Genomic DNA, 261574 nt, shown 5'->3' on the forward strand with positions numbered 1-261574 from the left:
GTTAGTTTTTACAATATCAGACATCCTAAATGTCACCCTAAAGTGAGAAAAGAAATGGTTTCAGACTTAGGAGGTTCCTCTGATGAGGCCCCAAGACAGAAGGCTAAATGTAGCCTGACCAAATTGAAAGAAGTTAAATGTTTCTGTGACAAACCTTTTTATACGTGCACACTCTCATCTCCTATTACAGTACAGAGCTATATTTTTTATTCTTGTGTGAGAACACATGCACATCCCTCAACATCCTGACAGTGAATCAGCCTTTTCTTTGCTATCAAAACATGAAACTACCAATTATCATAAAAAACAGACAGGGCAGTTTTTCCAAAACAATACTTTATATTGTGATGTCAAAGACAACATGTTAGAGCAAAAGGTTCCCGAGAAAAAAATGTACTATTTCTGTAACAATGGTGGAACAAGTCAAAAACATAACTGATAAAAAAAAAAAAAGGATATGCATTTTATACATTATGTAAACCTAGAACTGTTTGTTTCTGAACCACAGTGGTCATAGCGATAACTGGCTTGTTTAGTGGAATGGACAACTGTAGCGATGACCAGGCATCTGGATGGAGCCCTTTGATAAGTCCAGATGTGACAAAGAATGAAAATGTCTTCCCCCCAAAAAAGTCCAACAAAGTCACATCTGGCCTGGTACCAAAAAAAGAAAGTTTTTCATTCTGTTGATGCAGTTTACAAAGCGTTCTCCTAAAACAATTTGTCTTTCTACATAAATACAATAAAATCTATTGTCTGTGTTACAAGTGCTAGATACTTTTTTTTTCTCCTTTTTCTGTAAAATATTCAACTGAAGTCTTCCGCGTGAGATGATTCCATGTCCTGCAGGTAAAAGCACAACATGGAAAGCACCCAAACTCCCTCCCCCTCCCTCCCCAGCAGGAACAAAAAAGCAGTAAAAGTGATAAGACAGTTTGGATACAGTGAAAGTACTAACGTCCTTCAGTGCTCGATCCCTTGTGCTGATATGTAGTATGAGACAGACAGACAGACGGACAGACAGACAGGTAGGCAGTGCATGCGGACACACGGATCATGCAGAGAGAAAAGAGGAATGGAGTGGAGTCGGACCAGGCCGCCTAAATAAACAGTTCTGGACCTGGCTGGACTGAACTATGAGGGTAAAACAAAAAGATATGCCCCCTCCTATTAAATGGAAATTATAACAAAATGGAACATTTTTTTGTTACTGGACATTGTGTTAAGACTAACAGTGAAGAAGACAGACGGCCAGAGTAGCCAGACAGTGCTAGTTTTGGCTCCTTTTTAGAAACCAAAGCTTTCAGCAGTAGAAACCCCACGACTGGCACCGCTGTGCGAAGGTTCTGGGAATGTTCTGGGCTGGGTTACCGAAAAGCATCTCATCAGAAAGTGTGTTGACACGCACGGAGATGTCAGTGTATGCAAGTTAAGGTGACGCTCGGGACAAACCCGTCTGAATGCATTTTCATATTCCAACCACAAATACCTCTGTTTACATCAAATGTGAAAATGTTCCTGGAGAGAAATCTTCCCAAAAATGACAAAGGATAGAGGAGAAAGTGTGCATGTGTCTGATATAATGGGAATGTAAAGGAAATCATGTTTCTTATACATAGCTAGGAATGTAAGGCATCCTAAATACAACTAAAAATGCGATGCCATCAAGGCTTAGACCTCAATTATCTCTTCGGTATTCAGTGTAAAATCTACTTTATGGCAGAGAATTTAATGCAAGCGGTGATTTACTTCCACTAATTTTACTTTGTTCTGTTAATTTACAAAGTGGTAGAAGACAAACGCATCAAATAGTCCAACAACTCTGACCTCTCTGGTCATATTCTGCAGGAAAATGCAGCATCAGAAGAGAAAATATACTCTTTATAATAACCATCATGAATAAAGGGTCAGTTCATATTTAATCACTCATTAGTTAACAGTTAGTTTGCTGTTAACAAACGATGAAATACTTCATAAACCATTTATTAAGCAATTTTAATGGTTTATAAACATCAGCTGCAACCTTATAACGGCCGTCCAAGTAATGTTTACAGATTAACTACAAAGTGTTTATTAACCATTTACAAAGTCTCATGAACATCAGATGAAAGTTTACATTAATGGTTTATAAAGCATTTTGTTTGATAACAGTGAAATAACTGACTAATTGACTTAAGTTTTTTTTTTTCTCTCTCACATATGTGCATGTACGAGGCCGGGTGTTGTTGAAAATGTTTCGGTACAGATACCTTGACTTCAATACTGGCTCCTGAATGATGCTTTTTTAGATACCAATTTTATGAAATCCGTTTTAACAAAAGCTTATATTATAATACATGTTGTGAGCCCCAGCGTTTTCCCTGCATGCTTCGAGACAACCAATCACCAGCACTGTTAGATTTCGGCAAAACAGGCACGCTGCATGTTTATTGGCTCACTGAGGCTGCTGAGATTGACTCCTTAAGTATTGAAATCTGGTATCGAATGAGAAGACATTTTTCGATACTCGATAGTATCGAGGAGATTTGGTTGGTGCCATAGAAGGATTGAGGTTCGATACCCAGTCCTATAAAAACATTGGTCTTAATAAGTGAGTGGGCTCCTAAAGGGGTCCAACACCTGTGATCTTTAGGACACAACAGTCTAGTGGACTGAAACCCAGAGGCAGCGCTTAGCTGACGAATGAGACTACAAATGAGAACTAGATGAATTTAGAGGAATGTTGATTTAAATCATGTGAAATGTGAAATCATTTGTAAAAACCCATCAGAGGGGATTTAAAGTCGAGGAACAGAAATGGCCATGTTTCAAATCAAATCCACCTTTAAGAAACCTTTAAGAAAGAAGATGAAACTGATCGCCACTTTGGTCATTTTGAATTTCAGTCTCACATTCTCATTACTGGGAAACTTAAAAAGTGTGGAATGGTACGATGATGCACATGAGGCTGAGTGGAGGGCAATGGCACACCCACTGTGTTGTCAGGTACCAATGGGACGAATTAAGCCAAGAACTATCATCAGTGTTGAAAGACAGAAAGGAAACCAGTCAAATGCTACTCGACATGTAACTAACTGTAACCGAGGACAGTGCGCGGCGCCTTCAGTAACGAGGGCCGACTGTACGCAAGACCCATGAAAAGTTTCATTTTTCAATACCAACTTCAAAAACAAGGTCATAGTATTTCATTATGTATAGATATATATATAATATACTCATTTCTTTTCATATATAAATCTACTATGAACAAACAGTAAATACACAATTGTCCGTCATTATACAAAGTAGAAACATTTGCATCCCGACCCTCCCACAAAACCCCCCCGAAACCCAGAAAACACAGGCGTGTCGTGTCCACTAAAAACAGAGTCTGATCCCTCACCTGCCGTGAAGTATGTCAGCTTTACAATGTAACAGAGAGACTGAGAGGGGAGAGTCAGCAAAAACAACAAGAAAAACACAAAGTCGTACAAAGAGAAGTCACCGGCGTCCACTGAAAGGAGAGCGCAACCAGAAACAAGAAGACGGATGACAGGAGGAATAAACAAAAGTAGTCATTGACGAATGAATGTGTGTGGCAGGAATACTCGGGAGATCGATGTCCTATGTACAGTAAACAAGAGTAAAAAAAAAAAACACAGCACTCTGTTTCCTGTTTGCTGAAAATATACACTGAACGTGACTGAGCTTGTAGATGGAACAGAAGGGGGGAGAAGGTAGTTGGCCAACCACAAGTTGAAAGAACGGTTACAGACGAGGAACCGAAAAAGAAGAAACAAGGGTCTTTACGTCACTGGATCTTGCTTTGGTGCCATCCTGTGTTTCACACGACGTAGACATGTTGGGTTTTAGTGTGTTTCTCCATGCATCTCCCATAGACTTCAATACAGCTGTCACCACAGTCTGGCACCGAGGTGAGATCCGGTAACGTAATGACCCTTTCCCTCTTTTCTGGTGTTTTACCTACAAAATGGACGACCGAATCTGACTACAACTAGGCTGCTGGCTGGTGTGTTGTATAGTCTGGCTAGTCGGGTTCGGCTCTGAGTGGAGTTCCTCGTTGGTGAAGAACCCAAACTATTTATAACAATCCCAAGCCCTGTGAGCGGATTCAGAATCGGAGCTACATGTGCTATTTAAAGTAGCAGAGATACTCAACATGCACGGCCTCATCCCACAAAAAGACAGCTATAAAAATATGTGTATACACTTGAATATTTATACAGAGCAGCTTGTGCTTCACTGTCTATGAACAGATGTACTCACTCACACACACACACACACACACCTGCCTCACAGCACCTGACATTTGGGCAGCAGATGTGCTTAACAAGGTGGCTAAAGATGTTGAACCAGCTGTGGGAGGCTGCGCGGCACTGGAAAAAAAATCCCAGGTGGTACGGTCACTGTAACCACGGAGACACGGTTGTCTTAAAGAGAGGGCTGGTTCAACAAATTGGCCCATGTGAGATTAATTTGCCTTTCACCCACATTATTCTGCTAAAAAAGTGAGCGGATTCTAACGTAAGGACTGAAGAGGCTGGACTCCAGAGGTGAAAGTCTGTCGCTGCTTTGGCTTCATCATTGTCTGACTGCACACAGTGTGATTAAAATGAGAGTTTTCTTTCAGAAGTCCTGTTACATTTTGAGTAAAAAAAAAAAAAAATGCGACTGATTTATAATCGCTGCATCCACTGCAACTGTATGAAAATTAATTGTGAGTACTGAGAAACTTTTCACTGGCCGCTGTTGTGCCATGCAAGTCATGAGGACACAAACACATCGCTGCAGAAAAGAGGAGTTGCTCAGGATGTCACAGCAACGACCAAAACCATCCCGCCTCTCCCTGTCACACTAATTATACTGCAGTCGCTGCGTGATTTCGTGGATGTATTTTAAATCTGTAGTGTTATGGTATTCATACTTTATTTAGGGATGTGGCAGGATAGTCATCAGTATATTGTTTTTATGCATTGTAAGCTTGTTCACTGACACAGTGCTGCTGAGCCATGTTATCTCATGTTTGTTTGTTTCTTTGCTGCATAAATAAAGTTTATTTACTGCAAGCAGGAGAAGCTTTCCAGATCTTTAAATCTCCCTGACCCTTGAATGGGACCAATCACAATGTTTGGTTACAGTGACTTCTCTGCATTATGTAGCTGACATACAATTTAATATTTTTCACCAGACTCAAGAAAGATGCTGAGTTTACCCAAAGCCAGCAGTTAGTCATTGGGGGGTTTGTGGTGTCAGTGTTGGGCAGGTTAGGTTTATCAAAGCTGCTCGCAAAGCAGCACAACACAGAAAATGAAATCAGCACCTGCATACTGTATATAGCTATACATCTTTAAATGTTACAGATATTACTGAATATGTCACATATCTCAACATACAAATCAACGATCAGAAGTGACGGTTGTTGTTGGTGTGAAGTCACGGTGAGTTGGTCTGTAATGCCCTGTTGTCATGTGTCCTTATTGTTCTGTTGTGGCTGAAGGTTTGAACCTTAAACTTTCTAGCATGAACAAAATATCGATCAAATGCAGCTTTCGAGTGTGGTTGTATTGATGATTAAAGTACATTTTCTTAACTCAGCTGTTTTCATCGTTGTTTTGCTGACAGACCTTCATATGGTGCTGTCGAGATGTGTCACACAACACTTTAAGCTCCATTAGTTGCATTTTCCATTATTGTTTTTAATGGTTCAAGTTTGCATGTGCGCCTGTTGTCTGGAACTGTTGGAGGGAGCTGAAGAAAACCAACGCAAAGACACCAGTGTTTCGTTAATTGATGACTTAAAATTGCTCCTGGTTTGAATGCGAGTGTGTATGTAGCTAGCATGGCTGATACATGAATGCTCAAAAAACAGGGAAATCAGAAGCCCGTCCAAGATGTGTCCTCTGGCTACGAGGCCGTACCTTTAAACTTCCTTTTAAAATGAACCACTTTCAACTTGTGGCTGGGAACTACCTTCTAAATTGAGATTTTTTTAAGAAAGAGGGGGGGAAAAGGAAATGTGGAGGTACAGGGAGAGACAGTAGGTTGCTTGCAGAGAATTATAGGTAAACATGCCAAGGTCCGCCAGTCTATGTGCCAACAACATGCAGGCATTGGATGTCTTGCCAGGATAGAAATGTTTAAGGGGTTGGGGGAGAAGAGGCCTCGTTCCCAAACCTGTTTTTTAAGGCAAAGCTCTCGAAGAGTTCAACAGAAAATCCACCAGGTTTGAAAGAAAAAAAGGCACAAACGCACAGTCTTTCACTGTCAGTCAGTTTGGATTCAGAACACGTGCTGACCTTTCTCATCTGTAGCCTTCAACCGCGTTAAAAAGCTGCAAGAAAATGTTTCGTTCCATTCGTCCGGATATCGTAAAAGAGCAGGAATGATTCATCCGTAGTGCAGAGTCACAATCACATCAGAAAGTGAGACGATGAAGCACAGAAAGAACAGAATAATAAGAAAAGAGGATGATAGTCTGCGTATGGTTCCGACTGGCATTCAAAAGTACTTCTTGTCTAGTGTTTTAAAAGCACTGGCACTCGAGGTTGTCACTGTGGGATTGTTGAGTCAACCCTCATATAATCCAAGGTCTTCAAGAGACGATGCAACACATTGATCCTGATCAGTCTGTGCACTGCTGATCAGTGAATGCGTCGCTCATCTTCAGTGTTCCTTTGAGCGCCACTGTTGTCAGCTCTGCATGTTCTCTCCCACAATAACATGCCAGAATATGGCAGGGGTGAGACATGGGAGTAGCTTTTATATTGACACGGACTGGATGAGGACACCGTCAAAAGATGAAGACCTGGTCTCAGTGGTCAAAGGCTCAGGATGTTCTTCTTTACATGGGAGCTTCTTCTTCCATTGGTTCCTCTTCAGCCCTGAGGAAAACAAAAACATGAACATGGTTGTAATATTAGACACAGGGAGACAACAAGCTGCAGAGTTGGTGTAAATCATTTATGGTGCCATCACTGATTACATTACATGTAGGTCACAGGATTCACTGTTGGCATGACAAAATACAACTGTAACAGTATGGCATTTTGGAATGTCATCTTATTTGGTTTTTGACAGTCTGATGAGAAGACCACTCTCATGACTGGACAGTAAGTTTAGTTAAAGCTTAGTTTAACTTAGCCTAGCTCAACGATTGGAAAGAGGGTGAAAACCCACCTTAAGGTGAAGAAATCTACCTACCAGCATAACTAAAGCTCAATAAGTAACACATTGTATTTATTTATTTTTTTTTAAGGTAAAATCTCTTCCTACAGACTCGTCATCACCCTGAGGTTGCCAGCATCAGCTGAAGTTTCAGAAGAGTGGTTCAAATGGATGTTGAGTTTTCCTTTAAATGTACACGAAGGTTCAACATGTACCTCTTTCCAATGTGCTTGTTGGCGACAGACAATGAGGCCATAGCGGAGACAGTTTCTGCTTCCTCTGCGTCTCGCTGAAGGGCTTCACTCAGCGAGCAGCCGAGTGTGGAGGCAGAGCGTTGCAGCGAGCGCCAGTATTTACCTGTAAAACGAGACAACGAGGGGGTCAATCTAAAATCACTCAAACCTAATACCATTCAGTCAGATACTGTACATCTCTCAGATGCTGATGCATGTCGTGTGTATATGTGAATGATTCACTCACTGTGAGCTTCAATAACTTTCTCCATAGAGTGGACAGCGTTGGCATTCGGTCTCTGCTGCAGCACCTCGTCAGGAATGGGGTCCAACTGAAACAAACAGAAAATGATACTGAAACACATTCCCTGCTATACTTTTAATAACAAAAGCAAAAGAAAATAAAAACAGAATGGCGGCGCACAATTTCCTGTACCCACTATACACATCTTTGAGATTATTTAAGACACTCGTGCTGAAATAAACCTGGCATACAACCTAGCCGATGTTCACAGTAGGCATAGGTTCACTGCCAAGCGCATTAAATGTCTCCAGGCATTTCTTCAATAAAGTGGGTACGGCTGGATACGTGTTTTTGTGTGACTGACAGGTGTTCAGAAACGCTGCACCAAAACCACACTTAAAGCGGTTCCCTCCTGGTTTAAAGGATCACTTTTGAATGTGGACCACAGCCCGGTGTTGGATCACTCCAAGAGGTGGGGAACGGGCTCGAGCTGCTGACACAATAGAAACTAACCCTGCAGATGCACACACCTCCTCCCACTCAACCAGAGCTCTGCTACTTTTTGACATAAACTACAATGTGTGCTTTGTACTGTGTCCCACGCTAAGGACACATGCTGGTGTACGCAGATGCATGCACATGGAAATCGCTTGCTTACATACACGCATACTCAAGCACACACTCAAATACACACACACACACACACACACACACACACACACACACACACCTACCTCAGGGAGTGCGGCTAAGCCTATGAAACTCTCCAAGCCACAATTCAGAGGAAACAGGGCTATTCCCCAATGTGCCTTTCCCAACCCGGAATGATTCAATTTCCCCTTTGGCTGACTGCACATACGACACTTTCTCATCCTATTTTGTCAAACAGGCCCATTCAGCTCTTACATTCCAACACAGACGACATGCATCCCTTTTTATGCTCAATCATAACGCCAGCGGAATAAAGGACCAACTGAGAAACATGTAAATGGAGACCAAAAAGAAAAAAAAAAGAAAAGAGATTTGGCCAGAGATTTGGGAGTTCAATGTCAGAGAGAAAAAGGAAAAAGTCATCGTCGGCCGGTCTCGCTTGGCCAAGGCTGGAAGTTTTCTTTTAATTAAAACAAATAGAGAGTGGGAGGGGTCCGCGGGGGCCGAGGGAAGAGGCAGTCTGGGGAGAGGGATACTTTAATCCTGCTGTGGCACGACAGGCTACATCATACAGCATACAGGGACGGACAAAGGTAACACGTATACATACAGTCTAGTTTGTGCACAAATATTTACAATGGGTTATTTATCATTATGCAAGTGTAGGCTTCTCTTTGTGCAACATTTGCTTAACACAGACGACAGGCAACTTGCATATCTTGTTTTGTGACTGTATCAGCAGCTCTGTAGTTCAATAGTTTATCCGTGTAATCACTCAAACCCAACCTTTGTTTTTTTAGTGCAATCAGGAGGGAAAAGACAAAGCCCTCGACTGTTCTATTAACGTACAAAGCGTGGGTTGGCCCTCAAAATGAGCGTTTTTGCTGTAACGTGATTTAACACAACTAGACATATGAGATAATTTCATGTAATATGATATTCAAAGAGTATGGTGCATAGAAGAAACCACTAATAGCTATCACTTTATCATTGTATGAAAAACAACTTGCTTTGTGTAGTATATAAAGCACTGGACGAACAACCCAATCGCAAGAATAAATATTGGCAATGTGCATCTCTGCAAACAACAAACTCGTGGGCAGCTTTATAATTCTTTAGGTTCAATTTTCTATTTTATGTTGTGACAACATTGAGCTTCTGGTCTGGCAAGGTTAAGGGAGAAAACGCACTTGGTTAGGGTTAGGCAAAGTTCAAGGTCTGGCTTAAAAACCTGTTTTGGTCACCGCAAACAGCTGGAGATGTCCCAAGGTCTCATCGAAAACATCTGGTTTTTGTTGCCACAAACACAGCTGGAAATTGTCCTGAGGTCTCCTTACAAATCTCCAGTGGTGTCACACTTAGAAATGTTGTAACACAGTCTCAAACTGCCGTCACTGGCTTGGCAGCCTTCTTGCCTAACACCACCAACCTTCCTCTCCAGCTTAAGGTATGAAACCCAAATCATGTTCACATCACAAACGTGTGATATGAACATGATTTTACACGTAGAGATGTCAATATGATAAGGAGGTCTAGACACATCCTGGCAGCTAGGCTGGGATGCCAGTAACAGTAACACAGGCCCTTGAGTTCATTAACGCAGGGCGATGTTTGGTTTGATTGCCCAATCGAAGAGTTACACTCAAACTAAGGAACTCATCTCCTTGAGAATGTCAGCCCTTTAACATTACTGGGATTGACAGCAGCACTTCATCATCAATCCCATCTCAAAGTTTTCCCAGCCAGTCTGGGGACACAAACCATCAATCTTTCCGTCAAAATCTTTTTCTCCAACCTTCAGGCTACAGCCGCCAACTTTTCACCATAACCCCAGCCAGTCCCAGTTCAGCCCTTCCCAGTCCAAACTAACCCAGCTCCCTGTCAGAGCAGGGTCAGAGGTTCTCTGGGGATCTCATGGGGTTCATTTAAGAGCAGAGTTGGATGGGGGCAGCCTGTCAGCTTGATTGACAGCTGGGCCTCACGCTTATAAACTTTAATGGCTCTTGTCAGGGTACTCCAGGGGCCTCCACCTGGCAGGTATGGCAAACACACAAATGCACGCACACGGATGTGCATGTGCACTATATACAAGCACACATTTGTCTGCCACATCATCCAGAGCGACGTCTCTGTTTATTTAAGTTTGCGGTCCTGGCTGTGCCTGCACTTCTTGCATCTCCATGCCATCAGATGTGCAGCCATCTTTGAGAGAGAGAGAGAGAGAGATGGTTTGCAGTAACCATGTGGGCTGATTTCTGAGGAGGTCTTTTTCTCAGTGTGACACAGCCGTCCAACGCACGAGGTCCCAGCCAACAAAACCGAGACACCATGGAAAGCCATGAGCCGAGAGTGAGGAATGTGCCCGGTAAAAACATTCCTGAGGGAGGCTGAAACCAAAACAGTGGAAAGAGGAGGAAATCCACTTGTTCAGCAAATGAAAAGTGCACAAGGCATCCATTGTTTACTGTTGTGTCCATGTGCATATGTTGGCGGTCACTAAAACCGGTTGATTATGTTATGCTAACTGAACAAGGTAATGACGTGTATTGTGCGAAGCAGGCGACCTTTTCGGAAAGGGGTGTAGGCTTGCCTTGTAGTCAGAGGGTGGTGGTGAACAGTCATGCCCAAGGGGGGACAGGTGAAGTCGAGCGTCTTACTGTAACTGGAGTGTAAACACACCGAATAACATCATTAACAGCTGGTAACAATTAGCATATTAGCCTGTTGTTTATCATATAATTGCTAACAACCGTGATTCAAACTGGTCCCAACATCTGTTTGCAAGCAATCATCAATTAGACCGGAGTCCAGAGTTGACTAGTGTAGTCGCCAATGCATCATTCATGAGCTATTTAACTAAAAAGACTTCATGATTACGTACTACAGTGATGGGGGTGAATAAAAAGAGCCTGTAAAGTCCATTCAGCAATTTTCATCCCTCTTTCCCAGCTAATTTGAGCTGCTTTCAAAGGAAACCTAATGCTCATTATAGCCGAGCTTGTCTTAACCTGCCAATAAAAGCACAGATAGATTTCTCACACTAGCGAGCAGTAAAACACTGGAAGTAAAAGCTACACAGGAGGTGATGGATATAAAGAACAGCTTTAGGATGTTTTGGTTCCACGGTGAGGCCTGCCAAAATCTGCCTCTTTAGACTGCCACAAAAAAAAAAAGCACACGCTATAGAATTAACAAGATTAGGGAAGGTGGGTCTTATATTCTATTAAAGCAATATACATGGTTAACAGGATTTGAAGCAATTCAATATAGCAACTCATACATCAGTCCAGCAAGACAAACTGGATTATCATTCAACCCATATTTCACGATTTAAGCTACAGTATATGCAACAGTTAGATAAATATGGTGACGTCTCGGGTTCTGGACACTTCCAGACGATACAAACCCTCAGGCAGTTGGAAGCTTCGTAAACAAAAGCACAGCTGACCAGCTAATCCAGCTGTGGTCCCATGCCTGAGCCTACTCATTCGCTCCATTCACAGTCAGCCAACACACACATGCACAAGCTAAAATATAACCTCTAGAAATAACCCGCTCAGTGGACACATTCAAACAAGCACCACATTAATCCAACTTGTTTCCCTGATCTGCCTTGATGCTCAACCTGGTTGGTGAGGCTACAGTGTGCACTACTTCTGTTTCTTTTTCCGATTGCTTTGCCATCAGAAGTCATTGTCTGACTTTTTAGTAAAAATATATATATATATATATATATATATTTATAAAGAAATGTTCTCCTTTTATCTCCCCCTCTAGCTCAACTCGGCGCTGACGTTTTCCAGCTACATTCCAAGTCCATTACAGAGACCTTTGCTGAGATTATGATAAAAACACTTGCTTCCTGCCATTTTGATCTGATCAGGGACATTTTAGCCTCTCTTTTTTTTTCTTCTCTGCTATCAGTTATCAAAGCTGCACACAACTGAACGATCTGCCTTTGTTCAAACAGCTGACATCACTTGCCGCCAAAGAGCCAACCGGTTCAAGAACTCTCAGTCTATTCTTAGCAGGTCGACATCTACGTTCGTGTTGTTCGTCACTTTATCAAAGCCATCTTCTGCTAATGAGCCATCCCCGCACAGCTCTTTCATTTCAGTCATGATGTCTTTCAGTGTTTCCATTCAAGGTTTCCCCTCAGTAAAATATCAGACCTCCTAGTTGTTGTTGGAATTTTATTTGAGACTATGGTTTGTTTAATATCAGAAATGAAGGGTTTTCAAAAAACCTGTGTGTGATTAAAATTCATCACATACCTCCATACCTTACAAGCTTTGAGGACCTGCATAGGTACTGTACTCTGTGCAGCTGCTTTGTAACAATAGTTTCCTCCCTCCCGACTTCAAATGATTACTCCACTTCCCTTTATTATCTGATCCTTTGGCCCAGGCTGACCCTGCTGGAAGAGGTGTGAGGGTAATCATTTTCAGATGTGTACCAGTGACGGGGCCCGGGTGAGAGTTGTGTCCTGCAGGGCTAAGGCAATTGACGCTCCCTGCCTCCTGCCTATTTTCGAATTTTCAGCTCCCTATGGCACCCATCCAGTGACCTCCTCCAAACTCCTGCTGAGGCCGACGCTCAGCAGGCAGCTGAAACCCAAGAAGCAAACCCCCTGATCCAATTCCTTATTTTTGAAGCAGGGCGGTGTTGTGAGTAACGAGAGCGTCCTTCAAGCTGAAAGTTCTGAGTACAAACCTCCGTGACAGCAAAAAGCATCCGCCCTGCTGAGGTGTCTTTAGATTCCTGAATCCTTACCAGCTGTAATGGCAACGTTACTGTAATTCTGAATCATTGGTGGGCAGAGTGCAGGTAAATAGACTTCAGTTATTAGATTAAGCCTCCGTGCATTTCTTTTATTAAACAAGATCTAGCTCCAGCAGAGTTGTTAGCTCCTTCAACAGTTTTGGCACAAAGCAATGCTTTGCTCATAAGCAGAAATATTTAAGGGTTAATACAATGTCCCATGTGTTCCACAGTGTTCTTAACTAAGGCCTATTATGTTCCTGAACTGGTCATTTGTCAGCGGAGGTACGTGTTTTCATGTTCCACAAGAAGTTGCGCTGGTGGGTCGCAGTGACCAAGTTTTTATTAATGTGATCCCGTGTTATTGTTCTGTTTGTTTTGCTCTGACTCCAAGATCCACATGGAACAAGGCCATGTGGTTTTTTACGATTCCAAGAACTCATTTATAGCTCGAGCTGTCTGCAGGCCTGGAACAAGAGGCAGGGGGATGCACAGATACCAACCTCACCAAGGCACATACACAAAACAAGGCAGATACACAAACAGATTCCGAGCTTCACATTTAAGTAACTTACCAAATGTTTGCTTTGAAGTTAAGACTGACATTTGAATTTTTTTGCCATCAGATAGATTCAACTGAAATGAACAACTAATGCGTGAATGCTTCCTTTTAGTTTTGCAAGTAAAAATGCAACAAAACATCGTTACACAAAACCATGATGAACATATGCAGTCAAACAACTAGTCTCACTTTAAGTTGTAAGATTTACTGTGCATAGCTAATGAGAACAGTAGACTAAAATGATTTGTACGACTGTTCTGAATGTCTGAGTGCCCAGAAAATGATGGCTTTAGCAGGTACTCCAACACTCAGGGTGTGCTTGTGGTTAGGCCTGCAGCAACACTTTAGAGTGGTCAGTTTTTTAAAATAAACAAAGTTAATGCAAGTGTGTCCGTCTGGATATTCTCTCTTGATGTGTGGTGCTTGGTGTTGACGAACTTAACATTATGTGCGTATGGTTGAGATAAAAAAAAAAGTGTCAGACTGTAGCCAAGTTAAACACCATTTCCTCTAATTAATTCTTCTTTTTTTTCTTTAAAGCAACATTATGTAACTTTTTTTTACCTTAAAATAACACCTTCATGCAGACCTGGGATTTGTATTTACGACAGTGATGCTGCACTCAGAAACTATGGGGGGCCCCACAAAATGCCAATTTCTACATAATGTTGCTATGAGGAAGGAATCTGAAAATTAGCTTCAAGCTGTGTGACCAGCTCAAATATGTCAGTGCAGTTTGCACCTACCTGTCACTTTGAGATGAACTGAATTTAGAGGGAAACAACATTTTTATTGTTATTGGAAACAGGTCTGTTTATTGGCGAAGAGTTATCACACTGTCATGGACAAAGATTGGTAAGATGACTATGGGTACATTTTTGAATTATCTACGACTCTGCCTCAAAAAGAAATGACATAACTGCCAGCAGTAAAAGCTTTTAAGGCTTTTACTTTAAACTTTTCTACAACTTGTTTTACAAGATAATAGATTTTTGAACTTCACTTCCAACTCGTCAAATACTGAAGCTTTGGGTTGGTAGGTTGGATTGGCCATCAACACATTTAACGAGTTGGCCGATTACCAATATAACAGCATCAGCATATATGTTGCCCGACATGTGTCAATATGAAACATTTTTTTTAAGAGAATGTAATGCAAAAAAAGATGCTTTGGATCATTTATAATTATGAAATTCTTGGTGTAGTTTACAATAATTGTTAGACAATAAATGCTATTATTAAACTTTAAAATATCTCGCCACATCTGAGGGATCACCCCAAAAAAGTGCATATCGCTGGTTCATCATTATCAGAATTTTTCACTACCTGATATCAATATTGGCATTAAAAAAAGTATCACTCTCTTTATATATGCATACAGTCTATGGCTCAGTGTGTATATATTTGCATGTAGACAAAAAACTGTTGTCAACACAGACTGTTTGGAATAATGAAATGAACTGAGTTGACCTAAAACACTGAAACTGACACAATAAGTCTTTGCAAATGATTTTCTAAGATACAAAAATGCTTCTTGTGTGAACACAAGTTGGCAGCTCTAAATACATTTGAATTCAAGTACGAACAAAACATGTACTGAGGATGCAGGACGGGAGATCTCCCACACGGAGTTTCAGATAACAGATACACTCAAGAAAAATAACTGGTGAGGTTAAAGTGCCCAAAGCGAGGTATTAAACAGTCGTCTCACTCCTCTCTGGCTGCATGCCGAAAAAGCAAATGTTTGTTTTTGCTCAGTGATAAAATGGATTGTGAATAAAACGGCAACAGATTACCCGTGGATACCAGAGACACACGCTAATGCCAAGCATGACCTATCAGCTGGCTGAGTTGGCCCGAGACGCAGCCTGGACTCTGTTCTGCAGTCACGCCCTCCTCTCTTCTCGTGACGCTATACAACCTCTGTTCTATACCACAATTCAGTAGTCCTTTAAAAACAAAAGCACTGCGATATCCTGGACGCAAACTGTGAGGGGAGAAAATGAGACTGAGCAGCTCGTCCAAAAAAGCACTCCAGCCTCTCCATTAGCTGGAAGAAAAAGAGTGGGCGGCTTTAAGGAGTTGCTATTCTGTTGTGTGCCATGAATCACAGAGCGCTGGTGTTTGTTCAGTTCCACGGCCCAACCTACACACTCCCACAATTAACCTTCTGCCTGGAAATCCTCTCCCCCTGACGTGTTTGTGCGTGCGTCTGTCTGCGTGTTGCGTGTGTGTGTGTGCGAGGTGTTGACTTCCTCTTGGAATTGTGGGGAGAGCGTAAGAGAACGTGGAGGGAAAAATGGTTTTGGCGAAGATAAAGGAGCACTTTTGTCAGAGGAATGTACAAGCTTGTGCTGTATTTTTAACTTCACATATCAGCCCAAGGAGGATATAGAATCACTGTCCTGCGCTGTTGTTGTGTTAGGTTGTTATAGTGATTTTTGTTACTGGTCATGCTAAAGGGTTCGCTCAAAACAGTATCTGTAAAATCACCTTTAATGTGAGTTAACCAATCAGGGGACACAAAATCTGCCTGTGATGTAAATGTCTAAGGACAGAAGTGAAGTTTAGAGTAAAATTACAGATTCAGATTTTCAAGCTTTAAGTACTGTTGGAAACGTTTGGGATGAGGAGAGTAAAAAACTCAACAAAATACATAACAATGGTGAGACATTTTGATGCAGAAGCGTTACATATTATATCTTTAAATGCAGCCCATAATTGCATCCACTGCTTTGTTGGAGGTCTATCTATGATCACAGACAGTAGACGAACAATTCAAGATTACCTACAGTATCAAACAAAACAATATCTCGTCCTTTTAATATCAGTCAAAAGGAAAATATTTTAAGTTTTAGACGATAGCATATAAATGTCGCATGTGATCTTTCAGCAAGTTTGTGCAGGAACTGACTTTCTCTTTGGGACTACATCTTTGGGAGAGTTGATTCCTGCACCACAAAAGTGCGTGTTGCCTCCTAAACAATATGCATTTAGATCCCATCGTATTTAATCTGACACCAGCCATAGATTGAGTCCAAAATTCTGAGAGTATTTGTCAAATCTAAGTGCCTTGCTCAGGGTTGTTTTGATAGTAATTTATGTGGATATTTTGGCAGTAATTATCCCTCCTCAGGGCTCTCATCTTACCTCATTGCCAAGCAGAGCAGAGACGCAGGCTTCGGAGGCATCGCATATGGCTGTGAGGTCGTGACCCCCCTCTAGGGCAAGCACCACCCGACCGCCTGCCAGACTCATCAGCTGCCTGGTCAGGTAGCCAAAGCCTGGACACACAGGAAATGACAGCGAAGGAGAAGGCAGAGAAAGAGAGAGAGAGGGCGAGGGGAAAGAGAAAAAAAGTTGAGATGGGGGAGCACTGATGTTCAAGCCCTAACTTCCTTTTTGGATATCGATCAAAGAAAAAAGAGAAAAAGGGGGCTTTGGGCATGGATGAGGAAGGGGGTGACTGCATCAGAGAGAGGAGGAGGAAAAAAAAGCGAGAGCGCTGTGGATTTACTGGGGGCCAGAAAACAAGCCATAATATGAGCCAGGTTTAATTTCAATAAATGCAGCTTTGCGTTTAGGCTCGGTCGCAGGCTTTGATCTCTTGCTCTCAGGAGGAGGGGAGGTTTAATATATGCATTCAGCCATACTTTCCTCTTCCCTGAATTCTACCCATGTCCCCTCAACATGCAATCCTCTCAAAACCACCCGTATCAGCCTTCTTCACAACCCAAGACCCCTGCTCTTATTTGAGATCTGCAGGGTGGTTTTAGAAAAGCTCTTTGTTGGTACGCCAACGTTCTCGATCTGAATACACAAGTCACAGCACAAGATAAACACAAGGCGTGTGTTTGAGCTTTTCTGTTTGTCTGTCGGTCTGTGTTGCAGCACTATATGAGTGGAGGGTGGAGACCATCCCTGAAAATGTGTATTTTTTTTTTATATATGGCATAGAGGAGAGTAATTAACTGGGTAGCTGTGGTCACTACTTACATTTGGCTGTCAGTTTGTATCCTCCCAGGGGTGAGGCATGACCGTCTACCGCATCAAAGCCTGAAGATACCAGAACCACGTCTGGGGCAAACTCGTTGGCAATGGGCATGACCACCGTCCTGGAGAAAAAAACACAGGAAAAATGTCAACAAAATAATGTATTTATGGTGGAGACAGATTCAGTGTCTAAAAAACACTAGCAGCACAGAAAAGCTTGGTGAAGAGTGAGGTTAAATCTCGTCCTGCTTGCTAAAGGGCAGTCTTCCTTCCAACTCTCCCTGTTGAGTCACATCTTTCTGAGGCAGGCAAATCTTGAAGTCATGCTGCATTTCATTAAATGTTATTGTTTCCGCCGCAAGTGTGACATCTACAATCTTGGGCTACAAACATTACACATTTGCTACAAGATATAACCACTTTGGGTCTCTGTACCAAAACAAAACAGAGGACATTTGCTGACAGCAGTTGCTCAGTGCCAGCTAGAGAGTCAGGTGCAGAGCCAGACCTTCTGGAGGAATAAACACCCGGAGACGCATCAGATTCTGCTCAGGTTCTGATTTTTTTTTTACTTTTGGGATTAAAAATGTTGATTCATCTTTGCTTTATCAACCCGACAGCAGTAGCAATCCACGGAGGTGAACTGCATTGTCAGGTGTTTGCATTCTGTAATGTTGACTTCTGACTGGAGCTGGATTATCCTGCTGTCAAACTTGCTTTGCTGGCTGCAACAAGTACCTTGAGTAAATGTGTGGATTACTGTGGGTTTGAACATTGTTGGAAACATTTGGGATAATGTAGATACAGAACCCAGCAAAATCTATAATGAAGGTTGAGTCATTTTTAGACATTTTAATGCAGAATACCAGAGGACCACTGGTGAACTCTGTGACCTCTGACGGCTTAAAGATGACTACTTCAGTTTAAGAGGACTACTATTAAAAATGTATTTGGAGATATGCCTTAAGTGTGCTTGCTGTCCCTGTGATGTTGATTGTGGTAGATGGCGTAACCAACTGGAGATGCTACATGTCACTTTTTGCTGTATATCAGTCGCTGTGTTTTTCCTTTCTTTTATGGCTCTTCTCTTCCTTTCATGGTTTTCAAAGCAAACATCCATCTAATGAGTTTGTATCTACAGTACGTGTGTGGCAGAGAAAATTACAGCGTACAAAGTTTGGTAATTTGGAGGCAGCGATACACTACAACATCCTTAAGTAAAAAGCAGAAGCGGAAGGACAGATATAATTGCATGTGTGTATGTGTGTTAAGTATGCAAGATAATTCTAACACTGGGTGGGTGTGGTGAATGAGGGCTGTTTGTGTACAACCTTCATCTAACACACAGCTGGCGGGGAGGGAGTACTTATGTGCAATGTGTCATGCACATAAATCCAATCAACGGTTGGGTACTGTGTAATGATTCACTGCATGCTGTGGCTGGAAAATCCAGTCCGGTTAAGATGGTGACCTTTTTGAAAAAAAAAAAATAGAATTACTGCCTTGTGGTTGTTTGCCTCTGTGCACTAATCAAGCTGCTGCTGTGCAATAATGATGAATAATGGGAAGATCATTTTCAGAAGAACACTATGATGTCACAGTGAATGTAACCTATGACCTATTGAATATCAAATGTCATAACTTCATCATCTTATCCTATTAGACATTTGTGTAAAATTGGATTGTTATTTTTAAATTAATTTGGACAGTCCTGAAATTAAGTGAAAACAGAAATTCCCTCAGTGCATTTCTGAGATATGGTTTCATGAGTATTGTGGTGCCATGAGGTCGCAATTATCATGACCTTCGACCTTTGGCCATCAAAACCTAATCAGTTCATCTCTGAGTCCAAGTGTTCATGTAAATTTGAAGAAATTTCCTAAAGGCTTTCTTGAAACAGATTGGGACGTACGGGTGGACCATCTGAAAATATTATTCATCCAGTCATTAATCCAATCATAACCCAGGTAATTTATGCTTTGCTCAAAGAAAAAAAAAACATTCAAGTGTTAATTAAACATTGAGTTTTTTTTTTTTTTCTATTACGGTATCTGTAAGTTAGGAATCAGTAATGAATCATTCAACTGGTCAATACAACTCGGGGGTTGGCACACTACAGGCTTAGTTGACTTTATCGGAAAGTATATCCTGTCACAGTAATCTGGTCTCACATGATTTAGGATGTTTACATACAGTTCATAATAGCTGGACTTCCCAGATGACAAAACCAGTTATTCTCTGATTCACTCAGATTCTGCACAAGAATGTTTTTTGGGGGGTCTGGGTTTTCTGTCCACGCAGTGTTTTGTTGAGGTCTGCGAGTGACGGAGTACCACAGGGTTCCGTCGTAGGTCCTCTGTACTTTGCCGACCTCAAGAACACGGCGCTGGTTTTGCTGGCTGTGGGCGAGCAGCGTGCCCCGAGCTCCGCAGGCCACCGGTTTTTCCATCTCTCATTCACCACCAAATTATAACCCTTAACTGTGCACACCACACCCCCGACCACAACACAACACACGTACGTACACACAGCTGTCTGGGGGAGAGGCGGGAGGTAGCGTTGGGAGCTCTTTGGTAGCCCCAGACAGCAGGGGTACAGGGAGTGCGTGCGTCACTGTGTGTTAGCGTGCATCTGGCAACATTTCAGAGAGCAACGTCATTAGGGAATAGAAGAAGACGAAGGGATAGGATGGAAGAAGTTGAGTGAGAGAGATAAAGATACAGAGAGCGAGAAAATGAGCGGGGGAAAGGCCTCGAGGAACCCATGAGAAGAAAACATGAATGAACAAAACATGAAAGAGGAAAATTGGCACTGCGGCGAGTGAAAATGTGTCTGAAACCGTGATCCGTTGTACCAACACTTCATTACCACGACCCAAACTAGACAATTATGTGAAATGAACAACCACCCTGCACAGGGAAGTTCATATTTTCCAGCTTCAGTTTCTGAGCTAATCGTATGTGTTCACAGGTTTTCTGCCTCTGTCTCCGCCCTACACACACACACACACATAGACACAAACACACACACACACACACACACACACACACACACACTCAAACACACACAGCCTTGGCCCATTAACATTTGGACCATAAAAGACCCCACACTAAAGGGAGTTGGCCACAGGCGAGCATGTGGGCTGACACACGGCGCAGGGGGGGGAAAACCTTGACCGCCAAGGATACTTTAACTACTGAGGGCTCCCCCGTCCCCCCTCCTCCAACCCTGAGAGACGCACAGACAGAGACGGTTCTGGTCACGATGCTGAAAAACTGCTGGTGTCATCAGTTCCAACCCCCACATCCTCGAATAATATCCTGACATTGAAGGAAATACAAACCCACAGTAATCAATTAGCAGACTGGGATGAAGGAAACTAGTGGTTTTAGAGAAGACTAATAGTGCGTGAATCAGAGGCTATGTATGTGGAGATGAAAAAGCTTTTCTGTTAATTAAGGGAGGGGAGACTTTACGACTGAGCTGTTAGCTACAGGACATCCTGAGCGAAGAGGTTGCGATCTAAACCGCTGCCGGAGCAGAATCGCACCAGTAAACGTGCAGGTCAAACTTTTGTTTTAGTATTGTTTGGTTTACCTGGCAACAGGTGCATGTGTCACAGTGTCAGCAGAGGAATGCTGGTTCTACGCCTGCGTTTGTATGCGTGAGTAAGTTTGTGGGAATGTTGTGCGGTTCTTAAACGCCATCATTCATAAAGTTGGGGATTAAAGAAAAAGAGTTGTCAAAATCGATGCAGCTGGGTTTAAGCTCCTAAAACACTGGATCATACACTTCCTAAGTATGACGTCTTTGGGGTTATTTTCTCAGAAACCTATTTTCTCAGGGCTCAGAGTGAGTAAACCTTTTCCACAGGCTGAGTGATCTTGACTAAAATGGGTTAACGGAGTCTGTATCAGTGATTATTCCTCCTCCAAACTTTCATCATTACATCTGCCCACTATTATATAAACCCAACATCACTCGACCTGTATTTCCTCGTTTCGTTTTTATTGTTTGACTTAGAAGATTAGTGACCACCTTGCAGTTGCTAAGGGGGCTCATAATACCAAAAGCGAGAAAGAAATTCAGATCACCATATGTGTGATTCTTGCAGCGCGATCAGTCTTGGGTTTTATGAAAAAAAAAAAAAAAAGCATTTGAAGAGTAACTCACAAATAGAAAACATGGAACATCACTGCAGCCAAAAAGGCAGTGAGCACCATATCTGCCTCTGTGCACACACAGCATCTCCAAACATCCACTAAACTCTACACTACTTGCTTTACTAACAGGCTTAACCTCATGAAGGCTGTTTTTTTCCATTTTCTCTGCTCCAACAAGTGAGTTGAGCGCATTCAGACTTCTGCAATAGTCATCTCACACAGGTCCGTACTGCAGTAGGTGTCGGCATAATGCTGATCAGTTGAGCCAAGGAAAACTTCCTCTACAGGGACTACTCATCTTTGTGTAATTACTCAAGCTCCTAACTTATCCTTTTCCACATCTTGATTATACCTTCTGATCCAATGCACTTCAAGTTTCTAACATAGAAGGCAAGGGGGCTGAGATGTAACATTAGCGGTAGACCACAGGCTGCAGATAAGGCGTTTCATATTTCAAAATATCATCAGTTCCTGTGGTTTGTTTTGTTGATAAACAGTAGAAAAACTCATTATCTAATATTATAAAACACTATGTATCACTACTAGATATAATCTGACAGTGTTTACCACGGATAATATTATCACCAGCCAACTGACGGGTGCTCAAGGATTGTTAAAAGACCGGAAAGCCTCCAAACTACAAGTCGTTAAGAGTTTCAACCTCACCCGAGCAGTTAACGGCCAGGTGAGACCCGTTTTATGAAAGTATAGACTCGGTCCTTTAGAGGGAGCAGCGCTCATCGAAACAAGTCAACAAACGGTTAAACTGCAGAGCTTCAAGGCTTTCCCCCTCCGTTCATAAAAAAAAAAAAAGTGGCCGAGAGCGGGAGAGGAGAGAGAGAATAAGAGAGCGAAAAACTCACACACGCACACTTACACTTCAAAGCCCTGTCATCTGGCGCTGCGGAGAGCTGGTTTGAATTAAGTTTAATTCTCCTCCTCTCTCGTCTTTCCAAGTTCATGGCAGAAGAGGGAGAGAGGGGAGGAGGAGAGAGAGAGAGAAAAAGAGAGCGAGAGGGAGAGACGGTGCTTCTGGTTTTCATTAGGGCCAATTTTCTTATCTTTTTTCTCTGTGCTTTCTGGAGGCTCAGACTTGATCCCCTGCAAATGCAACGTGGCACAGGCCAGCGGAGGAATGGGAAGGTGCCGGCTGCAAGGCACGCATCCCCCCCCCCCTCCCGAGGAAGACGAAAGAGAGGACCACAACACGCAGATAAACAATGAGACTGCAGGAGAGAGAGAGGGAGATGTGTGTATCGAGTGTCAATGCACATGTCTCCGTCTGCAGGTTGTAAATGTGAGAGCAAACTGAATGTAAAAGCTGCAGGTGCGAACGTTTGCACGTCTGTTTCTCCGTGTTTTGTTGCATATTTATGTACAGTCATGTGAGTCTGACCCAGGCCTCTCTGCATTTCTATGAGCTTGTGTGCAATTTATATGCACATCGCCAATGACTCCCCAGCAACTGTGCTGCTTTGATTCATGTATACAAGCACGGTATAGTCACGTGCATGTGTGTGGCAGATCCATGAGCTGTGAGGCAGGTTCGCCGCCGTCCTGTGGGGCCAATGAATTGCCCGATACTGCGGCAGCCTCCGGGGATTAATGGCGCCAGGGTCTGAGGTGATACACACCCAAACTCTCGTTCTCCTTCAATTTATATCTCTGGAGCTCGTCCAGAGCGCTGATTTAATAAGCTACGATTACATAAACAGAGCACACAAACACAGCGAGAGCCGCTCCACATGCGCACTCACTCAAATGGATGCATGCAACCCTGAACTAACATACATGTACAGAAACCACCCTGACAGTGTCATCTCGGGTTAGCTCACCTCGGGCTTGAGAATGAAAGTATTAGACCAAAGATCTGGAGTCCAAACTGAAGGTGTGGTGTTTGAAAGAAGGGGGCATTAAGGAGGCAGTGAGCGTATAATGAGAAATGCTGCCGAGCTGCCTGCGATACGGGAATTATTGCCAGAACCTGCTGCATCAATTTTGACCATCCTCCTGTTGCTTTAATTCTGCTAACTTGATGGAAATATGACACTAAAATGCTGGAGAAGCACTTTAAGAATAGTGAGTATGAATTTGTTTTTCAGTACAGTGCACTGCCTTCAACTACTGTTGTTAAATATAGAAGGATCTGTATCAAATCCATCTGAACTCATTAAACCTGTCATATATTAGCATAGTATTAATTAGTATAAGTGTAGTAGATGCTGTATGTAGTTTAACTTCATATGATTACTGATCAGTGGGATTTCATTCATGTGAATAACTGCTTTGTGTATCAAATATACGTAGATGGAGGGAAAAATTGCTCTTTTGTGTGAGGCATACTGCGCTGGCTATAGGCCTCAGTGATGATTATACATATTATCTATAGTATGTTCTATCATATATTAAATGGTTGTCATCGAGAGGGTGAAGAACAGCGGAGAGACGGATGAGAGAGAGCCGGAGCACTCAGGGGTCTGGGCTGCATTAACGGGTCGAGGTGTGCTTCCGGGAGCTTGCGTGCTGAAAGCCGTGAGGAGACAGCGTTCTGTCAGTTTGATGTGTCGGCTCGGGCCAGATGGACGCACGGTCGCAAACACGGGGTTCATCTTCAAAGAGCGCTGGAACCAATCCAGACCTGCACCTTACCAGCTGTATGAAGCAGATATGTGTATGAGACGTGTACTTGTCTTTGCTGAATCCATGCCGGTACGCTTTTAGGCCTTTCAAGCTGTGTGTGTGTGTGCGTTTGTGTGTGTGGAGGTTATAAATAGCTCAAGAAAGTGGACCTAATAGAAATCAGGCCTGGCACGAAGGGAAGCTTCATTCCAACTCAACGGCCTCCAATAGATCATTTTGTCGAACGATGCGCTGCGTAGCATCACAAGGAACTAGATCATTCAGTCACACTCTCTCTCTGAAGTAGCAGGTGATCTCGCTGTCTCACCTAAAAGCAGCCAGGTAATCTGCATCACCCATGGGAGGCTCCAGTCCTCCTGTGAAGGCCATGTTCACGTTGAAGCCCACACCTGCTCCACTGCCCACCTGCGACACACATTAAAGCAAGACTTTACTTTAAAATGCACGCTTACTTTGTCTGCATAAGTTCAGGGTGAGGAGACAGACTGCTGTTCCTTTTCCAACACGATCTGATATTGGCGAGTTTTGTGCCGTTCCTAAAACATCATGATTAATGTGGTTCCAGGACCATCTTCACAGCTGATTCCTCAAGTCTGTGTCATGGCTTTATGACTCAGGATGGAAAAGACCTGAGAAGCATGCACATGGGAGCAGCTAGCTTTCCCAACAAGTGGCTGATGTTGTGAAGCATCTTCTTAACCTAACCAAGAAGATTTGTTGCTGAAACCTGAACAAACTGCTCCAGAAAACGTAAAATCAAAAAATCAACTAAGACTTTAAATAAGTCTAGGCCACATGAAAAAATTCCACATGGGATTCAAACACTAGTCTCTGCTTCTTATGTGGCCTTTGTCCCCTGTTGGTCAGTTGTAATAATGGTCCTGGAGCAACACCGACACAGCGATGTTAGATAAACTGTCCTTCCTACCTCGTCAGGCGCTCCGCTGCCGGGGAAGAAGTTCCCGTCATCGTAGCGATGCAGTGACATGTAGAGAACGCTGGGGTCTGCGTAGAAGGCCTGCTGGGTGCCGTTACCGTGGTGGACATCCTGGGAACATCATAAAGGGAGAGGTTAGGGGAAGATCAGTGATTAAGAAGGGTTATAACAGTATTCTCAGCGTATCCTTTGGCTCCTCTGGCTCGATATCAACCTAACAGACATAACAGAGGCCGTCTTATCACCAAAAGGACCTCAGAAGATTCATGAACTCCTTCACCTGCACTAAGACCAACTGAACGACGTTTAGACCGACTACAATACTGCCAGACAGCCACGTCTTTCCTTCAGCTGCCGTCTGTCGTGATGTCAGAGAGAGTGATGGTCAGCAGGATCCAATAAAACACTCAACTTCACAACATCAATTAAATGACCTCATCGTCTGTATCCCAAGAATGCTTTAATACGCTCATCCTAAAAATGTCCCTGTTGGCTGGAGGCACAGTGGCATGACAATGAGTTTGCTGGCTGCGCTGAAAGTCCTCCTGCGACAGACAGAGAGGAAATGAAAAGGCCCTTCAAAGGCTTTTTGGGAATGGCCATGACCAGCCGGGGACGCCGCTGAAGAGGAGAGCTCCTAGACACGACTGGGGCTTTGTCATACCTTCTTATAAACTACTCCGTCTCTTTAGAAAAAAAAGGGGCCAGTGTCTGACCTAAATAGATGATATTTTAAGCCCTTTTTGTCATCTCATCTCATAACAAGCACAGTAGTGTGCATGCAGTGGTCTAACAGAAATGTATTCCTGGGTTTGATTGTGTTTTATTCTACGTTATATCCTGCATTTCTGAAAATAAAACTACAAGACAACAAGTAAGATGTTTAACTGCACTCCTCACATTGAAAAAAACGTAAACAGAACAGAAAAAATACAGATGATTTTGATATTGTTATATCTTCACAGTCAAGAGGCAATCTTTCCTTCCTGAGGAGGTGCTGAAGCAAAAGCCACAGGCTCATAAAACCCCAAAGGTTTATCACTTAGGACAATAAAAATACTTGGCATATTAAACGGGAGTCTGCTTACAACTTATCAGATGTCTTGTGCAAAGTTGACCTTTTGACTACTTGTGGAAAAAATGGGAAGGATGTGAGCAAAACAAGGTGACTGATCCTCGAAGGGCAAAATCAAAAAAATCCAGCAATAACGTTTGTTTATATCTTGTTAGTGGGCAAAACAAGGTGACTGATCCTTGGAAAAAAAAAAAAAAAAGTTGAAGTTTGGACTAAATCGTGAGTCAGAGGACAAAAAACAACCAGGAATGATCCGCTGAAGACTATGAAAACTGACACCACAATAATCAAATACACACCAATGCACAGGGGCGCAACTTCCATATTAATGGTCCACTAAAAATAGATGTGGTAATTAGAGCTGCAACCAATAATGAATCAATCTATATGCTGTGTTGTGAATATTTTCTGCTCCGGTAGAAATTGAATATCCTGTTTGTGAGCAAAAGAAGGCATTTAAGGACGTCATCTCGAGCTTTGGGAAACACTGATCAACATTTTTCACTTTTTTCTGGCATCTTTACAGACAAAACAACTACTTGATTAATCAAGAACATAATAAACAGCCAACGAGCCCTAGTGGTAATATTTTCTCTTAATCTAAAGAAGAAGAAGTTATTTCTTCTGTAGTTAATAAGACATTTGTGCTTTTGTCACGTGATGAATCTATTCTTTGACATTTCCATTTACAAAAAGTTTCCTTAAACTCACATAAAGTTCAGTTGGCAATTATACCAGGTAGATGGGAGGGAGAGCAGCTTATATCAAACCTCTGAGAAAGAGGAACAGGTTATGTAAAGAGCGACTGTCAGTGTTGTGTGTGAAACTCACCCAGTCCACGATGAGGATTTTACTGACATTGAGCCTCTGCTGCAGGAGCTTGGCGGCTATCGCAACCGAGTTGAAGTAACAGAACCCCCTGAAAGTGTAGATAGAGAGAGAGAGAGAGAGAGAGAGAGAGAAGACATTGAATAAAGTCATGACATTAGAAGTGTTTCTCAAACTGAGAACAACATATTTGTGTCTGCCGTTCAGAAGTTAGGTAGAAGATTTAACATCACTGAATGCAAGTTGATCTACGAGGACGATGCTAAGAAAGCTTTTCAAGAGCAGTGACGAGGGAGGAATGTGAGGAGAATTCATTTTCTGGAGGGAATTGAATTGAAGGGAAATATTAGGGCGGGGAGACATTAACTTACATAGGCGTGCTCTCTTCTGCGTGATGTCCAGGTGGTCGAACTACAGCGAAACCGTTCTGTCAGGGAGAAAACAAAAACCATTCTCACACACAGAGTGTATTTCATTCGTTTCATTTACCGTGCATAAACCATCACCGTCTGAGTGGTCAGACGACGTTGAGAGATTTTTCTCGCTTTCACATTCAGTGTCTGCGCCTTGGTGACGTGATTGCAACAACACCAACACAGAAAAACAACATAACACAACATCAATTAAAAGCAAAATGTATTTATTCTCATAACTTTACATCCATCAGTACCAAACTTAATCTTTTCAGCACCATTACTCCTTAAAAGAAATGTCAACATGCCTTAGCTGAAGATTTAAAACAGCTCCTAACAGGAAGAATAACTCAATACGCACGCGGAGAAACAGATGCGTACATCGGGTCAATTAAGGGGAGCTTTGTTAAGGCAGGGACCTGAGGGACTCACAGCAACTGTTTTGGGGGCTCCCACTGCTATGTGGGGACATTAGATAGATGTCCGGGCTGATGTAGAGCGAGGCAAGCTGGACTAATGATGTTGAGTCAGCTGCCTCAGATTAGCAGCCAGTCGGGAGTTTATTGTAGAGACAACTGCCTCAGCTGGTCTGAAGACACTCGGCTAATGCACGCTGCATTATACAGTATGTACGTAGGTGTGTGAGGGGCAGGAAGGTGGAGTGTTTCACTATGCAGAGGGAAAATAACAATGGATTAAAATAGAAACGGGGGAGCGAAATAGAAAGCAACAGATGGAGAGACAGACGTGTGAGTGTGTGAGTGTGTGTGCAGCAGATTTATGGCGTTCTGTGGAGTTCAGAGAGTTGTTGCTGCAGGTGGAATTTGGTCATTTGGCTGCGGAGGATCCTCAGAGGACCATCTGTATGTGCATAGGCATGCGTGTGCGAATGTGTGTGTGCATGTATGTGTTAAGATCAGGTTAAGCTGAGGGCAAGTCGATACTCGTGCTCTTTAACCCCAGCTGAAACAAAATCCACGTTGGTCAGGATTCAGCCGAGTTTTGTATTTTTCCTCCCGAGGTGTGAGATCCATTTGATTTTCCTTTTAAACTCTGATAATTGCCGATCACACAATGTACTACATAGACGGACCAGACCATTATTTCTCTAAAGCAATAACGCCTGCATGCAGAAAAGGCATTAAACGCTAGCACAGCTAGCTAACACTAAGTGCGACGGCTGCTCCGCAGGTGGCTGTGGTGTAACACCAATAAAACAGGCCTGTTAGCGAGGACTGTTGGCATTTGCAGTGCCAGCGTGCCGGGCCTCCCTGCTGGGTTCAAACAGTAAGCAGCCATCGCCACAGACACAGGAAGGCTGGCTGGTGGGCAAAACATGACGGGGGTGGGGATGTCTGTCTGAGAGGTGCTAACGAGACTTTGGGCTGGAAAGAGCTGGAAGGAGGTTTCCCTTTTCCTGAGGTGTTTGGAGCCACAGCAATGAGGAATATTCTCAAATAAACATTTACGCGATCACCCATTTGCTCTGCCTCGCCTTCTCTGTGAAGACACTGTGTTATAATTCACTCGACTGGAAAACGGAACAAGGCAGTCACTCTAATATCCTTCCAAGTTCTAGTCAAGGATCTATCTCAGCAGGGTCCATCTGAGGCTTGATTCATGTTGGCTCCATTTTAAAAAATGTTATTGAGCACACAAAGAATTACCCACAAATAAAAGCCACACAGACGTGACAAATGCACTTCCTTCAGTCTTGCCAATCCCTAAAAATGAAGCCCAAAAAACAGCCCCGACTTCAACGGCTCATTCGACTCACCTTCAGCTCTGCCGATGCTACTTTGAAGACGAGCTCCACCACCGAGCCGACGGCCAGACGAGCCGCGCTGGACGAGTGGACCTCATTCCAGATAGTGTCGCTGTCCACCTGCGAACACAAACACACATGCAGTCATGGGATTCTGAGAGAACATTTTTTTAAAAGGAGCAGAAAGAAAAAAAAAAAATAATCACTTTGAGGTACTTGGCGGTGCGGTTTACAGTATTTGAGCGTGACAGTAATTATAAAACTGAGAGGACATTTGAAATCATTTAGCTTTATGCCATTTCTCAGCATCAAAGTGAGTCTTTGAAAGTGGGACTGCTGGAAAATGTTTTCACTGACATGGAGGGAAAACAACAAAGAGAGAAAGCGTGAGGCAGTCACACATATTTAGAAGATTACTCATTCGGTACAGACGAGCGGTCGAACCTGCACCAGAGAAGGCAGCATTGTTTCTGATTGTTTGCTTTGGCACACTAAGGACTGTTTTAAGCAGTTAGATACATAAAATGTGTCACTTGCCAATGCTAAAGAAAGAGTGAACAAAGTCTCTGGACCCAGATCTGCATCAAACGTTAATGGGAGTTCCATGAAAAGTAGTTCAGTAGTTTTTTAAATGATCCTGCTGACAAACCGACCAACAAAGAAACAGACACGCGTGAAAACACAACCTTCTTCGCTGATAATATAAAAGGTTACTCGTTCTGGTTGTAATTTCATCTGTTCATTTTAAGATAAAGGTTCGGTCAGTTTGGAAACATATCAGTTTACCATAAACTTTCATGCCAAGTCTCCAAAAATCACAAAACAAAAAACTATCTACTTACAACACTGTAAATTTGATAAAAAGTGGCTCTCCTGTTTAGAATTCTCCCGGTCTGTATTATTGTTAGTGTTGCATTAACCCCTTAAAATACTACCTTAAGACATTAAGGGCACCTTTAGACTGAATTATGAACAGAATTATGAAAATAAAAATATGAAACAACTGAATTTTTTTATCGTCAAATGATTTGTATCATTAAGGTGCACAGCCCTAGTTTGCAAACATGCTGACAAACCAATATATCAGTAAAAATGATATTAATAAAGTTAGTGGTTACTTCAGATATGAATGAAATGAAATTAACAGTGTGGACAAGATCAAATGTAAAGCTACTGGACACTGGCATGAAATATTCTCTAGTTGAAACTGATGATTTCACAGAAAACTTTGAGTCAAAGCATGAACTCTGTGTTTATCCATTTGTTATATAGAGTGAAAATGAGATTTCACGGTTGATTGCACGTCTGCTTGTACGTGTGTGGGAGTGAGTGATTCAGACACAGGGCGAGCATTCAGTGGTCAAGCCTGATTAATGCTGAGGCACGCTTGGCCCTCGGCCCCCAATCACAACAGAACATCCACACACGTGCGTCCGAGCCAAATGGACCACGATATTCTATGGGGTTGATTGTGCGCAGGCCCGTGCACATGATAATATACACACCCTCAGTCAGGCATGGCAGATACTGCAGGCAGATGGAGCGCATGATAAACACAGAGAGGAGACGCTGGCAGGGGAAAAGAAGAAAAGGAAGGTCTGTATGTCAATGTGTTTGAACTGTACACACATGTGCGGAGCGGACCGTGCCAGAGCGTTCTCAGAGCGAGGCTTTCTCATGTAAACCCGGGGCTCTTCTGCTTTGAATACGTCAATTTCAACCAGACGGACGGCCGGCCTTTTTCATGCACACCGACGACCCTTCAGTCAGTCAACTGTTCTGATATTAACCCCTCGCCATGCAGCCAGCCTCCCATCTGTCCTCCAGCTAACCGGTATGTAAAGCGACTCGACAGCTTTTTCATGCCAGCCGGCCCCGCTTTACTTTCCTCTCGTCTGCAGCGATCAAGGCTGGAGGAGGAGGACGCCATAATAACATCCACAGGGAAAGAAAAAGAGCTCTTTTTAAGCTGTGCCAAGAAAGACTTTGTCACGAAACGAAACTGTGGTACGTTAAAACTAAACAACTAAAAAAAAAAAAAAAAAAAAAAGGGTGTGAGGAGGTAAAGAGAGGAAGACGTTGTAGCAGCCGAGGCAGTGATTGAGCGGGCGAGCAAACGATGGGCCTAGTGAGTGAGTGGATGGGAAACTGAATCATATATACAAGTCAGGTTAATGAGCACAAACAGATGCCGTTCTAAAGCAGCATGTGGAGACTGAGTGGTTTATTATTTCCCATGTTGATGTTAGTTTCTTTGCCTCGAGCCAGGAGTGGGATACAAGCTAGTGAGGGAAAAAGTGAAAGGGAAGGGATGTGTGTATGTGTGTGTGTGTGTGTGTGTGTGTGTGTGTGTGTGTCGGAGGTAGAAAAAGAGCGGGAACGTGCTCGTATGACAGAATGATGGTTCTCCGCAGGCTGACAGCCTAATTTCAGCCCCCTTCCTCTTTAAAAGAGAGTGTGTGGGACGTGTATGTGTGTGTGTGTATGACAGGAAGACAACAATTTAGTCCCATTTGCCATTATAAAGAGCAGAACAGAGCAGCGCCGGGGCCCGGGCTCTTCTCGTTCCCACCACAGCGGCAACGGCAGCGATAACCCCCGAGGGGAAGAAGAGGGGGAGAGAGAGAGAGAGAGAGGGATAGAGGGAGAGAGAGGGTTTGCATGACATGTAAAAGAGTTGGAGGTGTACAGAGAGAGAGGAAAGGGCAGTGTAGGTGTAACGTGGGCGGCTGGGTTATGGAAAAATTGAGCTGCAACAACAATGAGATCTAACTGATCAAAACAAAATTAGAGGTGCAGGATGGAAGAATTCCCCACTTGTTGAAATCATACTCGCAACAAACAGGAAGTCACCAGAGTTACTGCTAACTGGAGCTGCTGTTAGCTCAGTTAGCTTGTGCAGCTAGCAGTCCGGGCTGGGAGCTCAGAGCACCGGGGAGGTGTTGGTGTTGACACCACTAGCACAAGAGCTGTGAACCCGGGCGGGCGGAGCTAGTTAGCATGTTAAACCTCACAACGCTACACGGGCCAAAACTGTGACTCCTCCACATTCTGTTGATACTTTTAGTGAAGTCGCAAAGAGAATGTTGTCTGGTTAGCTGGTTCCAGCTTCTTAAATGTGAGGATTTGCAGCGTTTATTTCTCAGTTATGACAGTAAATGAAGAGTCTTTGGGTTTTTGGACAGTTGGTTGGACAAAAGAAGCAATTTGAATGCGTCACTTTGGGCTCTGGGAAAATGTGATGGGCATTTGATGAGCAACAAGTAGAGCCTGAACAATACATTAATTGGTTTTCAGCTATTAAATGATTTACCAACTCTTCTGATGATCAACAAATTGGTTTGAGATATGTGAGGCAAGACATTTGAGGGTGTCGTCCTGGGCTTTGGGAAACACTGATCGACTTTTTTTTGCAAGTTCAAACCTTTAATCAACTAAAATACGGATCAATTAATGATTTATGTGTAACGTTTCAGAACTAGATCCCGGTTTTGCAAATAAATGTAGCTTTGACGGTAAGACAAACTGTGCAGGAACCAAACTGCACAAGAGTTACGAGCGAACTCACCCGCTCAACAACAAGTGTCGTAAATTCAAACCCCCCAGCTTTCTCCGACAGTTCTGTCAAATGTGATGTAAGGTTACGTGCTAACTACAAACAAATCTTGGCACGACATGACAATATTATGTCTGGCTGCATTGCTCAACTGAGCTAACTAGCTAACGGCAGCTGCAGTGGTTACCATAGAAACAAGTAAATCTATCCAAAATAAAGGGTTTCCAAAAAAAAAAAAAAAAAAAGTTACATAATGTTGTTTAATCAATGATTGAAATGCTAGTTAGTTGCAGCCCCATGAAAAAGACTACACACACACACAGACACACACACGCACACACACACAGGTGTGAGACGAGGCCATTCTAACATATCTATTTCAAAAAGACAGAACTTCCAACAACTGACCTTAGCACACAAACATCCCCAAACACACTGCTATGCACACAAACAAAAACATACCCCCCACCATTTCAATGCACACGCACATGCAAACACACAGTCAGACACACACACACACACACACACACACACACACAGCTCATATGCCGAAAACATCTGGTTATAATTACAAACACGGCGGAAAGGCAAGCAACAGCTTTTGTTGCCTCTGGTCCTTTAGGGGCGGTGTGTGTGTGTTTGTGTGTGTTTGTGTGTGCATGTGTGTGCGTGCGCCAGTGTGTTAGGATTGTGTGTGCGTGTGTTTGTTTGGTGGAACAAGAACAAATGGGACCATTATTTAGGCAGGGGGCAGAGGGAGAGTGGGCGAAGGGAAACAGTTATTATACTACCATCTGATGATGCTGAAACTATGCTCATTTGTTTGACGCAGCAGTGCCGGTCGGGTTATTGATTAGATTAACACGATGTTGTAAAAAAAAAAAAAAAAAAAAAAATACCCACAACAGTCTATTACAGCAATTTTCCACTGAATAAAGCAGCGTGACTAACACCGGCAATTTCCAAGTAATATCAGGCGCACAAATTACAAATACTTAATTATAGAGTGAATATTTGTAAAGTGACTTAAAAACTTGGCTTAACTTACTCACCCCTATGCCTCCACATGGTAACCTCACAAACATGGGGCTCACTGAACCTGAAACAGAAAGAGACGGAGGGTTAGAAAAGAGATACAGAGGGAAAGAAAGGTTACCGGGTGAAGAGGTAACTTTCCTGGACTCGCGGGCACAACCGGCTGCATGACCCCTGAAACTGAGCATTTGACTCTCTGACCTAATCTAAACAGCGAGAGTATACAGGGGCCAGCTTTAATTGGGCGAGGTGACAGGAAAGAAAGGATCTCATAACCCTGATAATCAAACGCTCTCCCCCTTCAGGAGGATTCAGGAGTTCAGAGCCAGAACGAGTTCTCTCTTGTTTGGTTTAAGCGAGTGGAAATGAATAAACTCGTTTTCTGACAGGCTAGAAAATAAACACACAGCCACGTGGTCTGGAAAATAGAATTCCCACTAAATGACAAAAAGCTTTATTTACATCTTGTTCTAAATAAACTGCAAACGATTAGTGGATTAATCAATTGAAAGAGAAAATGAGTTGCCCACTCTCATGAATCAATCGTTATGAATGGGTTCATCGTCTCACTGCGACGTCAAATGAAAGTAATCATTAGCTGCAGCCCTACACTCACACACACACACACACACACACACACACACACACACACACACACACACACACACACACACACACACTCGCACAAAACTCGATATGTCGAAGGGATCACACTTTTTACTTCAGCAGATGTTTAATCCAACAGACTTGCTCGCCTCGCAGTACATTTCTCAAGAAATGCTTCAAAGTAAAAAAGCAAAACTGCCAAGTTTCAAACTAATCTCAATCCAGTGTTGACAACAGGATTAGTGTAAAGTTTCATGAGTGCTACAGCAGACCTCAGACACTGGATGGGCAGAGCGTGGCACTCGCATCAGTGAAGGTGACGGGGTCCAAGTGTCACGCAGCCAAAATACATGTGCTCAACAGTGTCCGACAGATATTTAATATAGCGTCCATGAATACTTTAATCCCCGACTAGCTGCCATCTTTGCGGGTTAAGAACTTTCTTTCTCCATTTTCATTTCGTCATGTGTGCAAAAAACACCTGTAGGCCGGACCTTCCACAGGAGTATCTGGTAATTCTCCTGTGTGAGCAGTAATAAGACGGGGAATTTATGTCTCCACTGGAAGGAAAGCTAAGATGACCACTGGGGTTTGCCCCTTAGGTTCACACACACACACACACACACACACACACACACACACACACACACACACACACACACACTCGGCTACACCTGCACTTGAAGCCACAGAGGCTAAGTGACTAAGCAGCCTGTGCGACTTCTAGTTAACAAGCGTCCGCGGCTCCTCACCTTATCGTAACACCTCCAGGACTTTATTAGATTGGACCTTTTGTTATGACACGGTTTAAGCATTAACGCAGATTCCTTTAGCAGACGCTGCAGATTTCACATGAAGGACTTGCGTCTGTGATTTGTCTGATGCAGGAGGCGTGTATACGTGTACAGAGATGAAGTATGTGCAGCGTGATGTCTGTTTACAGCTGCACCTGTGCGCTAAATCTTTGGCCCGCTGCGCTCGTTAAACACTGCGAAACACCGAGGAGTTATTATTTATCTCGACGCTCGATCATTTCAGTTCTAAAGCATCCACATTTACGCAGAGAGATAAAGAGTACTGCCTAGAAATCGACACTGTGGCTGCTACATCTAGTTTGTCATAGGTTTTATAGTTTTCTCGTATGTCTTACAATCTAGTTTCTGCCGCAGCGGGTTGGTTCCGTACAGCAGGACGTGGGCTTCAGAGTGGACCGTCTGTAACTCCTCCAGTGAGGCCTTCCTGCCGCGGATGCACTGCTCACAGAGTCAGGACAGAAGAGAAGACAGAGATGGATGAGAGAGAGAGAGAGAGAGAGAGAGGGACAATTATGCACTAATCCGCTCTAGGTCCAGGATACAGTGAGGTGCTGCATCAAAGTAATCACATTGTGTGAAGTTAAGGGCACCCTGCCCTGTAGTGGTGAAGAGGGAGCGCATATAAGGAGGTCCACATTGGTGTCTGAATGTTTAAAGCAGGATTTAAGAGTACAGCTGGCTCATTTTAATCCCATCACCTCAAAACGTATCGTTTTTACTGCTGAGGCCAAGTGTGGAGCTGAAATGACCACACACTGCCCCCTTCTGGTCGTCATAACCACCTACGTCTCAGAGTCGAGGAGTGGCATGTTTTTCACCGTTAACCTTCAAATCTTTTTAACAAGCATCTTATAAAAAAAAAAAAAACAGAGAGAACTGTAACCATGAAAGTTACACGATGTGTTTGTTGGTTCAAACTAAAAACTTCTGAAAAGATTTTCACAAAAAAAAAAAAAAAAAAAAAGGCCTTGGCAGAGTAATGTGCTCAATGAAGAGCCATTCGAGTTTTTAGTTTTGGCCTTTCTCATGAATTTATTTATTCATTTTAATAATTCATTTATTTTTTAGGGCCAGAGCAGAGTAATGAATATCAGTATTCAAATACAAGATGTAAACATGCTGGTGCAGGAATATGCACATTTTCATGTTGCACATTGTGTACATATTTTTATCAAATTCTTATCATTATTATTTGTACTTTTGATAGATTTCTATTCTAACATTGTACCTGCGTTTTTTATAGTAAAAAGGCATTTGCAGTGGAAGGCAGAGGAATAATTTAATTGTACAGGGAAAATTGTTTCTTATATGTTGCATGTGACAGTAAAGACTTTGACATTTTTTGTCCAAGCAGGTAGCAAAAACATGAACATTACAAGTAACACTATACGGATACAGATATACAATGAACCAATAAAAAGCCAAAATAAATGCAACATTGTCCAGTTACCAGTGATCACATACTGGTTTGCCTTGAACCAATCAAACGCTGAAAAGTAAATAATAATGTATTTAGTTTGTTTAATTCTCTCCATCGTTGTGTTGCTGTGCATTCAGCCTATTATAACCATCATCCATGATTTTACAAGTAGATGGATCATCGAGGCGTACAGACTGTAATTTAGATGAAGGAGGACAGAATCAAACCAAAGCTTGGCAAATGTTTTATACTTGGCTCACTGGAGCTCCAGGACAAGACCATTCAAATCTATTAGGTTTTTTATCGTCTGTTTAACATGTATTGTATTCATGCAGCTCCATATCTTGTGCACACCTGCGGTCAGTGTAACTGTAGCCTCACCTCACAGTGCGCCCTGAGTCCTGTCTCCTGTAGTCTGGACCAGATGCTCTGGATGCGTCCAGCGTGCTCTGGATGACTGGTGGTGTTCCCACACATACACTGGTGCTTCTGCATCAAGGAGTCATACACCAGACCTGGAAAACACACAAACACAAACACACACAGAGGTTAGCGGTAATTACATATCTTTGAAAACAAGCGCAGGAACAGTTGCCATGACGGGATTCCTATAATCACTCCGCACGTCTTATGGAGCGATTATCTTTTACACCTGCTTCATCATAAACAAGAGGTCATGTGGAGAGGTTCCAGAGAGACGAGCTGCTCATGTGTCGTAAATTACAGCTGTAGTAGGTGAAATCATCAGGGAGCCCAAAATACCTAGCAACGGCCTTGTCCATTTACGCAGCCATTGTGTGGTGGCTCATTATGGCGTGTGGTTTCCTCTAACCTGCAATCAGCAGGATGAAAGTGTGTTTCTAGATTGCTGTTTGCAGCTCATCTTCATGACAGATGAGAGCATTTTTAGCTGCAGTGTGTAAGTGTATCTGTAGGACACGTGTTATTATAACTTTTCAACAAACCTGTAGTAAATCGAGGCTTGGCAGACGGCTCCTGTACCACCATGGGGAAGGAGGCGGAGGCCGGAGAGGACTGAGCCCTGGAGAGGGGCCGGTGTCCGGCGAAGCTGACCGATAACCCGGCTGCTTCCATGGAGGCTTGGTAGTTCCTCAGCTGGTGGATCCGCTGCTGCTCTAACAGCAGAGCCTGCTGCTCACAAACACACAGTGACATATTGGCTGTAATATCCTTCTCTTGCCAGAAGATGGCACCAGATTCTTGCAAAAGAAGGCTGAATTCAGAGCTAAATAATGTTTGACATAGTGACATACTGCTTCTCTGTCGCGTACAGTGAGTACATGAAAACACTACATAAATATCGAAGTAACTCAAGGAAATCGTTTGGATCTGATCGAATGGTTATTAACCTAGAGGTCTTTCAACCACTTTCGCCTGAGCCTTCAGTTGTAAAGACTGTGCTTAAAGCTGTCTTCCGACACAGATAATGGAAACTACTAATCTAAAACCATCTTATCCTTGACTTCACATAATGATCACTCTTTTCATGGGACTATAAAGGGAGCGGCTTTGAACATGAGACAAATAATTATACACCTGATTCCTCACAAAACAGCAGGGAAGGTGAAACATTAATTTTGGAGACATGTTCTATTTAAAGAGTCTCATGTAAGTGCCTGGAAACGCGGCGACTGGAAATATGAGGTTGATCTTTCCACCCGACAAAGAGTCTCACCAAGTGATCCTGTCGTTCAATTGAGATGGGCGTGTCTGCTTACACTATGGACGCCATGGCGACAGTGAGAGGAGTGCCTGATTGAATTTGGCTGAGCGGACGTCAGGGATGGGCCAGACAGCCGAGGACACGGCGTCCTGAGTGTGTATGGGTGTGCGTGTGTCCGTGTGTGTGTGTGTGTGAGTTATGTAGTGATAGTTAATGTAGAAAACTGGAGACTGTGTGCAATCAAGGTTTTTTTTTTTTTTTTCTTTGTGTGTGTGTGGGTGGACAGTGCGTATTTTGAAAGCATGAGAATTTGATTGTCCATATGGAGTCATGTTCGAGGAGGCACACAGGCCCCTAAGCCATTCACAGAAAACACTCCACTCTCCTGCATCGGTAGAACATGTGTACTGTTCGGTTTTGCGTGACCGGAATAAAAAAAAAAAACATTTTAAATATAGCTTAAAATATGCGGGAGAGTGGGCTGAACAGTGTAATGTTTCTGTCAGTCACTGCTGGCTCCATCTGTCACTGCTGTTAGATAATTCTCATCCATTTCCCTTAAAACCAGTGAAACGACTCCTCCATAGTATTAATGTATAGTTGCTTTAACCCTGAACTTATACATGAGATAATGTTAGTCGGATGGGAATTGAATCTGGCTATTTCTCATTTTTACTCTTAATTTCACACCCTGCTGGTCTCCAATTTTCCTTTATTCCTGCTCACTGTCCCTCCTCCTTCTCCTTGCTTCCTCACCTGCCGGAATAGGAAGTCCTTCTCTACCTGTCTCTCCCTCAGCTCCCTCTCCTCCTGCTGCTCCTGGGGGTCTGGGGGCTCCTGCTTGATGACCAGCCCTCGCAGAGGCCCCGTCTCCTGCACGGACGTGGTGGAGGACGACGAGGATGAGGAGGAGAGACCCTGGTGCTCCCTGAGTTCCTCTTCCGTTTCCTCCGGGTGACTCTGGTGCTGTCTGGCCGGCCCTGAGGTGCTGGAGCCGGCAGCCGAGACTTGATCGCTGGGCTTGGACATGATCTAGGTGATGAAAAAGAGACGCTCAGGTGAGACGCGAAAGAAGTGACAAAATCACGGAACACTCTTAGAGCAAGAAAATGGTATGGGATCTAGGGCTAATGGCCATTATTCTACCTTGCTTTTCTGTATAAAAAGGTAGACAGAAGACAGAATGACGGTCACTGTTGATCTACCTCTAAGCCCCCAGTGCCGAATCAACGTCAGTATAAAGAGTGAGATGGAAAGAATACAAGAAGAGTTCTGTGCTTGTAACCTCAAGGCTCAAAATTATCAACGTCAAGTATTCTAAATGAAAAAGACTTCAGCTGACAGCCAACCGTGCCTGTGTAAGAGGAAATACCACTCCGTACCACCAGGTGGCAGTAGTCTGTTACAGCCGTTCCAAAAGGGAAACCGAAAGACTTTTTATTGACGCAAACATTCACAGTCGCTTTAGAGAGAGATTGCATCTGATAAAAGGCTGCAAACGACACTGCCGAGGAGGTGAGGGTGAAAATTAAGTAAGAAATCTTGCTCGCTGACAGTTCCACTTGCTTAATCGGCGGAAAAGCTGCCGACATGGGCTGATTAGTACTGACGGTGTGGGACGCACCACCGCAATTAGGGCAGCAGATGCTTGCCAACAAACCTGACATTGGCTCACGGTCAAATGTTGGCCTGGTGAGCTCGGGTCATGTCTCACATGATTTCGGAAAAAACCTCCATGTTATCTAAAACCACAAACTTATTGTGCCTGTTTTGACCGATGGAAAAATACGTAATGAAGGATCTTGTATGATCACTTTGTAAAAAGTGCTTAAGAGAACATCAGGGACGACTATGCATAAAGTGCTACTTCAGCAAGTAGTGATCAGTGTTTTTCATTCTAAAAATAAAGTTAAAGACCTCAAGTTTAACCAAACAAGAGCTCGCATCAGCGGAGTACTTTTTGTACACAGCGATAAAACTGTACTCTGAACTCTGAACACTGAATTAGGTTATTCATTTATTTCAAAAACTTCCTCAAAAGGACCTCGCATGACTTTATTTGAAGAGAGGAGAAAACCGAGCAGAGGACACGAGGGAGAAAGAGAGGAAGAGTTGTAGAGGGAATCTTGTTGTGGCAGCTGTCCCTGTCGACAAAGACCTCAACCTTGATGTGTAGGTCATGATTGGAGTGGACCACTGTGCATGGAACACACACACACACACACACACACACACACACACACACAGACACACACACACAGACACACACACACACACAGACACACACACACAACACACACACACACACACGTAGCTGGCATATTGCCCAGGGAACAGTCCATTGACGTCAGAGCGCAGGCTCTTGCCTCATCCCAGTCCCTCTTCTCCAAACAAACTCAAAACACTCATTCACTCCTGCTCTCTTCCTTTCACTCTTGTTGTTCCCTTTCTCTCCTTCCAGCCCTCCTGTTCAACACAGGAAATAGTTGCTGGGATGTGAACCATAAGGGGGACGGACGCGACATAAAGCCCGTTGAGTCGGCTGGAGGGCAGGCGCGGCGGGAGGTGGAGGAGGGGAGGCTGTTGTGTACGCAAACACTTGACACTGGTTGACTCTCGTCACTATCTATCTGTGTCTCTCACACACTTCCACAACAATATCATGTAACTGAATTGCCGAAGCTGTCGGAGGTAATTAACGATAGGCGACAGACTCGGGTTGGAAGTGTTTCAAGATTCTTTCAGTCCCTTCGTCGCTGCCAACATGTCCGACTGTTGGAGAGTACTTTTAAGTTAGCAGGAAGAGCCTCTTTTCACTGACATGACCAAAAAATGTGAGCGAGTAGAGAATCGGAGGGCTGCGGTCGATTCATGTCTCACAGAGTGGTGGGTGTCTGATTGTTAACACGCCAAACCACAAGAAGTTATACATAAGAGTAAATATTAAGTTTAATGGTAGCCATGATAATCCTCGTCTCTGTAATAAAAACACGGTATTAAAATCATTCAGCAGAGACTTGCTGCTATACGTCCTGGCGTTAAAATAAAAGTGTATCCTCTTGCAGAACCTCACTTTATTATGCAGCAATAAATGGTATTTCTTGGGGGCACTTCAACATATTGCAGGCTGCTGTGTTGTTTCGAGAAAAAAAGTAAAGAAGAGGAAGAAAAGACGAAACAAAGTAAAGGCTGGCGGGGGACGTGTCATTTATTTATATTACATTTTGTAAGAATGTGACTCCTGGGCGTAATTCAGATGACTGTACACCAGCCGTATGTCAGCGAGCTGCGGGGAGAGACGAGTGTTTGAGAAGGCTGCGTTCAGGTGTCTCGAGCTGCAACTGTCAGAACCTGTTCTGCAGCTTTTGCTTATTTTACTGGAAGTGCGCCTTTAAATATAAAACATTATTACACAACTCGCTCACTGAAAGTTATCTTTACTTAATCACCGATCTCGGCTTTTGATAAAGCAATAAATAGGTTTGGACTTCACTGCCAAATGTGTCTGAGAGGGTGTAACACCTGCGGATCCTTTAAACCTTCCAGCACAGATCTGTTAAACTAATCCTCCACATACCAGGCGTGTGTCACTTTCACTTATTTATATTCTTTATCGTCGGCGATGTTGTGAAGTAATTTGCCGCAACACGTCTGTCATTGATCGTAATTGTTGTGGCTGTATTTGTTTGACAGTTGCCATAGACACAAAAAGACTTTACGAAAGCATAATGAAGCATAAAATAAAAACGAACTGACTAAAACAACACAACACAACACAAGTGGGTTCCTTACGTACTCCAGATGGCCTCATAACTAAAAGGTTAGTTTGAAAAAATTGCAATATCAATATATCGGCTGATTCAATCAGTGTTTTGGCAGCGATCCGTCAGATATGAGACAGAGGCCGGATATTTTGTAGTTAAACAATAAACTACATTGTCAAAAATGACATCAGCGAACTGAAACAGTAAACCTACTCAACAATCTAATAATAATAAATGACCCGAAGCATTTCTTTCTGTATTGTAACTGGATTATCTGTGGTAGGCCAATACCGGCCAAACCATAAAGGGAAGTGCTTCCTCTTCCTGTCTGTGAACACATCTTCGGTCGGTGTGATATTGGCCTTGCTGTCACGGTCTGCTCCGCGGGGACTGTGGACTGTATCTTCTTTTTTTTTATGGAAATTCAAAAGCGGACAGGAAGCGAACATCACTTGCTCGGAGATCAATAGTAGCTGCAGCTCTGTTGCTGTGCACTGATGTATAAACTGTTATCCAACTGGAATGCCTGCTGTAAACGTCTTCATTATCATGGATCTACAGTGAGTGGTCTGTGATTTAATGCACTGAATTAGGGAAGGAATCCTGTTTCACACATGCACAATCATTTCATAGTAGAAGCGCGGAACATGCCCACAATAATTACAGGGTGGCCTTTTTTGGATTTTGCAAATCTTCCTCTGTGATTAAAACGAGTTCAGCGTATTTGTTTCTTAAGTGGCTCGAACACGGTTTTCATTCCTTTTTTTTTTTTAAAAGCGATGCACACTCATTAGTCATAATTCTTATTCTGAGTTGCATTGAAAAGAGCATTAACGCAAATGAATGCAACATTTTTTTTTTTTTAAAACCTAAGCTTGACTTAATTAGCTGGAGTCACAGCAGCGGAGGGAAGGGAGTCACCAACGGCCCAACAGCACGAGATAATGGGGCTTAATCCTGCAGGAATTTCAGCACATGCACACTGGTGGCTGCACACACAAACACTAACAACCATCTCCTTCTCTACAGTGACCTAATAATGCTGCAAATCCCCTCATCACCTTGAGCGCACACACACACACACACACACACACACACACACACCAACACACACTTTCACACACACCCACAATGATGCAGTGAGTCACGCTTCCTGCACGACCATATTTGGAGGCAGCTTCCTCCGGAGCGCAGTTGCCAGGGTGACGGGGAGAAGTAGGGATACGCGAACACAGACAAGAAAGACTTGCTGGAAGACTTGCTGATTGCGGGCTGATTCATCCTCCTCTTGAAGCGGAGACAGGACTCACAGACAACATGACATCTACATCATGTAGATGGACAAACACTCCTACACACACACACAAACACACACACCGTCAACCACAAGCCCCCCACACACACACACACACACACACACTCCTAACTTCACTTATGCCCATACTATACATATAGCAGGCTGCTCCGTCACAGCTGTTAAAATGTTGCCTTAGAGACCAACACACACACACACAAACACACACACAGACACACTCACACACACACCTTGTTGATGATGTGCTGCTGCTGCTGCTGTTGGAACTGTTGTTTGTGTTTCTCCAGGAACTGCTGGTGCTGCTGCTGGACCACCAGCTGCTGCAGGGCCTGGGCCTGGCCACACTGCTGCTGGGGCAGAGGGGCGGACTGGGTTCTTCCCAGGGGACGGTGGCCCCGCACAAGTTTGGAGACGGAGGGCGATGGCAGCGGGAGGCCACCCAGACCGACTGCGGAAAAACACAAAGACGTCACAGGAGAATCATTAGCATTTTTTAAAGCATGGATTGAGCCACGTAATGTCGTTGTTTTCAGCTGTTTGATTAATTCAGAAAACCAGTCACCATCAAGAACAAGAAGAAGAAGACAAAGGCAAAAAAAGGAAAAAGATGAAGAAGATAAAGATGAAGACGAAGAAATGAGCTGCTGACAAGTAAACAAAGTAAAGGTTGCAGTGATACCGACCTATTGGATTGTGGCCCTGCTCCAGCAGCACCATGTGTTGGAGGAGGGGGTTGTGACCAGCCGTGCCCCCTCCAGCCCCCTCCCTGTCCAGAGCTGAAGATGCCAAGTAGGAGGGCAGGTGGGCAGCGGGCAGGAATGGAGAGGTCAGAGGAATGCCCTGCTGCAACGCGGGCAACGCCAGGCGACTGTCACCATCTTGGTGTCCAGATACCACCTACAAAGAGCGCGAGAGAGAGCGATTGAGATACAAGGACGGAGAAGGAAAGAGGCAGGGAGGCAGATGGAGGGAGACAAAGAAAGGTCGAATGAGACAGTGTGGTAGTGAGGTGGAGGAAAACCAGAGAGAGAGAGACGGACATGTTTATTTTATTTATTTTATATCAACACGTGGACTAGCTTGAAATATAACAGCTCAGTGGTTGTTGATTTTAACGAACTCTGCTGGAAACCCAACAGCGCAGAGAACGCCGTCATTTCGCTTCCATGTTAACCACCACCATCAATTAGGTACGTTTTTAAGTGCATGTTTGGCAAACTAAGTATTCTTTGGTGTAATTAGTCACGCTGTGTTGTGTCATTATAATATTGCCCGTTGACTGTACTCACAGAGCTAGCGGGGCCTGTGGCTGGCAGTCCCAGGGTGATGTTGGGCAGAGACGGAGAGGTGTAGAGAGAGAGCTGGCTGACCGAACCGTCCCTGGCAGCCAACCTCTGAAGCAAGGAGGCCTGAACACACACACAAACACACAACATTAGAGAAAACACAGAGTACAGTGCTTTACCTTCCCTCTATGTGCCCTCCATCTTCATAGATCGCTATTGCCAATTTCCTCCTGGAGACCTCTTGTCACCTTTACTCCCTCACACACACACACACGTACATATATCCAGTCACACACATGCAGACGCTGGCGGCCATGTTGGTTTACCTCTGCCGGGCTGCTGGACATGGTGACCCCGTTCTCACTGGGGATGTTACTGGAGCTGTTGTTGGGGGAGCTGGGACCTGAGCCTGGTGCGCTGTTGCATGCAGACTCTAGAACACACACGGCACAGATGTTAGCCTTTTCTGACATGCTGAACCGGGCCAATTTCTGGGAGGAAATATGTCTCCATTATTCCTTGACCTTGCTTTACAGCCCTTCTAGGACATATTCATGCCGTAGTATTGACTCATATTTGATTTTTAACACTTAGAACCTCGCAAAAATGATATGATGCGGACTGCACGTAGCTACCAGAAGCTCTCTACCAGGAAACTCCATAAATCAACGAGGTACTAAATCTTGCCTCAGTCATTCTTCGAGTTCTTGTTCATTAAAAAGCTGCTGGTGGTTAGTTTAGGAACAAGTAGAGCTATCGGTGCAGATTTTCTCAAGGCAGAGCAGCCCAAGGGCAGCACAGAGAAAACCGGCAAATACTTCTTACATAAAACATGACCCTGTTTCACACAAATCACACTGAATGAAGTTGTGTTTTGTAAAAGTTATAAAGTTGTGCTTTTGTACAATAATCGCTGAGGTACGGCCCCTAGCAACACTCTCCTCTGGTGACGTTCTTCTTTTTACAGCGACGTCCGCGACAGCGTCATAAAATAAAGACAGCCTTTATGCAGCAGTGCAGGATGAGTCATCAACGATTTTAATGATTTCCTAGGAGGTTATAAACTCTTAAATACCATTAAAAATACCTTCAAGATGGCTTTTCTTTCCCATTGTTGGGCCTGACACTGCCGTGTTCAGGTGAGAAATTGAGCAAGACGTGTGTGAACTTCATGGGAACTTAAAACACCCATCATTTCCGATGAAAATCTACCTACGTGACCGAGGCGGAAATGCAACAGGAAAAGTTTCGTCGTGTCATGTTCGCCGACCTCTTTCCTCGCTCTGCTTCTCTCCCAGAAGTCAAAGCAACAGGAGGCCAAATGAAACTAACTCTGACCTTGAATACAATTATGGAATACTCTGGATTTTGAAAAGTGTTGCAAACATTTGGGATAATGTAAGAACAAAACAAACTCAGCAAAATATACAAGTAAGGTCTAGTTGTTTTTAGACATTTCAGTGCAGATATGTAACATATCGTATTATATACATGTCTATCAAACAACTGGTTAAATCAGATTCTATACATCTTTATTATGACATGAACTCAAACAGAAGATAACCAGCGACAGCAGCGCTCACCTGCCACGTCAAGGGAACGCTTCTTGGCAGTACTGATGGGACCGTCTTTCCTCCGGAGCAGAGGGCTGCTGCGGCGCTCTGTCACCTTCTGCTTTAGCCGGGAGCGAAGCTTCAGGTTGGGCTCAGAGGCTGACAAGACACAGAGAAGAGCAGGGACATGAATGGCAGTAAGAAAAAAAAAACTCATATGTAACCAAAATCTTCCTTCACATTTGATGAAAATGAAAAGAAGATGAGTTTTTGTCATCGAACGTGGCTTATTCCATCCTATTTCCCAACGAAGTGGATAGAGCTGAGCCACAGCAGGGTTAAGTATTTGAATTCCAACTGGGCCACTCAATCTAAAAATATTAATGTGTCACACCCCAAATTAGCCCCATAAATGTGAAAATGACAGATTCTCTCTAAACGGTCGCTACTGGCACTCAGCTTTGCGGTAGATGGCAGGGCCGCACAAGTGGGAGCTTGTTCACGGGCATGTAGTGTGGCTAATGAGCTCGTCCCTATAGGCTAAACTGTATGTGTTGGCCGGCAGATTCGGGAGCTGAGGTTAGCCATCGCCGTGTGACAGTGGGAAGCGCTGCAACAAGAGGGGGAGCAGCCAACTGGCAGCTTTCTTGACCCCACGCTTAATGATGCTGCCTCCACGCTCTGCTAATGAACACTGCTTGTGTCCGGGCACTTTAAATTACTACAAACTGAGAGTGTGTGTCGTCATGTTTGTTTGTATGGGTATGTGCGTGCCTGGTTTTATATTTCTCGGCGCTCTGCAAACAGATGCTCATGTGGCGGATTTGCCGCGGAGCTGAACTGGCGAGCTCTCCGCGAGGCCGGGCAGGAGAAGAGGCCGGCATTCAGCGAATTCTGGGAATCCTGTCGGGGTCATGGATAGGACCCGGGCCCTTTTTTTTTTTGGCCGATCTTGCTTTGGTGTCTCGCTACCAGACCACCCCAGACACGGGCAGCTTTATTCCCTCCTCCACTGGCTTCCTTCCGTTCAATTAGTTGAAACTGGACGGCTGACCAACGGATGACCCTATGCTGGTCCCACGAACTTGCGTCAAACAGACCACGCTACGTTCATTAGCCTCAGAGAAGAAGCAGGGACCTTTTGGTACAGCCAAGTGGAAGCAATGGATTCTTCTTTGTGTACTGACAATTTATTGTTACAAGGCTCATTCACAGTCGTTACAAAACCTTTTGGCCGTTGCTTCCCGTAGCCTTGAATGCTAATCAAGGTAGGCTGAAGCTACACAAAGTTTTTAATGTACTTCAAAGACACGCGAGCACTCAACACGCCTCCTGGTCAGCGGAGCTGAGCTGACCTATTGTGAATCTATAACGTCTGAGTACTTTTTCAAATGCACTTTCAATTTTAAGGGGAACACGCTGCTGAACTTGTGAAACTCAATTATTTAAAAAAGAGATTCTTCTAAGTGGAGGGCACTCTTCCAGAGTCTTTGTTAAGAGGGATGGGATGGGTCAGGATCAGATGCTGCGCATTAGCTGAGCTGGAGGAGACAGCAGGAGAGATTAGAAGAGAAGGAGTACACAAGTACAATTTTAGTTTATTGCTCATGGAACTGTAGTGGTTTGACATCTTGACTTTACCACAATTATTACAATTATATATATATATATATATACACACACACACGTAATTGTAATTGAAAATCAGGTTTCCTCCATTTTACTACTTAATTAATGCGCGCACTTAACAAGATTGTTGACATTTGCTGATGAAGATTGCACTCGAGCATTTAACATGATTTTTAAGCCCGTTTGATTCTTACTTTGAACTTTGAACATCTCTAAATGGCAACCTGAACATTTTTGTTAATGACGAGGAGAGCAAACAAAACAAGGCGCTGAGAATTTAGTTCAAATTAGACAACACCAAGAACGACTACTATAACAACAATAACTCTAAAGATCCGTAAAGATCGTTCTTTTCTCTGAAATGTCCCCCAAAAAAGGGATCGCCCTGTGATTTCAGGTGTATTTTGATTGGCTGTCAGTGTTTCTATTGTTCATCGATTTGCTCTGAATTGTTTCCGTCACTTTCCATAGTTATTGTTTACTATCTATAGTTATTGTTTATCGTTCTCGGTGTGGACAGACTAGCGATAATATGACTCGAGTATCTCTCGCTATGAAAGTGCTGAATCATAAACAAACATGTTGACATGTCCCTTATTGTTATGTTTTACAAATCCCCAGGGCATATTATTAATTTCCACTGTGAAGATTTACTGACAGTGGGCTGCAGAGGTGACCGAAGAGGAGACACAAGGCCCGCAAAGATGGAGGGGGGGGGGTGGTCAAGGTTGTGTCTGTTTGTCCCGAGTCATTAAGAAATGGACGGATAACAAAAGAGGAGTGCAGAGAGACAGAGAGAGAGAGAGAGAGAGAGAGAGGGAGTCTAGATAGAAGGTGAGAGGGAGGTTAGGAGGACGGTGAAGGAGAAAGAGAAGGAGGGAGAAGTGTGTTAGCTGGGCACTGGTCGCCACGGGGGTGTTCACCTCAGGACACAGTGACTTTGAAGGGTGTTAATGCCGACTGGGCAAAAGCTCACCAGCGTGCACACGTGCGAACACACTCGCTGCAGAGGGCCCAGACTGGCTTTACTGCTGAGGCTGGCATTTTTTACCGAAGCCCTTTCTCCCTCCTTCACCTCCATCCATCCATCCATCCATCCATCCATCCATCCGTCTCCTGCTCTATCTCTCCCTTCCCTTTTAAATCCCCCTCTTCTTTCTTTCCGCTTGCATAACTTCCTCTCCTCTTCATTGCTGAGCCTCTCTCCCTATTAATTTTTTCTTTTTGCAGAAACCATGTATTTCAGGCTGAAAATGTGTCCGTCTAAGTGGGTCTCGCCTCTGCTCGTTGCCTCGTCTTACGCAACGCCGCATCGAGACCAAAAAAAACTTTCAAATGCATCCACTCTCACACTTTAAGATAGCCGTTACAAAACCCGCGGACGTCCCCGTGCATACCCATCTGATGACATATCAATACCAGATTAAACGTCCTCTATAAGTGGTGCTTAATATTTCAATAGGGAGTGGAGGAGGAAACTGGTTCTCTGATACAAAACATATTGATCAGCTTCTCATCTGTTTTGACAGATGGGAGTCCCGAGTTGTCATGCCGGGGGAAGCCGGGGCAGACAGGGAGGGAGATTCATGGAAATCAATAGAGTAGTTTGCTGAAACTCATCAGTGCAGCTTCCCAGAAAAATCATATGTTGACGATACATTAGATAGATAGGTTCGAAGGACATGTAGACAGACGGACAGAATTGTTGTGTTGTGAATTAAAGCATTCATTATGGCAATTTCCAAAAGGAAGCTATCAAATTGAAAATGAAAATATAGTATAATCATCTTCGCTCGGGGGGAAAATGACCTGGAGGTGATTATTTATTATTTATTCTAGTAAACAGGGATACATTATGAAGCAAGGTTGTCAAAAGAATCAATACTTTAGTACTTTTTCGACGCCGGGTGTTTAAACGACACAATATCTGCATTCAATAGTCGAGCTGCAATGATTCGTTTTCAACTATTAACTGAATCTATTGCTGGCTTCATTTGTTTTGTGAAGTAAAAATCATTGGACTTACTTTTTCTGTTTCTTTACTCCTCTCTGACAGCAAACTGAATATCTTTTTTTGGGAAAACAAAAAAATCTAAACAAATCTGTATTTGTCACCATTTTTCACTTTACAGACCAAAACAACTACTTGATTAATCATGAAGATAATCAACAGATGAATTCAATAATTGTTAGCAGCCCTATTTGTAGGTGTAGAAAGTACGAAAGCTACAAAGAAAGTATTTTTTATAATCCAATGCCGCACAAATATCAACATGTGTTAATGTGTTGGGTTACTTGTTTCTGCTCCAGCACTGTGTGCAGGTTGTCGATGCACCTTGGACTTTTCAAATCAAGGTTTTTCAAATCAAGCATCAAGGTTTGAAATGCTGTTATGCTTTGTGTGAACAGGAGTGACATTAGATTATAAAACACTCGGCTTTTACCACCGAGTTTGGTTCAGTTAAATACCTGGAAATGGTCACAGGCCAAATATCAGTGGGGATTCTAGTGGAGTGGAATCAGTGTTGGCAAGAGCAACAAGGAAGTGATCTCCAGTGACATCAGAGGAAACAGATGTTATCTTTGTGAATGGGAGACAACCATAGTAACAGCTTATTTGTTGTGCTGTTCACATGTACGATGCAGATCCACAACCTCACTCACCGGACTGGAAATATACGGCTACGTAGTTTAAACAAAGAAGATGGACCAACTGTACTTTATATGGACATCCTGCAGGATTTAAATGTTACATGCTGTGTGTGTGTGTGTGTCTGTGTGTGTGTGAGAAAGAGAGTCGGGGAGTGAAGGGGGTCACCATGACAAGTCCGTGTCTGTCATGAGGGCCTAACAGACTTCCTGCCGCAAGCATTCAAAGTGGCCCTCTGTGTTCTCAGAGTCATTATCAAAAAAGCCTCTCAGACTCGGACAATGGCCGCTTGTTTCTGACATACTGTCCGCTTCTCAACCTACATCTTCAATTTACACGCTCACATCACCAACACGGGTCACCACGGACGAAAACGTCATGTGTGACAGCGCCGGTCGTCAGAGGGGGGCACAACTGAGGTGACCACCGTCACTCACTTCCTCCCGAGCACAGTTCATCTCTCTGTCCGCCTGTCTCATCAGATCTATGTCTCCTCACTGTTGACACAACAGCAGTGCCATATGTGCGCACATGTCTGTATTCCCTCGCTGCCTCTCCTCAAGCCCGACACAAGGACAAAGAGCGCTGCCTTCAAATCTTTAACTCCATTTCTCCTCACACATGCACAGCACCATTTGACTACTAAGGTGTCTGTTGTAGTTGTCGGTATGAACTGTAAAACTCGAAGTTGTGAATATATCCCAGCACCACTGGCACCCCCTGAAATTCCTGAATTACATTTGAGTGTCCCTGAAAGTTGAAACTGGCCGTTTCAGGTTGTGCGCCAGGATAAATCATTCCTGCCTCCAGCTCACAGCAGGTGGGCAGGAGTGGAGAGTACACAGAGCTCGGCCTCCAGCTGCGAGAGCGGGCAGCGATTCTGCCGAAGCAGCTGCTGAGGCTAAGTGAACAATCACAGCTTGGCCGCGCCGGACATGGACAGAAGGACGGTGAAATAACAGTCTGACGCGTCCGAAAAGGCAGGAACTGTGCTTTTAAACGTGCTTCCTAGGAGGCTTCTCTGAGGATTCAAGGGTTGTTTTGTTGAACAGTGTGATCCGAGACGTCAGTGAAGGAGCCTGACCGAACGTGTTTGTCAGTATCTGTGTGAGTCAGTCTGAAACAGGAGACTTTGTCACCTGACGATAACGCAAAAAAACACAAGAAAACCATAATATGACCGGTAAGTTGCTGGAATCTCTGCTTGGTAACGGGAAAGAAACAACATCTCTATAAAACAGACAAGATATAAGATGTTAACAGTGTTAAAGTAAATTCACACTTGAAAGTAAAGAAAGCTATTTGATATTAAATGTGCTTTAATATAAATTCTACATATATTTACATGTATGCGCAGTAAACGCTGAAGACTATACCGATTATTGGCCTGGCCCATTATCAGATCTGATATTCATTCCATTTTTTTCTGAATCAGCGTTTCTTTAATCCAATCGCTCTTTAAATTAATTGATGTAAAATATTTGCTATTTTTCCGCTACTTCTAGTCTTTGATGCTAAGCTAAGCTAAGCTAACAGGCTCCAGTCTTCAGCTACGTATCAACAGCACAAACCATCTAACTCTGAGCAAAAAAAAAATAGCAGTATTTCTTAACATATCAAACAATTTTCCTTCACCATTTTCATTTTCCACTTTTTTTAAACTGATTTTAATGTTTCTAATATTCTAATTTAGAGAAGTCCCACTCTCCATCCACCCACATGAGAATGGTTCAAAGACCTCATAAAATAACTTCTGATATCTTTTTTTTTTTTTTCCTGATGATATTTTAGGGGCTCTTTTTAATCCTCTGGTGGCTGACTGCTGGTTCTTGTGCCTGACTTTGAAACCCAGTAAGCCATTTCAATTGCTAATGCAGGGGGAAAAGGGAAGATTAGGGCTCCCTTCCAGACATGCACTGGGTGGCTGGTTTTGAGAGGTGGAGGAAGACGGATGTCAGAAAAGTAGCAAAACCTCAGCAAAAACCGCAGCGGCGCTCCGTACCTGTTTTGCGGAGAGGGAAGTCGTCTTTCGAGTCGTACGTGCCCAGCATCGGGTGGTTGTATGCTGACAGCGCCGTTTGAGGAGGAGAGCTCTGGTCCAAAGAGCTGTGCTGGGTTTTTCTACCAAAAAAAAAATAAAATTGAAGATTAAAAAGATGAGATACATCAGTAAAAAGTGGAATATGTCAGGTGAGGTCCTGGCACCATGTATGCTTACCATGCCAGCTTTCCATACACACACACACTAACAAAAGTCCTAGTGACAAAGACAGCTTCCATCTCCCCCTCCAAGGTCAACACTTTAAAGGATGCAGCAGTGTGTGGACAACAGCGTGGGTGGAAATCGAGGAAGAGACAAAGACGAGAGAGAATCAACCTCTGCTTGCTTTTTCACCCCCAAGCCGGCAAAGAAAGGCTTAGGAAACTGCCGAATGTGCAGGATGAGAGGAAATGGGAGGATAAAAGAGGGAATAAATAAAGGTATGGAGGAACTGAAAGCAAACAGGTAGGAGTGAAATGGTGTTGGTGGTGACAGTGATAGAAAACCAGCTTCCTCACTGGTGGCGCACTCTTTAGATTGCTCTATCATCTCCTCCCCTGGCAGAAACTGCTTGACTGCTTAAAGCCTCTTCAAATATTTAAAGCGCAGGAGAGGTGCCATTGTCTTTTTTCTCTATGCCCACTTCAAACGCACGCACACACAAACACACCTCAAAGAGAACCGGCTGTCAATCACCGACTACAAACGTCGACGGGAAAAGAAAAAAAAAAAAAGTCCCGTTCCTTCAACATTTTTCTCTGCAGCTCGACTGGCGAGGACTCTCCGAGACGTTAAACGGTTGAAGTTGGTAATTTCTTAGGCTCGGAGGAACACCCACACAACAGGGGTTCATACACCACACGGTTTGTCGTTGTTTGAAACGCCTCGATGATGACGGACGTTTATGTCGCTCATTATTGAGGCTTTTATGATTGGTATCTTGCAAGTGTGACAAAAAAAAAAAAACACTAAGCGGCAGATCAAAATACATAAAAGGATGATATGTTAGGGCTCGGAAATGTGATTCATGTGTGTCTTTTAGACCTTTTGTGTCTCATCTGAGATGCAATAAGAAAATGAATGTGATTCCAGTATAGGTTTATAATTCTAGTTCCAAGAATATTTTGAAGATTATTAGGATAATACTGGGAATCCCGATTATGTTGGATAAATGGGAAGCTTGGAAACAGAAGAAGGAGGACATTAAATACCGGGCTCTTCTCAATATCAATGAAGACCTAAAATCCTCTGATCGCTCTCCCCCAGTTGTGTCTCTCCAATCTTTAAATCCTTCATTGATGTACAACCAGTCACATCCCGAGCCTTAAGTCGTCCTGCAGTGGTGGGCCGTGACACTCACCCATACCAAAAGCGCGGGTCACCGGGCAGACAGTGGTTTAGGTTTCGCTGAGCCAGGGCTTTCTTCTTGTTCAGGACAAACTCCTGAAGCCGCATCTTCACCTCTGTACTGGCGACTGCACCTGACACAGACAGACAGACAGACACAGACAGACACGGGAGGTTAAGTCACCGAAGGTTTGTATACTTTTACACACAACTCTGCACTATTTATCGCCCCATCCTTAAAACCGCTTCCTTCAGTATTGCATTTCCAGCACAGTTTGTGCTTCAGTGCCTCCACCAAACTGCACCCTCCCGTCCAATCTGTGACACTAACATGAGGATTATAACAACATCCATCCATACTTGGACAGATAATGGGTTTCTTCCTTCATACAGAGTGCACGATCTTGCATCAGAGTTTCGCTGGAATTCCTCGGAGACGACAGGAGTGCCGTGTAACTCGCCTCGAAGACGTACATCATGAGGTTTCACTCAGCTCTCGGTCTCTGCTCAATTACCACCCTCATTCTGTAGCTACAAACAAATTGTCCTGGGAGGGCAGACGTGGATGAGTGAGAGACAGAGCTAAAAAAAAAAAAAAAAAAAAAATGAGGGAAAGAGTGAGGAGAGCAATAAATAAAGCAAAAAAAAAAAAAGGTGCTTGGAGAATACAGGAGAAGCAGCGGAGGTGTGTTTTTCTAAGGATACGGCAGCCTGAGTGATAACAGGTGACGTGTCGCGCCCAAGAGCGAAAGTAGTAAATACAGTATGTGAAAGTGACAACGGCTAATATATGCTCCGTAAATCACGGTGCATCGAGAAGTGCTGACATCCCAATATATCCGCTTAGCCACTGAAGCAAATTGGCTTTTATGAGACTGCCTTCTATGCAATTTATTGCAGTACTTAACAAAGCTCCCTCTGTTTACAACCAAATGCTCTTTCCATAGACGTCAAACTGTAGGCTCACTCTGCCCAGCGGAGAACGGTCGAGGAAAAAGGACTTCACTGGCAGAAAAATCACGGCTCCGAATGCGGTTCTAGCATTAAATATATACTGAGAAAAGACATGTGCTGAAACACCACATCCCAGCCTGCCAGAAACAACCCACCTCGCGGGGTTTTTACAGCCATACTAACAATAATCAATCCTGATTTACTGATAAACTTTACGACGGGAATTTACCAGGGAATATCTCCGTCGTCTTCATTATAACCCGGCTCGGAGCGATGTGAACTTTGAAAACCACAAGCACCGACTTAGCATACACATGTGTGCAGCTGTTCCCAAAAGGTAATTTTCAACATTTATGGTAAGTTGGAAGGAAGCACCTACGACACAGTTTTAGGGCCATTCGAGGCTCGTCTTAAGTGGATATAAACACTGAAACGTTCAGAAAGGGAAGTTTTTCAGTTTTCGTTTTTTTTTTTTTTACATAATGACTCAAGTCTTTCATGCTGCCTGCAATTTATGCAGAACAGAAAACTATTACAGCCACAAGAAAAGCAATCTTGACACAGACCAAAGAACAGCTACATGTTTCCTCCTTCCAGAAAAATAACCCTAATATGTCAAAGCCTGATCCAGTATTAAAGGGACAGTTCACCCCCAAAATATCAAACGTACATATTTTGACTCTTACCTGTAGTGTTGTTTATCCCTCTAGATTGTTTTGATGCGAGTTGCTGAGTTTGGAGATATCGACCGTAGAGATGTCTGCCTTCTCTCGAATAAAATGGAACTCGATGGTACTCGGGTTGTGGTGCTTAAAGCGCCAGAAAAATACATTAGGAAAACTCAACAGCGATAGAAATCAAAAAAGATGTGTGCATTTACTAAAGGAGAAGAGGCTCAGGCACGTGATTACTAACTTAGTTGGGTAACTCTGATGTTGTTTGCGGTTGTAGTTCAGTCTAAAGATCGTGTTAATGGTTCAGTGGAAATGTTCAGTGCTGTGCATCTTTTGTTTATGAGTTCATCTCGTTGACTTTTCACTTTTCACTAAGTCTAATTGTTCTTTATGTACACTTGTTTTATACAGTTATGGTTACACAGACAAAAAACAGATGAAAAAAATACACAGTAAACACAGTTAAAGTTAAAGCAATTTTTTTTCAAATTTCCTTAAATATTCTAATAATAAAGTTAACGTGAAGTTGTTTGGCCATGACCGTCGTGTAGTAACAGTCTCATATTGTGACAGGCCTTTTCAGTAACCAGGTCATACTTAATAGAGATAGACATTTGCTGTTGAGTTTTTTCAAATATGTATTTCCAGCCCTTTGAATATCACAAGTTGAGTGTAATCCAATTCCATTATTTCGGAGAGAAGGCAGACATCTTTATGTCCAATATCTCCTCAACTCACATCAAAATAATTTCGATAGATAAAAGAGTGTAGTTTGGATTTTTTGTGTGAACTGTCTCTTTATCATTAGGGTGGCTTTATTTGAGATTTGCAGCAGGATAAGCATGACTCCTGGCAGTGCAGGTACCATCAGCACTCTCAAATGATGATAAATATTATAATCACTTTGGTTTCACAGGTTCTGCCATCAGCTCCATCAGTCATGAAAACGTCACACATTCACAGTTTTCCCTCTGCAATGACATGTTATTACTGATGTTTCTGATGCTTTTGGTTTCACCTGTCAACACATTCTCCCTGAACTCTTGAGCTTGTGCGCAATCTCCCTGATCATCTGACAGCTTGTGTTCCTGACTTTTGCTGCAGAAAGGTCGCCATGTTCCCACATCTCAACAAGCACTTTGGTGAGTACAATGAAAATAAAAGATGCAACAAAGGCCAAGGCAACAAAAAATAAAACCCAAAGTCAAACTGAACAAATATTCTGCTTGAGGAGAAAAACAAAACTAAACGGATGAGGTCAGATTTCAGTGGATTGCCTGGTTTCATTTTATTGCTAGGAAACAAGAAACGAGGGCCGTGTGTGCCACTTGAATGGCTTGCTCCTCTCAGCTTGCCTTGGCCGCCTCTTTCTGATATTCCCTGTAGAAAAGGTGTGAGGTCAGGCTGTTCTGACTGCCGTGCCACAGGAACAGGTGCTGTGACAGAGGGTCTGAAGGGCCAAGACTCTCTGACACCTGCTGTGGCAAAATGACACAAAGCTTCGGCACAGTTACGGCAGATGTCGGCAGCGTTTCGGGAGGTTGAGACTCAATGTATGCTGAATCCAAACGTGACGTCTTCATTTAGAGCTCGACACCACTGAACTACAGAACTGGCACCCTGCTGACACTCACACTTGATCTCCTCCATCTCACTTTACATTGCATTCGGTAAAACGTCATTTTCTCAAACACATTCAAGTGCACTACTTACTCTCCTGTCCCCGGTCCTTGTTCTTGAGCTGTTGGAGTTTGTATTCCCGCTGCTGCTTCTCCAGCTCCTGCTCGTGACGCTGCTGCTCCATCTTCCTCTGGTGCTCCAGCAGCTCCTGTTGGTGCTTGAGTGCCAGTAAGTCTTGTTGGTGCTGGGGGAGACAGAGACAAGAATAAGGGAACTACACAGGATTAGAAAATTGATCGAGAACTGCAACTTCACAACAGTTTTTTGTACCCTCACAACGCAGGGCCATGACGTCTACACCCCATCCCCACCCCATCAACACCAACACTTATGTTAATCATATAAACGCCGACATAATAGTGATTCTTAAAACATCTTCACACAATTAAACTCCCAATGTTTAGTTGGTTGGGTCAGTGGAGTGGCAAATTACTTGATTTAAATTATTCATACATTAGTTTAAGCTAAGAGTTTCCTCCCCCTCTGCTCGCCTGCTAACTAGTGTTCACACACTCTTTATTGCAACAACACCTGCTGTGATCTCTGCATCAGAAATTTCCTGCGAACAAAACTAAACCTGCTGCAAGGATTCTTGACAGATGATGTAAATTATTTGACATGAATGTAACTTTTCCATTAAAGTTCTCGGGGGCTGTATTTAAGCACTTTATCACTTTATGAGCGTTGTCATTTTTCTTTGTTAATAAATCCACCAATGTGTCCACGAATAGACTCTTTTTCGCTGTAATGGCACCAAACACCCCATCATACCTTGTTATAGCTGAATCAATATCTTTTCCTTTATCAAATCATTAACTCAAATTAGTAAAGCAACTCTACGATTTCTCCAGGTACCACTTGGCAACAGCAGAAGCACCCCCCGAGGTGGAGGTACCCCAGGAGGTGAATCACCGGCCTCTTGTAAAAGAATCAGTGATTAAAAATGACATCATCATCGTCGAGCCAGTCCAATAATGAGTTATTCTCTCTCCAGACCCATCGTCCTTATTGGCTGATTTTATGTTCAACAACACCTGTGAGGCTTTTTAGCAAAGTGAATCAGAGACTAAATACACACACACACACACACACACACACACACACACGCACACACACACAGGTTTATTGGGACCAGTGTTCCCATGGCGATGACTAAGCACCAAAATACTGCTACCAGATCAAATTACACCACTGTACTCACTCACATCACTTTAAGTGTACACATGCACATACTTCCTCCTGTCCTTCACGAGGTGCATTTCTGCTGAGCACGGTCCTATAGTGGCTGTATCCAAGGAAGGATTCCCGCCACACACACACACACACACACACACACTCAAACACACACACCCACACACACATCTGGAATAGACGGAAGATGAGATGTCTCACCTTGATGTGTTCTTGCAGCTGGACTTCATGTTGTCGTGACAGCTGCTCATGCTGCCTCTGGAACTCGGCGATCAGTAGCTGTCTCTGGAGCTGCTGCTTGTGTTTGAGAGCCACCAGCTCCTGCTGCAGGTGCTGCTCCTGGTGGTCTGTGGGAGATTTTCACGACACGTTACCATTCCGAGCATCGGGGGCGATGGCTGTTTATGTTAGATAATCACAAGACGCGACGACCGGAGATCGTCCCCTACTTACTAATGACTGGTCCACGGCCTGGCTCTGAGGATGTGGGGCAGGCTGTCGAGGTGGGTGGTGTGGGGTGGGGTTGGGGAACCAGGCCAAAGGGGGGCTGCTGGTGGTGGTGGTGGTGGGGGTGGTCCACTACGCGCAGGTCCATTGGTAGGATGGCTGTGGCGGCGGGGGGCACCTGCATGGGCAGTGCTGCCGAGCTCACGTCCACTGGAAAAAAAGAGAGAGAAGATCGTTTATTCGTCCGCCGATTATTTTCACGTCGATGAATCATTTAGTCTGTAAAACCTCCAGAGCTTAAAGTGACGTCTTCAGACTGCTCCTTTTTTTTTCCAACCAACAGTCTGAAGCCCGAAAGACTCATCTACCATCATGAACGATGAGGAGACGCAACAAACCCTGACATTTAAGAAGCTGGAACCGGCAAATCTTTGACATTTGGAAAATAACTGAACCAATAAATCAATTATCATCGTTGGCAATAAAGATGTCTTCAACACACACACACACATCTCTCCATGTCCATATTATTTACTGCGAACAATCTTTAAAATAATATACACAAAGGAAATTGATTATGGCTGCTTTACACATTTGAACTCCCTAGTTTATCTACAATTCACCATCTTGGCCCCCAAATGTGCCCTGTTGTACAAAGGGTGTATAAAACTATGTGCATGTCGGTACCATGATATTTTTGACCCCATCAGGTTTGTCTCTGAGGGATGAGGGACATTCTTACTACAGAGTTGAGGTCGGGAACCTCAACAAGGCTAAACCCCTCAATCTCATACGGAGAGGAGAGTTTTCTTTTCGATCAACCAGTCAAGTAATCGATGTTTCGTAGCAGCTGTTATTTCCAACGCAGATTTCTAGACTCGCGAACAAATCACAGGCTGAAACTAAACTGCAAAAAGAATCAAAAACATATTCAACCAGATTGAAGTCTTAAAGGCCAACATACACACACGTCGCTCAAATTTGATCAACTTATACAAAAATGTTACTCTTACCACAAGAACTTGACCGATGGGGCTCATACCAAGACCGAGACTAGGGATTAAACATTCTGTATATCAATATATTGCCTGAAAACACACATTTCTTTGCAATGATCCCTCAGTTGTGGTTATCAAACACAAAGATATGTGACAAAGAATAAACACTTCACGGTTTAACACTAAGCCGGTGCACTGAAACTGTAAACTTCACTGGTAACTGAATACTTATAAAAACAACTGAAGCATCTGCGCCTGCTTAACAAAGAAAAGAGGGTTCTACTTACGACACGGTTCTGTTAGGGATAAGAAAATGACACTTAGAGGAAACAGAACATGAATACAAGTTCCTTCTCAGAATATCTGTTTATAGTTTGGTTACACAACAAATTAAACTCCCCGTCTATTATCCTTTGAAACAGCCAGAATACCCCGTTCCTCTCTGGTCCAAATAGGACACATCAACACTTGTTACATCAGCTGTCTGGACGGTCCAGCCTTAGCCGTAGCACTCAGCATTACTCTTAATACTGGCTGTGCTTGCTTGTAGTGTTGGCAAACTAGAGACTTAAGCCTGTTTTAGAGTTGTACACATTGGGTAAGAGCATTAGCAAAACACTGAAAAAATAAATGTGTCTGTGATTTAGAGAGCCTGGGATCAGAGGGGAGGCAGCAGAGTGTACGGGACGCCTGTTTATACACCATCTATGAAAACAACATGCCCAGAGAAACCCTGTACACACACTTTCACACAGTTTCTGAATGCAGATGACAAAAAAAAAAAGACAGGCGCGCACACACACACACACACATATACACACACGGGCTGAATGATGAAACATGGCAGCAGAGAGCAAAAACAATCCCCTGAAACATGAGTTTTGCGGCAGGGATTTGCTGACACGCATGCAGGACTTACTGTGCGTGTTTGTGTACGTGTGGGTTTCCACTCCGACTGTGTGTGTGTGCGAATGCTACATTTCGCCCGTTGCGAGCGGAATGCTGACTGTAGCGCGCTGTAGGTTTGTGCCCTGTGTGTACGTACAGTATCGGCTACAGAAACAGCAAAGTTGCGTCTGATGTTGTGAGAGGTGGATTCACAGAGCCGTCACACATCTGAGGGAAATCAGGCAACAAAGCGCACGATATCCAGAGGTTTTTGATAATCGTTTAATCGTATCAGTGGTTTTTCAAGCAAAAATATAAAAAAATTTGCAGGTTCCAGCTTCTTAAATGTAAGAATTTGCTGCTTCTCTTTGTCATTTACAATAGAAGATGAAACTTCTTTGAGTAACAGACTAATTTTTGGACAACATAAGCGATAAGCGCAGCATTTGTCACAATTTCCCAACATTTTATATATGAATTTTTTTTTTTTTTGGTGTATTATGAATGTTATGGTTAACACAAAAAGAAACGCAAGACACACAGGCAGGCATGTAACAGGACAAAAAGAGAGCCATATTAACATAAAGTCCAAAATCAAAAAATCGAAATGCAAAACAATAAAAAGGCAGGTGGCGAAAAAGGCATAAAGTAGTCCGGGGCAAATCTGTAACTGAAAAACTACAAACATACAAAAACTAAATAAAGGTACAAAACAAAGAAGCACTTGGGGCACATCGAGGTACATAAGGAACACAATGAGTAAGGTGGAGAAACAAACTGACCAAAAGCTTAAATAGATGACGACTAATTAACAAATAAAATGCAGGTGATTAGGAAAGAAGGCGGGAAAAAAGGACAAAGGGAGGAAGTAAAAATCAAAACATAACACATGAGAAAAGAACTTCAAAATAAGACAGGGGGAAAACTAAAGAACATGACACTGACATATGTGGATGCTGCAGAAACATACAGGGATAGACACAGAACAAAAAAAAAAAGAAATCAGAGGTATGAACCCAAAAAAATGTTAATCAATAAAAGTCCCTCGCAAAAAATATAAAGGCCTCTCCACATTAATGTTTCTCTCCCTACGTAGCGTTCACTCTGCGTCATTTATCCTGCTCCGTCTGAATAATCCTGTGAAGTAGGACAGGTCGGCGGTGCTGTTGAAACATGGATACTAAGAGCAAACACATGGAACGGCAGTATCCCTACATCCACGCGGCTGACATGCGAGTATTAGTGCAATCAGATTATTTCTCCAAAACAAGCAAACAGCACGGCGAGCTTAGCATGAACATTAGTGTAACCCGAGCACACGACACCGGGGGGGGGGGCAGGAACAAACGCAAACAACCTTAAAGCCTTGATATGTAACTGGGATGAAAAGCGTGCTGCGATCAAACGCGGTCAACACGCTACTTTATTTCAAATACTTGCAGGCACAATTAGAAATGGGACACTGTGGTTTAACATGTGTGGGTGTGTGACAGTTTCACCGGGCTGTATACAGATAAACAAGCGAGAGCTGAGGTTAAACTGGGCCTTTGCGTGACAAACCCTTCAAACTCGTGTAACCAAATCAGTTCTCAATTTGTGCTCGATATCTGAACTCGACATCAAGCCCTCCCGTGTATCATCCAGCCTTCCCAGATCGATATCTGCTCCGTAGAGGACCACCTTGCGCCGTGCCAAGCCCCCCCCCCTCTGCCAGTCATCAATACCCTCAAAACCAGTGGAGAGCATCTCCGACCTATCATGGATGTCGTGGCATCCCCAGTGACCAATGAGGTTTGCAATGGAGTTGCAGTTACTTGCTGAGATAGCCAATGACATCTTTGGTACCGGGCAGGTTTTCAGTGCGGGAGGAAACTTAACACCACCCGACGGGACAGCAGGGGGAGAAGAAAAGGGTGTGGCCGGGGCCAGACATGCTGGTGCTTCACTGGTGTGTGTTTGTGTGTGTAATTGTGTCACTGTACTTCTGAGGATTTGTTTGAAAGATGGACTATTTTTCTGTTCGAACTCTTACTTTGAAGAGATGAAAGAGCACTTTTCAAAGGCAGACGCTGAAAATTGTTTTTTCATGCACTGGTCAATTTTGAGATTTTGGTCTTTTTTGCTTCAGTAACAGGCTTTGTGCCAGACCGGTGGAAAAACAATGTCCAAAATACACATGAAGGTGTTAAACTTAGTTTAGATGTTTAGGAATATTTAATTAGATTATTATATTTGCATAGATAAATGTTAAGTATTCTTATTCACTGTTTTTTCATCTGAAAATGTATGAAAATTCACAATTCATACCCTTAAAAATGAGTTTTTTCTCACCCAAATCGAATCTTTAGTAGCGCTTACATGAACCAAACTTTCAAGTTTTATTCTGATTTATATTCTGAGGGTCTTTTCAGAGGAGTGTGTTCACATATCATCCAGAGCCTGATTTATTTGATTTCTAAAAACATAGAGAAAATTGATTTCTTTCTAAATTGCTGGAGTGATAAAAGTAGATGTGTCGACAAAATGGAACAAGAATTTTGAATCTGGTTTAATCCAACAGTCAGATTACTGTTCTTGAAATATATGTGAATGAGCACATTTTTAATAAGAAAATGCATCATTTGCATATCTAAAAATACAATTTAATACAATTTTATATGTGAACAACCAACAGGGAAGGTTTCATTATGAAATCTACCAGTTCGGTGTGTGTTAGCTCTATTTAAGTATCGATTTCTGTCTCAGTTTTATATTCTGAAAGTTTTTACAGAGGGGTGTGTTTATAAATCATTCACAGCCTGAATCATAAAACATCTTATGTTGACAGTAATGTCTGATTTATGGAGTGAAGAACATTCACCTCTGTAAAAACTCTAATATGTCTACAAAATAAAAACAAGAACTTTGTCCTCCATCTTTCTTTATTTCTCTTCTGGAAATACATGCACAACTGCACATTTTAATTAGATACTGCATAATTGGCATATTTGAACATTTCACTTCAGAGAACTAAAAAAATAATGTTATGAATGAAAGTAACCACTTGGGGAAGTTCCACGGTGATTCATAACCAAGTGTGAGGATTTGATTTACAGAGTCAACAAACTTTTATCAACGTTAATTAAGCAGCTTGACCCAATTTTAAATGTTTTCGAGGACTAAAGACGTCAGACGTGTACCGATGACGGAGCCGTGTGCATACATGCGTGTTAAAATGATTCCTGGACCTCTGACCTACAAACTTGTTGGATTCACTTCCACACTAACAGGCATATAGAAAGACGACCGCATTGTTTGTCCTTCTTGCCCCACAACAATCGGTGCCAATTATCCGTGTTGTCCAAACAAAGCCTCTCCAAGTGAACCATGGTAAACTTTCAGCGCACCACCTCTCGCATTCGCTGTACATGAATGCACTTGCCACACATGCCTGTCAGCTGTTTGAACACATATCTAATACGCAGTAAACAAACTGGGTCAAACAAAGAAAATCTTTTGCTGGGGCGGTGCACTTGAAACGCAGGGCTCGCTCTATACGTTTGTGGCCCCTCAGAGGGGCCCCGGCGCCAGCTACTCGAGCACCGCGGTGCAAAACAAACACGGAGCATCCACTCAATTAGCGCCTTTTTGTACTGTAGATTTTCCCATACAGATTTAAATTTGCCTAGCACTTGTGCTCAACCCCACACTATTTATATACGGTCCCCCAAGTGTCTTACTCTGTATACGTGCCACAGGCTTCACAAAGTCTGTTTGTCTTCACAGACAAAAGGAAGCCCCCAGCCCCAATTACACAACAAATAACGTAAACACTCTGCTCCTACACTGCAGCACGCAACACAATCAAACAGGCCTTCACACAAAACTGTGTGACTTCCACTTTACGCCATAACAACAACAACAGGTCGCTTTGCAAGGCACAAACTAATTCTGGTTCCTTGTGTGGTGGCTGGTAGCAGAGAAACAAACGTATACATGTACAGCAGAGATCAGCGTGCTATCAAGAAATCCAAAACAAACATTTACAAAGAGGGTGACTTCATGATGCGTACCTGCCACGCAGGCCGGAGTGAGGTGGGCCGGACACACCGAAATGCAGTCATAACCTCGTGTTTTGACCAAAACTGTGTCACCTGATCTGAATAAACAACCTGAGCTGCACCCACTTGGATGAAGGCAGATTTGACCGGAGCGATGAAGTCAATGCACAACGAGGACAGCAGCGTACAGACACACATACACTGTGCCTGCATAACAATACAATAACGGTTGTTTTATTTATCACTGCATCCCCCGGAGGTATTGTCTTAAACATGTGCGCACATTCGTCCTCGGAGACCGATACAATAAATTCAAATCTTGCATTTCTATCTGCATGTTTTGCGTCAACACGAGTGGTCAGAGACGGACCAGCGATCAGCGGCTGAAGCAAGGCAGAATAAAACCCCATTACAGCCACTTACGCTCAAGCTGAGGAGCCACATCGGGTGGCACAGAGGGAGAGAGATGGAGAGGAAGAGCAGGGCGGTGAAAACAGCGCTCAGACCAGCCACTCAGAGGCTACCCACACCGGCCGACACATTAACACTTGTACTAGAGCCGTAGCTGTACGCTTGTTGTGATATAAGCTCCACGCATAGTTATTTTGGTGCTCACATATTTTGCTAATCTTGATGTATTTAGTAGAGCTGCAACAATTAATCGTTTGGTTGTCGCCTTTTTTTTTTTTAACAATTTATTGGTTTTAGCAGATTTTCCAAGGTCCACAGTCGAAATTCTCCTATTCCAGTTTCTTAAATGGAAATATTTTCCGGTGTCTTTACTCTTCTGTGATATCTGACGTCATCTTAGGCTTTAGGATACATTGATCGGACATTTTTCACCATTTACTGACACTTTACAGACCACAAGAGTAACTGATTCAGTTTGTCGTTTGGTCGAGAAAATATCCGACGGATGAATTTAAAAAAAATGAAAATAATGGTCAGTTGCAGTCCTAGTAACATTACAGTCTGTACCAGAACCACACAGACTTGTTTTCTACTCCAAATCGTTTTCTGTTAATATGACATTAAGGGTGCTTTCACGCCTACTGTTTTTGGTTGGGTTAAAATGGACCCTGGTGCATTTTCCGCAGTTAGCGCGGTCCGTGTGGGCTGGCGTAAAAGCTGCCAACAACTGGACGGAGACTGCTTTAAAAAGGTGGGTCTCGGTTCGCTTCCAAGCAGATCCTGGTGCGGTCCGTTTGTGGCGTAAAAAGTGAGCGGGACAACATCAAGATTCATGACGACAGACCTGATTTCAGCACGATCTGAAGCGTTCGATTTCTAAATACTCCATCTGTTGATCGTGAACTGTGCTTAAAGAGGGAAGCCTTTGGATGAAAGGTTTATAAGGTGTAGATCTGTTTCAGACAAACTGGTGAGATAAGATGGAAAATATATCATTTTTCAAAATCAACATATCCCAAAACCTGCTGTCGTGCTCTGATCAATTGCTGTCCCTAAGCTGTAACAGTGTTTTTCCACTAGACAGATTCCAATTAGTCGGACGGCTCTGCTCTTGGTAATTTAAAGGGTGTCGTCAAAAGATTTGAAGGCACAGAGGAAACGCACAGGTGTCGCGTCTGTCGGGCGGCTCCCGGTCAGGCTCACGCGGCCCTACAGGATCGCAGTTGCGTCACGACAGAAACGACGGCGGCTCTCTGAACAACAATCCTCACCGGCGTGTTTACAGTAAACACAGCGTTGTGAATGGCAGGCAGACAAACAGGGCCACATAAAGCGCCCAGCAGGGTGCAGGCACCTGTGAAGTAATTAGCCGAGCTTACAAGGATGGCACTCTGTGAATGTGGCACGAGGGTAATGCAGCCGAGCCAAACGGGAGGAGAAGGTGGAGGCCCGGGCCGGCTCGCCCTGACGGCAGCGGACATTACAACGCAAACATTCCTGCTGCAAGCGTGGCTGAGCAGGTCAGGACACGGGCCCACATCGTTTGTAACAAAGGCGCGAGTGCCGTCTGTGCACGGCGCGAGAACCACATGTTCGCTTTCTTACATCATTACCACGACGCCGGCAGCCGGTTCGCTTCCATACATTTACAGCGGGCTCTGAGTGTGTTGCAAATGTGGAGCCATTAAAGCCGCGAAGGACCATTAAAGCAATGAGCGGCGGAAGTAAGATAAACGGGAAATTACGTGTGCTTTGCGGGAATCCCGCTGAGATGAGAGGTTTTCCCTGCGACGGGCAAGTACGATGTCAACTCTGGCTGAACTCGCCAAAAAGCGGACGCGAACAAGGCGGCTGGCGAAATGTCATTATTTTCTATCCCTCATCTATTCATCCATCACTCTCCCGTGTCCCTCCATCTCTGCCTCTTCCCCTCCCTCCCTCCCTCACCCCCTCCTCCTCCTCCTCTCATCCCCCCCCCACCCCTCTCCCCTCATCGGACTAAGATCATGGATCACACACAGAGGGAGTTATTTATAGAGCAGGATTCCCGAGGGAGCTCCTCGCCCCACCGGGCATCTCTGCACTCACACCAAACCCCCCCATGCACGTTCGAGTCGGCGCGTGCGTGTCTCAGCGGGGTGTGTTTGAGCCGCGCGCAGTGATAAAAAAGTGATAGCAGCGTAGTGCCTGCAGATTAAGAATGAATAGTAATCGCTGACATGGTGCTACACACACACACACACACACACACACACACACACACACACACGTGCGCGCGCACACACACACACACACACACACACAGGTGCTGGCATGGCAGAGGAGGGAGGCAAACACCATGGCGACTGGTGGGATTGTGGCCAGTGGTTGGTTGGACAGCGGAGGAGGGGGTGGGGCTAGAGATGGAGGAAGGACCAATGATGGTGGGCAACTAATTCAACACATGGCCCGCATGTGCATTCAGCTCAGCGTTTAACCGAGTCCGGGATGGGCGTGTGTGCATGTTGATATATGTCGCTGCACGTCCCTGGAGGCTGACAGTTTGTCGTACTGTACGTCAGCGCCTCTTTGTTTTCTTCATCGCCCCCTCTGCTCTGCTCTGCTCCGCTCGTCCGAGGACAGCTGGTCAGCGTTAAAGGCAGCTGAGAGCAACTCATCGAATCAGTCAAAACGTTATCAAGGGATGATGTTTTTTTTTGCGCGGGGTGCACAGAGATCGACTGACCTCTTTCGAACGAGACAGTCTTCAAGTGACCGAACCCTTAACGAGACAGACGGCACGCAGAAAACCAAGGTGGAGAGACGTGGAGCCACATGGTCACCCTGCAGGCGCGCTGGCCCCCGACCAAAACACAAACCAAACCCCGGTTATGAAACCATGCAAGAGCTGAAAAAAAAAAAATGAAATCTAGCAAAAGAACTCTAATCAAGAAGAAACAGCTTTTACGCTGAAGATTAAACAGCTTTTGTAAGAACTTAAAATTCAGGAATATTCAGGAAATGTTGTTTTCTTGACAAACTGAGCAACAACAGTGAAGATCTGTCCTGGTGAAAATGTTTCTCCCCCCGCCCCCCCCTATGAAATCCCTCATTTTGTACAAGAACGCAAACTTTCATACACGCAGAGGCATAAACACAAACACACACACACACATTACACAATAGGCTGTGTGGAGGAACAGACGCAGCCATCTGCTCCATTCAGTTAAAGGCTGCTGAGTCTCCATACATCAGTACCACTCAATAAACACTGCCGCTACTCGAAGCTGCACACCCACACAGCAAATGAACATGTCCACACACACACACACACACACACACACACACACACATTCACTCTCTCCTCAAGTGAACACACGCACACACACACACACACACACAGTCACACAGTCACATATCCACAGGCAAAATGAGTTTATATAAACACATGCCCGGGGATCACACACACACATACAGTACACGCTGACTAAACATGATGCAACGCAGCACAGTTCATCAGCACACACACTGAACATTTACACAACTAGCAAATCAAAACTGCCGAAAACACAACAGCAACAACAGGAGCTCTTACCCATCAGTTGTGCCGTGCTGTCCGCCTGTTGTGCTCTTGTGTGTTGAGTGTGTTGAGTGTGTGTGTGAGTGAGTGTGTGCAGTAATCTAACAGAGAGAGAGAGAGAGAGAGAGAGAGAGAGAGAGCGAGAGAAAGTGTGTGTTTGTAGCCAAAAAAAAAAAAAGTGCGACTCTGAACCGAGCTGTAAAAGTCCACTGCAGCGCTGGGAAAAAAAAAGCCAGACACAGCGGACCGACCTGGTTCTTCTGGTAGTGAGAAACAGACCTCTCTCCCTGTGCCCGTCTTTCACACTCTCCGTCTCTCACTCCACCGCTTCTCTCCGTTTTCTCTCACTGACGTGCTTTCGCTCTGCCCTCCGGCTGCCACTCGCTCTCCCTCCCTCTGCTCCTCCGGTCCCCTCCCACTCCTTCTCTCTCTCTCTCTCTCTCTCTCTCCCTCCCTCCCTCCCTCCCTCCCTCTCTCAGTGACATCAGAGGGCAGTCTCAGGCATGTTGAGCATTTTATGGGAGTCTCTCTCTCTCTCTCTCTCTCCCTCTCTTTTTGCTAACACACCGACGAGCAGAGAGGCTGAGGGCGTCAGATTGTGACCACATTCTCATTTGACTAGACAAACGCTGAGCTTTTATGAACCACCTCTGCTTCTCCACGTTTTTTTTTTTTTTGTTGTTGCCCACATTTTCTTGATGTGTGTTACTTGTTGCACACACACACACACGTGTTTCTGGATCATCTCTACCTAAAAGCCTCCTACACACCAGCAGCCCAGCAGAGCAGACAGCTGTGCAGAAGTCGACTTGATGATGATGGTTTGCTGCCCGGCCTCAGTTTACAACCACTGAAGCAGCCGAATTCAACTTCACTACCTTCATTCATCGCTGCTTTTATGTAACCCAACCAACATTTTTTTTTTGTGAAAGCATCGGATTTTCTGAGTGACTCTTGTCTTCCCATAGAAACCATCGTGAAGTACAGAGTGAAGCAAAACCATTATTCGGTACAGTGATATCTCTGCAATTGTGCTCGTGGCTGGTCTTGAAATAAATTCCGGAGACCTCTTTGTCTGAAAGCGAGACAAAGCCGAGCAGAAGTATGTCTGATTCTGAGACGAGACCTTGAGAAAAAAACTAAGGACTAAGAGCGATGTGGAGTCCATTACTGCACACACAGTAAATGATGCTGACAGCTAGAGTTTGAATCCAACCTCAGCAGGGTTTGAAAACCGTATGTTAGCAGTTTTCATTTTTTTGACTTAAATTCCTACATTTAAGTCTTCATTTTACAAATCTCCTGCCTCTAAAGTGTGAGGTGTATAAAGTATGTTGTAGTTTGGGGATGGAATCTCTAAAAGGCCATCGGAAAATCTCAAGAAGTTGAATCCGTCAGAGCTGCAACAATGACTCAACTCACTGATAAGTCGATTGACAGAACATAATGATGCACAGCCCCGGGCGTCAACTCGTAAATCGTTTCCGTTTCTTTCCGTCATAGTTGATGGTGACGATGCAACTTGACGCTGGTTGCCATCCGCCGGATAACGGGAAAATTAAAAAGATACAGATTCAGTAAGTAGCTAGTTGCTGACAAACTGTGTGGCTTCAACAACAGCAAGACACTCTACCAGCAGTGTGTCTACATGTCGTGATAATGTCATTTCAGGGAATTCTTTCAGCTGTGACATGTCATGAAAATCTGATGTTGTGACCGATATTTCCAACTATGATGATAACTGATGAATCTTCACAGCCAGTTTTTTATGCAAAAATGTAAAAAAACACATCTTTTTTCAGCTTCTCCTATATATGTAAAAGTCCTGCTTTTCTTTGTTTAATCGTCTCAAACTGAACTTCTTTGGGTTTTGTCTTGACAAGACATCTAAAAAACACCACTTTGGACTCTGAGAACTCAACTCAACTCAACTCAACTTTATTTATAAAGCGCTTTAAGCAGCCGCAGCTGGAACAAAGTGCTGTACATGAAAAGAAATAGAACATGAAACATAAAACATAGGAAACAACAAATAGAAAAAAATAAATAAAAAAACAATAAAACAATAAAAATGTTAAAACAATAAAAACAATAAAAGCAATAAGACTTTAAAACACTAGACAACAGCAGAGTCTCAAGCTGGGTTGAAAGCCAAGGAATAAAAATGGCAGGGACTGACATGTTTTACTATTCCTAACATTTTGTAAACCAACGATTAAATGATTAATTTAGAAAACAGTGGGCAGATTATTCAATAATGAAAATAACTGTGAGGCTCAGCCCTAATCGGAGTAGAGGCAGATCCATACGCGCATGCCTGAGAAGTGAGTTGCAGATGAGCGATGGGCTTTGGATTGAAAGATAATGAGGCGCAATTAAGGGCTCGCCTATCGAGTGGCATCAGAGTCCACTACTGACGAGAGCTCCTCTGGGTGCGACACCTGACATATGCCTCGCTGTCATATCAACGGGCGCTGAGAGACCCAGCCAACGGGAGGGACGGGAAACAGACAAGATGCTCCAGTATCCATATGTCGGCCAATATACAATCATTTTATGAAGTGATCCCTCAAGTGTGGTTATCAAACGCACCTGAGACGGGCTCAGGAGTGTCCAAAGACATGATATACACATCAGAAGCACAGTTAAAGAAAAGCAATGGACAGCAACTCGACATGGAAGGATCGACCGCGACAATTACTCCCATGTGACACCGATCAATACCCTACAATTAAGCACAATGCAATAACCTGACTGTTCTATAACCAATAATCAGGTATCTCCCTTTAGAGATTTTTCCCAAATCACCACAAGTGTGAACAGCTTACAAAATACTTACTACTGAAGGACGTGCACCAACACTAATGAGATGAGAGGTTGAAGGTTACCAATGATTTAGGTCTGATTTGACCCGTCCTATCAGAAGAACTGACCCGACAGCAGAGTGAGGGAGAGTCCTGTGAAGTCTACGGACAAGGAAACAGACTTACTTATATCTATCTAGTTTCACTTTCAGTTTAAATCAGAAATCTGCTGGATTATATTGATCCACTGGTGTCCCTCAATTCTCCATGATGCTTTCACTTCCCTTTTTTGTCGAGCGCATGCAAACATGTAAAAACCCTGTTAAAGAAACAGAAAGAAGGCAAAGTACACAGATGTTTCTTTACTTAATGAAGGGGGACTGATTTCACTGTTTACATGGCGTTTGCTCCAGGAACCTGTCAGTAATCACGGTATCAAAGTTCATTTAAACCTAATCGAACTTGTGCTTGTGTGTTTGCAGGAGCTATTTTTGAAGTTCAGCGCAGAATCCAGGAAGCCAAGTTTTGTTTGATTAGACAACACACCCACACACCTGGCTGCGATAAAAGTCTGCGTTATCAGCTCGTTGTGTGCTGTTGACGTCAAAGGCTTAGCTAAGCTCCGTGCAGCCATGACACTGATAACAGCGAGCGCTGCTCAGCCCAAACCACAATGGCGTACACACACGCACACAAACACCTTTTCAGAACCGCTCCGGGGGAGGGTAGTGACCAGACCGTGCAACTGAAGCAGAAGAGCACTGCATGAACTTTGCAATAAAAATCAATGTATGGGCATTAGGTAACATGGTGGGTAACATGGTCAAAGGTCAGTGCTGCGACTGACAGCTCGGCAAACAAGAGTGAGCAGTGACACACATGTGGACAGCTCTCCAGTGTGTATTTTTGGAGGGCCGTGACTCAGCATACAAAAGAAAACTTGTTGCAGATTACCAGGCACGGGGACAAGTGTAGATGAAATGCATGTTACACAAGAATTGACGCTGAATTTGCACAGCAGTTGTTACAGTAGATGCAACTTTAACATTACGTTTAAAGTAATCTCAAGAGAAAAACAGCACAGACAAGAATGTGAAGCAGCTGAAAAAAAAATATATTGTCTGCTTTTTCTATTCTGTGTTAATACATGTTGTCATCAGCCAATGCATCCTGCTTCATCCTCTCTTAGCTGGTCACCTCTCACTTTTAGATCTGAAACAATCTTTATTTCCCCCCGTCTTCCTTGGCATCGTTTCAAGAATATCTGCGTCAATATGGATCCATCGTAAACGACTCAACACGCTTTAGTTCATATTTCAGGCCTATAAGAGGCACTTGAAATTCACCAAAAACAGAGAAGAAGAAACGGAGCATGTGCATAAAGCTTTCACACTGTGTACAAACAGACAGTAGAAGGAGTAACCGAACAAAACAAGAAGACGACAAAAATTGCGAGTGCAAGGAAACCAGAATCGTTTGTGTGGATCGACAACGAGGTCGAACTGCTGCTGCGACTCGCACTCGACTACAAGGCGAGTAAGTCGCAAGAAAATGTTGACTGGGAGTCGTGCCAGTCTACACAAGCATGTAGTCCGTCATTGTTGTTGTTGTTATGAGACGTCACAAGGTTAAGAGGTCGAAGGCTAGAGGCCGAGGGGTGGGGCGATGCCGTCATCGATACGCAAATTATGCAGATTCGCTGTCCAAGCGAGAACGCGAGGGCGGCGTTTTCAAATTTTTCCACCCTGAGGTTTCAAAAAAGTGTGTTTACAGGATCCATTTGTGTGATTGGCCAAAACGACGCAAAACGTGCGTTTACACACAAAAGCGTTTCCATGTGGACGGCTCCTCAGATCCTCAGCTTTGTCTCTCCTGATGGCCACGTCAGTGATGAACACAAAACCTTAAAAAGGCCTGTGGATCATTATTTAAGTTACCATCATTTTTATCATAATCAACTATCTCCACATCAGCAACACTCTAAGGGTTAAACTGTCACCTGTCCATGTTCATGACACGACCAGCGGCATGTGACTACGCTACAAGTCAACATATACAGACACCACGTGCCAGAGCGGAGGGACTTCACGAGCAGGAGTGCGTGTGCACATTATATGACAACAACAATCTATGAATGACAGCCTTACGAAAGCCGTGCAGGTGAGGTGTGTGACCCGATGATGAGCCGACGAAGGTGTATGTGAAAGAAGGGCTGGTGCAGTCATTTGCAACAGTCGGCGCGAGAAGCAGACAAGGTGATAAGTGAGCATATCCGAGATAAATCGCTCGTGTAGCTATCTGCATCAGAGTCGGCGTGTGCGCGTGTGCGTTAAATAATGCATGTGGCATAATGATTGCGAGGCATGCTGAAATACACAGTGTGGCAGCCTGGCAGACAGGGCTGATGAATAAATAATGGACGTGTCCGCCTCGTAATGTACACACATGTGCGCACACACGAGCGTGCGTGCAAACCATAACCACAAGCTGGTTCATGCTCAAGAGGGAGAGAGAGGGAAAAAAAAAGATAGCAACTCTTATTTTTGTACCTTCGTATGCTCTTGTCACCCCCCTCCCACCTCCCCTCCACTGTGACAGGGGGTTGGTGGGAGGAGGAGGAGAGTGGAGGGGGGGTTTGCTTTTTTCATCCATCTCCCCTGAGAACCCCAGACCCGACTCCAAATATGTGAGATACTGTGTCGTTTATTATTGATTTGGGTTATTTATAATACACACTCTCTCCACAACCCCCCCCCCCCCCCCCCCCACACACACACACATCTCTCCCTCTCTGCCTCCTCTTTCACTGAGGAGCATCACCGGGGATCTCAAAATACAGACACTAAATCTAAAATTTCGATCATTAAACTTTCTAAAATTATCCTTTTTTCTTCCAATACCTTTCTTTGTCAAATAAAATCAGATTTAGGTGATGCAATAAATTTCCAACACCAATCAGAGCGGGCTCAGCCGATGAGCGCCCACCCTTTTTACAGTGCTCCCCTCTCCCGTCTTAATTTTCATACTGCTATAAAACACTGCCGAAGTGTAAAACAACTCGTGCCAAAAATCGTGTACTTTCTCCCTCGCATATTCTGCCACTTCCCTTACGAAGCCAATACGTGGCAACAGACTGGAGGTTATTAAAGAATATTTTAAAAGGCTTAGCAGATCAGCACAGGGAGAGAGTCGTGAGCGCTCAGCTGTGTTATGGGTCAGCGTTTTCAGCTGTCATTGGCCTGTTCTCGCGTAGCGAACAACTGCTCTCAATTTCCTTAAATATGTTAATTTTAAAAAAAGAAGTACATGCGGAGCAGATATTAGACGGGGTAAACAGACTCAACGCATAACATTCTCCATTATCGCTTAAAAAAACAATAATTTATATATGTTTTTTTTTATTGCTTTTGTATAAAATAATCATCTTTATGCTGAAAACCTAAAAACAGAGAAACCACATTTGTTCCAAGTGCATTAAAAAATGAGAACGTGTTTATTGTGCAGAATGTTTCCATGAAAAGCACCAGGAATCAATGCCATGGCTATGTAAACATGTGAGCTGTTCACTTCTATCTCCTCTCTCTCACACGCACACACACACACGCGCACACGAACACACACACACACGTGCACACACACACACAAATCACAGACAAATCACAAATACAAACTCCAGTCATGCAGCTCGACTACAACAGAGCTGCTGTCCCACTGGGCTGTCTACTGTTTATTTGTTGTCAGATGTGATGATATATACAGTGAAAACCTATAAGAAACCACCTGAGACTTTTGCAAAAACATTTCTACACAAGACAAACCATCCCCTTTTTTACATCGCTGATGATATCAGGTTTTTGGCTTGTGGCCCCTAAAAACAAAAGCGATCGCTCGCAACCACAGGCTTATCTCCACATATTGTAAGCACTCCGACCAGAGAGTGTTTTTCCTTTGTTTGATTTCAAGAGAAGACCTGAATAGTTGATTTATTATTAGATAAGGCAGAGTTTAGAGGAAAGTGGGAAAGATAAACTTCATTTTGTGAGGCAGATATATGGATTTTCCATCTGGGTTTGGAAGTACAGTATCAGAAAATGTTGGAAATACATGGGAAAGAGGCCGCTGGGTAACAATAATGATTTACCAAAATTGTGATTGATTTGTTTAGTCTTTAATTTGCTGGATTAACAAATAAATTGTTAATCTGTTCTGGTTGTTTGGTCTGTGAAGTGACTTGTGAACCAGCATATGTGTGTTTTCTGTCATGGTATAAATATGGTTATAAAACATTTTGAGACAAGTTTGTAATCCTTATTTATGAGCAGCGACTTCTTCGTAGAAGGCATTTCTTCTCACAAACAGGCAAAGCTAATGCACAAACACACATTGTTAAGTTATGTTGCTCCGGGTGTTTTGAAACAGGCATTGTTTATTCCGGTGAAAGCCAGCTTTGCTTCATTTTTTTCCCCTCGGCACGATTAATTTGGGCAGATCTACGGGGGAACAGACCCAGATGACACCGAGACCCTTTAGAGGGAGACGAATGAATCGAGGTCTGAATTGGACGAGTGACAGAGCACATTGTTTTCTTTATATTTGGGCAGAAATTACCATCTTCATTTCTTCCCGTGTTTACTCTCTCTGTTCCACCTCAGACACAGGCTCAGACAGGCTTTTAGTGAAAACAAACTGAACTAAGGGGAAAACACAAGAAGTTTACCCACTCATCTCAGACGCACCAAACTGACAACAAAAGCTGACGCTGGTTGCCTCTTGTTGCTTGTGTCTGGGTCAAAAAGTTACTCTTGAACACATCGCAAAGGCTTCATCTGACGGCCAACGAGCTCGTACGTTCTGCGGCTGCATTAGAAGTAGTAACTCTACATATTACATAGTAGAGTTAGGGAAAAAGGTATCAGGACTGGGAATATACAATCTGTTGTTATGATGAAGACTGAGGAGTTTTTTCACACCACTCTCGGTCAGATTGCCACCGTGTTCTAGCCTTCTACAACAGCTCTGATAAGCAAATTTTAGTGCTCGGTTCTGCTGTATAAACCAACAGCGAGAGTTCACACAATTCCTCAGATCAATTTTTTATCAGGTAGAGTTAACAAGCTCTACAAAAACACTAATAACAACGATCAGCTCCTAACTGCGCCGAAGACAGACCTTCAAAGGCTTCAACAACAGCTTTCTTAAAAAAGCCAGACGAGGGAAGACAAAGAGATGTTTTGAGCTCTTTGGCTGCAGCGGGGAGCTCCGTTCATTCATATTTTACGCCCTCTCCTTCCGTCTCAATGGTAATGCCTTCCCAGTCTGTGCCGAGCTCGCAGCAGACAGAGAGCCATTAGCTGTCGGCGATGCTAAACTGAACTTATGAGAGATGTCAGCTCACCACGCTGATCCCTGTGCACTTTAAAATCACATGGGTCACAGGGATGGCCCTGTGCACTAATGCTAGGCCCACAAACCCCGTAAGGTGCAGCGCAGATTATAGCAGCCCGCCTAAAATGGACCTCATCAATATTTCCTCGGGATGTAAACAGACACAGGGGTAGTAATGACACATGCAGATATAAATGGAGTGCATCAAATAGACAGATGGGTTCAGGTATACGCCGTGACAGAAGAAGCTCAAGGACTCACACTGTGAGAAAAATAAACCCAGCCAGACTAAAACAGAAATTCTTCTTTATCCTGATGTAGATCTGGTGATGGTCATTTATGTAACGGATCCTGGCGTTCCTCCAGTCTTTCAACAATAGTCTGTGTTTGGTGACGTATCTACTTGTGGAGGCTTGTTTATTGTGTTTAACAGTAACTGAAGAGGAGACAGTCTATTCTTGAACTCACCTCTCCAGCTGTATAAAAGCCTGAGTCTATTCACAATGACTTTTAGCAAGTTCTTCCACTTACAAAACTTGATTGCACACAGCAAAAACCATGGACTATTTCTTCCCTTAAATGAGTTTGTGGTAAACTACAGTCTATCACTGACCACCACGCTGCAGCCATTAGCCCGTGAGATTGGCTGTAATGAACTCCTTTTCCCGGACAAGTGGAAGGCCCGCCTCTGGTCATGGTGGTGTTGTTGGCCAGGAGCTAGCAAACCCCTTGCGAGCGCAATGCAAAGGTCTGAACCCTGGAGTGGTCATCCATAATAGATAGCTTCCAGAGAGCTCCTCTGGATTCATACGGTCCTGCTAGGGCTTTTAAAAAGGCCTTTACAAAACACACATCTGCATTAACAAGCGAGTTTAAGAGGAAGTGAAAGGGCAAAAGCATGGCCAGAGACAGACGTGCATGATATTGTTCTGTCCGTCTTAAAATCTAAACAGACTAACTGTAAATTCATGAATGCTACAAATTCTATCCCCTGTTGGTGTGCCATAGAAGCGAGTGAGATATCTGTCTTAAATTGCCGAAGGGGAAGGTAACAGAAAGCACATCAACAAGTCAAAATCAAGCAAGCTAAAAAAAACTGCTGGGCTGGTTTCACTTCAGCACATCCATACAGTGCCTGGTTATACCTCACCATCACCTGGCAAATGGACATGTTTATTTGGTCTTTTCAGATTTCAACCGAGGTGAACTTTGATGTGCTGACCTACTGCAAAGCATCTGGACAGTAACGACCTTTGAAGGAACTGAGATCCATCCATCTATCCATCATCTTAAACCGCTTATCCATTTCAGGGTCACGGGGGGCGGCTGGAGCCGATCCCAGTGATGACGGGATCCACCCTGGATAAGTCGCGGGTTTATCACAGGGCTGACATATAGGGACAGACAAGGACTCACACTCACATTCACAACAATCTGGAGACAACAATTAACCAATCTTTGGCATCGCTTTCTTTCATTGAATTGTGGGCGAAAATTATGATACGTTTATATATTTGGAGATGTAGTGGAGAGAGGCAGGGAATAGGAACAAGCGTACGCACTATTTTGAAAGCAGCCGTCTCGCCACGTTCAGATTTTATGAACTTGCCAGGAAACTGAACAAGACGCTCGCCTCACCGTTAATCAGCTAAGAATTGAGGAGACGAGTTATCGCTTCATGGATAGCGTGAAAACATTCAATTAAACTCAATCATCTTACGATCTGCATAGTTTACAAGTGCGCAGGTGAGTGTTTGGTACATAAACAAGCTTTGAGCCCAATAAAGACAATCAAGTAGCCTTAACTCTGATATTTCTGGTGTATACAGAGATTAACAAAAACTGGACCTATTTGTTTATAACGAAGTTTTAATCCATACACTGATTACTTGGAATGGTAACAGGCACTAAAGCTTCAATATAAAGCTCAGATACACAAAGTCAAATTCAAACTAATGATGACAGGTACAAAAAATTGTCCTTTTGGGCTGTTTGAGAGTAAAAATTGGACAATTAAAAAAATAAAATCACCCAACACAACCTCCCCAGCCTCCAGACGTCTAGGTCCTCGAAAGTCGAGCCAGCCAGCCAACGCGGCAAAACACACCAGGCCGTATGTAAAATTCATGACATGGTAAAATCTTTATTTTCCCTCTCCTACATCCACATAAACACAACCTCTGCGTCACATACACATAGTCCAACCTGCTATAGCTGTCAGGATAATGGCACTGATGCAGACAAAGTAGGTTAAAACATTGCCTGTTCTGCTGGAAGACAAAAACAAGTCTGGCTCTGAGCACTCTACTACGCCGACTTGAAGGGCGTGCATGTGAGTGTGTGTGTGTGTGTGTGTGTGTGTGTCTCTTCTTAGTGGGGTTGACATGAAGGCCACAACCTCAGGCTATGTCTGTAGATATCATTAGGCACTGGTACACTGTCTTGTATTCCCTTTATAACTCCAATCTTTCTCTCGGGATCAAATCTGATTTCACCTCTGCTCCCCGACAGCTTTAGGTTTACTTCAGCAGGCTGCCTACAAACCCACTGCTTCAGCACATTGAGCATGCTGTGGACCATCTTTATTCTAAATGGAGGTATATTGTCAACGGTTAGGTGCAAGTGGAAGTAAAAAAGACTGAATCAGGAAGATGTTGTGAAGAAAAGTACAGGAGATTATATTTCAGTTCATCAGCAGTTCAAGAGAACCATTTGGGAACATCCCCTGGGCACTGAGTTTGACATGGTTGGTAGTGTGTGTGTGTGTGTGTGTGTGTGTGTGTGTGTGTGTGTGTGTGTGTGTGTGTGTGTGTGTGTGCGCCTGATGGTGCTGAGCAGAAAAGAAGCAGCTGCCCACAGACTCCTGCCTACACCAAACTGGCACCAGGCAGGGGGAACCATGCCAGGTCAGGGGGTGTGTGGGGATGGTAGGGGGCTTTCGGGGCCCATCTGGGGAACTGGCACCGGGGCCTGAGGGCCGTGTGGGCCCCCTGGTGAGCATGTGTATACAAAACAGGTTGTCTTCCATTAGAAAAAAGTGGCTAGTCAAGCAGGTGCCGACTGTGTCTGTTGCTGTCGGGTTGTGGGACTAAAATTTCTTCTGTTAGAATGAAGTCCTCAAGATTCAAAAGACTGTAAACTTGCAAATAACAAGATTTGGCAATTGTGTTGGAAAACAGAACCTCCTTGGGTGACGCCTCATTTACATGAACTTGTTACTTATTTCCTGGTTGAAATCTCCAACTTCTGTCCTCCAGTTGCTTCCGGTGCATGACAGCACAAGTCAACAAAAACTTTGCTGACCGTAACAAAACGATGTCTCTTTGGCAAGTGTACACGGAGCGAACCCTCAGAAGTGCAGCCTCATATACTGTAATACTGTACAGCACAGATACACTTCACCCCGTCCCCATGGATGCTGCCATTTGTGTGCGACATCAGACAAATGCTCCCTCGTGAAATCCTAGAGATTAACATGCCTGGAGTTTACATGTAGGAATTCCGACTTCGAGTGGTACTTTTCAAAAATGTTTTAAATCTATGTGTCTATGCAGCATTCGACTGTAAAGATTTTAGAGATATGAAGCGTTTCATAATACTTTAGGAAATGTACAAAAACAGGATCCATGCTGAGTCGAAATATTAGCAGACCATGAAACAAAAAGACAGCTCTTACACTGCGGGGCTCCAATATCCAAATGATTTAATACACTAAAGTAGTTGTGTTTTACATAAACCTGCTCTTCATCAGAGCATCACTACTTTGGTGCATTTAATAATTTGGATAATGGAGCCCTGTAGTGTAAGAGCCATCGTTTTGTTTCATAATATAGGAAATAACACCACAATAAGTAAAAATACTAATGTAGATACCATTAAACAACAATTTCTCAAAAATTAAAGAGATTTACATATAATACAATACAATACTTTAGCTGGAATAAGGAACATTTCTTGCAGCTTTAAAGCTAAATACAAGATTAATAAGTGAAACAGCATGTTAATCTAACTTAATGTTCTGACGTACTACCTGTCTTGGGGCAAGTCTCTCTTACCCGGGAGATTTGGAGAATCGACAGCAGCAAAAGCAGAAAAGATCAGAGGCGAGAGACCGCACAGAAAAGGAAAAATACGCAGATGACAAGGAGGTGAAATTGAGGTTGTCGCAGTTCAAAATCTGCCTGCCAAACTCCCAAAATCTTTGTGTAGGGCAATGGTCTTTTAGATTCACGGAGCAAACACAAATGGCATATTAACAATGTCAGGATTAGGTCAAGCATTCAGTCACACACACACAAACACACGCGACTGCAAAACCCAAATGAGTAGTGAGGGAGGCAGCAGGGGTCTGGCCGGCAGACAAGTGCCTTCGCGCGGTCATGGTGACCTCAGACAGCCTGTCCTCTGGAACACACCTCACCCTCAATCTCTCTCCACTCAACACTAATCAAGTCTCCTTTCAACTGCTCTTCCATCTCCTCTCTCTTCATGTATAACATCTTTTAGCGACGAACGCACTCTGCATTCAACCCTAAAAAAGACAAAGCGTAAATGACGGGAGATTCAAAAGCAAAGAAATACAAGTTATTGGATGAGATTAGTGTCAGGGTGTTGACTGTTAATCACTTTCAAAATAATTACAAATTAATGTTTCATATTCATGATGTCAGTGCTTTTTTCTTCAGACCAAGTGACTTTGACAATGCAGTGATTTGCGGTAGAGCAGCAACGACTGGTCAAAAATTGATTGCAAACTATTTCGACAATCAATAAATACTTTTATTGGATCTTTAAATAAGAGCGAAAAAACATTTGCTGATTCAAGCTTCTTCAAAGGTAAGAATTTGTTTCTTGTTGGTTGGACAAAATAATCTGATGTCGATTTGGTCTTTGGGAATCTGAAAGATGAGAATTTCCCTTTTTATAATGAAAACAATCATTTTGGAAGCCCCACAGGGTGGTCTGAGTGTCTTGGAAACATCTGATCTTCAAAGAATTTCCCTTTTGTTAGTCTCTGAAACATACAGTAAACAGCAGCTCTGTAGGACGAAATGCTGATGAAAACGCAGGTACTCAAACACGTTACAACAGTGGTATGTAGAAGAGAAACGGGATTGAACCATTAATGTAAGTGGGTAGGTAGGATTAATATGGACAAGCTTCAGGGGTAACTGACACAGTGCGACTTGTACCTCACTGTGAGAATGACAATATATTCAAGCCCAGCCAATAAAACAGTTGGCCAATATAATCAGCCAACATTGGCTTACCACAGAAATACCAGTATTGACGTGTATGTGTTCTATATGCACAGATGTGGAAACTTTTTGAAGAGAATGTGATAGAGAAAAAGACGCTCTAAAGAATTAAAAATGACCCTAATTACTGGAGAAGTCTATGGTTTCAGTCATCTCAAACAGTTACGTATCCTTCCTCATACAACGTTTTTAGTCCGGCTCGACCAAACACTCACACAGTACACACATGTTGTTGTTTATTACAACACCATAACAAACCTAACTTGACAGAAGGCTGCAGGCAGCAAGACAAAAGACTACTGAATAAAACAGTAGTTTGGGAAATCCTACATCAGAGTGCAGACAATGAGACGACGCTGGTTTTTCATTGGATCAGTGCGCTCTGTACCTCAACAGAGGGGTAAAGAAGAAACAGGAAGGAACAGGATCTTTGACGCCATCAACTCTTGAGAATGGAAACACAAAAACAACCATTCCCACGTGTAACCAACTGAACTGAACTGAACTGAAGCGGACTGCTTGGTGGAAACGAGTTTCAAGTCATAAACCGCGCGTCAACATCAAAGTAGCTCCAAAACCATTAGCTAATTAGTTAAGTGTCCACCAAATGACTTCACAGCCCCCAGATGTCAATCCTTTGGGATGCAGTGGAAGACTATGACTAAATGATTAGATGATGCTACTGTAGCATGTCAACATGGAGGGTTGTTTCCAGCACCATGTTGGATCCCTGCGAGCAAAAATTCAAGCTGTTCACAGGGGCAAGAAGAAAACCTACCCTGAACCCTGAGTGTACAGACCAGCTTGAGAAGTCGACTATACACATGAAATCAGAGGCTGAGTGAGCACAGAAGTAGAAATCACATACTAGGAAATAAGAGAGAAGACTGGCGTTAAGTGCAAAAGCATGAGAGAGCGGCGACGAGTGTGCGATAGAGGGAGAGAGAGAGAGAGAAAGAGAGAGAGCGAAAAAGAGAGAGAGAGAAGAGTTTGCGATCCAGAGAGTGAGAACAAATTTGGCGTCGTCCAAAAATATGCTTCTCTCCACTTTTCGTGATTTCCTTTCCAGAGTTTTGAAATGCTAATGAGCCTGCCCATATTTGCATAATGTGCTTTTTCCTCATCCCCCCTTTTCTACTTATCCAGGCCCCTCTCCTCCTCAAAATTGCTGTTCTCCTCCCAACTCTCTCTCTCTTTCCATCTCCTCTTTTTTTTTTCTACCCCACACCCACCTCCATTCATCGCATTTATCTTACCTCCCTCTCAGTCTCCCCCCCCCCTCCCTCGCTCTCGCTCAGGTTCTTAAGTGCACACAGATAATTGACAACTCTAAATAAAGATGGGCTGTTCAGTCAGGCTGGCCAACAGGTCTGCCACTTCCTGTGTGAACAGCCCTCCGTCCTCCTCTCTCAACTTGCCCGCCCGCCTCACATTCTGCCGAGCTTAATATCAGGACAGAAAAATGGACATGTGCGCAAATTGCGAGGGGCTCAAAAAAATTAAAACAAAACAACTGTCGTGTTTTTCTCGACGATAGCAAATGAAAGCGAAGCCCTTCTGCGAGCTACACGGACACTTCTGGTCTATGTTTCCTTCTTCACCGTTTTCCCTTCCTTTTCTCCCAATTTGTCTCCCCCCCCCCCCCACCTCCTCCCCTCCTTCCTCATCACTTCTCTCACCTTCCCCTCACTCCTCCTCACTCCCTGCAGTGTCTGTGCTCTGACAGTTATGTGTTAGTGGAGCGTGGGCTGCTGCTAATTTGTGCAGAGTGGGAGAAAGCTGTTTTGGCTTGGGGAGAAAAGAGCTTAGTTTAGTTTAGGCTCTGCGGTGTGGATGGACGTACAGACATGCCATGCAAAACACACACACACACACACACACACACACAATTATACACATACGCACAACCCACCGGTACATGTTTTACAAGTCTTCAACTTTTTTTTTGCTCCGTCTCCTGAAGTCACATGTGCATTCGCGGAGACAAACAGATGCTCAAGCCCACATTCCTCGCGTGGAAGTGACTCCTAAAAGGTGCCGACTTCTGCTCCTCTTACAGTACCTCCCTCCTGTGCACGATTTAGTCATCCTATTTAATATGCACTCAAATCTGTCTCCACCATCATCATCATCATCATCGTCCTCCTCCACCTCGCTCTTCCTCGTGCTTCAAACTGTCAAACGATTCGTTTACTCTGATTGACGCTCATTCTGCTTCTGATCCCAAAATGTATCTATAAACAAAAAAAAAAAAAGAAAGCGTCGACAAAACACACAGAGGCTGGTAACACTCTGCACTGCAGCTGCTGCACTTTTACTGGTAACTGTGTGGAAATGGACTTCACATCATAGGACAGACACACACACACACACACAGAGAAACAGGAAGTGTTACTGTTGCACTTGGCACCCAGTTAATTAATTCTAACACATCTCATGAATGTGTTAATAGAGCATTGTGCTGCGCTTATTCCAATAAAATGCTGTTGTCCTTTTTTTGGCAGGCATTTAAAATTTTTTAGTTATTATTAGGGCCGCACCAAATTCTCGATTTTACAAGTCTAATTTGATTGAGCCGTTTCTCAGCATTTAAAAGTGTTTGAAAAACTGTGCGACGCCTTCAGCCCGCCATTTAGCGCCGGAATAATCAGACGGATTATATGACATTTAGATAACAACAGGCACGAAACGTTTCTCCGAAAACTTCTATCACTTTTGAAATGCTATTTATGTATAACAAGCAAGAAATATGCATATATCCCTCTGTGTCACCCATTCAAAAGAACAAGTCCGGCTTTTTATTCAGTCTTTGAATACATCTTAACTAAAGCGATTAGCACAGCGGTTTCTGAAATGCCAGTTCACTTTTAAGTGAGGAAGATTGAGTGAAACGGGAGGATAAGTGCTGAGTGTGTAGTCTTCTGTTTGCTTGTGTGAGTGGTGTGTGCGGACACGCATTCATAGCTCACACTTCATTTAGAGGACGGGAATCTGACCAGGTTCGACTTGACGCCATATGCCATTCTGTATAATGAGTAGTTTTAAACTCGTAAGTATGTTTTGATGCTAATCAATTTTGAAAGTTACTTTTAACAGTATTGCCATACTGTGATATTTTCTTTTCTTAATTACTGCACTTCTTCCACCTCTGGTTGTAAGTGTGTATGTATTTCCTACAGTAAATGCAGGCAGTAAAATGCAACTTATATAAAATATCCACCTTTTAGCGCCACATTACTGATGAACCCAGTCTAAAAACAAATCTCTTTCTACGTTTCTGAAAAGCTGACCTCAAAAAATTAAACCCTCACAACCGACCGCACAGGCGTAGAGTACAGACTGTGTACATGTGTGAAACTTGTCTGTGTGTTTAAGCAGTTTCTCGTGTCACTGCTGCAAAGCGAGGAAACATGCTATTAACAGGCTAAGGCTCCAGATCTTGGCAACCATACCGGTGACATCACTGCTGCATCAGCGTTTCCTGACGCCACATGGGACAAACATACCGCTTGTGGGTTGATGGCATGCTGATGTGGCGCGATCATCCCACGTTCCTGTCAACAAGAGTGCGAAGTTCCAGCAAAATGTCTCGATTCACGTACGCGCACGTGAGCGCTGGCATGTGCAAGAGCGGATTCTAAAAGGAGTCGGCCACTGAATAATACATCGCCATGTGCTAAAAACAATGTGCGACGTCAGCCGGTGGAAATGATTACATGCTCGGGGAGATAATGACAAGTTCCCTCATAAACAGCCACTGACGGAGCGTGTTCTTGAGCCGTACATCAGCCAGCTGAGGCCACCGAGGTATCACCACATCTCCAACTGAGCATTGATGTCCTGTAATGACAAGTGGTGAGTTGCAAATGTGTAAACCCAAAGACGTGACTGCATCGATCACTCAGCTCAGCGTAGGGAAGCACCAGAGTTGCTGCTGGTGTTACAACCAGATGGAAAACATGTCGACATTTTTTCACTCAAATGATGGTGCAGCAATCCGCAAAATGTATTTTGGCAACTTGTTTTCTGGTGGTTTTTGCACTTTGCTTCACAGAGATCACATTAATATCACAGAGATCGAGACTGAAAACCACAGAGCCATCAGCCCGAAAATAGTCCTCACACTGAGACACACACACACACAGATATGTTTCCTACCGAAATGGTTGAGTGTAGCTGGTTTAAGTAGTTCCAGAGGTTGCTCGTTGCTGGTCAGGCCACCTGTAAGAGAGGAGAGAGGACATCTTAAATGTGGCGTTCAACAGCTGAACAGATTCAGTTTACAACCCCCTAAGAAAGGGATGTAATGGACAGGGACACGGAGAGACGAGGAGAACGAGGGGGAGTGGAGAAAGAGGGAAAACCCACAACACAGTAGAAAGTGACAGGCAGATGTGCACAAGACATTTAAACAAAGTCTGAGACAGAGAGGGAGAGAGAGACACATCCCCCAACAAATCCACCCAGGGGCATTAAGTTTATAATCACTTAAACCTTGAAAAGTGGCTTTTTGAGATACATCACAAAAAAAATTCTCAATTATGTTTCTACAATGCAGTGTTGGATTAATTTAATCCATCATTGCTAGTCCCTCCGTAGTGAGAGTATTAGGATGCTTATGAATTTAGTAAAGGATTATAAAATTCCCATAATTTTTATTGAAATCTGAGGCGGAAGAAAACAAAAAAAAACATTGAATTCCTTATCTTCATCACTGATTTACTGTAAACAGTATAATCCAACATCTTCAGATAGAAGCACATTATGTTGTTTATAGGAATAAATACCGAGAAGCATAATGCATTATTACAGGAGAACGGGATAAATCGAGCCAGTGGGTCAAATGTGCCAAAAGGAGTCATGTGACCACCAGGTTACAGTAAAATAGCCACTGAACGGCAGTGATTTTATGTTAAACACATGTTGGAAAAAGGAAGCGCGGGATTGGATTAAACCCGGCGAAACCTGAGGCGACTACTGAACCCAACATCTCCCGAAGACTCAGCCAGACCAAACGCTACCGTAGGCGGCGTGAGCTCCACTGGAGAGAGGGAGGAGAGTCGGCTACCCAGTGACAGAGATGCGTAGTTCATCCTGGCTACATGCTTTTTACTAGGTTGACACAAGAAAAAATAATTTTTATGCGGTTAGTGAAAATGTTATGTTTTCTTTTGTGCTTTAAAAAAAAAAAGTTTGCTCTTGGGGCAAAGATTTTGGCGTGGTGTAGCAATCTGCTACTATTAAATGATAGAAGAAACATTGCATCATGTGGAAATATTGGCTTTAAGGGCCAGCGTCCATGTAGCGTCTTTTTCAACTGTTACTCTAATGAGGAGCAAGCGTCTGCAGCAGCAGGCGGCCGTCCAGAGAAAAGTGCCCAGCATCTTTTTTCCGAACACTCCGCCTTCCGAGTTGAAAATCCATCAACTTTTCAGAGAGGCGCTTTTTTTTCTTTTTCCTGGACTGGGCGAAAATGTTCACTGTATCTTTTTGTCTCCTAAGGGTCATGATGTGAACTGACATCGTCCTTGTTCTGATGTCTTGATGTCAAATAAAAAAGAAGTGGATGGAAAGGCGCAGATGGCGGTGTCGATCACACAGCGGCAGTTGTCAAGATATTGTTGTCACAGAGACAAGACGCACTTGCAGCGTTTTTCTCCCTCAGCGTGTAAACACTTTATCTCAGCACTCCAGCAGCACAGCTGCCCGAAAAATAATGCTATGTGGGCACGTGCCCTAAGGTGACACTGCAGGCAGCAGACAGTCTTTTGCTCAGGTTTCATGAACCACCATTATCGATGCCATATGATCTCGAATTCAAGTTATTCCGCGCAAACTTGTAGCCATGCCTTTGCTCCCACCTGCAAACAGCGAGGCTGACATCATGTCATCGCTCAGCCTACATTTATCCTCATCCTTTATCCTAACAGCGAGATTGGCAGCTGGTACGGATGGTGAGGTCAGTAATCCTGCAATTATCACCACTTTCAGGAAATAAAAAAAAAAACTCTCTTACATTTTCTCACACTCGCAATTTTTCAAACTTTTCCTACACTCGGTGGGTGTCAGTGCAGAAACAGCAGGCTTCGGCTGAGAGTTCAGCTCAGAACGTGTGCGAGACAAGCAAATATGGTCTATTCTAAAACAGATAAACAACTCTTTCACAGACTGCAACACTTCTCACACTCAGAAAAACTCAAAAGAGTGAGCATGAGTGTGAATATCCTTCCCGCAAACATCAGAAATGAGTCCTGAACCAGCACAGACGGACACGAGGGAAGAAAAGTGGAGGGAAGAAAAATGTGCGAGCAGACCATGTGCTGTGTCACACATGAACGAGCAGCAGCACATGACATACCCACAAATACTATGGATTTTTGTTTTTCTGGGTTGCTAGGCGCTATTTTCAGCCTAAGCAGACTGCTCCATGATTAATACATGACAGAGGGAGGGGCTGAATTAAATATTCATATCTCACGCACAAACACACAGCGAATGCATATTCTTCAATTTCATATTCTCGGCAAAGACTGCTTTCCTTTGTGTCTTTAACAAAAAGCAGCTACGAGCACAAAACTACACCAGACAACAAGAACACATCCTTCTTGGTGCGAGGGGAGATCTTAGTGAGACTTTCACTGGAGAAGAGAGCGGAGAAGACACGGGAAGACAAAAAGGAGAAAAAAGAGGTTGTGCGATGACAGATTATTGTAAGGACGCTCAATATGTGTGTGCATGTCCACGTACATGCGTGTGTGTGTGTGTGTGTGTGTGTGCACGTGTGTGTGTGTGCATGTCAGGAGGGTGGCGGTGGCGGTGGCAGATGGCAGAAAGACGACACCAGAGTTTGATAGGCGAGAGACAGGCCAAGCAATCACACACTCAAACACACACACACACACACACACAAAGAGAGAGCTGAAAGTGTAAGTGAGTGTTTTGCATCTTCTCTCTTAATACTGACCGCTTCTATTTTTTTCTTATGCCGCTCTTTGGCCCGGTTGAAATCCTTCCCAGGACAAATACAGAGACTCACAGGCACGGAGAGAGATCATGACAGAAAAACGGATTGATGTCGGGAAAGGCTGATGTATACAAAAAGGAAAAGAACGTGCGCGGTGTGTATATTTATCTCTGTGTGTACAGGAAACGCGTCTCATGGAAACCAGGCAGGTTTATAGGTCGTCCACACATCACTGAGCAGACTGTGACCTCTGACGCCTGGGGAGGAAGATAGGCCAAGTGCTCTCTGCCTTAGCACACCGCGATGATAGGATGTCTCCATGGCAACCACAACAAACAAAGTATGCAGAGAGAAAGAGAGCGAGAGAGAGAGAGAGAGACACTTGTACAGGCAAGACACTGTGTTCTTGCAAACCTAGTTTTGCTATATTTAGCAGCAGGACTACACCTAAATAGCCTGTGTGTCTTATAATATCAGGTTTGTAATACATCTGCTTTTAACAGCACGTAAGCACAGACTACAGGCCACCATGTGAGCTGATGTTCACATACATTCTGCGTAAAACGGCAGAAATTTAATCCCAAATAGTTACTCGTGTACAAGTGGAGTTGCCTGGTTGAGAAGCTAATATACAAACAAACAATACAAACAACATTTTTCTTAAGATCTGTCATTCATTTTTACTTCCGCCAAGGACGTTATGTTTTCATCCATGTTGGTTGGGTTTGTCAGCAGGATTAAACATGAACTACTGTACAGATTTTCACTAAAGCTTGGATGGAGGATGGGTCCTCCGTCCAGAATAAACCTCATTAACTTTTGGTGCAGATCTGGATTAAGAGACACATCCAGGATTTTTTTCTCACTTTCTTTAACATTGCGAGATTGGACGTTTGTTGACCTTTCTGTGAACTGCTCAGGGAATAATGCACAGATCTTGATAAATAAAATCCGGCATATTTAGAGAAGTGAGTACAAAAAGCGAATGCGCTTTAATGTAGTCTCCATTCTAGTTATTGTCATTTGTCAATAATCTGCTTTACATCTGCCTTTTTCACAACCTGCTTGGCTGTGAAAAAGACAAAATGCTTTCCCCACCATCCCAACGCTCATCTGCATCCTGTGGACGTGTAGCATTCACAGCAAAGCTCCAAGAGCTTCCAATACACCCTTTATTGGCAGCATTTATGCTAATCTATTCACTTTTTTCTCATTAACAAATTCCAACACTGTATTTTTCCAGGGTAAATGGAATATTTTTGGAGTTTTGATTGCCAGTTAAAACAAGCAATCTACAAACAAAGATCAAATTATACTTAACATTTACAATTTCTTAAAAAAGACCCCCTGTTCTATACACAGTCAAATGAGTTATTCAGGCATCTGGTTATTAAGTATTCTACTAATCAAAATCTTGACTTTGTGGTGGTGCTGGAGGAAAATTCAAGAGGATCACAAGAGCTACTAGGATTCATTTTCTGGAAACCATTAACGTCTACAAAACCTAATAGCCATCCATCGAGCAGTTGTTAAGATATTTCAGTCTGGACCAATGTTGTGGACCAACTGGCACTACAGCCATGTTCCTTCTTAATTGGTTAATCAATGAGATACATTTGGACAACTATTTTGGTGGGAGAATGAAATCCACTTGCCAACCACTCATCTTATTTCCGCCGTCTCGCTCCTGATTTACTGTCTTCCAGATCCAGCCATAATGGAGAGGCAGCCCATTTTTACTCTCCCGCTCTGGGTGTACGGCCACACATTTGCTTTCAAAAACACTTTGATCAAGGTGCTTATTCATCCTGTACAAACCACACCACTGTTGTATTGTGGAAAGGACGATTATTCTATCAAACTCTTAAGACAACTAGAGATACATTTCCAGAGAGATTCACCACCACTCACAGCTCGTTCCTTGGTTCAACCTTCAGCTCTTTGGCACTTTAATGGCAGAGAGCTTCGGTTGGATATTAAACCATAACAGGATGTATTTTTGGATATTCAATTATGGGATATGTATACTCAATGTCTTACCTCACTTGTTGTGCATCTTAATGTATGTGGTGATGTTATTATGGAAGAAGGTAATGTTCTGTGGGCTGTTTTTTATTGTGTAGCACAGATACAATACAGGAAACCGTTACTGTGGGAGTCGCTGATGGACACTCTAATGTGCTGACCTATGTGACCTGTACCATATGCATGCCCCTCAGCAACAGTTAAGCATAGTCCGTCTCCCCAGTGACATGTCGGAATACAGACATGCCCGGCAAAAAATGCGTAAACGCCGAGAAAAAGTACACGAATGGCTCCGAGCCCAGGCAGGAAAAAGTGATTTGCTCTTTTCTACATGTGTCACATCCCATTTGTAAAAAGCCTAGATGTGCCGACAGACTTCCTCGTGGACAGACATACGTGATCGCCACATGGAAAAAGGAAGAGACGGAGTGCCAAGTTACCGACGTCTGGCAAGAGGACAAGTTGGCTCAGAGGCGAGCAGGAAGCAGGAGTGCCTGCTTCAGTGGATACACACCCGGTCGTACAATGGAGAGGAGGACCCTTCCGTGATGTAAGAAAAGATACAAAGAGCACTCGTGAACATTCATAAAAAAAACGCACTTGTACACAAACGCTACACGGCGCGGTTGAATGTATGCATGAGCACACGCTCTCCCTCCAGCTCCTGGAGGCGGTGAAGTGCCAAATCACCTTGTTTACCTCCACCTGACTTGCAATCACCACAACAGTGCGCCAGCCGCGACAACCTGTCTAGTCCACCAAAACTCAGTCTGGTGTATTCTGAGCCCTCGATATCAGCCTCAGAGCGCTGCCATCCCCTCCGCTCTGCCAACTATGCCATCCTGTCTGCTGAGGCTCCACCAAAATTGCCCTTCTGCTACAACCAAACTCCGAGCCAGTCTGATAACGTGCCAGCCACGCCAACCTGTCACCGCCACTCTCAACCACGAGATAACCTGCTGGGAAGCCGAAATATGACGAGATTTGGTCCAAAATGAGACATCCATCATGTGATTGAAAGCAAGAAATTAACTACATTTTACAAAATTATATATAATTTCACAAGTTGGATGCTGAAACTGGCGGATATCTAATCTAGTCTTCGGATATAATTTGCTCACATGTCGATGGTCGTTCATTGGCACCGTATAACAAACTCAATGACTCGCTCAAGTTACCATTGTCTGATTCTGGTAGCGGAGTTCATTCTGTGTGCCCTTGAACCTCCGGACAACACTGGTAGGTGCCAGGCTGTAAAATGTCCTGCTGCCTTGTTAATAGCAGCAACTCGAGCTGCCACAACTGCTGCCAAATCTCTCCACAAAGAGTTAACCTTGGTAGAACACCATTTCCCCTTCCAGGCTACGTTGCTAACATCAGCGTCCACACAAAGACCATCACCACCATGATTCACCATGAAGACATGTAGTTACCTCAACACTGACATTCCCAGCACAGAAAATTCCTCTACAGTTCCTCGTGTTCCTTCCTCTCATGTACTTTCACACATATAACACCATTGTTTGAGAAATGGTGCGGCAAGAACAAGTGGTTTGATTTCTGAAGATTGTATTCACCACAACTGAAACGCTCACTTTGGCACTTTGGTCTACAAATCAAAGCTGTGAAGCCACGGCGATGGTTTCCTGTGAGTCAGAGGATAGCTTTTCAAATCTCACCACTTGTCTATAAAGTGCTAATCGGTATCAGGTCTGAATACATCACTGATTTATTGCCGCTTTATGAAGCATCCAGACCCCTCAGGTCCTGTGGGACAGGTTTACACAGTGTTCCCAGGATCAAAACCAAGCAAGGTGAGGCAGCTTTAAGTTTTCACGCTCCTCACCTGTGGGACAAGATTCCAATATATAACTGACTTCTGCTTCTAAGAGCTTAAAACATAACTGTCCTTCTGTCTTACTGGCTTTCCTCCAAGATAGATACTTCTTTTAATCTGTAACCATTTATTTTTTGTTTTTTGTTTTGTCTTTTAAATGCAATTTCTTGTCATAAAGTCTTAAATCTCTGTGTCTCTAATTGATTAATCAATTAGTTGTCAACCATCAAATCAAATAATTTGGACTGAGCAATATTTAAAGAACAATAAAGTCAAAATTCTCTGATTCTAGCTTCTTTAATATGAATATTTTCTAGTTCCTTTACTTTGCTATGACAGCAAACAGAATATCTTTGACATTTGAAGACGTCTTCTTGAGGTTTTTGAGACACTGATTTTTTATACCAAATAACTAATCAAGAATACATCTGTAAACCACAGCCCTGGATATATCCTTCCAACAGTGCACTGCAGCTGTATCGCAGTGGTTTACAATCATAGCACAAGAAGACGTTGAACTCCTGTTTTGTAGAATAAATGAAATAGAGAGCAGCAAAGTTCTGCTCGCGCTCAGAAGTTAAATCTGCCCGTGTGCAGGATGAAGTCCATGTATAACTTCTCACCACTGCCTTGCTAAAAACCACTTGTTGGTGTTGCGGCCATGTTTACCTACTACTCAGCACTTCCTCGGGGCATTTTAAACCTACAAGACAAACCACAGCCTTTTGACTTTATTTTTACCAATGGGCCCTTTTTAGGGTTTGTGGGCCTGTCTGAGTGTTGTACATTTACATTTGTGTGTGACTCATGAAGGGAACAAAGACAGACAATGGAGCTGTTTGTGGTATACATAATATACGTGTGTGTTCACAACATCATCCACATACAGATATGTGTGTTGTTTTTCAATTTTTTTGTGTGTGTTTTAATCTCCAAAAATAAATTGGCTGAATCCATAATAACTAGGGCTGTCAAACGATTCTTTTTTTTTTTATCGCATTTTGTCCATAGTTAACTTATGATTAATCGCAAATTAATCGCAATTTTTTTGGCACATTTTTTTCTGTTCTAAATGTACCTTATTTTTTCATGTTCTTAATACTTTTAACAACCAAAGAAAGGGAAAATATGCTTTCTTTATGAAAATGTTAATTCAACACTTCAAATCATGCAGGAAAATAAAAGGCTCAAAAAATATCCCCTCACCCTAAATGTGATCAAACTATGGTGATGATGATATCTGAGACTCGACGTACTTCAGTGGTAACTTATTTCATGTCTACAGTACGTGCAGATAACTTTTGTCCTATGGACCGAACCATCTGGCAGTGTTATGAAAGTAAATCTGCCGTTCATAAGTCCTTTGTCCATTTACTTTCACTTTTGCTTTTCAGTCCACCGTGTTTTTCCCGAACGCCAGCCCTGCTTCTTCTTCTTCTGATTCCCTTTCTTATTGTTCTGCCACCCTCTGGATCAAGACTACAGGTGCCATCGACGGCCGTAAATCAAACAATGCGCGTTTAAAAAAAAAAAAAAATACCGAGCGTTAATCGCGCGTTAAAAAAATTAACGGCATTAAGAGGATGTTGCGTTAACGCGCGATTAATTGGTTCAAACTGTGGTTTGTCAGTCCACAGTATGTTTAGCTAATATTCCGTGATCCAGCTCCAATAGTGCACATCTGTTTATTCCAGCTTCCACAGATTTGGATGCAAGGCCACTTTCTTTATCAATGAAGTATCAGAAGTATTTTTCTCCCCTTTCAGTTGTCAGTCTGGATGAACCATTTACAGAATTCTGTTCTCAATGTACAATTACTTTTGCAAACCCGTTAGACATTTTGACATTTATTTGTACAGAGGATTTTCTGTGACCTGAAAGTACGAAAGACTATTCAAAAATACAGAGAAGCAGACCCAGCTCTTGTAGCAGGCGATTCCAAACTTTTGAAAATATATATTGTTACACTTGTTATCAAGTTGAATGCCACAATTAATCATGGTATAGATTTTAGGTCAGATGGTCCCGCCCATCAATCCATCACTCTCAGGGAGCCTCACATACACAATAACCATCCAGAAAGACAGGCCATGTGGTCTGGCAGCAGGCAGGCAACACAAGGTCCACTGGGAGACAGGAGATCCCTGTGATACCTAAGACGAGTGCTGTGTGTGTGTGTGTGTGTGTGTGTGTGTGTGTGTGTGTGTGTGTGTGTGTGTGTGTGTGTGTGTGTGTGTGTGTGTGTCTTACTGCTGAAAGGGCTGAAAGTGTACTAAAAGGAGCCGAGACATCTGTAGGGGAGTGGATGGGTCACTGGGTGGAGAGAAGGGTCTTTCTGTTTGTAAGAGCATTACACATGTGGACATCATATGGTGGATTCCACTCACTGGTTACACAATAGGTCACAAATATTGTGATATACACATACCCAATCTAAAAAATATACACATTAATATCACTCAGGCAAAGTAGAGTCACCGGGAGTTCACCAGGCTCGGCCACCAGGGTAAAGAGGACAGCGCTTCTATAGGATCTGAGTGCATCTGCCCATCTGTCTACCTCAGATTTTACACTGTAAACACAAACAATGTGAGCTTTTATCCGTGACAAATGGAAGCTGACAAGGAACACATGCAAATCAAACACTCAATACCTCCAAAAACGTCATTGTTATGATGGTTGAGGGAACAAATCTGTTAAGTTCCTGTGAAGACCAGTCAGGAAACTTTCCAAACTTTAATATCCCAAGCATCTGTGTTTGTTGTGACCGTGAGCCTGGACCGAAAGCTTCAGACTGTATCTTATGGCATTTGTGCTCTGTTTACACTGAGATGGAGTGAGAGACTCAACGGATGAGAAGTTAACAGCAATTGCAGGATATCTGGGCTGAAGAGTCACATTAAATCCCCAAGAAAATCCAACCCAGCATCAGTGCAGTATGTCAGATAAAGATGATTTGTGTACATGGGCACAAAGTGAACACTTATTCGTGACACAGAAATTAAGAATTAATTTGTGTCCATGTACGCTAATCCTAAAAACTTAATACTGACAGTATTTCCCACACATTTTTCCAATCTAACCAACATAACAATCTTTCCCAACCCCCCAGATTTCATGACTGTTTCAGGAACTTAAAATATCTTTTCCTGTGAACCCTGAACTCAGAGAAGGAAATGTGGTGCAGTCGGAAACGTTAGTCATGCTGAGAGCGTGAACTTCTTTTTACTATTAGAACTCATGGATGAAAATACCCAGTAGGTTATGTATCGTGACGATTTGAGGACATGCTGTGACACTGTTTTGTAATATCTAAACTTTTTCCTTCACTTCACACAAAATTAAAAGAAAACAAATGGATTAGTTTTGAAAGTAAGATTTGCTCTAGAGCACACTGTGCGCAGACGCCATCAGTTAAAAGCAGGACTGACACCACCATGATGGTGCCACGAGGGTCATGCCAAAACAGCCTGTGATGACCCTTCAACAATCTGTCATTAATGACAACAGACGGTCAGTTCTTCTCTTTTCCAAACTGATTCTGCTGCTTTGTCACTTTTTTTCCTAAAATACTCTTTCTTGTTCCAGAAAAGGAACTGTGTCTAAGAGTGAGATGAGCAGAGACTGGACACGACAGGCTGGAAACCACTGCAGTTAATTACACCTTTTGTGTTTTCACAAGAACAGTGTTCAGTGTGTGTGTGTGTGTGTGTGTGTGTGTGTCGATGCCTGGAATATGGGTGTGATTCTCGACACGTCCAGTCATGTTGAATCACGTTAAGTGTGTGTTGCAGCCATCGGCTTCGAAGATCACAGTGTGGGCACAAGTTTGAGTCCTGTGATTAGTTTGTGCGTATGTGTGTGTATGTGTGTGTGTATGTGTGAGTGTGTGTGTGAGAGAGAGAGAACACACAAGGTAGAAGCTTCAGCCTGTTCATGCTTCTCTGAAGTTAATTTGTAACATTGGCTTTACTTCAGAAGCATTACTTTATTCCCGACATGTTATTTAAAGTTGCACTAACTAATTTGGGGCCACTGTGGGGCAGAAGAGCCACAAAACCAGCTGACAGACACACAGTCCTGACTTATTATTTCTCTCGCAGGCTGTTCTGGCTATCTCCTCATCTCAGGTCTGCACTCCAACAACTTCTGAGAAACATATTTGAGTGTTTCAGTCTGTCCAAAGGCCCACACACACACCAAACCAACATCAAAGAACGCAGACAGCAGACATACGTATGGCAGAAGGCGGCGCCATGAATAGAAGTTATGTCAGAAAGATGAAGCATGGGGAGCGTCTGACAATCGGGGAGACGATGCCTGGATGTCTAACCCATCCTGACACTGTCTTCCCAATTAGCAAACGCTCCTCATGCTTCATCTTTCTGCTTTCAGCTACATCTGCAAGACGCATGTGTGCTGTTGGGGAACCAGCGCCTCAGGTCGCCTGTGTCTCAGCTCACACGTCTTGCTAGTAGAGCTTCTTCTAATCGAGGATATTTCCGATAAAAAAAAAAGTCTGGCGCTGGTGAAGAGCTGGTGGCGAGAGAACAATCAGGGGGGGCTCTTTCTTTCTTTTTCTGATTTTCTTCCCGTGCATTGATTAGATTGGCAGAACAACCAATCAGAGTGATTTCTCTCACTGATGGGCTGATTCAAGATGCTCAGTCGGCTGAAAAGCCACCGACAAGGGCTGACTAGAGCCAAGGGTGCGGGATACAAAGCAAAAACTAGGGCCACAGACACTCACTGACACTCACTGATGCTCCCTGCTGTCAGCCAGATGTGTCAGGCCAACAAAGTCTGGTGCTACACACAGAAAGCACATTACTGGGTTGATCAGAGCGCCAGGTAGAGATGACTACCGCTGGAATGTCCATGAGGGCAACCAAATACAGCAATACAGCAAAAATACGTCTGAGCGATAATTACAAGCGATCCTGTTAAAAACACAAGCTCGCTTACACAAACACAGACACGGCACAAGTCCACCAACAAATCCATCTAACACTGCGGTCCAACTTTTGGCAATAAAGCAACTTCAATAAAGAAACTGTTATGCTGTACAAATCTATATTTCCCCCCGAGGACAGAGAAAGCACTTTTACAATATCTGCTGTTTACCTGTAATCCTGACAAACTGGACAGAAGTGAGTCAAGAGGCATCACAATCATTGCTACACAAATGTGCATTGGAGCAAAGTTTGACAAATGGCGAACCATCAAGCACTAAGAAAACAGCAGCCAAGCATCAAAGTTTTTCTCAAATCACTGATCTAACTGGTGCTGAAGCAGAGTGCAGGCTAACATCACTGTAGTTCAGCAGCTGATGGCCTCCCCCCCCCTCACTCCTCTCCTCCTTCTCCTTCTCCTCCGTCAACTCTGTTTTGTTTCCAACATCTGTCTTCCCATCCAGGAGAATGTGTCCGATCAGTAGCTGTCCCTCACTAATAAAATGCATCCAGCGGGAGGAAGAAAAAGCTTCAAAAGCATTCCTCCAGTCGATATGGGAGCCTCCACAAATCCCCGGGTTCCCCCTCCTGTCTCCATTTTCAGCACAAATACTTCCTGTGTGTGTGAAACCCCATCACACCTCGCCATCGCACCCCTTTTCTCCCAAATTAACTCGCTCTACACTCGTCTCACTTCTTTTCGCTTCCACAAAGGCACCGCGTCTCTGAAGACCCTCAAAAGAATGTATTTTAGAGACGCCCTGTTCCACTTTTAGCTCAGCTTGGCTCCGTCACTATCCGTCTTCTAGACATTGCATTTCCCTAATTTGTTGTAACATGCAGATGCCTTTTCCTGTTGCACAATAGGAGCGGAGAGAAACCGTTTTCAAGGTTGAGGCTTGAAGGGCTATTTTTCTAAAGATTTAGGATTCAATGGAAGGCAAGATTGCATGTTTGAACACAAAAGTCGATTCCAATTTCATTCAGTTTCTAATTTGTTGTATCAAATGACAAACTCACAAAACTTCACATTCCACGGTCATAAGCCGCTCTGGCAGCAGAAATAATGCAAACAGTATAAAGACCACACATCGACTGCACATCCTGTTGCTTTTCACAGGTGTATAATCGAACCAGCTGTATGCCATCACTACCTTTTGTTTCCTCTGTCTTTACTTGGAGGTTTGAGCCTCACTGTGCAGCATCATACTGTTCATGTGCAGAGTTTGACACTTGAGGAGCGGTTTTCACATTCATCTGCCGCAGGGGGGAAACTTTCTCTGTGTTTACATTAAGACCCGATCTCGGTACACCCGTTGGCCCGACCGATAGGCCCACGACTCCTCTGTGATGCACGTTCACCCCTGGGGGCAGAGTGTCCAGTTTCTTGTTAAGTGTCCAAACTGAGGATTTTCAGTGGCACAGTTCAAACACAGAGTTATGAGAACGTTGTCCTTTCAGTGTGTTATGGTCCATTTTTGATAAAACGCTGAAAATGACTGTCTTCACATTGTTGATTGCTGATTTGTGCATGACAATCCTGCATTTTTACACATCTCATGAGGTATCCGTCCTCTTTGATGGAATATAATACCTCATACTTGACTATTTAACCATTTCAGTGCAGACTGGCAGGATAGCTGCTATTTTTAGCTACCAATGGCGGCCAGGTGATGAAGCAGTGTTGATCACGTGAAGGTGTGAATGAACTGAGAGCATCCACGCTCCATCAGATAAATTACACTGCGATAATAGCAGCATTGCCACAGTAACGCAAGAGAAATCGTCACGTCTTCGTCCATAAACACCAATGACAACTGATGACATATGAGGGTCTTGTCACACCCCTTGCAACTCTGTTCAGAGGAGGCCGGGAAATTGGACATGGGAACGAACCTTAATCTCAGTTAATGCGCGTACATGCGAGCAGGATTTGTGACACCGCAACTACTTTGGAAGCGAGTCATTGTCTAGTTTGCGACACAGGTTTGATTGAGAGACTTGCACATAGACGATGAACGGACTTCTGAGTGAAGCAGGAGGCATTTTGTGTCCAGCAGTTACATTCTTAAAACGAACAACACTTTTCAGCGAGGGAGATGGGGGAAGGATGTGCTTTTAGGAATTTAAAACACTTAAACCATTCCATATTGGAGCGATTACTCAAAACGCAGTATTGTTGTACGTCTTGAATCATGTCTCGAGGGGATTTTTAAACAGAAAAAATGTGATTCAATCTTGTATTTTTTGGGGGTATTTCTGTATAAAAACCCTATAAACTTCACATGGTGTCAACAGTATTCCTTCAGCAGTTACTTCATCACAAACCAGCAGGCATAAATAAAATCTAACCGCCAGTTATTTTTGAAAAATGCTGCCTAACAACTCTAATCTCATGCAGCTGTTAGTGATATAAACTTTCTCTGCCTTCAGTTAGTTAAAGCCTTCATCCTATTCTGTTCCATTGCTTGATCTGTTTATGCGCGATCCTAAAAGAGAACATTAACTCACACTAAATAAAAAGGAGCTGCTCCCACAGCGCCATTTCACTGAATAAGCATTCAAAAAGCTAAATATATTACAAATTATGTACATGTGTTACACAAATGTTGTTTCAGGGGAAGGGAAGGCACGACAATAAATGCAGGACCTAATTAGGTGAGACTAGTTTAAAGGAAAAAAAACAAAAAAAACTGTTGAGAAAACAAAGCCATGTGCAGCGGTCAGGAAGTGCTCGTACATTCCTGGAAGGAGGAATAACAGGTGCAGCTCCGAGACCAGCTGGTCAGCAGAAATAATCCAAACACATCAGCCGCGCCGCACCACAAGAAATAAATCCTGCAGAAGTGGGCGTAGGTGTCAGGCGGCTATTTTAAATGATATACCGCAAAAAATAAAGACGTCGTTTCGGTACGTTGTGGAGTGGAAGAGGAAAGAAGGAAGGAAAGGAGAGGAGGAGGAGAAATAAGGCTGCTGAAGGGAGAGAAGAGGTAGAAATTGGAACTTAAGGGGGAAAAAAAAAAAAAAAGATGTGGAGTTATACACCGAGAGGTAGCACGGCCTATAAAACAAAGACCCACCTTTTAAAAAATGAATATGAACCAGAACACTATTATACAATGAGCCAGTGCATTCCCAGTAATTAGGAAGGAATTTCTTACATGTGGCTCTCTCTGACGTCAATCCTGTACCTTCCCAGAGTTTGCTTTCTCTTCCCCAGCGCTGTGAATGTTTAGCGTTAGGCTGCTTTTGGCAAAGCTCCCAGACTTGGGTGCTAGGAGAGGGTTTAGAGGGGGGAGGGGGGGGGGGGTTTTCTTTGCTTGTTTAAAAAGCAAGCAAGGATGAGCACGGTAACCTCAGTTCAAGTATTTGGCTCTCCTGTGATTCTGCACAGTGTTTATGTGTACGTTGGCGATCGCCACATCAGTGGAGCCGAGAGGTTTGAAACGTTTCGGGGGATATTTAGAGCAGAGTGCTTAAAAGTCGAGGGAGCTTCTGCGACATCTTAACTCGCGGGACTGGACTGCTTTGTGAGCTTCCATTCAACACAATGACTGACAGGTTTTTGATGGTTTCAGTGTCTGTAGACTTGAATTCTCAGTATAGAAAGTTTCAGATTTTAGACATCAGATCCAAAAACAACTATATTTGAGGCTGAAAAACTAAGAAAACCCACAACAACACCAACAAAAAAATCACATCTCAATCAAATTCCTGCTGCATGTTTCTTTTTAAATCTACAATATCTGTTAAGTCCACTTGGAAAGAATATCCAGCTCCAAGTTCAGCTCCTTACAACAGGAACTGGGTCAAGTGCTGAGTGGTACAGCAATCCTCTGGTACGGGTCAAACTAGGTGCACCGCTTTTGGTGAACAGGTCAGGGAAGGCGACAAACTTCTTTAACCCATTAAGAGAATACGCAAACTCCCGTAGAAATTATTTATAGACTCTACACAGCAGTTTGTTGTCAGGGAGGGTCAGGGTCAGGGGTAGTTGTGTAAGAGGACAGAATTTCCTGATTGAAAATTTCAACTTCTGACCTCCATGCATTTATGGTGCACGAGGACCGGAGGGTCACGTACCAAAAAAAAAAGAAGAATAACAGCTGTTTGGCAAGTGAAGACACAACTGAACCCTCAGCAGTACAGCCTCCTTGCAAATGGTGGTGGAAAAACAACACATGAGGTAACAGACGCCATTACACATTTGCCATTACGGCACTTTTATACTCCTTTCACCAGCCTAAAATAAATACTGTCGCAAATACGTTCTACCTTCCTGCCGTAGGTGACGCCAGTGCTGTGTGACATCATACGACTGCTCCCTCGGGAAGTCGAGGTAGGAATTCGGACTTTAGGTGGTTTTCCTCTTCTAGTAGGAAAGCAGCATACAGTACATTTACCAAGTTAAATTAGCATTTCAAAAAGGATTCATCCTCTGAAGACAGCGGACAGAATGACGAACTGACACTGCCGTCCATCTGACCATGCCGCCAGCAGGGCTAAAAATAACTCCTACTGGACTGATTCTCAGTGATAATATTCATGCTCTAAACTGGTATTTCTGCACCGCAAAACATTGTGTAATGACCTGATATCCTAGAAAACACTGGACCCGTGCATTTAGTTGATGACAGTCATTTAATAGCATTCAGCTTTACGTCAATAAGCTAAAACGGTCTCTTAGTGACATTATATGCTGCAGCCATCTGGTTTGTATTTTGACCTGCGCGGCTGCTGAAACTGAGACAATGGCGCAACTGCAAACGACCAGTGTGGAGGCAGAGTGGTGTGTGTGCGTGTGCGCACGTGCACGTGTGGTTTATGCCTGCGTTCACCAGCACGTCACATAAACCAGACCAGGGGATTATCTGTAATAATACTGACTCACTCAGGTTTTAGCGAGAGTTTACTGTGGGATTACCGAGCAATCTGATGCTGAGTGGATTGTGCTGTCATTGTGATTATTATTATTATTGTCATCATCATCATCCATCATAGTGCGCTCTGTGATTTACAGTATATTTCCTTTACCTTCATCAAGTGGACTGTTTGCACAAGCGCCATACAAACGAAGTGCATGTCTCGACGAACAAATTAGGTTTTATACCTGAAGCGAGGCAGGCTAAGGAATAACTTGCACATTTTCTGTTTTGTTTGATACAAAAAATATGTTTTATTGTTCATTAACTTGACTTAAAATATCTTATTACAAATCCGTTCACATTGCAACACATGCTGAATATTTTTAATCAGTACAAAAGACTGAGGGAAAGCACCAATAAGACCTTTTTCTGATAATCAGAGACTTCTTGTATCCATCCTGTCTCTCTACCAAATGTCTATGGGAACATGCCAACTGTGGGGATACTTGCTTTGGGCTTAGTTTATTTGTTTTTCCCCCTCTCTACGTGCCCACTGCAGGTTTGCTTGAGCTCCTTCGTTGAGCCTTGTGTGTGGATTCATAGTTCCCATGCCATCTGATGTCAACAAGCTCCTTCAGCAACACTAATCCACTCCCAAAACTCCCCGAGATCAGTCAGCGGTGGTAGCAATCTGAAGGACGGCCAAGTTTCACAGAAGTGTTGTTTAAAACTCAAGATCACCTCATGAAATAAAAAAACACAGCGCTCCTTTAATGGGCCATCGCTTTTGTGGAATGGAACAAAACTGAATGAGGCAGAAAATTGCCAAAAAAAAGTGAATTGAAAATCAATATTTGTCGCATATGGGACGAGCAAACAAAAGCGATGTTGTCTGTAAATGTCAGCAGCTGAGTGATGTCGAAGTCATGAGCTTCAGAGCTATTTTGTACCTGTATCTATGGCAACAAGATAAACCATGTGAGCACTTTTTATACAGCTGTGATATTTCAGGGTTTTGTTTAAATGTAGTTTTCACAGTTTCTTTACATACACAGTCACAAGATCGCAAGTCACATGTTTGAGAGGCGAGCTCAGTCCACTCTTTCAAAAGCAAACTAAAAACACATCACCTCCTTAGGCTCCATTCCATTTTTCGATATTCTGCCCTTCCCTTCCTTACCGAGCGCCTTATATTCCTTCCTATTTTTCTGTGTTTCCCTGATGTTGCTAATTTGCCATCATTTCCAAACCTTCGAGGCATGCTTTGTGATGTTTGGCTGCAATAAACTTTGACTTGACTAGATACTGTTTTAAATATTAAATGTATTCAAGACTAATTTAAAGTTTAAATGTGTATCATGACATCTGACTCCAGGCCAGTTTTGTATATAGTTTAATCTGCTCAGTATTAGTTTAAAGTTTAGGGGCAGAAATCTTAATCAGAAGGGAACATTCTTCATTATTTGATTTTCATGATGGAAAAGACAAACAGTTAGTTAATCAACAAACACAATTTCATACTGTTTAACTTTGTTTAAATGTGCAGGGCCGTTCTGAGTAGCCGCATTCCTTACTTCAAACTATGTCCTGTGGAGCTTCTTCTTTGAGGATGGCACATTTATTCAGTCATGGAAAAAATAAACATTTATGAGTTTGTTTGTTACCTTATCAATATTGTAAACAGAACCATTCTGAGTTCTATTTTAATTTCCTAAAACCACATAGTGCCCCTTTAGATGTTAAGATGAGGACTAAAATGATGAAAAGTCACGTTGGTGCCGCTTAGCAGGAAAATTAATACCTTAAGATAAGTAAAGGCAATATCCCCCTACACACACATATATAAATATAAACAAACAACAATAATGAAATAATAAAACAGACTTAAATAATTTATAAATGGACATTCATATCACACTCGACTCCTTACTTTCAGATCTGGTGGATGCTTTCTCTGTTCAGACTGTTCAGACAACTAGAAAAAGCTTCAAGGTCAGTCTCTTCCCTTCGTCTCACTAGTAAGCAGCCCATTAGCCAGCTCATCTTTCCTTGAACTGCTGGGATATTTGGAAAGGCAGAGTTGGAGAAGGCTGGGCTGAGATGACAGAACAATCAACATGGGCCTCTGACAAGGCAGAGCACTGCCATTACTTTCATGTGAGAGGATGGGTTAATTATAAGATTTGGTTTCTAATATGGAGCCTGTCGGAGGAAGTGCAGAGCTTATAACCGGTAATTAGACATAAATCGTTTGACTGAAGCAAATGTAGGCATGTGGGGGAGGGGGTGGGGTTGAGAAAGATCAGGCTTTATCTGTGGTAAATGGTAGAATACTATATCATCCCTTAGAAACACAAACTGTAAGCTCTCAACAGCATATTCACTGCAGGGTGGGGACAGGAAGACTTAAATTTATATCCTGGTGTGTTTTTTTTTTATAATATACTGGTAACAACATACACTATATTATGGTAACCTGGGCTATCTCTTCTTGACTTTGAAATATAATCGCGTTGTTATTGTTAAGCACCTACAAAATGCTTTGATGAGGGTGATTTAAAGCAGTTGAACACAGATTTTGCTTTTATATGACAGATTGATAGCCTTGCTGCCATGAAGCCCTGGAGTATAATATATACAGTATGTTTCTTCACAGTCTCATGGATGTGATTTCCACAACTTCCCCGATAAACCGACTGCATGTTTGGGGGGGTAAAAAAAAAAAAGGGTGCCACATTAAACTGAAACTCGTCCTCAGTATGGCTGGTGTTTAAAAAATGCGCTATGGCTGCAAAACAGCTTGTGTCACACTTGAAGCGCTGTCTGTCGCCATTTCTACGCCCACATTTTCTTGGCATGCGAGTCTGCGATTGTTTAAGCATAGAAGCATCATGTGTTTTTTTTTTTTGCCATGTTAGGTGCGTTGCTCTGGGGATTGCAATGTCGATCCACTACTTTGTTCCAGACTGAAATATCTTATTAACTTCTGGGTGTGTTCCGTAAGTGTAAAGTCACCTATCAGTTTGTAGACTACCGTTTTAAAACAAGTACGGCATCTTGTGTTTGTTTTTTTTTGTTTCAAGCCAGCAGTGACCATATTTGGACAAGAGGGCGGAGCTGATGAGGATGTACTGATCGGACACGGCATGGCTGAGACTTGTCAATTACAAGGAAGCTACACCCTGAAACAGACCCTGCTTTATCGCCTATTTTACTCTGAATGAGACTGTAAACTAATTAGAAAAATGTTTCATGGTGTAATAAATCAAATGAGAAGTAGTCTTTTTTTCTCATAAGCTTACATGTAACTTTAATTATTTCTAAAACAAGTTTTCATGGAGATGGAAATTAGATATAGAGACCAAAACAATTTTTGTGCGAGGCTGTAAACATGTTCATTTCGTTTGTTGGCACTTCTGCATTGGCTTCATTTCTTAGCATTTCATCGTGGGTTTCTGTTCATTTCATGAGAATTTAAAGTCAAAATACCTCAAATAAAAGCACAACCAGTATTACGATATGTTGTATAGGTTCTTCCCATCACTGAGAACCTGTCATGGTCATCAAACGTCACCATCCTGGTTGAAAATGCATAGAAAAACGGAAACTATGGAAACGTACGAAGGTTAAATTCCAGAGTGAGAGTCTGGTCTTTCACAGAAGAGCAATACAAAGCATCCTGACAGGACGCGTCACAAACTGGTATGGATCGTGCACGGCAAAGGACAGGAAGGCTCTACAGCGGGTGATTAAAACCGCCCAGAACATCACTGGTACCATCTACAGAGCATCAGCGTCATCTGTGATATGAGATGTCTGCACAGGGCCCTAAGGATACTTGGAGAAAAAAACGACACCAGCGACAGTCTGTTCGCCCTGCTGCCATCTCAAAAGATACATTAGTATCCGCTGTCATACCACTTGACTATGGAGCAGCTTCATTACCCAGCCCGCGAGACTCGTCGACAACAGACACTCCATAAAATATATGTAGGAGGACACAAGGATTTTAAACCCTCGCTGAAAATAATGACAAATAAATTGACCTTGTACCTACACCAATGTCTCCTTTTTACCAATTGTACAGCCCACTTAAAACGGTGAGTTGCTGAAATGAAAAAAACTGCAGTTTAATTAGTCTGGAAAAGCAATCAAAGTGGTCGTGTCCGGTGTTTCATAAAGTGTTCACATACTGGCCTTATGAAACGCTGCCGAGAGCCTCGCCGAGCAGCCGAGCCCGCTGCAGATTTTAAGTGGCTGAGATGACAGTAAGATGACACACAGGCAATGAAATGTCAGGATGTGAGTCATACTAATGAAGCAGCGACTGAATAAAAGGTAGAATAAACCCCTCTGGAACACTCTCACACTAACTAATGTATTAACAGTATGACTAAACACGCTACAATTAGGGCCTTTGACTGATAGATTCTAAAGCAGTATTTCATGAAGCGTCAGTCATGACAGCTTCGCTATTCACATAAAGAGAGAGACATGAAAGGGCCTGTGACTGTGATTGCCCTGGACAACTATACAAGGAGTATATCATCATACACCGACAAGACACACACTGAACCACAAACACACACACACAGTCATTCACTCTGTAGGATTGGCTCAGTCCCTACACCAATTTTCTCCCTCTAATTACAATTAAAATAGTCACGCTTGTTTTCATGCGGGATAAGCACACTAGAGCAGAGCTGAGAATGGCTCGCTTGTTTATTGTGGTCTTGTCGACAAAAGGGTCCTCAATACCGGGGGCCTATGTTCTGCCTGACCTTTGCCAGTGGAGATAGAGGCCCGCCTCTTTCTCTGGACAGAATATTAGCAGATCGGCTCCACATGCCATATCAGAGCTACAAGATTTTTGGTTCAAACCCCAGGACACGACAAGGACAAGGATATCCAACGTGCGCTTGTGTCCGAGTATCTCAAGGATGCACACTGCAGACCACCTCGGATGACCTCAGGAAGTCGTGTCAAACTGACCCAGTGGTAAAAATCGTCTTCGGACAAACCACCAAGAGTATTTTCTTAACTAACACTTGAGGCTACAATCACACCAGTGGATCTATTAGGCAATACAGACCTATGTGTCTGCATGGCACCATGTTTAAAATGACAATGTTAAGATACTGAAGTTTTGTAGTTTTAAATGTATGCTACTGCTGATGAGCGATTGTATTTTTATCATCAGCACAATATGACAATACACAAGGAATACATCACGAAAAACTGCCTAAAACAGGATGAATAACTACAATCAGTTACATTTTCGCAACACACACCATGAAATCTAATTCAACATGCAAACAAACTGGCCAATCATAGAAGCCCCACCAAGCGGTTAACTAGCCTCATATTAACTGTAGACTGAGGTTAGTTAACATGATGGATGAGGAACGAGATTAAAAACTAATACAAGCACTTCGATATTAAATAACTCCACCAACGTGGTCGTGTTTTTTCGCCCATGTCCATTTGTTGATTGGTTGGTTTGTCAGCGGGGTTACACAAAGACTACACAAAGGTTTTCAAGAAAACTTGGAGGACGGATGAAATTAAGCCCAAAATACAACCCATTAACTTTTGGTGTGGATCCAGATAACAGGACGGATCTTGGATTTCTATGGGAATTATACGTGGAAAAATCAGCCGAATTTAGCTGCCTGGTAAATATGAATGTAGGCCTCGTTTCTAACATTCCAAAAATGTAATGGCTGTAACCCTGGTTACTAAAAATGTCAGTAAAAAAATTGTGTATTCCTAACAAGTAGATGTTGAGATATTTCATTCTCAGTGGATCATGAATTTCTGCTTAGAGCCTTATGGTCAACAATCCAAAATGTGTCCATATATTTTAGTCTCAGTTAAATTTAACACATTGAAAATACATTTCTACTTAAATAGTATTAACAAAAATCTCTGGCTTCTCAGAAATATCTCTTAACTTGTTACCTCCCACCTGACATTACTACAATCTGCAGAATCAAAGTATCAAAAACAGCAACAACACTGTATTATCGGCACATTAAGTGACATTACAGAGGCCTCAAACGTCTGGGTGATGACATCATCCAGGCTCTGTAATCACGGACTGCTTTTAGACCACTGGTAACCATAATGCAGGTCTTTGCTCTATTGGGTAATGTGACAGGCTGCCTTGATCCTCTGTGGACGTCATTCACAGGTCGTAGCATCACCGGGCGGACCGAGGACGACACTGACTGTCCGCGGTGAGCTTAGAGCGATATTCCAGGTTTGCCAGAAATGATAGATGATGACAGCAAACCATCGTCACGAACGCAACAGTAAATTCTGCTGCTGTGTTTGTAGTCCGCTGCGGTTTGTTTACTTGTGTTACGGCATGTGGCTACTGTGTGTCTGGTGTAGACAAAAGGGAATAGGGGCCCCATTAGATCTGCGCCTGCAACAGAAGGCCCTCTGTTGTGAACAACTTTGTGGGAGAGGAAAACACTTCGACAATTAGTGTCTATTAATAGTGTCTATAAATAGATTGAATCCATAACCAATGTTCCTTCTTCTCTGTTCTGTCACTAACAATCCCCAACACAGCTGCAGCTGCTTTCTGCGCATAAATCGAGATTCCTTCACATTCGCTGACTTCTGTGTTAACTGCCTTTTCAGTTCTTTATGCAGATGATTTCAAACAACAATGTCAAGGAGAAAAAGTCTTTGGGTTTTAGTTGGACAAACGAAACGGTACAAGAAAAAAAACATATTTCGACATCATTTTCGAATCCCTGAAAAAAAAACTATTAAAATACCTATAATGTGACATTTGTTGGATCCAAACAAACATGTTTTCTTAACACTGGAGAAAAACTTTTGTATGCCAGGACGTCTCTGCAGCACTACAGTACTTCATTATAATGCTGTTTTGTCACACATTGTACCTTTATCAAAAAATTGCAGCTTCTGTGATTCATATTGCACTTGGCAACATTGTGATTTCGATAACTTTTGATTAATTTTAAAAACCAAGACACAGCGTAATTTACCATGCAATATTGTCATGATTTAACCTTTATAACGTAGTAATTTGTTGCTATATTGCTACCAATTTGGTTAATTTACAGCTTTCACTATCTGAAGAGAAAGTCAAAAGGCAAAGTTATGCATTTATTTGATAGAGGTGAAATGAATAACAGTAAATATGATGTTTGAGGGGAAAAGTTGACATGCGACCGACATGTTTTTTCTCTTATTCCAATACTGTACGCTAGTACACTAAAAGTGTTTGAGAAAGCAGTCCAAAGATTTTTAAAAAAAAGTTACAGACCAACATTGTTTCAATATCAGTGACAGATTTGGGCAAAGCAAAGAAATTTAAAATATGGCACATCTCCCTTCAGATTAGGGGCCGTACATGTTTACTTTCCTTTATGTGGTTAGATAACCACCACTGAAAAAGGCCCCGACAACCTTGAAGTTCCCAAGTGCTGCTGTCTGCACCCTGTGTGCTTGCTATAAACTATCCAACTCTTCAGTGTACACACCTCATTGAGAATGCGTCTTTGTCAGGTCAAATAAACATTCCCACGGAAGGACCCGTGTTTGCGTGTGTTACACGATGTGTCAGCATCTTCCATTGCATCCATGAAATGCTGCTGCGTGGCACGGACGCTCATTAGAGTGTTAGCTTGCAGTGCAATCGTGTGATAACGACAGTGAGCCTGATAGACGCTGGCATAAAAGACAAAATCAGGGTGACAATAGCAGAGACTGGATGCAACGGAACAGATAGTTCAGCATGAGATCCCCATCACTTCAGACTTCAGTGAGCTGCACAAACAGGGACAAACGGCCAGAGGAATGTGGGAAGGGCGGGCATGCATTCTCTCAATTTGCAGTACAATACAGTTTAGATATTTTATCAGCAATTTACAGTTTAACACCATCAGTACATCAACTCCACCGCTAAATAACAATGAGGGAGGTGGTCGGGATGGATGGCGGGCAGAAAAAAAAATCTGAAATCACTGCCGACTTTCTGGTTCTGGAGAAAGATTGTTGATCGGTGAGTTTCCCTCCCGGGTCGTCAAATATCAATTTTTTGGGTCGGCATTCGGGACAAAATCTCAACCCAAAGCGTTGTTATTCGAGGACCTGGGAACGAGACTCATCAATCAACAGCCTTTCTCCAGAATCCCTACCTTTAGCCAACAGTTGCCAGTGCCTAATCATAACCACAAAGTAGTTGAATAATGCTGAAGTCACTGCGAGTGAACAGTGTATTCCATGATGTTGGCAGAAAGTCAGTAATCCATCAAAAGAATTGTTTTTGTTGACTATTAATCAATAAACTCTTTGAGTATTTTCTCAAGCAAAATGTCAAGTACTAATCTTGACACGCTGACAAGCCTCACCTTTCCGTTTCTCCCTCCCACTACGTGTCTGCTCTGTTGACTTTCCATGTCTGCATTTTATGTCGTCGCCCAAAAAAAACACTTTATTTTTATCTCTGATTACATTTTCACAACAGCTGGTGAACCACTTGTGGAGGAGGATTGTTTTTTTTTTTTCATTATGTAGCCTATTAAAACTATCAAAACAAAACAGGGCACTAAATGACATCGCAACAACCAGGTGCACTTTCAGGCTTGCACGAAAAACAACAGCTTAACTAGACCAACATTAAATTAGTCGCATTACAATCAGTTTGTTTACAGGAGGGAGCGTTTCTGTCTCTCTCTTTGTTTTTCTGCAGAGCACATGTGATCGACAGAAGATGGGAGAGGAAAAGCAAGTGCAGACTGTCAACTAGCTACTCTGTAATGGATGGACAGATAGAAAATGAAAGAAAAATTTTCAAACAAGTTGCCCGATATACCTGTGTGGCCCACCCAAGTAAAGTCTATGTGTGGGAAACACTGCAACAGCTCATTATATTAATACAAAACTTAATACAATCAGCTCATTATATTAATACAAAACTTCATACAATCAGCATTATGTTTCCCTCATTTTGCTGTTGGAAATAATTTTTATACATGATTTACATAGAGGACTGGAGAGAGAACAAATCCAGCGAGACACAAACCTGTTTGACAATTAACTTTGGTGACGAGTGCTCCAAAAACCACAGGTCACAATGAGCCATTATTATTTTTTTTTATTATTCAACCAGCGTGTTCAAACCAGCTCATTTATCTCGCCAACATCAACTCTACAGCATACCATTGGTGTTTCATTCATCTAATAGGCTCCTGGCTCCTGAAAGCTGAAGTAATGAGCTTGCTATGTTATGCAAATGGAGAAAGAGAAGTCTGGCAAATTACAAAATGTGGGAGGACGACAAACCGTGGTTTTATGCAATTTGACTGATGAAGGGTGCTGCTGAACTCGCTGATCTTGCCTAGATTTCTACAGCGGGGTTCCAGGCTGCGCCACTGGAAATCCTTCATGGCTGCTTGAAATGGGGGTACAGTAACACTTTCTTAAGGCATGCAGCTATGCTGGATAACGATGTGGTATAAACTAATGGAGGATTCAGTTTTATGATAAATATGTTGTTGCCTGTTCTGACAAAGTCTAAAGCAGAAATTTACTGTGATAACCAATAAGATGCACAGAGTTCATTTTTAAATCAGTCTGCAAGAGAAAACAAAAAAATCCCAAATAAAGTATTTTATAAATGTGATTTTGAACACAATTGACGAGTCACTGCTTGTATTTTAAAGAAAATAGGTAAGCTTACTGAAAAACAGGGCTGACATTGACTTTAATGGGATAATATCCTGAAAGTAACGACGTAATATAAGTTGGTGTTTTACAAGCTCATAGGCTACTATCAGTGTAAAACCTACAATACAACATGGAAGTTCTTGGTGGTCTAAAAAAATTTAAATAACCATGTCATAATGCTGAAATTAACTGACGCTAATACTGGAATCACTCCGAAGTTTCTGTGTGGTAACTATCAGGGCTGTATAATGCTAAGCTCCCGGAATAGTTTTGCCTTTGAGCTGTCTTTAAATGCATTTTATCATTATTAGCCTTTGTGTTTTGGACACTTAGTACATACATTTCAGTCCCATATAACCCATATATACCCTTGGGTACCACACTGCACCCCAACCCACCATGACTATGCTATTACCAAGCTGTGATGTAAAGTGCTACTGAAAAATCGAAACAACTTAACAGTTAAGATTTACTGAAGGTTACTGAATGATTTAATGATGGCGTTACATCTACTGGTGTATTCCTGTATCATATGTTATTCTAATTATCATGAAGCCACATGGGACAGTGTTGAAGCCAATAATATACAACTACTGTAATAAATATAAATGTTTCTGTAGACAGCTATACACCGTGTCTGTGTGAGCTAACATTAGATTCACAGTCAGGCAACATGAGCTGCTTCACAGCTCCCAGTCCTGAAGGTGTTGATTCAGAGGAAAACTCGACAAGACCGAAATATGAATGTGATACATTTAAAGGGTTTAGCAGGGAGACTGAACACAAGCACTGTTTATCATCAACCAGCTGCCAGCTATTTTCACAGTGATTCAAGTAGCTAAATTATCTTTTGAGACATGATTGTGTCGTTAATTCAAACTACAAACAATTTAAAGCATTAATGGTTTTTAAAATGATTTCCCTGTTGCTTCACTACTGTAATTCAATGCTGACATCATTACTGGCGTTTTTCAATAAATAGTGGGATACTGTATTTGGGGGGTTTATGTATGATCACACAGACCTTTTTCTATAACTATAAAGTGAAGGAATCTCCATCTATGTCTGTATGTTCATAACACATGTCGAGAACCATTCATCTGATCCACTTCACATACAGTAGGTTGGTTGCTGAGGACCAAAGGAAGTGTAGTGTCAAATTTGGTTTAATTTGGACATGCAACACCCTCAGTTATTATACATTTTAAATAACAGGGCTCTGCAGACTGAAGCTGGGCTCACACATGATTCCTCTCACGTCATCTCATGGGGAAGCAGACTTAAACAAGATTAGCGTGATGTGACAACCTACAGCAGCAACACAGTCAACACAGGTTTTCTATTCTTCTGCAAAAACTGAAGGACAGATTTTAAGTTTCTGTCAACAGCTGATCCGATATGCCTCTCTCATTAGCTGTTATGGTTCGGCTCGGAGAGGAGCGATATAATCATCCAGATTTTAAATTGTAAAGATCATAGATGTTTGATATTATCGGGGGCGGCCCCGATGAGTCTTTGAACAGTTCAGGAGGTTAAAGACTGGATCCTTTAAACCCTCACATTTCCAGATAATCTGTGCCAAACAGTGTGTTTTAAGTTTTGTTATAATTTCATATCACATGCTTATACTAGTTTTTCTAAGACTTCACTAGATTTTAATTACTGACTGAGAAAACAATAACTCGATCCACAAATATGAAAACTCTGCCCTGAAGTATCCATGAATTTTATTCTGTCCTTTGGGCAACTTGCAGAATTAAACTTAATAAGGTGCAGCAGATAACATTTCAAGTTTTTTTAATTTAGTGGCGTGCCAACAATGAGGAAACTGAATGTCTTAATTAATTTTATTTTAATTTCAAGGAACCACTGCGGCCAAAGAGACCAGACTGGTTTTATCTCCCCCTCTGAAATTCACCAACCTCAGATCAAACTCCATTGAGGCCTTTTATCCTCCTGTGTTAGCCCGACTCCTATCCTCCCTCTCTGAACAGGGTCTTAGGAAAGATATAAAATCTCTTCATGTGTCTGAGGAAGTTTTCTTCTCTTTAATGTTCAGAGGTCTTTTTGGTTCCCTGTGAGCCTAAATACACCCGAAACATAAACTTGACATTTTGGAAGCGTGCTGTTATCTGTCACCTCGCATCCAAAATAGCAAGCTTGTTTAACCAAAACATTGTTTCTCAGTGTACTGTAAGTCAATGCTAACACTCCTACACCAGGATAAGGATGCTTCTTTTAAATTCATATTACACTGGAGGTGAAACACACACACACACACACACACACAAAGAAAAAAGGAATGAAAGCAACAAAAACAGATTTCTTGGCAAAAAGAATAAACCTTAACTCAGATTTTACAGTTAGTTTTACAGCTTGGAGGATCACTGCTGTTTTCTTAATGCTATAAAGTAGAAAACCTATGAGAAGGGATCTTAACTGTTATTCATTTACGGCATGTTTACCAAGCCGGATTGCTTCAAAAAAAAAAAAAAAAGGCCTTCAAATTACACAAATTCACACATGCGAGCTGCCAAGTACAACCACAGGAGTCTACAGTTGGCAGCTAAGCAGCTCCAGTGGAGCAGTAGGAGTTCAAAAGCCTCGCTGAGTAGAAGCCTCTGAGTGAGGAACATAATACGTTCACTTTAACAACCCTGATTTCCCCCGCTGAACCGGAGTTAGAAACCCAGAAATGTCCAGGTTTGAAATCCTCTTCCTCTACCTCGAGCGAAGGAGTCATGTACGCCACTCGAGGCGTATTATGGCTCGTCTCCTGCCATCGACTGAATTTCAATAGTTATTTGGAGATCTGAAGGTGCTGTGCTGTCTATAACAGTCAATGTCAAAGACTGCAAGGTGGACAGTTAAGAACTGATCAGTGCTGGACTGGTGAGCAGCACAGTTCTAGTACTGCTTGTACAGAAACGGATGAAAAAGTATGAACTAGCCAGCAGCTTCAACATTTAGATGTCATTGCATCGCAGCTGACAAGGGGGTCAAATTATCATGTCCACCCGGATGTTGTGTCTTCATTACTGCCCATCAGAGCTGGAGCTGCTAAACAGACACCTGATACTACTGCAGAGACATTTGAATCAGAAGTGAATGCGGATTGAACCATTCACACTAAAGACAAAAGACAAATGTTAGCAGGAGTTAGTAGAGGTGTACCAAAATATCAATACTACGATATATCGCGATATTTCGTCTTGAGGTACGTTATCGATACACTGGCGCCAAATATCGATGTTTAATAATATTTAAGTTGCGGTCAGTGTGTGTGTTAAGAAGAGCCACTGTGCAGTATACACTTTGTTTTACTTGGCTGTCATTCATGTGAAATTGATTGACAATGTTTTATAATTCCTGTGAAATGGATTCAGTGCAGTCAATAAATTCTGAATTTCTTCAGTGACACATATCTTGATGCATCGTGGATGAAATTTCTTGCAATATATCGATTATCGCAGAATCGCTCTATCGTGATATTATCGTTATTGTGGGCAAAATATCGTGATAGTATCGTATCGCGAGGTACCTGGTGATACCCAGCCCTAGGAGTTAGTGGAGGTTTTGTCCAGTATGACTGACGTATGGGTCACCTTTTTTTTTTTTTGGCCTTTGCATGGCTTTATTGATAGGACCGCTTCAGAGAGATAATCAGAAACAGGATGAGAGAGAGGTAGGGTGACATGCAACAAATGAACCACCTTATGAGTAAACAGAACTCTATGAAAGTGTTTAGCGGTCAGGACGCCACTCTGAGCTTTGTGTACTTGATGTTCTCAAAGCGCAAGAGATATTCAAGGCGTCACAATGAGCACATAAGAACTGTCGAGAGTTAAAAAGCACGCTGCCTGACCCAGACTGAGCACTGAGGCTGATTGGAGCTGGACACAGCTCCAACTATCTAATTGCCCTTCTGGGGTTGATTTAAGTCATTAAACTGAGCTGAAAGGCTGTCAGAAGCTGGCCTGCTGGACCCAAACGGGCACCAATCAATCCGTTTATGGATCGGTAATCGATCCTCCGTTGTTACTGTTGTGATCTTGTGCATGTGCTGTCAAAAATACCTAACTGCCCTCGTTTGAAACATGTATCAGAGGTGAGAAAACTACAAGGCAAATGAATAAACAGCAGCAGCTTCACTTAATGACATTCATAGTAAAATGGTGGTCAAACACCAATCAAGAGAAACAACAACAGCTCAGAGTGGCACTTCAGCCCACTGTTGTGAACAACTACTTGATTTGATCGATTACTTTTGTTTTCCAGATAAAAAGCACAACTACTGGGGATGAATTACCTTTCACCAGTCGGTCCATGTGATGTTTAATGATCTGATTTATTTACTTGTAATTGTTCGTTTTTTGGCCTGATTATGTTTTATCTCTCTGCAGTTTTGAAGACAACGTTGCATTTCTACCAAGTTATGAAGAACCTGTAGGAAAAGTCCACTGGATGTTTTTATCATAGCACGTAAGAATGTGGCACAATTTTGCACAACTTTAACACCACTAATCTGACCAATGTATGACAGGTGACGAGCTCTGCACGAAGAACATAAAGCCTGTGTCGTAAACAGGTTTTGTTGCAGACAGAAGAGCGGTTTGTCTCAGCCGCAGCGGCACTTCTAAAACGTACTTTCTTATGTAAACTTTAAGAAAGAGCAAGAAGCTGATCACTGATCCGCTGGACGTGCTTCAAGCAGCAGCCGATAGCTTCACTGCTCTCACCAGTTAATCTCTCGCTGCCGCGGTTCAAAGAATCAAGCCTGTATTTATATTTCAAAACAAACAAATGATTACGTAAGATAAAGACAGGTTTCAGTCCTTTCACTTGTTTTCTTTCCTCTCTCTATTTATCTCAAACTCTCCTATAAGAGTTGGGTAAACGGTAAAATTTCATTTAGTGTTCGCCAACATCTAATTAATTACCATCCTTAACTGAAACGCCTGTTCATGAAATCCCAGCAGCACCCAACCTGCATAAAAGCATCTGAGAGCTGAGAGGAGTGGATTTTATGTTTTGTTTTTATCTCTCGGTGTGGAGGAGGATGATATGAGTGATTGTAATTGATGTCCGTGTAACTGAGTCAGTCTGAGATTGTTTCTGAGAATATTAAAAGGCAGAAGATACAACTGTATACAACCTGTCATTAAACAACTTTCCTCAAGGGCGAAATCTTTAAAAAGGACCTCTGTGGAGGGTTGAGTGGCATCTAGTGGTGAGGTTTCACATTGCAACAAACAAAATACACCTCCTCTCACTCTCGCTGACAGTAGCTGCCAAGAACACAGGAAACATGCAAGTGTCTCACCAGAGCCGATGTTTGGTTTAGTCCATTCTAGACAAATGTAGAAACATGGCAGACCTGTAGAGGATCCACTCTGTACACGTCTGTAGGTATAAAAGACTCATTCTAAGGTAACAAGAACACAACAATTCAGTTCCAGCCGATAATTCACTAATGAAAACATGATTATGAATATTAAATTCCATTTCAGCCAATAGATCCCCTAAATCCTACAAACTGGACCCTTAAATCAGCTGTGTGAGTACAAACCTGCAGCGAACGCCAACTGTAGCTGCACAACAGCTTCACAGAACATTTCGTGCATTTTCAGTACATGGCAGCACACAGAGGAGTTTGCCGGCCTCTGTTTCAGGGCTTAATCCAGAGATTAGTGCCTGGAAAAGTTCATTCTGCCCTGGGAGACCCAGGGTGCACTGAGCCCTTCCTAACAGGGATTGTGTAACTGCTGGGAACTTTTGATTTTGTTTTGTTCATAGAAGCAGGAGGATTACATCCTCAGAGACCCACCTGACCCGCCTCCATCTTCTCGGCTGTCCCCTGTTGAACCCGTACAGCGGATTGCACCTCCCAGCCAGATGGGAAATACAGCGGTGCAGGGATTGTGGATCGGACTATAAAGAGGCTGCACAGAGGACTCACAGACAATGAGAAGGAGCGTGATCTCCTGCATTTCACTCTGACTCTAAGCTTAGTAGCAGATGTGGATCCTTACGGGTTAATCTTTACGGTCTTGCATGTTCTTAATCTCCATATTTATTACAAACTGGACATCTGGGCTATTCTGAGTGCTGTGTAGAAGCGTCTATATCTGTGTATGGTGTCAGCTCAAACACAAACACTGTGCTCTGGATGCTTGTCTCGGGCAATGCTACGTTTCAGTCAAACTATTGCACCTGCTGAGTTGTAATGACACGTTTTTCCTGCAAAGTAGCAGCACATGTGGCGTGTTAAAGCTTCAAGTCAACCCCTTTTTTCACGCACAAATCTGCTGACAGCCAGCCAGAGTAAACAAGAAAAGAGGTGGCCGCAAAATTTAAGTCATCAGTCCTTATTTCAGTAAATGAAAACAAAAATCCCATGCCGTATTGCCTAATTTAGCAACCAAATCAAGCATAAAACCCTTGTATAATTAATAGTGAAGGCACAAAAAGAAGATTGGTGGATCTTTGTTGATTTGAAAGAACAGAGCGCAGCAGTTGGAGCACAAAACCATAATTCAATTCCGAGCTTCTCTTCCGGCAGAGGCAAAGCTTTGAATGCTTAATAAATTCTTCCGAGGGCTAAATTGCACACTTGTTTCATCTGGCAATGAGATTACTTGAATGGAATATTCTGGAAAAATGTGGAGAGGAAGACAATAATGAGGCAGTAATCTTATTTCGCCACAGCAGCTTCCATTGTTCTCTTAAAAAGGCGTCTGTTTAGTCTGCTTCAACTGTCATTCCCATCCATCTTTCCATTGAGGGGAATTTTTGCCGAGCCATGGATAAATGAGAACAATAACATTTCTGCAGCACTCAAATGCATCAAATGCAGATAGGACGAGCCGCTATTGTGTCCCTCTGGCTCTCTGGACAATCACTAGATAGCAGCGGCGAGCGAGAGAGCGGCTGCAAGCGAACAGAAGCCCAGAATCCAGAGAGCAGCGCCGCTCCACCTACAAACTTCTGAAATAACTTCCTCTGAATGAGCTTAATTTTGCTCCTCGCTTTCGGTCGACTTTAGTCATCTTTCTACAACTTTCCAAACACACAGACTCAAACATATCAATTACCACCCTGAGCCTTTTCCCTGTGACGATGGCCCCTGTAAATGAGGACTCATCAGCGTGGGCCAGCAGGGGTTAAGCTCCCTTTTTGAAGATTATGCTTCACTTTCCAGTGGCCTGGCCCAGACACTAGCCACTCTCTTTCTAATCCACCACTGCAGGCTTTTGATAGCTCCCACTGCGAGTCCTTATTAAAGTTACTGATTAAAACTGAGAGACAGAGAGAGAGGAAAAAAAAGAGGCGGATAAGAAATTAGAGTGACAGAAGAGAAGGAAGGGCAAGTGAGAGAATTTAAAACTATTTCAGAGGCGGGAGACCAAACTGTGCGGCGGCTGACTTTGATTACCCTTACTACAGCTCCAGCCCAACTAATATGCTTAAAATTTGCTTCCAAGGGAAAACCTGACCCGAAACACAAAAGTTCAAAACATTTACTCCATGTTTGACGGGGGCGGGGGAAAAAAAAAAAGAACGTCACCAGGAAAAGCTTAAAAATCACATCACGTGCCTGCGTTTGTACTTCAGCTCTGCAGCACTTAACATCCTCAAAGAAAGCTTGAAACAGATGAAAAAACATCAATGCAGAAATTCATCGTGTTACTTCTACATCTTGGGATACGTTACCGATACACTCAATATTTTCTGGTTTTTACCAGTTTTGGCTATTTAAGATTGGAAGATTTGCAAAAATGGACAAATTGCAGTCAGTGTGAGTGTGATTTAAGGGCGCTAAGGAAAGACTCAATACACACTGTTGTACATTGTTTCACTCATTTGTCAAATTCTGTGACACAAAACAAAACAAGTTAAGTTGTGAAGTATTAAACAGGGTTGGGCTGAAGGACGCTGCCTTTCTCCATTGTTGATGGCTGACGGTCATCGACTACTGAGCCTTGTGCCATCGTAACATTGTGATTTAAAAGGCCCCTCACCAGAGAGGACAAAAAAACAGTGTGTCCCCGAAGAGTTGTCTTTGTTTGACTTTGGTTAATGCACTAATGTTACGTCTCCATGTCCAGTTTGACCCATGACACTTTGGTTACATCTGTGGCAGCTGTGTTTCTTTTATGCCGGTGGCTGTTATTGTGTTGTCTTAGATTAGCTTCCTCGGTATAGCTAGCTGGTTAACTTGTGAGCGTGAACACAGTTAAATTGCAGACATTTGGTGCAGAGACGAAGACCTTTTTAAACCAGCATGGGGATATTTGCGGACGCTCGCCAAGAAGGGATGTGAGAGTTAATGATTCCTACGGAGGTGACGGGAGGCGGTCTTTTCTATTGGATGAGGAGGTTTGGTGTCAAAGCGACAGTGGTAACCAGCGATAACAGCAGTTGAGTGTTGTTGAGCTACTACTGCCTTGCAGTTGCATCAAATTCAGGGACTCTTTGTAACCCTAACACCTTAGTACCACTGCTGATTGACTGGCGATGTATTAAATATGGCAGAATCGCTGTATTTGGCTCCCATTGTTATCGCGGGCAACCTATCAAGAACGCAGCATATCGTGAGTTATGCTGTGACACCCACCCCTGTTTGGCTGCAAAATTGACAAGGAAGAACAAAACCGTGACTGTCACAGCGGTAAAAGAAGGAATTTGAATCCTGGGCAATGACGTCTCAACGCTTTATCGATCACAATGGAGAGAAAAAAAACAACAACAGTTTTATCTGGCATCAGCTGTTTACACTCCACCATCTCTTGAAAAGCACTCATTGTGCTGTCAGCCCTCTCAATCACCGCTCCCCTCCTCTCTGATACTGAATAATCTCTGGGATAAAATCTACACATGGCTGTGCTCGTCCCAAAAACTTGACATGAATAATTCACAACCATCTGCCGTGGATCAGCGCTCTGAATAAGACTCAGAAAAGTGAGGAGGTGCGATTCGTGTGTTTATTTTAAAAACCGACTCCTCGCAGCAGCCCCCACCCCGAACCTCAACGCTGCACGGCTCCAACGGCTGACAGAAAGACAACTGCAACTCCCCGCATACCCAGCCGCTAATCTAAAAACCTGCACGTTAAGGTAATGTGTTTCCTGCCGTCCACACCCTTACTGAGGCTCTGCTCTTTCAGTTTTGATGCACGCATGATGGGGAAAGGGTGTGAATTAATCTTAGGCTGACGAGGCGGATGATGCGCCCCATGCAAATTTAAGTCAACAAAATGTATTCACAGGATGGAACGGGTAATAGCTGAATGTCCCTTTGGACTTATTTGTTGCACAAATCTGCTATCTGCGACTGAATCCACTGGGGAAAAGTGTGTATTCTCACTCTGCAAAACACTCAAGTAGGCAAGAAAAAAAAAAAATTACAGATTCAGACTCTCCAGGCTGCCAGCTTAAAGTACAACTATCAGCCAGAGACTATATCATCATGGAAAGGACAGGATGAAGAGGTTGGGATCACTCCAAGAAGTAAAATAACAACTGCGACTGGTAAACAATACCAACATCTCCTAAACCCAGCGTGAGCTTTCTTTTTGGTCAGACTGCACAGGCCTCAGAGGGTTTTAACAAGCTATACAAGGCCTCCAGCAGCAGACGGCCCCTCTCTCTGTTTGTGTTCCAGGCAGGGGAGTCGCTCAGCATGACGATTTATTGACGCAAGATCCCCCCTCAGCCAGGACCTGCCACCGATTACTGCCGCTGGAAAGCAGAGGGGAGGGTCTTGTCGGGATGAGAGAGTTTGTCTGTGTGTGTGTTCTAGCTCCGGCTCCAAGGCCATAAACCCGGTTCCAAAATGCCAAGTAACATGTCAACATGCCAGCCTTTGCCACCCAAGTTTTAAGTCAGACAAAGGGCCCTTCAGTGCTCTAAAATGGTGGTTTTTAGAATGGGGAAATGATGATCTGTCATATATGGAAAAGGGCTTAGCAATACTGCACAGACAGGAGGGCGACAAGGGGAAAATGGACTGCTAACAGGAGGTGAAACTGAGGAGTGAAAGCTTCATTCTTAACTTCAGAGGTCCTCGAGGTGGAGACAAGTCTGGCATTCGAAATGTTTTGGCTTAGTAAAAAATTTCAACAGAGCTTAGCCTCGTCTATATTTACAGTCCTGTATGGAAAATCTGGCTTCTGTTTTCTAAAAGTGGGATCGTGTTTATCCGTTGACTGACATATTGTGAGTCAGTAAGAAAAAAGGTACGGAGAGATGAAACAACCGTGGATTCAGGTTGTGACTCTTTTTTCCAAACATCAAAAGTGGATTTTTGCGCCAAGGAAGCACAAGCAAGTCAGTTGATATCTAGGAAATGACCAATGAACAGGCAAGACAAGCATACCTCTAAAGTGACAACAGTAACATTGTAATCCTGCATCTGAGACTTATTTCAGAAACTGCTTTTAATAAAATGAGAGTAGACAGAGCATGGGAAAATGAAAGTGATGCCCAACTCCAAGGTTCCACTTACATAACACAATGTATTTAAGAAAAAAAGGGAAATCCCAACGATCAGTGAACCACTGGCCTGAAACATCCATTCTGACGCACACTATTTTGGCTGGGACAGCGCGAACGTCTCCACTCACAGTTCAAGAGAACAGAAGGTGATGCCAGAGAGCCACATCGTGCCGCACAGGACCAAATCAAACAATGGCTGTGACATCACTGCCTTGAAAACGACTAAGGCAGCCAAAGCATGATGGGTAAGAGAGGACACAATTGGCCTTTTGTCAACCTCACCATGGTTGTGATTTAAGAACAGAGGGGTTTTTTTTTTTGAGTGGTCCACGTGGGAAGCCCCCGCTGCTGGAGGTCAAGCACACCAGGGGATCCATAATAAAGCATGGGAAGAGAAAACTTCTGTCAAATGTAATTCATGACAAGTGAAAACACCAATATAACTGTAATGCATGCAGGACTGGGGGAGATGATGAACTGATATTAAAAAGTTTCTTCGGATTAATTTGCACGTCAGCGAACGCTTCCAAAACCATAAATCAGAACAATCTGGAGCCAAACTTTATTATCCACCGTTCTTTTGCACCACCAACCACATTTACAGACTCTGAGAAACTAGGATAGATAGTTTTCACTATTTTCTGACATTTTCTGGACAAAACAATTAACTGAGAAATTAATTGTTAGCCCTACTGTCTTTCTTTAACTGCACCGATCACACAGCAGCTTTACTCCCTCGTAATCAGCAAAAACACACACATTTTTATCTGAAAGAATCACCAAGATAACGAGATATATGCTTCCAACAACCTCTAGTTGAACCTGTAACAAAGACATATCACGTAGCCGTGGCCCAGATATAAAAAACAACTTAATCCCTAGGAAACCAATAAAGGGTGCAGGTAAATAGCGTGTGAATAATTGGGCCTGCTGCTGCTTTTCATAAGACAAAATGTAGTGAAGAGTAATGCAGGCAAAGCAGTGAAAAGGAGACGGGGCATTTTTCCCCCAATATATTTCTTAAAGGTGAGAGCTTTCCGTGCTAATGCCAAAACCAAACCGCTTCCATATCAGTGAGGAGACATTAACCGACCTGACTCGAGACCACGTGGTTACAAAATCCAGGTATAATGCGCCAGAGTGCTTCACAACTGGCTTGTATGTGAAACAAACGGTACAAAGTTCGCTCGACGCAAAAGACAAAATGATGACCCTGCGTGACGAAAGTAGAAATATCAATTCAGAAACACTGGGAAATTAAAAATGACATTTAGCTGAGAGTCAAAGTGTCGCACGTGTTTCACTTTAGAACCTCAATCACACTTTCCGGCATCAATTTGTTTTCTTGGCAGCATTGTTCTCTTTGTTCGAACGTGAGCGCAAATCAATTAAAACCAACCACAAAAAACCTACTTGGACAAACATCTGCCCTCGCCTAGACACCGCTGTGTAATTGCTGCTTCAAACAGTGCAAGTTTCTGTCAAATCAACCACATTAAATCATTAATTGTTTAGAAGACTGAGAAGCTCTTGTATAAAATGCAAAACAGCAGGATTAGTCTGTGTGCTATGGTCGGACCGAATCATCAACCACATCATTATTAACTATTGGAGGTCTCCTCCATTTACTGAGAACTAAACTGGCCATCATCAGTGTGTTAAGACATACACAGCTGCATGCACAAAAAAGGCATATGAAGTGCTTTGTTGTTTGAGTAAAAGAAGAAACATGACTCGTTCCAAAGCCGTTTCCACGTCAGAGCAACTGCAAAGCAAAGAACAAGGAGTTCCGACTTTTTCTCTCACCTGAACGACTGTGAGAGCTCATTGTTGTGGTTGTCGCTGCCAGGCAGACTTGACGGAGGTGAGCGGTGAGGGTGTCAGTGCACCTCCGTGGTGGCCGTAGTGACCACCATGTGCTTCGCAGCCAAGTCGGCGCTGCCAGGTGGAGGCGCCGGGCCAAGGAGGGACAGAGAGGAGCTGTTCCTTAAAGCTTCATCACACTGAGCCACAGGTGGAGACCTCAGCGGTGTGTTGTGGCGGGATTCCGTTTCGCCAAACGGTCGAGCTGTGAGAGTTGGATGCAAAAATAAAGAAGGGTTTTTTTTTTTAATATGCATGGGAAATTCCATTGAAATTCATATTCTAATTAACACCTACGTGAACAAATAAACAGGACTGTAAATCAGGGGTCATTGTGGTTTGGTGTCCTGTAGACTATTTCATCCTTTTTTCCAGTTATTGAGCCAAACTCCACTTTACCTGAAGCCATGGAGGAAGAAAGACCTGCAAGTCATCAGCCGACAAAGGCCCTGTACGGACCTGATAGCAGCGGAGATTCGACAATAACACCTTTACGCCTCTTATAAGACAAGTAAATCTACCTAAACTCAGTCTGAATATTGTCCCTATAGTTAATAAATGCATCATTTGTTGTTTTGATGGAAAACGGCTCTGGCTTCTTCCAAGTAAATGATGTCTCATGCGTCTGTTTTTTATAAGATGAAAATGGTTTCATCTGAATCATCTGGATTCACTAGAATCGCAGTGTGTTTACAAAATCTAAATGCTAGAACTGAAAGTCACTGTCAGAGCTGTAACCACACCCAGGCAAGCAAAAACTTGCGAATACGGTTTAGTAGCTAAATCAAAATGCTAAAAGCACACTCTGGTGTTCCTGAGAAGCAGTCGGATTCTGGCACGGCTCTATATACAATTAGTAAAATGTGACTTTCCAAGGGTTTCAACATTTGCCAGCTTCAGGGGACATTACTAACTCTCCACTTTCCAGCTTGCACGGTCAGCTGTGGAAGTCAGAGCCTTAATAGAAGGCTCTTCGGAGCCCGCGATGAAATATAAACAGAGGCAGGCTGCAGCGTCGATAGCAGAAGAGAAAGAGGAAGAAAACTTTTATGCTGTCTGGTGTGTGTCAGTGTGTGTGTGCGTCATGTAATCAAAAAGTGCCGGGAGTATGTAAACACACACACATACCGGGCAAGCCGCGAGCTATTCAACCCTAACAGAAGCTAAAAAATCACCTCTGTCACACAACAGGTGTCAACAGAGCCGAACACAAACAAGCGGTAATGAGAGCTGCAATCAGTCACTAGAAATACCACAGAGGCCACAATAAAGTGTGTATGCACTCCCTTTATGTCTCACTCACACACGCACACATACAACACACACACACAGTCTCTTTGTTGTCGCCGACACTTTTTAAGCTGTTGAACTGAATTAAAGTCAAATGAATGAGTTCAGTGGAAAGAAGGTGCAGGCGCTGCATGGCCAAATAAAAATCTCATGGAAACACGGAGCTGCCAGGATTCTCCGGGGTCTTACTTCACTTATCAGGAATTACTGTAGAAGAAAAACAGTCCCTCAAGTAAATGACTAATTTAATAGAGGCCCAGCTCATTCATTAGCATGGAATGTGACGAAATAAAGGCATTACATCAGAGGAACATTAAAGCAGCAACAAGGCACTTTTCTTTTGTGTTGATTCTGGCGCCCCCTGTGGACAAAAGTGTTATGAGCGCCACCGCCTACTGTTAAGCTAAAGCTACAATTATAAACATTCCTTAGTAAAAACACATCCTGAATGACTGAACAGGTTCCTGTAACAACATGGTTCTTGGTTGTGTTTAGCAAGAAAATTACTTGGCTAGGTTTCGTAAAACGTAGACCATGATCACACAGCAGGCAAATCCAATTTGTGTCTGAAATCAGACCTGAAAGATGGAGCCTCTGCACTATTATCTGCAAGCCATCAGGTCACATTTTTGTGTCCAGGCAACACCATCATATATGCACTGGGTGCTATGGTAATGACACAGACATCATTAACTCTGTAGGCTGATAACACGGAGGGACTGATCAATCATCTTGCTCTCCAAACACTCACATTGTCAAGTCGCGAAGGTATTCTGTGTGTTGTCCGCCTGCTAGTAGCCGCATGTTTAGCCGCACTGATGCACGCCTGTTTTTGTTACTTTGGAAAGTGGCGTGAAAGATGCTTTGAAATTGAGCAGCCAGAGCGTCCGGACTGACACACATCCATATAAATCAGATTTAAATTCATTTTAAAACCACCTCCAAATGTGGTTTGGATCTGACTTGCAAAAACCCCAACTAACCGTCACTATTTAGAAACAGCCGATCTTCTCTCTGATGGCCGTGTTTGCTTATGAGGCTCATGTAGATGCATCAGTGTTACACTGAGACCGTTTCATAAGCAGGTAACGCTTCTTGTAGTCACATTAAGATATTTCTTAAATCTGAAAAAATGAGCCCTCACAGTGTCAGTGCAAAGTTGATATCACCATCAGTGCGTCGGCGTGAAACATCCCCCAAACATTTCTTATTTACTTCAGATTTTGTATCTTCTCACAGCAAGCCTTGAGGCCAGAGGTGAAATGACCAGAGGCGAGGTTTAGATGTTTGTGTGAACGTCTGACAAGTGGGTGTTTATTAGTCGCATGCATGCAGACAAAAACCTTAATGCCCAGGTGTCTCAAAGTGGATAGACTTGCCGAGGTATGAGGAGTGAGAAAAACAGCCCGCAGTGTGTCAGCTGGAGGGCAGCGGTGCTATTCTCAGATCCAGCCGCCTATTTCTGTCAAAGGAGTCGTCTGTCACACAAGAATTCAGACTGTGCTTTTACAGCTTGTCATACTATGTCAGCAATCACCTCAGGCATTCAGTCCTCTCACTTTCTCCCTCTGCCACACTCAAACAAACAAAAAACCCGAGTGCAGCTCAGCCAAGCCTGCTCCTTCTCCGACACCGTCAACCTGCAGTCTGCGGCCTCTGGTCAGCTGTCAGCTGTGTTAGTGCAGTTTTAATATTCCTTCCATAGGATTCTGCGATTCAAACGGTTCTTCTGGGATCCCATTAAAAATTAATCTTTGCGCAACACTGCAGGTATTTTTATTGCAACTGCACAGTACCATAAAAAATACGTCTCTATCACTCAATCCGTCTCATCTCCAGCTTTTGACACTTGAGATTGGTCCAGATTTATTGCGCCCGTGCAGTCGAGTCTGAACCTGGAAGAGGTTTCATGGAGCTTGACAGGAAAACAGCTCTCAGGATCCCTTTAATGGACTTCATTTCCCAAGCACTCTGAGCGCTGCCGGGAGTAATCACGATGGCATAAAAATAACATGTGGTCGGCCAGCGAGCAGTAAACAACAATTAAGAGACCCCTTGCATAGCTCAAGAAATGAATCATTGAAAATGCACTTGTGCCATGAAGACAGCTTCAGCCTCTCAGCTCTAATTGACTATGAATTATTCAGCCGGCGAGCAGGATTAGTGGCATCGCCAGTATGCTATTGATTGACATGTTCCAGATTTTTCTTTGTTGTCGGCGAAAAGAAAGAAAAAAAAGTTGAGCTGTAAAAAGAAAGTTGATCAAGTTGAGAAAATTAAATGAAAAGCTGAGTTTTAACCGGCCAGGCACAGAATAATGGGAGGAGCTATATCTAGACTGTTGCCGGTTCAACTGAGGGCATCCACCTTCAGAGCGAGGGGGGGGTTAAAGTCAGCGTGACACAGGTGAGCAGGAGCGGCACTGGCAGCGGAGAGCGAGCGAGCACACGTCTGAGAAGAGCGAGTGACACCCTATCTGTCATGAAAGGAGCCACAGTAACGCAACACTCTCTGCTGCTTGTTCATGTTTGCGAGCGAACAAGGCCGGCTATGACCGCAGGACATCACATCAATCAGCTGCTGGCTCAACGGGGACAAGACGCGGCGCTCAGGCATCAAGTGGCACAGGAGGATCATTTTTCTTGATACAGAGCTCCGACAGCCCGCGTACAGTTCGAGTGCGGCCGTGTTAACACAGCAGACTGCACCTGTAGGCCCTCGCTCTTCTCTTTTGAGGGGAAGATATCCGCCATCATCACTACTCAGATCTCTCTCGAGCACTTGCACTGCAATGGGCGATGACGATTTATCGGCGGCGCTGTATTCTGATGTAAATAAACTTTTTTTTTTTCCCTGACGCTGACTGACAGAACTGAATATTTCATGGGGGAAAGCAAATAAAGGAAGCATTTAACATGGTGATGAGAGGGGCTGACACCGAAATCATGTGACTGTGCTTGAGACCTGTCACTCGAGTCGTGCACAAATGCAGATGAAGTCAAAAGGCATCACATACAAAATTCTTCCTAACTAAATCACTTTATTTGTAATACAGGGTTCAGGTTTTTTAAAGTTTTTAAATGATCGCGGAACATATAAATGCAACGAGGGTTGTTAACAGGCCGTTACAACCAGGCTTGTTTCAAAAAATGTGAAACTTGAACACACCGCCGTGCAGTCAAATGTCAATTAAGCTCTGCAGAAATACATAGTGAGGAATGGCTGTGAGTACACACCAGCGACATGTCTCTGCATCATCTGTAACTTTAACTTTGTCATTTATGATGGTAAATGACAAGTGTTTGGGTTTTGGGACTGTTGGTTTGATTAAAAGGACCAATTTGAGGTTTGTCACTTTTTCCTCTGTAAAACTGTGATGAGCATTTTTGACATTTATCTGCCATTTTCTGAACAAAACATCTTATTGTTAAGATGTGAAAGTAATCGTCAGATTAGTCGATAATGAAAATAACAGTTAGTTGCAGACCTGCGGCGCTCATATCACTGAATAGCTTAGGTGTGCATTGCAGCTCTCAGAGCAGCTCTGTTAAGGGAGGGAAGGCGATTCCGATGAGACATAGTTGACTGTTGAGGCTTATACTGAGGTCATCAAATACCGATGCTTTGAAATTGAATTTCAGGCCTGATACTGACCCAAAGCGTCGGTATTTGACGACCTGAGAATGAGCCTCAATCAACTACCTTTCTCCATAATCGCCTTCTCTTCCCTTTAAGCTATGAAAGCGAATCAAGTAAAAATGCGCACATAAATTGCATGAATAGAAAATGTGAAGTGAAGTGAACTTCTCTGAGGTCAGCTGTCTCAAACCCAGACTGCCTGAACTCTAAAGCTATGTTTGAAATTTGGAGGAAAATGCTGCAGAGTGCCACGTTTCCCCTGCGTGAGCATTCCTGCTAAACCTGGAGAGAAATGTGGGGCTGAGGATTAAAATTGTTGGCAACGAATACGATGGCACGCCGTGATGAAGCAGTTGCACAGGTCGTCTCCGTTGTTATATAAAAAGTGAGACGTGGAAACTGAAGTCATGGCAAAAAACTCAAGTGAGAAAATGTTTCTATGGAGTTAAATTAAGATGTATTTAAGTGTTTGACGTTTGTATTTTCTTCCGTCCTTGGTTCACCGCTTTGTCGTCTCTGAGTGGACTTACAGTTCGACCTCCTGTCAACCAACTCACTGTAGTAAAAAAAAAAAAAGGACACAGTTGGACTACACACACACACACACACACACGATTCCTGTCGATGTTAGTGGACAATCAAACACCCATGTGTTGTTACCCTGGCAACAAAAGGCCAACCATTCTGAGTCAAATAAAAAGCAGGAAGTCGCATCTTTTCCGTGCAGGGTGCCAAGTCCTGAGAATGACAAAAGCCGACTCCACTTCCCTTTCTAGTCTCGCATTCTTTCAATGTCACTCTCGCTCTTTAACCCATGAATTGTTCTCTCACTTTATCCGTCTCACCCTTCAGTAATCTTCCATTTTGCATCGAGAAAGAGTTTTCTAAAGAGAGCAGGCTTTCTCTGCACTCGTTTTTTTTATTTATTCAATTTTTTTTTTTTTGGGTGCAATAGTTTTGTATCACCACACTGAAAGCCAATGTGTGAAGTTGCTTTCACATGATCGGACCACCGAGCAGACTCGGCAGACCACATACTTCCTCTCATTTGGAACCGGGTGGTAGAAATGGGGCTTGACGTCAGTTGTGTATAAGCACCTTTAGACTCAGAGGTTTAGAAGCGACTTTTGCTTTGCGGCTTTGAGTCCCCTTCCATGTTTACGACAGTGGTGGGAATCAAAAAGTCCAACAGATAGAGGAGGGAATGGAATTGTGCATCATGAACAGATGGATTAGTGACAACAGCAACTGCTATGTCAACTCCTGCTGGGAATTTTTTTGTCTGAGCGATGTATAAATGTCTGTCTGACCCATCACTTCATCGTTCAAGCTGTTCTGTGATCACTCAGGGATGCTCGCAAGACAGAAGGACCCGTCCAGAAGTCGGACAGTAAAGATACATTATATTAACTACATCGGGAGGACGTGAGGACACTTTGGGATAGTGAGTCTATCCTGGGAAATAACACACAAATACTAGTCTCTTGTAGACAGTCTGGCAGCAGCAATTCTCATTCTGGTATGAGGGGAAAAAAACTGGCTTGTTTGTATTTCTTCATGCAAATTACAGTCGTCTTGGATGGCGCTACTGTGCCCCAGCAAAATGGTGTCGGGGGATTTGTTTTGCTTGTGGGGAGGCGAGCTTTGGCATTAAAACAGCTACAATTCCACAAGAGAACAAGTAGGATTTGCAGGCTTTGTTAGCGACCAGGTTCGCGTTCAGGTAACTTCACATTTTTAGCGTTTAGGTACCTAGCTTGGAGGTTGCTGTTGTTTCGCATAGAGACTATGGATGAAGCAATTAAAATCTGGACACAGCTTCAGAGGCGGAGCCCCGTTCAGTCCTGTGAATGCTGCTCAGTGGCGCATGAAGCCAAAAAAAGCTCGACCTCCTGGGTATAAAATTACTCAGATCTTCCGCGTTGATGGGCCCATGGCGCGGCCACACTACCAGATCCGATTAGCGCCCAGCTCACTTAAATGGAAAAAAAATGATTTATTTGTTGCAAAACTTTCCAAACTGACTTAGTGGCTCAAATTTTGATGGTTAATGAGTCAAATCAAATTAATTTTACAAGTCATTTTGCGTTGGGGTTGTGACGCTCAAAAACCATTGTATCCACTGCCACTTCTTTTAAAATATAAGCTTACGGAAAAAGTCTTTTTGGGCACCAGCGCATCACATGACGTTGTAATTACACGGTTTTGCCACAACAAAAGTTGCGTGCAAAGCCTCACGCTCATCCTGAGGCCTTGGTAGAAAAGTGCAAAGAGAGCCTTTCTATTATTTAGGTTAAGCAATATGAGCCAAAAATAAATATTTGTTTGTATTCTTATATGAAGGTCAATCGATCTTCAACTTTCAGCGGCACACATTTAAGCTTCATTAGTTAGCTAGCGACGGCATGGTACGGGTGTTTCTGCAGATGTTTGCCGACTCAAAACTTGTTCTGCTTTCACAGCATTTTACAACCACAGCCTACATTCAGACTACACAACAACAGACATGAGGTAAAAGCAGGGGCTCTTTTTTAGTTTCATGAAGCGCTTACACATTGCACATACACAGTCGAAGAAAACTTTACTTTCAGCGTTAAATCTGTGAAAGAAACGGAATCATGAAAAACTGTCAACTTGTGGGATTTAGATGTGTGATTTAAACCTAAGATGTCAGGGTATCATTGCGGCCTCTGATTGGGTTGAGTGGTGGGCCAGTTTGCACAGTCCTGCTGGTTGAGTGTGCCTGTGCACCACAGGCTCCTGTCACCAAGCTCGTACCCACAGTACAGTGCCATTATTAGACTCAATTAGAAACCATTAGCGTGACATCCACAACATGTCCACAAACAACGACGTCTTCTCCAACTGCCAACCCCTCAAACACGTGCTAACTGAGTTTGGGGAGATACGACGGGTTCGACGTCAGGACATGGCCCTGACAAAGCACAAAGGAGCTAAAACGGGTTTATTATTGGAGTTGTGAGGCACAACGGGGTATAAGGGGCTGGATCTGGGAAAATGATTATCACAGCCATGAACTCATTGGATGACCAAAAAGATCAACACAAGGATTCATCAAGCCTCAAATCACATCAGTTGAGGCTGAGAGCGTCTGTATAGCTGCCCATTAGAAGCTCTGTGTCCCTTTTACTGCTTTGAATCTTCCTCTTTTTACTGCCTCCCTGGCCAATACCCCAACGCCTTTCTTTTATTAAGTTGCCCAACAGTAAGCCTAATCTATGGAAAATATGTGAAGTGACTAAAAGGTACCAATTTTTCTTTCCCTGATACCGATTCGGATATTTCTGTCTCACCTCGCTGCACATTCTTGTACGTTTGGGGGTGCATACGTCACCCATGGCTAGTGAGGGCTAAGCTCAAACTGTGATGGGAGTAAAGGGAAAGTCAAAGGGTCAAAATCAACACAAACGTTGCTCCAAATGGGACCTGTTATGGAGAGAAATGCAGGAAAGGAGTAGAATAAATCGAGCAGCCATGTTGAAACTGAAGATGGCGATAGTGAACGGAGCATGACTGTGACAGTCACACAGAAAATGAACAACGCCGTACAGTGAGATCCTTCGAGATTCACTGAGCATCTGAACTGTTTACAGGTGAGTCGTGAAGATTTACGACTCTGGTTTCTAATAAATAAATGCATCGACTCGTGCACTCGTTGATACCTCATGTACTGTATCGGAGGCATATCCGATATTGGTATAAGTATCGGAAATTGCTAAATACAATAAAGTTCAACGTCAATGTCAAACGTTTTGGTTGGTTTAGATCACTGGCAGCCAATAGATTGCTCGCTAAAAGGCTGTGGTGAAATAACGACCCACTTTTTATTCAAACTGTTTCTAAATTGCTTCCCAAACGTTGCGTGTAATGGAGAGAGACAAACAAATGAACGCGGAACGAGAACAAAGATACAATAATATGCTGAATCACAGTGGCTGAGGGGAAGACCCTGCCAAGCAGCTTACAAATTCCTGCTGTGTGAATGTGTCTGCGCCTTACTGGGTCCTGTCACCTTATTTGTCCCCGAGCACAACAGTGGCATTAATAGACCCCATTAGTATCCACTAGCGTGACAACATCTACAAAATATCCACAACAAGCGAGCGTTCCCAGTGCCAGCTTGTGCTAAATGTTGGGAGGAAGTTGGAAAGTCACGCCTGGGCCCCGACAAAGCACAATGGAAGCGAGCTAAATGAGCTTATTAATAAGATTACAAGAGGCAAACTTGAGGGCGAGCAAAGAACAAGAGTTCTAGCCTTTATCTTAATCTCCTTCATATCTCTTCAGTGAAGCAAAACATTATTACACTCTTTAAAACCCAATTATTATCTCCTCATCCGGCAGGTAGGAAATCTTCTACAACCACATTCTAAGAAATGCTGGGTAGCTGCGGGCTCTTCTCGCTGTGTGTGCGATTGTATACTTATAAATATCTTGTCTTTGCACTGTATTCAAATGGATAAAAGGCCGAAAGGGAATCAGGGAGGGAGAAGAATTAAAACTTTTATGCCGTGATGGTACATTTATGTTCTTCCTACGGCGTCAAATTCTGTTCTACGTGAAAAAAAAAACTCCAGCATCTCTGGATGAGGATCAGTTTTTCTCTGTTGTAGCTTTTTGCATGTCAAACGCTCAAAATTTGCAGACTTGAAGGTTGGCTTTAAAAAGAGTTTCCTCAGTAATGAAAAACAAAAGTTGACGGTCAGTTTGAATCCAGTCCGCTGTGATTAGTTCCAGTGTTGTGGTGTAACCGCAACAACAGCTGATCAACTACAGCTGGGACCTCTGTCTCAAGCACATTTCCCGCCTGTCATCACTGGTTAACATATTCCAAAGAACAGAACAATAGTCTTTGATATACATCCATTTGTGAGCAAGTCTTTTAATCTTATAATATAAACATACACGTCTGTTACATGTGTCTTTTGTGCCTACAGCAGCTTGCCAAATACGTCCTCCCTGACGCTCTTAATAAGTCATTTCATCTGGCAGCGTTTGCTTGTAAGATGTGTCCAGAAAGTTTCAAACATTCAGAACAATAAACCAACATTATCAACAGAGTGTGAATAATGCTGGAGTTGGAAAGTGACGACGATATGTCAGAGATGTTGATGTGCCGTGTTGCGGAGATGTCCACTTAAGTTAGTTGGAAACCTCCTGGCACCGGACTGTCCTGTCTCATAATACAACTCTGCGCCAGCAAGAGGTGATCGGATATCCACCCGTAGTTTCAGCTGGGAAACATAAAATCTGCGAGTTTGCAACTAAACAAAATGTCAAGAGAGGTTAAATTTTTGGAAACCAACTTTCCTCACCAGCAGAGAAATCTAACCTTGCATCTGAATACAGGTTTCTCTCTTTTACCGAACTCAGACGATTTTTGACCTTCAAATTCTGGACATTACTCAGAGATTACACCGACACATTAACAACGTTGGCACTTTCCATCTTTGTGGTATATATTTAAACTCAGTAGAAGGTTGACACATTTGTCAAATTCTGGCCGAGTCCATGTCATCTACAGTTATGGATGTTTCGATCCCCACAGAAAGCTTGTGGCCCAAAGAGGTCTAACACCAGTCAAGAGAATTTTATTTCAGCAGACAGACCCTGACCATCAATCAAAAGTTAAACTTAATTAACCCCAAGGCATCCCAACTAACTACAAACTAATAGGCCAGAAAAAAAGGAGCAAAATAAGGGAAGCCAACTTGGTCCAACCCTACAGGGCCGTCGGAACCGGGCTCTTCGATCCACCCCAACCAAACATCCCCCAAACTAAACCCTGCAGCGGAAATAACGCCACTAAACTGAACAACCGAAACTGATATTAAAGTTATAGATTTCTGCTTTAGAAACAACTTTAACTCTGTCATCAAGTGAGATTAAGAGAATTTAATATTTTGAGACACAACAGAGTAAATAAAGGTGACGGGAGCCGCACATATTTAACTAAGTGTGACATATTGTACACAGAAGTTCCGCAAAGCAATGAAGGGGAACAGATCCGCTTTAAAATATCAGCGCATCAATCTCACTGAGGTAATACTGCTAAATATTGTGACACTTGGAAGTTCTGCTTTGCTTCTGCTCCAATCAGGGCTCTGCTCTCAGCGGTCGTCCTTCATGAGGAGCAGTCTGAGCACAGTTTCTGTTTTAGTGGGCTGTAGTGACCTTGTTCCTGTGGGGCCTGGAGTTTATGAGCGAGCACCAGCAGCCCTCCAGAGCTTGTAATGCTGAGGGAATAGTTTCCGCCAGTGGAGGGTTGAAGAAGTCTCCTCTGAGCACAGACACGGCCCTGCTGGAGTCGGCTTCTAATATTCACAGCTTCCAGAGGAAAGTTAAATGACAGCATTGAGGGACAGATTATCCATTTTGCAGCACCTACGGCTGCAGCAGGGTGTCAGACGTCTTGGTTTAAAGCCTCGATGTTCAAAACTCACTTCGATTCATCTACAGCCAGACAACAATAGAGCAGGTCTAGCTTAAAAAAGTCCCACGTTTACGGCTGTCAACACGCCAAAACGTCAAAACATGGATCCAATTATTTAAAAGGACCTTTATTAGTCCCCATTCAGACCACATGGGACCAGTTCCAAAACCACTATACTTAGACTTGTTAAATCTGGATCACATTAACCCAGAGAAGCTAAATCCTATTTTAAAAAAACGCAGTCTCAGTTCTGTAAAAGTTTTATTCTAGAGCTGCAACAATGAGACGATCACAAGAAAATGAATCGCACGGATCTGATAATCGATTAATTTGCTGGATCCACAGATTATTTTAAAGATTACAAGACATGTGGCTCAGACTCCAGGCTCCTTACAATTATGCAGATATAATAGTAAAGTAAAAAATAAAGTATATAAAGTATTAACAAACTTCTGATAGGTGCTTATAAATGCCTTAAATCTGACTAAATGTGATTATTAGGCCATTATTAACACCTATTTAAAGTTATTATTGTTAATAAGCATCGTATGATGACTTGTAAAGGCCTTATTACCCATAAATCTTATTACAGGGATCTTAAAATAAACCAACATGTTTCACGGTTTTTCCCCACATGCTTTCAGTTCACATCAGACCAGGTGTAGATCAAAAATATAAGTAGTGTGTATATATATATATAGATATAGATGTGCTCTGCATTTGTCTGGAAGATGAAAACGCAAGTAGTTTGCTATTTTCTTGCTCTCGTAGATGTTTCATGAACCTGCAGCTGTGATATAAACAGTTACTGGAGTCTGCTCGTTAATCAAGTCGAGTGTGCAGATATAAATAGAGCTGATTTATTGTTGCCTGGATGGAAATCACACGGCAAAATCTTACATAAATAAAAAAGGTTTCGCACGTCACATTACGCAGTTTTGGAAAAGGGCATTTTCAATCAGAGGAGAAAGATCTTCGGCGACCGATTTATTGACGCCGACAAAAACCGGATCAACAAACTGTTCTCATGGCAGAATAACACTGGAAGGACAAACACAGCTTCATACTGTTTTACTTTGTTTATATGTGGCGGACCCTGCCACCTGCCTAGCTTCATAAAGAGTTCCGGTGACCTTATTTTACTCCGAGAACATATTGTTTATTCAGTTACAGACTAGATCGATTTTTCTGAGTTTGTATTACTAACTCATTAATATTAGAAATTAAACGGAGGTGGCAGCATAATGTAATCGGTGTTCATTTGCACTGTAAAAAAACTGTTAAATATAAAGAAAATGTGAGCAGAAAAGCTGCCAGGTGTCAAGAAAGAAAAGTACAAATGTATTTAATTTGATAAAAACTACAACATTAGCAAGAAACTAAAGTCTCTGAAATATTTTCTTTCTCGTAGTGCTTGAACGCTGCAACGGCCCCAATATAATTTGAGTTTCAGACCCCTGTTTTAACTTGAATGTCTAAAAGCCTCCTAAAACAATAAGAGGTGCAAAACAAATCAAATTTACTGTCATTAGTGTTGGTTGACTGAGGAGAATGTGAAGCTCCTGAGCTGCAGTCCAGCTCCAGCCTCGTCCTGCTGCTGCTCTCTTGTGTTTACATTTCAGGAGGACACAAAGTTTACACCCAAAACTGTGACCGCGGCGGTTCAACCCGGGCTCCAAACCTCCACACACACTTTAACGTGTCGCCGAGGACAAGCCTGGAGCAGGACCAGCGCCTCTGGACGCGTGACGTACATTTAACTGGTAAACACACGACCTGAACATCTGGGAGCTCTTTGGAAACAGTTGTGTGAACGTATGGCGCTGTGCTGCGAGCGAAACAACGCACAAAAACAACACAAAGTGAAAGTGGAAAGTTTGGAAAGTGACAGTTTTAAGCGCCCGCCGCGCGTAAAAGCCGCTTTTTCCGACATGACAGCGTGTGTCGGAAGAGTTCAGAGACAAAGTATCGAGCAGCGAGAGTGAAAAGTCAAACCTACACCGAGCAGCTGAGGCGGCGGAGGAACAATGTTGCACAACACGGACAGTTTTTAATCCACTCCGAGCGACACTGTCTCTTCTTGCGCAACGCTTCCACTGTCTTCCCCTAAAAAAAAAAAAAACTCTGAAAACACGACGCGAACTCGCAGGAAGGAGAAAAAAGAAAGAAAAAAAAAGTCACGCATGGCAGATTAACAGCAGCTCAGCTTGACTCCGAGCAGGAAAAAGCGCACGGAGCCACCACCAGATACCAGATTTTTTTTTTTTTTCTGGAGTCCACCAACCCGAACAGCAGACTGTCTGACCTGTGTGTATGTGTGTGTTTTTTTTACGTGACAAAGACAGAAAAAAAAGACACGCTACCTGAGTCGAGCACCGTTTTGAGGCGCAAGTGGCTTGGCTGTTCTCCCAAATGTCGAGGAGCATCCACAGGGGCAAGGGTTTTAGGACCCGTCGGTACTGTAAGAGAAATCACTGAGCCAACAGCTCCGCCATAGTCTTTAATCACGTGTCAAACCTCCTGTATTTCCGTAGGGGGCGGGGCCTGCGGGACGAGATGACTGACAGCGAGGAGGAAAATGATGTGAGAGTGGAGAGAAGTCTGTCGGTGAGGTCGCACTGAGCCCAGAGGAGATCCACTGGATCCGATCCAGCATTCTGTCTACACATTTTTATCTTGTTTCATGGGAATTACTATATTTCTAACCAGCCATGTGTTATCACCTGATGCTCTGTTATGACTTTGTAGTGAATTCTTCCTCACGTTTCTGTCTCCTTATCTCATCACGGTATCTTAAATTCTAAAGGGATGTTATCGCCCAGCCCTAGGCGACCCTATGGGGTGAACAGCACTCCAGCATCAGCACGAAACAACACCTTTAAAAACTGAATCCACAAGATGTATTTACATAAAGGCAAGTAAACAGCCAAGACACTAAAGTGAGACACGAACAGTCAAGACAACAGTACAAAATCCCTAGATTAGAGGCATGAAGGACAGCAGGGGAGGAGGGACAAACAGCAAAGACACATACAGCCGTAACAAGGAGCATAATGCATAATGGTTTGTATTAGAATAATAAAACTCCAACATATTTACACGAGCAGATGCACAGGTGCGCAACATGGACATGAAGTATAATCATGTGTACGACGCCACCTTGCATAATCATGAAATCCAAGAATGTGAAAAGGACGCCTGTGACCAAAATGACAAAATAAATCACAAGAAAGTCAGTAAAGAAATTTAATTTCCGGGTGTACTGTTCCTTTAAGGGATGAATAAAACTTCTCTGATGAGTGTCTGACATGATTTTTGTGGGGGAAAAGATGGAATTACCACATTAAAATCCTCTAAACAGCACCTATCCTTTCTCCCTCATAAAAGCTCTTCAATCTACTGTATAAATATGCAATTTTTTTCATTTCAAAAGTCATCCTGTTTAGCTATGAAATGTATCCTCAGTGCATGTGCAACAGAGGGTTCACGTTTCCACATCTTACTTCCAAATGTTTTGTGATGTCACAAATTATGCTCCTAGTCCCGCCTCTCAAAATCAGGTTTTCGGTGAGCGCAGAGAACATTTAAACTTCCAGCAATAACTGAGAAAACAGCCTTCTGGTGCTCAAACTCTGCATGTACATCATTTTACATAGTGGAGCTCAAACATTCACGTGTAGGAACAAGAAGAAAAACGTATGTTTGACCGCAAGGGGACTTTAAAATCTTCAGTATTTTCAGTCCGAATCTTGGCTTATCTGTTTATCGGCACTGTCTGTCTGCGGTTTGATCAGATTTGATTGACAGTGATATCTCTCTGGCAGCAAAATCCTGTGTTTATGTCACATCAGTCAGACTGTAATTACAAGCAGCCAAGTCAGGGAAGACGTTCACGTCAGCCTCCAAGTTGTAATTACAAGTTGTAGTTAACAAGAGTTTCTGACAGCTAAAATGTCTCCTTCCTGGTTAAAAGAAACCAAAGTGTCAAAGAACTCCGTGACTGTGGATTCTTCATCGCTAATAAAGACCAATATTAGTGCTAAGAGGAACAATTTGGAAATTTAATTGGTAATATCAGGTTTGACTAAATAACCATCTGCTGCAAATAGAACGTTGGTTATTGTTGAGGGTGATTGAGTCCTCAGATGGACATTGAATGCAACATAAGTAAACAAACTCCACAAATGTCTTAAAATTCACACGTTGGTAAATTATGTTTGGTGAACACAGGTACATGACATCATCTTTATCCAGCTGAGCTCCACCCATTTAAAATTAGCACAGACGAAGGCAAAAATACAGAAATCTGTAGCATTAGATAATCAAATCCGTCACAACTTGGTCAAAAGAGCTCGTGTGATCATGTTCTGCTATATTAATTATTATAGATCTGGTTGAGAATATATGTTTTCATTGCATTTAAATTAATCTGCAGGATAAATTCAATAAAAATCGACGGTCTCAGCCTGACAATCCTCGAGGAGCTTCTTTCACCGTCGAATCTGTAAAGTTCACTGCACTCCGTCTGTGAGTATTGTTATTTGCTCCAGCCTCAGTCGGCCTCGCCTTCTTCTATTTCCAGGCAACCTTTTCAAGACTGACTTTCCGCAACTGCAGAGAACATGTGTCAACCTGTCGCATTCAGCAGTTGTTTTAATACTTTGGTGGAGAGACGTACGGCGTGCCAGGAGGAGATTTTCCAGTTGAGAAAAGCGAGACTTGTATCCTCCCAACATGTTTGCTAATGGTGTCACTGTTGGTTAAGAAGGTGATGTTCGCCTCCTGGAAGACAGCCCTCCCCTAAAATCTGATGTCATTAAAAAAAGTGGTTTATAACAGCTCATAAGCAGTGTAAACATTCTGATTGAAATGAAAGTCGGATGCTTTGCTTTAAAAGAGAAGCTCCAAAACTGCAACACAACCGGAGGTGTAATACTTACAATAGACTGAAGCCTGGTGCTATCTACCTGCCAGTGCTGTTGACTGCCTTTGTTTTTTCTTCACTCAGCTCACTTTGGTCTCTCACAAACACAAAACTCTCCAAATCCTCCCATGCTAAGAGAAACTCAAACACACAGCGTGTAATTTCTGCCGCACGCGCCCTCTCAGAGCAAAACAAGTGGTTTTAATGACGTCATGAAGTCATGTAGGGTCATGGGAGTAGTTTCATTCTTTGTTAAACAATCTGATGAAAATCTCTCGGATGTGAGTCAGATAGAAATGTTCACAGAAGAGGTAAAGTATTCAAAGTTTTATTCGCGTTAAGTCGATTTCTTTCCCCTCTCTCTGATGTATAATCTGATGTTCCCCCGGAAATTATAGCAACAGGCAACCAGATGAGAGTCACATTTACTGTACGTTAACCCTCCAGTTGTCTTCACATTCACATCCTGCCCTGGTTGTCATCTGGTGATGAGGACCATGTTATCTTGCAGTTTTTTTGACGAAAAACTTCTCAAATGCACCTTGCTGGAGATTTGAAAAAATATCAGCAGTAATTGACTGTAGAAGTGTTAGTGAACATGGTCGCGTGTGAAACAGTTTCAACTTCGATCTTTGAAAGTTGTGTATGGGGCTGTCGAAAGGTGATGGAAAAACCTGCACAAAAAGGTTTTAATTCTGTCTGAGATCAGCAGTATGTGTGTGTGTGTGTGTTTGTGTGTGTGTGTGTGTGTGTGTGTATGTGTGTGTGTGTGTTTGTGTGTGTGTGTGTTTTGTAGTCTGTAACTGACTCTGTGACTGTAATTTTAACTGCTGGGTCAAAAATGACCCAAAGGCAATCTTTGTACCCAGGTGGTGTACAGCTTCCATGGAAATATGAATAAAGGCAATATTTTCTTTTTTCTAATGTCAGGGTAATTTCAGAAAAAGTCATAAAAACAGTTGTAAAAGAGAGTTGAAAAAACAACATTTAAGCGTTTTTCTCTGCTGTTAAACACTTTGATGAAGGCAAACCTTCCTCACAGCCCCATTAACAGGCTCAGGCTCGTTATGTGATGCTAAATGAAAGTGAATACAGTTTGCCACCAGATTTCCTTTTTGTCAGGTGAACATGATGCATCTTTGTCACAGAAATGCTCTGTGAGGTCTAAATATTCTAAATTATGAGCATGATCCCAAATGGTGAGCACCAATGAAGATAATGTGATGAAAAGATTTGATCTTAATATCAGTAATTTATCTTTTTTTCCCCTGTATGCACATTAGTTTCCTCATTCTGCTCAGTGCTGCAGCTCTGTATCCCCCGTCTGTCTGAAAAACACTTCTAGCTACTGTCTCTTTAAGGCCCCTCCTCCCAAATGCCCAGTCTGCTCTGATTGGTCAGCTCACACACGCCTGAGCCAACACGGTACTGACAACAGCAGCCAAACATCAGAGGTTAAGTAAACATGAGACGTCATGACGTAGTGTGATGTCACAAAGTCACAGAATTTAAGACTGGACTACTGACGAGGCGTTTCAGGAGCAGTGTTTTCTGTGGGAGAGGGGAGCTCCTGTTGGTGTGGACCTTTTTTTTTTTTTTTTTTTTTTTACTTTCAAGACCTTTCACATGCACAGGAACACAAATAACACACTGACAGAAAGGGGGGGAAAAGCGTAATAGGTCTCCAACAAAATCTGTCGATCTGTCCCTGAAGAAAGCCGTTTATTATCAAGTCACATCTCCCACAACTTTTAATAAACAGTTGTCAGCATGGGAGTAGGAACACATATGTTTAGGCTCAGGCAAGAAGCGAAGACATCACTGGCAGACGTCACAATATCAGTAAAAACACAAACAATGCTCCGTGGGAAAACAGTTTTAATTAGGTGGATGAAACAGCAAAATTAGGTTGTGAATCCTGTCTTCGTCCCTTTGAAACACTATCTCATCTACTTATTACCCAGACAGGCTGTGTGGTGCTGATTACAGGGATCGGACAGGAGGTTGATAAAGATGGATTTTTTTTTCTCTCTCTTCATGATCAAAGACGAACCTTTGAATCCGTCCTCCCCGTAAAAGATGTACAGCCTGTAGAGCACATACAGAGACATAGAAACATGCACAGAAAGACCAAGAAATGTGTGAACTGTCACCCAGCAGTGTGCGGTACGAGCTCATACCCAGTGATCCGGCGCCACTGACGAACAAGTTCACGCCGGACTTCAAAGTCCACCTGACGGCGCCACACACGAAGCAGCAGAAGCAGTGCGACCGGGATTATGTAAACACAGGCACCCCCGCTTTAAAGAGCGGGGGCTCATCTGAAAAGAACAACTCAACCCAGCCGAGCCGCTCTCTAAAGAAAACACTGACAGCATAATAAGTATCCTCTCAAATGGGCCTGTCCACACGCGCAAGTGAAGGAAGCTGATGTGAACATAGATGGGACGACTCAACCCGGGCCGCACTCTCCTCTAAAAGGATACCACTGACAACATAATGAGCATCCTCTGTAACTCGCCCGTGGCAGCAGTGTGAAATGTGGATGCATCCAGAGTTTATCTAATGGAAGCAGATACAGCTCGCACACGATGCCATAACATTCAATATAATACACCGCCAGCACTCACAGAAGATTTTATTAGGACCATCTTCTTGTCCATCACCCGGTGCTGCTGGAGGACACTGCGTATATCTAATGCTACTAATGTGTTTCAAATAAAGATCCTTGCCTTTATTTGTACAGAGATCGAACCGGACCCGGCCAGAGGTGGACGAGAAGAACTTAATAAGTAGTGTATTTCTTTGATTTGCTCCAATGACTCATTCTACCTGACAGACTCAGTCAGGCTCACGGATATTAATTTTTTTCTCAAGGGCAGTTTTTAAAATTGATTTTGTGTTGGATAATTACTGGAATCATTTCTATAAGTGGAATTTTTATGCTGCGTCCGTCACATTGTGTGAGATTCAGGTTGCATGATGTAGAAATAGTGTATTTTAGCGGCACTTCAGCAAGTATTGAGGGATATGTTCACGTCTTTTTTGGATCATTGAAAGACGATGATTTAGAAATTCGGCCCAGCATCCTTTTTCCGAAGCGCTGCACCTTTTTGTGCAGCTGCTCGGCACACTTTTAGTCCAAAAATTCTCAATTTACAATTACAACTCAATTTTTCAGACAGCGACTGTCCTTCATTTTCTTTTTCCTGCCTAGACGATAATGTTCACCGTATTTCTGTCTCCTACTAAGAATGTCATGCACCCACAGCCTCCTTGCTCTGTTGCCTGATGGCTGACAATAAACACATGGACAGTAAACCACAAAGGTCAGGATATTGTTGCCGTAGAGACAAGAAGCACGTGCTGCATTTTTTTCTCTGAGTGCAAAAAAAGCTTCATCACAGTGCTCCTGAGCTTGTCTGCCCTCTCAAAAAAATGCTATGTGGATACAGGCCCTAACACGGTACGACGAAGAAGACAGATGTCTCACTCCGTTGCTACTTTCATTATCAGCTGATGCAGACTGTTATTGATTAAGACTCTTAACGTCCTCTGAATGAAGTTTGATGAGTTGTATGATCTGTTGCTTTTACATGTCCCCTGATTTTCTGGTGCATACGTGATGAAGAACGTGTCACACAGAAAAAAAGACCAAAAGGCAAAGAAATCTATTGGCAATAAAAAAAGGAGTTATTTTAAAGGTTTAACCTGCTTCTACGTGCTAATTTTGGTGTAAAACTGTTAATAACATTTGAATGTCTGCAGAAAGTCTCAGGGGAAACCTCATATCACTTCAACACCTCTGTGGAAGTTTTTTAACCAAGCACTTATTAAAGTGTCAAAATGACAACATTTGACGAAGTGACAAAAGCAACTGGTTTTTTTTTTTCTTCTTCTTTATAGTTTTGTCTCACCTGTGCTGAAACTCGTCTTGTCAGCTTTGTCAGCAGTGGTGACACCCGTCGTTAGAAAAAAAGAAACTCCTATTGGAAAGTTTAGCTCACTGGAATTGAAGACAAAAGACAAACCCAAATGCTGTGACAAGCCTGAATGCTGTCGTTGGTAGAGACCCTGCAGCTACGCTGTCTACTGTGACATTTTGTTTAAGTTCAGCTGAGTGATGTCAACAGGAACCTGAGTGAGTCTCCACAGTAGCATTTATTCACTGTCAATTGCAATACTGCCAACAAAAAAAAAAAGGTTTTGTGTCTCTGATGAAGTTCTGGAGCAGGATGGATTTGGTCCAAGTTGTCAGTCGCCTGTCGACTTAGCTGCTGCACGGTTAATAGTGAAGGGAGAGTGTCGCATGGAAATAATGTGAGATAATCCACTTTGTCATTCAAATTGATTGGCCCTTCTGTCAGGTTTTGGCTTCAGGCTTTTATGACTGTACAACGTTAAAGTTCATATTTCTGGGCTACAATGTGAACATACACACTTGTTAATGTAAAGCCACTGCAGAGTGAGGGGGACAGAACTAAATATTCCAGATAAGCAACTTTCACAAATAACTCAAAAATGTCTAAATTATGTAATGTATTTTAGATCACTGGATCCATCCACAGTGCATTCTAGGAAGTCCGTCATCCATGAGTTCACCTTAGTGCCGCAGGAAAGACTCACAAAACCTGGAAATCGGTGAGCATTTTTGCACTTCGGCTTCCCTCAACTCAAAGTTAATGTGTTTTTTACGGTGGGTTTTCGGTTCAGTGCCTGACATAATTTCTGTGGTTAACTCAGGCTTGAGAAATGTTCATGTTAAGACCTAAGAATACTTCCGTAAGTGTTCAAATTATGAAGCACATACATTCTAAAAATGGTGGTAGCTAAAAGGTGGCTAAAGGAGGCTACAGAGGTTGTCGTGGACAATCAACATCATGTTTCCTTTTTCATTTATGCCTCAAAAATTATTTAATTGGTGTTCATCCAATTGAAGAATCCCATTGGCTTTTTGTCGAGGGAACAAGTGCGATGCTACCTATCAGGTTAATGTACCCCAGTGTTTCACCTGGATCCTACCTGTGGAGAGGGATCCTTCACATGTTTAGGTTTAGAACCAAAGTCTACTTAAAGAGTAAAGACTGCAGACCTCAGAGACGGATCTGAAATCCTCAGCAGATGGACCAGGATATCATAAATGCAGTAAAAGCCGGTGTGTTTATTTTAAGTTTTTGCCAGTAAAAAAAAACAATATGCATTTTGTCTTCTTTGCATCAAAATACTAATAAGCCACAACTAATTCCTCTGTGCTAACAGAAGCAGCTTGTACGCCCAAACGCTGCAAACAACCCACCAGAAATGCCAATACAGGCCTTTCAAAACACCTGCTTCATCAAATCTAGCTGCTTTTCTTCCAAAACGACTGGTAATTCTGTTTGAGCTCTAAAGTCGTCCAAGATCTGCAGGAAAAAAGAAACACACACACTGTATTCCTTCATCGTAATATTGCTTTGACAGCAGTGGATGGATTTCCTGCTCGTTATGACGGGAAGATCAATTCCTCCAAAACCCGAGATAGCTGAGCATTCTCCAGAGAGCACAGCATTATCTTTTAGGAGATAAGCTAACGTTGGCACATTCGCACGCTGCAGGTTAATGCAATTCGAAGTGGGACGGAGCAGCGGAGAGTAGATGCCAGGACATGCGAATGCGGCACATACGATAAACGGGGGAAACTTGCTGCTGGTTATGTGATGAACTGCTGGGAGAGAACAGGGCTTTTCTTGTAACCCTTCTGGAATAATCTAATAATGTTCCTCTTTTCCATTATCTTATTTAATTTTGAAGATTTCAGCCACCCACAAAAGAAGGGAAAAGGCTAACAGGGCGTGTGTTTGTGCATCCAGCTAACTTAATTTAGGCCCAGGGTTTTAGTCCTTTCTGTCGCTCAGCTCATTGATTTGGCCCTCTGGTCCAGCAGGGAGACAACTTTCTTTCAGACGCAAGCGATTTTATCAAAGATGGTGAGAGGTAAGATTTCCTGATATTAGATGGGGGCCACAGTGCGCAAGATCTGCATGATTGCAGACCGATTTAGATCTAACGATCTAAATTAAAACACGAGGCATTGTATTCTACCCGCACTGCAAGAACTGTGAACGGTACCCTCCATACACCAGAGGAACTTTGAGCGACACAAGTGTACGCTGATAGGGCAATCTCATGAGCCGGCGCCAGCGACCGCCATTTTTACAACCCTGTCAGCTGTGCAAACAACAGACGGCCCAAAAAACAAACAACAGCTTGTACTGAAAAAGTCTGCGGGCTATCGTCACTTCAGGATTCCTATTGGCGGTTGCGAATGCCAACAGAAAAAAACCATCGAAGGTGTGTAGATCCAGGGGAGCTCCCGAGTGGGTAGTTCCCCTCAGGGAGTCATAAACACCTGAGCATATCAAAGAAGATAATAGATAATCAACAGTGAGTGAGGAATTCGTGTACCAAGGACCTAAAGATACGATCCAAAGTAATACTCTTAAGAGGTACGTCGTCAGTTTGGATGATTTTCTCCTGAAAAAAGACACAAACTCCGACTCGTCTGCTGACCATCGCCTATTTTTAGGTGGCTCATCCATGTTTTAAAATAACCTGCATATACACATTTGTTTTGGTGTAAAAGTGGCGTCCATGCTTGTATGTTAAGCTGTACAGCCACTAGAGGGCGCTGCTGAAATCGGTCTTGTGCGCACAACTCCACTTTTCCTTTGCCAGTGTCCAACTCACAATTAATTTCCGTCCAAACTTCTCCCAACGGTTTGTCTGTCAGTAACCAACATAAGACGTTCCCACATTTTTAAACCTTCTTCTTCTTGTCCTGTAGTCGCGTCTCACTTGAATTATTGTCCACACTGCTACACTGCCTCCTATGGCTACCTGAGGTACTGCTCTGTCGGTCTGTATAGCTTTCAGAAAACATGTCAAAATACAGATGAAATGAGGGCAGAGTATGGACAGAAGGCTCCGTCTGTATCTGTATGCATATTTGTGCATAAATGAGCGGTACAAAATACAAATCCCTTAAGCTACATGAACCAGGAGAGAATATATGAATCAAAGTTAAGTTTTAAAGGACCTGATCTGAGAGCAGACAAAGGATACAAAGGGTGCTGAAAATAACAAAGCAGCTGGTGGGTACAGAGAAACCAGGAATGCTTTTAAAAAACAGAATACAATATAAAAAAAGGTGCAACGCAATACAATAGAAACATCAAGCAACACAAATGACCCGAGCTGTGGAATGTAATTTAAAACTCCATGCGAACACACGTAAGTGGTTTCGGATGTAATATGAAGCTTTCCCCTCTGCTCCGCCGCAGGTTTAAAGCAGGGATAACCAACAGGAGATAGCAACAATCCTTCCTCCACAGTTTAAGGTGCAGTAAGTGGATAAGAGGGATTAATGGTATCCAAGCCACAGCACACCAGCCAATCCTGTTAAGCCAAGCCAGGCACGGTGGCAGCAGTTCAGATGTATGTGGCTTCAGCGATCCCTTGTGGGTCTCCTGACTCCGACGATCCCTCAGACGACCGTTATCACGTCTGCCTGCGTATGCGCCATCTCCCCACTGTACGTTCCCCCGCGAGCCTCGTCTCGCTCCGTCTTTTATCCTCCGTCTTCCCCTTCAATCTCGATTTTGGAAGCGCACCTCATGAGAGTCTGTTGGCACGACCATGGAGACGCAGTCCTACTTACTTCACATTTGTCTCCACACCAACGGTCTTGCTGTACAACATGACGGGACTTAACATTCAAGCCTCCTTTGTCTGTGTTTCTTTGCGTTGAGATGCACTTGGTGAGATGGGTTGGATTCATTCGAGCCATGAGTAACTTTTGCTACTCTTGAATTTGATTGTATTTCTCTTGAATTGAGCCATCATCTCCCAGTGTACCCCCAACCAAAATCCCAAGTCACATCCTATCCCCCAGACGACTAATGCCAACCCCTGTGATAATGAGACATCACTGACTGGACAGCTTCATCTGTTTGGCTTTGTTGGCCGCACAGATGCTCCCTTCATAGCCCATCCATAAAGCGCGGTAATCCTTCCCTAGATTTACAGCAAAAGCCGGAAGAGTCTGTTTCTTACTTTTCCCTCTTCATCTTGTGTTTTTCATTAGATTTGGCTTAAGAGTTCAGCACAAGATGAAATGTGTTATTTCAGTGGATTAGGTGTTTCTGGAGTCGAAACAATCCCTTGTTTTGTTGCAGCAAAATTTCCAGTCCCCCAACGTCTGACTACCTACACAGAACCTGAGACAAGCGCTTTGCATGTCAAAGCTTCGTGGGGTTTGTTTTTCCGGGGCCGCTCAGGAAACATCCAAAAAGGCACTAAGAGGTGTGGAGAACACCTCCAGCAGAGTCAAAGTCCTGTGACAGTGCGATAAACAGAGCGCGGCTCTAATCCACCGACGACGCCGACACATTAGTGCACAGAAGGGGAGCTCGAGGAATGACAGCGAGGTGGAAAAGGAGCTTTGATTCCTACTTTCAGCAACAGTGTGATCTCCACGCCAGTTGTGAGCAGCATTACTATGGTAACATTGGATTATCATCTATTACATAACTGGGGCTGTGCACTTAAACCCACTGGATAAAGAGTCACATTGTGCTGGCTTTGTTGCGGGCTTTCACAGTATGGGCGATACAGATTGTTCTACATTACTTTACTTATGTATAGTTTGAAAGAGAACAGAAGAAGCTAGTATTTGTGTGAAATACTCTTGAGTTTTGCAATTGTTTTAGATTGCACTGTTCCATTAATAGATATGTTTAAAGATCCTTAAAGGAAAATCAAGATTCAGTCATTATCTCCTCACCGTCATGTTGATGGAAAAACGGGTCAAGTTTCGTAGTCCACAAAACATTTCTGGAGCTTCAAAGCAAAACAGTGTTGAAGCGTCCTCTTAAACAACTGAAGTAGACGGTGATTTGTTTTAAAACCTAAAATGGCTCCGTAAAGTTTCTCCAATGTAATCCAAGTCTCAGGGGAGCCCCAAGGTCTCAAACCTGTGCACCCACCTTCGACGGGGTGCGTGCCAACACTTTTAGCTTAGCTGCTTAAAAATTATGTAAATAACTCTTGTTTCAAATCAGTTTTGAATCTCAGAGCTGCTGGAGACATGAATTATGCTGGACGAGCTGTATGAAGCCATCTCTTATTTTCTTTATTTTGGTCTGTTTTACGTAATAATCATACTTGTCAGCCTTGAGAACTTAAAAATAGGAGGGATTTGGACACTTGGGGTCTTATCCCTGGAAAAAATGTGAGATTCAAGGACTGCATTTCTTCATTTTGGTGACATTTAAAGAATCAAAATAACAAAATAAATTACATGCAATGGCTATTTTACATCAGATAATTTCAGTGCAGAATGATTTGCGCTCCCGCATAAACTTGTCTAAATCTGTGGCATAAAGTATGACTTTTCATTCACTAATTTTTTTTTTTTTACCCAACCCCTCAGAGAGTCTGTGCAAACCACTGCCCCGTGTTTGTCAGCCTCTTCATGGGTACTGACGTGTTGTGACCCCTGTGATTTACTGAAAAATGGCAGATTTTTCATCCCCTTCTCTTTAAAACTTCCCATGAGAAAACAGGAAGTGGTCCGTCCAGGGCACCTGAAATTTGTTTAAATGTCGTTGTGTTGTTGAATCTTGATCCTGGGAGTAAACCTGGATGGTTGTATGGTCATCAAACAAGCCCCCGGTTACTTCAGTTATAAGTGCTGTAATGTTGTTTTGTTGTGAAGCTCCAGAAACATTTTGTGGGTGAGGAATCTTCCAACTTTCCACCAGCATGGGAGTGAGAAATAACCCTGCAAATACGCAGCTCTGATTGCACCATTTAAGAAACGACAGAAAAAAGATAACTACTGTTACCTCAAAGTGTTGGAGCACAAACGGTCCACGGATCCTTAAATGTTACATTTAGGGTAAACACTCATTCCTCTATATTTCTCTCCAGTGTGAGCATTCTCTCACTGTGACAGCAGCTCCTTCATAAAAGTCAAGATATCTCCCTGCACACAAGCACGCAGCGGTGCAACCCTTCACTCTGTGGCTCTAAATCAGCGCCTGATTGTCTTAGGTGACCTTTGAAAATAAGAGCCACTCGACCTGCTTGATTCACCTCCGCAGCTGATCACAGAAGAGGCTGCGGGCACACATTGTTACAGAACTATAGGCATTTTACACTCCCCTGCACATAAAGGGAGAAATATCATTAGGCTAACACAACCTCAATGCAAGCGGCACTTGACAGAGGACAGCGTGGGAGAAAGGAAGGCCGTAATTAGATGTGTCTTATAAGCGCAACAATGATAATATAAATAACGGACAGAATTTATGGACTATGTAATATTTAAAATCCGTTGGTGCCACTTGAAAGCGGCTTTTACAGATGAAACTATAAAAATGTAAGACGCATTAATCCATCGGCCTCTCTGTAAACCATGTTGTGTTCACGTCGGTACACAAAAGGAGCCGAACAGTGAACACCTACAGGGAATTTAACCGTGCTTTGCAGTCAACAGTGAAATCCACCCGGGCACAGAGCTCCTGTCGCTAATAATTACTGTGTTCCCTGGTGAAATTTAAGCTCATTCATTCTTTTTGTTCCCTGATAGAACTTTTAATGTAGAGCCCCTTGAAACGTTTGATTGTGTGTTTGGTTTTTTGATCAAGGACAACAATTAGGAAGAAGACTGACTGTAAACAGAGTTGGTGGCTTGTCATTCTTACTTTCACGATGTAAAAGACTCTAGATGGCACAATGCAGCATCCAGTGTGACTTGGTAGTATAACGTTATCATTTTCCCCAGTAAGAAGTTGTGTAAGGTAACGGCAATTGTATTAGAGGTAAAATATTAAAGCAAAACTCTCTGCAAAATGCAGTCAAACCTTCGTGTAAAAGCATAATTATGACGAAAGAAGCATTTATTTTCACTGGGAGTGCTACGTGCACTTTTACGATAGCATCAAAATCGCTGTTTTTAAAACACGAAGAAGGCTCGACACAACATGAAACCTGCTCGTAGTATCACCAGGGTCTCTACACATGAACACGAGCATTGTGAACACTGTTTGTGTACACAGAGTTTACTAAAAAGAACGTTTTTGATCAACTCACCTTAGCAGTAGCTTGTTCCGCTAGCCGCCGTCATGGCAGCCGAGAAGTATCGATTTCCGAATGTGCCGTAACTTAGACGAGAGTTAAGGTGGAGCACTTAATCTGAGTAAAAATGTACCTTCCTGTTTCCTTAAAGAAACGACGGTGAGGCTGTGCTCACATTCTCACACTGGAAAATCTAACATGCTGCGCCGTCAGGGATTATTTTAAACCAAACTATTATCTTTACCTTAACCTAACCGAGTAGTTTTGTTGCCTAAACCTGATCAAACTGTGACGGAAAACAACATTGACGTTTGTCTTCTAGGTGACAGTCTTCTGTTTTAAACCCTTCATCCTCCACAGCCTCCTCTTGGTATGGACTCTGTCACTTTGTTGGTCTCTATGCTTCACCCCCCCCCCCTGACTTTTCTAAAGGCTTTCTGGCAGAAAGATTTCTGTCAATCCAAGTGTGACATTCGCATTATACAGCAGGAATGACACTGCAGAACAGTGTTCCACATGTGATTAGATTTAGGCTACTGCAATGCTTGAACACTGCATTCATTCAGTTTTGAACTACGTTTGACTCTGTCTCCCCGGTGCAGGAGTGGAGGCAGTAGTGAATGGTATATGAGTCAACCAGTGACTCATTTGGATTCAATTTGGCAGCCCTATAATACAAATTCTGTCCAATCCAGTTTCACTTTTTCCATGTTTTACACTTTGGTTTTACTGACTTAGAAGGAAGGAAGGAGGGAGAGAGGTGGCATGTGACAAAGACCACCAGCTTGAATGTTGTTGGTTTTTAATGGTATGGGGTGGCAAGTGCAAAAAAAATCCAGAGGGAAAGTGCTGAGACAATGTTTACATAGCACTCAAATCCATAGTCAACTTTTATTTAATATACATAATTATTAAGCGGTACAAATTAAGTAAACTGTGTCCTGCATGCCACGATTCGTTCAACAAGAATGATTCACATGGAGCATTGTGTTTCACTGAAGTCACACTTGCATCATCTGATGCTTCATTCATGTGTTAGCATCAGGGGCTCGTTCAGCAGCTGACTGTCAACACCAAAACATGTTCACAGAGGTGGACAAAAGCTGCCTTATAACACTTAAAACCCTTTACGCTCAGATTATACGACCATGTCGGCATTGTTTACTGCAGCAGTTCTCCCCCTTCACTTCACAGACTTTGAAGTCATTCCTGGAAGGTCTGTGAGGGTTTTGGACTTTCCCTCCATCAGATTGTTACGTCCATCGGAGCTCTCTCACAGATTTTTCGAGCCCTTCATGCACACTGTTTTGGAGTCTGCTTGTTTGCCGGGCCTGGGCTATAAGGCTTTAAGATAATATCACAATATGCGATACATACCTTGATATTTTGAAATCTTCATAAATGTAAAAAGGAATGGCCGACAAAATAGACCCTGCTTTGAAATCATTGCAACAGTATTGTAGAGATGACTATTGGTAATATTACTTGGTATATTACTTTCATAAAATACGAACCCGCAGAGAATTCTGATCAATAATCATCAGTAATGTGGAAAAGAAGAAGAAGTGGGTAAAGCCATGTATTAAAACAAACAGAAGAGGCTTTACTGTAACGCAGCCTTTAAAACCAAGATGAAATACAACACAAGACAACATGCAGTCCCATATCACGATAACGATGTTGCCCAGCCCTAATTTTTGTAGACCTTGTCTGAGGGAATTTCCCACAGTTCTTTGCGTCCTGGTGTAAAACATGGGGTTAGCCTGGATGCTTTTTTCTTCCTCAAAAGGTCAACAAACAAAGGATACTATTGTTTTCCTAAACTTACAAAGAAACTCTGAAATGAAAGACGCTTCAACATGGTACATTAAACACATGAGTCCTAGTTTGCCTCAGTTTGTTTCTTTAAGTGACATTCACTTCTCTGGAAGAAGTTTAAACGAGGGTCCTTGAGTGCCTCTGCCGAAAAGAAAGTAAACAATTTAAAATAAAAGTCCCAAATTGCACTTAACAGTTAGTCTTAAAGAACAAAGAGCAGAACCTTTTATTTCTCAAAATGTAACTGTGTAACCACTTAAACAACTAAAGTGTATCTGACTTTTACCAGTATTTAGAAAAGTCCCTCTATTATGAGTATGATACATAATCTATGACTGGAAATTGGCAATTTGCTGATCTCATGGAGGTTTCGCGTATCAAACTCTTGCCTCCCTCCATCATCTGAGGACACTAACATGGATTTTTACAGAGAATTTCCAGAAATAACACTTCACAAGACACTTTCATAATGATGACTTTAACAGTACAGCGCATAATTACAACAATTATGATGCCAAAACGCAATCAAATGAGCACACAGTGTTTTCTGCAGTATAGAGCTAATTAAATGGCTCTTGTACCTGATGATCCTGAAAGTCCCTGGCTGTTTTGTTTGTTTGTTTTTCAGAGAGAGCAGCGAGCGGCGCAGGTTATCCTCAGCAGGGTGAGGGAGCCCAGCTGTAGAATGGCCGACTGCATCCTGTCATGGCGGGGCTGCTGCTAATTGTTTCCTGGAGACCAGTGGCACACCAGACAGCCAGACCTAATTAGGATTTTCAAACAGTCCAACCTGCCAGATTGTTCAGACCCATTCTGTGAGCGGAGGCGCACGATGACTTTGCAATGATCTTATCAGACATGCACAGTCATCCACCGGTCGAAATGTCAGATAGTGTTATGTAACATAAACTCAAAGTCTTAACGAGGACATTTGTCTAATTACAAGTCAATAAACAGATCGTTACACTTGGTATAAAATACAATCACTTATGAAGCGCCGTTTCAGTGAGATTAATGTTCACGACAAAGGAGACGAAGAGGAAAAAGAGGACGAAGACGATGCAGGAGATGACGAAAAGGCAGAGGGAGAGGAAAAGGGGGTGACGAAGAAGAAGAAGAGGAAGAAGAAGGAGAAGATGTTGATGAAGACGAAGAGGGAAAAGCAGATGACGAATAAATAAAAGAAGAGAAAGATGTAGAAGAAGGCAAAGGAAAAGAAGAAGAAGATGAAGAGGGAAAAGGGGATGAAGAAGGAGAATAGGTATGCGAAAAAAAAGAAGAAGAAAAAGAAGAAGAAGAGGAAAAAGAGGATGAAAATGATGCAGAAGATGACGAAAAAGAAGAGGGAGAGGAAAAAGAGGGCGAAGAAGAAAAAGAAAAAGAAGAAGTTCTTCTTTCTCTCCTTTTTCGAAGAAGAAGGAGAAGATGAAGATGAAGACGAAGGGGGAAAAGCGGATGACGAAGAAATAAAAGAAGAGAAAGATGTAAAGAAGGCAAAGGAAAAGAAGAAGAGGATGAAGAGGGAAAAGTGGATGAAGAAGAAGGAGAATAGGTATGCGAAAAAAAAGAAGAATAAGAAGAAGAAGAGGAAAAAGAGGATGAAGATGATGCAGAAGATGACGCAAAAGAAGAGGGAGAGGAAAAAGAGGGCGAAGAAGAAAAAGAAAAAGAAGAAGTTCTTCTTTCTCTCCTTTTTCGAAGAAGAAGGAGAAGATGAAGATGAAGACGAAGGGGAAAAGCGGATGACGAAGAAATAAAAGAAGAGAAAGATGTAGAAGAAGGCAAAGGAAAAGAAGAAGAGGATGAAGAGGGAAAAGTGGATGAAGAAGAAGGAGAATAGGTATGCGAAAAAAAGAAGAGGAAGAAGAGGAGGAAAACAAAGAAAAGGATGATGAAGATGAAGAGGAAGAAGGAGAAGGCAAAGGAGACAATGAAGAGGGAAAAAAGGATGAAGAACAAGGGAGGAATAGGAAGATGTAGTAGAAGAAAAAGGAGTAGGAGGAAACGACAAAGAAGAAGAGGAAAAACAAGTAGAAGAAGAAGACAAAGAAGGAGAAGACAAGGAAAAGTAAGATGAGGAAGAAGGTGAAAGGGACAACGAAGAAGAAGAAGAGGTTGACAAAGAAGAAGAAGAGGAAAATGAAGAGCAAAAGTGAGAAATAGGATGAAGAAGAAGAAAAACAACAACAACAAGAGAAAAGAAGGCTGTGGTAACTCATGGTCGTCCTTTCACCTCTGAAAGTGAAGTGTTCTAATCTGCAGAGCCTCTAAACTGGCTCTGGCACTCAGTAAACACGAGCAGCCTCTGAGCCGCAGAGACACACCAAGCTGTATGCCAGCTGTTGTGTGCCATCCTGCCGCTCGTCCTTTAAAGTGCTGCAGCCAACCAGGATGCATGAAAGATGAGCCAAGACGGACCGAGGATGCCAAATGGCATATACCGCCGTGTCAGTGGCGTAACAATAAAAATTAATCTATCTCTGAAACCGGAGTAATATTGCATCACATGTCTGACCAGAATTTCCCTCCCCGGGACCGTGACAATTATTAGAAAGGGCACACGTACATCTGGTGAGTGTACGAGACTGGCATGTTCAGAGGAAATAGCAGTAGGCACAGCGGTCTCCGCAACACAACAGGACCCCTCTTTTCAATTTCCTGCTCCAGTTTCCATTCCTGCTTTATTTCGTGCGGGGACCTGTGAAGTGGGGATCGCGGGGAAAGAATGCAGCATTTAGCCGATACGGCACCGCAGAGCACAAAACAAGGAAATTGATTCTGTCAAAGGCAATATTTGTGATAATGATCTCAATAAAAACATAGGGTGATTTCGAACAGGGTAAGCAGGATTCCCTCTGGAGGTTTCACTTGGAACACAGCAGTGGTCTTTAACTGGCTTTAGAACAAGTGCTGTACAGTTAGAACGTGATGCCAGCCTGTTACCTGATGTGTCTTTTATTTCCTTATACAAACTGGAGCTTGTCTTTGGTAGTTTGACATCAGGCCCGACATAAGTAGTGTTGATGTGCAGGCTTTTTTTCAGCTTGATTTAGTAGCCAGACAGTTCGCGTCTGGGTGGCAGATGTCTTTACATCCTGAGATGATGGTGTTCCGTTTTATGAGGCTGTGTGTTTGTGCTGTCAGTGCACACAGAGTTACGACACAACTAGACTTTAAAAATGAGACTCTGAAGATGTTTCAGCCGTTTTGTACACAAAATCTGCAATTTTTTTTTTTTAGCAAGGATCCCTGAAAGGGCTAGAATCATTATTTTTAGACTAACAAACTTTAGAGCTTTATCTAATTATCTGTCTGTCCCTCAGCTTTACTGCTCTGGCTCGCTCTCTCTTTGCTCTCATAGTGACCATAAAGCCATTGGACCAGTACCTAGCTGGTGAACACTGTGGAGCATTTAGAAGCTAAAGGGCTGATTAGATAATTCTCGCAGGAGATGGAGGAGACCAAAAACAGAGCTTCAAGAGGGTCACAACTCAAAATAAATTATAATGATGCAGAATTAGGCAAAAAATAACAAACAAACTCCTACAGCAGGATCTGAAATAGTCAGGGTTGATCACTACAGGTGATTTACGCAAATTAAATGTTTTAAGACTACGAAAAAATGAAGTATATTGAGTCCATGTCAGACCTGATATGATGGATGTCAACAAAACTGAGAATGTGCATCAGAAACTGGTCCACAGTTTGGCAGTGTCTCTCCCTCCCTCTCCCCTCATGTCATGTCTGTCTTAACTATCAGCTGTGGATCTCATGACCAAAATCATCTCAACTTATAAGAATTGTGATGATGATAAGTATGCAGGATATTTTAAAGAAGAAAATAAACTTGTCAGTGCTCTCGGGTGGACAAATGTAATGCAACACTGTCCCAAAACTACTTTAAAGGGACAGTATGTAACGATTTAAGTAATTTATTAACTCAAATCAATGTCTTTGTTCATAAGTAAGTCCTCATTGGTGTACAATTACCTCTGCCAACAATCTGACTTATCCTCCTGAGCAAAGAATTACCTATCTGAATATACATAGCACGGGCAAGCTCTATGGAGGCCGCCATGTCTTTCCGGTTTTAAAAAAACTATGGACTGCCGAGAGGGACACAAAGCACTACGTGGTACTACGCAGTAAGGCTAAACGCGTTTTCGCTCAGAGCTAGCTTGACTGTGGAACTGAGAGGGAGCTCAGCAAAAGCGCTCGTCACTAACAATAACAATAACCAACTACATCTTTACCTCATTACTTGAATCAGTAGAAATACTCGATACTGTTGGGAAAGAGTCCATATTTTGAAAATGAGTTTCTTGTCCGTCAGGGCCACCGTAGCTTCCGGAACGTCTCCAACGTCTTCAGAACGGGAGGGGTGAGCAAAGGAGCGTTGCAGTGTAGAACCTCACAGCTAGATGGCGCTAAATACTTGATATATTACACACTGTCCCTTTAAACACACAGTATTACAGCAATTTGTTCTGTGATTTCTTTTCTTTCTTTTTGTTTTTATTATCAGCAAACTTATACTGTGATACAAATACACTATCAGGCGGTATTTTGGCCCACGTGACGTATTGGTCGAGCTTTAAAAAATACACAACACAAAAATTCAGTTGCTTTAGGGCAGTGTGTGTGTGTGAGAGAGCGAGAGAGAGAGAGAGGGCATGTGCTTCACTAATTAGACTCGTAAAAGTAACACACAGCAATGTGTGTTCACAAACCTGGATTTCCACATCCAAGGTTGCTACGGGAAGCAGACACAACAACACCCAACAACCGTTTATTACCCTAATTGTTTACAGATGTTCTGTTTATGGATCGTTTGTTTTGCTTTTTGTTACAGCTGACATTTTCCAATACAGTTCAATAATTGGATCATAGCGACACCTTTATGTGAAGCTATAAAATGTGCGTTCAGGAGTGTATGGTACTTTAAATTCAAAAAACTTCCCAAAGTTTGTGATTGTTTCCTGTTTCTTTAGAGGATGACACACGCAGCAGCCTCCAGATCTGCGTTGCAGAAGGTGCTGGCTCCGACAACCCTGGCTCAGCTGGAAACATTCTTAAAGTATCACGTTGCTATTATTGGAATGAAAATATTCCCCCTGCATTTTGGGCGGATCCAATTCCAGCGACCCATCCCACACGATTCTTCAACAATAATGTTTTCCCGGTCTAGTATTTCAACTAGGAAGATCTCAGCCTCTTCCTGGAAGGAGAGAAAGAGTGGAAAACACTCCCTCTTTTCTCACGGAACGACTTTTGCTTTTGCGCAAAGTGTAATTCAAGCGCTCGTCGTACGTCACACTGGATTAGAATATGAAGAAAGAGCTCAGAAATCAAAGGGGTGTACAGTGATAACACACTGACGCTCTCAAGCAAACTTTTAACAATTTTCATCGCTTTGAAAAACTCTTTAACTGTTCCATCTTGGGCCCATAAAACTAGAGGGCCTACCAGGGAGCAAAGATGGCATGCAGCAGTTTGCAATCACCATCACTCTGCCTCCATGACACAAAGGGGAGACCTCCACCCAGCAAGCCTCTGATTAAAAGCAGAACATCAAATCTCATCTTTGTGCCGATGCCACGCGCAGCATGGAGAGGCCGTGCGGAGCAGCAGGTGTGTGGTATAATGCCTGTGTTTGTTTGTGTGCGCATGCTGAGGTTGTCATGGACACAGATGAGGAACAAGTGTCTTCAGGAGCCAAAGGCATAAAATGACATTCATTGTGATATAAGATTACATATAAATGTCGTGCAAATGAGCTGATTTCAGTTGGAGACTGAGAGTTGCAGCGATCCTGAGTACATGTTTGCGTAAACTGGTAAAATGTATGTTGTGTTGTTGTGCCCATCGTGGAGTATGTAGTCACACACGAGGTTTATTATCCCTGTGGTGATGTAATAGGGAAAAATAAGAAAAAATGAAGGCAACCTTAAACATTGATTTAAAAAGTTTAACTTTATTGAGTTGCAACAATTTCTGCATCTCAAGTCAGGGACAATTTATCCCTAGATACAAATGTCTTTTTTTAATCTTAATTCAAGTTTAAAAGAACAATAGAAAGAACAATAATCTTCATCTCATCCTTGTGTCAGCCACTCAACCAACCCCAAAGATATTCTGACAAACATCCCCAACAGGCCACATGTTGTAGCCTTGCTAAGAAAAAATTGTATTTTCATGGAAAACAGGGGGAAAACAATGGGGTCCTTGCACTCAGTGCCACAGGAATGGGCCTTAAAACCCAGAAAATGTATTTTTTTTGCGTCAAATAAGGTTTGTTTTTAACTTAAGCCTATTGTCATGTTTTGTGTTATGACATAAAATTGAATTATAAAGTGTTAAAAAAAATGACGGTTGCTAACAAGTGGCTAAATGAGAGTACAGAAGCTGTCGGGGACATTAAACGTTGCCACGCCGAACATTAAGGCTTTAGTTGCAAACTACTGGAACTCTTACTTTTCACATCATTGACGGATCAGCTTATAGTAAAGTGTGTTTGGTATAGTGTGATGCGAAGCTCAGTCGTGATGTTGAAGTCACGCAATCTTGATGTAAGTCATTTTAACTTCTGGCGATTTCATTCATGCTTCAAAAATCGTAAAAGTGGTGCTCATCTGTGAAGATTATCTCGCTGAAAGAAAATCGCCAACACAAAATTTTTGCAATAGAGCTCGTTTTCTGCAATAATCAAAATCCAGTTCAAATATCCTATTGACTTTTAGCAGAGGGACTCAGGGCGGTGCTATGTTTGACGTTAGCTGACAAAATGAGCCCATCCTTGCAGCACTGTATTGCTCTCCCTTCACACTTTTTAATCTTAACTGTTTTTGTCATGAACCCATTTTGTAAAACTCTGTAGGAAGCACAAAAGAGCTACATTTTTACATAAAAAAAAATCAAGAGTTCTGCCTCAATGAAATCCTGTACTGACCCTGTAGGTTACCTCTGACCAGAGTTCTGAAAACGTCAGTACCTACATTAGATGTTCTTGTATTGAGCAATTTCAAGGTTAGATATTTCTTTTTTAGTGTCACATTTAAAAACTGAGTGCAGACGACTGTGTTATCATCATGTTATACAAGAATATCCATCCCTGTATTCTCCTGTGTTACTGTACAAACACGCTCACCATCACATATGCAAGTCGTAACGCTGCTGCTTCTGTTTAATGATTGAATTACCAAGCTTAAGTTAATACTCAGCGTGCAGCCCGTCATGTTTTATTCACTGCACATGATGTATGAAATTATCTCAATTCATTATAACAGTAACACTTCCTGAGTCCTTCCAGTGCACACGTGTGCATAACCCGGAGATTGGCAAGAACTCACACATGTGCAAGTCATCAAACTTTTACGCAAGTTAATCAAGCTGACCTAAAAACCTTTTTATGAAACTATGAGCGAATGTGTTTTCCTTCCAACCTGACTCATACCCCATCTTGACAGACTCTGGGGTTTCAAGATATTGAACAGGCGCCTCGTTGATCGGAGCTGTTGGGGAGGGCGTGCAGGACAGACACCCACTGTTTGTTAATGCGCACATCCTGCTGAGACGGGCGGTCTCCCTGGAGACCAGACGTAGGTTTCCTAGCAGGAGTGCAGAGAAGATGTGCATCTGCCCCGCGAGCACCTTGTCAGGGAGGAGCTGTTTGTGCGGATCATGTTATTGAGTGGGAGGAACATGTAGGGGCACGTCTGACTGCCTCCTCCAGGTCGTGATGCTTTTACAGCCAGAGGTCATCGATGGAACAGTGGCAAACTAAATCCTGCTGTGACCTAATCCATTTTAACCTCATTAACCCTCTTTAATAGACACTGAGTGATACAAATAAAGGAGTTTTAGTCAAAATGATGTCACCGCTATCAATTCTTGTGGACTGCAAAATTGCTTTTGTTTATTTAAATGTGCTGTAATCTAAATACAAATGAATGTATTGTTTGTGGTGTTATCTGCTTGCTTTCAATGGCCTCCCATGTTTAAAGGGGCACTGTGTAGTTTTTAGAGAGGACATTTTGAAATGCGTATATTTACACGATTAATGAGGTAATAATATGAAGTAAAACATGTTCTATTTTTTTCAGTAACTGAATAAACAAGCTGTTCTCAGAGGAGAATATTACATTACATAAACAATGTAAAAGTATGAAATTGTGTTGTCCTTTAAGGTCAGTTTGTTATTCAGTTTATTGTCATTCAAAAAAGTCATTTAATGATGTGAAAATGTGTTCCCTGAAACTACAAAGTGCCCTTTTAAATAAAAGTAAAGTGATGATGATGATGATGATGATGAAGGAACACCCTCCTACATTGCCTGATTTGTTATTGTTTTTTATTTTATTATTCATCCCCTTCTTTAGCTTTAGTTTAATTTCCATGTTGATAATTAACAAATGTAAAACCACTTTGTATTGCAGCAACAGCAGCATCACAGCCAATGTCCTGACAGAAAATGATTCACTGGCGCCACCAGGAGGTCGTTCAATGACAGTGACACACACAAACTGGAAACTTTGAAGGAATACTCTTTAATTTAATTTAAAACATTCCTGAATCCAATATTTACAGATTTTTTTTTTCAGCGTAGCAATAAGATACAGGCACAGACATGGTTGGAGTAACTGTGTGGCTGCAAATGTTGATTTGACTTGTTTTTATTTGAGCCAAAGCTGTTACAAATAATACACATTACAACAATGTTATGGAGGCAAAGTGTCAATACCAATTAATTGAACAGTTTGCCAAACAAAATTACAATTTATTTAAATGGCTAAGAATTGTTATATTCTTGAAATAATGCCATTATCTTAAGTGGCTCAACAAATATCACATTTTTTGGAAAAACAACATTTCTCAATGGTGGTTCTATGAAGATCATAATGGAGGTAAAATGTCCCAAAACCTGAAGCAACACATTTCTCTGTATTGATGTTAGATTAAAAAAACAAAAGAAATTCACATTTATTCTGCTCATAAACAGGCAGCCATTTAGAAAAGCTGCCAACAACTTGATTTACAGAGTTTTCACTTTCCGCCACAAGTCTCCTCACATTCTGTCCAACCTCACGGTTTCTCCTAGAACTGCTTTTGAATTCTTTCTCGTTTTCAGGAGCCGATATACAACAAAGATCATACAAAGTACACTCACAAGAAGGAACGCAAAGATGACATAAAGTCCGACTTCAGCGTTCTGAGGTGTGAGTTTCAGACCCAGGAACTCCACAATGTTCGGGGGCAGCACAGGCACAGCTGTATGTGCAGTGTGATCTGGTGTGGGAGTGCTTGTAGCTGGTGAAAGACAGGAAGAAGAAACAGGGAGAATGTCAATTTTTCTTTTCCTGTACACCTTGTGTTTTTTATCTAGATCAGATCTGTTTAGAATAGATAGATATGATATGATAATAATAATAGACATTTTTGTTTGCTTACTCTCCAGAAATAAAATCTATGCTTGGTGGTGAGAAATGTTTGGAAGCCATGTTTAATCATTTAGGCATGAGTGCCATGTCTAAATCAGGACGTGGATCCTTAAAGCCTTGATTATTACTGTTTTCATTTTGAGATATAACATTGTTAATTCAATGACAAAATGTTAGATTCTCTTCTAAAAAAAACAAACAGGGAAAAAGTATATTTTTAACAAAATAAGATTGTAGACAGGCTCCACTTTTTAAAGAAAATCAACATTTTTCTTGCACTTTATTTTCTGTGATTTAACAGCAGTTTTTGAAGTAAATTATCTTCAAGTAGTCCCAACTTTTATCTAAATGTAGCTTCAATAGGTAAGATCTACCTCTGTTGCAAAAGGGTAAATGAAAAGAGTTTATTGCATTGGAACAAAAGTATTTCCAACATATTAGTTAGTTGGAAAATATTATTTTTATTTTTTTCATTCTTGGAATGATTTTTCACTTATTTTAGAGTATAAACAAACATTTGAAACATTGTGACTTTGTCATCAAATTATTTTTGCATGAAAAGGCTGGATGAAGTTGATTCTTCCTGAATCTTATAATAATCACATCAGACTCAGTGTTACATTACCTGCAGATTCAAGGTTCAAACACTCATGGGGTCCAAGAGCCGGGTCTGGGAAGCCATTGCAGTTGATGATGGTTGCGTAACGAGAGGCTGAGTTCTTCGGGATGCGAGGAAGAGTGGGGTCAGAGCGGTTCACATAGAAAAGTCCAAATTGCTCAGAGTACCCAGCAGCCCACTCGAAGTTGTCCATCAAGGACCAGGCTGTGTAGGCTCGCAGATCAACTCCATCCAGAACAACAGCTGAAAGATCAACAGTAACAGCTACGTTTAACAAACCTTGTCCTAAATAGAGGTTTGTGTCTTGGAAACTATTTCATTGACCTGTACATTTAAAAGACATGTATGCAAGGTAATAACATGTTAGATACTTGTTTTTTACTGTCTCTGGTACCTTTCAGGGCCTGGTTTATGTAGTTTTCATAGAAGTACATTCTGGGTATGTCATTCAAGTCAACTGCTCCTCGTTCTGAGACCCCGTTCTCTGTGACGTAGATGGGTGGATTTCCATACTCATCCTTGATGAACTTCAGTAGTTTCCTGAATCCAAATGGAGTGATCTTTAGCCAGAAAGAGCCAGATCCAATCCAGGTGCGGTCATGGGTTACTACAGTGCCCCTGGATTTTGGATTAGACATCAGATCAGCATTAGTCAAATACCGTATGTTAGATATATTTCAGCATCTACTTTTGTGGTGGGGGGTTTAATTCCCTCTTCTGTTACCTTTCTGCTAGGGACTGTGTGGTAAATTAAAAAGCCCCCATGTAATCTAGGCGTTTCGTTTTACATGCACAATATGTAGTGTCAAAATAGTGAAAAAATTTAATTTTGTATTTTCAAGGAGTAAAGTGGAATCTTAGGAATGCTGTAGCTCAGGTGGTAGGGGGTCATTGAGTCATTGAAAGGTTGCTGGTTCAATTCCCCAGCTCCCCTGACACGTTCGCAGACTTTGTTCCTCACTCTCAAAGAAACTAATGTACAAAGCATGAGGCAAGCACTAAATCAAGGTCTAACTTTTTTTAGACAATTCAAACCTACCTGTCACCTTCATAATCCTGTTGATTACCCAGATCCACTGGGTGTGAAAGTACTGAGCAGTAATGGTTGAGGCCAAAGTAATCGTGAGTCCCTTTGATCCTCTTGATTTCCTCAGGGGTGAACTCAGGAAGCCTATTTTAGAGAAAAGAGTTTTCTTGAAAGCTCATCCCAGGACTTCTCTTTAAACAATGAACACATTTACTGAGCGACTGTTTCAAATTTACCGTGATTCAGGGAGACCTGCAGCAAGGCTTCTTTTGCGAATGATTGTTTTCATTACTTCAGGATAGTCACCTTTGAAGATGGGATTGGCAAACCAGCCAAGGAAGAACTGCAGGATAAAATATGTTATATGATTCTTATAAGCTGCTTTGTATACCAGTTGTGTGGGGTTTCATAACGCAACCAAAAAGGTTTTGCTAAAAGCAACTCAAACTCTATTTCACATATTTCTACCTGCAAATAGCGGTTGGCTGCATCCACATCCTCCTGCTTGTGTGGGTTCCTCGGCTCCGTCCAGTCTGAATTGATGGTAATGGAGATGAGGCCACCCTGTGTTGCTCTGTACTTGTCGTTGTAGAGGTGCCAGGCCTCAGCGTGGGCCTTGATCAGGTTGTGAGCTACAATATACTGCTTTCTCACAATGCCTGAAACATTTGAGGAGTTACTGACATTGTTGCTATTCATCATGACACAGTGTAAAGTTTTCAGGTAACAGGTTTCTCACTAAACTTCTTAGTCTTCTAAGGTTGATTACTTCTTCTGTTGCAATGTAAAACACATTAAATAACAATTATGCTCCAATAACAGCTTTATTTGAGACATAAAAGTATCTCCAAAGATTTTTTTTTTTCATCACCTGGTGCAAAGGTACCATATCCGTAGCCAAGGTTCGCCACAATGTAGGGTTCGTTTAGAGTGATCCAGAACTTCACTCTGTTTCCAAGTCGGCTGAATAAAACATCGGCATAATCTCGGAATCTCTGGACGATGGTTTCATTCTCCCAACCTCCGACTTTGTGTAGAGCCAGGGGGAGATCCCAGTGGTACAGGGTCAGCTGGGAAACAGATGAGAGGAAATCTGAAATACAGTACTAAATACTTTTCATACAGGTGATGTTTTTCCCTTTCAAGCCCTACTGTAATTTGGTGAGACAATCATTTCTGGAGTCATGCCCTTTTAATGTCCTCAATACTACCGTTAGGAGACATCAAATCAAAAAAATGTCCTCATACATTATTAAACATAGTAAACATTAGTGGCATTGAAGAACAGCTTTGCCTACCTGGGGCTGAATATTAGCAGCTTCCAGAGCATCCAGTAATCTATGGTAGTAGTTCAGTCCGGCTTCGTTAATGTGGTTGTTGGTGCCATCAGGAAGCACTCTGGGCCAGGATACAGAGAAGCGATAGTGGGTCACCCTCAGCTTCTTCAGCACCTCCACATCCTTGTCAATCTTGTTGTAACTGTCACAAGCAATATCGGCATTTTCACCGTCGTTCGTTCTCAGAGGGGTGTGGGAAAACTTGTCCCAGATGCTCAGTCCCTTTCCGTGGGCTCTCCAGCTCCCTTCAATCTGAAATAAAAGTTTGTGCTTTAGGCTTGTATATTGATACAAGTGCACTCTGCCATTGTAGATTAAATGCATAAGTGTTACTTACCTGGTAAGCGGCACTGGCAGTACTCCAATGAAAGTTCTTGGGAAACTGTCCATAAAGTACCTTCTCTTCATCTGGTAATGGGAAGCCATTGTCCTTCATGACTTGGTAATAATAGTGAGCAGAACGCTTCGGTGTCCTCGGCCGGTTTGGGTCTGCAAAGTTGACGGAGTGCAGCCCAAAGTTTACTGTATAACCACTGAGCCACTCAAACGAATCCATGAGTGACGTTGCTATGTATCCTTTCACCTTCACACCATCAAGATTATGAGCTGTGTAAAGACATGAATAGAGATAACTGCATTCAGAATGGCAAAGAGAAAACCACTGAGGGAATGAAACATTCAAAAAATGATGTCATCAATGTCAGGAATTTGGTCTTCAGGTTGTTTGATCAAAGGTACGACCAAAAAGTGTTGCCTTAAACTTGAGGAACTCACCCTTCAAAGCCTCATCAACATAGGTTTTGTAGTAAAATACTCTGTCTATGTCATCAGCTGTGGTCTTAACGTCTGTGGCTACTCCATTCTCCGTAATGTAAATCTCTGGATCTCCATATTCTTCTTTGATCCAGTTGAGGAGTCTTCTCAATCCCCATGCTACAGCTCTCTGCCCACCGATGGCAGTAGCAGGTGAATCTGTTTCCTCCGTTTCTGTCACGTCCTGGTCAGATTGATAAGACGGAGGGCTAAGCCGAGCTGCAACATGGCCGACTATCTTTGTAGTATAATGATTAACACAGAACACATCAGCAGTTCCCTTGATGAAGTTCTTTTCTTCTTTGGTGAAGGAAGGTAGTCTTGTCCCTGGAAGATCTTGGAGCTCACTTTTGTTTCCAACTTGCCACTTCATTGCATCAGGATAGTCACCAGTCTTGAAAATGGGGTGTGCAAACCAACCCAGTTGAAACTGCAGAGCACGGTCAGCAGCCACCACTTCACGGGGAACATTAACATCTTCAGGTTCAATCCAATCAGCATTGAGGGCAATAGATACTAGACCTCCTTGGGTTTTGCGATACTTATCATCATATGTGTGGTAAACCGTGGCGTGTGCTTTTATAAGGTTGTGCGCAACTCTATACGGTGCAACTCCTGGATTCTTAACATTTGGTGGGATCTTTCCAAGTCCATATCCTGACCAGGCAATTGTTTGAGGCTGGTTAAAAGTCATCCAAAATTTCACTCGGTCTCCAAAGGTGGCAAAGCAAAAGTCACAAAATTCATTAAAAATGTTAATCATGTCTACATTGTCCCAGCCATCAAGGTCTTGCAAAGCTTGAGGGAGGTCCCAATGGTAGAGTGTCACCATGGGAGTGATATTGTACCCCAAGAGGCTATCAATGAGTCTGTTGTAGTAGTCAACACCTTTCTGGTTCAGGGAGGCACGCCGACCGTTAGGAAAGATCCTGGACCATGACAAAGAGAATCTGTATGACTTTACCTTCAGAGCTCGAAGCATGTAGAGGTCTTCATCAAGTCTGTTATAACTGTCACATGCTACATCTCCATTTGCATTAGCAGGAATACTGCCAGGTTTTTGGGTGAATGTATCCCAGACGCTGGGCCCCTTCCCATCAGTGTTCCAGGCTCCTTCAATCTGGTAAGCAGAAGACGATACTCCCCAACTGAAACCTTGTGGGAAAGTGCCGTAGTGATAAAGTTTTCTCTCAAAATCTGTTTGGCTGGAGAATCTCCACCAAACTATCTTGGCTTTTGATGGGACTGTGGATGGTGGGAGTGAGGGAAGTGTATTTGGCACCATGTTTATAAGTTCTGGTGCATACGGTTTTTTGGAGGCAAAACCGTTGTTCTCAATAACTTTGGAGTAAAAGTAGGCAGACTGCTTCGGGGTCCTAGGTCTGTCAGGCAGGTCAAACATAACATGGTGCAATCCAAAACGTTCACTGTAACCTTGTGGACCTTCAAAGCCATCCATGAGTGACTGGACGGTAAAGCGCTGCACATCTACATTATCCAAATGTATAGCTGGTGAGAGAAAAAAGACAATCATCCACTAAATCTTACTCAACATGAACTTGAATGACACGTTCTGAAAAAGTGGGGAAAGTTTGAATAAAGGTATATTTACATAAGAAGCTACTTTCAACAACATACCTTTCAGGGCCTCATTGATGTAACTGTTCATGTACTGTACTCGTTGGGTATCATTGAGAGTGTCTCCACTGTAGTCAGTCGGCATACCATTACCAGTTATATGGATAGGCACTTTGGTAACAGTCAAGTATTCATTAGAAATGTACTTTAAAAGCCTCCGGAGGCCCCAAGGTGCAGAATATATCCAGTCTGAAGCTGTCGAGGGCCATAAAGGGTCAACATGTGCCTGGAAGTCACCTACCCCCTGAGGACCAGGGGTGCAGCCACCATCACTGCTGATGACCAACCGGGAGGTATAGTGGTTTAATCCAAAAAAGTCTGCTGTTCCTTTTATCCTCTGTCTCTCCTCAGGAGTAAAAACTGGAAGTGTTGCAGGAGCAGAGAGGGGGCACTTGTTTTTTTTCATCTCTATCTGAGTCTTGAGTGTTGCAGGATAATCTCCATCCACAAATATAGGATGTGCAAACCAGCCCAGCATGAACTGCAGGTAGCGATCTGCAGCTGTTATGTCTTCAGGTCTCAAGGAGTTCATGGGCTCAGCCCAGTCTGAGTTCAGTGCAATGCCTACTTCCCCTCCTTGTGTCTTCCTGTACTTGTCATTGTAGACATGCCAGGCCTCAGCATGGGCTTTGAGCATATTGTGAGTGGCCTGCAAGTCAAAAGTAAATGTTTGTGTTAAGAACGTAAGGATGACAATGATGCAGTGCATGTCTACATTACAGTAAGACCATTTTGCTCACCTGATAGGAGGCAACCACATAGTCTTTTACTTCAGGGGGATGCTCACCAGTGCCATACCCAGCATGGCTCACCACCCAGGGGCTACTGAATGTGTTCCAGGTCTTGACCTTGTCTCCAAACCTGGAGAAGCAGAAGTCTGCGTAGTCCTTGAAGGCCTCAACAATGAAAGCGCTGGTCCATCCACCTTTGTCCTGGAGTGCCTGGGGCAGGTCCCAGTGGTAGAGAGTGATAACAGGTTGTATGCCAGACTCAATGAGGGCATCGATCAGCTTGTCATAGTACAGAGCCCCTTTTTCTGAATGGCTGTCATTGAAGCCTGAGGGGAAAATACGGGCCCAGGAGATGGAAAACTGGTAGGTGTTGACATGAAGACCTCGCAGCAGATAGACATCATAATCCATCTTGTGGTAACTGTCACAAGCTAAATCGGCTGTTTGATTGTCAAAAACCTTGTTTTCATGGCCAAAACGGTCCCAGATGGTTTCTCCCTTCCCACCTTCTAACCAGCCTCCTTCAACCTTGAAGGACTCACTGGAGGTGGCCCACTGGAAGCCAATAGGAAAGGATTCATTCAAGAAGGCATCTCGCTCGAATGAGGTCATGGTTGCAAAATTGCCCCAGGTTTTGCAGTAGGTCGCTAAACATGATGTTTGAAGATCGTTTCTGTTTTTGTCACTTTGGTGTGAACGACTGAAGACAATAGGGACAAGACGTTGAAAATACAATTAATGGGGAAATTGAAGATAAATAAAGGCCAAGTGTTTTTTGACCAATCGACAGAATAATGAACGCTGGCAATGTATGTTTCTGTAAATCATGGATGGACCTTTCTTTATGTTGCAACTATATGTTTACACTAACAATTGTGAATGTATCAGTAGTTCGCAAATACCTTAGCTGCTGACATTTTATTCTGAAGACTGGGCTGCCTAAACACATGAATGCATATTGTGTAATAGCGTAGTGCCGAACATTTTCTATTTTCATTCTTCTACACAGTCCCTCTGTTGTAATTTTTTGTGTGCGTTTTCTGAGCCAAGGACACGCAATATTTTTCACAGGCAAGATATACTGCAGATTAAATTGTTAATACTCTGTATGCACAGTTATACCTTTTTGGAATAGTGTCATCTGGAGCGAATATATTTTCCATGTCGAATCCAAGAAGATTGTGGTCTCCATTGCTCAGTGCTGTAAAAGTATATGAATATATCATAAATGTCATGTATCATACAGTTTGATCCATGTATCCTTCATGGTATCGAATTAGAATAATACATTTCATATCATACAGTGATCAAATGCAGCTCAAGCATTAGTAAATAAATGACTTAATATGAATAAAATCACAATACATCACTATTAGTTGTATTTCTGACAGGACGGCAAATCAAAGTGTCTAAAGTGACCTGTGATACAATTTTGTTTTCTACTTTTAGGATTACTTAAAACTTGCAGTAAGCAGGCAATAGTGTTTCACTATTCTTAGGATGTGACTCTTGATGATGGAGATTACCTTTTGAGACTTTGGTATCTGACAGGAACTCAGAGGGGGCACAGTCATTGATGTTCACCTCATAAAACAGAATGGGTTTCTCTCCACACTTTGCCTGCAAGAAAACAATAATGTTCAAATAAGAATTCTCAGTTAGAGGTCGACGATTACAGAACTGAAGACTGTAAACTAAATATTAAATTCAATTTCTACATACCAAAACATTTTTCAGTTCCTCCGCCAGGTTTTTTCCATTGGTGCAGTCATATTGAATTTTAACAGAGAGGAAATCTGTATATTTCTGAAATAGAGATGCATGTGTGACTGTAACTGGATGCGTGGAAAGCTTTGAACTTTTCCCTGACACAAATACAATCAACTAACCACATTGTTTATGCACTGTTTATGCTGTTTTGATATTATGGCAACTCAGAACATGTTTGATGTGCTCATGTTCTGTGTGATGATGTGATCTCACCAGTAGCTGAGTGTCACAGATGACTGGGACTTTACTGGCCTTCACGCCAACTGATACTCCTCCATCTGTAACATGTGACATGATAATAAACTTATTAGCCAGAGAGAGTGCATTCTTCGTTCCCCTACACTACTCCACCCCCTTATCATGAACTTTGGTACAGGTGGTCAGCAGATATGGAAACAGTTATCAAACACTGCCATAATTACTACACATCTATCTACGCTCTGGAGAGGATACATTATGCACCCTGTGGAAACAAATATCCCCTTTGAGGACAAGAAAAATCCAGCCATTGATCAATCTGATCAAGTTGGACAACTACAACAGGAGATAAGAAAGATGACTCCAAAATATTATTATCTAATATCCAGAGCACCCTGACTCTTGCCCTCTTACAGTCATGTTGTTTATAGGTGAGTGCCATAATAAGTTGTGTAAAAACAGACTGACAAGACTTTATTGGGGTCAATACTTTAAGAAACAGTTGTTCTGTTCAGTTCTGGTCTGTAATGTTTCATCTACTGTAGAACCTTCATTCCCAAAGTTGCATCCAGGGCTTCTGGCTGCTCCCCAGCAAAAGATGAAGGTGGATTTTCACTATAGTTTCATTCATAAGTAACAAGATGTACGACTGCACTCACTATTAGCCATCTTTTTACCACTAGATGACTTAGGTTTCATTTATCCATATCTTTCATACAGTAATAAGGTTTGGGCTAGCACGTTTCCTGAGACTCTTCATGGATGTTTTCTCCTCCAGAAAATGTTTTGTCAGTGTTACAACTTGATCAGAGTCACACATCTTGTCTGCTCCTTTATTTCAGAGGTACCAGATATTTATGGCAACAATATCTTTAAAATATGTGTTTCTATTCATCAGATATACTCGAGTGAAGAAAATATCCCTGAGCATTTCACAATTGAATTCACATTTTCATAATGAATGACCAGATTTGTCTCTATTTGTCTAAATATCTCTCACAAGTTTTATACAAGATATCATTAGTCCTCAGCTTGTGATGCAATGAATTGATCTCCTACCTTTCCCAGGAAACAGCTGGTGGTAACGGCGGTAGACGCTGGAGTGTGCATCAAGAGCATTTTGCAGATCAGCATCTCTCAGCTCATCCAGGCTGCTCAGTGTCACCCAGGAGTCTGACAGCTGTCCAAACTCTCTGAACACAAACTCAGCGTACTGTTGGAACATCTCTTTCAGCTCTGTGCTCTCCCAGCCTCCGTACCTTGATCTCAGAACTTCTGGCACTGTGGATCCATGAAGGACGACCAGAGGCTGAAGGCCCACGTCGTGCAGCTGTTTCAGGAGGGTCTGGTAACAGGCGACCACGGCCTGCTGGGGCTGACTGGACCGGCCTGTAGGTAGAAGATGAGCCCATGAGAGCGGCACTTTGAAGTGGGTCACCCCTCTGCTCTGGAGGGACTCAAAGTACTGCCATAAGCCTGGAGGAATGGGATGACTGCAGTCAAAGGGGTCTGCTCCTTTGGAGGGTTCTCCATTGTTGGTCAGAGGACCTGCAAGAAACATGGCCGGTGGATGATCATCATGGTCCTGGCACATGCACCCATACAAACTTAGTAAACACAGAGGGAGAAGTCGCCCCAGTAACGACATATTGTCCGTGTTTTGGGAACTGAACAAGCCACTGCATGGTGAAGCTATATATAGCAGTTCCTGTTTACAAGCTTGAACCTTCAGTCAAACCAGAGTTTCATAAGTGGCACTAAAGTATGCAGGGGTCATGGAGTGGTCATAGCCTTGAAAAATATCTGATAAAATAGATCAAACAGGAGGCAAAGATTTATGATTCAAGGTCAAAAAAAAAAAGCATGTGTTTGTGCAGGTCAAGATTTTTTTGTTCAGTTGTAGTTTAGTTAAACAGCAAACCACAGGTGACTGTTCTTTTGGTAGTGACTTTGATTCCTAAGCATAATATTTCTTGAATATTGCTAATAATTTGATTGGACCACCACTCAAAATAAATCAGATCTGTGAACAAAGCGACAGGGAATTAAAGTATACACACAAAAAAAAAAAATTTGCCAAATTTTCTGGAGTTGGGAAAAAATATGGCTAAAACTTTTCATATTGACACGAAAGGCTTTATTTCTCAGCATTAGTGAGCACTTCTGACCAGACAGGTATCAAGTTGCTGATTAGACAGCATGATAATTGCACAGGAGCAGAACATGACTGAACAATATTTCCTTAATTTTTACAGCAATTTGTGACGGTGGTTGTCAAAAGGGTAAGGGTTATGTATTTGAACTGTACTTTTGATGTACTTGCTTGGTTTTATTGATAAAAATAGCTGCAAAATGTGTTGACAATTTCCACGTGAAGCAACACTTTTCACACATTCACACACACATTGATACACTGATGGAAGAGGCTGCTGCAAAAGGTGCCAACCTGCTCATAAGGAGCAATTTGGGGTTCATCTTTCCCAGGGATACTTGATGTCCAGCTATGTAGAGGTGAGTGTGGTGGAGGCGCGGCTGCAGGAGAGAGAAAGGTGGAGAGGGCTCAGGAGAGCAGCGCCAGGTGAGTGGTTGCCAGCTCTGTCAATCACTCACCTGGCGCTGCTCTCCTGAGCCCTCTCCACCTCTCACTCTCCAGCAGCCACGCCTCCACCACGCTCACCTCCACAAGCTATAATCTGGGTATTAGACCACCGATCTTTCGATTACTTGGATGACTTTACCTCCTTCCATCCTTAAGGAAACCAAAAAGACTCTTACCCGCCTCTTAAAATGGTTTAACCTTTCTTTAACCTTTTCAGTCATGTTTTTACAACCCAATCTGTTGATAAAACCATGATAAACATGAGAAATAAAGGCGGTGTTGGAGCCACTCTTATCTTACTCTGAATTGCTGTTGTGCCTTTGAGGAAATGCAAAGTCATACTTGTTGGTTCCACGTGAACAAATTGGCCACTTTGAACTCGATTTGGCTGCTAAGATGAATAAATTAAACTATTTTATGACTTTACTGTCTCTTTCTTTTAACTAATTATGTTGTGACAATATATTTTATGGTGTTCAAACATGCGCACAAGGATGGGCTGCAGGAATAACTTGACACGTGAGTCCAAAGTCTTCCCAGCCATATCTCACAGCTGCAATAAAAAAAGCTGAAGCTTGCACAGCTGGAATGCAACATCGATTTTAATTGGGTAACATTGCATAAGAGGAAAACAGAATCTTTTGAATAGCTTGTCTATCCGTGGATAATATGAATGAAGTATCTATTGTGGGCTGTGTTTCTGTATGGGTTTTGTCTTTATGAAGGACTTCATGCTTGTCGCAGGCCCTCTGAAAGGTTTGGTGAATGATCCCTTTGACTGCAGTCATCCCATTCCTCCAGGATCATGGCAGTACTTTGAGTCCATCCAGAGCAGACACCCACTTCAAAGTCCCACTGTCATGGGCTCATCTTCTATCTACAGGCCGGTCCAGTCAGCTCCAACAGTCTGTGGTCACCTGTTACCAGACCCTCCTGAAACAGCTGCTGGACGTGGGCCTCCAGCCTCTGGTCGTCCTTCATGGATCCACAGTGCCAGAAGTTCTGAGATCAAAATATGGAGGCTGGGAGAGCATGGAGCTGAAAGAGATGTTTCAGCAGTACGCTGAGTTTGCTTTCAGAAGTTTGGGTGACGCTGAGTGACTTGGATGGTGTTCTGCATGATAGGTAGCCTGCAGGTGTTGCCATTCGTCAAAATATCCTTGAACTCAACAAGAAGATTTACCAGCTCTACCATCAACGGTTTCCGGACAGAGGTAAGAAAGACTGAAAGACGATTAAAGATGGGATAGATTGACAGGATTGGCTCTTGCGACCTTTAATGGTTAAATACAACAAGACATTTCTGTTGCCAGCTTTAATTACGTAAAATATCATTAATATATTGAGCAATATGTTATAACTTAAAAGTTATAACCTAACAACCAGCTGATAATCTTTTTCTAACTGAAGCCTTTCACACCCTGATTTATGGCACAGATTACATGTGTATCATCATGCCTACCTCAATAATCAATCCCAGTGAAATCAATAAAAGAATATCCATGCACGTATTTCACTGCACAGCTTTAGTTTTGAATTGTCACAGTAGGAAAAGCAAAGGTCTTACGAATAACATTAAACAAGACTCACAGTCTGCCATCACAGTGTGACAGTGTGTAAAATACAAAGACCTGGATACTGAAGCATCATTCATTTTATTTTCTATAAATGTGCTTTGACAAAATATCCTAAATGAACTGAAAACATCAGCTGAAGTCTGCCACATATTTTGCAACTGGTGGACATTTAGTGTGTACACAAATGTTCTTAAATGTATGTTGTGTTAAGAGCACTTTTCTACTCATGTTCACAGGGAGACGTCTGTCAGTCGGGTTGAGAGTGAGGGATGTTGCCATTCTTCCCCAAATCAAAGCTTCAATTACAGTAAGATAAATCTTCTATTATCTTATACGGATGCAAAACTTCTTTATCTTTCAAACCAATTACCTCAGAATTACTGAGTAGACTATTACATTTATGTTTTAAGAGCTAAAATGTTTTAACAATTTAAAATGATTAAAGTCACTTTGTCAGGTGTTACAGTGAAGTCCAGATTTCACATAATCCAAATTGTACTTTAAAATGGGTTCCTTTATAACATACGAACACATTACCTAACATTTTAGTTTCTTTATGTCAGTTCTTTTACTGTTTGGTGTTTTCAGACTCTTGGTAGCTTTCCTGCCAAGTTTCCACAGAAATCCATCATGTGATGATCATCAAGGTCCTGGTGGTGCTTTATTTTCCATATTTAATTAAGGATGCTCGGAAGTCTTCTGTCCGTGTTATAAAATAATTTATGCCTCTCCTTATCTGAACTCTTTGATAATAAGTGCTCAAAGATGACGTGTCAGCAACTTTGTTGTCCTTGTCATTCTCTGCCCTCGGACACACAATCCTCCCAAAAACAGCAAAGACTTTGTAATCTATTACATTTGTATTAGTACAACCAGTAGTCTATACAAAATGTTTGTCAGTATACCAGAATTTTAAACTTGGACACAATGCTATTATCTAAAGAAACGTACTTACATCTTTAAACACCATGGCAAAAGGAAATGTGTGACAGAATGTCCATTTTGGAGCACCTATATTTGTAGAAGGGTGTCAGACATCTTAGTTAAAGTCTTGATGTTTAAAAGTCACTTTAATTCATCTACATCCAGACAACAACAGACTAGGTCTACTGGGAACAATGATACATTGTTCTCAGCAAGAACAATAATCTTTAACTTGTGCTTTTGTCAACACTCAACCAACCCCAAAGATATTCTGACAAACAGCCCCAACAGGCCACATGTTGTAGCCTCGCTAAGAAAAGAAATTATATATTGTCATGGACTTTGTTGTGTTTGCAGAGTATTGGGAAACAATTGTGTCCTCGCACTCAATGCCACCGGAATGTGTCCTAAAACCCACCATGATGACGGTAACACCTACGTGAGAATGCTGTTAATCGACTTCAGTTCAGCATTCAACACCATCATCCCCTCCAAACTGATCACCAAACTCAGTGACCTCGGCGTCAATACCTCCCTCGGCAACTGGATTCTGGACTTCCTAACCAACAGACCACAGTCTGTTGGGTCAGATCACCGCACCTTCTCAACCATCATCCTGAACACTGGTGTTCCACAAGGATGCATGCTGAGCCCCCTCCTTTACTACCTCTTCACCTATGACTGCACACCTGCACATGGTTAAAACACCATTGTCAAGTTCGCAGACAACATAGCAGAGATTGGTCTCATCAGCAACAACGATAAGTCGGCCAACAGGGAGGAGGTCCAGCACCTAACAGTGTGGTGCGCCAACAACAACTTGGCTCTCAACAGCAAGAAGACCAAAGAGCTTATTGTGGACCAGAAAGTCAAATGATGGCACACACACACACCCTCATCCGCATAATGGAATGGAGGCTAAGCATGTCACCAGCTTCAAGTTTCTGTGTGTCCACATCTCTTAGGACCTCTCTTGGACCCTCAACACCTTCACCCTGATCAAAATGCTCACCAGCGTCTCTTCTTTCTTCCTTCCCCCAGTGACTGATTGTCCCCCACCCACCCACTTGGATACTGCATTACTCTTGACTAATTAATCTTCATCTTTACCCCACCCTTAGTACTGCTATTAATTTTAGTATATGCTGTATGTACTGTATCCCAATTTAGAACTGCCAGTAATTTTTTTATACTGTACATAGACGCACTCCACTCTAATTATATACTGTAAATGCTGTAAATCTGTCTATAATCTGCTGCAATTTTTATTCTGAACACACTTGCGCTGTTTGAGCAACACAAAACATGTGTAGTTTTTGGAGATAAAATTGAAATCTAAACACTTCAACTATTAATGAGGTAATAATGTAATTTTTCCATAACTGAATAAATAAACTGTTTTCAGAGGAGAATAAGGTCCCCTGAACACCTTTTGAAGCTAGAAGGGTGGCAGGGTCCACCACATATAAAACAAAGTCAAAGTATGAAATTGTGTTGTCCATTAAGGTCAGTTGGTTTATTAAGTTTATTCAGGCATGAAAAAAATAATAATCATTCAATGATTTGAGAATGTGTTCCCCAAAACTACATAGTTCCCCGTTTAATAAAGGTAAAAATTATAATGATGTAATAATGATGATGAAGGCACACCTTCCTAAGTAGCCGGATTTCTTATTGCTTTCTTTTTTATTCGTCCACTCCTTTAGCTTTAGTTTCATTTCCATTTTGATGTTTAACAAATGTCTGGTTCACTGGCGCCACCAGGAGGTCATTCAATGACAGTGACACACATAAACTGGAAACTTTGAAGCAATAATCTTTAATTAAATTTAAAACATCCATGAATCCAATATATACAGATTTGTTTTCAGCATGGCAATAAGATACAGGCACAGACATCCATGAATCCAATATATACAGATTTGTTTTCAGCATGGCAATAAGATACAGGCACAGACATGGTTGGAGCAACTGCCTGACTGCATATGTTTATTTGAGTTTTTTCTTTTTGAGCCAAAGCTGTTAAAAATAATACACATTACAACAATGTTATTGAGGCGTCAAACTGCCATTACCAATTCATTGAGCAGTTTGCCAAACAAAATTGCAATGTATTTACATAACTAAGAATTATTATATTCTTTAAATAATGCTGTTATCTTCAAGTGTCTCAATAAATATCTAATTTTTGGTAAAAACATTTCTCATCGGTAGTTCTATGAAGATCTGATCAAAATTGAAATAAAATGCCCCAAAACCTGAAATATTACATTTCTCTGTATTGATTGTATTCTAAAAAGAAAAGAAAATGCTTTTAAACAGGCAATCATTTAGAAAAGCTGGTCAACAACTTCATTTGAAGAGTTTTCACTTCCCTCCACAAGTCTCCTCACATTCTCTGCAACTTCACAGTTTCTGCTAGAGCTGCTTTTGAATTCTTTCTTGTTTTCAGGAGCTGATACACAACAAAGATCATACCAAGTGCACCCACAAGAAGGAATGCAAAGGTGACATAAAGTCCGACTTCAGCATCATGAGGCGTGAGTTTCAGACCCAGGAACTCCACCATGTTCGGGGGCAACACAGGGACAGCTGTATTTGCAGTGTGACCTGGTGTGGGTGTGCTTGTAGCTGGTAAAAGACAGGAAGAAGAAACAGGGAAAATGTCAATTTTTCTTTTCCTGTTCACCTTGTGTTTTTTATCTAGTTCAGATATGTTTAGAAAAACACATTTTTTGTTTTCTTACTCTCGAGAAACAAAATTTAGCCCCTTCATACTTGGTGCTGAGAGATGTTAGGAAGCCATGTTTAATCATTTAGGCACGATTGCCATGTCTAAATCAGGAGGTGGATCCTTAAAGGATTCATTTTGGTCGATTTCAACATGCAGCTTTATTGTTCAAGCTATCCTTGACTTGCCAGTACTGAAGACGCGAAAGTTTTTGGTCCAACCCTTACAGGGCTCCTTGAACAGAGAGTTAGCATTGACAGCTAACCCATGGGCCCCCCCCCCTAGAACCGCCCCTGGGCAGGACTGTTGTTGTTCCTGTTTTAAGCATCTTAACATGCTCCAAATCTCACCCCAAAAGTTATGCAACATCAGCAGACACCTTACAACACAGCACTGCAGTGTGTATGATTCAAAATGAATAAAAAAGTGGTTAAAACAGTGTGTTTGTGCTCCGTTCAAGGAGCCCTGTAAGGATTGGACCAAAAATGTGCACGTCTTCGGTACTAGCAAGTCAAGGGTAGCTTGAGCAATAAAGCTGCATGTTGAAATCGACCGAAATTATCCTTTAAAGCCTATATTATTACGTTTGTCATTTGGAGATATAACATTGTTGATTCAATGACAGAATGTTAGATCCTCGTCTCAGACAACCAAACAGGAAAAAAGTATATTTATAACTAAATAAGATTGTAGACAGGCTCCACTTTTTCAGAAAATTAGCATTTTTCTAGCACTTTTTTCCTGTGATTTAACAGCAGTTTTTAAAGTAAATTATCTTCAAATTTTGTTCAAATGTAGTCCTCTTTTATCTAAATATAGGTTCAATAGGTATGATCCACCTCTGTTGCAAAAGGGTAAATTAAAAAAGTTTATCACATTGGAAAAAAAAGGATTTCCAACACATTAGTTGGTTCAAAAATGTTGTTTTTTTCATTATTTGTTTGTTTATCGAGTCTTATTTGTTGTTTGTTTATATTGAATCATTTTTGTGTTTTTATTGTCTTATTTTTTCATAGTTTCTATTGTCTTTTTCATTTGTTTTCATTGTCTTGATTTTGTTTGTTTGTATTGTCTTATTTTTCAGACTATAAGAGGATTACTTTGGTTACTTTGAATTACTTTGTATACACAACTCCATCAAAATAAAATATCTTGAAAAACTTTATTGGAATGATTTAAACTTGTTTTAGAATATAAACAAACACTTAAAACATTAGTACATTGTGATCAAATTATTTTTGCATGAAAAGGCTGGATGAAGTTGATTCCTCCTGAATCTTATAATAATCACATCGGACTCAGCGTTACATTACCTGCAGGTTCAAGGTTCAAACACTCATGGGGCCCGAGAGCTGGGTCTGGGAAGCCATTGCAGTTGATGATGGTTGCATAACGAGAGGCTGAGTTTTTAGGGATGCGAGGAAGAGCGGGGTCGGAGTGGTTCACATAGAAAAGTCCAAATCGCTCGGAGTACCCAGCAGCCCACTCGAAGTTGTCCATCAAGGACCAAGCTGTGTAGCCTCGCAGATCAACTCCATCCAGAATAACAGCTGAAAGATCAACAGTAACAGCTACGTTTAACAAATCTTGTCCTAAATAGAGGTTTGTGTCTTGGCAACTATTTTATTGTCCAGTACATTTAAAAGACATAAGGCTAACAAGTCTCACCTGTACAAAAGCAATAACATGTGAGATACTTGTTTGTTACTGTCTCTCGTACCTTTCAGGGCCTGGTTAATGTAGTTTTCATAGTAGTACTTTCTGTGGACGTCATTCAAGTCCACCACTCCGCTTTCTGAGACCCCGTTCTCTGTGATGTAAATGGGTGGATTTCCATACTCATCCTTAATGTGCTTGAGGAGTTTCCTGATTCCAAATGGAGTGATCCTTAACCAGGGGGAGCCAGTTTCAGGCCAGGTGCGATCGGCCATTGCAGCAGCGGCCCTGGATTTTGGATTAGACATCAGATCAGCATTAGTCAAATACTGTATGTTAGATATATTTCAGCATCTACTTTTGTGGTGGGGGGTTTAATTCCCTCTTCTTTCACCTTGTGCTAGGGGCTGTATGATAAATGAAAAAGCCCCCGTGTGATCTAGGCATTTCGTTTTACATGCACAATATGTAGTTTTTGCTGCTTGGTCAAAACATTGAAAAGATGTAATTTTGTATTCTCAAGGAGTAAAGTGGAATCTTAAGGGTGCTGTAGCTCAGGAGGTAGGGGGTCGTTGAGTAATTTAAAGGTTGCTCCTTCAATTCTCCAGCCCCCTGTCACGTTCGCTGACTTTCTTCCTCACTCTCAAAAAAACTAATGTATAAAGCATCAGGCACCAAATCACCTTACGTAGAAGGTAAGAATTACGAATTTTCCTGAGTTTGAATATAATTTGAAACATTTGGTATAACGCAAGTGAAGGTCAATAACAAAGATCTAGCCGTTTTTGGAAGATTAAAACCTACCTGTCAGAGTCATAATCCTGTATATCACCCGGAGTATATCCGAATGCAAGCACTGAGCAGTAATGGTTGAGGCCAAAGAAATCGTGAGTCCCTTTGATCCTCTTGATTTCCTCAGGGGTGAACTCAGGAAGCCTATATTAGAGAAAAGAGTTTTCTTGAAAGCCCAGTCCAGGACTTCTCTTTAAACAATGAACACATTTACTGGCGACTGTTTCAAATTTACCGTGATTCAGGGAGACCTGCAGCAAGGCTTCTTTGGCGAATGATTGTTCGCATTACTTCAGGATAGTCACCGTTGAAGATGGGATGGGCAAACCAGCCAAGGAAGAACTGCAGGACAAAATACATGTTATGTGATTCTTTTAAGTTGCTGTGGATACCAGTTGTGTGGAGTTTCATTATGCAACAAAAAGGTTTTGCTGAAAGTAGCTCAATCTCCATTTCATATGTTTTTTTTTCTACCTGCAAATAGCGGTCGACTGCATCCACATCAGCCTGTATGTATTTGTTCCTCGGCTCCGCCCAGTCAGAATTGACAGTAATGGAAATGAGGCCACCCTGTGTTGCTCTGTATTTGTCATTGTAGAGGTGCCAAGCCTCAGCGTGGGCCTTGATCAGGTTGTGAGCTGCGATATAATGCTTTCCCGTAACACCTGAAACATTTGAGGAGTTACTGACATTGCTGCTATTCATCATTACACAGTTTAAAGTTTTCAGATAAGGGGTTTTTCACAAAACTTCTTAGTCTTCTAAGGTGGATTACACGATATACTACAAGTGTTGCAGAGGTTTTGACCTTTTTAAAACAATGATATAAAAGTTAAATTAAGAAACTTGATAATTATATATAGTCAATTGAGTGACCACCAGTAACATATTGGTAAAGCACATTGAATAACAATTATGCTTCAATACCAGCTTTGTTTGAGAGATAGAAGTATCTCAAAAGATTTTTTTTTCATCACCTGGTGCAAAGGAACCATATCCATAGCCAAGGTTGGCCACAATGTAGGGTTCGTTTAGAGTGATCCAGAACTTCACTCTGTTTCCAAGTCGGCTGAACAAAACATCGGCATAGTCTCGGTATCTCTGGACAATGGTCTCATTCAACCAACCTCCAACATTTTCTAGAGCCTGGGGGAGATCCCAGTGGTACAGGGTCACCTGGGAAACAGATGAGAGGAAATCTAAAATACAGTACTAAATACTTTTCATACAGGTGATGTTTTTCCCTTTCAAGCCCAATTGTATTTTGCTGAGACGATCATCATTGCTGAGACATGCCCTTATGATGTTCTTGATACTTCCATTAGGAGACATCAAATAAAAAAATGTCCTTATACATAACTAAATATAGGAAACATTAGTGGCTATGAACAACAGCACTGCCTACCTGGGGCTGAATATTAGCAGCTTCCAGGGCATCCAGTAATCTATGGTAGTAGTTCAGTCCGGCTTCGTTGATGTTGTTGTTGGTGCCATCAGGAAGCACTCTGGGCCAGGATACAGACAAGCGATAGTGGGTCACCTTCAGCTTCCTCAGCACCTCCACATCCTTGTCAATCTTGTTGTAACTATCACAAGCAATATCGCCATTGTGACCGTCGTATGTCTTGTCGGGGGTGTGGGAAAACTTGTCCCAGATGCTCAGTCCCTTTCCGTCAGCTCTCCAGCCCCCTTCAATCTGAAATAAAAGTTGGTGCTTCAGGCTTGTATATTCATACAAGTGCACTCTGCCATTGTAGATTAAATGCATAAGCGTTACCAACCTGGAAAGCGGCACTGGCGGTACTCCAATTAAAGGCTTCAGGAAACTGTCCATAAAGTACCTTCTCGTCATCTGGTAATGGGAAGCCATTGTCCTTCATGATTTGGTGATAATAGAGAGCAGAACGCTTGGGTGTCCTCGGCCGGTTTGGGTCATCAAAGTTGACATGGTGCAGCCCAAAGTTTACTGTGTAACCACTGAGCCACGCAAATGAATCCATGAGAGATGTTGCTATGTATCCTTTCACCTTCACACCATCAAGATTGTGAGCTGTGTAAAAACATGGATAGAGATAACTGCATTAAGGATGGAAAAGAGAAAACAACAGAGGGAATGAAACACATAATGAAATTATGTCATCAATGTCAGGAATTAGGATGAGTGACAGCTACCACCAGATTTTATCTTAAGGTTGTTTAATCAAGGGTACTACCAAAAAGTGTACTCACCCTTCAATGCCTCATCAATGTAGGTTTTGTAATAAAATACTCTTTCTGTGTCATCAACATTGTCATCTGTGGCAACTCCATTCTCCGTAATGTAAATCTCTGGATCTCCATATTCTTCTTTGATCCAGTTGAGGAGTCTTCTCAATCCCCATTCTACAGCTCTCTGCCCACCGATGGCAGTAGTAGGTGAATTTGGTTCCTCTATTTCTGACACGTCCCGGTCAGATTGATAAGACGGAGGGCTAAGCCGAGCTGCAACATGGCCGACTATCTTTGTAGTATAATGATTTACACAAAACACGTCAGCAGTTCCCTTGATGAAGTTCTTTTCTTTTTCAGTGAAGGAAGGTAGTCTTGTCTCTTGAAGATCTTGGAGCTCACTTTTGTTTGCAACTTGCCACTTCATTGCATCAGGATAGTCACCTGTCTTGAAAATGGGGTGTGCAAACCAACCCAGTTGAAACTGCAGTGCACGGTCAGCAGCCACCACTTCACGGGGAACCTTAACATTTTCAGGTTCAACCCAATCAGCATTGAGGACAATGGATACTAGACCTCCTTGGGTTTTGCGATACTTATCATCATAAGTGTGGTAAACCGTGGCATGTGCTTTTATAAGGTTGTGTGCAACTCTATATGGTGCAACTCCTGGATCCTTGACACTTGGTGGGATCTTTCCAAGTCCATATCCTGACCAGGCAATTGTGTGAGGCTGGTTGAAGGTCATCCAAAATTTCACTCGGTCTCCAAAGGTGGCAAAGCAAAAGTCACAAAACTCGTTAAAAAAGTCAATCATGTCTACATTGTCCCAGCCACTAAGGTTTTGCAAAGCTTGAGGGAGGTCCCAATTGTAGAGTGTCACCATGGGAGTGATATTGTACCGCATGAGGCCATCAATAAGTCTGTTGTAGTAGTCAACACCTTTCTGGTTCAGGGAGGCACGCCGACCATCAGGAAAGATCCTGGACCAGGACAGAGAGAATCTGTATGACTTTACCTTCAGAGCTCGAAGCATGTAGAGGTCTTCTTCAAGTCTGTTATAACTGTCACAGGCCACATCTCCATTTGCATTAGCAGCAACACCACCAAGGTTTTGGGTGAATGTATCCCAGACGCTTGGCCCCTTCCCATCAGTGTTCCAGGCTCCTTCAATCTGGTAAGCAGAAGACGATACTCCCCAACTGAAACCTTGCTCGAAAGTGCCATGGTGGAACATTTTTCTCTGGAACTTTGACTGGTGCGAGAATTTCTCCCAGACAACCTTGGATTTAGATGGAACCTCTGAAGGTGATAAAGCAGTTAGACGGTGGGTCAGTTGCATCTCTTCCCCTCTGAAGACAGGAACTTTGTTTGAACTAAATCCATTTTGTTTGATAACCTGAGCGTAGAAATATGCCGATTGCTTGGGGGTTCTAGATCTCATTGGATCTTCAAAGTTGACATGGTGGAGACCAAACCTTTGGCTGTAGCCTTGTTGTCCCTCAAATCCATCCATGAGTGACTGCACTGTGAATCGCTGCAGATGCACTCCATCGTCAAGGATTGCTACAAAATGGACACACACAACAACACATTAATTGTTGAAATTGGTTTCAAATTAAAGATGGTTTCCTACTAGAGAAATGACAGAATCTAACCTTTCAGGGCCTCATTGATGTAACTGTTCATGTACTGTACTCGTTGGGTATCATTGAGAGTGTCCCCACTGTAGTCAGTTGGCATACCATTACCAGTTATATGGATAGGCACTTTGGTAACAGTCAAGTATTCTGTGGAAATGTAGTTTAGAAGCCGCCGGAGACCCCAAGGTGCAGAATAGATCCAGTCAGAAGCAGTCGAGGGCCATGAAGGGTCAACGTGTGCCTGGAAGTCACCTACCCCCTGAGGACCAGGGGTGCAGCCACCATCACTGTGACTGACCAACCGGGAGGTATAGTGGTTTAATCCAAAAAAGTCTGCTGTTCCTTTTATCCTCTGTCTCTCTTCAGGAGTAAAAACTGGAAGTTTTGCTGGCACAGAGAGGGGGCATTTGTTTATTTTCTGCTCTATCTGAGTCTTGAGTGTTGCAGGATAATCACCATTTACAAATATAGGATGTGCAAACCAGCCCAGCATGAACTGCAGGTAGCGATCTGCAGCCACTATGTCTTCAGCTCTGGAGGAGTTCATGGGCTCAGCCCAGTCTGAGTTCAGTGCAATGCCTACTTCCCCTCCTTGTGTCTTCCTATACTTGTCATTGTAGACATGCCAGGCCTCAGCATGGGCTTTGAGCATATTGTGAGTGGCCTGCAAGTCCAAAGTAAATAGTTGTGTTAAGAAGATCAGAATGACAATAATGCAGTGCATGTCTACATTATGGTAAGACCATTTTGCTCACCTGATAGGAGGCAACCACATAGTCTTTTACTTCAGGGGGATGCTCACCAGTGCCATACCCAGCATGGCTCACCACCCAGGGGCTGCTGAATGTGTTCCAGGTCTTGACCTTGTCTCCAAACCTGGAGAAGCAGAAGTCTGCGTAGTCCTTGAAGGCCTCAACAATGAAAGCGCTGGTCCATCCACCTTTGTCCTGGAGTGCCTGGGGCAGATCCCAGTGGTAGAGAGTGATAACAGGTTGTATGCCAGACTCAATGAGGGCATCGATCAGCTTGTCATAGTACAGAGCCCCTTTCTCTGAATGGCTGTCCCTGTTGCCGGAGGGGAAGATGCGGGCCCAGGAGATAGAAAACTGGTAGGTGTTGACTTGAAGACCTCGCAGCAGATAGACATCATAATCCACCTTGTGGTAACTGTCACAAGCTAAATCGGCTGTCTGATTGTCAAAAACCTTGTTTTCATGGCCAAAACGGTCCCAGATGGTTTCTCCCTTCCCACCTTCTAACCAGCCTCCTTCAACCTTGAAGGACTCACTGGAGGTGGCCCACTGGAAGCCAATAGGAAAGGATTTAATCAAGAAGGCATCTCGCTCAGGTGAGAACATGTTCGCAAAGTTGCTCCAGGTTTCGCAGTAGGTCGTTAAACATGATGTTCGAAGACCGTTTCTGTTTTTGTCACTTTGGTGTGAATGACTGAAGACAATAGAAACAAGACGTCGAAAAATACAATTAAATGGGAACTTCAAGAAATTACCTATTTTACTCTCCACAAATATGACTTGAGATGTCCTAAGGTCTACTAAAAAAACTCCCTGTTTTGTTGCTACACATGCACCTGACATTGTCCTTAAGTTTTCCTTAAAAATATCCAGTGATGTGATGCTAGCAAATGTTGAAACGCTGTGGTCCTCCATCAAATATATCCAGTGGTTTCTTGCATACAAAGCTTGGAACATATTCTCAACTTGTGGTCACTAGCTTGGCAGCAATCCTGCTTGTAAATCCACCACCATCCCCTCTGCCTCTAGATATGAAAATTAAGTTCATAAACCTGTAACGTGAATGTGATGTAGGAATGTCAATAAGTCAAAGCAGCCTAGAACACTGACAAATGTGCATGTATTAGTGGTTTGCAAAAAAGTTAACTGCCAACATTTTATTCTGAAGACTGAGCTTCATTAACGCATGTATGCATATTGTGTAATAGTGTAGTGTTGAACATTATCCTTTTTTAGTCCCCTTGTTGTAATTTTGTGCGTGTGTTTTCTGCTCCAGTGACACACACGATTTTTCACTGGGGCTGAGGCAAGATACTGCAGATTCAATTCTTAAATTCTCTGTATGCACAGTCTTACCTTTTTGGAATAGTTTCATCTGGAGTGAACATATTTTCCATGTCGAACCCAAGAACTTTGTGGTCTCCACTGCTCAGTGCTGTACAAGTATACAAATATATCATAAATGTCATGAATCATACAGTTTGATTCATGTATCCTTCATGTTATCAAATTAGAATCCTTGATTTGTGATGCCATGATTCTTTATATATCATACAGTAATTAGATAAAATCACAATACATCACTATTAGTTGTATTTCTGAAAGGGCAGCAAATCAAAGTATTTAAAGTGACCTGTGATATAATTTTGTTTTCTACTTTTATGATCTCTTATAACTGACAGTAAGCGGGCAATAAGTATTTCATTACTCTAAGGATGTGACTCTTGATGATTACCTTTTGAGACTTTGGTATCTGACAGGAACTCAGAGGGGGCACAGTCATTGATGTTCACCTCATAGAAGAGAATGGGTTTCTCTCCACACTTTGCCTGCAAGAAAACAGTAATAAAACAAGAATTCTCAGTTAGAGGTCGACGATTACAGAACTGAAGACTGTTAATTAAATATTTAATTCAATTTCCACATACCAAAACATTCCGCAGTTCCTCCGCCAGGTTTTTTCCATTGGTGCAGTCATATTGAATTTTAACAGCGAGGAAATCTGTATATTTCTGAAATAGAGATGCATGTGTGATTGTAACTGGATGTGTGGAAAGCTTTTAACTTTTCCCTGACACCATTAATCAACTAACCACATTTTTATACACTGTTTATGCTGTTTTGATATTATGGCAACTCAGAACATGTTTGATGTGCTCATGTTCTGTGTGATGATGTGATCTCACCAGTAGCTGAGTGTCACAGATGACTGGGACTTTACTGGCCTTCACGCCAACTGATACTCCTCCATCTGTAACATGTGACATGATAATAAACGTATTAGCTAGAGAGAGTGCAGTCTTTTTTCCCCTACACTACTCCACCCCCTTATCATGAACTTTGGTACAGGTGGTCAGCAGATATGGAAACAGTTATCGAACACTGCCATAATTACTACACATCTATCTATGTTCTGGAGAGGAAACATAATGCACCCTGTGGAAACAAATATCCCCTTTAAGGACAATAAAAATAAAGCTATCGATGAAGCGACTACAACAGGAGATAAGAAGATGACTCCAAAATATTATTATTTTATATCCAAAGTACGTTGACTCTTGCCCTCTTACAGTCATGTTGTTTATAGGTGAGTGCCATAATACGTTATGTAAAAACAGACTGACAAGACTTTATTGGGTTCCATATTTTAGGAAACAGTTCTGTTGTTCTGTTCTGTTCTGGTCTGTAATGTATCATCTACTGTAGAACCTTCATTCCAAAAATCGCATCCAGGGCTTCTGGCTGCTCCTCAGCAAAAGATCAAGGTGGATTTTCACTATAGTTTGATACATAAGTAACACAGTAACACGATGTACAACTGCACTCACCATTAATCATCTTGTTACCAATAGATGACTATAGTTTGATTCATCGATATCTTTCATACAGTAATTAAGGTTGGGCGAGGACATTTACTGAGACTTTTCATAAAAGTTTGCTCCTCAAGAAATGTTTTGTCAGGGTTACAACTCAAACAGAGTCACACATCTTGTCTGCTCCTTTATTTCAGAGGCAGAGACTGCCCTAGGCATAGGCTGTATAGGTCAATGCTAAGAGCGCCGCCATCCACTGGGAGCGCCGCAATCAGGGGGAGAAAAAAAAAAGGAGAATAAATAAAAACAATTAAAACAATAAAAACAGTGAAAGCAATAAAATACAGCAAAATCAAACAAGATAAAATAAGATAAAAATAAGATTAAAAAATGTATGAGAAAAATATTTCTCAAATATGTGTTTCTATTTATAAGATATACTCAAGTGATGGGAATATCCCTGAGCATTTCACAAGGTAATTAACATTTGCATAATAATTGACCAGATTTGTCTCTTTTTATCTAAATAGGCTTCACAAGTTTCATACAAGCTATCATTAGCCTTCAGCTTGTGATGCAATGAACTGATCTCCTACCTCTCCCAGGAAACAGCTGGTGGTAACGGCGGTAGACGCTGGAGTGTGCATCAAGAGCATTTTGCAGCTCAGCATCCCTCAGCTCATCCAGGCTGCTCAGTGTCACCCAGGAGTCTGACAGCTGACCAAACTCTCTGAACACAAACTCAGCGTACTGTTCGAACATCTCTTTCAGCTCTGTGCTCTCCCAGCCTCCGTACCTTGATCTCAGAACTTCTGGCACTGTGGATCCATGAAGGACGACCAGAGGCTGAAGGCCCACGTCGTGCAGCTGTTTCAGGAGGGTATGGTAACAGGCGACCACGGCCTGCTGGGGCTGACTGGACTGGCCTGTAGGTAGAAGATGAGCCCATGAGAGCGGCACTTTGAAGTGGGTTACCCCTCTGCTCTGGAGGGACTCAAAGTACTGCCATAAGCCTGGAGGAATGGGATGACTGCAGTCAAAGGGGTCTGCTCCTTTGGAGGGTTCTCCATTGTTGGTCAGAGGACCTGCAAGAAACATGGCCAGTGGTTGATCATCGTGGTCCTGGCATATGCACCCATACAAACTTAATAAACACAGAGGGAGAAGTCGCCCCAGTAACGACATATTGTCAGTTTTTTGGGAACTGAACGAGCCACTGCATGCTGAAGCTTTATATAGCAGATCTGTTTACAAGCTTGAACCTTCAGTCAAACTAGAGTTTCATAAGTGGCACTAAAGTGTGCAGGGGTCATGGAGTGGTCATAGCCTTGAAAAACTTCTGATAAAACAGATCAAACAGGAGGCAAAGATTTATGATGCACGGTATAAAAAAAGAAGTGTGTTCAGCACAAGATTTTTTTGTTCAGTTGTAATTTAGTTACACAACAAACCACAAGTTAGGTAACATATTTTGTTGTCTTTTGAAGTTGACTTGGATTCCTAAGAATAATATTTCTTGAAATATTGCTAAAAATGTATTTAGACCACCACTCAATGTATATCAGATCTCTGAACTAAGCTAAGCTGAGCTAAAGTATGAACGCAAAAATTTACTTTGCTGCGCCCATTTGTCTGTAGATTGGGAAAAAATAGGGCTAAAACGTTTCATTTTCACACAAAAAGATCATTTTCTTAGCATTAGCAAGCACTTCTTACCAGTCAGGTATCAGGGTGCTGATTAGACAGCATGATTATTGCACGGGAGCTGGAATTTGTGACAGTGTTTGTCAAAAGGGTAAGGGTTATTTATTTGTACTGTACTCTTCATGTACTTGCTTGGTTTTTTTGATAAAAATAGCTGCAAAATGTGTTGACAGATTCCACATGAAGCAACACTTTCCACACATTCACACACACATTAATACACTGATGGCAGAGGCTGCTGCACAAGGTGCCAACCTACTCATCAGGAGCAATTTGGGGTTCATCTTTCCCAGGGATGCTGGATGTGCAGCTATGTGGAGGTGAGCGTGGTGGAGGCGCGGCTGCAGGAGAGAGAGAGGTGGAGAGGGCTCAGGAGAGCAGCGCCAGGTGAGTGATTGACAGAGCTTGCAACCAGTCACCTGGCGCTGCTCTCCTGAGCCCTCTCCACCTTTACCTACCGCAGCCACGCCTCCACCACGCTCACCTCCACAAGCTACAATCCGGGTATCAAACCACCGATCTTTCGATGACCAGACGACTTTACCTTCTGAGTCACCGCTGTTAAGGATAAAAATGTTTCCAGCTCTATCTACACAACACATTGATAATTAAATACAAAAAGACCTCTGAAAAAGTATCGACACTCTTTCTCTGACTGCTGAGTTTTGTCCATTTCCTTTAGACTTGTTTTCATGTAAATCTGAATGTGGGTCGTTTCTTGTCAGTCATACAGTGATCAATACATTGTTTCGGGTCAAAATGGTTAAATGAGGAAAAAGAAGTAATAACAATCATACATTATGATGTTTATATAAGTTATGCTCACCCTTTGTGACAAAAATAGCCAGATTTCCACTTTCATCCTTAAAAACCAAAAAGACTCTTAGCATCCTCTATCGACTCTTTAACCTTACTTTAACCTTTACAGCCACGTTTTTACAACCCAATCTGTTGATAATACTTATACAATCATGAAGATGAGAAATAAAGGTGGTGTTATAGCCACTCTTATCTTACTCTGAATTGCTGTTGTGCCTTTGGGGAAATGCAAAGTCATACTTGTTAGTTCCACGTCAGCAAAACGGGCTGCTAAGATGAATCAATTAAATTATTTTATGACTTGTCTTATGACCTGTCATTATTGTTTAACTAATTATGTTGTGACAATATATTTTATGGCGTTCAAACATGCGCACAAGAGAGGGCTGCATCTTTAATTGACACATGGGTCCAAAGTCTTTCCGACCATATCATACAGCTGCAATAAAAAAACTGAAGCTTGCACAGCTGGAATGCGACATTGATCTTAATTGTGTAACAATTCATAAGAGGAAAACAGAATGGATTTAAATAGCTCATAGTCTATCAGTGGATAATATCAGTTTATCCTTTAAACACAACAATGAAGTATCTATTGTGGGCCGTGTTTCTGTATGGGTTTTGTCTGTATGGTTGCCGGAGCAATGAGGACTTCATCCTTGTTGCAGGCCCTCTGAAAGGTTTGGTGAATGATCCCTTTGACTGCAGTCATCCCATTCCTCCAGGATCATGGCAGTACTTTCCTTCCTTTCTGGAGTCCCTCCAGAGCAGAGGGGTGACCCACTCCAAAGTCCCACTGCCATGGGCTCATCTTCTACCTACAGGCCGGTCCAGTCATCCCCAGCAGGCTGTGGTCGCCTGTTACCAGACCCTCCTGAAACAGCTGCTGGACGCGGGCCTCCAGCCTCTGGAGCCCTTTAAGGATCCACAGTGCCAGAAGCTCTGAGATCAGAATGTGGAGGCTGGGAGAGCCAGGAGCTGAAAGAGATGTTTCAGCAGTATGCTGAGTTTGCCTTTCAGAAGTTTGGAGCACTGGCACACTCCTGGGTGACACTGAGTGACTTGAACGGTGTTCTGCATGATGGGCAGCCTGCAGGTGTTGCCATTTGTCTGCAAAATATCCTCAAACTCAACAAGAAGATTGACCACCTCTACCATCAACGGTTTCCTGACAGAGGTAAGAAAGACTGATAAAAAAAGAAGATTAAAGATGTGATAGATTGACAGGATTGGAAACTTGAGAACTTCAGTGGTTAAAGGGAACAAGAAATATCTGTTGCCAGCTTTAATTACATAAAATATCATTAATATATTGAGCAATGTGTTATAACTTATAGTTATTATTTAACAACCAGCTGATAATCTTTTTCTAACTGAAGCCCTTCACACCCTGATTTATGGCACAGATTACATGTATATCATCATGCCTACCTCAATAATCAATCCCAGTGAAATCAATAAAAAATATCCATGCACGCATTTCACTGCACAGCTGTAGTTTTGAATTGTCACTGTCTGAAAAGCGAAGGTCTTGTGAACAACATTAAACAAGACTCACAGTCTGCCATCACAGTGTGACAGTGTGTATAAAATACAAAGACCCGGATACTGAAGTATCATTAATTTATTTTCTATACATGTGCTTTGTCAAATAATCATAAATTAACTGAAAACATTTGCTGAAGTCTGCCACATATTTTGCAACTGGTGGAAATGTAGTGTGTACACAAATGTTCTGTAATGTAAGTTGTGTTAAGAGCACTTTTCTACTCTCATGTTCACAGAGTGACGTCTGTCAGTCGGGTTGAGAGCGAGGGATGTTGCCATTCTTCCCCAGATCAAAGCTTCAACTACAGTAAGATAAATCTTCTATTCTCTTATATGGATGCAAAACCTCTTCATCTTTCCAACCAGTTACCTCAGAATCACTGAGTAAAGTAGACTGTTACATTTAAGTTTTAAGAGCTAAAAGGTTTTAACAATTTAAAACGTTTGAGGTAATCAGTTTCCTTGATTTTGTCAAAGTAAAGTCACTTTGTCAGGTGTTACAGTGTCGTCTTATCAGATTTAACATAATTAAAATTGTACTTTAAAATGGCTTCCTTCATAACATATCAACACATTACCTAACATTTTAGTTTCTTTACATCAGTTCTTTAGTGTTTGGTCCTTTCCAACTCTTGGTAGCTTTCCTGCCAAGTTTCCACAGAAATCCATCATGTGATGATCATCAAGGCCCTAGTGGTGCTTTATTTTCCATATTTAATTAAGGATGCTCGGAAGTTGTTGTCAGCGTTATAAAATATTTTATGCCTCTCCTCGTCTGAACTCTTTGATAATAAGTGCTTAAAGATGACGTGTCAGCAACTTTGTTGTCCTTGTCAATCTCTGCCCTCTGACAGACAATCCTCCCAAAAACAACAAAGACTTTGTGATCTATTAGATTCATATTAGTGCAAACAGACCAGGTCTACTGGGAACAATAATACATTGTTCCCAGCAAGAACAATAACCTTTAACTCATCCTTGTGTCAGCACTCAACCAACCCCAAAGATATTCTGAGAAACATCCCCAACAGGCCACATGTTGTAGCCTCGCTAAGAAAAAAAAAAGATTAATGGTCTTTGTTGTGTTTGCAGAGTATTTGGAAAACAATGGTGTCCTCGCACTCTGGAGCGAACGGAATGAGTCGTAAAACCCCTCTCGACAACGGTAACACCTACGTGAGAATGCTGTTCCTCGACTTCAGTTCAGCATTCAACACCATCATCCCCTCCAAACTGATCACCAAACTCAGTGACCTCGGCATCAATACCTACCTCTGCAGCTGGATTCTGGACTTCCTAACCAACAGACCACAGTCTGTTAGGTTACATCACCCCACCTCCTCAACCCTCATCCTGAACACTGGTGTTCCACAGGGATGTGTGCTAAGCTCCCTTTACTACCTCTTCACCTATGACTGCACACCTGCATATGGTTATAAAACCATTGTCAAGTTCGCAGACAACAAGGTTTTAACGTCTGGCGATTTCATTTACGCTTCAAAAATCATTAAAGTGGTGCTCACCAGTGAAGATTATTTTGCTGAACAAAATCAGTATCACCATAAAGCAAATTTTTTGCAATAATCTACAATACAATTAAAAATATTTTTGCAGAGGGAACCAAGGCGGTGCTATCTTCGACCTTAGCCAACAAAAATACATCATCATTGCAGCATTGTATAGCTCTCACTGCACACTTTTTGATCTTAATAGCTGTTTTTATCAAGAACTCATTTTGTAAAAACTCTAAAAGAAACTCAGAACAGCTGGATATTTACATTTCGGCGAGAAAAAAAAAAATCAAGAGTTCTGCCTCAAGGAAATCCTGAAATGACCCTGTAGGTTACCTCTGACCCAAGTTCTGAAAACGTCGGTACCTACATTAGATGTTCTCTTATTGAGCAATTTCAAGGTTAGGCATTTCTTTTCTAGTGGCACATTTCAAAACTGAGTGCAGACGACTGTGTTATCATCATGTTATACATGATATATCCATCAGTGTATTCTCCTGTGTTACTGTACAAACACACTCACCATCACATATGCAAGTTGTAACGCTGCTGCTTCTGTTTAATGATTGAATTACCAAGCTTAAGTTAATACTCAGTGTGCAGCCCATCATGTTTTATTCACTGCACGATATATGAACTTATTTCAGTTCATTATAACAGTAACACTTCCTGAGTGCACACGTGTGCATAACCCTGAGATTGGCAGGAACTTACCCATTATGAAACTATGAGTGAATGTGTTTTCCTTCCAGCCTTACTCATACCCTATCTTGACACATGAAGGGGCACGTCTGACTGCCTCCTCCAGGTCGTGATGCTTTTACAGCCAGAGGTCATTGATGGAACAGTGGCAAACTAAATACTGCTGTGATCTGGGAGGTGAAGATTCAAATCCCCAGAAGTTAAAGGCTAACAGTGAGAAAAACAAATTACCCTTTAATGCACTTCAAAACTGCCTCACTGGAGCAATTTAGGAGTTATGATGTACCATAAAGTTAGATGAGGATCACTATGTCAATACTGAGATTAGATTCTGAAATATTATACACTGTACAAAGTTTCATTGCATTTTAACATGCAGTGACAATTAAGTATTTATCCATCTCCCGATCCAATCAAATCAATTTGAATTCTACTATAATAATACTGAGCAGTGCAAATGGAGATGTTTTAACCAATTTTAACCTCCCACACTTTCTTTTAATAAACAGCGAATGAAACAAATATATGTGTTTTTATTAAAATGGCGTCACCACTATTAATTTATTTGGAATGCAAAATTGCTTTTATTGTTTTAAATGTGCCATAATCTAAATAAAAACTGATGTATTGTTTGTGGTGTTATATGTTTGCTTTCAATTGCCTCCCATGTTTAAAGGGGCACTGTGTAGTTTTTGGAGAAGAAATTGAAAATTTTAACATTTAAACTATTAATGAGGTAATAATATGGACTCAAACAAGCTGTTCTCAGAGGAGAATAAGGTCCCCTGAACACTGTTTGAAGCTAGAAAGGTGGCAGGGTCCGCCACATATGAACAATGTTAAAGTTGTGTGAAAATTGTGTTGTCCTTTAAGATCAGTTTGTTTATTAAGTTTATTCAGGCATGAAAAAAAAAATCATTCAGTGATGTGAAAATGTGTTCCCCAAAACTATATAGTTCCCCATTTAATTAAGGTAAAAATTATGATGATGTAATAACAATGACGAAGGCACACCCTCCTAAGTCGCCGGATTTCTTATTGCTATTTTTTCTATTCATCCCCTTTTTTAGCTTTAGTTTCATTTTCATGTTAATATTTAACAAATATCTGTACGTACGTACATATATGATAGCTAATGTCCTGACAGAAAATGGTTCACTGGTGCCACCAGGAGGTCATTCAATGATAGTGACACACAAAAACTGGAAACGCTGTAGGAATAATTTTTAATTAAATTTAAAATATCCATGAATCCAATATTTACAGATTTTCTTTTCAGCGTAGCAAAAAAAAACAGGCACAGACATGGTTGGAGTAACTGTGTGACTCCAAATGTTGATTTGAGTTCTTCTCTTCGAGCCAAAAATTTTAATTTCTTTACATATATTCCTGAAAAAATGCCGTTATCTTCAAGAGTCTCAATAAATATCTAATTTTTGGGAAAAACAACATTCCTCATCGGGAGTTCAATGAAGATATTAATGGAGGTAAAATGCCCCAAACCCTTAAATAACACATTTTAATAAAAACAGGCAGCCATTTAGAAAAGCTGCCAACAACTTGATTTACAGAGTTTTCACTTCCCTCCACAAGTCTCCTCACATTCTCTCCAACTTCACGGTTTCTGCTAGAGCTGCTTTTGAATTCTTTCTTGTTTTCAGGAGCTGATACACAACAAAGATCATACCAAGTGCAGCCACAAGAAGGAATGCAAAGATGACATAAAGTCCGACTTCAGCGTCATGAGGTGTGAGTTTCAGACCCAGGAACTCCACCATGTTCGGGGGCAACACAGGGACAGCTGTATTTGCAGTGTGACCTGGTGTGGGTGTGCTTGTAGCTGGTAAAAGACAGGAAGAAGAAACAGGGAAAATGTCAATTTTTCTTTTCCTGTTCACCTTGTGTTTTATTTGTTTTCATTGTCCTATTTTTTGATTGTTTTATTGTCTTGTTTTTGTTTGTATTGTCTTATTTTTCAGACAATAAGAGGATTACTTTGGTTACTTTGAATCACTTTGTAAACATAACTTCATCAAAATAACATTTCTTGAAAAACGTCATTGGAATGATTTTAACTTGTTTCTGAATATAAACACATTATTACGTTGTGATCAAATTTTTTTTTGCATGAAAAGGCTGGATGAAGTTGATTCCTCCTGAATCTTATAGTAATCACATCGGACTCAGTGTTACATTACCTGCAGATTCAAGGTTCAAACACTCATGGGGCCCGAGAGCCGGGTCTGGGAAGCCATTGCAGTTGATGATGGTTGTGTAACGAGAGGCTGAGCTTTTAGGGATGCGAGGAAGAGCGGGGTCGGAGCGGTTCACAAAGAAAAGTCCAAATCGCTCCGAGTACCCAGCAGCCCACTCGATGTTGTCCATTAAGGACCAGGCTGTGTAGCCTCGCAGATCAACTCCATCCAGAACAACAGCTGAAAGATCAACAGTAACAGCTACGTTTACCAAACCTTGTCCAAAATAGAGGTTTGTGTCTTGGCAACTATTTTATTGACCTGTACATTTAAAAGACATGTATGCAAGGCTGACAAGGCTTACCTGTACAAAAGCATGTTATATATGTGTTTTTTACTGTCTCTGGTACCTTTCAGGGCCTGGTTAATGTAGTTTTCATAGAAGTACGTTCTGTGGACGTCATTCAAGTCCACCGCTCCTCGTTCTGAGACCCCGTTCTCTGTGATGTAGATGGGTGGATTTCCATACTCATCCTTGATGAACTTGAGGATTTTCCTGAGCCCAAATGGAGTCATCTTTAACCAGTCCGAGCCAGTATCAAGCCAGGTGCGGTCTGGCATTGTTGCAACGGCCCTGGATTTTGGATTAGACATCAGATCAGCATTAGTCAAATATTGTATGTTAGATATATTTCAGCATCTACTTTTGTGGTGGGGGGTTTAATTCCCTCTTCTGTTACCTGTCTGCTAGGGACTGTGTGGTAAATAAAAAAGCCCCCATGTGATCTAGGTGTTTTTAGAAGATTCAAACCTACCTGTCAGAGTCATAATCCTGTAGATCACCCGGAGTATATCCGAATGCAAGCACTGCAAAGTAAAAGTTGAGGCCAAAGAAATCATGAGTCCCTTTGATCCTCTTGATTTCCTCAGGGGTGAACTCAGGAAGCCTATATTAGAGAAAAGAGTTTTCTTGAAAGCCCATTCCAGGACTTCTCTTTAACGATGAATGCATTCACTGAGCGACTGTTTCAAATTTACCGTGATTCAGGGAGACCTGCAGCAAGGCTTCGTTGGCGAATGATTGTTTTCATTACTTTAGGATAGTCACCGTTGAAGATGGGATGGGCAAACCAGCCAATGAAGAACTGCAGGATAAAATATATGGCATATGATTTTTATAAGTTGCTTTGGGTACCAGTTGTGTGGGGTTGTATTACGGAACCAAAAGTGTTTTTCTGAAAGCAGCTCAATCTCCATTTCATATGTTTTTTTTATCTACCTGCATAAACCTGTTGGCTGCATCCACATCCTCCTGCTTGTGTGGGTTCCTCGGCTCAGCCCATTCAGAATTGATCGTGATGGAGATGAGGCCACCCTGTGTTGCTCTGTATTTGTCGTTGTAGAGGTGCCAGGCCTCAGCGTGGGCCTTGATCAGGTTGTGAGTTGCGATATACTGCTTTCCCACAATGCCTGAAACATTTGAGGAGTTACTGACATTGCTGCTATTCATCATGACACAGTGTAAAGTTTTCAGATAAGGGGTTTCTAACAAAATGTCTTAGTCTTCTAAAATGGATTATTTCTTCGCTATACTACAATTGTTGCAGAAGTTTTGACCTTTTTAAAAACAATGATGTAAAATCTGAATTAAAAAACTTCATAGTTATATACAGTCAATTGAGTAACCATGAGTAACATGTTGGTAAAGCACATTAAATAACAATTATGCTCCAATAACAGCTTTATTTGAGAAATAGAAGTATCTCAAAAGATTTTTTTTTCATCACCTGGGGCAAAGGAACCATATCCATAGCCAAGGTTGGCCACAATCCAGGGTTCGTTTAGAGTGATCCAGAACTTCACTCTATTTCCAAGTCGGCTGAATAAAACATCGGCATAATCTCGGAATCTCTGGACGATGGTCTCATTCTCCCAACCTCCGACTTTTTGTAGAGCCAGAGGGAGATCCCAGTGGTACAGGGTCAGCTGGGAAACAGATAAGAGGAAATCTGAAATACAGTACTAAATGCTTGTCATGCAGATGATGTTTTTCCCTTTTGAGCCCAATTGTATTTTGCTGAGATGATAATTTCTGGACACATGCACTTTTAATGTTTTTGATACTACCATTAGGAGACATCAAATTAAAAAATGTCCTCATACACTACTACATATAGAAAACATTAGTGGCTATGAACTACAGCACTGCCTACCTGGGGCTGAATATTAGCAGCTTCCAGGGCATCCAGTAATCTTTGGTAGTAGTTCAGTCCGGCTTCGTTAATGTGGTTGTTGGTGCCATCAGGAAGCACTCTGGGCCAGGATACAGAGAAGCGATAGTGGGTCACCTTCAGCTTCTTCAGCACCTCCACATCCTCATCAATCTTGTTGTAACTGTCACAACCAATGTCGCCATTGTGACCGTCGTATGTCTTCTCGGGCGTGTGGGAAAATAGGTCCCAGATGCTCAGTCCCTTTCCGTCAGCTCTCCAGCCCCCCTCAATCTGAAATTAAAGTTTGTGCTTCATGCTTGTATGTTGATACAAGTGCACTCTGCCATTGTAGATTAAATGCATAATCGTTACTTACCTGGTAAGCAGAGCTGGAAGTACTCCAATTAAAGGCTTCAGGAAACTCTCCATGAAGTACCTTCTCTTCATCTGGTAATGGGAAGCCATTGTCCTTCAAGATTTTGTGATAATAGAAAGCGGAACACTTCGGGGTCCTCGGCCGGTTTGGGTCTTCAAAGTTGACGTAGTGCAGCCCAAAGTTTACTGTGTAACCACTGAGCCACTCAAAAGAATCCATGAGAGACATTGCTATGTATCCTTTCACCTTCACACCATCAAGATTATGAGCTGTGTAAAGATGTGGACAGAGATAACTGCATTCAGAATGGAATAGAGAAAACCACTGAGGGAATGAAATGCATTCAGAAATTGTGTCATTAATGTCAGTAATTAGGATGAGGGACAGCTACACCAGATTTTATCTTCAGGTTGTTTAATCAAGGGTTCTACCAAAAAGTGTAGTCTTAAACTTGAGGAACTCACCCTTCAAGGCCTCATCAATATAGGTTTTGTAGTAAAATACTCTGTCTGTGTCATCAACATTGTTGTCTGTGGCTACTCCATTCTCCGTCATGTAAATGTCTGGATCTCCATATTCTTCTTTGATCCAGTTGAGGAGTCTTCTCAATCCCCATGCTACAGCTCTCTGCCCATCGATGGCAGTAGTAGGTGAATTTGGTTCCTCCGTTTCTGTCATGTCTCGGTCAGACTCATAAGATGGAGGGCTAAGCCAAGCTGCAACATGGCCGACTATCTTTGTAGTATAATGGTTTACACAGAACATGTCAGCAGTTCCCTTGATGGAGTTCTTTTCTTCTTCGGTGAAGGAAGGCAGTCTTGTCTCTGGAAGATCTTGGAGCTCACTTTTGTTTCCAACTTGCCACTTCATTGCATCAGGATAGTCACCAGTCTTGAAAATGGGGTGTGCAAACCAACCCAGTTGAAACTGCAGAGCGCGGTCAGCAGCCACCACTTCATGGGGAACATTAACATCTTCAGGTTCAACCCAATCAGCATTGAGGGCAATGGATACTAGACCTCCTTGGGTTTTGCGATACTTATCATCATATGTGTGGTAAACCGTGGCATGTGCTTTTATAAGGTTGTGTGCAACTCTATACGGTGCAACTCCTGGATTCTTAACATTTGGTGGGATCTTTCCAAGTCCATATCCTGACCAGGCAATTGTGTGAGGCTCGTTGAAGGTCATCCAAAATTTCACTCGGTCTCCAAAGGTGGCAAAGCAAAAGTCACAATACTCATTAAAAATGTTAATCATGTCTACATTGTCCCAGCCACCAAGGTTTTGCAAATCTTGAGGGAGGTCCCAATGGTAGAGTATTACCATGGGAGTGATATTGTACCCCAAGAGGCCATCAATGAGTCTGTTGTAGTAGTCAACACCTTTCTGGTTCAGAGAAGCACGCTGACCATCAGGAAAAATCCTGGACCAGGACAAAGAGAATCTGTATGACTTTACCTTCAGAGCTCGAAGCATGTAGAGGTCTTCTTCAAGTCTGTTATAGCTGTCACAGGCCACATCTCCATTTGCATTAGCAGGAATACTACCAGGTTTTTGGGTGAATGTATCCCAGATGCTGGGCCCCTTCCCATCAGTGTTCCAGGCTCCTTCAATCTGGTAAGCAGAAGATGATACTCCCCAACTGAAACCTTGTGGGAAAGTGCCATAGTGGTACATTTTTCTCTGGAAATTTGACTGGTGCGAGAATTTCTCCCAAACAACCTTGGATTTAGATGGAACCTCTGAAGGTGATAAAGCAGTTGGACGCCGGGAAAGTTGAATCTTTTCCCCTCTAAAGACAGGAACTTTGTTTGAACCAAATCCATTTTGTTTGATAACCTGAGCGTAGAAATATGCAGATTGCTTGGGGGTTCTAGATCTGTTTGGATCTTCAAAGTTGACATGGTGGAGACCAAACCTTTGGCTGTAGCCTTGTTGTCCCTCAAATCCATCCATGAGTGACTGCACTGTGAATCGCTGCAGATGCACTCCATCTTCAAATATTGCTACAAAATGGACACACATAACAACACATCAATTGTTGAAATTGGTTTCAAATTAAAGATGGTTCCCTACTAGAGTAATAACAGAAACTAACCTTTCAGAGCCTCATTGATGTAACTGTTCATGTACTGTACTCGTTGGGTATCATTGAGAGTGTCCCCACTGTAGTCAGTTGGCATACCATTACCAGTTATACGGATAGGCACTTTGGTAACAGTCAAGTATTCTGTGGAAATGTAGTTTAGAAGCCGCCGGAGACCCCAAGGTGCAGAATAGATCCAGTCAGAAGCAGTCGAGGGCCATGAAGGGTCAACGTGTGCCTGGAAGTCACCCACCCCCTGAGGACCAGGGGTGCAGCCACCATCACTGTGGCTGACCAACCGGGAGGTATAGTGGTTTAATCCAAAAAAGTCTGCTGTTCCTTTTATCCTCTGTCTCTCTTCAGGAGTAAAAACTGGAAGTCTTGCAGGCACAGAGAGGGGGCACTTGTTTATTTTCTGCTCTATCTGAGTCTTGAGTGTTGCAGGATAATCACCGTTCACAAATATAGGATGTGCAAACCAGCCCAGCATGAACTGCAGGTAGCAATCTGCAGCTGCTATGTCTTCAGGTCTTGAGGGGTCCATGGGCTCAACCCAGTCTGAGTTCAGTGCAATGCCTACTTCCCCTCCCTGTGTTTTCCTGTACTTGTCATTGTAGACATGCCAGGCCTCAGCATGAGCTTTGAGCATATTGTGAGTGGCCTGCAAGTCCAAAGTAAATAGTTGTGTCAAGAAGATCAGAATGACAATAACTCAGTGCATGTCTACATCATGGTAAGACCATTTCTCTCACCTGATAGGAGGCTTCCACATAATCTTTTACTCCAGGGGGATGCTCACCAGTGCCGTAACCAGCATGGCTCACCACCCAGGGGCTGCTGAATGTGTTCCAGGTCTTGACCTTGTCTCCAAACCTGGAGAAGCAGAAGTCTGCATAGTCCTTGAAGACCTCAACAATGAAAGCGCTGGTCCATCCACCTTTGTCCTGGAGTGCCTGGGGCAGATCCCAGTGGTATAGAGTGACAACAGGTTGTATGCCAGACTCAATGAGGGCATCGATCAGCTTGTCATAGTACAGAGCCCCTTTTTTTGAATGGCTGTCATTGAAGCCTGAGGGGAAAATACGGGCCCAGGAGATGGAAAACTGGTAGGTGTTGACATGAAGACCTCGCAGCAGATAGACATCATAATCCACCTTGTGGTAACTGTCACAAGCTAAATCGGCTGTTTGATTGTCAAAAACCTTGTTTTCATGGCCAAAACGGTCCCAGATGGTTTCTCCCTTCCCACCTTCTAACCAGCCTCCTTCAACCTTGAAGGACTCACTGGAGGTGGCCCACTGGAAGCCATTAGGAAATAATTCACTCAAGAAGGTATCTCGCTCAGATGAGGTCATGTTCGCAAAATTGCTCCACGTTTTGCAGTATGTCGTTAAACATGATGTTTGAAGATTGTTTCTGTTTTTGTCACTTTGGTGTGAACGACTGAAACAAAAGGAAGAAAACGTGTTGTTGCAACTTTAGGTTCCTTTATGTTCTGTTTTTAAGTCTTTTCCTCTGGAAACACTGTACTTTAAGTCTGGTCAGTTTCTGGCACATACAACACTTGTAAATATAATATTCTTTGTTTAAATTACCTAATTTAGTCTCCACAAACATGGCTGGAGATGTCCTAAGGTCTCATCAGAAAACACCCTGTTTTAATGCTACAAACACAGCCTGACATTGTCCTTAAGTTTTCCTTAAATATATCCAGTGGTGTGATGCTAGCAAATGTTAAAACGCTGTGGTATCCCATCAGATATATCCAGTGGTTTCATGTATACAAAGCCTGCTTGACAGCTTTCCTGCTTGTTAATCCACCACCAATCCCTCCGCCTCTAGATATGAAAATTAAGTTCATAAATCTGTAATGTGAACGTCATGTCGTACGTTTTGTAGGAATGTCAGTAAGTTAAAGCAGCCTAGAACACTGACAAATGTGCATGTATCAGTAGTTTGCAAAAAAGTTAAATGCCAAAATTTTATTCTGAAGACTGGGCTGCATCAACACATGAATGCATATTGTGCAATAGTGTACTGTCAAACATTATCCTTTTTCAGTCCCCTTGTTGTAATTTTGTGTGTGTGTTTTCTGCTCCAAGGACACACACAATTTTTCACAGAGTTGAGGCAAGATATGCTGCAGATTAAGTTCTTACTTCTCTGTATGCTCAATTATACCTTTTTGGAATATTGTCATCTGGAGAGAACATATTTTCCATGTCGAATCCAAGAACATTGTGGTCTCCACTGCTCAGTGCTGTAAAAGTATACAAATATATCGTAAATGTCATGTATCATACAGTATGATGCATGTATCCTTCATGGTATCTGATGGGAGCCACAGATAAAGTCATTCATTGTGGATTTCAAAATGGACTCTGAAATGAACTTAGTGTCCCAGAATTCCCCATTTCTCACACCTAGGTGCAAAATTCAGGTTTGAGCCACTATTGGTCAAGGTGACAGACCCCCCGCTGATCAGATAGTCAAAACCCCAGCACCTTCATTGTTACGTTTCTCTCACTCGACACCCTCTTCTTCTTCAACTTCTGATCTTCAAGGGCTCCTCTCCACCTCCCCCCAACGGGGCTGCCTGCCCTCAAGATCTCTTCTTCTGGGCCTAACAAGCTGTGGAGAGCTGCAAGCTGCATTTACAGCAGGCCCAAAGAACTTCTCCTCACTGCAGCGACACAAGGTCCTGCCAATCTGAGGATCTTAGGAACACCAAGCAGGGTAGCACCGAGCTGCTATCCTTGCAAAGGAAAGGACTGACCAGTTTCCTCCTCTGAGGACTTTCATCAAACGTTACATAGCAAGAACAGCATTGCTCGCCATTGGAACCCCAACCTTCTCCTGCAACCACCAGCACATTTTCTTCAAAGACTGGTAACGTTGAACTGGGCTTAGATAGCATAGCATAACACGGCTAAACACAGGACTTTAAACTCCGGTTGATGTAATGTGTTAAATCTATGTGTTTGTTCACTGTTTGGTGTTATTGTGACCTCAAGTCAAGTTATTGGTAGTTTGCTTTCCCAGACGGCTAATTCAATGTTAGTCGAATTATGCTTCACACAGACTCAGGGTCTCTGCATGCAACTAACCATCTTTGATAACCTGGCATCACGTCACACAAACATTCCTCAAGCCTGGAGCATATCACACCCACATGTGATATCAGTGACCACCATTGTTTCTTTGTTCTGCCAGACACAGACACAGACACACACACACCTACCTGTATATAGTACAGGTAAGTTAGATCGTGTGCTTTCATCTTTGTGTTGAATAAATATTTTTGAACCTTCTTGCTGTCTACTTAATATTGTACAAGAGTGATAGCCAAATTTAACCTTAATCTCTCTTTTTAATGTTGCATAAACACTACTTAATTGTGCCTCGTGCAATTCAAGGTCCAATATAAATGGTGCCCCGTGTAAGGCAGTGTATTGTTGGCAATCATTCATAAATGTGCAATATTAATTTCAGCATAATTTGGACAGTGCTAAAATTTGAAAACATATCAAAACAGAATCCTTGATTTGTGATGCCATGATTCTTTACATATCTTAAAGTAATTAGATGTAGTCTAGCTCAAGTATAAATAAATGACTTCATATGAATAAAATCACAATGACATCAAATCAAAGTATCTAAAGTGACCTGCGATACATTTTTGTTTTCTACTTTTAGGATTACTTAAAACTGACAGTAAATAGGCAATAGTGTTTAACTATTCTAGGGATGTGACTCTTGATGATTACCTTTTGAGACTTTGGTATCTGACAGGAACTCAGAGGGGGCACAGTCATTGATGTTCACCTCATAGAAGAGAATGGGTTTCTCTCCACACTTTGCCTGCAAGAAAACAGTAATGTTCAAAACAAGAATTCTCACTTAGAGGTCGACGATTACAGAACTGAAGACTGTTAATTAAATATCAAATTCAATTTCACATACCAAAACATTCTGCAGTTCCTCCGCCAGGTTTTTTCCATTGGTGCAGTCATATTGAATTTTAACAGCGAGGAAATCTGTATATTTCTGAAACAGACATGCATGTGTGATTGTCACTGGTTGTGTGGAAAGCTTTTAACTTTTCCCTGACACAAATAAAATCAACTAACCACAGTTTTTATACACATGCTGTTTTGATATTATGGCAACTCAGAACATGTTTTTTGTGCTCATGTTCTGTGTGATGATGTGATCTCACCAGTAGCTGAGTGTCACAAATGACTGGGACTTTACTGGCCTTCACACCAACTGATACTCCTCCATCTGTAACATGTGACATGATAATAAACTTATTAGCTTGAGAGAGTGCATTCTTCTTTCCCCTACACTACTCCACCCCCTTATCACGAACTTTGGTACAAGTGGTCAGCAGATATGGAAACAGTTATCAAACACTGCCATAATTACTACACATCTATCTACGCTCTGGAGGGGAAACATAATGCACTCTGTGGAAACAAATATCCCCTTTGAGGACAGTAAAAATCCAGCTATCGATCAAGTTTCACAAGTACAACAGGAGATAAGAAAGATGACTCGAAAATATTATTATTTTATATCCAAAGTACCTAGACTGTTGCCCTCTTACAGTCATGTTGATTATATGTGAGTGCCATAATAATTTATGTAAAAACAGACTGACAAGACTTTATTGAGGTCCATATTTTAAGAAACAGTTCTGTTTTTCTGTTCTGTTCTGGTCTATAATCGATCATAGGCTGTACAACCTTCGCTCCCAAAGTCACATCCAGGGCTTCTGGCTGCTCCCCAGCAAAAGATGAAGGTGGATTTTCACTATAGTTTGATCCACAAGTAACACAATAACAAGATGTACGACTGCACTCACTATTAGTCATGTTGTTACTAGGGCTGTCAAACGATTAATTTTTTTAATCGCGATTAATCGCATTTTGTCCATAGTTAACTCGCGATTAATCGCAAATTAATCGCAATTTTTTTTGGCACATTTTTTTCTGTTCTAAATGTACCTTGATGTATTTTTTAATGTTCTTAATACTTTTAACAACATAAGAAAGGGCAAATATGCTTGCATTATGAACATTTTTGGCGGGGGGGGGGCTCTCTGCATCTGCCCTGTGTTTGGCTTGCAAGTGATATTTGAGACTCAATGTACTTCGATGGTAACTCATTTCATGTCGATAGTACATGCAGATAACTTTTGTCCTATCGACCGAACCATCTGGCAGTGTTTCGAAAGTAGTTTGCCGTTCATACCGTAAATGACCAAATAATATACGGGTTTCAATTATCCACAGGGTCCCTTTAAACGCCGGTGCAGATGTATATTTTGGTAAATAACCGCCGGTTCCAAATAAATGTCGGGTCTAATTTTTTATTTTTTTAAAAATTAAGGAAGAAGAGGTGTCCACTGACACTGCACGTTTTTCTTCTTCGCCTTTTTCACGCAGTGTGCTGCTTTCTGTCAGTCAGTATCACACTGATGATCGCCATGGCTCCAGTGCAGCAAAGGAGGAAAACTCGGGAGAAGCAGCCGCTAGATGTTTCTCTGTCGACCAGAAGAGAGTGAGAGAAACGGAGCTTGAGCGTCTGTCCGAGGAAGACATCAACAGGGCCAGGCTGCCTGCTGGAGGGAGGAAGAAGGCTAGCGAGGAGCCTGAGATAAACATGCGGGGATGAGTTATCAGCAAACGGGCACGCCACGAGAGAGTGTCCCGCAGAATGATCAGGACGATGGAGAAACAAATGTCCGCCACCGTGAGTGACAGCAGAGATGAGGAGTTTGCAGCGAATGCTGGTTGGATGAATCGTTTCCTCCGCCGCAACAACTTCACTTGCAGAAGGATGCCAGAGAATTCACAGAGAAGCTGGAGAAGTTTGTAATGTTTTCATCCAGGATTATTGTGAGGAAGGAATTAAACGCCTGTCCCAAATTGCCTTTTGGTCTGTTAAGTGATTGAAACAACTAAACCCCCCGGCTATTATTTGGTATTTTACGGTAAGTCCTTTCTCAATTTCCTCACTTTTCAGTCCACCGTGTTTTTCCCGAACCGCCAACCCTGCTGCTTCTTCTTCTGATTCCCTTTCTGCCACCCTCTGGATCAAGACTACATGTGCCACTGACGGCCGTAAATCTTTCAATGCGCGTTTTGTTTTTTGTTTTTTTATACCGAGCGTTAATCGCGCGTTAAAAAAAATTAACGGCGTTAAGAGGATGTTGCGTTAACGCGTTATTAACGCGTTAACTTTGACAGCCCTAGTTGTTACCAATAGATGACTATAGTTTGATTTATCTATATATTTCATACGGTAATAAAGCTTGGGCAAGCACATTTGCTGAGACTTTCATAAAAGTTTGCTCCTCAAGAAATCTTTTGTCAGGGTTACAACTCAAACAGACTCACACATCTTGTCTGCTCCTTTATTTGAGAGGAAGAGTCTGCCCTAGGCATAGGCTGTATAGGTCAATACTAAGGATGCCGTCATCCACTGGGAGGGCAACAGGCGGTGAAAAAAACCCAGCTATTTTTTACCAGTGCTATTACTACTATTATTTTGAAATATTATATCAGCCCACAGCAACATAACTTCATAGTAAAGCCTGGAGTGGCCTTTTTTCTGGGTTCCTAGCTCATTGCACTGTACATGCCCTCTGTGGGGTGGGGGTTTTGGTCACCCTAAGACCAAGAGTCTTGATTTGCTAGCTTATTTCAGACGATAGTAGTATTGTTTAATAATCAGTAAATAGCTTGAGTCAACATAAGTTAATGTTACTCCACCTTAAATGCATCAGGGACATTTGGATAGTTAACTTTAGACATGTCCAGGTGTTATTCTAACCTGTTGCCTGTGTTTTCCTGCTTGTATGGATGCTTGTAAAGTTGAATGAATCCCATCCTATTTTCATTACTCTACATTATTCTTATTTATAGCACACACCAAGCATCTGTTTATTTTTGTTAAAATGTAACATGCAGTGGTCACATGTACTTCTCTCTTCAGCACTTTTAAAATATTTCCCCACCTCCCCCAGTGACACAGCATCAGGTGCTACTGTCCCTCTACTCCCGTACTATATTTTCTATTTTGTATGTAAATAGAATTTTCTTGAATATGTTTGTGCAATGCCTATTTTTAATCTATCACTTGTTTATTTTTTCAGTTTATATTCAGTGTGATATTTTTGAGTTAAATAAATATATAATCTTGAAAACATACATGCAGTTTCTGTGTGAGTGTATGAAAATTGAAATTGAGTGCGATGCAAGGGGTTGCCGGCTAAAATCTTGCCAAGGGCACCAAATTGGTTCCAGATATTTATGAAAAAACTATTTCTCAAATATATGTTTCTGTTTGTAAGATATACTCAAGTGAAGGAGATATCCCGGAGAATTTCACAAGTGAAGTCACATTTGCATAATAATTGACCAGATTTGTCTCTTTTTATCCAAATATGTTTCACAAGTTTTATACAAGATATCATTAGCCTTTAGCTTGTGATGCAATGAATTGATCTCCTACCTTTCACAGGAAACAGCTGGTGGTAACGGCGGTAGACGCTGGAGTGTGCGTCAAGAGCGTTTTGCAGCTCAGCATCCCTCAGCTCATCCAGGATGCTCAGTGTCACCCAGGAGTCTGACATCTGTCCAAACTCTCTGAACACAAACTCAGCGTACTGTTGGAACATCTCTTTCAGCTCCTTGCTCTCCCAGCCTCCGTACCTTGATCTCAGAACTTCTGGCACTGTGGATCCATGAAGGACGACCAGAGGCTGGAGGCCCGCGTCCAGCAGCTGTTTCAGGAGGGTCTGGTAACAGGCGACCACAGCCTGCTGGGGCTGACTGGACCGGCCTGTAGGTAGAAGATGAGCCCATGAGAGCGGCACTTTGAAGTGGGTCACCCCTCTGCTCTGGAGGGACTCAAAGTACTGCCATGATCCTGGAGGAATGGGATGACTGCAGTCAAAGGGGTCTGCTTCTTTGGAGGGTTCTCCATTGTTGGTCAGAGGACCTGCAAGAAACATGGCCGGTGGATGATCATCATGGTCCTGGCACATGCACCCATACAAACTTAGTAAACACAGAGGGAGAAGTCGCCCCAGTAACAACATATTGTCTGTTTTTTGGGAACTGAACAAGCCACTGCATGGTGAAGCTTTATATAGCAGATCTGTTTACAAGCTTGAACCTTCAGTCAAACTAGAGTTTCATAAGTGGCACTAAAGTGTGCAGGGGTCATGGAGTGGTCATAGCCTTGAAAAACTTCTGATAAAACAGATCAAACAGGAGGCAAAGATTTATGATGCAAGGTATAAAAAAAAAGAAGTGTGTTCAAGATTTTTGTGTTCAGTTGTAATTTAGTTACACAACAAACCACAGGTGCTTGTTAGGCAACATATTGTGTTGTCTTTTGAAGGTGACTTGGATTCCTAAGCATAATATTTCTTGAAATATTGCAAAAAATTTAATTAGACCACCACTCAATATATATCAGATCTGTGAACTTAGGTACACTGAACTAAAGCAAAAACGCAGAAAAAATTTGGCTGTGCCCATTTTTCTGTGGATTGACAAAAAATTGGTGTATCAAGGCGCTGATTAGACAGTATGATTATTGCACGGGAGCAGCAATTTGTGACAGTGTTTGTCAAAAGGGTTAGGGTTATGTATTTATACTGTACTCTAGATGTACTTTCTTGGTTTTATTGATAAAAATAGCAGCAAAATGTGTTGACAGATTCCACATGTAGCAACACTTTCCATCCATTCAAACACACATTCTTACACTGATGGCAGAGGCTGCTGCACAAGGTGCCAACCTGATCATCAGGAGCAATTTGAGGTTCATCTTTCCCAGGGATACTTGATGTATAGCTATAATCCGCGGATCAAACCACTGACCTTCTGATTACTGGAGGACCTTACTTCCCGAGCCACAGCTGTTGAGGAAAAAGTGTTTCCAGCTCCATCTACACAACACATTGATAATTAAATACACAAAGACCTCTGAAAAAATACAGACACCCTTTCTCTGACTGTTGAGTTTTGTCCATTTTATTTTCATGTAAATCAGAATGCGGGTCGTTTCTTCTCAGTCATACAGTGATCAATACATTGTTTTTCTAGTCAAAATGGTTAAAGGAGGAAACAAAAGCGAGGGAAACAATCATACATTATGATGTTAATATTAGTATACTCATCCTTTGTGACACAAATAGCCAGATTTCCACTTTCATTCTTAAGGAAACCAAAATAACTCCTCACCTCCTCTTAAGACTAACCTTTCTTTAACCTTTTCAGCCATGTTTTTACAACCCAATCTGTTGATAATACTTATACAATCACGAAGATGAGAAATAAAGGTGGTGTTAGAGCTACTCTTATCTTACTCTGAATTGCTGTTGTGCCTTTGGGTAAATGCAAATTCATACTTGTTAGTTTCACGTCAGCAAAATGGGCTGCTAAGATGAATCAATGAAATTATTTTATGACTTGTCTTATGACCTGTCTCTATCTTTTAACTAATTATGTTGTGACAATATATTTTATGGTGTTCAAACATGCGCACAAGAGAGGGCTACAGGTATTCCTTGACACGTGGGTCCAAAGTCTTCCTGGCTGTATCATACAGCTGCAATAAAAAAACTGAAGCTTATACAGCTGGAATGCGACATCGATCTTAAGTGTGTAACAATTCATGAGAGGAAAACAGAATCACCTTGAATAGCTTGTCTATCGGTGGATAATATCAGTCTATCCTTTAAAGGCCACAATGAAGTATCTATTGTGGGCCGTGTTTCTGTATGGGTTTTGTCTGTATGGTTGCCGGAGCAATGAGGACTTCATGCTTGTTGCAGGCCCTCTGAAAGGTTCGGTGAATGATCCCTTTGACTGCAGTGATCCCATTCCTCGAGGATCATGGCAGTACTTTGAGTCTCTCCAGAGCAGAGGGGTGACCCACTTCAAAGTCCCGCTGTCATGGACTCATCTTCTACCTACAGGCCGGTCCAGTCAGCCCCAGCAGGCTGTGGTCGCCTGTTACCAGACCCTCCTGAAACAGCTGCTGGACGCGGGCCTCCAGCCCCTGGTCGTCCTTCATGGATCCACAGTGCCAGAAGTTCTGAGATCAAAATACGGAGGCTGGGAGAGCCAGGAGCTGAAAGAGATGTTTCAGCAGTATGCTGAGTTTGCCTTTCAGAAATTTGGAGCACTGGCACACTCCTGGGTGACACTGAGTGACTTGGATGGTGTTCTACATGATGGGCAGCCTGCAGGCGTTGCCATTCGTCTACAAAATATCCTTGAACTCAACAAGAAAATTTACCAGCTCTACCATCAACGGTTTACTGACAGAGGTAAGAAAGACTGATAAAAAAGAAGATAAAAGATGTGATAGATTGACAGGATTGGACACTTGAGACCTTCAGTGGTTAAAGGGAACAAGAAATATCTGTTGCCAGCTTTAATTACGTAAAATATCATTAATCTGTTGAGCAATATGTTGTCTTTTAGGTGTGTCTTGAGGAGTAACTTGTAAACGTTACTACAACCAGCTGATATCTTTCTTTTTTGTAACTGAAGCCCTTCGCACAGTGATTTATGGCACAGATTACATGTATATCATCATGCCTACCTCAATAATCAATCCCAGTGAAATCAATAAAAAATATCCATGCATGCATTTCACTGCACAGCTGTAGTTTTGAATTGTCACAGTAGGAAAAGCAAAGGTCTTATGAACAACATTAAACAAGACTCACAGTCTGCCATCACAGTGTGACAGTGTGTATAAAATACAAAGACCCGGAAACTGAAGCATCATTAATTTATTTTCTATACATGTGCTTTGTCAAATAATCATAAATTAACTGAAAACATTCCCTGAAGTCTGACACATATTTTGAAACTGGTGGAAATGTAGTGTGTACACAAATGTTCTGTAATGTACGTTGTGTTAAGAGCGCTTTGCTACTCTCTTGTTCACAGGGAGACGTCTGTCAGTCGGGTTGAGAGCGAGGGATGTTGCCATTCTTCCCCAGATCAAAGCTTCAACTACAGTAAGATAAATCTTCTATTCTATTTTTTCCATGCAAAACATCTTCATCTTTCTTTATTTGTCAGAGGTCAGTTGCTTTTTGCTATTAAGCTCCAAATGTAAACCATTTGACATAAATCAACATAAAAAGAAATGGTTAGTCATTTTCACCATTGTGGATTCTGCATGTATTTATAAAATCAAAGTCTGTTAATTAGCAAAATTCTATTTTGGGTGGGGTTCCCAGTTTCAACTTTCTGTGGTTGAGCTGCTCTGTGTTTTTTGATCAACATTTGCTGAAAAATTTAACCTTGCAAAAACCATTCCAATGAAATGAAACCCATGTTTAGTGCTTATTGTTACCATGCCTTATTTTTTACTGTGCATTTTAAAAAACTACCTCACTTAAATAAAGTCATGAAACCAATTACCTCAGAATTACTGAGTAAAGTAAACTATTACATTTAAGTTTTTTAGAGCTAAAAAGTTTTAACAGTTTAAAATGATTAGTCTGCTTTGCTTGGTAATTTTGTGGTAATCAGTTTCCTTGATTTTGTCAGAGTAAAGTCACTTTGTCAGGTGTTACAGTGTAGTCTTATCAGATTTCATATAATTAAAAATTGTACTTTAAAATGGGTTCCTTCATAACATATAAACACATTACCTAACATGTCAGTTTTTACGTCAGTTCTTTTACTGTTTGGTGTTTTCCAACTCTTGGTAGCTTTTCTGCCAAGTTTCCACAGAAATCCATCATGTGATGATCATCAAGGCCCTGGTGGTGCTTTGTTTTCCATATTTAATTAAGGATGCTCGGAAGTTTTTTGTCAGGGTTAGAAAATATTTCATGCCTCTCCTTATCTGAACTCTTTGATAATAAGCGCTCAAAGATGATGTGTCAGCAACTTTGCTGTCCTTGTCTTTCTCTGCCTTCTGACACACAATCCTCCCAAAAACAACAAAGACTTTGGATACAATCAGTAACCTATAAACCTACATAATGGTTGTCACAATACCAGAATTTTAAACTTTGATACAATGCTATCATCAAAAGAAACATACTTACATCTTTAACACCATGGCAAAAGGAAATGCGTCCTAGTCCCACAAAATAGGATAATTTATTTCCTTTTTTGAAATATAAAAAAATAGGAAAAGATACTGAGGGCACCCCACCACACATAATTTTAATATTTCTGCAGCTAGATCTGTTTATTGTAGTGGATGTGAAAACATCATATCATTTTAATAGTATCAAGTGGATCATAACATGACTTGGTCCTTTTTTTGAGTGTATTCTCTTCGAGTTTGCAGGGTCTCTTTTTACAGTTTAAACGCAGGAAATTCATGTTTTTGTTCTATAACCATGTTTCCATTGCTCACACATGTGCATGTGTTAGCTCTAGGCTGTCAACCTGTCGAGGACACTTCCTTACCCTAACTCTAGCACTTGCTGTCACTTCTTATAACATCCACCTCGGATATTCTCCTGCCAATATGACCACAAACACAAACAAAGCAAAATAAGGATATTGTATCAGAAAAGTGATATTTTAACTGTCTGATATTTATTTATGTAGAATATGTGGCTATAACTTATATTTGTATGTTCTGAACAGATGGATTTCTTGTCAGTGCACATTGCTTATAACTGTGACTATGTAGTCAACTTTGCAGAACAGCTGAGCAGCCTACAGGTACAGTAAACCTTAAAAAGTGTTCATTTTACTTTTCATTTCATACTTTGTATTTTGATTACACTGCAGCCACATTCATGCCATGTAATATTGCAGCTGTCCAGTGGGAATTTGCCTATCCTGATATACAAGATGACTGCTGATGGCTGCTCCCATGATCAGTTCCAGCGCCTTGGCAATTTGATACTAGGTAAATATAATTACAGCTGATTTATAGATACAATATGTAGCAATTCTGCATCAAAATGTAAAAAATGTGTCTTGTTGAGTTGTGTACTTACATTAACCCAAATCTTTCTAACAAGATTCAAACCTGGAGAAATCCACTAGTTTACTCAAGTTAGTTTCATGTGGTCACTTCCAGGGAAGTAAAGTCTGAGAAAGAGACTTAACACAAATAAAACAGTAACATTTGTGTTTACTTGCATAACAGATTTACAGCCATTCCTGCTTGGGCAAGCAGATTATGACAAGGCATCAAGACTAGCCTGTTGTAAAAATGAAGTATTGTTAACTTTTATAGTACAATAATCATGGGAGTGTTATCATAAGGCACTGATTAGTTTAAATTATCCTTGCTACAGTCCAGTAAAGTTTAACAAGAAAATCTAGTAAATGTACTATAACAATAACACTAGATTTTATAATTATAACTTAAAGCATAAAACACAATTTAGTGTGTTTAACAGGCAATACACATTGTTTAATTTTAACGTCAATTTCCAGTGGACTGTGGAAAGAACATTTTAAAAGTTTAAAAATTATTCAAACAGAGTCAGCTTTAAAGCATACATTATGTATTTGTTGTTGTTTTTTTTGCATAAATATTTTTAATATGGGTTTTCACCAGGCCCACATGATTATCCTGGCGAAATAATCCCCTATAACAATTTTATCGAAATACCTTCTGGCACTATGGGTAGAGTGCCTTTGTAATAACTTGCTGTGGTAGAAGCTAGTAGATTTTTTAGTCTTATTCACAATTTATCAGATACTGATACTTTAGGACTGTCTGATTTGTCGGCCGCCATCTCAAAGTGTCAGTTTTAGACAAGTTGCAAGAGAAATTAACTTTTCTCCCAAGCAGGACCTTTAAGGTGCATTACACCTACCACTTCCCAAAATATTAACTATATGAAATCTTTTTTTTTAATCATGATAACATTATGGCTCTATGGATGGCAACGTTGGTCTGTCGTTGAGTATACTATTTGGTTGTCAAAATATCTTGACAACTTTTGTCATATAGATACAAATCTTTTGTTCAAAGATTTATGGTGCCCCAAGGATGTTTCCTTCTGACATTGCAGATCGACATTAGGTTTGGTACAGACATTGAAGTTCCCCTTAGAATAAATTGTAAAAACTTTGGGCATCCTTCAACTTTTCAGCTAGCAGCACCATGAGATCACAACAGTCATTGTCAGACATTTCAGTCAGCCACAGTTGTACTTTGTGTTTGGTGCTAATTAGCAAATGTATATTTGATACATGCTAAAATAAGATGGTGAACATGGTGATTAGTAGGTCTTTCAGCATCAGCATGTTAGCACTGTCATCAGAGCCGGCCTGAGGCATAAGCGAACTAAGCAGCCGCCCTTGGCCCCCCTTAGGATGGTGTCTCTTTATTTATGCAGGTTTCATTTAATTGATTATAATGTATGTCTGTCAATAACTTTGCCTTGCACTTATTACAGTCTTGAAAAACAACGATGACCTGAATATCATGGGATGCGATGTGGTGAATGTGTTGGGTAAGCTGGACATGGAGGACATGGAGGACATCTCAACCAGGTAACAGTTTATCTTGGTGAAATGGAGGGGTTCATATGTACTGGCAGATTTTTCATGTATGTTTACATTGTTCAATTTATCTTTTCCAACAGTCAAGATATTTCAGGCTACAATGGAATTGCAGCAGTTGGAAACAGTTATCAGAATGTGTGGGATAAGTTTGGGGCCCAGACGACAACAGAACGAGATCTGTTCTTAAATGAATCATTCACTTCTGGCTTCCAGTGGGCCACCTCCAGTGAGTCCTTCAAGGTTGAAGGAGGCTGGTTGGAAGGTGGGAAGGGAGAAACCATATGGGACCGTTTTGGCCACGAAAACAAGGTTTTTGACAATCAGACAGCCGATTTAGCTTGTGACAGTTACCACAAGGTGGATTATGATGTCTATCTGCTGCGAGGTCTTCAAGTCAACACCTACCAGTTTTCTATCTCCTGGGCCCGTATATTCCCCTCCGGCAACAGGGACAGCCATTCAGAAAAAGGGGCTCTGTACTATGACAAGCTGATCGATGCCCTCATTGACTCTGGCATACAACCTGTTATCACTCTCTACCACTGGGATCTGCCCCAGGCACTCCAGGACAAAGGTGGATGGACCAGCGTTTCCGTTGTTGAGGCCTTCAAGGACTATGCAGACTTCTGCTTCTCCAGGTTTGGAGACAGGGTCAAGACCTGGAACACATTCAGCAGCCCTTGGGTGGTGAGCCATGCTGGGTATGGCACTGGTGAGCATCCCCCTGGAGTAAAAGACTATGTGGTTGCCTCCTATCAGGTGAGCAAAATGGTCTTACCATGATGTAGACATGCACTGTATTATTGTCATTCTTCTTAACACAACCATTTATTTTGGACTTGCAGGCCACTCACAATATGCTCAAGGCTCATGCTGAGGCCTGGCATGTCTACAATGACAAGTATAGGAAGACACAGGGAGGGGAAGTAGGCATTGCACTGAACTCAGACTGGGTTGAGCCCATGGACCCCTCAAGACCTGAAGACATAGCAGCTGCAGATCGCTACCTGCAGTTCATGCTGGGCTGGTTTGCACATCCTATATTTGTCGACGGTGATTATCCTGCAACACTCAAGACTCAGATAGAGCAGAAAATAAATGAGTGTCTGCTCTCTGTGCCCGCAAAACTTCCAGTTTTCACTCCTGAAGAGAGACAGAGGATAAAAGGAACAGCAGACTTTTTTGGATTAAACCACTATACTTCCCGGTTGGTCAGCCACAGTGATGGTGGCTGCATCCCTGGTCCTCAGGGGGTAGGTAACTTCCAGGCACACGTTGACCCATCATGGCCCTCGACTGCTTCTGACTGGATCTATTCTGCACCTTGGGGTCTCCGGCGGCTTCTAAACTACATTTCCACAGAATACTTGACTGTTACCAAAGTGCCTATCCATATAACTGGTAATGGTATGCCAACTGACTACATTGGGGACACTCTCAATGATACTCAACGAGTAGAGTACATGAACAGTTACATCAATGAGGCCCTGAAAGGTTAGTTTCTGTAATTTCTCTAGTAGGAAACCATCTTTAATTTGAAACCAATTTCAACATTTAATGTGTTGTTATGTGTGTCCATTTTGTAGCAATCTTTGAAGATGGAGTGCATCTGCAGCGATTCACAGTGCAGTCACTCATGGATGGATTTGAGGGACAACAAGGCTACAGCCAAAGGTTTGGTCTCCACCATGTCAACTTTGAAGATCCAGACAGACCTAGAACCCCCAAGCAATCTGCATATTTCTACGCCCAGGTTATCAAGCAAAATGGATTTGGATCAAACAAAGTTCCTGTCTTTAGAGGAGAAGAGATGCAACTTTCCCGCCGCCTAATTGCTTTATCACCTTCAGAGGTTCCATCTAAATCCAAGGTTGTTTGGGAGAAATTCTCACACCAGTCAAAGTTCCAGAGAAAAATGTACCACTATGGCACTTTCCCACAAGGTTTCAGTTGGGGAGTATCATCTTCTGCTTACCAGATTGAAGGGGCCTGGAACACTGATGGGAAGGGGCCCAGCATCTGGGATACATTCACCCAAAAACCTGGTAGTATTCCTGCTAATGCAAATGGAGATGTGGCCTGTGACAGCTATAACAGACTTGAAGAAGACCTCTACATGCTTCGAGCTCTGAAGGTGAAGTCATACAGATTCTCTTTGTCCTGGTCCAGGATTTTTCCTGACGGTCGGCGTGCCTCCCTGAACCAGAAAGGTGTTGACTACTACAACAGACTCATTGATAGCCTCATGTGGTACAATATCACTCCCATGGTTACACTCTACCATTGGGACCTCCCTCAAGATTTGCAAAACCTTGGTGGCTGGGACAATGTAGACATGATTAACATTTTTAATGAGTTTTGTGACTTTTGCTTCGCCACCTTTGGAGACAGAGTTAAATTTTGGATGACCTTCAACCAGCCTCACACAATTGCCTGGTCAGGATATGGACTTGGAAAGATCCCACCAAATGTTAAGAATCCAGGAGTTGCACCGTATAGAGTTGCGCACAACCTTATAAAAGCACATGCCAAGGTTTACCACACATATGATGAAAAGTATCGGAAATCCCAGGGAGGTCTAGTATCCATTGCCCTCAATGCTGATTGGTTTGAACCTAAAGATATAAATGTTCCCCGTGAAGTGGTGGCTGCTGACCGCGCTCTGCAGTTTCAACTGGGCTGGTTTGCACACCCCATTTTCAAGACTGGTGACTATCCCGATGCAATGAAGTGGCAAGTTGGAAACAAAAGTGAGCTCCAAGATCTTCCAGAGACAAGACTACCTTCCTTCACCGAAGAAGAAAAGAACTTCATCAAGGGAACTGCTGACATGTTCTGTGTAAATCATTATACTACAAAGATAGTCGGCCATGTTACAGCTCGGCTTAGCCCTCAATCTTATGAGTCTGACCAGGATGTGAAAGAAACAGAGGAAACAGATTCACCTACTACTGCCATCAGTAATCAGAGAGCTGTTGCATGGGGTTTGAGAAGACTCCTCAACTGGATCAAAGAAGAATATGGAGATCCAGAGATTTACATTACGGAGAACGGAGTAGCTACAGATGTTAAGACAACTTGGGATGACACTGCCAGAGTATTTTATTACAAGACATATATTGATGAGGCTTTAAAAGGTACACTGACAAAAAAAACATTTCCCAAACAGATATGAATTGTTTCCATGACTGCTAAGAATTGTTTCCTTGATGATTTATTTGTGTTTGTATGTTTTAATAACAGCTCATGACCTTGATGCTGTGAGGGTAAAAGGATACATAGCCGCGTCTCTCATGGATTCTTTTGAGTGGCTCGAGGGATACAAGGTTGGATTTGGGTTGCATCATGTGGATTTCACCAACCCCAACCAGCCAAGGACACCAAAATACTCAGCTCATTACTACTACCAAGTCATGAAAGACAATGGTTTCCCTACACCAGACGATGAGAAGCCTCTTTATGGACGTTTCCGCAAAGATTTTATTTGGAGTACTGCAACAGCATCATACCAGGTAACTGCTTTGATTAAACCACTTTATTGTAGTTTGCCTGGATCAGGGAATACATATTTTTCACACTTTGTCTATGTCATTCTCTCTTTACATTTACTGTCTCCAGATTGAAGGCGGATGGAGAGCAGATGGAAAAGGTCTCAGCATCTGGGACAAGTTTGCTCACACTCCTCTCCGAGTGTTTAATGATGACAATGGGGACATAGCCTGCGACAGTTACCACAAAGTTGACGAGGATGTTGCTATATTGAAGCAACTTAAGGTGACCCATTATCGTTTCTCCATATCCTGGCCGAGGGTGCTTCCTAAAGGCACCACCGAGTACATTAATGAGGCTGGACTCAACTACTACAATAGACTGGTGGATGCACTGCTTGCTGCAAACATCCAACCTCATGTATGTGGTAATTTATGTCATAATCTCAAAGAAATTGCAAAAGAAACTAATGGAAATTATTCACTAAAACTCTCTCTGGTTTTTCTTTGCCATCAGATCACTCTCTACCACTGGGACCTTCCACAAGCTCTGCAGGATATTGGAGGCTGGGAGAATGACACTATCATTTTCAAATTCAGGGATTATGCTGACCTAATCTTTAGCAGTCTTGGTGACAGAGTGAAATTTTGGATCACCATCAATGAGCCTTACAATATAGCCAATGTAGGCCATGGGTATGGCGCTGCTGCCCCAGGTAATCCACCTCACACATGAATTATATGAAAACAAATATTGCTCTTCGATTTATCATGTGGTTCTATAACTCCCACTGAGGTATAAAATAAACTCAAGTTGTGTTCCAGGTAAAGATATGTTAACCAATCCTGAATCTTAGCAAACATGTCTCTTTTGTGTCCAGGGATCAGTTTCCGACCAGGTACTCTTCCCTATATTGTGGGTCACAACTTGCTTAAAGCTCACGCAGAGGCCTGGCATCTCTACAATGAAAAGTACCGGCCCACACAGAAGGGAATTATCTCCATTACCATCAACTCTGACTGGTCAGAGCCCAGAAATCCCTATAAGCAGGAGGACATCGATGCTGCCAGACGTGTGGTGCAGGTACTAAAAAAAACTACTTTAGGTGTTGCACTGTTTGTAGATTCTTCTTTTGTCTGCACATTCCTTTTAAGGTCCCACACTGAAGAAAGTAAGATCTCATTTCATTTCTTTTCTGATTATTAAGGAGTATTATATATTTAGGTGTTATGTAAATAATGCATCACTATCAAAAAGCTCAGTCCACCAAGAAATTCACACCACCCATACTCTGAGGCTGTCACTTCTGTTAAGTTGTGATGTTACAACTATACAGTGCTCAGTCAGTCTTTGCAAGCATGCAGTAGGACCTATACTCCTCCTGTCGTTTTTTAAGTGGCCTAATTTGTTAAATCAGTTGCTGTAGTATATTGTGTTCACAGACTTACTTGCCCATTTGCTGTGGGCATTCCTGTTTTCCAGAGTAAACACACTAGATCGGAAATTAGGAATACAGACTCGGAAATATCAACTTCCAACTCGCGATATAATGTAGTGTTAAACACCGGCAGAGCAGAGGTGGAGGGTATTGCCTACTCAGGCCTGTTAGAGCTGACCAATTAGAGCAGACTACGCTTTTCTGGACAGAGGCCTTAAAGAGACAGGCATTAAAACAGGTGCTGTTGCAATGGACAGTGTGAGAAAGATTTAGGTTTTATTTACATTTAAGCATATGAACAAAAAGCATGAATCTGAAAATGAGCATAATATGGGACCTTTAACATTTTACAATAGACACTTGGGTGATTTAAAATTAAGGTGTTCAATGCTGTTGTGTGTCTTTTTGTGCAGTTCTACATTGGCTGGTTCGCCCATCCTGTATTTAATGGAGACTACAGTGACATGATGAAGACGATCATTCGGGAGCGAAGCTTAGCTGCTGGCCTGGCTAAATCTCGGTATTAAAAAACTGACATTAAAGGTCCTTTTTGTAAGAAAGTTGATTTTTGTGTCGCTTTCCTAATGCAACAAATACTGGCACTGTGGGATTGTAGGCTGGGTTGGTTGTCATCCTGAATCATCAGTATTTGACAAGTTTTTAATATAAGACTCAGAAATACATTTTATTACAAAGTGGACCCTTCAAGTCTGAAAGATAAAAAAAAAAGAAAAAAAAGTTTTACATTTGAAGGGTAAATTTGATTAAGTCAATATAATCTCTCCAGGCTTCCAGAGTTCACTCCTGAAGAGATTCAAAGGATTAAGGGAACCTATGATTATTTTGGGTTCAACCATTACACCACCGTACTTGCATTTCCTGTGGGCTATGGAAATCTTCAGCACTATGATGCTGACAGGTAAAGTAGTACCACTACTCCTATAACCAAGTAATATAAGCAAATCATCCATGATCCATGAAAAATTCAATTTTGTACTTAATTTACTTTTTTATTTGAACCTTTTTTTTTATATTTGATTTTCTCAGGAGTGCAGGAACAATTGCTGATCGTACCTGGCTGGATTCAGGTTCATCCTGGCTGAAGGTCTCACCGTTTGGATTCCGGAGGATATTAAACTTTATCAAGAATGAATATGGAAATCCGCCTATTATCATCACAGAAAATGGCATTTCAGAGCGAGGGTCTATTGACCTGAATGACTACCATAGGAGCTACTACTATGAACAATACCTCAACCAGGTGCTGAAAGGTATCAAACCACAATTTTTATTCTCTATATTAATAGACTATTTATTATTAAGTCATCCCAAGTAAAGTATGCAGTATAAAAATGCATGATATTTCTGTTGTTTCAAAGAATAAAACTAATGTTCAAACAGCGATAAAGAAACTTCTAATGTGTTCATTATCTCCTCCCAGCTTACTTGCTAGATGATGTAGATATCCGTGGCTACACAGCTTGGTCACTCATGGACAATCTCGAGTGGGCCACCGGCTTTTCAGAGAGATTCGGCCTCTTCTATGTTAATCACTCAGACTCTAACCTGTCTCGGGTGGCCAAGGCTTCTGTTGGCACCTACTCCACCATCATCAAGTGTAACGGGTTCCCCGACCCTGCCTTGGGACCAGATGACTGCATGACCACCAAGCCTGAAGGTAAATTGATGCAAACTCACTCCTGGTCTAGCATACCACTTATATTGGACTCATTATGGATAGCAGAACCAGAGATATCACTTTGTCCATTCCATGCAATCTTCTTCCTTTTCAAAACCTGCTGCTTACAGAACCCATACCGCATCTTAGCCACTAAGTGTCACAGCTGGAGGCAATTTATCAGATCCTCTGGAGCCACAAAAGGCTTTATACTACTTTTTTCACATATGCAGTAGTACTTCCCCCCTAAGACATTGAAAGATCTACAGTTACAGTCAGCAACCTGTTTCAAAATCAATATGATAACCTCTGTGTTTTGTTTACAGCAACAAAGGTACCTCCTGTGAGCACTGACACTGTGAGCTTCCTGGGTTTGAGGCTAACTATCAGTGATGCTGAGACTGGACTCAACACCACATTCGCTCTCCTGGTTGTTGCCGTGTTTGCAGTCATGTGTACATCACTTTGCTTCTTTAAGGCAAAGAAATCTAAAAAACAGAAAAATGTTGCCTAATCTATAAACATGAAGGAATATTTTTCATCGTAAATGATGAGTTGTACTGAGTCAACATATACACTGAACTGCTTCAGAGCTGCATATTTATATAATTTGATAAACTTCATATGTCAATAAAATTGGAGATAAACATATTTAAGACACGCATTGCTGACTGTAAAAATCATATTTCTTGTGCTACAGCTGATTCAAAAATGCATTTTTTGAACCTGCAATTTTCTCATGATCCGTGTTATTTGATTTGCTGTTAAAATGGATCCCCTGCAACCATATCATTCAATAAGACCTGGTCATTTGTTTATGGTAGCGATCAAAATGTAAAAACACATTTGTGAACATCATTCAGGAAGTAAAAATACAGAATTTTCAATGGTCACTGCTGCGAGTTTAAACTTGAATAAACCTTCTGCAAACATGTTTATCCAGCTTCACATGAAGAATTACCACATCTAATAACTAGAACAAGAGAAGTATTTCTTAATTTGCTCTTACATACTGTTCTTTTAAGTACATGACAGGCATCATCTGTACTCACATTGTGAAACGAAAGATGTTGCACCATGCATAAGTTCTGACTTGCAGAATCAGACGACATTCTGTTCTTACTCAATAAGGCCACGAGCAGTGTGTACTGTTTCTTTTCATTAGTGGTGAATTTCTTTATGTTAGTAAAGTTGACTTTCAGTTACACATTTTGGGGGCTGCAGCGCTGTAATTTAGCCGTGGGTTAAAGATGTGATGCCTGGAACAAATCCAATGATCTCATTTAAATTAACACTCTACCTGTAGTTTAGTATTACCACTGTAGGAACCTCTTATAACCACTAGAGGTCAATGCAGGTTTATGCTGATCCTGTTGCTCACCTGGTTTGAGAGGACATTCAGACAACTTGAGTAAACGTTGACAAAGCATATGAAGGAAACAATATTCCATTTTCTGATGTATCTAATGTAATATTTCCTAAATGCATTTTAAAGATTTGACATGTGCTTAAATTAGTGTTTAATGCTACATTTGTAGCCAATTGTGAAGTTTCAGCCAATTTTAATCAGCTCAATGTAACAAAGTGATGTATAAAGTGTTATATTGCAGAGTTTAACACGATGTGCATGTATAAACTGACACGTTTGTATTTCTGAATATTCCAGTGATAGTTGGTTGGTGGCTGAACTGCAAAGAGTAAAATCTGAAAGATTGATTGCAGATTTACACAGGTTTTAGGTACTCTATACAACACCATCTCTCTTACAGTCACGTGTTTGATATGCACATCTGAGGGATTGTTGCAAAATTGTGTACATATGGGCATGTTTTGTTTCAATATCAGAATTAGACCACAAAAAAACAAAAACAAACACATTATGCCATATTTTCTGAACAGATCATTTGTTCAGTTTCGACCCAAGTTGAACTTAGTACGCTACTAATTTTTTAACCCTTGTTCTACCAGTTTAGCCAAACCAAAATAAATCAGTCGAAGTGAAACAGCAACATAAGTAAATACCATCTAGTGAAGTCAAATTTCAACTTCTGAGAAGATAGTTTTCCCTTTTCAATTTAGGAATAAATTGAGACAGAAACAGCTTCAAAAACCAGGTCTTTGTTGAAAAAATTTATTTTAAAAACTAACCACAAAAGTACTATCAATACAAAAAGTATAAAAAGTACAAAAAGCATTGCTCAAAAATAACTTGAGATGACAATATCCGAGCTGGCACTAATGGCACTGTGGGTATGATTCGGAATACAAAAAGATGGCATCTTAGTAGAGCGCATTCAAGGCATTGAATTCACATTGAAATGATTTGCATGAGTTTACAACCCTCATTAAGACTCTGGAGCAGTGACGACACCGACCCAGACATCAGCACTTTCAGAAATGGAACATGACAGACGGCTTTATCCCTCATTTAGCCAACAGATGGAATTACATTTGGGGAATATTTGCTGGTCAGAAACGTGTAAATAATAATAAATCCAAGCTGCAGGTTATTGAGTATTTTTTTAAAAAAAGTACGTTATTAAACTCATATGGTACCAAAGCATCTTCAGAATGCAACATGGATTGAATCGGGCTTCAGGGAGCTAAGACAGCAGTGAATGTCATTCTTTTAAAGTAAGCCACAGTGACAGAGCCTCTTTTTCAAATACCACAATACTCAAAAACTAATACAAAAATAAAGAACAGTATCAAATACACGTTTAGACATCACACAAGACAATATCAAGAGTTACACATCTTTTTTTTCAAGCATTACCCAGGTTTGTTTATTCCTTTGGACAAAGGCACCCCAAGTGTGTTCCAGTTCCCGTCGAGGCACCAGGCTTGGGAATGTTGACTGGTGCGGTGCCAACAACTGAAAGCAACCTTTGTATGAAAATTAACACCTTAATAAAAAAAAAAGTCTTCATCAGCATGACAGTAACTCCAGTACCTTTCTTTTATGAGTGGTGCCTTGTCTGTTAACCTTTTTGTTCTTGCATCCACAAGCACTCACTCACTGATTCACTTCCTCACAAAGTACAAACTCTTACACTTAAAAACACGTTTTGTTCTCGCACTACGATTGGCTTGGCCTTACCTTTAACAAAATGCCGTAAAAAAAAAAACAAAACACAGAGTTCCAGTTTAGGTCTAAGGCAAACTTGAGATGCACTCACTGTCAGCTTCCACCAGAGGACAAACTTTTAAAAATGACTAATAGATCTAGAAAGTCTCATAATAAAAATATTAAAACATAAAAGAATAGCTGCCCTGAGGGAGAAGTACATGTTAACCGTTCGGTAGTTTGTAAGCACTTTGGATCTTCAGACAGGATGGCGTCTCAAGTATTGCTGGGTTGAGACGACCACTCTCCTCCTCCTCCTCCTCCTCCTCCGACTCGATGCTCGACCGCGACTGGCCGTAACACTGGAAGGCTTGGGCTGACTTCATCCACCTCAAGCAAATTAATGTCACACTGTCTCACAAGAACACACACGCATTCATACTTTGATTCCCTTATGTCCGCTCACTGATCCTGATGTGAATTTAATCCTATAGCGTCAGCTGTGCTGTTGAGAACCTATGCACGGAGACCTGTGGACAGAGAGATGTCGACGTCAGTGAAGCTCTTTGTTTTGATTGATCACACTTATAAAATAGAAATTTAAAAAAATGAAAAGATCTGAAGTCTCACCTTTCTCACATGTACTGCTCTGCTTCTCCTGGGCAAAGTTTAGTCTGTTCTGCTCAACTGCAGTGCCGTTGGATTCTGGGCTGCTGCTGCGCGACGGGCTGCTCTCCTCATTCTGGTAAGCCAGATCCAGATGCTGCTGGGCCAGTTTTAGGTGTCTCCGCAGCCTCTCAAGCTCTCGCGATGAAGCCTCGTCCCCGAACGACTCGCGACCCGAGTCTCCGAGGTTGTCCCTGAAACCCATCTTCCCTGATGGGTCCTTCTTCACGGCTGTGTGGTAGCCTGGAGGCGCAGAGGGCTGGCGGCAGATGGAGGACCTCTGGCTGGCTATAGCCGGGTGACGGGGTGTTGGAGGCCGAGGCCGCGGTGCGCAGAAGCAGTCCCGAATGCCGCTGATACCGAGGTGAAGGATCTCCAGCACGGTGAAGAGCAGACACAAGGCGCTCACAGCGTACATGATGAGCAGGAAGATGGTTTTCTCTGTCGGACGCGAGACGAAGCAGTCCACTGTGTGCGGGCAAGGAGAGCGTGTGCATACATATGATGGAACAACTTCCAGCCCGTAGAGGATGTATTGTCCAAACAGGAACGAGGCCTCAAAGACGGCACGGGACAGCAGCGAAAACACGTAGACTTTCATCAGGCCATCCCGCTTGATGCGACGGCGTCCATCGTGTTTTTTGCTTGGCTTCTCCACAGCTTCCTTTTCCTTCTCTGGCTCAATCTCCTCCAGGATCATCGGGTCCTCCTCTCCGTTATCCTCCGCCTCCTCATAGTCCCGATTGGCCCCCCGACTCACTATCGGCATCCTCTTCCTGGCCTTTGGACGGTAGTCATCGTCCTCCATGCGGGCGATCTTGTGCATAGCAAAGCCGAGATACATGACCGTGGGGGTGGTGATCATAATCACCTGAAACACCCAGAAGCGAATGTGCGATAGCGGCGCAAATGCATCGTAGCACACATTCTCGCATCCAGGTTGTTGTGTGTTACACACAAATTTACTCTGTTCATCATAGTAGATCGACTCGCCTCCTACAGCCGTCAGCACAATGCGGAAGACAATAAGAAGGGTGAGCCAGATTTTGCCCACGAAGGTGGAGTGGTTGGAAATCTCGTCCAACAGACGAGTGAGGAAGCTCCAGCTCATCTTGAATCTGGAAAAGAAAAAGACGGACAAATGTGTTATAAAGGAATTAAATCACTGACTATAAAAGAACATACTTTCATTTAGTCTAGATTAGAAAGTACCGATAATAACAAATCTAAAAGAACTGTCATGATTGAGGTGGCAGATTCGACCAAGTACAGCAGACTTCAGATTAAAACAAACTCATATTTCACAAAGATCTTAACTAAACACCACTTAAATGTTATTAAATTTGATTCATCCCATGTTATTATTGGTTGCCTTAACTGCCTGTAATACTGCAGATGATAGCCACAAGGTGGTGCTGTTGTGTAACTATTGTAATGCCAAGACATACAAAAGTCCAGATCTCAGTGCTCTGAGACAACAGGCGGGCTCAGGCCAAGATCCTCGAGACTGTCTCAGTACATGCCTTCACCAAATCATGTAACATCAACAACTACAAGTTATGAGCTCTGGTTCAGAGATGGCATTCATGTTGGTTAGATCTTCTGCCTAAATGTCTTAAATCATTGCAGACACTAAATATACCGTTGCAGCTTCACCTTACATTTTGCGCAATCAAGATACCATGCAGCTACATGTCAACTTCAAAATGTGACCAAAAACTTTACAGATGTGAATCATCTTTGGAGCCTCCACCCAAAACTGTCGCTTAGTGTAATTTTCCATCCTGCTCAACAACGCAGGGACAATTGCTTACCCTCGGTCTATCCAGCCTGGTATCTGTTAGCATTGAACGCTGGTATTCTATAATCTATTAATCGATGACTTGAGCTATGATCACCACAATTTCAATATTTACTTTCCTGTTTGATTCAAGACCAGCTTTCTTTATATGAAACATAGGGGTGCCCAGCATAGCACCCAGCACTACAGTCTACAACTCGACGCTCACTTCAACATTTTCAATAATCCGGAAACCTCGTCACATTAAATCGCTGATGGTTGTGGTTAACTAATCTGAGTAAGATGGCTACAACAAAGTAAAAAAGCTGATAGTGGAAGCCCTAAAGAGGTAATGAAGAGCTGCTGTGGTTTCACACCATCTGTGACCGACCTCATAACCAACTTCTGCCGAGTAATTATTTGCTTCTATAAACCACCAGGCCTGCCGTAAGAAGGTTAGCTTCAAAAGAGTGTTTATTGTGACTTGAAGATTATACCATTCCAACTCTCGACTTCAGACCCATTTTATTACTTTCACTCCATCTTTACTCATGAAGGGCAGTTTGAAGCAAAGACTGGAGTCACTGTGTGGAGTCTTAGAATCTGCAGATTCCTTCTGGTAGCAGCTGCAGTTCTGAAAGAATTACATCAGATTAAGAGGGTATGGAGGAGGCGATCGTTAATTCTGGGAACTCTTGTCCATCCGTTGCACAAGACGAGACAAGTATTCCTAACAATACATTTTTACTGGTAGTCTGGTTCAATCTTCTAATCTCTTAATCTTCCTGCTTGGCCAGTCATACGGGTAGATGTCAAAAACCAAAACCAACTATGCTTCATACACAAAATGGACTCTACAAAGACTAAGAGTGATGCAAAAACTATGCAATAAGGACACAAATCAACCAAGCTGTATTTTTTTTTAATTATCAGAATTGCAATCCTAGAAAAGGGAACAAACATGCTTAAACCAAATTATGAGCCACATTGTCAAACAAAAAAATACTGATTTTGATGACCAGGAAATTCAAAAATTAAGATTAGGGGGGGATTCTTGTCTTTCCCCTGTTTCAACAGCAGCTACTTAAAAACTTTTGCTTTGTGCAACTCCAACTCAATCAAATCCATATGAAGTCCAATGCATTTAGTCAATATGACAAAGTACAGAACCTAAACTTCAACTCACCAACTGCACTATCAATGTTAAAATGAAAAGCAGCTTTTTCCATCGTTTAAACATTTTGGACCGTTTTATGTGTACAAGAAGTTGGAGAAGTTCCAGCATATATTAAACAAATACACAAAAAGCTTAATGACAAAGACTTGAGATGCAGCTTTACACCAGCACCATTACATCCTGGCACAACAAGCATGAGGCATGCTTACTGGCTCACTGGTGGCGAAGAGATTAACTCCAGAGAGACTGAAACTTGTAAATCAAATGAAAGACATTGTTCTATACACAGGACTATTGAGGAAATTCGGTCAGTGCCACAAATGTTGGGTAGCCAGGCTACGAGCTGTGCCCAAACTGGCTTGGATGACTCATCTAACCTTTATAATGGTAGGAAAAATTCTGCAAGAAAAAGGACAGTGTTCAACTCTGTAATGCACATGGAAGCACACAGTGCAGAGGGGCTCTGGACATGAAGACGCCTTCTTCTGTCAGTCCCAGGACTTGGACAAAAGTCTTAGTTATAGTGATCATATTCAGACCACAAAATTGGGTCGTCTTATTTGCCAAAAAGATCTACGAGAGTTCTTCAATCCCAAATAAATTAATGTTGTACACAAATTACAATTAACTTAAATATGAGTGTAAGATGGACACCGTGGGTATGAATGCCCCGACTGTGGTCAAATTGAGAGATCACTGGTTCGTCAATGTGGGTTTTTTTGTTAATGTCCAGAGAAAAATGTCCTGCTTCAGCTGGACAATGAAGTTATTCTATTCCATCCAATAAAGACCTACACATCCACTAACTGTACACTAATCCAGAGGTGGCAGAGCAGCTCCATTCTTCCAGATGTGGTGGACAACCCAAAATTAAAATTGAATGTTTCAAATCGACAAATCAAATGAACAGTCGTTCTATAACTTAACAATTTGCAATTTTCATAAAAGGAATGTACTACCCAACCATTTCTATTATAGTGTAGAGAAAAGGTGACCAACATAAAGTCAGACAATCCCGTACCAGACTAAGATCATTACAGATGACACATCACTTCCAACACACTCCAGTGGAGTTACCTAGTAAGACCAGTTTCTACTGGGTGACTCCCTGGGTGTGAATGGAAGCACTGTATGGATGTAAAATCCTTAGATAAATAAGAGTTAGAATAAAAACGCAAATGTTTCCATTGTGCAGAAGCAGCTCTGACAACAATCTGGAGAATGTAAGCTGTAAGAGAGAACTCACTTTCATGATTGATCCTGTATCTACTCTATCAGACTCTTTGAGGAGATCATTGATTTATTGGTCATTGGTGATTAAGAGTTCAAATTCTGCTTGTAATCTGTGTGTTTACATGCACAAACAGAGAGGGAGAGGAGAGCCAGAGATAGCATGAGAATATCTACCAGTCTAAGGAATTGATTGAACGCACCGTCTCCACCAGGAATGTAGACATGAAGTGAAACAGAGCTCTAATTCTCCTTCTTAGTTCTCCGTTGAGTCACTGCTTTTAGGATGTTCGCCTATTTACTCCTCACAGTGACTGCAGTCGTCATTAACCTTCATCTGTGGCTTTCTGCAGTGCTGCGTGTCTGCTCCTGCATCCGGCGCCTACACCTGAACAACAGCATGACGAACCCTAGATAACCGACATGCCTCTACTCAGCGGAGGCATGTGGTTTCCAACAGAGGAATATTAAGCACCAACTCAAAGACTATACTTGGGAAATCAAAAGATCATGAGCTGTCTATCAGTTACCCTAAATTAGAGCTATATTGCTCTTCTGTCAGGCTGCAAGAGATGTGTAAATGATAGAAGTCAACGGCACACACCGCTGCTCGTAATCTAGGTTAACTGGATTTGCCCCCCCAGCTACTGTCACGGGCTGACATCCATGTCGAAGGAAAACCACTGCTGCACATGCAGGCGTCTGCGAGTGAGAGAGTCATTCCCCTGCAGAGGGGCAGCTAGTCAGACAGAAATACAATTTAAACTTGAAGCTGATATCTTAACCAGTCATGTGTGTTGTAATGTTCTGCAGACTGCCTCTTTCTGACAGTGTAAACAAAGTCAATCAAACCTGAGACGTCACAGAGGAACTGAGGTGACTTTCAAAGAGTTAAGTGAAATGAACGCAACAAGATTGGTAGATGAGAAACCTTGGATAGCCCTTTCAGTAAATGGCTGACTTAAAAAAAAAATGGCAGGTTGAGTGTGCATGATGTGTTTGGACTCCACTTAACCACAACATATAACTTCATGATATGAAATCATATGGTAGGTTTTGCCAGCTGGTCAGTTGAGGACACCTTTCCTTCAGTCAGACACAAGGAGACGCCATCAGAAAACATCATTTAGAGGACTTTTCAAGGCAATGAGGGCCACAATGTGTGGACAGCATGAAAACACACTGAGAACTGGATACAACAGTAGAGGTGGAGCCCTGTTCATTCCTATTAAAGCTGCTCTGTGGTGCATGAAGCCAAAAAGAAGTTCGAATTACCCAGATCTTCTACTAGAGCGCTTTGCCAGCTAAATTCCGGTTTAGCCGCCAGCTTAACTGGAGTAGAAATAATATTATTAGATCCTGCAGCTCTTCTAGATTTTTCCAAATGTTATTTGACCAAAAACAAGACACTTTCTGAGGGTTGTGCCGCTAAAACCACAAAACAAAGAAAAAGGGCTTGGTGGAAAGTTACAGGTTTCAGCCTTAAACTTGCAGTGTGGAACTTCAGTCGCCCCCTTCAGGCCTTGAGTTAAACTACACTAACACTGCAAATGTGTTTGGAATGCGAAGAGTTTTAGTTAAATGGGGAGCGTCAGAAAGTTTTCATGACTGCTTCTTGGTTTTTTCTGCTCCGCTACACCCCTCAGTCATCGCCCGCTGGCGTAAAAGTGACTTTTAGCCACTTGTTAACAACCCTCTGTTGCGCGCTAGTTTCGCAATGTGGGGCGTCTCATGTCGTAGAAGAAAACCTGAAACTCAACACTTTGTATAGACAACGCACCTTATTTTGGGGCATTTAAACAAAAAAACCTGTTCAAAAGAAAAACTCCTTTCCTTTAAAGGATCAGGAGACCAGAAGTTTTAGTAAATGCTAACTTTTCTTTGGCTAAACTTTAGCGGCGTCTCAACCAGAGAATATCTTTGATTTGTTAGTCTTCGGTTGTGCGTACGACCTCAAAAACAGGCTGTAGGCTTTTTTTTATTTTTAAATGAAGCGTGTGTATTCCCAGATAAGTTGCTGGTCTGTGGGCCGAAAATCTAACTTTTTTTTATAAATCTTCACCGCAGGTCAATTTTATGGCGTATATCTTACCGAGGCGGGCTGGTTCAATATGCACCACTCAGAATCAGTTGTGGATAATTTAGTGTTTCACCTGTTTATTCTGTGACATTTATTTGTTATGTTGCAACGCACTTCTCTTCACTCTTATTGCACATATGCACCCATATCCCCGGCCCATTGGTAATGCATCTGTGGCACTTCAGGGAGGGGAAGGAAAAAAAAAAAAAAACAGCCTGCTTCCAAGTCTGACGGAAAGTACAGCAGCAGAGACTCAGCAGTGACTCCAGCCCTGCAGAACAGAGGGGCTTTTGTGGCCCTCACATCTGGGAGACTAGTTACGGTTCTCCCTCCTCCTCTAACCCCAAAGCCCTGGCGCTGTTAGAGGCCCCGAGCTCGGGGAGGGAAGGGAGGAAAAAAAAAAAAAAAAAAGACTAGAATAACCAGCTTGTGAATCAAAATGAGGAGTCACTGAGCGTCGAAACTCACAATTTTTCATCAGTCCTCCCTATGACTAAGCTGAACACACACACGTTGTTGCGTCTGGTGTTGGAAATAAAATAGAACATGTGAATTTGAAGACCTGAGAGAAGACGCGTGGTGCGGCTGTGTCAGAGTCCTCTAATTGTTTGAGGACTATAATGTGAAATAGAAAACTAATCCACTTAGCACGAGGAGCACGAGAGGGAAGAAGAGGAGAAGGAGGAAAAAAAAAAAATCCTCCTCGTGCCAAGCGGGACAACGTCACCGCGCTGGCGCTGCGCATGCTCCCCAAATCCAAACTGACGGTTTCTTGAGATAACGGAGGACACGTTTACGCCACATCTTTAATTAAAAAAAAACACTTTAACTTCTGGTTAAGCTCATAAACTCATCGATGCAGCCGAGCTTCGCCTCTGAATGTGTGGTTTTATTTGGGGGAGCAGAAAAAACATCCGTGCGCGCGCCTCCATCACCCAATCCAGTCAACACCGCCAAGACGACCCGTAAAAACAGCCCAAATACTCCGCACACCGGCTGCGTTAACACGGGTACGGTGGCGCAAAACGTGCTCCAGACTGACGCGAATCACAATCAGCTCCGCACAATGCGCCTAATCTGACCCGGGCTGCGTTAATTAGCGCCAGCCTGTGCGTAAACTTCCAAGTTAGCCTCCAAACAATACATGGACGCAGCCCTGCCTCCGCGAACACACGTTATAAGAAGCGTTTTAATTCAATTACACGCTTTAAAACCAAAAACAACTCACCCTCCCTTTAAGTTGAAGCTCTAACTTCAGCCGAGGGAAGAAGAAAGACAAGCTGCGTGATGCTGCGTTACCACGATTTGTTTGTGCGGTTCATTTACCTTCAGTTGTGATTTTTTTTAAAGGGTCCTCTGCTCGCTTTGTCCCCCGGACGTCTCCCTCAAAGTTGTCCCCTCGTCCTTCGCTTTTCTCTTGGTTTAAAAAAAACAAAAGCCCTCCCGCCTCATCTAATATCAAGCCATCCAGTTTTCCTTCCCTTTCGCGAGGAGCCTCGTCTCCGGCCGTGTGTTGTGCTGCGGGGTGAGGACAAAGAATGATATTCCCAAATCCCCCCCTCTTTTCTCCTCCCAGTTTCAGCCGGGCACCCCACCCCCTGTCTGCGCAGAGTGCAGGAAAACGATCAACTGCCAGCATTCCTGATGCAATCCCTGCTCCGGCTTTAACTTTACCCTGCACTCAACAGGGAGAATAAACTCCCGAGTCCACAAAGTACAGCCCGAGAATCATATATCTATCTAGATAGATAGATATATGATTCTATAGATAGATAGATAGATATATGATTCGATAGATAGATAGATAGATAGATAGATAGATAGATAGATAGATAGATAGATAGATAGATAGAGATTTAAATATATGTGAAGATGCTGGGAAAGAACACGTGAAAAAAAAACATGTTTCATAAATTAATTAATGTGAAGTTTTCTGACAGCAGATCAAACAGAACTCTTCTGGCGGTGCTTCATGTTACAACCTGCAGATGTGTCATTAAGCCCTCATGTCTTGGAGCTGTAGGTGAACATATAACAGCCTCCGCAACACACAACGAGATTTGTTTTCTTAAATTGTCCATGAAGCAGCGTCACCCTTGCTTCAGTGGAGGATGTGGAACAAAACACAGCCTCACTGACAGGGAGTCCACTTCTTCCTGCTGACGCAGATATTCGGAAGTTGTTGCCATTTGAGGCCCCTTCCTTCATGTCACACTTTCTTTGACCAGGGTCGCACGTGCCTGTCCTCATCCCCCGCTCTCAGCGTCTTGTCGAGGCCGCATCCGACACTAAATAACGATCATTACCAGAGGACAAAAGTGGGGTTTATGCTATTTTTAAGCCAGGGTTTACAGTCGGGGGCGTTAAAAGGGGAGCCTGGAGCCGTAGTGACACAAATCAAACCTGATCGCCAGAGTAAATGTTGGCTTGTTTCTGCAAATCACAGATTCTGAATCCCTACATTTCAAATTTATGCTCTGACAAGGCTGTGAAATCACTTGGTTAGAGTTAGGAGCGTATAGTGGGTTGAGTTGGAATGAACAGTGTTGTTGCCAGAAAAATAGCTGCTGTTGTCGCAATAAAGAAGGCAGCAATATATCCCGTTGTCTTGATTTAAAATAACCACTTCTGTAGCAAGAATCACACAAAAAAAACCCATCTGCTTTTGTTACCAGAAAGAGCTGCAAAATCTCCTCACATCCGGCAAAAAATGTACCCACATTTGTCGCCAGAAAGATGGCTGCAAAACGTCCAGATGTCTTGCTAAAATGCCAGAGAGACGGCTGCAGCATGTCCTCACATCGGCCTAAAAATTATTCTTTTGGTGCCAGAAAGATGGCTGCAAAATGTCCGGAAGCCTGGCTAAAAAAATACCCGCTTCTGTCACATGAAAGAGCTGCAAAATGTCCTCACATTGGACAAAAAACCACCCACTTTTGTCGGCAACAACACGCAAAAAAAATACCTGCTTCTGTCCCCAAAAAGTCGGCTGCAAAATGTCCCAGCAGTCATGTTAGAGACTACCCGCCCTTGTTTTTCAGCAAGACATCAGACTAAAGAATATTCAATTTTGTCTCCGACTTCATGCCATAAAATACTCTCGACTGTCTCCAGAGGGACGGCAGCGACATTTTCAGACGCCTTGCAATAAAACGTCAGCTTTTATCACCAGAAACATGGCCGCACGATGTCCCCAGGTTGTGCTTAAAAAAAACAAAAAAAAAACAGCTTTTGTTGCCAGAAAGAAGGCTGATGCCGTTGTCTGGATGAAAAATTTCCTTTTTTATCATCAGTAAAATGGCTGCATGATATCTCAAACCTGCTTTTGTTGCCAAAAACACGACATATTTTCTGATAGCTCTGTAAAAAATACACGCTTTTATTGCCTCAAAGATGGCTGCACATGTCCCGAGGCCCCACTAGAGACTACCTGCTGTTTGACGGCAGAAAATGGCTGCCGACGGGGCTTGGTCTGCTCGGCGGCCATCTTTCCACCTGTCTTCAGGTTACCCGGCTCTTACACGTGTCGTCTGCAACCCCCCAATCACATTATGGTAGAAACGTTGATATGATCTGAGTGAAACAAAGACGTTCAGCATGTCAGTGGTTTGCAGAAACGTTCAGTCGTCTGACCTCAGCGCTGCTGGGACTAAAAAAAAAAAATGTCATCTGCAGCCTGGCATCAGTCTTACACTCAATCGAAGGTGAGGCGTCCCTTTAAGCAGCTGAATTTCCAGTACGCTTACGCTGCACTTTCCCCAGAGGAGTGACTTCAATGAGATATGTGCGGTTACCCAGATTAAATACTGCAGGCATCCAGTCAGCATCGGTCTCCCGAGGTCATCGCTCAAATGAAGCGATCACACTGCTCTGCCCCGGATCTCCCCGAATGCCAGTCTTTCATTGCTCGTCCACCCGCCTCTCCGAATGAGAAAAATAATCTATCTTCACGTATCGCTGCGTGTATCGGGGACTGCCGTGCTCTTCTCCTTTCTGATTTTCCTGGCAACAGCACGTTATTACAGGCAGCAGTTACTGTTTAATATCTGCTGCAAACAGGAGGTCAGTGGAGGAATGCAAAGCCCTTCCCCCTTCTTAGGGAGCAGCGAGCCTCTATTGTGAGCCACAAGCATGCTTTTATTCATAGGGTGCAAAGTGGGGTGCCCTGGTAAACCACAATCCAAATGACAGAGGGAGATAATCTGGAGATTGAGCGGCCGAGCCTAGTGCTGCCTTCGGCCCGTGAGCTCGAGTTGGCTCTCTTGTTGCGGACACACAATACATTTGCTGTGCGCGCAGTTATTCCTGGTTGGGATCTTGAGCTTGTTTTGAATTAGGATGAAAAGATGGTTTTCCCTTCATACACCCGAACGCCACAAAGATAGCTCATCTGTACACATAAAGAACACTGTTCCCTTTGTTGCTGTGCTGTAATAGCCCTCTTGAACCCAATGCCGCTTTTTCAGTTCCCTCCAAGTCTTTTTTTAACATCCTGATGTTTGACATACTATCCGGCTCAAAGCAGCTGGCTCGATTACCCAACAGAGGCGACCTCAACATCCATCCCATTGTTGTGGTCTTTCAGCGTGGGCGTCAAAGTTTTAAAAAAAAAACAGAAAAAACACATACACAAATAGCATTTTATGATTCAGCCACATCGCCGTGGATACGGTTTCTAACACAATTCGAGTGTTGCTGCTTTTTTTTTCCCCCTTTACGTTTCACCGCAAGACAAAGCGTGTCTGGACGGGCCGTTCTTTATGACTTATTGCTAACAGACGTGTTTTTCTCGGCGGCGGCGGGCCCACAGATACGATGTCGCAACATTTCCGAAGAGGTGAAAGGGCTTTGCTCAAGAGTTGCCCTCTTTGTTTTCCTGAGAACCTGACCCACCGTGAATCATCCCCCTTGTGATGTTTGCTTTCCTGCCACACACACACACACACACACACACACACACACAGGCACACTTTTGATGAAAGAGTCTGCCTTTAACTGGTTTTGTGCCTGACCGCTTGTGCAAGTTCTGCTAGGAACAGCCATAATGTTCCCCTTCAAGCACTCATGATCAGCTCCTTTGTCAGCAGAAGGAGCTGAAATGCCTGAGAGGGCCAAGAGGATGGAAAAAATATGGCTTTCTCTCCGGATCTCAGCCGCTGACAGCTGTGCTTGTGTTTCCTCAGCTACCCCTTTGGAGGAGATGGTGTGCACGCTCATCACAAGGGACTCCCTTCCTCTCTTAAAAGGACAGTTCACCCCAAAACACAAATACATATTTTCCTCTTAGCTGAAGTGCTATTCATCCATATCGATCTAGATTGCCTTTGGTGTGAGTTGTCACTTTTGGGAGTGATGTCTGCCGTCTCTTTAATGTAACAAAAGTAAATGTCACTCAACTCAAAGCGCCAAAAGTGATATTTGATAAACTCACCAGGAGAAATCATGACCTGAATATAAACCCTCCTGCAGCGCCCTTTGACGCGGCAGTGAACGACATTAAAGACAAAATCCAGATGTTAACAGGTGTTTGTGGTGGCGTACAAGCTAACTTATCTAGCTAATGTTACAGCTCAGCCGAGGAGGATGCCATGAATGTTTACAGGCCGTGCCGTCATGACAACGAGCTTCTCGTTCCATGACTAGATGAACGCTTCCCTCTACGTCGTCTTGACAGTTGTTGGAGGAAAATAGTTCCTCCATGAAACTGCTCGCAACAAGATATGTTGATTATCTTGGGACATTGCTATTGATTTTTTTTATATGAGCACCACGAGCCGGGTGCCACCTTGTTTCAACATATTCAAGGTCAACATCTCTCACTACACGTTAAAAGGAAATGCTTTTCTTATTTTGAGGTGAACTGTCCTTTTAAAACACAGCACCCTGTGCTACAGTCATATTAAGGTATCTGAGGTAGCAGAAATGCTCGCTGCACGCTGGTTTTAATCTCTTTAACTTGCATTCTTCAGGCGGTCTCCCTGCCAACACTCCCAGGAAAATGCACAGGGCGCTACTCATTTTATTATGTTATTGGCATTAGCACAAGTTAACCTGGCAGCCGTCCAAGATGACTTTTGAAAAATGACCAGCCGGGTCTTCGCTGCGGGGACAGAAAGGAATTCCTTTCTCCTGCAGCCTGGCTGTCAGTTGTTGATGTTTTTTATATTATTGGTCATTATTTATTCTTCACAATTCCTTTTGTTCCACCGTCTATAGTTATGTAAACGAGGCCCTTTATGAAGAAGACAAAGATAATGTTCAGGTGGCAGATCTGTCTGCACCTGTAAGGATATTATACATAATAAGGGAACTTAAGTTCGGCCTGCGTTGTCTTTTTTAATTCACAGTACCACGGGGAAGTTGAGTTTCCTGCCAGCAAGACTAATGCGTTCCATCTGTGTGTTGTTTAGGAGTATCCAAAATAATGCCTAATAAGGTTGTGCCTCAGATCAGACTGACTCAGTTCAACTTAACCTGAAAACATACCACGTACAGAAGGACTGGACTGACTGTCACTGATAGAGACGAGTTTGGACAACAGAATAAAACAGTACGACCAGTAAAATACGCTTAGAGGCCTGTGAGCATGTTTTTATGATCGACATCTATCACACCTACAGTCACATATGTATCTCATAACCAGAGGTGTTTGCGGCGTGCATGCCAAGGGAGAGTCTGTGTAATTACCGGGACCACAAATTGCTTATGAAAAAAACTAATTTTGGAAGTCTGTATTTTTAAAAACCACAAGAGTCTGACATTTATTAATTATCCAGAAATGTGCTCCGAACACCATCAGTCCTCACCGTATCTACAAAAGAAGGTTCATGATTTGAAGTTTTATGTTTCGAGGTGAGATGAGATAGATAATATATGTTAATATATCAAATGAGTGCAATGATAAAAGTAAAGATTATTGATAAAAAAAAAATTACTCGGATGTGTTTTTTTTAAGTAATTCAAGATGTAATCTGTAAAATATGGCCAGAATTTGAAGGTGGCTCCATAAACATAATCTGCTGCTCTTCGCTAGCTGCCCTTGGTTGTAGCTAGCTACTGTTAGCTAATTAGCTCATGGTTAAATAAGCTATAGAGTCATTTGCATTACAGTTTGCCTCGAGTGTATGTTCATGTGCTGTCAGAATTATCGTACAGAACATTTTTTCCGGATGGGGAAATTCACGTGAATGCTGTCTTGGAACAACAACTCAAACAGTTTTGGCTGAATTGACGTGATATGAGGCTGAAATATGGTGGACGAAAGTAAACATTGGGTTGATAGTAAGAAACTTTCATTAAAGTCATGCATTGTTTCCTTTATGCTTCCTTGTCACTAAAATACTGATTTACAGCTGTCAGCATGTTGTTCAGACCGTTTTGGTGTCCATGTTGTTCATCGACATGACACACATGAACACACATGAACAAACTGAAGCTGGAAAATTGTCTTCCCAACTTGGGAAATGGGACCATTTGAGGAACATGGTTAGACGCTGAAATCGGACTAGACACAGTCTCTAAGACCGACGGAGGTCAGATTGAAGAGAGGGGATATAGTACAGAGGTGATTTACAACAGCTCGCAAGAGCCGGGGACCCGCAGCAGGTGAAAACAGCATCGGGAGACAGAATATTTTCACATCTTACTCTGCCAATTAAGGATTTATTAAAATCAATCCAGAGGTGATTGTGGAAAAGACAAACCAAGACTGGTTCAGTGAGTTTTATTTATGAGAGCTTGAAGGAAGTGTGTTTTAGATAATTGAGAAGATTCATTAGAAGAGAGACAATCCAGAAACCTAATGATTGTATTTTTGTGTTTGGTAATGAGTATTTTAGTATTTGATTTCTTGACATTTTGTGCGATTATTTCAGTTTTTTGTTAAGCTGAAACTTGTGGAGTCACTCGTCAACACGCTTACTTTTCACATAGTGTCCACGCTTCTTCACACTCTGTTGATAAAGGTAAAACTCAAGCCATATCTCACGAAGTGCTCCTTCAAGTTCTCTGCTTCTATTTTGAAATTGAAAGCACTTGAAGACATTCCTCCGCCTGGTTTACTGCTCATTCCTTGCTGGTTTACTGCTTGCTCTTCCTTTTTCCTGCCTATCACCCCACTTCTGTGTCAGTCTGCAGAGGGGGACAGGGTGACTAGGCAAAGGGTAAAAGGGGGCTGGGTGGGCTTAATTTGCAAGGTCACCTTGTTTTGCATGGGGGAGGGGGATCGATGTTCTCCACAGTGAGGTTCTTGGTTTAGTTTTACATCTTTAGTTTCCTTTCCAGTGCTGTAATCCCCGAAAGAACCCAAGACTGTGATAGTGTACAAAAAACCTGCTATCTGTAGGGCGCAGATCCTGTTGCCAAACCGCTTGTGTCAGTCATGCAGTCAACACCAGCACCCCTCAGCAGCACGGATGGGTACAGTTGGAACAGACTGCACGTGGGACACACAAAAGAAACCTCAGTGCTTATAGGGAGGAGGGGTACAGAGTTACCATGGAAACAGACAGCCCTACCCCCGTAGCAGATGGTGGTGGTGAGGGTATCGGGGGCTGGGTGTATAACGATGGCGGGATCCAGAGATGATTATCTTGTCCCGCGCTTCCGTCCTGAAAACAACAGCTTCTGTGTGTCTCGACAGAACAGGTGGCTTCAGGTTTATTTTGTTTTCTGGGTTACAGAGAAGAAGAAAAGTTACCTCTCAGATCATCACATTAAAAGGGTTTGATACGCCTGCAGCCATTCATTTAGTATCGTAATGAGTTGTAGCTTGACTCAAGTAGAAATAGGAAGAATGTGAATAAATGTGTTTCCTTCCTTTTCTGCCTGTCTTGTGTGAATATTAGGAGTCGGGTACAATGAAATATGAAGTTGGTGGGGCTAAATCTCCAGGCTGGTGCTTTCAAATTATTGCGGAAGAAGAGATGCAACACGATGAAGAGAATAAATGAATGCCATCAAACCTCAAATGATGGAAAACCACATGAACAGCCTGATGAAATACAGCTTTTATTTGTTTGTTTCATATATTAATTGGATGAGTATTACAGCTCAGTCACCGGGATATAATGTTGGCAATTAACGTTTCTGCAAAGAACAGATACGTCAGAGGTTGACGTGGCATATCAGGTTCACATTATATGCTTGTTAGCCACCTGTCGAAGCAGGAGGTGGAGGGGGTCGGGGTGTTATTACAAGCTAAACCTATAATTTAGCCTATGACAAGGCTAAATTCAGTTCTTTGTTGTGACAAAACCAGCTGTTTTTTAAGGAGACCTGTCAATTTTCCTGCCATTTTTGTTGCAACCCAAACGGGCTACTTTTCACAAGAAGTCGGACCATCTCCGTCTGTGATTGTAGCGACCAAAACGGGTATTCTAAGCCACATCGTGATGCTTTCCCAACCCTGAAAGGTGTCGATGAACCTGACCAGAGCACAGCGTTGTGAAAAGAGAGGAATTAGAAAACTCAGTCACATTCTGCTTGTAAAGAAACACCAACTTTTCTACCTCAGGCAACTGTAAAAACAGCGAGTAGGCTTGCAAGCCACTGACCACTGTTCAAGACTGAGTTTCAACATTTGTAAGCGTTAGACATACAGCTGGTTATTTTTCATTAGATGTCTCTGTGGCGACAAAAACATAATTTCGAAAGGAGGGTTAGACAGCTCAATGTCCTTTTGCAATATTTCAAGTGTTCTCAAATATTCTACGTTTCCACTCAATCTTGGATGTTGATACATAACTTATATGAGCACATGCTATTTAAAGAGATATTGGTTGCTGTCATCCCTACTGTCCATACATACAGTACATCAAAGCTAACAGATCATTAATATATTTCCTCAGTCTTCCCTATAGCTGCATTTGAGAAATAGTAACATAAAGATGGAATTTCATGTAAGAACTCCACTTAAGTGACATATAAGGCGGACGAAGGACTGTGGATTTTGTCTTCAAACTCTTTCAGACTGAAGTTAGCCCTACATGAAAAAAAAACAAGCCAATGTGATTGTTTACCAGACTCATAAAGTCCCGTCTCTTAGTATCCTAGACCTCTGTATTTTACTATATACCTTCCCACTCATGGGACTGGACTTTACTGGATTTAATTGTATGTCCTGCTGGCAGCTGAAGCAACACGTCCCCACCAACGCAGCCTGCTGTTTTGTTTTAATAGGGGGCTGAACTTTCTTTAGCCAGTACTATATTTCATTTTCTCCCAGCTCAGCAACATAGTGGTTAGCATAGCCACCACAGCTAGCTGGAGGTGCCCCCCTCACCCGTCTTCTGTTGGTTTGTTCTCCAAGCTTTCAGTCGTACAGTCTTTTTTTCCCTGAAACGACCATAACATACCAAAGTCTAATATTTCTGGACCCAACCCTTTCCTTTGACTCAGAGTGGCGACTGAATGACGTCCGAGCTCAGTTACATAATTACAGTGTGACATCAAAACAAATTGAAACAAGAGTCTCCTCACACTTCAAAAAAAAAAAAAAAAGAAAAAAGAAAAGGAGTGATCTTTGATGCCTGGGGGCAAACATGCTTGAGGCTGAAGAGCAAAGGCAGCTCTTTTAAAAGGAGGGAGAGGAAACACTTCAAGGCGCAGGAAATGTGGTTATTGAGGATGGCCTCTGAGCCCCGCTGCCCCCGCTGCACGCTACACATCTCTGGCTGGCAGAGTCTTCCTTACATATGCGGTGCAAGCAACCATAAAACCTTCTTCTGTAGGAGCCGCTTTACTTTAATTCAGGAAAATGACCCAGAAAAGTAGGAGCACCATACCTTTTTCATTCACGTAGTTTGACGGTTCATAAAAATCTTTAAAATATTACTGCAAAAATGATTATCTTGTGCAATTGAGGGAAATGGTTTTTAATACTAGCTATTACAGACTCCCACAAACTTATCTCTGTGTGTGCGTGTGGATATTCTCCCCTAACAGACTCCATGTGTAACTCCACTCTCCAGCTGCCCGCATCTGGTTTTCGAGGTTTTGTAACTCCCTCCCACTTTTCCAGTGACACCCAATCTTGTGTCTTGTCAAGAACACAATCCGCCTCTGAAGAGCGTTCCCCTTTTTTCTCCCACAAATTCCACCTTATTAGCACTTGTTAAAAAGGCCGAGCCAACTACAAAAGCAATTGCCCTTCATTCAGTCCCATTAAACCCCCTCGGCCTCTTTGTCATAAACAGGCCACTCCGGTGATGTCAGCATGACTGTGCCAAAGAGCCACAAATGCGTAAAAAGACTTGGCAGCCATGTTGCTTGGAATGAAGTTGGACAGAGAGGAGTTATGTGGCTGAGTAAAACTGCTAAGATCACCATTGATTCAGCATGTACGGCCCCTCCTTCTGGGTGACAGGAAAATTAGATAATCTATCAAAGCGGCAGTTAAGAGACTGCAGAGGAAAAGATGATTTGGAGTCGTGACAAAGCGGGCTGAAGGCTGAGCTCCAGTATCACTTTAGGATGCTTGAGCAAGTTCAGAAAGGAATAATTTGAATATAAATCCAAATTGACTTCACTTGAAAACTCACTAATGTTCTCGTACATTAGGGTTGTCTCGGTCATCAGTCATATCACACCTTAACTGGCACGAGGGAATTATGTTGCAAAGCCTTGAGCTTGATTGAGGAGTCCTCACACACTGGACATGGTTCTTGTCCTGAACATGTGTTTATTCCATCTGGCCCGGCCTTCTCATGTCTGAGTGGTGATGTCATTAAATGAGAGGTCTCACAGCTTCTTGTTACACCACAGTTTACCCACTGGGTCAACGTTTGGGAGACTCTGAGTGTGGGCTGCATGGGAGATATTACACATTTTCTTGTAACAGTCGAAATTACTCACAATGATTGCGATCGTGTGCCGCAGACCCACGCCATGACGCTTGTTTTAAAAAGTGGGATGACTTAGACTCTTTGGAAAAGTTTGTCATTTGTGGAGACAGTCGTGCCAGCTGGAGAAGGATAGGAGTGGTGACTGGATTGATGAGGCGTATTATTTGGTATTAAAATCCATCCTGAGCGGACGTGAGTCTCGAGTGACCACTTCAGAACTTCCCTGGTCTAAAAAACACTCACAGCACATTGATGGAACAGATGGAAGAAATATCTTCATGTAAAACATTTGCCGAATTAACACCAAGGACCAAATAGTTAAGAATTTATCTCTGACAGAGTTTCACAGAGTTTATAAAGTTTCTCCGAACTCCAAAACTCACAAAACGGAGTGATTTCTTAAGGGAGTCTGGGGACTTCCTCCGCAGACGATAAAGAAGTAGACTTTGTTTGTCAAATTTGACATGTTTACCTTCAGTAAAATGGTGTGTTCTTTCATATATGACTTGTAAATGGTGAAACAACCGACTGGTTGAGACAAAGTTGTTTCAAAAGGATAGAAACAACTTAATGTATTACATTTAAAACTGAATTAACAAGAAGACATTAATCATTTTTAATTTGTCGTAGTTAAGCTTTGCAAAATGTGTAATATATTCCCATACTCTACAGCTATCAAAGTTACACGATTTGTAAGGGAGATTCTGGGGATAATGACGGGTAAGGAGAGCCCAAACACGTAATTAACGTTACAGCGTGCAATCCATTCGGCCTGTTGTTCCTTCTTCTGCTTGTTGTTTGGCTGCAGATGTCAGTTGAGTCGGTGGTCCTTCAATGTGTGAGCGATGGTAACACAAGTGCATCCTCAATGCGTCTCGAGAATGTACTTGCTCAAATGTGTGTAGATTAGAATCCGCAGGCTAATGAGGGATTGAGGAAGTTGAACAAAAGGTTAAGAATTACAATAACGAGTCCGGTGTCCTCCCATTATCATCCCATTGTTCCTTCACACGTGGAAACACAAAAACCAAGACCAAACAAGCAATGCATGCAAATGTCATTGAGAGTTAAATCCTGAAGGTGAGGTCACAATTAAGGGCATTTAAATGTGTTTGTACATGAATAGTTATTTACTCGACTGCCTGAGGGGATTCTTATCTGAGCCTAAACTCAAACACAAGCTCCAGAGTCCAGTCTTGACCTTGGGGATAACAGGTGTGATAGAAAGATCAGATTAAACTCTTAAACCCAGAGTTATGAAGAAATTACACTTTATTCTATTTTGATTTCTTCCTGAGTTAAAGATGTATGGTTAATATTAAGCCACTACCAAGTTATCTTAGCTCAGAATGAAGACTGGGAACATGGGAAAGAAGTAAACAAATTATATTAACATGTTATATCTTGCTTTGTTAACCCACTCAACAATATAAGAGTGAAAATTAAAGGCGAATTGTTCCTCTGTTTCTGTTTCTATTTGTAGCAGACTAAGTTAACGAACTGCTGGCACTAGCTTCATTTTTACCAAAATCTATTCCTATCTCTACCTCTTTCAAGGAACATTTTCCAGATAAATGAAAAAATCACTATCTTTCAACTAAACTTGCAGATTGTTTTGTAAAGCAGAAATAATTAGCAGTTGGGAGAAACAAAACAGAGTTCTTGTCAGAAAGCTTTGTTAAAAATAGCCCAATCTTTATGAGGACATAAGTTAGGACAATGTCACATTGACCTCTAGATGAGGATGGGAAGTGTTTGTTGGGTTTCCTCACAGCGTGTGCAGCCTGTTGTCACTCCATTGTGTACGAGTGACTCAGACATTTTATGCCCTGACTGGAGGAAACTGCTTACAAACACACGCATAGTGCTGAGTCTGTAAACATGCTTCCCATTGGCTGCTCGAATTGCCTCCTTTCAGCTTGTATTATGAGCCTCAAGATACCCAGCGGGCAGCGAGAATAACATTCTTGAGAATTGCTTTTAATGGCTCAGGGAACTGCAGCAGCTGTGTTTGGTGACGGCAAACAACTGGACATGAATGGAAACAATCCAAAAGAGTTTTAGCCAAAAATCAGCAAACAGCGAAAACAAAGAAACACCAAAGTTTAGGATAAACAGATATAGAGATAGAGATATAACATTACTGCATCTAAATGTTTAAAATTATGTAATTGAACTCAAGCTAACAGTGCTCTTTATTAAGTTACTTTTTTCTATTCTTTCCCGGAAAAAAACATCAGATCGTATGTCTGAGAGCGAGGTCTCGATTATAATGTCTTCTGTTTTCTTTTGATTGGCGACCCCCTCGCAGCCGATATTACATAATATTTGTATCTTCATTTGTCTGTCGGTATCTCCAGAACCTTTATGTATCTGTTTCTATTTGACTTTGGTTATTAAAACAGAAAAGACTGCAGTGAACATTTGACAGATGTTGAATCAATGTTAAACATAAAACTAAAACTGTCTACCCATTACACCATGGACACATGAAGTGGAAGCAGAAATTGCACTTCTACTTTAACAGTTCGTTGGTCATCAATTTCCAAAATTTAGCTCAGTGTATTCTGCTAAAAGAATCCAGAATTGTTTCATTTTTTTATTTTACACACAGGACACATTGAAATGGATGGATGACCAGGGGAAGGATTTTGTCATTACAAAAAACACGATGTTGGAAATGTTACTATTACAACATGTAACATGTCATGTTGTTGGACCTGAGCGTCAGATATTAGCCTCAGTAATCAGTTGCAGTGGATTTGTATATGAAAAAAAAACTTTATCTGCCAAGTCAGCTTCTTAACAAATGCGTCATTCAAGTTTCCCCTTACATCAGAACATTGTACAATGCACCAGCATCGTTGTCACCGTTGTTTGTGTTTTAACAACCCTAAAGTGTCAGTATTTGACAAGTTGGTAATGGGACTCAAAACTCAATTATCTTACAAACAGTAGCTTTAAAGATATATAACATTTCAGCAAGAACATGTCTAAAAACTATTGCTTAAATTCTCCAACAACACTCAAACCCAAAGAAATCCTTATTATCCTATTCAAAGACATGGTGCTTTCAATTTCCATTTCATTAACTTCCAAGAAACTGTCGTAGAATGAGGAAGGAAGTAGGCAAATTATTCTTTTCAGTGGGAATAGTTTCTTAACAATGAAGACAACAATTCCAGTGATCCAACACTTTTGTCTTTTGGCCTGTTTTAACAGATCATAAATGGACAACCTGCTTCATCAGAAAAACAACCATATAGGTCAACTACGATAACAGGTTATTATGGCGGCGACCTCTAGCAGCTGTAGTGATTGTTTATGGCTTCAGAGGAGGATGTGAGGAGAAGCAATAGTATAAAGAGTGCACAGTGCGGAGGAGTTTGGGAATGGATGGTTGGGTCAGACAAGTGGGACCTTCATTTATGTCCAGTGTGAAACCAGACATCAACAGTGCATTGTTCCACGGAAGTAAGTCACATCACGTACATAATGTAATATAAGTTACCTACACAATGAAGGTACATTTGACATTTGTAAATAAAGTTACAGAATAGTGATTTTAACCCACCACATTGTTTTTCTAAACCTAACCAAGTAGTTTTCTTTTCTAAAACCTTTCCAAACTTCAACCATTGGGGACAAAGGTCTGATACGCTGTTGCTTGTGTGCTCCCACGGTCATGTTTGGGAGATGCCTGCATTCAACCTGTTGAGTTGTTTTGAAATAAAGATGTGTTGCTTGTGTCAGAAATGAAATACTGTGGGTTGAAGTCAATATTGTCAAAAATGGTCGGAAAAAGTCTCTGAGCTGGGCCTTAGTTTAAACCATCTCGTTCTTCAGCTTCTCTACATGATTCAAATTCATAATTTCTGGGTGAAAACCAGCCAGAACATTGGTATACATCTACAGTACATCAGTTATATCGGTTAGAATTATCCGCGGCATCCTTTAATACCATGTTAACTAACAAAAGTGCTGTTGTAACCTTGTCATACATTATATATATTATTGAAGAGCTTAACTTTAGGCCCAACTGTGACCATCAGAGACTTGCTGAAATGTTCCCTTCTAACGTCACTTCTGGTCACCAACCAAGGGAGGGTCTGGTGGTTTTGGCTCCAGGACCAGGACATGACAGACAACCCTGCCACTGAGCCGGTTCCATGACACTTCAGACTGTCTAAGCAACATGAGCAAACTGTGTCTCAGCAGCTGACTAACACACTTGGTCTACACTATTTAAATAATCAGTCCAACTGGTGAATCCTTACTTGGTTCTAATTTGAAAAAAAAGGGGGGGTGAACAGTTATTCCTAAAAACACTAAGACAGATTTATTGTTCCAGCTGTGTCCTCTAGAAGAATTTATGAACTTTCCGCTGCTTTCTTCCAGCCAAGAAACAAAACAGCTGTAGGGGTTTTATTCATATCCATCCGTGAGCCATGGAAGAACCCACAACGGCTATTCACTGCTTGACAAATAGTCTTTTCCAAGTAGACTGAATTCCTCATGGTGATGATGATAAGTTGCCACTTCCAGTCAGACAAAGCTAACACTAATACAGCACTGTCCTCAGTGGACAGTAAATAAACAAAGGTTGAGAGAACTCGAGAACGTAAGTGCAGTTCAGAGGTACTTGTTCTTTACTTGAGTATTTCTATGATCTGCTACTTTATACTTCTCCTGAACTTGTATTTAAGAGGCAAATAATGTACGTTTTACTCACTGATAGGGGAAGCAGACGTAAACAAAACGGAGATCAGCGTGGTGCAACAACTTGCAGTAAGTAAAAAACAAAACAAAAGCGGAAGGTTAAAAAAGTCTGGGGGAGCAGGGAGACGCGGTCAACAAGTGTTTTTTTGTATTATTAAGCAAAAACTAGAGGTGAGACTTTAAGTTCCTGTTGAGAGTATTGTGCTAGCTAAAGTTAGCGTCAAGGGCTAGGATGTTTACGTTGCTTGGCAGCTCAGTCAGCTGGTCCAGGATGCATCTGTCGGGTTGTTGTGGTCTGGTTCACCGATGTAATAATCCAGATGTCAAATTGTCAACTACGTGAGCAGTTCAGGAGGCTTCAGACTGGAATCTGTAAACCCCTCACATCACCAGATAAACTCTGCCGAACACGTTTTGAACGGCCATGATGATCACATCAGGCACTTTTAATTAGCATAGCGATGGCTCTGAGGGCAGTAATATATCATTTGCAACTGCCTTCTATGGGAAAAGAAAGCGTTAGCTGATGTGTTTCACCTGTCAGCAAAATGTCATCACTTGTCTGTGCCTTCCGAAACCACAAATCACTGTTGAGAAAGATCTGTTTGATGATCTGACAGTGAACATTTTATACGGGTGATGGAAAAATGGTTGAGGTCAAAATATCTCCAGTCACACGTTAGAAACACGCATCAAATAACCATAAACACACAGTGACAGTGTGAACAGTGTCTGTGTGAAACAATCCAACCATATATTAAAACCCATGACTCTAACCAGATGGCTAAGTGCAAACAGCTAACTATGTTCTCTTGGCTAAAAGGGAGTTTTCCCTCCCGGGACACCGAACATGTCCCACCCCATTACTTTATCCGTTCGTCTGGTTTAAAGCACACAAACAACTCCTCATTTCGAGCTCTGATTCATTCTGATTTGTTTTCTGCCACCTGTCTGCTGTTGGTAACTCACCATGAACTGTCCCAACATGTACGGAGAAGGTTATTACATCATGAAAATATTTCTCAACAGAGTTTGTCAGGAGATGAGGATTAATCGTTGCTGCCCTTTGCAACCCATGAGTTGTGTAAAAGAAAAGAAAGCCTGAAGCAAGTCGTTTTTTTGTTCTGTGGGGCGAGAAGCCTCTCGAGTGTGTGTCGCGGAGCGAAAGGCAGGGTTATTGTCTCCTGTTTTGCTGGGTTGCACTCACTGCCCATAAGCTATTATAGAGGGACAAAGATATTGGTGTTGCGGCCAACATCTCAGACAATGAATGTCTCATCAGCAGCCTCCTGTTAAACAGGTATTCTGTGCTCGGTCATGGAGCACATGAGCACTGCCGACAAAAGCTGTTGTTGAGTCACCAAATACTGACACAGACATTTATACACTGGATGCATTCACCCAGAGCTCATTATAAATGAATGTTTGATACATTCAATTCTATATTTGATGTGTTTAATCTCCTGTCTATCACTGTATAACAGTAACCATGTCAATAGTCAGTGGTGTGTCACTGTAGGTCTTGCACATGCCTGGCGTATAGCGTTCTGCATTCTTCTTATAAAAGGTCAATATTTGGTTTATGGAGGAGGAGGAGGGGTTGAACTGGTTCCACTGGATAAAGAAGAATAAAGTTTCCAGGTCAGTGAATGAATCTCGGTCTTTGTGAAGCGGGCCGTTCCTCTCTGTGCCCTCTGACTGCAGCCTTATGGGATTTATTCGGCGCTCTGTCAATATCACAATCATTGTTCGACATAATGTAGTCGACCACAGGCATACAGAGTATTTTTTTAGCTCGTGGAGAGTACAAACATTTGTTCGTGACCTGTCAGATTGATGTGGCTTGTTCACTCAGTTCACTGGCCCCACCTAGTATCATCATCCCTAGCTGCATGCAACGCTCTGATTGTGTTCCTCAGGGTGAATTACGCATTTTCATTTTCCCGATTCTTCCCATCCTCAATAGCTTGCATGCCAAACACTTCTCAAACACCGACACCCGTCCCACCCCGCTAAATCTGACCAGCTTGTTTTTGATTATAATGGCGAGTGAAGTTCAGCTGTTGTTTTCCCTGTCACCAGACACATCAGGTATTACTTTACTTTACTGTACATGACTGCTGAAGTAAGAGAGACGCCCATGTTGTTCAAAGAACCTGATATGACTTGTTTTAGAGGCAGAGGGTACAGTTACATCATGCCAACGCTTTACAAGGTTCAACTGGAGATTCTTAGGCCACAGTGCAAGAAAAATAAGAAACTGTGATTGTTTACCAGTGTTTTAAACACACTTGTAGCACACAGGTCAGCTCAGAGCATCTCAAGACTCTGACAATTATGTCAAAGATTGTGAACATTGGAAGCTAAATTTAAGGTCTAGTTTCTGAGAAACGTAATTCTTGAGTCTCATCTTGTCAATTATCGGCGCTTTGGGGTCGTAGGTGAGATTGGCTGCCATCCCGAAGCGTCAATATTTGATGATTTAAGAATGAGACTCAAAAATCAGCTTTCTTACAAACTGTTGTTTAAATGTTTACTGAATTTTTCCAAATGAGCTGAAAACTTTGAGACCTAACTGCAGCTGTTCAATGGTTTTGTAAACTAAAAATAAATATTCAAATAAATTAATGTAACATGAACGGCACTGATATAAGTTATTGATCACGTGTTACGTAAAATCTGTCTAAACCTTTTGATTGATTTGATTCTTCTCTTCTGCTGTCAAATGCTAACAGGTTGCTAACAGCTCCTGAGGAGAAAAAAAAGCCCTTTTGTCCCTCATGGAGAAAAACAACAGCTCCATGTGTGATCAGCCGTCAACATGTTCACGTTCGGACTCATGGCAGTAGCGATTACTACACTCTTACATAAGAACGAGGCCATGTTTGAACTCTACCTTCATTTTCATCCTCATTTTCACCTCTAAAGTTTCGTTCTTGCGCGGTTGTGACACTAACACACTGACAAAATTCTGTTTAAATACCTGGCACGATTCTTGGAATTCACTTTAGTGTGGCAATTCTCCAGGAAACACACACACACACGCAAAGGGAAGTGAAAACATCATGCACCATTTCTTAATATGGACATTCGCTCCAAGAATGCAGAGCTTAAAAATGTCAGTTTCACATTACCTGGTAAGCTCACATTGTTTGTTGTCCAGCTCTATGCACGCTCTTGAGTGCCTCGCCTCAGTGCCTCACTTTGCTCACTAACTAATGTTGGTTTAGAAAATGAAGTCCGCTAACATAAACGAGCGGCTTCCAACACAACACAGAAGTTCCACAGAGCCCCTTTCAGTGCGAAGTCAATGGGATCTCATGAACCTTCTTTTGATGCCTCAGAGGGCAACTGCTGTCAGCAACAACTGTTCAAATAACCTGATTGTCAGGTGAAAAACAGACAAAGTTAGCAAATCGATAGCAAACATAGCAGCTGAAAGGACAGATGTTTGATGGTCCAAAAGGAGCTGAAGCGAGAGTGAAATGTTGGACTAAGAGTTTGATAAGGTGACTGGTAACAAGACTCCAAATGGAAGCTAATGTAATGTTGCTAACATTCACCAAAGCAATGTTGTATTCACAGCTTTCTCTGCCCAGGCTGAAAGGTCCTTGAATGCCTCTTTAAGCCTAATTAATAGGGGTGTAACGATTCATCTACTACATCGATAAATCGATTTATATTGCTACGATCCAACTACATCGATCTGTGCTCGGCAAGTTGGCCTTCCAGGCGACATATATCGATTAAAAATGGCTTGAAATGGTAAAGAATTGATTCTATCGATACTAGGAAATTGCACATTGGATTTAAGCACAGCAAACTTTAAGGATGTGTGTTTTTTTAGAACTTTTAACGATAAAGACATGTTAAATGTTACTTGATTCAGTCTGCCTGTCTGTGACGTCATCGGCACGTGCCGGCAGCAGCACGAATCTTAGAACAACAACAAAATGCAGCATAATTAAGTCGCTCGCTGTTTGTAGAATATGTAAAAGCCAGGTAAAAAAACACAGCAACACGACTAATCTCTCCAACCACCTACTAAGGCACTATGGGATTTCACACAACGCCGACCGTCCAGGCACCTCTTGCAGCGTTACTGCTGCAGCAGCAGTGCAAGGTAACGTCAGCTCTGCAGAATGTCGATTGTGCTCCGTTTGCGGTATTACTATTTTACTCTTTTTATGTTGTAAACAACAGCAGAATTAGCAGGTACACCTACTGTTAATTCAACCTGAAGAAATGTTGGTTGCACTTACTGTACTCTTTCTATATTGAAAATGAGAGCAGAAAAGGTTAACCTCCTGGTTGCACTTAATTCAAATAAAAGGTTAATACATTTGCCATTAATTGTTGTTTACTTGTTTATATCCGTAATTAATTTAAACCTGATTCCCTTACAAGAAACAACAGGGATTTAGGAAACTTCACCTGTACTGTCCATTATCCAGGTATTTATTTCACAGTCACACTGGTTGAATTTTTGGCTAAAAAGTTACTGAATCGATTTCAAGTCACTGAATCGTATCGGATCGTATCGTTTTAAATGAACCAAGGTCGTCCTTGAATCGTATCGGCAACCACGAATCGTGATACGAATGAATCGTTACACCCCTACTAATTAAATATGTCAACATACTTAAAATAAACTGAGAATTGGATTAAATTGAATTCACAAATACATCACTTGTTCAGGGGAACAACTTCAGAAAAGAAAAAAATTATTCAAATTCCCTATTGGCCCACGGTAGCTTGGCCCGTGGGTCACCTGAACTGGTCACATTGCAAACAAACCCATAAAAGGGTGCTTTCAGGGACCTTGCAGCCAAACTCTCAAGGGGAGCTTACATGTTGGCAAAAAGAGTCACTCTGTCAGTGAAACCCAGATAGCTTGAGCCTTTCTCAGCCACTTAAACACACAGACTTCCTCCTGTTTCAGGCAAACAACACACCACCAGTGTGTGGGCTGGCACAACGTTTCCACGGCTCCTTCCTGCTGGGTGAGAGAACAGGCGTGTTATTTAAGGCTTTGCTTGAATGGTCGAAAATATCCTAAATGGCACAGCGGTTGACCTTGATTAAGACTTGGTTTTGGGATATATGCTGTGGTTCATGTTGTTGTGACTCATACTGAGAGTAATATAAACCAGGAAATCCAACCCAAAGCCTCTGGCTCCTTGAACACGCCCTCTATTGAATGAAAAAAAAAGAGTTTGGATGCTAAAATAAGACCCATCGTATGTCATCGAACGTATAGAAAAACAGATCGTATTTCCACACAGTTTTGGCTTTCGTTCTCACAAAGCTTTGCATGAGAATTGAGAACTTTACAGCTTTCTAAAACTTGTGGACAGAAAAAGCCTTCAGCAGTGTATCTGCATCTTTAACTGGTAAAACAGGAAAAGAAAGATCTTGGAGAAGCAGTATTGAGGCAAAAGAAAGAAAGCACTGAACTGAGAGGGCACAAGAAAATGGTCCCAAACAGAATCTGCGCATAGTTTTCAGATACCAGATGCTGACTCACTATGAAATCTGCCTTTTGCATCCACAGTGAGTCAGATTCCTTCTGTGTCAACATGCTTGGTCAATAAAGTGAATTCTGATTCCAGTGGTGGAAGAAGTATTCAGATCCTCCTACTACTGCACTAATTAAAAAACCTTACATAAGTAAAAGTATCTACTGTAAAGTCGTTCTGCAGAAAATGTTTCCTCCTTGTGATGTTTTTGGATCAGTGTCATTCTATTGCGGTGGATGTTTAAGTTTAACTTCTTTCTGTGCTCAGACCACTTGGAACAGTTAACAAAGCTCCTTAGGAAAATAAGTACTTCAGTGCCCTGGAGTGTATTCAACTCCTTAAATCAAACTGTCTGTGTTTGAAACTTTTTGAACTGATCTGTTTTTGGATCTTGTGATATGTTTTCATGCACAGTGTTTGCAGTATTGTTTTATTTTTCTTTGCTCGACATTGTAAATGAGAGCCAGCCCTCAATGACTTGCAAGTTTGAGTGGAGGCAAATACTGTTGGGTCATTTCATCCACAGTAACTTATAAAATCGCTCCGTTTTATGAGTTGTTGTGTTCAGTGAAACTTCACAAACTTTGTGAAACGCTGACATTAATCATTTGGGCCTTTTGTAATTTCGTCTGATGTTAATAAATCAAGTTATTTCTTTATTTATGTAAGAAGCATTGTGTCCATTTATTCCAGTAAACAACACCTGGCAGGCCAACTTCCTCACTTATTAATCGTATTCAAACAGTTATTGCTGTTATGAAGAGTTTGTTCAGTAACCCATCCCTCTCCTCTCTCAGCTCAGGCAGAAAAAAAAGAGTAAAGAAATGTTCTGGTATCCCTGTCCACTTTATCCAATCAGGACAGAGAGCTCCAACAAGAGGCGGTCCTGCAGAGAGCAGGGTCCTCGTGTGTGCTGGCGATTACCGCTCCGCCTTCGTGTGGCGCCGTAAGGTCGAGGGAGTGGACTGCTAACTCCAAAACGGACAGGACTTTAGCTAAAACTGCACTTACAGCAGCTATAATGGTCCTGTTTTTGCTTCGAGAGTGCTCCATAGGCATATACAAAGGAGAAAATTAGCTTATTTCTCAAGTTAGTGGTGACATTTCTAAAAAATAAAAGTTTTTCCTTGCATTGATGACTGAGGGCGTATGTCTGTAATTACAGACGCAAAACAAACAAAGATGTGGAAACGAGGCGTTAAGCAGAGCCATCTTAATAAAGACACGATTGCCCCAAAATGTCATAAGACTGGTTAGGTATTATATTTCCATGAAACAAGTTATATAAACTGATTTATTCATAAGGCAGGCCAGCCATCGGGTAAAGGCAGTCTATCACTGCTTCCTGTTCGATAAAAAAGAAGAGAAAGAGGGATGTGAATGACTTTTTGCACACTGGGGACATTAAAAAGAAGTGCTGAGTCAGAGTTTTTACATTACAAGGATGCAGACATCATTTTTCAAAACGTACTCACCCTTGTAAATGTCCTCAAAATGTTCCGTGGAACAAAGTGCGAAGCATAGTTTATGATCTATGAAGCAACTTTTTAAAGACCACTCTTAAGCCGTTGCTCAGTGTCGGTTAAAAATATGAGGAACTAAAGTAGAAAGGCTTGAATTACGCTTGAGGAAGTGGGTCAGTTACTGCTACACTGAATTCCTCAACTACAACTGATGAGCTGCATTAGGAAAAAAAAAAAAAGGCAGGTAGCAACAGTAATAAAGTGCTTCACTGACAGCTTTAGCAGCAGTCTGGCTACTGTTTTCTCATCCAGGACCTCTGAGTGGTGTGTCCACAACCTAATCTCCGGCCATCAAGCTGACAAAACCTAAAGTAAACAGAGCCGGCCGGGTAGATGGGACGATTGTCTGGGTGGTCCCAAAGGCAAACACTGGATTGTCTTTCTTAAAGTCACTGTAGACTGAAGTGCTCAAATAGCAGGGGAGCCTTAAATATCTCCTTTCATGCGTGAGCTTTTCTAGCTAAAAAAAAAACAGACAACATGCACCTGCTCTGCTGAAGTGTCTTTAAATCCACAACAGCTCCACAGGCATAATGAGAACGTCTCATGTGACCGTCAAAAACAAACAGTAGCACAATTTTGTTTTGGTCGTCCTGCAGGGAAAGACTCATTTCTGCTGATCTACCGATCCACAGCTTACAACATCATCATCATCATCATCATCATCATCACATGTCTTCACTTTCATACATGCGTATAATCAAAACACATCTTCCGTTTTAAACCAGCAGCTGTGACCCACTGCAGTTGCTTGCAATGTCAGCTAATTAAGAAGTTAAACTCCTTCCCCCGGTCGACTGCTTGATGTCAGTCAGAGTCAGAAAGCCAGATCAAGTATGTTTAGATTACAAGACGTACCCAGGGGTGGAAGTAACTCATTACAGCAAGTCAAATTACTGCGTGCACACATATAGACAGAACATGTGCCTTTCCTTAACATACTTCCCTCTAAGATTCATTCACCAAACCTCTGTTGGGCAGAAAACTATGACAAAAAATAACAGAATAACAGAATATGAGCCTGTCTAAGTCCTTTAAAGGACACATCCTTCAAAGTAACGGTGGAAACAGTTTGGTAGAAGCATCAGAGAAACACTGTGTGAGTGAATGAATGATGAAACGGTTAACTTCTCTTACACAGTCTCCACCAATGCATGACTGAAATATGCGTCTCTTTAGCTGCTAAATGCTTCATTGTGTTCTTATGTCCTCCAGTTAATCACTAATTTTGTCTGTGTGGTGTTTTTAGCGTAAGGAAAGTTAGTGTGCAGTGAGTTTTTACAAGTCTACCCGGGATAGTCTTCATTAAACGGTTCGAAGTTGTTGAGTGCAAACAGATTTTAGACATTTTTGTTGAGTAATTTAAATTTAAATTCTGATAACAAGCTGTGTAATGGGTGTTTATTTATCTTGGGACGTGGAAAGTGACCTCTATGGATCCACAGTGCACGCATTTAAAAAAAAAAAAGACCAGTGAAAGCACAAAAACAAACATTTGAGATTGCATTGAGTAATAAGCTGTCAGAACTCAAGAAAACAAAGTCTGCAGGGAGGACCAGTGACAAGAAACTGCTGGTTTGTGTGGTGATATAACACCGCATGTTGCAATCGATACTCAATGTAATATATTTGGAATAATTAATGTAATGTTCTGCCTGTTGGATCTGAACTGGGCATGAGTTATAAATTAAGCAATAGTGACGAGGGGCGCCTGGAAACATTAACTGGGTGTTACAGAGAACAAAGAGGGGCCCTGCCTTCTACTGTGCCTCTATTAATCTCCTTGAAGTTTTGTCCTCACAGAGGAAAAAGAAGCACCATCACACCCTGGGATTTATTAATTAAGGAAGTATTTCTTAACCAGCCTTTATTTTACCAGTAATGTTCCCATTAAGATTTAAAATCTTGGCCAAGACATCATCATAAAAAGTTTCAAACAACAAGGTTAAAAGAAACTATGTAACAGATTACGTAAAGAATCAAGCAACAGGTTTAAAACAAGCAGTAAATAAAATGGAAACAATGGATCTACAAGTGTTCAGTAACAGGACATTCGGTGCATTCGCTGTACAAGTTATGAAGTTTAAGGGGTCCCTGTAGCTCACACCAGGATGAGGTTGCAAAAACTTCAGAAGCACTTTCACCAAAGAGTCAGTAGAGAACACAAAATGTACGATTGTTCCGTCCTACAGTCGTACCAGGAGGACCAGCCAACTTTTCTCAAACAAGCTTCAATTTGCAAAAAAAATACCCCAATCGGGCGCGAATTGCAATGCGGCGTAATACAGTGAATCTATTTCCAAAGACGATGAATTAGATGCATATATAAAATATCTCTAATATGAGTTATTTTGAAAAGAACATTTAAAAGCAAGAGACCATTTGTTTCTGAAGCAATCCTTGAGCTGAATTATCTGTGCTAGCATTTATCTCATTTTACAGCTACTGTATGTCTCAGTTGAGTGGCTCAAAGACAAGGACTGACTTTTGACCCCTGCCCAGTCCTCTAGGCTACAATGTGCTGATTAGAGCAGCCTGTGCTCCAACAGATGGAGGAAGACAACAGTCTTTAAATGGACATGGGCAGGGCTATATCAGGAAACATTTCCTTAGGGTTGGTGCTGACACTGATGTTCAGAGCCATCTCTCTAACACGGAAGTTAGCATCGCCCTGGTTCCCTCCACATAGACCACTGGATTATGCAAAGTTTATGAAACTTACATGTTTTGTTCAGCAAGATAATCTTCACAGATGAACACAACCTTTGTGATTTTCGAAGCGTAAATGAAATCACAAGAAGTGAAAAGCTCATATTAAGCTTTAATCAGACTATAACACGGTCACATGAGCTTACCACCATCACCAAGTGTCTTACTACAGAATTACTATACATGTTCTTTAAATTGATGAATGTACAAGTTGTAAAGTCAGAGTTGGAAAAGTTAAAGTGAATAAATGAGTCGCCCTGTTTGCTGTGATGACGTTTAATGTCTGTGAAGACATCTGTAGTCTTATTTGGCTACTTGTTGGCATCCAACGTTTCTACAACACGCAAGCGCTCTATTATCATTATATTGTGGAATGTTTAATGATGTATTTTATGACGTAGAACAAAGCGCATGAATATCTTAAGACTGTGGTGACCACAGACATTATTACAGGCATTTAACTGAAAACTTTTAGTTTTTGTTTTTTTTAAGTACATAGACTTTCCTACTAATGCAAACTGATTTCTGGGTTGTAAGACTACAAACTACACCACTCTACACACACAAGATCAAAACAATGATATACCTCATTTGTTTTTTCTTTAATGATCACCCTGCAGCACTGTTACAACAACTGTTTAGACATGTTGCACTGGATTTATTTTAATATTTGGCTGAGTACTTTTCCTTCTAGGGATGCCGATCATGTGGAGATATTCCCGATGCAGTGGGAAAGACTTAACAGGTAAAAACCTGCTCGATCTCAGTCCGAAAGGCTCGAAGAAACACAGTCCATCTTACAAAGGCTCAATACGTTATAATCAAACAATGTGAAAAACCAATCACAAGTCAGAGGAGACTGATGCGAGCGACACTCCATCACTCTTATATTTCAGGAGGTGGTTTGCTGTGTTGCCAGGAGTTGGATAAGATGATTGATATTCTGTGTTATTATTTCTGTTCTCAGAGGAAATCGAAATCCCCTGTGTCTTCTGTTGCTGAGTATTTGATAAAATAGATGTGGTAAGTCTTCTGCTTTTCAATGATCAACTGATTAGGCGGCTCTTTAAGATTAAGCTAGATGTTCACAATTTAATTTAATTCTGCTGCAGCAAGTGTTAAATGTCATCAGTGCTTCGATGCGTCAATTTTTTCTTCATCATAGGTGTTTATGAACATGATTTCATCATCAGGATATTGAGACTTTGTTTCTATGTCTATTACGTTACTTTAAAACATTTGACAATATATTTTCAGTAAATGTTTAAAGTTAGAGAGCTCAAAAGAGACAGGAGGGAAAAAAATTTCAGAGCGAGATATCC

The 261574-nt window shown here is 42.2% G+C and overlaps 5 protein-coding genes across 10 annotated transcripts; 1 reads left to right on the top strand and 4 right to left on the bottom strand.

The window, feature by feature from the left end:
* Positions 1 to 317: 317 nt before the first annotated feature.
* Positions 318 to 139026, bottom strand: hdac4 (histone deacetylase 4). 6 transcript variants are annotated; one of them, XM_030428139.1, is made up of 29 exons: positions 138879 to 139026; positions 125076 to 125337; positions 86578 to 86640; positions 59083 to 59286; positions 58831 to 58976; positions 57472 to 57622; positions 55771 to 55893; positions 54144 to 54264; positions 52745 to 52863; positions 46494 to 46622; positions 45237 to 45343; positions 44914 to 45033; positions 44308 to 44521; positions 43855 to 44072; positions 39302 to 39577; positions 37827 to 38013; positions 37243 to 37376; positions 35777 to 35879; positions 34038 to 34084; positions 29442 to 29549; positions 27623 to 27678; positions 27255 to 27342; positions 25340 to 25459; positions 24719 to 24816; positions 17612 to 17730; positions 16766 to 16899; positions 7645 to 7729; positions 7380 to 7521; positions 318 to 6881 (listed from the first exon to the last, which is right to left on the bottom strand). In XM_030428139.1, exons 2-29 carry the CDS (start codon positions 125095 to 125097, stop codon positions 6842 to 6844), a joined length of 3474 nt encoding a protein of 1157 aa, XP_030283999.1. In that variant the 5' UTR covers positions 125098 to 125337; positions 138879 to 139026; the 3' UTR covers positions 318 to 6841. The 6 variants fall into 6 exon arrangements, with proteins under 6 accessions (XP_030283999.1, XP_030283998.1, XP_030283997.1 ...); XM_030428138.1 differs by having other exon boundaries at positions 39329 to 39577; positions 57472 to 57652; XM_030428137.1 differs by having other exon boundaries at positions 57472 to 57652.
* A 24024-nt stretch (positions 139027 to 163050) lies between these two features.
* LOC115587766 (lactase-phlorizin hydrolase-like) lies at positions 163051 to 173594 on the bottom strand. Its single transcript, XM_030427745.1, has 17 exons — positions 173005 to 173594; positions 171961 to 172025; positions 171700 to 171783; positions 171504 to 171597; positions 171100 to 171178; positions 169987 to 170677; positions 169247 to 169895; positions 167570 to 169117; positions 167133 to 167401; positions 166757 to 167047; positions 166330 to 166528; positions 165927 to 166117; positions 165695 to 165801; positions 165471 to 165602; positions 164826 to 165049; positions 164438 to 164674; positions 163051 to 163681 (listed from the first exon to the last, which is right to left on the bottom strand). The coding sequence occupies exons 1-17, from the start codon at positions 173591 to 173593 to the stop codon at positions 163440 to 163442; spliced, it is 5691 nt and encodes a 1896-aa protein (XP_030283605.1). The 5' UTR covers position 173594; the 3' UTR covers positions 163051 to 163439.
* A 5413-nt stretch (positions 173595 to 179007) lies between these two features.
* On the bottom strand, positions 179008 to 210907 carry LOC115588735 (uncharacterized). Its single transcript, XM_030429506.1, has 36 exons — positions 210319 to 210907; positions 207017 to 207081; positions 206761 to 206844; positions 206565 to 206658; positions 204979 to 205057; positions 203550 to 204240; positions 202810 to 203458; positions 201173 to 202717; positions 200709 to 200977; positions 200333 to 200623; positions 199907 to 200105; positions 199399 to 199589; positions 199158 to 199264; positions 198935 to 199066; positions 198530 to 198753; positions 198123 to 198359; positions 197527 to 197764; positions 193177 to 193331; positions 192986 to 193078; positions 190237 to 190863; positions 189014 to 189078; positions 188756 to 188839; positions 188563 to 188656; positions 188184 to 188262; positions 186831 to 187521; positions 186091 to 186739; positions 184454 to 185998; positions 184006 to 184274; positions 183630 to 183920; positions 183202 to 183400; positions 182699 to 182889; positions 182460 to 182566; positions 182237 to 182368; positions 181497 to 181720; positions 181090 to 181326; positions 179008 to 179676 (listed from the first exon to the last, which is right to left on the bottom strand). The coding sequence occupies exons 1-36, from the start codon at positions 210905 to 210907 to the stop codon at positions 179435 to 179437; spliced, it is 11658 nt and encodes a 3885-aa protein (XP_030285366.1). The 3' UTR covers positions 179008 to 179434.
* Positions 210908 to 212472: 1565 nt separating this feature from the next.
* Positions 212473 to 224908, top strand: LOC115587767 (lactase-phlorizin hydrolase-like). Its single transcript, XM_030427746.1, has 17 exons — positions 212473 to 213151; positions 213783 to 213853; positions 215451 to 215528; positions 215625 to 215718; positions 217226 to 217322; positions 217415 to 218093; positions 218180 to 218828; positions 218921 to 220471; positions 220578 to 220846; positions 220953 to 221243; positions 221340 to 221538; positions 221704 to 221906; positions 222675 to 222781; positions 223049 to 223180; positions 223309 to 223532; positions 223703 to 223939; positions 224266 to 224908. The coding sequence occupies exons 1-17, from the start codon at positions 212569 to 212571 to the stop codon at positions 224451 to 224453; spliced, it is 5652 nt and encodes a 1883-aa protein (XP_030283606.1). The 5' UTR covers positions 212473 to 212568; the 3' UTR covers positions 224454 to 224908.
* A 1146-nt stretch (positions 224909 to 226054) lies between these two features.
* On the bottom strand, positions 226055 to 235489 carry gjc4b (gap junction protein gamma 4b). Its single transcript, XM_030427747.1, has 3 exons — positions 235266 to 235489; positions 227637 to 228790; positions 226055 to 227536 (listed from the first exon to the last, which is right to left on the bottom strand). Exons 2-3 carry the CDS (start codon positions 228781 to 228783, stop codon positions 227523 to 227525), a joined length of 1161 nt encoding a protein of 386 aa, XP_030283607.1. The 5' UTR covers positions 228784 to 228790; positions 235266 to 235489; the 3' UTR covers positions 226055 to 227522.
* Positions 235490 to 261574: the final 26085 nt, after the last annotated feature.

The sequence above is a fragment of the Sparus aurata genome, chromosome 9 (assembly GCF_900880675.1).
Source record: "Sparus aurata chromosome 9, fSpaAur1.1, whole genome shotgun sequence".
NCBI lineage: Eukaryota > Metazoa > Chordata > Actinopteri > Spariformes > Sparidae > Sparus > Sparus aurata.

Bases quoted from the DNA above. Each gene is read 5' to 3' on its own strand.
- LOC115587767 (XM_030427746.1), top strand. From the start codon at position 212,569: ATGAAGTATCTATTGTGGGCCGTGTTTCTGTATGGGTTTTGTCTGTAT. The intron at 220,847-220,952 runs GTAACTGCTTTG...TACTGTCTCCAG, and splicing joins CTGCAACAGCATCATACCAG to ATTGAAGGCGGATGGAGAGC. The intron at 223,533-223,702 runs GTATCAAACCAC...ATCTCCTCCCAG, and splicing joins CCTCAACCAGGTGCTGAAAG to CTTACTTGCTAGATGATGTA.
- gjc4b (XM_030427747.1), bottom strand. From the start codon at position 228,783: ATGAGCTGGAGCTTCCTCACTCGTCTGTTGGACGAGATTTCCAACCAC.
- LOC115588735 (XM_030429506.1), bottom strand. From the start codon at position 210,907: ATGTTGTTACTGGGGCGACTTCTCCCTCTGTGTTTACTAAGTTTGTAT. The intron at 198,754-198,934 runs GTAGGTTTGAAT...TCCAAAATCCAG, and splicing joins CAGGATTATGACTCTGACAG to GGCCGTTGCAACAATGCCAG. The intron at 184,275-184,453 runs GTGAGTACACTT...GTTTTTACACAG, and splicing joins CATTGATGAGGCATTGAAGG to CTCACAATCTTGATGGTGTG.
- hdac4 (XM_030428137.1), bottom strand. From the start codon at position 125,097: ATGAGCTCTCACAGTCGTTCAG. The intron at 34,085-35,776 runs GTAAGACATACG...TTTCTGTTTCAG, and splicing joins GCTGCGGCAGAAACTAGATT to GTTCAGTGAGCCCCATGTTT. The intron at 27,679-29,441 runs GTGAGTCGAATG...TCTCCCTGACAG, and splicing joins TAGCATCGGCAGAGCTGAAG to AACGGTTTCGCTGTAGTTCG.
- LOC115587766 (XM_030427745.1), bottom strand. From the start codon at position 173,593: ATGTCGTTACTGGGGCGACTTCTCCCTCTGTGTTTACTAAGTTTGTAT. The intron at 166,118-166,329 runs GTGATGAAAAAA...CAAATGTTTCAG, and splicing joins ATATGGTACCTTTGCACCAG to GCATTGTGAGAAAGCAGTAT. The intron at 165,603-165,694 runs GTAAATTTGAAA...TCTCTAAAATAG, and splicing joins GCAGGTCTCCCTGAATCACG to GCTTCCTGAGTTCACCCCTG.